Source organism: Pipra filicauda, unplaced genomic scaffold (genome assembly GCF_003945595.2).
Source record: "Pipra filicauda isolate LSUMZ 115617 unplaced genomic scaffold, ASM394559v2 scaffold8_size5757611_pilon, whole genome shotgun sequence".
NCBI classification, from domain to species: domain Eukaryota; kingdom Metazoa; phylum Chordata; class Aves; order Passeriformes; family Pipridae; genus Pipra; species Pipra filicauda.
The window spans coordinates 2,505,023-2,750,495 of NW_024105087.1; the positions used below are offsets into that span (position 1 = coordinate 2,505,023).

The following is a 245,473-nucleotide window of genomic DNA, read 5'->3' on the forward strand; positions in this document are numbered from 1 at the left end:
TGTAATAGCCATTCCTAGCACCACCTCCTCCTCCCCAGAAGCCTGACTGCTCTTGATCATCTCCTAATTGTGTCCAAGGAAAATTGTCTGGATTGAGTGAGGCTGAGAGAGAAATTTAATGCTGATTTAACTCCTTAACCAAAGGTCCAATAGCTGACCTGTCATTAGCTGACAAGGAATGTAAGTAAAACAGATAAGTGCAGCGGAGCAGAGTGAACCTGTGACAGTGCTTCTCCATACAACCTTCTCTGTTCCAGGTATCTCTGCCCATTCTAAGCAGTATACAATGTTCTTGCACATATAGGTCTTCCTATCCCATGTGTCTTTTTGATTACTGTTCTCCGTTTCTCTTCCAGTTCTGCTTTATTTTTTATGAGAAAAAGACCACAACTACACGTGGTAGCAAGACCAGGAATTTAAAGTGACAGAAATACATTCCTCTCCTCTCCGAACCTCTCCGAACCTCTCCTCTCTGAACCTCTTTTCTCTTCTCTTTTCTCTTCTCTTTTCTCTTCTCTTTTCTCGTCTCTTTTCTCGTCTCTTTTCTCGTCTCTTTTTTCTTCTCTTTCGCTTCACTTCTCTGCTCCTCTCCTATTAACTCTAAGCTGAATGTGTTCATTAAAGACCTTGTCCAAGGTCTTGAAAAGCCCAATCCATAAATCTAACAGACAGTCAAACCTGGATTTTATGATGTTAAAAAGAACCATGCCATTGATTTCATTATGGTCAGGCTCTCTCTCCAGGTCTTTATTTCCCTCTAAGAGTCAGGAGTAAAGTCATTGAGTGCTGCAATGCTGTACCTATGACAGCACCCTGGTTGCCTCAGTCCCCAGGTGACTGGACATGCTCTCCATCCCTGTAAAGAAAACCAGAATATTTTAAATGCATTGACAGATTAGCTGCAAACAGACTGGTTGTTTTCTTGTGGCACTTTTTCTAGGTAGGGTAAGACTATTTTTATTTTGAGGTGATCATGAGTGACTGTCTCTACTGTATAATCTTCTTTTTCATCTTTTAAAATGTTGTCTTATATCTTTGTTCCAGGCAGCCTTCTTTTGCCTAAAGTCATGCTTACTCTTGACACCTATGTCTAGAGGGACCTATGGGACTTTTACAGAATCACAGAATATGCCGAGTTGGAAGGGACTCACAAGGATCATTGAGTCCAATTCTTAGCCTTGCACCCAATAGCAAAGGGAGATGATTCAGCTGGGGACTGGGAAGATGTAGCAGTAGTTTGGCTGTTTCATGCTGAGAATTCTTCTCTTGGGCATTATTTCTGAATTTGTCCTTGCATGCTTTCTCTTAACAATTCCACTTTCCAACATTAACTCACACTTTCATTACCTGAGAGCCATAAATATGTCTCCCGCAGCCTCCATGGCAAAGTGCTGCTGCAAGGCATGATGCCTTTTTCACTATATCACCAGGTGTGTCTGGAAACTTTGCCTCCCCTTTCTACCCTTGCCTTCCCTCTTCTCAGGAAAGCAGATTTTTCAATCAGAGTATCTGGGCAGCCAGTTCAAAGGCAGGCTAATTCTTCAGAAGCCATATAAATAAGCCTGTCTCTCTCTGCTCCTCCAGTTCAGTAGCTCAGGCCTCCTGGTACCATAAAAGTCACTGTCATTGGAACCTTTGCTCCATGGCTGCACATTTTTGGGCAATAGGGCATGTAACATACTTTTGAGTCTTCATATGCCAAGATGCAGAAAATCAATTTTAATGTCCCTACCCTACAAAGAAGAACTACTGAAGCGAAATGCTATCAATATTGCCAGACACTCTCCTGAGCTGGAGGTATGAAGAGAAACACTACAAAAATAAAAATCAGTGCTTTCTTTAGCCCTGATTACTGTTGTGAGAGTGATCAGCTGTATAACACTCAGGAGTGCAGGAGAATGGAAGTGGAAAATGAGTGTCTTCTTCAGTGTTTCTTTAAGAAATATTTGTGTCAATAACATGGTAAATTGAAGGATTATGATTTCTTTGCCTATTATCATAGAATCATAGAATCATGTAATGGTTTGGGTTGGAAGGGACCTTAAAGATCAACTAATTCCAGCCTCCCTGCCATGGGGGGTGGGAAGAGTCCATTAGTAGATTTTATTCTGTTCATGTCAGCATCAGATCAGTGATCAAATGAGAAAATTGAAAAGCTTCATCTAGAAACCTACAGTGCCTAAAGACAAAACATTGAGAAGAATTTCCAAAGACAGAAGTAATTAGATAGTAAAGTAATGCTACTATAAGGATCTCCTTGTAGTTTTAATTAAAATCTCTAGTTCATATTACTCAGTAATAATTAGCTTTATTGTATCTTGCTGCATCTGAGGCATAAAACTACCCATATCTTGATTTTTTAAACCCTCATACTAGATTCAAAATTCATAATGGTTGAAATCCACAGATGAGAAAATAGAAAGTGAAAAGCAGAGAGAGAAAAAAATCAAAGCAATCAATTAAAATATAACTGGTTTTTATACCAGCTGAACAGTAAATGTCTTCAGAATGTTTCACTTCAGGTTTTTGACAGAGGCAAATTCTAAAATCTTGGAATACATGGCAGAAAATAAGTCAACAGTTTTGCCAGCAAGTAACACATAAATGGGAATTATTTCAATCATACGAGAATCTTAACCTTTGCAACCGTGCCTTTCTAGGGATATTTCGAGTTGAGCCTGAACTGACACTCTTTTGTATGTTCACACAAGGCATGTTCTTGTTCTTCCAGTTTTCTTCGACGCGTCTGCTGCCACTAACCTCTTCCTTCCCGACTGCATCCTGAAACAATTTCTCAGTGCAGCCTGAGCATTGCACATGGTTATCTGTTGGCTTTATTTAGCAATGGGGAAGAGTTGTGCTGTGCAAGTCTTCTTCTGTTAATGTGCAAATACCGATACCCACAAAATATTAGCACAGCATTTGGCAGAGTGAAAGTCTTTTCAGGCTGGCTATGTATCTAATATAAATGTATGTTCAACAGGTGGATTTAGCTGGTGTTTTCCACTAAATATCCTCTTAGTAGCAGCATCATTTAAGCAACTTCAGAAAGAAATAATGTTGAGTGAGAAGAGACAAATATATTAAAGCTGTGAGAAACATGTTCACACAGTGCATTTAAATTTGTACTGGATTGTAAACAAGGTGATTCCACAGAAACACCTACAACGAAAAAAAGTTTGGTGTGAATAGCTCTTTCTATTATGAACCAGCTGTTTGCAGAATTTTGCAGGTATCATTGTGCAACACATTAAAAAGAAAACAAAAACAACATAGCTTGAGAAAGATTAAAAAAGAACAAGTTTGAGGGATTATATCAGAAAATAATGCTCAAGTAAAAAAAAAATAATTGTAAGCACACCAAACAGGGACCTAAAAGCACTTAAAACACAGCATCCTATAGGATTAAAAACGTTCAAACATGGTATCAGAAAAATAAGTCAGGCATTTTGAGTGCTGTGCATCCTCAAAATATATAAAGTTGAAAATAGATATTAAATATGTAACGCAAAGAAATTCTGAATTATTAAATGCCTGCTGTTTTTCTCTGAGCAATGCTTGCTTATAACAGCTACTTCAATGAAGCTTACTAAAAATACTGAAATAGTCACAGCTTTTACTACATTATTTCATAAAAGAATCATAGCTTAGTGTTTTGATGTGGCGTGTGAAATAATTTTAATATTCGTACCACTGAAAGACATGGTCAGTGTTCCATTACCACAAATAGCTATATTTTATTAGAAATTCGCTGGTGATAGGATGATTGGTGGCTGTGAATGCATGTGTAAATAATGTACTCAGAGTGCACAGAGCTGTCAGTTTCTGGAAATAAATAAATCACACCCTGAGTTATTTTACTAAATGATAGTGTGTACATCACTTCGATATGCAAAGTAATATTATATTTCTATCTGAGATAGAGAAAAGATTCACAATATTTATTTTTAATATATATTGCAAAATATACATATAGACATGAAAAACATTCTGAGAAACATGGAGTAGTTTGGCAGAGATATTTTTCCCAACAGTAGGAAGAATTCATATCCCTAAAATATTGCTTTTAAATACAAAATCCTAGGGAAGCAGGGGGAGAAAACTATTCTGGGAAAATCAGATAGTTTTGGAAGTGAGAGAGAGCAGCCATCAGCTCTTCCTCCAGAGTGAGAAACATGCAGAGCCTTGCTGGCACACAGGTACCATTGATGCCCAGGGTGGGAGGGCTGCCCCAAAGCAGACCCTCCTGGACAAGCATCAGGAGTATGCCAGGACCCCCAGCCCTGTGGGAGGACAGGGATGCCCAGGGGGGTCTCCCAGAACCTGTCACTCACAGTACAGCCACCCCTTGGTGGGACCTGGGGTCATCACAGCATTCGTGCATCTGCTGCAGTTCAGCCTAGGTTCTAGCAAGGGTTTAATCTCTCTGCTTCCCAACACATCTCTGTTTTGAAAAATATGCATTATTTCCATTGGAAAGCTATTTTCTTGTAAAATTCCCAGCCAGTTGTAATCGGGAGTAATGGCTATTTCCTTCCAGAGTTTGTTTTCTACAACAAAGCAGTACAAGTTGCAAGGTTTGTGAGAAATATGTCTTTAATATCAATGGCATGCCAGGCAACTGCTTTTCATCTGTGCGTGCCAAGCTGTGCAGGATCAGGTGCTCGTTCTTCTTATGCCCCATTTTAAAAGCAAGTGTGTGAGCTATTACTGCAAAATTCACCTCTGTCACAAAATAATATAATATAGTAACACGAGGAGCGTCACTGCTTTTCACACAGTATATACATACTATTATGAGGTTTTGCTCACTGGTGAAGCCAAACTAGTTTCTGATATAAATCTACAGACCTACACGCCTTTTTTGGTTTTGTTTTTCTCACATTAGGAAAAAATTAATTTCATGGTGTTTATGAACTGTTAAAAATAACTATACCTACTTTTCTCCTTCCTACAGTTTCAGTTCTCTGCAGAGGATACCACAAGGAAATACAGTGACATAAATCTAGATGAACCTGCAGACACATTTATTCATGATGCATTTTAAGAACTTAAAGAACAAATGCAATGCAGCTCATTAGCTTTCCTTTCGGTGGTCCTGAGGCATATAGCAATAGCTTATTATACTGATGTACTACACAGTTTGCTTTTTGCCAGTCCTCAAAAAACAAGCAAGCCTATACAAACAAAACTTAAATTATAACTTTTTGATGCACTTCTCTTTATCTTTCTACTTGCAACATGTATGTACTGCAACATATTTGCTCTAATCACTTGGTATTTATCAGCACTGCGAATAATTCTTACCCAATTTGTGTACTAATTTGGGTGATTGGCAGAAGCTCTAGCTAGCATGTTTTCAGGTGTTCAGTTCAGTTAGAAATGCATCCTGTAGAAATGCCTACCAGCACTAATCTCTCAGGGCATGTACGTATGACTATGGGTGCAGGTAGGATTAAGGTTAGCTATTTTTTGACTCAGTGGCATCTGGCAGAGCATTTCTTGCAATTCCATATACACCTGCAAGACTAGTTAACATGGCACAAGAACCAGTATAAGTGTGAGATTTTTGTTAGCCTCTAACTTAACATCAGTTACATGTTTCCAGAAGCCTAACTGAAGTTAGGAGTGAGCTGACTACTTACATTAAGAAAAGAAAAAAAACCACCAAGGTGGTATGTCCTTTCTTTCATGTTTCTCCTCTCTGGTCGATCAAGTAGTATTCTCACCATCAGTGAGAAATAGTGGCCATAATGTTGCTCTAAAGGAGCAAGAGAAGGATTGGAAGAAGAAAAAAGGCAAAAATTTAGAGAGTGCAGAAGACACACACCTTAGTGCAGCCTCTGCAGCTGTATGAGGAAGAGAATGGATGGAAAATAATTTCAATCCCAGCTCCCTTTTCTTCCCACTGGCTTTCTTTTCAGTTTAAGAAACAAGAGGTCACAGTGCTTTATTCAAAGCTTTTCAAGTCATCAGACAGCTGTTTATCCATCAGGAGCCTCAATGCTCTGACAGAGATCAGTGAAAACAGTCACCATCCTCCTATTTCCTTCTCAACCTGAATTTGAGAGCGTTCCTGATCAGAGGGGTAAAAACCCTTTCTAAGTATTCTGAGTCACAACCCTCCATTCAAACAGCTCCTTTCAAAGGTGTAGCATATTTTTATATAGCAAGAGACTTCTTTGATTTGGAAGAAGCTACTTTGGCTCTAGAAAGCACCACTGAATACTTGTCCTACATTGCTCCCTGAAAGGAAGCATTTCAGCTGCCACTGAATCTGAAGGACCAGGGATGCTGCAGGATGACTGCCAAAGGACAGTAAACATTGGTCCAGTGCAGGACAATTACAGCACCCTTACCATCCAGCATGGGTACCTGTGCATCCTGTCCTGTGGCTTAGAATATTAGAAAAATTGAAAAATCCCTCTAGACAAGCATTATTTAGAGAAAGCCTCCTTCCCTGGGTCTCTCTCCAGGTCTCATTGCCTCATGCCCTTTTCAGCCACTCCTCCTCCCTGCCTAGATACATTCCTTCCCATCCCCTCCCACACCCCAAGCCAAGGGCTTGAGAGCCTCCACAGGAGCCCAGGGTTCCTTGCATGACTGAATGGCTATAAACATCCTCAAATATGATGACTTCCATACACTGAAAACAGTTTTCTTTATCCTGAGGGAAATATTGTTATTTAGGTACGACTTTCTTAATGCTTTTATTCCTCTGTTTCCCACCTTACAAACAGCAAATGAAATAAAACTCTCAGACAGCTGTTGATTTGGGAGAGGAAGAGCAAACACTGATGTGTATATACACACTTCTGGAGGATCTGCCTCTTATTTTAACAAAAACAACCTTCTGTTATTCAGCCTTAGTATGCCTGGATGATTTGAGCAAAAGGTTTGCAGCACTGCTCCTTCTTCCCTAAGGGGAATGTGAGGAGAGCAGAAGCCTTCCATGCATCTCTAGATCCACAGTTAAGGTTTTGTCCATCCAAAGGAAGAACTCAAGCACACAGGGGAAAAAACCCTAAAACCTTACTTCCAGAACACGGGCTTTTCTAGGCATTTTCCACAGGGTCCATGAGGTGCAAGAGACATAGCTCAGCACCAGAGCATGGCTGCAAAGCAGCTCATGGGGGAACTGAAGACCCTGAGGAATCACTATCCTGCAGGCACAGTACAGCAAAGAGCCACTCTTTGGACACAGCCCAGCCACTGAAAGAAAAGGCAAAAGTTGCCCCTAGACATTCTCATGCCACTGCCACATATAGGATGGTGTAGGATGACTGCAAGCATTTCCCTGGAAGCCTCTTCCCCAACCAGGGTAGCTTCCCAAGCACTACCAATGCTGGGCGTCTCCTCCTCCCACAGGCCCTTGCTCCAGAGGGCTGTCCATGGGTGTTGGTTTTTATTTCCGAAGTTGAAACATTTCCTGAAATGTCAAAACTTGTCATCAGTAACTAGGTCAGACTGGCTGGAGCACTGTTTAGGCTCCTCCTGAAACCTCACCAATGCGTCTCAACCAATGTCATTTCATTCCTGGTCTTTTTTGCCGTGTTCAAACCCAAGCCATACTGACAAATAAAAGTTAACTCTGAAACTCACTCTAACTTTTGTCCTAATGTGGCTTCAAGCCAAAGGCAAAGAGTTAGTGCTTTAATCCACCTCACCATCTATCCCTCTGGGGGTTCATAACTCAGCCATGAATGTTTGTTTTGAGCTGAAACTTGCAGTGCAGGTTCTCCACCGAAGAGCCGCAGCAGGGTGGAGGGCAGCTGCTCTCCGGCAAGCACTGTGGCACCCCGCAGGGAAAGCAGCGAGGGAGGTGAAGGAGAGGAAGGGCATATTTGACTTGCGTATTCTTGCTTTGTTATGGTTTGTTCGCCTTGACTTCTCGGTCTTTGCACAGAGGCTGGGACTTACTTTCTCCTGATCCTGATTAGGTGTTGTTGGTGTCAGTATAATGCTCTGAATCATCATAATACCAAAGATAATATCAGTGTGACTGTTTTGTATTTCTGAAACAGACCCCATTTGTATTTGTGAGCATACATCTCTACATTTCTGCAAGTTTTATGCAGATTTTTACAAGATTGAAACAAAAACTGCACTTTATCTGAGATCCTACCACTGGACTGTCTGCATTTCTCAGGCTTTAGGGTAATGGGGTGTTTTTTTATAATGCCCTGAAGAAGAGTGGAAATGCTACCTCCGTTTTACAGAAGAGGAACTGAGGCACAGAGAAACTAAATGACTTCCCTGAGGCCAGGTAGGATGTCCCAAGCAAAGCACAGAAGGGAAATGTTTCACGGAATCCAGATTGCTGAAGTCCTGTGGTGGATTTCCAAGCACGAGGGCGCTGAGATGTGAACTCTGACCTTTACTGACTAAAAAATAAAATTAGACATTCTCTTATCAGAACATAAAGTACTTATGTATGCCATGTTTACCGACAATTTTCTTCGATCTTGATTTCTAGAGTAACATCTTTCATCTCTTTAATGCAAAGCTTGGTGGAATTATAACATTAATGGACCTAATGAAAGATTTTCCATTTCTAAAATCCTTCTTCTGTTCTGACATGAACCTTCTAAACACATCTTATTGAGCACCTCTCTTGTTTTTCTTATGTAGCTACTCCTTACTTTGAAAATCTTTCCATAGGTAGCAATTAGTTAATCTGAATTTTGAAACTCCATACAGAAAACAATCTTTATAACCTAATGTCATCTATTTATGGGTATACCTACCACTATACCTGATGACAGGTATGCCACCAAAGATTGTTGTGGATGTAAGCACATTAAATAGTGTTTTATTAACACATTTAACATTTATTTAACAGGGGCACAGTCACTGAAGCTGTAAACTTCCTGAAAACTTTTTGATTGATCTAAGCTGTTTGATTTGCAGCAGGGACCAAGTTTCAGTACAAAAGTATGTGGGAAAACCACACTTTTAACAACTACTGACAAGTCAGTGTGAGGATAAGCATGACTAAGCAAGTGAATGAACGTGAAGAGATGAAAAGCTGCAGTGTTTTTGGAAATGCAACTCTTGGTGCACAATGCTGCAGAAAGATCTGTCCGCTTAAATCTGTCTGAGAGCATTAAATGGTCAATCAACAGCTCATCCACACCTCCATTTACCTTTGATGGAGAAAGGGACAGAGCTTGCATAGGAAGAAGAGCCACCTCCTCAGACAGGCAGTTGCAGAAGCTGAGAAGCTGGACGAGGAACAGTTCTGATGGGAAAAGCACATCCCAGTTTCCCATGGTACCTCAGTTTCATCTGCAACAAGATGTACCAAACTGAATGACTGGCGCAGCTTACATAACTCTGTGCTTTGTACAGGAAAATGGCCACAAAAAGGTGTCAAAGGAACACAGCAGCCATAATCGACCACCTGCACAGGCTCTTGCAACAGAATATAATCACCAGGTTCGCAGTCCTCTTTGTTGTGAGTCCTCATCACACTCGCATCAGTATGCAAATAACAACACTTCATCTGTGGTCATGCTGATGAGGCATTGGCTCTGGGCCATCCAGCTACTTCTCTGACCTTCTGACATCAGCAAGCCCACTTTTGCCAGATACATTGCACAAGCACGGCTTTTGCCAGATACCACTTAGCAGGTCAAAACCACAACAAGTGGTCACTCCCACATCTTGAGCAGCTGAGTCATTAGCAGGAAAAATAGGCAATGATTCACCATATATGCATAGGATGGGTGCATTGCAGTGGCTACGCTGTGCCTGGTTTACCAGCTGGCATGCCACAAAGAGAAATCTTTGCATACTTTCCAAACAGTATTTCACTATATGCTAATGACATAAAAAGCCAGAAAGCTTATTGAGACATCACCATTGATGACTACAGATGACCCAGAAGTCTGGGACTTGTAGATCCTTATCTATAGGTACTTTGCACTGTAGGCACATACAGCAGTATACCACCAATAAACACGGATTTGCACAGAAAAGACATTGGAGTAATTTTAGGAATATTAACTTAAACTTCTTGAAAGTCATGCTCGCATTTCAAGCACATCTAATACCTGTGAATACACGACTGATTCCTCTTCTACATTTTACTCTGTCCCACTTGTGGCGTTACAAAAAGTGGCTCAGCTTTGTTCCCTAATGTATGCAATGAATACTTCACCTGCACAAGTGAGAAACTGAGCCTGCAGGCAGGCAGAATAAGGCATTACTGAGGATTCCCTTTGAGATGGAAAAATGAACAATCATCAAACCCCAGTATTAATGCAGGATATCAAAAGATGCCTCAGCGGAGGTCATGCAACTTACCTGTCTTCTCATTTCCAAAGCCAAATTAGCACAAACATTCTTTGAAGTACCAGTGTTTACCCAGGAGCTGTTAAATCATCGCTGGGTACTAGCAAAGACCTAATGACTAAGCATAAACATTTTGCACCTCATTTCAGCTGTGCATGCTGCTTTGAACACGTGCTGTAGTCACAGAGTGTGCTCTGGTCCCCCAGCGTTCAACTTCAGAAAAGGGCTTGTGGTCCACCAAAGAAAAGCCTGTTCTGGGAAAGTCTTCAGACCACAGGATCACACACCGGCAGTCATTACTCACCTGCCAGCACAGGCAGCGTGTCACCTACCCCCTTTCTCACCTGTGTTTATCTGGCAGCTGGTCTGTTTTTCATTAAATAGCATGAAAACAATATAAGTTGACCTGCTTGCACCCAGTTCCTGGAGTCGTCTGTTTAGTCCTTCTCCGCTGCCATGTTCTCACAAAAGAAGTAGAAAAAAACAACCAAACAAAAATTCTTGAGAGAAAGAGAGACAAGGAGACAGCTACTTGTGGAACATCATATCTTCCCAGCTCCCAGGAACTAGCATTTGCTCTTGCCGGAGTCCCTCTCTGGATGCAGTAGCACTGGATGACATACAGTGGGATTTTGTGCTCTGGTTTTTTTGGTGCTTTTTCTCTTTCCTTTGGATGATTATTAAATGTGTTCACTTCTCCAATATTTGTCTCTTTGGTCTAGAAATAGAACAGAAATAATATTTCAGCTGAGTGAGAAAACGCTGACTTCTGATGTTTTCCACAATAGATGGGTTGATGTGAATATGAAAGATGATGTACTTGATTTGCTTTGCTTTCACCATCCTCTAGAGACTTTAATCTATCCAGAAAAGAAGTGTCTGCTTTTCTCTTCCTATGAGACTGGCAGTTCATCATCTTGTAAGACAGAGTTATTCTAAAAACAAAAAAGAAGAATTCATAAGGCAACTTGATGAGTTTGACTCATCCTCTTTGTAGACAACTTCCTCTATGAGGTTATGATGAGATATGTTTAATTGGTCAGCTACCATCAAAAAGGTGATACTGGATTCAGTGCTCAAACTTTGAAAGAAAGGGGTTTTCTGTCTGTTACCAATTTGTTGAACTGAAATGGTCAGATTCGGCTCTTAAAACTGGCCTAAAGCAACACGTTAATGTCATGTTTGATTACGAATGTAAGCTTATTTGCATACTTCCAAATATTTGTTTTCGCTCATTTTATTTCCCAAAGGGAAGGGGAAAATGCTTCAAACATCATACAACAAAATAAATATTTCTGAAGCCATGTTTTCTTATTTTCATAAAGCTTTTTTTTAAAATTCTCACAGTAGGAAAGTTATACATTAAATGTTATTAACAAGGATGTTCCTGATTCACTTATATATGAGGATAAGTTTGACCAGCACAGAGAAAGCTGTAAGATGGTGCAGAACAAGAGATCCCTTGCTCGATAAACACCAGCAGAGCCATGGCACCTCCTTACACATGACAACCTGTCCTTTACCTGATGGAGCACCACTTGCAGCCATTCAGCTTTAAGGTTTTCCATCAGCAAAAAAAAGCAGGAGACTTACTCTTCAGTTTAGTTCCCGGTACCTCTAGCTCAAATTCTGGTAAATACAGCCTTTCCCTGCTTTTATCGGACACACAAAGCCCCAGGTGGCACAAAAAATATGTAAGGGCATAAAACAAATGGATGTTGAGCAAGAGCTTCTGCTTTTCTTCCCTAGTCATATGAGGATAAGGTGACATTCAATTACATTAAAAATTGGCAGGTTTGACTAAAGGAGGTCCTCTTTCACATAATTAATGGATGGAAGTCCTGGCCCCAGGATGTCATTGAAAAGAAGTGCTACTACTTGACTCCAGTGAATCTGCATATGCTCCAAACCCAGACCTGGGAATGCAGTCATTTCCCTGGGACTCCCCAGGATCAATAGTCTGCAAGATCCAGAGATGACTCTTTGAAAGGATTTTACAGGAAAAGAACCAGAAAAAAAGGCCTCCTTTGACATGTCACTAAACGTTTGTTACGTACAACATCTGTACAGCAATTCTGAAGATCTAATTCATCAGCAACAAGTAGTAACGTGTAGCTTTTCACAACTAGCAGAGTACTGACAGTTCTGCCAAGGCTAGGGGATTCATTGCTAACGATTTAAGAATTTAAGATGATTAGTGCTTTTGGACAACCTTTATCAGCTACAAAATCTTTAGAAATTCTACATTTTCATTTTCATCATGGACTGCATTTCTTCTGTTGACATTGATGTTTATTTTGATGATCTAAAATCAGATCAGAAATCTGCTTCAAGTAGTACATCAGCAAAATCAATAATAAAGTAAACAAATGTCTCCTGTCAGGTGGATAGTTTTTGAAGGAATACTGAGTATACCCTGTGACTAGGGACAATAGGTAGGTAGTCCTGATTCCTTAGTAACCAGCAACTTTTTTGCCATGTTTTTAGCAAGCATTTTCAGACACATCTAATTGCATGATAAAAGTAACATCTTCAAGGGGTTGGAAGACACCCGTGAAGCTGTCTGATTTGTCTCCCCGAGACCTAGAGTGGTATGAATTGGGTATGTTCTGCAGTAACACAATAGTCTTTCATTTCAAGTTTTATTTATAACAGAAGGAGGTGCCTTTGAGAGTGCTGGCATCCAGATAACTAATGGGGAAAATGAAACAACAGGTGGAGCCAGTATCTGCCCAAATTGCAGCACAAGTGCACCAGAGTTGTTGACAGGGTGTCCTTTTCAGCGTATAAGAAATATCAGACTGGAATTTAATTTTGTAGTTCAAGTAACATGAAAGTATCGTACATCACAGCTTGACTAAGAAGAGGGACAGATTATGCTGGATATCTTTACTAGATACTGCACCTATAAAAACTGAGGCATACAAACAGTTTTAGTAGGTAAGACAAAGTTGTGTCTCACTCAATGTTCTACTCCCAGCTCTAGGAATGCCCACAGAAGAGTAGGACAAGCAACAGCTCCAGTACAAAGATGTGCTAGCTTGTCTTAGAAGACCAGTTCCTGAATTTCTGTACTTCAAAGTAAGTGTTGGAGCAGGAAGATTAAGGACCCGCTTTTCCTCAGAAACGCTCATGAGAAGTAGATACACAGAGAGAGATGTCATTTTCAATGCTGTAACCCAAGTAATTTGAAATTAGTACAGCTGTATTGTTCGAGGTTGAAAGGGACACATGATTATTAAAAAAAATCAGCTTCACCAAGCCATTTATCTTATTTTCTTCACTTACAGAGGATAAGATCATGACAGTGTGATGAGGCAATTGCTCCTCTCTCCTTGCAGAATGTCTCTCCAGGTTCTTTTGGACAGGAAAGAAAACTGCAGAGAGGTGCAAGGCACTGCTACCCCTGATGCCAGCAGCAGGCACCCACAAACCCACTGGACAGCCCAAAACTGAAGCAGTCTTAGGAGTGTTGGTGAGCTGGTTGCATTTGTCCCAATGATCAGAATACTCCAAATACCAGCTTCTGTGAGAGCCTTTAATCCTTACAAAAACTTTATGTATATAAGAAGGGATGGAGAATTTAGGCAGAGCACCTAAATATTATTTTAATTGATATTTGCCCTTTGTAGCAATTCAGCCCAGTGCCTGAAGTGCTAAAATACCAAACCGAAATGCATCTGACATGCCAAATACACCCAGTCAAGATAAGCACCTGAAAGTTAGGATTTCCACCAGAATTAAAAGCACTTTATCTATCGAGGTTTGCAGTTCACTATTTATAGCACAGCTAGGTGGGTCCAGGTTCTTGCAGCCTTAAGCATATGAATAGTTCCATTCACTACCACTGCTTAGGAGGGCAAGGACTGGAACAGCATCTTTCACTGTCTCTTTCACCATTAGCAACTGCCAGTGCCAAGGCTACTGAGCAGATGTGTGATAACCCACTACCCCTTCTCAATCCCAGCTTACGGTGGCAAATCATGGCTAAATCCACGGCAGTCGCTGCTGTTATGGCAGGAGTCAAACAGCTGTGAGCTAAGTGGCATCAGGATCAGATCATCTGCTTACAGCCTCATATGTTTCCAAAACATTCTCTGATGGGGCTGAAATTTTCCATGATTGATCTCTGGCCAAAGGCAACTTCTCTTTTTTTTTTTTTTTTTTTTTTTTTTTCTTTTAAGTATAAGCAAACCCTTCATTTTCAAGAGAGAAGATGTTGGAAAGAGGGCAGAGCAATCCTGTGAGGAACAATTCTGTAACCCACAGCCTTTGTATCCTCATAATGAAAAATATGATTTATTACCATAAGACAGCTAACTACTAAAAAAGGCCAGAAAAAGTGTTATTGGACTGTTTTTGTTGTGCTTCTTATACAAGAACAACTCCTGCATATATTTGTCCTGTAATTGTATGTATTGTGGAACAGTGGAAATCAGAAAGTAATCACTATACAGCTTTAAACAGAATGGGAGCTAATAAACCTGACTACAAAACAAATAAATCTTTTTCTCTGTAGTTCCAAGAGTGTAAAAGTATCCTTTATTTTGCAGAGCTTATGCAGGGGTCTAACCCACTAGTCCCACACCCAGGAGAAAGAACAAACTCAAAGCTAGCCATCAGAACAGACCTGAAGAGAAGGCCAGCTCATTTGCAAGTGAACAGTTTACACAAACACCAAAAAGTGCAGACCCATTTTAAAAAGTGGTATAACTGTTAAAAATAATTTAAAAAAGGAAATCTATGAATGTATCTTCTACCATTTGTTGCTGACTTTTGGATAAACTATCTCTTTACTAACTTGGAGCAGAAGATGGAGAGCCTGCTTTAGTTTCTCCAGGTTTTTGTTTCCAGCTCAGTGGTTTCTGTCTGAGCGCAGCCCAGATTCCCCGCGAGGTCAGCAGCCATTCAAAATCACTCCTGCTCCCGAGGACCAGCCAAGCCTCATTATATTTCTGTGCAAACATCCTCCTGAAATCGCAGCTCCACTGACAAACAGTTTTGCACAGCAGAAAACAACGGGGTAAATCACACTGAGCTACAAGTCGCCACTTTAGAGTTCCCAGTGAATCTATAAAAAGCATGTAAGAGCATAGAGGCACAAAATCTTTAAACATGACAAAAGCGGGCAGTGCCTGTGTGTTGGTCTAAGGAGGTGTTCAGGAAGCATGCAAGGGTCGATTTGATAAGATGGTCACACATCTAATGGGTTCCAAATGCACACAGTGAGAACCCAGCCCTGGCTCAATAGCAGCATGAGTTGATCAGCAAAAAGGTTGGTCTACAATGGGAGTCTAACACAGAAGGGGAAAAAAATCCCCTTAGTTCACAATGGGAAGATATAGAGCTGCTTGAAGGGGAGGTCTCATTTCATAGAGATGATAGTAAGCACTGACCCCCTCCCACGCTTCCTCTGCCTCCATCTCTCTCTGCTGGTGTTTGTGGTCCCCATTAAGTCACATCTCCTTCCCATACTTGGAAAATGAAGGATGGATTTTGTTGGATTTCAGTTATTTATTGTTTGTATATCCAAAGATAGAAATTACATTACATTCATGGCAAACACAAGTGGTGTATAGGTGATACCATGACACAAATATCATCTGGGAAGCACCAGTGAAGCAGTCTCAAACCTGGCGAGTTACCTAATCAATCACAGACGGCCTGTGAAGTCTCAGGCAAATCACACACCTGCAGTACAGGATCCGGCAGCAAGCCTGTATCAGATGCCTGTATCCCCAAATTCCTGTCTCACTGTCCTTTAAGGGCTATTTCTACACAATCCCAGACTTTTTCAATAGTGCTGATATCTCACTCTTAAGCATCGCACAAGCTTCTCCTCAGCTCCCCCGATAACTCAATTAAATACATTTCACATTTTAATAGTTCTTTAAAAAGAGAGATCAAGTGAAATGAGGATTTTCTTTCCACCCAGGGATGCCATAAACACCAGGCTTCAGAGCCAACCTCACTGACATTGGACATCTTTGTCTCTGCACTACATTGCTTCAGCAAAGGCCGTGGGAAATGCAACCTCCCCCAGAGCCTACAGAATCACAGAACCATAGAATGGTTTGGGTTGGAAGGAACATCAGAGATCATTTAGTTCCAAACCTCCTGCCATGGTCAGGGACACCTTCCACTAGACCAAATTGCTCAAAGCCCCATCCAACCTGGTCTTGAACACTGCCAGGCATAGGGCATCCACAATTTCTCTGTGCCAGCGTCTCACCATCCTTAAAGTAAAAAATTTTTTCCTAATATCTAATCTAAACCTACTTTCAGTTTAAAGCTGTTCCCCCTTTTTCTATCACTACATGCTCTTGTAAAAAGTCCCTCTTCATCTTTTCAAGGCTGGAGATTCCAGCCCCATAAAGCACAGGATGCTCTGAGACCAAACTTTCTTCATTAAGGGGGAGTGGCATCCAAAGACACTGTCTTTCTTCCCCAGTCGAAAGGAAAGAGCTGACCTCCAGGTGGAGAGCAGGAGTTAGGGCTTCTTTCCGCAGGGGGCTGGGTGGCAAAGGCTGCCAGGGGCCAGGGGGTGGCTGCTTGGTCAATGTGGCTGCTGACTGCAGTGCTCTGTGTGGACAGCCAGTGTGAGTGGGGAAAGCAGTGGCTGCTGAGTCTGGCTGTGCTGGGGACATGGGGTGCTGCTCCTGTGGCGTGGGTTGCTGCCAGAGTCCCGAAATCACACTCAGCCCTTGCTGCAGCAGCAATGCTGGGTGGCATTGCTGAGATACAAGTCTTTGCTGCCGACTTGTATGACTAATGTCAAGAGAGGGCTTTGGTTTATGATTCTGGATTTCATCAAGAATCCTTCCTAAAGTCTAAATTTAAGCTTCTGCCTTCTGTCGGCAAGCTGGGGAGAGCTGCCTCCTCTGCCGCAGGGACTGCGCGCTTAATGCGGGTTAAGGAAGAGAGGCACAAAAATAGTGTGGCAATGAGTGACCACAGAAGCACCATAGTTAGACATGGTTTCTTTAGTGCCAGAAGCATGCAACTCATTTTGCCAGACAAGAATCTTCCTCCCAGAGAGGCTCCCAAAGAGCCTATCATCAGTTTTTTAAACTGTTTGCAGTTTGCTGGCTGAAGCTTTCCAGTGGAGTTGGTCTTGCCTAGGGGCTGTAAACTTGCAGGGTTGGAAAACACAGTGTTGATGTATTCTTGCCAAATCCAGCTTGTTCCTTGGATTGTTTCCTTCCTCTAATCACTGTTTATCTTTACATGGGCCAGATTGGCCCATTTCTTCCACTCTTTCACTAGTCTCTGCAACAGATATATGATCTCCGAAATTCTTTCTTTGGCTGACCACGATTCATTCATCAGGGAATAAATTTATCCTCTTTTTTGGAAATTAATTACCACTGAGTGAATTTCCAAAGGCAATTCTAACACCTCAGTCACCTTGGATTTCCAGGTGTCACACAAGCACTACCCTGTGTGCATCCAGGATTTCCTCTTTTAGCAAAGCATCTGCCACCAACATCCCACAAAAGCCCTAGACTCCAGCTTTAGGAGAGGAGTCAGATGCTGTGCACTTCCCCCAACTCTGGTAGGCACTGAAAAGAGCTACCCAAAACCTGCCCTCGGCTGAGTTTCTAAGCAAGGATTTTCACTGAGCCAACTGCATTTCTGATTTCTACTTTCTTTCTCATGATATTTGTTTTGATTCTCTCTACTGACCTCTGTTGCTCCTATACTCCCATTTGCTTAATGTTCTGTTATTGTTACTTACATTTCAGTATATATTCTGCTCTTAATAGGTAAGATAGATGAACAAAAGATTATCATCCCTTTTGGCAGATAAACAAGTGAGAAAGTGGGAAAATTAGGTTGTTCCCTCACAGATTGCAGCACAGTCACTAGGAGAGCCTCAGCCCCTTGCATTTGGTACACTGATCCTGATTATGATCCCATAATTTTCCACGTGAACCCATTCCAGTTTGTACTGATTCGGAAGAGATGAGTGTTCTTTAATGGTACCTCTAGCTGCCTGGGACAGCAATACTTTTATACTGAAGAGAGGGGAAGTAACTGGCCACTAAAACAACAGGAGGCAGATTCAGCCCTCACATAAGTGAAAGCAACTCTGTTTTGCCAAGCCTGAATTTGCCTCTGTATCCATAGCATTGCATTTTTTAAGTTCCTCTGGCCAGAATGAAAAGGGGTTTGGTAACCCAAAGAAACCATAAAGCCCAGCTCTGAACTGGCTATAACACAGCCGGCTGCCATCTATGACAGCTGGAGATCATTGGGCTGCGGACGCGGTGCCAGCGTGCAGATCCATCACCCATTGCCCCCCGCAGGGAAGCGAGGACCATCGCCAGACTATTCCCATCTTGCAGCCAGAACCATGAGGCTGAAGCAGCTCTGCTGCCATCTCACGCTGTGCTTCTTCTGGCCTGCCTCCCCCGAGAGCCTGCTCTCCGCCGACGGGAGCGGAAGCCGGGGCTGAGCACAGCAGTGCTGCACAGGGCCCCGTGGGCCACACCGTGGGAATTTTCACACATTAGCCTCTGCAGAACTCCCACTTAGGAATAGAAATCGCAAGTTTGGGGCAAAAAGCCTTTGCCAAGGCCCCTTAATTGGATGAGTTTGTATTCAATTTCCCGGTGGCTGTGAGGTATATTTATATACCATTTCCAACTTCTTTCCTCTTGAGCACATATTAAACATTTGGGTGTGCAGATCCTTATGGAAGAATTGATACGAAGAATTTATGAAAGTCTTGTAAATACTGCCCATGTAAGAGGGCACAGAGAGGGGTGATGTCCAGGCAGCTGGAATAAATGGGTGGGTTCCTGTCATTGCCAGAGTCATCTCTGCCAGCAATGAGTTAGACTTTATTCAAAACAGTGACATCAACTTGCAGGTAGTAAAAGCATAAAAATTTCTCGGGACTTCCCTGGCAGTGTTCAAGGCCAGGCTGGATGAGGCTTTGAGCAACCTGGTGTCTTCAAGGTTTGTTTAGGTGTCTTTAAGGTCCCTTGCAACTCAAACTCTTTTATGATTCTACGGCATCTGAAGCTGTCGTGAAATGCTTATGATATAATTGTGTTACCCTACCTGTGCTTTTTTCCATGTAAATAAAATTACTAAACTGACTTTTTTTACGTAATCTTCTTTCCCATTAAAAAAAAATAGAGAGAGGCACAAATGCAGCACATACAAATGCGACAGTATTTACAAAATTCAAAGCTCCAGCAAACATAAGACAGTGATCCAGAATAACTGATTCTCCAGAGAAAACAGGAGAAATGAAAAAAAAGATAATGATCCCTGTGATGCTGAGGCTGGCCATGAGCGAGAAGCAACAAAACCTCTCCGCTGACCTTGGTGAGAAGTCCTTCCTGTCCTCTTCCCTACAGCAGCCTCAGCCAAATTCAAAGATACCACAGATGGCAACATACCCCTTGTCCACAGCTCATAGCCAAAAGGCTACACCCTTTTGTGGTCTTGATTCCATTGGCCAGTGTGGTATCTCAATTTAGGCTCTTAGAGCCTTGTGAAAATTGTGGAAGGTGACTGCTGCACGTAGGAGGAATTTTCCTGTGCCTCATTTCCTCTCCAAGACACCTGCACTATGGAGAACTCTATAAAAGGCCACCATTTCATTTAAGAAAAAGAAAAAAAGAAAAAAAAAAAAAGAAAAAAAAGTAAATGCTTTCAAGAAAGGGTCTAATCAGATTCAGTTCCTTCAGTGCTTGCTGGAATAATCATGATGAACTCTGTCAGTGTTAATGGGGGTGTTATAAGTATCTGTGTAGGACTGCCTCTGTAATTCAGCATTAATTAGCTGAATCATTATTTTAGAGTGTTACTGAATTATCTTATAATTACTACCTAACTTGGTGCTTGTAAATGAGGCAACAGAAGGAAATGGCAATTCTTTTAAATGTACTTAAAATTAAGAAGGCATAATAAACACTCCATTCTGTCCTTTTGAGAAGATTTTTTATCTTCTGCAAGATGTAAGGCTAGTACAACTGCTTTCATCTATGCCTTGTAGATTTATTACAATCATTATAACAAATGGAAATGAATATTATTCAGGTTTATTACCCCATAGTATATCTTTATGAACATGCAGGAAACCATGTTGCTTCTTTATCCACTGCCCATAAAGAGAAAGAAAAAAAATCCTGCCTGGGAAAACAGACTATTGTGATTAAAAAAAGATCATTTGATTCTCCTAATATAACTGTTTTGCTAATAACTTATCTGCTCTGATTCCCAACACAATCAGACCTAATTGTTACTCACTAAGAAGCCTCATTACAGCTTGACTGGGAAGGTAGTTAGGAAATACCATGTACATTTTTGTTGTCACTGATTCTTCTCTGGAAGTGCTAATTCTGTGGTACAAAGTCTATCTCACCGTATTCCCCGGCCTCAAGTGTGCAGAAGCAAGGGGGAAGAAAGGGAATATACTTGTCACCAGGCAAATCAGAAAAGCTTCTCACGCCTCGCTGGTTTGGGTTCAGGAGCTTGGGATTGTCTTTGAACGCTGGGGGCAAGCACTTTTGCTCAGATTGTCACATGTTCCCAAAAGACTATTCTCCATAATTTTTCGCAGGATTTTTCAATGCCACAGACACATGTTTATAAAGTCATGAAGAAGCACGCCAAGCAAACTTCTCCTTATACTCAGGCTTTTACTGGAAAGTACTTTTCGTAACTTCTCTGCTCAGACTCAAAGAGATTGTCCAGGTCAACAGATCTGAGCTCTGCAAGACCAAAGGGGAGTCAATGTTGTGCAACCAGTTGTACCAGCAACCAGACATTTTTGGCGTGCTTTAGTTTTTCAGGGTGTATTCAGAGGTCTGCAGCAGGCACTCACAGTCTGCATTCTCTTACCACATACTTCTTATGCAGGACTCATAGCACACCTATAACCTCCATTTTCTTGATATTTTGCCGTCAGAGCTCAGGGCACGTTAGTACTTGAATTCTTTAGCATCTAAGTGGTTCTAATCGCAAACAAAAATCAATACATATACACATATATATACATACATATATATATATATATATATGTGAGGAATAGAGACACTTGAAAAATAGAGACACTGTTCACTTGTGGTGAACAGATTTCCAGCCTGACTATTCTCAAATACATTGCTTCTGCAACACTAAATATTATATGCAGTTTGAAATAGTGTAATAGTTTATTGTGGATGATTGCTGGGAGGATGTTACTGATAGAATGAAGGTATGAAACATTAAATCACACTTAACTTTTATATCTATGAAAAAAAGATGATGTTCATACCCTGGCATGTTTACTGCTTTGAGACGCAGCCTGTTATTTATTAGGGTTCACTCTGTAGTTCTTAGAAATGGCAGAATATTACTATTGTGATTGTTCTTCTTGCTAGAATCATGATGATATTCATGCTCTACACAGAGCAGTTTAAATCATGGGAAAAATGCATAGCATGGTTAAACAATATGGTGGCAAACATAGTCCACAAATAACCACAACTTACGTGTAGTACTCTTCAACACGTGCAAGGAGAACATTTTTCTTTCCTTAAGTTTCTCAACCCTCTTATCAAAGATCAGTCGATTAAAAATGTGTATCATAGTTGGTCTTCAAAAGCAACCTTCCAAATAGGCAGCAGCGGTCGATTATTAGGAAACACAACCTGAAAAGTAGAATATAAAACATTTGAAAGTTTAAATGATGGAAATATGATGGAAAAATTTTGGTTGGAAAAGACTTCAGGAACTGATCTCATTCTCAGTGCAGGACTAACTTTAACGTTTTGTTAAACGTTAACTAACTTTAACGTTTCATTAAGCGTTATATGAGACCTCAAGATCTCACATAAGCAATTTGCCTACTTCTCAAACTTTCCAAAGCTCCAAGTGGCAAAATGCATCTCTCTATTCAGCTTACATCCAGAACAACCCAGTTTGGGTGCATTTAGATTTGTAACTCCTACCTGCACTGCTAATATCAGCACAGCAGCAGTTTTACATATTAGCAAAGCTGCCAACCACCTTGAAGATCCCACTTCCAATCGTACATGACATTTCTGAACACTACAAAACATCTCCACAGTGAGTGAATTCTTCTCTTTGCTTTCATTTTAAAATACAAATTTCAGCTGAATTAGCTCAGCTGTTTCTAAGGAACAGACAAAAGAATAAGCTTTCTGCTGAAAAACCTAGTGCCCTCCCATAACTCTGGAGCAAGGACAAGAAACTCTGTCAAAGAACAGTTTCTCTGTGCAGTTTCTGTGCAGGTCCACCCACGTTTTGTTAAAGGATGAGCTCTATAAAAATTGTGATTGAATCCACTCAGTGTGGACTTGTTAAACTTTAACAGATACTGCCTGTGAGGATGCCAGACTCATGGGGTATGTCTGAACCTCTCTCCACTTTTATGGAGAGAGTCAGGGTGGGACTCCTGCACAAGAAAGACAGGAGTTGATCTGCACACCAATCCCTGCTGCCAGGGGATGAAAACCTGGTCACAGGGAGTGGCCAGGAGTTTGCTGTCACATGCACCATGTTGGCTGCAGGACATGGACACTAAGTGGAGGATGATAGAAAGTGGGTGGGGAGCAACTGTGGCACAGGGAGAAGGAAGCCTAGGACAAAAGTCCAGAGACTGCTACTAGTGGAACCAGAAGGAGCAAAGCATGGATGGGGAGGCTGGAGAGGGAAGAGAGCAGGTACCGAGCAAGGAGCCTATGGTGGGGAGTGGTACCTTGCTATCAAGCCTTGGACCAACCAAGTGGGCAGAGTCCAAGGGGTCAACACTGAGAGAGGGATCATGAAGTCAGGAATGAGCTAGAAAATACAAGGAAGGCAGAATAGTTTGCTCATGGTGCTCATCACTACCAGTCCTGAGTGCTCTACAAACATCAATGATTTCATTTTCACAGCATGTTGTGAACTGTGGTGATACTATTAACAACATTTTAAAAGAAAATCTAAAACCTGGGGAGAAGGAGTTCCAAAGTTTCTACTGTTCTTGTTGTCTGTTCTGAGTCATTATTTGTTTTTCTCAAAGCATTTACCACTACATATTTCAGGCATTCATAGTTCATTACAGATGTAGCTGTTCATATGTCTGAAAACCAGAAGCCACAGCCAAATGTCTGTAAAAGACTAAATTAAGGATAACCCGTGAAAAAATAGGTACAAGCAACTACGTAACATCCTAATGGGACTCTTTGGCAGAGCTGGAATAGGAACCAGTTCCCACAGTGCAATGCTCAGCTGAGGCTCCCTGTGCTCCAGACTTTCTAGCACGCCTCCACTTTCAGTTGGGCACCCTAGAAAAATCTGTCGTGGGCTGGTTTAGAAGAAGGAATTTTTCAAGATGGAAGGATAATTTAAAAAGTCATGAGAAGAAAAAAATGGCAGGAAATAGTATTAAAATGTTGACGAATATGCTTAGTTTTCCCTACTGCTCCATCATCTCACTGCTCAGTGTGACTTGTGACTCTAACTTTCTCCAGGAAAGGCACAACCCAGAGAGCTCTCAATGACATCTTCCCTGCTCCCATAAGCTATTTAGCCATCCAGAATAAATCTCCTGGGAGGTGTTTTTCTTCTCTAGCCCACAATTAAATGACTTCTTCTTGACTGCCTCTTCCTGTTTATGCATTCCTCCTTCCCAGTGATTGGGCTCGGTGGCTGAAGCGTCACGTCTTTCTGCAAGGGGTGACATCCTTCCTTCCCTCCCTCCTGAAAGTTACTCCCTTAAATTTTCTGCTGTGTATCTTAATTAGCACATTGCCATCTTTAGGCATCAGGACACTTTCTCCTACTTAAAACCTCCCTGAAATACAATCACGTTACCTTGCACATCATAGAGTATGAAAACGTTTAATGATGAAAGCTCTTTTTAAGGTTCAGTCTGTTGAACCTGATGAGATTTTTCAATACCCCGCTGTGTTAAATCTCCCCGTACACAGACAAATGGAACAAAAGGTTTAAGAACGAAATAGTTTAGGCTGCACAGTCGACATCTCAATTTGTTAGATTAGGGAAACGGTCTTGCACCTGCCCTGATTTTAGCACTGGGAGGTTAACTCTAGTTTCAAGGCATTAGCTTGAAAGCAAATAAAATATGTTTACTCAGTTAGGTTTGAACATGTGTTGCCTCAGTTGCCTGATAGCCTACCATGACATTTATAATCATGTTGATTCTTACTATTAGGTTAAATCTTTGTACTGTAACTTTTGTGGTATTTTTTTGTGTGCAAATGCCAAAGGAAAAAAAAAAAGGAAAAAATATGCAGAAGTACAGTATGTTTGATTTCTCTTAGATTCATCCAGTGTTCAGATAACATGGTCTTATTTCCTCTTGGGTTTCTTATTAAGAATCTCATTTTAGGAAACATTTTACATCCATTTCACACTCTTTCAGGCACGAAACTATTTGCCTGTGAGCTGGTGCCATCACTGAAAAAATCTTAATTCCTGATTTCTGATGATCTTTTTGTTGGGATTTACTGACAGCATCCATTGCCCATCTCAGCATTCCATTTCTGCAGAGTAGGGCAGCTCTTTGTAGCCCACCAGAAGGAGGTTCACAGCAAAAGTCAAACAATGGTTATCCTAAAAAAGTTTGTCTGACAGATCCTCATACGTCATTTCTTGGCATCTATCTGTCAAATTATTTGGCAGTTCTCTCCATATGAATTGTAGCAGTTTAGCTGTAACAATTTCCAGATCAAAGCTGTCAATCACTAAGCAATTCCCACAAGGACATGGAAAAGGACCTGACAGGAAAATTAGCTAAAGCTGCAATAATCTAGAAGATGTGAAAAAGGTTGGAAAAAAGAATTCCCAAGTTATACGGATTGAAGTTCAATTATTGTTTTCCTTGGTACAATTTAAGACAGTGAGCTATCATAGCCAATAGATCCGCAGGCAAAAATCTAGAAAGTGAATTGCAATTCATCTTTTTCCTTGGCATTCCCTCCTTTTCCAATTAAATATACTTTTCTTTTCTTCTCCATTATTCTGAGGAGGCAGTAAACCTCAGTCTAAATGAGCATTTACATGAAAATCAGAGCTCTCCAAGGCATCCACTGAAACTCCTTTAATACAATATTTGCTTTAATTTGATTTTCTTTCTTGCTTGTGGGAGAGTTTTAATCACATTTGGTATGATTTATAATTGTATGCCCCCTTGTCCTGCAGAGGTCATTCCTTTCCTAAAACTGCATCATTTGACTAGAAAGAATTCCTTTTACAGCTCAGCAATCAATACTGTCCACAGGTGATAGTGAGCACAGTGCATTTTTTTTAAGAGTCTCTCAAATGTCAAAAACCTCACTTTAATCTCCAAGAAATACAATCTGTTTACATCACCTGCAGCCTCTTGGTTGTCTCCTTCAGGAAGACTTTCTTGGGCTCACTGAATAATCTCTTCTACTTTATTTTATGAAAAATCCAGCTTCATCATATATATTTCAAGCAAGTTTTACCTTCCTGAATACAAGTGAATCAGGGAATCATATTTTGTGATACTCCTTTATTTATCTCTCCAAGATATAAAACCACATACAAAGGGTTAGGATGCAAGCATCTTCTTAGATATGCTTCCATGATATTGATCTCACTTTGTTTTATTAAAATAATCTGCCACATGCTATTGAAACTGTCTTTCAAAGAAACAAATACTTCTTCTAAAGAGGGTACATTGAGGAAACATATTGCTCAAGTTATTAAAAATTAGCATTTAGCATTGTATTTATACAGGTACACTAAACCTTTACCAAGCATAGCATGATGTGCAACAAAATAAAAGCTAAAATCATCAGCAGAAGAGCCAAATTCTAGTATACAAAATAACTAATTTTTCTATTGCTAATCTGTGCTATGACATGCCAAAGCACTACCATGCCTGATGGAATACTGAACTCAAAGTTAAAAAAAAAAAAAAATTATGTAAAATACATATTCTGGGTCAGATTTTCTGTCCCCACATTTATCTCCACATATTTTGTTGCATGTCTACATGGTATTACATAAATATTTCATTAATTCAGTAAAGTAAGCACCTAGACACCTCTGTATGTGTATCTTCTGCTGAGCTGTGTGTGGTTTTGTTCTTACTGATCAGCCATATAACTGATAGAAAAATTAGGGTTCATCTCTTTCAGTCAGTGTGTATCCACATGATCTTGGAGTCTGAATTTTGTTAAGTTCCTCTTCCTTACAATCTGAAGCTCTTAACAAGTCGTTATTTATCTCCTAAACCAAATGATTTCCATTATTCACCTATCTCAGCTTCAGGACTTAGAGCTGTGGGAAAACCCAGATGATTTCTACATAGTTCTTTGGCTTCTTCTGGGGAAATTTGGGCTTTCTTTCAGAAACAGTGTGCATTACCCAGTCTCAGGTCAGCTATTCCATCTGAGTTATTCACTGGCTTAAAAGCGTTTCCCTCCCTATGTTGTAAATTATATCAGCCTTTCCAATTTTTTTTTCCTCTTCTTACTCTTAATAGAATATCCTTACAAGAAAGACAACAAACTTTGCATGTGAGCATTGCATGAAAAAAGTAGTACATAGACAGTTAACCTTTCTCCAGAAACCAGGTGAGGGACCAAAGTATGGCTCCTCATGAGTTAACATAGTCTGTAAAATAAATGAATATGCATTTCTGTAATGTATGTACTCTAACTTGTTCTACTTGCTTTTAGAGTGGCTATAGCCCAGTTGTGCATAAAGAATATACATATATATTTGCACACTGCTGTTTCACTTATTAAAGATAAGGTAGAAAACCACAGAGAAAACCTGCCAAGCACTGAGACAGGGTAAGAGCTGCAGCCTCTTGGGCTTGCCGTGCTCGCGGGAGGGGACATTCCCAAAGAAATCGCAAACATTTTCCTAACCAGAAATCCCCTGCACCACTCAGGAAATCCTGCCAGCCGGCAACAAAACACCCAGAGCCACTGGCAACTGAAGAGGTGAGTGAAACCACTTCATGCCATGCCAGAGACACTATCTTACCCCGTGGTACTTGGGGAAAGGTAAAACTCCTGCAGTCCCCTTCCTAGGGATATGGCTTTTTTTGACTACTCTAGCTGACAGAACTTATCAGTCACATTATTGAGTGGGAGACCCTGAAAAATATCATCCCCCAAATCAAAGTTGAGTATCAACAATATAACTGTCCATATGCTGCTCAGAAATGAACGCTCACACAGATGGTGCAAAGATATTAAGGGGTAAATCCAGAGAAGTAGTGTCTCCCAATCCTCTGAGCCACCAATTTAGTCACTGCCTGTCCTCATAATGCACCCCAAAACCTATTCCACCAGAGCATGGGATTTACTTTAAGGTTTCCAGTCTAACTGAAACCCTATCAGTCTGCTCAGCATCACAATGTCAAAATGTCCCTTTGTTTTTTCATCATCCTAGTAACGTGAAGCTTCCTGTTTCCAGATGTGCCACTGCCCTGAAAGCAGAAGGCACCTTATGGATAGATGCACAATCTCTGTTCCTCTGTGAGGATACAACAAAGTTGTAATGCTCTGTGAGGATTACTTTGTTGCCTGACAGTAACTTCTGCTGTGCCTTCGACTACCTTTATCAATGCTTTTATGAATGCTTCTCCTATGATAAGCAACATTTTGAAGAGTGCTCATTTCCATCTATAGGCATTAGCTGTGGGAAAAATCTGGTTTTGCTTATAGAAAACCCACTGTCCTTGAAAAAAAAGAAACCCATTCACCTGAACCAGGGTTATGTCAGAATATTATTAACTTTAATCCAACGAGTAAAAATAGAAAGGATGCACACCAATAACTGGAATCATATTTAATATTATGTTCTAGCAAGCCCCAAAGCAACATAATTATGTGGCCACTGCTGCATCAAACAAGGAATAACCACCGAAAACACTTGAAGGCATAAACTGTCATTTACAGATGGGCTTTGGATAAGATTTGCAACATGCAAGTCTGAGTCTCCCTTTCAGTTATTGAGGTGCAGGGAGCTGGGGAAGCAGAGGCAAGGGAGGATGATGGAGAGCCAGTTCTCTGATTTTGATCAACTCTCTTATCTTTCACCTCCGACTAAGGTTTCTTTGAACTTCTCTCTCTACTGGTCCACAACAACAGTGGAGTGTCGTGTTTTATTCTTCACCAAGGTCACTGGACAGTGTTGGAGAGCCTCACCTCAAATGTTGGCTATGAAGGCACCCTGTAAGAAGCACCTTTCTCACTTCACGTGAACCATACCACATTACCTTCCCGAGAACTGATATGCCTTTGCCAATCCTGTCCCACCTTCATGGAAATAAACTTTCAGGATAGGAGTTGTGAATGATTGCCCCTCTGTTACAATCCCTAAGGTGGTTCTCAAAAACCACTGCCAGCCTCTTCCCACCAATCCGCACCCCTGAGGCCCGGACCCAGACTGAACTAACGGGAAATTATCAAATCGATGTTTCAAATGAAGAACATTTCTGCTGCCCCCTTTTTCCAGTTCCACCTTCATCCTATTTTGACCACTACTGTTCTCAACTCTCTGTCTCCCCAGGGCAGCGGTCCTGGGTCACACACTACAGAACTCTCACCCACACTGTACTTAGAGCTTTGCCTCACCATTGACTCTCCACCTGCTGCAGGTGAAAGGGGCTCACAGGGAGAGGGGCCAGCTTGAGACTGTAGACATCCCCCTGCTCTCCCAGCCAGAATGCTGAGCCCCCCACATCAACACTGGCACTGGCTCTCTTTCAGTTCAGGGCCTTGTAAAAACAGAGTCTCTCCTCTCCTGAAGGAATGCTCCAAGCCTCCCACATTTCATTGGTCAGATTTTCCAAAGACTTCTGGTATTTTCCCCAGTATTGCTACCCTTAGTATACATGATTAAAAAACCTCCACAAAGACACAAATGGAAATAGAAAACAACAGGTTTTTGTTAGTGTGCTTCAAATGTTCATTATCTTCTTAATTTTGCTTTTGCAGCCTAAATTGTAGTCAACTTATAATGTCATTACTGGTATGAAAACCATCCTGTCAGGTTTCATGTACTCTATAAAGGTCATAGATACCCATTAATTTATACCACGTTTCCTTTTTGTTCTTAATTACCCAAATACTTTCCGCATTTTATATACATGCTTTCTGGGTTATGTGGCACCAAATTACTCTTCACTGTCCATCAAAAAGAAATGCATTCTTCATATTGCCCTAAGTATTAGAATTTTTCATATTAATCTGGATTACCTGCAATCCCTCCCTCTCTTCAATTTACCGATTATCAAGCTAGATGGGGAAGTTTTTAACTCAGTATCTATTTTGGTTTGTAAGGCGGGAGGTTGCATCATCTCTTTTATGAAGTATTACAGTAATCTCTGGATTCAGAAATTTCTTGCCTGTGTCAATTTGTCTTCTTTTTTATTTTAATCAGAAGTGGCATAGGGAAGTACCTTAGGCTGTTTTGACCAATTACACCTTCAATCCTAGAAATCATATTTTTGGCATGTTTGATTAAAATGGATCAATTAAAGGGGACATTTTGCCATTCCTTGACATGAACTCCTCACTTTTGGTCCCATCCCCTATTTTATTTCCCAAGAGTCACGGCACAATTAGAAGATTTTTTTTTTTTCCGTAATCAAACTGTAATAATTCTTTTTATAATGGTGCAATTATCTACTCTCATCTGGTTTCACCTCAGCTAGTTCAGTGAGTCATAGACCTTTACATCTACTGCATCTACGCCCACTGATGATCAACAAGGAACGACAGTCCCTGGGACTCATTTGCTCTCCACAATGGGTTTACAAGGAAGCACTTGCTCAGAACTAGACACCTTTCAGTATAAACTCTGAAATAAAAATGTGCACGCACAGTGTACTGCCTACTTTATTTATCCATTTGTTTATGATCCCCAGTAAAAGAAGGTCTAATTCTTTCTCTCCTGACAGTGTAAATCTTGTTACAATCACTGTTGTTGCAAGTATATAAAACTAATATAAACACTGTGAATTCAGCTGAGCATCCCTACTTCCTTAACAATCCTGTGTCTCCTTTCACTGTTCTTATGCATTCCTTTTACAGAAAAGCATAAAGGTTAGGACTTGAAAAGTGAAGCGCCTCTGCAGGACCAGCATCACACTGACAGTGTCTTCTCCCTGGAACAGAACCAAAGGAACCAGATTGAAAAGATCAGTACCTGCCCTTACATTTAGAAGTAGTCATGTCTTCCATGCAGCTGTTGAACATGAAAGATTTCTGATAGGCTCATGTTGTCAATTTTAAGTCATGCATAGAGGACATAACTGAACCACGCCAGAAGGAATTCTTGTTTGCTAAACCCTCTATCAGTCTTGCCCTGAACCAACTTTGACTCTTAAACAAGCAAGATTTCCTTTGAGTCGTGGTTGATCTTCCTTTAGAAATCCTGAGAGGGGTACATACTTTCTACTCTGTGACTGTCTAACCATAGCTAAGAATGGAATGCAAAATGAATAAATAAAGAAAAAACATATGAAATTACTTTCATTTGGCCTCTTATGCATTTGCTTTCCCTGTATATACAAAGGAGCGAATTTTGTTGTCAGAATTACTCACGAAAAGCACAGTTCAAAGTGGTCAGTGCATGAACAGCATGCATAGAAGCCAAAATGTAAATGTGCATGTACAAGAATTCGTGCCAGAAATTCTTGCACATTCATGGAAGTGACTCTTCTGATCAGGTTCGAGCAGGCAAGGTAACGTCAATCTTTAGCAGCTGTTGCTAATCCATACAATAAAAGCCCTGGTAGTATGGGTTTTCTAAACTCATTTCAATAATGAATACATTCAAACAGATCATGGTGCATTTTCCTTCCCCAGACAACAACCAAATGTGTTTTAACTTTACGTCACTCATGCTCATGCAGCAATTTTGGGAAGGCAACGGCTGAAAAGGAAATCTGGCCCCGCAATGAAAGGCAGTGAGTGAGCTGTGATTTGGGAAGTACTGAGCTTTGCACTTTGTAGCCTTCTTAGGGGACCTGACATAAATCCTGCAATCTCTTTATTTCTCCACTCCCTGTCTATAAAATGGTGATAATGCTTCTCTTCTTTCCAGAGCTCAGAAGAAATACATCTGTGTGGTACTTGGATGCTGTAGGTGCCAGGATTGTACAAGCACTGATAGAGACAGCACCGTTTTTGGAAACCAAGCTGAGCGATTGTCACTTAAACCAAAAGAGAATAAACCATAGCCAGGCAACTGGGTTGGTGAGGTTATCAACTTTCACCTATGAATCAGCCTGCGTATTTACATATGTTTGGGTTCACTAGGGACAAACCCATTCAGTGTGCCAAAATTTCTGTCACTCCTGGCTTGTGGGCCAAGTATTGGTGAGTTCAGTGGGAAAACAATGGAATACATGACCTTTCATTACCAGATATTTAGTCCAGGCCAGACAAACTCTAGTGTGACCTTTATCTTCAAAGCCAGGACACTTCCTCAGAATGCTGACTTATGGTTCCTTGTGACAAATCTGTATAAATCAACATGCACCTGACAAGGACCAGCTCTCCATGTTGTATAGGATTAACTGTCCAGCTTAGGCCCAGGTGACACATGAATGAGCTCCTTGAGTGGGACCATAGCCTACACAGGAAGTGAGCATTAAATATACAAAAAAAATCAACAAAATAAATCTATTTAAGTACTGCAACTTCCACCAAAATCAATAGATTTTTTTTTTCCTTTTCTGTTCTTGGCACATGTTAAATTAACACTTTTCTTGCGCATTCTCTTAATTCAGCTTCATAGCAATGCTCTCTTTGGTAGGTTCTTCACTGTACACTTCAGGGAGAGCCCAGCCAAAATCTCTCTTCTCACGGAAATACACATTGTTTAAAAAGCCAGAAAACAAAGGTCTTTCAAGTCTCAATATGAACATGATCTTGCAGGTTAATACCAAACCATCTCTCATTGCATAATATCTGAGAGCCGGCAATTTTAGGATTATAGAATAATCTGGAAAAGTACAAAAAAATTCTCCTTTTGCTGTAGGAGCTTTAAAGCTGCACCTTCATTCAGTCAGGAAGATAATTTTCTCTATGCAGCAAGTTTTGAATTCTGCTTATGACCTTCGTGTCATGACAATTTTGGTATTAACTTATTCCACACTAAAGTATTGCTACTAGAACTGTGAATAATCATCAAAATTAACTAGCCTATAGAGTGATTAAATAATTTTCTCCAATTTGCATTTGATATGTTTATTAAGTGCTGGAGGGTGCTATTTGCACTCTTATTTTTACTGCTGTTAAACACTACGTCTGGATTTTTGGCATAGGTGCAGTACTATTACGGTTACTACAAAATTTTTATCAGATTACAGCATGAGTTACCATTTGATACTGTAAAAATGCCAGTAGGTAGCAGATAAATATTAAGATGCAATTAGCTACCACTACCTTTCACTGCTTTGAATTCATTAATATCAAGATAAGGCTGCATTCTGTGGCAATGATAATTTTTTTACAAATCGCATTTTCTTACAAGTAACAGTGCAAGTAGTAAACAAGAGAGGAGTTGACAACAAACAATGTAAACATATACAGCCATATTAAAGCCACAAAAATACAAAGTACTGCCTATGTGTTATTCCTTACGCTTTGTTTGCCCTACCATTGTCTACAAGACCTATTACCCACAACAAGTAATTCTTTGTGAGATGATTTCATTTTGAAGCGGATGAAACTATTGGTGCTAATAGTCAATAAAAACTGTGATTTTTTAAATGTATTGGAAATATGTATTTTTAAATGCATGTTTTGGCCCTTTACACAAGCAAGTGGTTGCTAATGCAAATGTGTACTAGAAATGCAATTGTACTATACTTAGATGTGGTTCAACCACAGTTATAACAGGGCCATTAAAGAGCATTAAAAAAAAAAAAAAGAAAGACAAAAGGTAGAAAAGAAAGAATACAGAATACAGGTTAAAAGGGAACATGTTCTCTTGCTCAGCTAAAAGATTTATCTATAATTAGAAAAACAAAATTGTTCAACATTTGACTAGATAAATAAAATATTTATATCTCAGAGAACATAAGCATACCATACAGAAAACATGCTTACTTACAGTTTGTCTTGTAAAGAACTCTAAAGACTTTCATCATGGCTTGAGAAATTAGCTTTATCACAATTAGCTGGTGAGTTGGAGAAAACTGTGGACTCCTCTCTCAGAAGACTCACATCTGTTAGTCAGGGAAAGTAAACTCTCATCTGTCATCCCCAACGTTTTTCCAGTGTCTTCCCAAAATGCAACTACTCCTGATCAGCCATAAATCTCAAATAATCAAAACTACATGAGCTAAATGGCATAAAAATTAAACCTCCGGTGAATAATGTCAGGTAAGGGAATAATATGTGTGACCATGTGATTGCCTGCATTCCTGGGCTGGAGCTGGAGAGAAGTGGGAAATGCCCAGCTGCCTTAGTTGGAACCAACTCAAAACTTCATCCGCTTTGGTTCAGTTCTCAAAATAGGGCACATGACCTCTAAGTAAGATAGTACAGTATGCTGCTTTTACACTCCATTGCTGCTCCTGCAGCCCCTAATACCAATTCACTCACTTTACCAAGCATGGGAGGAGGTAAAATTTGACACTTGCTGAGTTTCAGTGTTATCTTGTTTTGTAATGCATTATCCATAGCAAATTTACCACTACCTTCAGGAACAGAGATGACATCTGCTACAGAGTGGCTTACACTTCTCTGTCTGCTGCTTTCAGTGTCATGTGTCTGACATGAGTTAACCTCTTATAAAATCTAACGAGAGGGAAGAGAATCGCTTGTTGGAGGTGTCCATGCTGCTCCTCTTGACCTACTTGGAAAACTATGACTCGACTCTTTGCGGCTTCCCCCATCGCAACACAGCTGCAGAAGGCAGTAAAACAGGACCACTTTTAACCGAATCAGAAATGTGCTATAAATACATTGTATGCCTTTGAATAACATTATTTCCAAACCTTGCAAAGCCCTTTAGTTACTTTATCAAGCCCACTACAGATCCTTTTTTCCCCCATGGAATTGGTATAATGAGAAAAGATAGCCTTTTCTCTTCACAGATAAAGATCCAAATTGCATTTTATAATCTGACAATTATGTAGTTTGATTTTTTTTTTAAATAAAACAGATAAACTCTCCTCCCTGTTCAAGATGAGATCTTAGTTGTTAGTGACAGCTGTTAAAATTCTGCTAAAAATAGATATGGTGTCAACCACTAAAAAGCTAAGTGCTCCTGTGAACCACAAGCAGAAAACAAATGAGGTTTCTCCTGAATTTGTGGAAAATCTGTGAGCATCTTGCATGTACCACAAAAGGTGCCTTATTCTTCCAGCAGCCATCGCTGTCTGTAACACAAGGGGAATGGAGGGGATCAGACGACTGGTATTAAGACAGAAGAACGGTATATTCCCTCAATTTTATTTTCTCTCTTCTTTTTGTCCCCAAAAATATAATAAAAAAGATGATGCAACACAAAGACTGAGGCTACCTCCAAGCATTTCAGATGTCTTTTTCATTTACACCTTTGCCCTGAAGAAAAAAAAAATCAGGAAGAGTAAAACAAAAAAAGTGCAACCAAAACCAAGTACACTGATACTATAAACTAACAAAAAAATAGTTGTTCTGTCTACATCAGTTATTAATAGAGCAGCTAATGTGCATAGGTGCTTTTTTCATAGCTGTGATTTGCCAGGTTCCTCACAGAGTTGTGTGGAACTTTTCTCTGCCTTGGAATTGCAGCCTCCAATCCGTCCACAGTAGCTCTGTTCAATTAATAAATGAGCTGTATTCTAAACCAGATGCATGACATGAAATGAGTAAAGAGAGAGAGAACAGAATTGTTCACATTCAATGTTATAATATATCTCAGTAGGTCCCTCCTTTTTAGCTACATTATGGCTAAAAATAGAGCACTAGTGTAGGCACAGTGAAATATGATTTGCTTCCAATAATACAGTAAACTAATTGTGAAATTAAGCTATTGAATGTGCCGTTATCTCCGAGTCTGGCCTCACCAGCACTTTCTGCTTCCCTGTTTAACATTTATCAAGTTACCCACAAACTTTGACGGATGCAAACAACAGCTGATAAAATATCACCTTTTCCAAGGCCCCCGATCCCCGATGCCTACCGAGACTTCGGCACAGGTAAAATTCCCGGCGAGCAGCCCTTTTCCACGTTTAAAGACTTCACTGAGGCTATTAAAATAGGGCCAAGTTTTTCCTCCCTCCAACGCCTCGTTTTTTCCTTAAAGATGTTTAAATGAAGAGACATTCAGTGCCTTGATCTTAAAACACAATCAGTTTCAAAAGACTTTAGCCACAAGTGAAATATTAATTTAAAACCAGCATCGCTGTTAGCACCGATTTTTTTTTTTTTTTTTTTTTTTTTTTTCGTTGATGCCTGAAATCGGGGCAGATTTGCCCCACCGCAGCCCGGCGAGTGCAGCGCGGTCGCTCCCCCTTCCCACCCGTACCCCCGGGACCCAAGGGCACAGCGCGGGGCAGGAGGGACCCGGTTCCCCCCGCCTGGCAGCAGCGGGGATGAGCGGGACGGAAGGCGCAGGCCCGGCGCGGGCGAGGGGTTGCAGCCTCCTCCCGCAATCCTGTCCAGGGGCGCTCCGCTCCCCGCAGCCCGCCCGGGGGCCGAGCGGGGCGGTCGGAGCGGGGAGAGGAGGGGTGTTCCGCCGCCGCCGCCGCCAGGGCCGGGAGAGACGCTCCGCCTGGGGAAGGGCACGGGGAGACACTCCTCCTCCCCCGCCGCCCGCCCTGCCGCCCGCCCTCCTTCCCTTCCTCCGGCGGCTCCGCGAACCAGGAACCGCGGCGGCGGCGGGCTCCGTGCGTGAGAAACCCCGCGGCGCCGGGAGCCGCCGGGAGCCGCCGGGGCGGGCGGCGCGGGAGGGGGCGGCGGGGGCACTGCGAGGGGCCGGGCAGCACCGGAGGGGGCGGGAGGGGGGGGGAGAGGAAAAAGTTTACACCCTCGCCACTCTCCTCCCTCCTCTTCCTTGGTGGCGCAGATGGGAGTTTTACCTGGAATGACATAAGTTTGCTTTTTTTTTTTTGAGGGTTTGTTTTTTAATTTTTTTTTTTTTGGAGGGTATATCCCTCCCTCTCCGCCCCCTTTTCTCTACTCTTCCCCCCTCCCCAAAATCCCCTTTCCTCCCTCGCCGGTGGTGGATCCACCCCCCGCTCCCCTCCGCCGGCGGGCGAGGGTGTGACCCGCGGGAACACCCACCCACCTAGGCGTCCATGGTGGGAGCTGTCCGCCGAGCTGAGCCGAGCCGCGGGCACCCCGCCTGCCGCCGCCGCCGCAGCCCCCTCCTGCCGCCCGGCCGCGCTCCCGGCGCTTGCTCCGCGTACTTTTTTTTCCTCTTTTCTTTTTTTTTTTTTTTTCTTTTCCCTGGGTGGTGGTGCGGGCTCCCGGATGGTTCGCTGCCAGTAGCCGGGGGCCGCGCCTCCTCCCCCCGCCGCGCCACCATGTCGTAGGGGAGGTGAGTGCAGCGCGGAGCCTTGCGCGGGGCGAGGAGCGGCGCGGGGGGCAGCGGGGTGGGTGCCCGACGCACCGTCCGGCGTATCCAGGTCACGGCCAGTCCCGTCCCCATCCGTGAAAACTTCGCGGGAAGGACACGTCCATTGCTCGGCAGCGCCCGCGGGGAAGCGCGGCGGCGGCGGCTGCTGCTCCGCGGGTCACGCCGCGGGCGCTGGGAGCCGCCGCCTCGGCCCGTGAGTGCGGGTCGATATTTGGCAGAATAGGAGAAACGAGAGGGGCACGTGACACCCCCAAATCCTGGGGATGTTGGCGCTTTCGCCGTGACTCTGGGGTACAAACCCCGCAGCGCACGCAGGTCCCTGCGGGCGCGCACGGGCGATTGCGGGAGAAGGTGCGCGGTGCCCGGCGCTGCCGCTGCCCGGCGGGCTCAGCCCCCCGCCCCGCTCCCGGCGGCGCCGCTGTCACCCTGCGGGGCTGCGGAGCTGTCCCCGCCGGGCCGTGGGCGCACCTGGGGGCCGGGAGCGGGGCTCTGAGGGGCCGCTGACCGGGGGCTGGGGGCGGTATTTAGGGAGCGAGTTGGGAGCGCAGCGCCCGAAAGTTTGCTCGGCGGCTTTTTTCTTTTTTACGCTTGTCTGGGAAAAGGGTATTCCTGCAGCCGGGACGCGGGCGCCGAGGGGGACACCGGGGAGTGGGAGGTGGCAGCACCCCGGAGGCAGGGGTCGTCCCGGCGGCTCCTCTGATCGCCCCTGGGCGGGGGGAGGCAGCAGGCGGGGGCGCCCGGCGGGATGCGCGGCTGCCGCGGAGCGGAGCCAGCCCGGCGGGGAGCGGAGGACGAGTCCTTGAACCCTCCCGCGCTCCGCCGCCGTCGCTCCGCTCTTTTTTTTTTTTTTTATTTCCCCCAATTTATTTTTATTATTTTTTTTTTTTTTTGTTTTTTTTTGTTAAATCACCGCTGCACCCTCACGGTGCGCATTCATGCGCCCGCTGACAGGCGGAAACCCCGGGCGGGCGGAGAAGGCGATGCCCGGCCCTGCCGCCGGCTCGGCGCGGGCACCGGGCGGGGGCGGCCGCGCCCCGCGCACCTCACCTGTCCGCGGGGAACCCCCCGGGCCGCCGCCCCGCCACCCCACCCACGAGGGTCTGCCGGTGTCGGGCGGGGGGACCGCGGCGTGCGGCGGAGCGCGGGGGTCGCGCGGCCCCTGCGGCTTTAAGGAGATGCGTTTCCCAGCCTGTGTCGCAGCAACTTTGTATCAGTCATGTCGCCCGGCGGGTGAGTGACGGCACGGCCCGGCCAATGGCGCGGCGGGACGGGCCCGGCCGCGCGCCGCTCCGCGCCCCGCCCGCCAATCGGGGCGGGCGGCGGGCGGGACGTAAACTTGAACTTTATGTGGGCATGTGACATGTTTTTAAAGGACTTGGCACCTTTTCCCGTCCCCTCCCGGGTGCCGCTCCGTGTCACCGGGCGGCGCGGCGCGCCTCGGCCGGGCGGGCAGGCGGGGGAGGCGGGCGGGAAGCTGCGCCGCCCGCCCTGCCGCTCCGCTCTGCGCCGCCCTCCGCTCCGCTCGGCTCCGCGCCGCGCCGCGGGGGCGCGGGGGACGCGCTCCGCCGCAACAGGTACCCGGGGGCGGGGGGCGCCGAGACCCGCAGCGGGAAGGTGGGGCTGGCGGGGTGTGGCGGGAGGCTCTTGGCACTGGGAAACCCCCGCTTTGGAGGTTGGGGGAGCGGCGTTTGCACGGGGCGAAAAAAGCGCTTTTCTGCATCGCTCGGGGGTCGGGCGGCGAGGAGAGAGCACAGGAGGGGCGAGCTCGGCCGAGAGCGGGTTTGGGCTCTGGGATCCCGCCCCCGCCGCGGACTCCTGGGATGGAGGGAGGGAGGGAGTGGGCTCCCCCACGCGTGACAGCCCGGATTGCACCTGCGGGGAAAGCAGACAGGGGCGGGGGTGGTGGTGGTGGGAAGGGTTGCAAAGCGGTGCCCGCTGCCCGGGAGCTGCGGTGATGCTCCACGTAGCGTAGGGTAAAAATAGGAAAATAAGCGTGCGCGCTGCTTGCGTGGGTGTTTACACGCGTGTGTGCGTGTGTGTGCGAGCACGGGGGGAGCAGCCCCCGCCGCGGGGACCCGCGCCCGGCGCCGCTCGGGGTCCGTGGGCGGCGGTGCCGGGGCTGCCCGTGCCGCCAGCCGCGCTCCGCTGCCCTGGAGAAAGCGGGGGAAACCCCAGCCCGGCGGTGAAACTCTGATCCCCTGGGCAGTTTTCTGTCAGCGAGGTGGCTGGCAGACGGTGAAACTTAGAGAAAATTTCGTTTACAAGCACCGAGAAATAAGAAGTGTGTGGCCGCTTGAGCCATCAGTTTATTTTTTTTATGAAACTGGGTTTACTTCAGATTTTCCCGTATCTAGGTGACCTTTTGGTTGCAGGGATACCAGGTACCATTTGATTTTTTATTTGGCTGTTGCTGTGAGACTGGTTTCATGCCTGATTGATTGGAGACCTGTGCTGCAGAGGGCTGTGTTTGTTGATATGTTTGGGGTGAAATACATTAACTCGAAGTGTCTAAGTAGTTCTTGGGGGAGGGAGTCTGGAGAACCTGCTATGCTTGTAATATATCTTCCTTTGCAAAATACCAGATATAGATAGTCTTGGTTCCAATAAGCTTTTGTTGTGGTCTGTGGATGTTTTATCCCACCGTCAAATTTGTTTAGTGAAAGTTAGTTAAAAAAGGCATGTCTGTGTAGTAGGTGAAGTGTGGATACCGTGGATAAATGTGCGAGTCAAGTTGGAATAAGTTCTGCTTAAAAGAACAAAACCAAACCCTAATGCCAGCAGCAATCTGTGAGATGATTAATTCGGTTCTGGTATCCACTGAGGCGCTTGGAGGTGACAGATACCAGCACTCCTAAAAAAATCTTTTTGCTGCTGCATTTACGTCTGTCATTTTAAACAGAACTTGTATCAGGCCACAAATAATCTCTGCTGGTTTTTGGTCCTCTCGTCTATATTTACCAGCCTCTGGAAGTGCAGGATCAGGGCATTTTCCAATTTTTTTTTCCTTTGTGTGACCCAGATTTTTATTCACTGAAGTCTTAAAGTATGCTCACCTATTGATTATATATGAAGTTCGAATTTTACTGCCATGGGAGAAGTGGCTACAAAGCTCAAGTACTAGTGTAATGTTAGGCCTATAACTGAGATTTCTTGGTACACAGTGGTTCTGCTGGTGTTTCTGAGGGTTAAAATTCACTTACATCCTAATTTTAAGCCTTAACTAAGTTTCCTGGTTTTCAGAAATGCGGGTCACTCACAGCTGCGATTGATTTCTCTAGGAAATTAGACTTGGTCAGCACTTCAGTCAGGGGTAGGTGATTGTTTGGGAGTGACTTTATATGAAATTAGGCACTTTTGTCTGAAAATTTTAGACTATAGGAATGTGATTTGATACACACTATGATGTGAGACACATGATTCTATGTTCTAATATAATTTGTGCTTGAGGGGAGTGTAGGCATAGGGCCATAGTTCTAACTAAAGGCAAAGAAGTATTCAAGTAATTCATTTTAAGGTTCTTTGTTTTTATAATTTTGCTTAAAATAGTGTTGTTAAGTAGTGTTCAGTAAAGAGGTTAAACACTGAATTAAATATTGAATACATTCAGAAAAGAAAAAAATATTTGCTTGATATTGTAGCTGCTGGCACTTGAGTTTCTACAGTTCTAACGATACTGTGAGCCAAATCCTTAAAAAATTAAAAATTGTTGTTACTTTTATGTGATTTTTAGACTATTGAAGACTAGGTCATGCATTTTGCACCCTGCCTTGAGAAAGTGGTAGGTGGGATGGGAGGGATTTTTTTTAGGGTCCATTTTAGAACAAGGTTTACATTTCTTTATTTATTCCTCTTGCCATGGAGGTTTGCAGAATTTGCAGAATTATGGATCCACTTAGTAGCCAGGCATCCCTGCCTAATCTAGTCCCCTTCCTCTGTGGCAGAAACGTTTCCTATTCAACTTTTGCTCTACTTCTCTCCCCTCTCCATGTCTCCTTGTATAAGGAGCTAGTATAAGAAGTTTGTATAGCTGCGAAGGGGCAAGTCAACTCCCAGCCCCTCAGAACCGCTGCTTCCTTCTAAAGCATCTTATGTTATGCTGGATGATGAGGACTATGAAGAATAACCCCTGTAGCACACCAGCCTCCCTTGCTTTGCTGTCCCTGTAGCATGGCAGTGGAAGGTACTTGGAGGAGCAGAGCTGTGATGAGCCATTTCCACAGAGTTTACATCCCACCACCATGTCCTCCTTCCAGGACCTCTCTGGATCCCCTCCTTCCTTGTTACTCCCTTCCTTTTTTTCCTTCCGGGTCTCTGGGTGAGGGACAGCCCATGGTGCTGCTGGCACTGGCCATGGGGCTGCGGCCAGCGAGAGTGGGCGGTTGTTGTGCTGACCTTGCTGAGCTGTTCCTTTTGGGGCAGGGCTGGGAGCAATAATTTGGGTGTTTCCTAACTGCTGAGCGGTTTTCTCTCTGAACCCGTGGGGCTGTCCTACCCATGAGACCTTTCCCCTCAGTTTGATTGAAATTGGACAAATGCTTGAGAGATGATGGATGGGGCAGGAAAATGGGACTGGCAGGCAGACAGAGAGGAGGATAGACAGAGAGAGCGGATACGCCTTGTTTCCTTAGGAAATTAGGAAATTTCCTTAGGAAGTCACACTGTCCTGTCATTTATTAATTTTACTTTTTTGTATATGTCTTTGCTAGTTATGGAGACAAAAGGATACCACAGCTACCCAGAAGGCTTAGATATGGAGAGACGGTGGGGTCAAGTTTCTCAGTCTGTGGAGTATTCTTCCATAGGTGCTGGAGAGCAGACTGATGACAGTAACTACATGGAGATTGTCAACGTAAGCTGCTCCGCCGGCTCTTTTGCAAACAGCAGCACTCAAGGAAACAACAAAGAAAAACCTGAGCTACTCTCCTGCCTGCAGCAAGACAACAGTCAGCCTGGTCTTCTCCCCTCTGACATCAAGACTGAAACGGAGTCGAAGGAGCTGTCAGCGACGGTGGCCGAATCCATGGGTTTATATATGGATTCGATAAGAGATGCCGAGTACCACTATGATCAGCAGAACCAGGGGAGCCCAGGAAAGATCTACCAGAATGTGGAGCAGCTGGTGAAGCTCTACAAGGAGAACGGCCATTGCTCCTCTCCCCTCCACAGCGCCAGCAGGCCCTTGAGGTCTTTGATGTCGGACTCTGGGAGCACTGTGAATGGTGGTGCCATGCACACGATTGTCAAAAGCCCTATCATGTGTCAAGAGAAGAGCCCTTCGGGCTGCAGCCCTCAGAACATGGCCTCCTCAGTGTGTAGTCCTGCGGGGGTGAACTCTGTGTCCTCAACTACTGCAAACTTTGGGAACTTTGCCATGCACAGCCCCATCGGCCAGGGAACCCCTCTGTCGCGCTCGCCGAATGTTGAAAACCGGGGGTCTATGTTGCACAGTCCTGCACACGTCAGCAACGTGGGGTCTCCGCTTTCCAGCCCTATAAGTAGCATGAAGTCACCGATTTCTAGTCCTCCCAGTCACTGCAGCGTGAAATCTCCCGTCTCGAGTCCCAGTAATATCACTATGCGATCTTCTGTGTCCAGTCCTGCGAACCTGAACTCCAGGAGCTCCATTGCCAGCCCTTCCAATGCCAATAATAGGTCCACTCGTTCTAGTCCAGCGGTTAGCACTGTGGGATCGTCCATCTGTAGCCCTGTAAACAACTCCATAGGATTCCCAGCTTCCAGCACGCCAGTGGGACCTAGCAGAAGCCAAGATACCGTTCCTAGTCCAGAAACAAAAGACAAGGGTCCTCAAGAACTCACGTTTCCTAAGATGGAGGAAATGGAGAACGCCATCTCCAACAACAGTCAGATGAACCTTGTTCAGTTCATAAAACCTGAGCCAGACGGGTCGTTCGGCAGCGCCTGCATTGGTGACAGCAGCAGCAAAATAAACTCAGATTCCCCCTTTTCAGTACCAGTGAAGCAAGAGGCAGCCAAACATGCTTGTTCTGGTGCCTCTTTTAAAGGGAATCAAACAGTAAATCCTTTCCCCTTTACAGATGGCTCATATTTTTCTTTTATGGACGACAAAGACTATTACTCTCTTTCTGGGATTTTAGGACCACCCGTTTCTTCATTTGACGGAAATTGTGAAGGTAGCGGTTTTCCAAATCCAGGCCTACGTGTGGGGATTAAGCAGGAGCCTGACGATGGCAGCTATTACCAAGAAAACAGTATACCATCCTCTGCCATTGTGGGTGTAAATTCAGGTGGACAGTCATTTCACTACAGGATCGGTGCCCAAGGCACCATATCCTTGTCACGGCCGGTTGCTCGAGAGCAGACATTTCAGCACTTGAGCTCATTCCCTGCCGTCAGCACCCTCGTGGAGACCTGGAAGTCGCATTCAGAGTTGGCATCCAGAAGAAGTGATGGGTATCCAGTTCTAGAATACATTCCAGAAAATGTGTCCAGGTGAGCTGGCAAATTTCTTCTTTTTTTTTTTTTTTTTCCCCTTTCTTCTCCTCCATTAAACAAACAAGGCGTGAATTAAGATGGGGACCAGGGTGGTATTTCTCAAGCTGATGTGTAATTCTTGGTTTGAATTTCAGTTATTATCGTTAAATTTGTTGCTATCTTGCTGGTTTTTATTCTGCCTTTAATAAAACAAAGTGCTGGCTTTAGTATTTAAGAAGAACATATTATATTCTATTGTTATTAGGTTTGAAGGTATAGCTTTAATATGTTTATGAGCTCTTACTACTACAAATGTTGTTTTTCCCGTAATGAGAGCTTAGTAAAATTGCTCTCTTGTGTCCTATAATAGTTATTCTTCCTTAGCTAGTGCTTGAATGTGTTGTACCTCAGATGAAATGTTGAGATGAGGATAAGAAAATGATAGTGCCAGGAATCTGTTTTTGTAAAGAAGTATGGTTCTGTGTTTCCACCAGACTTTAACTGGTTAAGTTTAAAAAAAACCAAACATTACAAGCCTGTGGCAACGTATTATTTCTGTATTTTAACTGTAGGAACATTTGGTTTGTATATATAGAAAAATGACTCCAGAAGGAGGAGGGCTGTTAAAACTTGATGCATTTGAAAGGGAGAAATGGATAAACTAATCTCCTCACTTTACGTGGAAGAGAAATATGCAAGTGTCATTTGATTTTGGGTTTCTTGGCTGATTCCTGGAAGCACGTGCCTCTTCCGCAAGCAAGTGTCCGTGTATCTCACCAGGGAGGTTTACTTTCATAAACCCCGTAGTTTCATAGTCAATATTACAAGGCCTTCTGACAGCGTGACAGAGTTGAGATAGTTACACAGTCTCTTCATGTATCCAACAGGGTCCTGAAGGCTTTTGCTAAAGCTCCAACAGCTGGTAACAGAGTTGCATTTACCTTTCTCAAGTATTTTTTTCTCCTCATGAGATGTGCAGGTGCTGTCAGTGAATGAGGCATCTGCCTTATTCTTGGAGTGGAGTGAAGAGGGATGCGTGGGGTTTTCCATATTTGTATGGTACTAAATATTTCTGAAAATACAATGTCACAGTGAAAAACATAATATCTAAAACAATGGTGCTTTTGAGGAGTAAAAACAGCCACTGAGGTAAAAAAAGAGTTTAAATGCTTTATCCTCGTGTCTGTCCAGCACTTCTAGAATCTCCTTATCATTTTGCAAGCCATACCTCACTTTTTCTTTGGCCATTTCCAGTATGGTCTCTAAAAATGCACTTTTTAATATATCTTTCTCAGGTTTAAAGGGCTGTATCCCACCATCATGCTGAGCTTTGCATGTAGCTGGATATTTGTTATCATCCAGTCTTGGCTTAAATGTACTTTCTTGGATCAAGGAAGATGGAGTTACTGTTTTCTAGTTGCTTTACCTGATGAAATTATCGTAAATTGCATTATTTATATAGTGAGAAAAGTTCACCAGAAGACCGATGGAATGCCTGAAAAGAAAGACCCAATATTTTACTGCCTTTGTGGTTGAGCATTGTTGCTTGGGCAAGTAGCTCCTGCCAGCTGTGAGAGCTCTTGTGTGACTAAAAGCTTGCTCTCAGTCAAGGTTGTCATCCATTGCAGGGGCAGGCACAAGAAACAGGGAGATGCAGGTAGAAGCAGAGTTGTCACCAATAGCTGTGTTTTGAGTGACAGTTTCTCATAAGGCTTTTAAAGGAGTCTTCTGGTCTGACATTAGTCCGTGGTAGCTCTAGACCATGGATAATCTATGTCATCAGACTTGGTGATGACACAGGCTCGATATGATAGACTTTCCGGTCTTTGTTCTCTAAGCTGGTATATGTAGGGTATGCAGGTGAATGTAGCTGTTACCTTTGCAGGATTGAAGTCTTGAAAGTTTTAGTGCTCAGAGTTGTTACATGTGGAATTCTGTTTAGGTGATGGAGATCTTCAGGATTGCGACACTTCAGGCATCCTGATCTGTACTTGAGATTAGGACATGTGTCATCCTTTCAAATCTCTTAACTCAACCCCATTATTTAACTAAATGTTGTTCTTAATCTGCTTGGCAATGGCTTTATGCCAACAGTTGCAGCTGGTCACCTGTGCAAAGCCCTTAAAATTTTCAAGGTAAATTGATGTAGAGGTTGTTTTAGCAGTGCAGATTTGAATGCGGGGGTGCCTGCTTGAGTTTGTCTGCTGATGAGACAAGTCATAAAGAATCAACGTAAGATGTCACGCATGTAAAAGCTCGCTCTTGCTGTTGAACCTCAAACTGATCTTTACTTATTATTTTTGCGCTGTGTTCCAGCTAAAACGGAGGAAATCATGCTCAAGTTAGTTAATGCTCTAAAGTGTTGTATTAAAACATGCGTAGTTTAATACCATGTCAGATCCAACATCCCAAGGTGGGTTTCAGCTGTCCCATGTCCACATGGTAGTGGGATTCCTAAGTGTCTCTTCCCTTCATATGTCAAAACAGCAGCATCACGCCTCGAGATCCAAATCAGATCCTTGTTACTTCTAGTCAGGTTTTTTCTGATGTGTCAAGCATATCAGGCATCATACATTTTGCAGACTTCTATAGCATATGATTAACCCTTTGAAATCTGCAATTTTTAAGGTTTCTGGTATTCTAAGTCTTCATCTTTTTTCAGGTGTATGTATCTTTCAATATAAATTGCTGTAAGCAAAGATTAGGTGAAGGGAAAAAGAAGGCTACATGGTTCTCTAAAGCCAATATGTAACCAACATGGAATATATCTTGTTAAAGCAGCATTATTTTCTAAACCTTGATGTCATACCCTTTCTGAACTGCTTCAGACTTGCAGTTTACATGGTGAAAAGAAGTGAGTGACCAAATGAAGACATGTTTTCATGTTGAGAATGACTCTTTAGAATAGTACTGTAAAAAAAAAAATATTTTCCTATGAGGATATCACTTTTCTTTAATCAGTTACATTTGCTAGTAGTGTCTAATAACCATAGCTGAGCATTTAAAATGCCTTGCTACCTTGTTGACTGTGCCAAGCACCCACTGTCAACTAGAACATTTATCTTTTTCTCCTTAAGTTACTTTTATTAGATGTACACAGTTATGGTTTTGTTCTTTTTGAGTTAGTAGTAACTTTGTTTTATAACATTGCAACTTGTGGTGTTTGGGGAGTGAGAGCCTCTTAAGCAAAACCAAGTTCCCTTTTATTCTCTTTTAAATTTTTTTTTCTGCTAATACACATGCAGAACATGTCTTTGTTTTTGAAAGATTTTTGCATGTTTAATTTTTAATAAAGGGTGAATCATACTTGTCTGTCTGTGTGTATAGATTTCCACTCTCCATGAAAGGTGTTTCTAAGAAATAATGGTTTCCAAACTAAATGATAGCAAAGTGGTCTTGAAAAAGAAGTTGTGTCCAATTGTGTGATGTCATTGATGAAACACCTACACTAAGAATTCAGATAAGATTTCACTTCAAGGTGATTAGTGCTCATCTGAATCAGGGTACTAGCCTAAACCTCATGGTCGTGCCAATGTGATTTTCAAAATGGCCTAGGAAAATGTCATGGTTGCTTGAAACAACAGTAAATATTGAGGAGGATGACCTTTCTGCTGCATTAGCTCTCACCTAAAGCTTCTTCTGCAAATGTGCCTTTTCCCTCTAATTTCCATATTAACTCATGTATGTACACATACATACTCGCTTTTCTCAGTGGTTGTGGTGGAAACAGAGGGCAGATACTCCTACTTTCATTTTTTTCCTGGCAATTCCACTGGTGTGGGAAGAATTCACAAAGTTTGATCTGTTGTTATTCAGAAAGTTTAGTATTTTAACATAAATTGGGTATGTTTATTTATAATTGTGTTTCAATTGTTGTCATTCAAACAAGAAGATTTAGAATCTAATTTATGTCTGTTAAAAGGAGTTGAAAGATTGTCACTTCTTGGGGTTTATGGTGAATTTTTTGATCAAACATTGACAATATTTTATGGACTTCTTATATCTATCTGTTCCTGAGCCATTCACATGAATCAGTATTTTTTTCATAGACCCTACTTGAAACAGTTCCCAAAAAAACCCACCCCCACTCAACCAAAAATCAAAAAGCAACCTGACAACATGATCTTCACTTACCTGTAACCTTTATTGACTTGAATAATTGATTCTGGTTAAAATCAGATTTCAGGCTATTGCGAGTATTTTTGTAAATAAACTTTTATGTTAAATATTATCTAGAATAGTCACTTATCAGAATTATACCTGCCAGGAAGATAAAGGTCTGGTAAATATTATTTTTTGAATTTGTGAATGGCCTTGACCTCTGTTTGTTTGCTGACGGACTTTATGAGAAAAGGACCATGCTGTTAAAATATTCTCCATGCTTGGCAGGGCTCTTTTCCCCTTTAGCGTCCCTCAAATTTACTGTGCAAACTTCTTTCACAAATGATTCTTTAATATCATAGACCATAGCCTTAAATCTGTATTTTTCCTTAATTTCAGTTTGGGAATTAATTTCCTTAATTTCAACTTGTTTTTGTAGGTTCTTGTATAATTTTGTGTGATTTTTTTTTTTTTTAAACAGCTTTGGGTATAATCTTGACGTAACAGAGACCTCTGCATATTCTTTATTTCTCACTGAAGAAGTTAGGAGTCTGTATTAATATGTCAGGCGAGGAGGTTGAAAGGTTCTTCTTGGCATACCAGCATGCACTGAACAGCCTCAGACTTTCTACAGCTTTCTTTGTTGTTATTTTGGTGAGGGTGCTGGGGTTTTGTATTGTTTTTTATTGAGGAGTTCAAAGTCTGTGTAAAGTATTTTCCCATAAAATGTGACTGCTAATGATGCCTTATTTTCTCTTAAAATTATACACATCAATTGACTTCTGTGCTGTGACAGCGAGAAGTCCACATGACTGGAAAATTGTATTCCATAAATGAGTGGGTCTTCCAAATCTGAGGAAATAAGAGCTCTGTTGTCAGTCCATGTGCTTGGGCTTGATTGTTTCTTTTTGTGTGGGGGTGAGTAATGTTATGTATTACCAAAACATTTCGATTGATGGTCGATATCACTAAACTTTGCAATACTTGGCTGTTGGAAATCAGTTTGCCATATTTCATTCTGATGGTAGCTAATAGTTGTTGCTTGGTTTTTATATCGCTTTTGGTAGCAGGGAATCTCACTATGATATCTTCTTTTGATGGTGTTCTGAAAAAGGGGAAGGTGCGGTCACCTTCATGCACAGAATTTAGCAAGCAGAAGAAATTTTGATTATCCATTTTTTGACAGTGTACAGGGATCAGCCCATTTTCATGAGGACTGGAAGACACATCAATATGTACTGTATGAAACCATGCCCATCCTATTTTATGGGGTGTGTGCTGCAGTTAGGCAGGTGAGCATGCACAGGGGTTGCTGCAGCAGATTCAGTACTCGTGCAGTACTCCTGTTGTCTGCAGAGGGAGTAAATTGTTAAGTTGTGGTTCAATAACCTGTCCTTACTCAACCAGCACTTAACATTAATGGAGCTACAACCTGCTGTGAAGTGCTCTGCCCAGATGAATCAGATTTCTAGATACTTATTGGTGCTTTGCTGATCCCAGGCTTGAGTAGTGGTCGCTGTTGGGTATCATTTGTAGCTGAACAGGACATTGTTTGCAGTGGTGAAGTACTGTGTTGGGCCCTGCCTTGTCTGCTCTCGCTCTGGTTTTGCCCTTTGATTGGGTGTGTTGTATGTGAGAGCCAGGTCTGGTTCCTGGTCCAGTTAATTCTGAACCTCTAAAAACCAACAGGACAGTGAAACTTGGTGAGCAGTGTGATGTGATCTGGATATGGGAACAAACTGAAGGGATGGAAGGAGAAAGGAGCCTATGAAATATCCTAAGTGCACCTTTCTGCTAAAAGATGTGTTGTCAAGCCATAATCCTAACGCTTATATTTTCAGGGTATAGTTTTAAAAGGCGGTTTCTCTTTTTTAACTGTGTGTCTTGAGTCTTTGAACAGAGGTTGTAGGGGCTGGGATTAATAATGGACTTACTTGACCAAAACTTCTTGGAAAACAGTGGAATGCTGTGATTTCAGATTTAAGATCTTAGAGGTCAGAAAATACCCCAGTTTAGGATTAATATAGAACCATGACTTTTTCTCTGGAAAATGTGTCTTAAAATATGGCCGTATAAGAGTGATAAAAATGGTCCAACGAGGAAACTAAAAAGAGCGTGCGAAAAACAGGTATTAAATCCATCTAAGTTTAGTACTTTTATCAGCTTTCACATGCAGCTGGTTTCTACGCAGTGCTTGGTGCTCAGCATATGAATTACTTTACTTCAGTTTCCTCTGAGTGAGGGATCTGTGGAGGAAAAAAAACCGAGCAGTATTTCCATCGTGTGCAATTGACCAAGTTCTTGCAGCGTTATTGGGCACGTTCGAATGCACCCTAAATAGACCATGGCATGATTTGACTGCTTGCTGCCCTACCAGTGTAAACTGCAGGGGAAGGTCGCTGTCTGATGGGTCCTCCGAAAGCCCTTTCCTGCTGGAGCCACCTTGGCTTGGTTGCTGGAGGAGACAGGCTGACCTTGGAGGAAGGCATGTTTTTTGCTTTACGCTGCAGAGGAAGGGATTGCAGGTCAGGAAGTCCCTGTTTATCCATGCCAGCAGTTCCCAGTGTAGCCTGCTCCAGTACCACTGCTGGCAAAAGGAGCAGCAGCATCTCTCTCTCCCTCTCTCCTTCTGCGTGGGAGGAGGCACTCCCTTCTCAGACTTGGAAGCAGGATGCGTGCGCATCCTTAGTAATACATGTCTTCTCTTCAGGAACCCTGGAATTCTACAAAACCCTGAGAGTTTATGTACTTTCCAGACAAAGTTTTCAGATTAATTGTCTCTTTAGATGGGAAGCTTTGTGACCTTGTTTGGGGTTGTTTTATTTGTTTTTGTTGTTTTGTTTGGTTTTCCAGCTGAGGCTTATTAATGTGGTTTAGCAGAGCTTTGTGATGTGTTTTCTGAAAGGAAGTGATCTGGGGGTTTCCCTTTTTCTCTGATTTCTTTGCTGAAATCAATGCTGAAGGACTTAGAAGACAAAAAACACCCCCACTCCCCCACATCCCCCAGAACCCTCTCCCAAAGCAAACAAACAAACAAACAAACAAACAGAAGTGCAGAAAACCAAACCCATGCTGTTCATTTTGGATTCTTAAAAATATAGGTAACACTGGTTGTACCTATTCAATATGTGAACAAGGATTTTTGCAAGACACTCTTTATTTACTGAGTTGTATTATAGCAAAAGTTCCCACATTGCTGGGTGGTCACAAGAAAATGAAGTAGAATTTTATTTCTTTATCTTAAACAGTGAATTAAGCTCCTGCAATTAAATTAGAATGTGTTGTTAGCTGGTTGCTAAATTCAATTTTGCAAAATCTGCAGTCTCTAAACTGCGTATTGGCTTCCTGAACAAATTGATAACTTAAATTTCATATTGGGAGGTGGGGTAACTTAGGCTTTATATGGTATTTTTTGAAGAAGAAAAAAAGTAAACTTTGGTTAGAACACTGGAGCAGAAACAGAATCCAGTATTTGTGGATAATAATGTAAAATGGCTTATAGGAATTTGTACGCTCCCCTAAGATGCATGAGTACGCTGCTGATTGTGGTTAGTGATAATAATAGATCAAAGAGTTAGAGCCCTGAGGTTAGAAAGCAAATTTCAGACTAATTGCTGAATGTTTCTGACAATTTTTATATCACTTCACTCGTTTCCATTCTCTCTTCTGAACAATACTTTCTGCTTGCATCTGGAGGTAAAATAACTTTTTGAATGAGCTTTCAGGCTAAAATTTGGACTCAATATATGAGTCTTTTCTATTGCGCTTTTCATTCCATGTCTGCTTTCAGGAGGTGTTATCCCAAGTTTCTAAAAGTGGCAGCTTTATAAACCAATTCCATAGCAATTAGGTTTCTGGAAAATAAGCAAATAAAAAACCTTTCCATGTTTAACAATGTTTTCTGAATCTTTTGGATTTGTGAGAATATCTTAATTCCATTTTTGTGTACGTGTTTGACCATGTCAGGTGCATGTTCAGTTTTAAGTCTACAAAACAAACACGTATTTTAGAGGTTTTCTTTTGTGCAGTGTAATCCATCTGTGGTCTTTTAATCACAGGTCAGAATTGGGAAGTAAGTAGCTGTGTTTGTCCTGACCAGCATTTTGCCTGTCCCAGCTGCTGAACTGTAGGGTCTCACTGACTTTTTTGGCAATGGTTTTCTGACTACTGTGTTATGCTGACATCATGCAGTCCTGCAAATCCTGTTGCTACAGTACTTAATTTCTTTTGTTCTCTTCTTCTGTACCTGCCTCAAAGGGTCAGGATGGTGCAGGGAAACTGTCCCGGTCTCGGCTTGGGAGTTCCCCAAGGAGATTGGAGCGGTTACAAAGCAAAGCAGTGCTCTGCTTAATAATTTTTTACGTCATGCTTTGCTTCTTGATGGTGGATTCAGGCCATAGAGGGAAAGGGGGCTGAGAAGTTTGGCTGGCATGGGAAGGGCCCGCGGCCCTGCCATGCCCCTCCATCCCCGCCCGCTTGCGCAAGGCGGCCGGGTCCGTGTACCCGTGTGAATGCGTCACCTGGCGTGTCCTTACCCAGACCTGTGTTCTCCGAGCCCTTTGGAAACCTGGTTTCACAACTGTCGAGACCCAGTTTACTCTGGCAGTGTCTCACCTTGAAAAATCAATTGTGTTTGTGTCTTTAGCTCTCTGTTAGTGCTGCTGCGGGTAAGAGAGTGGGGAGGGGACTCTTTTCGTAGTATCATGGAATGGTTTGGGTTGGAAGGGACAAGAAAGATCACCTAGTTCCAACCCCCCTGCCAGAGACCTTCCACTAGACCAGGTTGCTGTAAGCCCTGTCCAACCTGGCCTTGAACACTTCCACAGGTGTGGCATCCACAGCTGCTCTGGACAACCTGTTTCAGTGCCTCACCACCCTCACAGTAAAGAATTTTTTCATAATGTCTAATCTAAATCTACCCTCCTTCAGTTAAAGCCATCCCTCTCCCCCCTGCCCTCCCTTGTTCTATCACTGCATGCCTGTGTAAAAAGTCCCTCTCCAGCCTTTGGTAGGTGGTTCACCACATTCTCCATTCACTTACAGCCTCTTGTCTGACAGGAGTAGTGCTGGAGGTAGGACCTGGTCTTCTAGTCAAGCTTCATCTAGGTCACTGCCCTCAGACTAGGAGCAGGAAAGGGATTGCTTCTGGAAGTACCTTAAGGTTGGGGCATCATGACAGCAACCTTTCTTTTCTCTCAGGAGGCACGAGTTCAAATATGAGCTGCTCCGAAAGGTCGGAGATCTCACTTTTAGTGCTGCTGAAGACTAGTCTCTAGAAACCTGTCATGCACTTCAGCATTTTTGAAGACTGGAGTGCCAGGGACCTTGCAAATGAAGGTGGGCGGGAAATTTGCACAGTTTCCAGGCAGACTATCTGAGCTGTCAGCTTCATTATTTTAAACTAAATTAAATTTGTGCTAGAGAGTGCAGTATGTTGGAGCAGTTAGAGAGCTCTTCCTCTAATGGTAGCTTTGGAGATACTTTGCTAGACATAACTGTGTTAACTTCCAAACTCATTTGGATAAAATAAATTAAACAACTAAAACCTTGCACAGGTGTGGGTCCTGGGATAGGGGAGAACTTCCTGGAAAAGTTCAAGAGTCTGTCTTGAAGACAATATACTTTTATGTTTGCCATTTCTAAGGCTCAAGGTCCATTCTTTTTTATTGTTCGGTAGAAATTGAGCACGTGTCATCGCTTCTGGACCACTGCACGTGTCGCTTGCCGTAACTGGCAAGAAGTCTTGTCCCAGACTTAGGCACAGTCCTTTGTTTATGTGTCTGTCCACGTCCTTACATTTGGGTAGTAAACCTGCTCTCTGAAGCTGTGTATGGCAGTGGACTCTCTGGGCACCCTGAGCTCAGCAGGGAGAGACCAGGATGCCCTGGGCTGCAGTGAAGGTTCTTTTCCCCCATTTCTTCAGAATTGCCCCCCAGCTGGTAGCCTGTTTGCTTGGATTTAGGGTACCTCATGTTTGGTTTTGAGCACTAAGGCTTTCTCAAGTTAATAATTAAAAACAAATATTGGCCAATAAATATTCCTTAAGGATAAGAAAAAGTTACTGAACAGGACTGGCTTGTCAAAATTCTGCATAGAACCTTTGTTGCAGACTGCCCTGCTGGAAAATGCATGAAGTAAACCCACATTGCTGCAGAATTAGCTCTACAAACCCTGCACAGCTTTACCATACTCTTCCTTCAGATACACAGTGGCAAAGCAGAATAATTCCAATTGATACCATTAGGATTTTTAAATCCTTATTTTAATCTGAATCTGTGTAAATTAGCTGGAAGATGAACAAAGTGTGTGTGGGGGGTTAAACGTGTCAGCTTCTGCTCAGTGCATGGAAGTAAATGTTGGAAGTGGTCCAGAGCTTTATGACTGCTGCCAACTAATGACATAAGATAATGTTGCAATGAAACAATGCACTTGATTTGCACTTGTTTCCCAACTAACCTTTCTGATTCTTGAGACTGCTTGAAATTTGTGTTTCTGGAGCTTTGACAGTAAAAAGGAGATTAGGCATTGAAAATTTTGACTGATTAAATATGCAGTAATGACAACTTCAAACTGCACATGCAGATAATAAGATAAAGAACGGTTACTCGCTTCATATTAAACCCATTTGGTGAAAGAAGCAAGGAGGATGAGTGTTTTGGATGGACATGTTATCTTAAAAAGGGAAAAAAGTCAGAGGAGCTAATGTATATAGAAATAGAAGTGAAAACAGTGAGTTGCTGATTTCCTTTTTTTTTTTTTTTTTTTTTTTCTGGAACTAAAACTACATCCATTGTGGGTCTTTCCTAACATAAACACAAATTAACTGCAGAAGGTTACTAATAGACTTAGCAGGGTTTTGTTAGCATTTTTTAATTGGATGAGAAATGTGCTTTTGAAGTGAATCTTCCAGTTGCCACCTTCTTCTGTGCTGTGGTTCACATCATGGGGCAGCTGAGAAGTGAAAAACCAGATACTTCTGAGCCAGCAGGGGATGAAAAAAAGTGCTCCAGGAGCCACCCGTGGCACTCCAGCCTCTAATGGCTTCTGTCCATGGGACCCCACTGGAGCTGGCCTGAAGCATAACCCTTGTGACACCTATAAATGGGTGGTGGATACTCAGGACCGACCACTCCTCTCGATAGATCTCCTGTCACGCCCTTCTGCCCATAATGTAGGTGCTGCCTCTGTGCTAATTGCATTTTCACCTGTTAGCTCAAGCATCTGTAATTGCAAAAAGATCCAGGGTTACCGGCAGAGGAAATTATTCCACAATAAAATCGGAGGTACCGTTTTCAGCAGATGTGTTTGTTCATAAGCTGTGTCCAGAATGAGCAGAGTGCATACTTAGTCATCCTTCACAGCACTCTAGAAATCCTAAAAACAGCTGAATTAAATCCTGGAAGTAGGAAGTGAAACTGAAGTGACAAATAGGCTGTATGCTTTTTTTTTCATTAAGTGAATTTTACTTCTCTTCAGCTAAATATGGTTTAAGGATATTCTGATATTTATTACAATACTAATCTGTAAAGGCAAACAAAATTGTTTTGATTACGGGCAGCTGCCTTAAGTATTTACAAGCAGCTGTAACTTAGGCAAACTAATTTAACAACTTACAGTTGTAATTTTGGAGAAAAAAACTGCTTCGTGGATCAATAATTTTTTGTAAAGTAAACCTATTGATTTGCAGCTAATTGTATATTGTGGATGTCTGATAAATTAATTTTAATATGAGGCTAACTGAGTTGACTAGGTGATGTATTTGTGGTTGTAAATGACTTACAGTCATTAAGTCTATTTATAAGATAGCTACAGGAAAAAAAAGAGTTATAAACCTATCTTAATTTCAAATGAATCAGCTCTGTAATACCAGGATGCAGATGAGGTTTGAGCTCGTAAGAGGGACTTCATGTTTTTCTTATTTTCATACCCTCCATACTGTGATGAACAAGATACTCCATGTCCTCCACTATTGTTCCATGTCCTTCCACCTGTATTAGCCCTTTCCATGATCTCAAGATGCTTCAGGTTCTGCTTGCTTCAGCACTAACACCTGATATTGTGCTTATTAAAAGAAAGTCTCACTAAGGTTATAGCAAGGTCCATGAAGCCGACTGTTGGTGCACAGAAGCCAGGTCCTCCATCTGCCAAGCTCCTGTTCAAAGCTGGAATGCTTCAAAGCATAAGGAGATGGCAGCTCCAGCCGTGGTTTTGGGGGGATAGCAGTGATAGGGATCAGTAGATGTTCCTGGGGACTTCAAAGTCTACACCAGTGCCCGCAGTGTGGATGTTTATAGTTCTTTCTAAATTTTGCTTGAGGTACCTGAGACTTCGAGCTTGTGCTGTGTCTAGCTCTGTAAGAAACAGAGTTGCTGCTGATTGGAATGTATATTGGCTTCTTTCCATCACGTGGCGTATCCCAAACACAGAGGTGATATTGATTTTGGCACGACTTAAATCAGTAATTTAGTACAAGTGAACGCAATTTTCATGCTGAGCGAAAAAAAATTATTTAAGACCAAATAGGAATGAGCTTGGGATCAGGAATGCAGAGGAATATGAAATATGAGCTAATGGAAAAGAAGAGAAGGATTATAGGAGCAAGGAAAATAGCAGGCACAAGAGGATATAAGATTCAGCATAGTGCAGTAGGTCCTAGGAAAACTCTTGGTTTTGTCTGACATGACTAAAAATTAAGAATATTCAGCATCTCATCAGTTAGGTTTACAAGAAGTAGGTTTGACTGATTTTTAAAGATATATTTCATGGAATCAATTTGAAAGACAGCAGTAAATACAGAAATGTTTCCCATTTATTGATTTTGGTACAATCTAGCCTTTTTCTGATGTTTCACATAGGCAGATGAAGGTACTGTGTGTCTCTGTACTAGACATGAGAGTCGATGGTGAAATTTGTTAAATTACCCACGGTTCACAGAAATGTAAAAATAATCTGTCATTTGTAGAAAACTTTACATTAATGTTGTAGCTTTTTTTTTTAATTAAATACACATAAACACAAGCAGTAGAGCAGGACTTTGTTACTTTGTTTGCACTGCCTGCAGTGTCCAAAATACCCATGCTGTTACAAGTCCTGCAAATGTAAGGTAACTACATATCCAACTCTTAATTATATTTCTATATTACATCAGCTCTGTGGATTAGGAAAGTGAGATGTCAAGAGTAAATTTAGGTTGGGGCTTCTCCGCCAAGTCTCCAATGCTCCCACCAGTAGCTTAGTATGAATGAGTCTGTTTCTTTAAAGGCTTGAAATAAATATTGAGTAAGGTTTCCTAGCAACATTTGTAAGGTTAAGTAAAAATCAGATTTGCCAGGTATTGCTTCCAAAGTGCACTAGTCTTTCTATTTCAAAATTTATACTTTTGATACATTATCTGCTGTGTGAAATACTGAGCAGAATCTGGTAGGATTGCACATAGATAATTTTTCAGAATCATATGTTCAAGGGCAAGTCAGCTGAAATACTGTTCTTACTTTGGGACACAGATTTTCTTTTGCTGTATATTCGTACTGTACTTAAAGTAATGGGGACCAACCTTACTTGACTTATGCAGGTATTGGCTATACATATGTGTGTGTATATATGTACTAAAAATACAAGAATAAATGCCAGTAGGTATTTTACTGTTTAAGCCTGCTAAAAAAAAAAAAAAAAAAGTTCTTGTTTATGGTTGGTTTTCTCACAGTAAACAAAGAAATTATAGGCAAGTCCAAACTGGTCTGATGAGTCTGCAGAGGTTTTAGGTACAGATTGTAAAATCTCTTACAGAAATCTCGATTTTTCTTCAGCTTTGATTTATAGTGACAGGAGAGAAGATCATCCTGAATACTTTCTACAGTGACATAAAAGTAGAGGTTTCATGCTATTTTAGTCTGTTCAGTAAATTGCATGCAAGGGTCTCCACAGGTGCTTTGGGATGTGTAAGGGGGTTGTGTTTGGCTGTTGTATACCTGTTCTGGGTAGGATAGTTAGGATAGAGAAACACATAAGGCTGAAATTTAGGGTAGCCGAGGACAGACAGATAGATAGGTAGATAGGTAGGTAGATAGATAGATAGATAGATGGATAGATAGATAGATAGATAGATAGATGGATAGATAGTAGAGGGGAGAAAGGAATGGAAAAATTTGGTTGGCTGCTTCCAGTCCTAAGTTTTTGAGTCTATAAATAGAGTCTATCAGAATATTTCTAGTTAGTTCTGGGGAAAGTCAGCTGCTGTGCTGGGGGTTGGCTGTGATCCCAGAATGAGGAGGGGAAGGAAAAAAAAAAAGTATGATAGGAGGCCTATTGAAAATCTACCAACTGACACCAGTGAAATTGAGAAATGGGAAGATCCTGTATTTGGGCTTCAGTTTATTTTTCTGCAGCCTGTGTCAGTGCTGGATATTCTGCAGATATCTCCTTGCTCTGTAGGCTAATGAGAGCCTCTGAGTTTTCCAAGCCCAGGAGGCAGGTCCATGTGCAACACCCGTGAGGGTTCAGAGTTCAGAAACCAGGACTAAAGCCTGATATGAAGAATGAGCATGGAAATATAAGGAAGCAGCATATTAGCCTCATTTCATGCTGCGCTAGCAAGCCTGAACAGCCTGCCCTCTCTCTGGGTTAGGTGCATTATATAAAGGGAAACAGAGAAGTGGAAACAAAAGCTGAATTCTGACCTAATAAACTTAAGTTATCATGTAAACTGTGACTCTCTCAAATAAATACAGTTTTATTGATAATGTAGCATGTAAGCTACTTGAGGTATATTATGATACCAGAAATAGACATTTAAAGGAGTGATAGTGAGCCTTGCAAACAGTTCTGATGCTTTCTAGGAAATGTAAATGATATACTTGAAAAATATTCTGAGTTGAGATTCAAGCACAATGTACAGCTAGTGTATAAACAGCTATTAAGTAAAAAAAAATACAGTATTTTTAGAAGGTTCTTGCAATAACAGTAACAGATAACCTTTCAGCAAAACTCCTTCTACCCTCGTACCCCCCACTCCCGCCCCCCAGCCCCCTAATCACAGAAGGGTGATCCTTCATATTGTAAGTGGAAAAAGTAGCTTTGGTCAAATGAACAGCTTTATGCAGGTAAGCTGAACCTGAGTACTCAGAGGAGCATTTATTCACATGTCAGAGTTCATAGGAGCTGAAATTGTCTGAGCAGTAAATGAGCTTTTCCAGCGCTGAACTAATCCCACGAAAGTCTGTGCTCATGTTGAGAATAAAAGTGTTCATGACAACGGTTTTGCTGCTTAGGCTTTACTAGCAACTCATTTTTTCCTTCGTCATTTTTAGAGATATTGTGAAAAGTGGTTATATTGTATGTTTATGGCAGGAGGAGAAGGGATAGAGCAGTCAGTCTTTCCCAGAGGTGCATGCTGCCTTTGAGGTCCATTCATGTCATGTGCCAATAAGATGCTTATTTGCTGCTTCTAGATTTCCATAAACATTAGATAAAAAGGTCCCATCCATGTTTAACTTTGTTTCATTTTTATTGTTATTGTTTTGGGTTTTTTTAATTTAATACCTTTTGTTCATCTTTGTGTTTGTAATAAATCGTGGAACTTATAAAGCAATTTTAGCTCTGTTGCATAAGTAGGTGCTGCAACTTCTCTATATTAACTGGAATAAAATCTCACACTAACTGACTTCCTCAGCTTTCTTATTAAGCTTTTTTGATTATTTAAATATTAATAACAGTAGAACCATTTTAGACATTCTCGAGTGATTTTAAATGGATAAATGTAGGTAAGATTTTCGTCAGACACCCAGAAAAAGGCAAGTATTTTGTTTTTGAGGAAATGATTTCAATAAATACTATTATTGGCAGCTCTTGAAGAAAATGAGGTAAAATGGTAAAGAACGATATATTTTTATCTCATTAGGATGTGGGAAAACAGCTCCTTAAAAAAAACTCGTTGCCATTAACAAGGAAGAAAATCTTTCAGGAGGTTGAAATCTGCCCTCATGGGAATCGACGACTGTTCCCACTCACTTTCCATAGGGTTAGTATTTTACTCAGCATTTCACCAGAGGATGGCTGTGGGAATTAAAACTCTAATTCATTGTGACCATGTACATTGCCTTGAAGAAATGCTGAGGAGCAGTTCACCAATGGAGGGAGGAAAGGAAAATCAACCTCTGTATAGCCAAGGTAGATTTAACTTAGAATAATGCACTAAATTTGAAAAAAACTAACAATATCAGCTATCTGTGTTGGAAGGGCTCAAGGAATATTTCTGCTTACAATTCCGTTTGTCAAAATCTGAGAAATTTGAAACAGAAGATAAACAACTTACTGTATTTCCTTTTCAGATAAAGTTCTGTCATGTATTTGGAAACTTTATTGAAATATTGGTCTCATTAAAGTAAGCAGCTCAAAATTGATGTTAACTATTCATTGTTCCACTTAATAATTTAGATTGTGCAAACCAATGTGATAAACTGATCTGAAATGAAACTGGAATAGAGTTCTAAAATGATGCTTGTAAATAGGTCTGATGACAGTGAATGTTTTGCCTCTTTCCAGAGCAGTACATTTAAGATATATGTCACATAGCAAAAAAAAAAAAAAACAAACAAAAACACAACCAAATGAGGCCCCAAGCTCCCCAAACAAACCAAATCAGCTCTGGATTTAATGGTGAATTATAATTCACATTTTCTGAAATAGCATCTGCTCAAAGTTTTAGAAGCAGACAGAATTGTGTCTTTAGAGGGAGGATTTGATCTCGCATCATTTAAAGTCCTGACAGCTTCTCCTGACACGTTGCTTGATGCATGGTCTGGCAGACAGGCTCCTGCATGGAGCTTTTCTACTTGCAGCAGTGGCCCCATTAAAATCAGTGGGACTGGCCATATACAAAGGCTCTGCTTAAGCTGCTGCAGGTTGAAAGTTTCCAGTGTTTCTAACTTATATCAACTGTTTTATATTATGCTTTTTTCCCCGAGTTGTTCTGGCACTTTGATTCTTGTCATGCACAGCATGCATCTTTTCACACTCCCAATCCCTGACTGTGATTGCTTGAATTCTTCATTATTTTGTGATTAATTGTAGAGATACAAACATTATCAAATCAAAATCCCCGAAAGGCCTTTTTTAAAGGATCAGCCTAGCTATTTGATTGAGCTGCCCCACAAATTACTTATCTGGTGGCTGTGTGGTTTTTAACATCCTGCTAAATTTGGAACAAGTCCATGAAATACTTTCTGCAATATCTGGGGAACAGAAAAGCTTGATAAGTTATTTTGTCCATTGCTTGGGTCAAGCCTTTAAAGAGATGGCAATGCTGTGTTGAATCCATTAAGTATGAAGTGGTGGGTGCGCAGGATCACGATTTGTATTGTCAGGGATTATGTTAGGGTGTTCAGTGCAGATTTTCAGGTGTTAGAAGTCCAATTTTTGTCTTTCAGATACGTGTAAACTCATAAACTGCAATTGCAACTGTACAGGAGAAAATTGTGATGCAGGTGAGAAATAGCAGGGCAAGGAAAGCACTTTGCATTAGCTCTTTTATGCGTTGCTACGCGTGGTGGTTTTTTAAAACAGATTTTATCCCTTGGGATCTAATAAAAGCCTAGAGAGTTATTTGGTTTATAAACCTATGTGGTATATTATTTAGATATTCAGAAGGAAAAGGTCAAAGAATGTCTCCTGTGTTATCAATTCCTCAGTGGGAAACTATATTAAAAACTTGAAAATATAATACTATATAATTTAGAAACACAATATATAATGTGGGTTGAGAGACAATTACTGTGTTGTATTTCTCTGTATTTTCCATTTTACTGAATGCATTTCAGCAACAATTGGGTTTTGGCTGTAATGCTATTTGTAGCAGTTTCATGAAGCTGCACAGCAAATTACTGTGGTGTACCAGATAAAATCAACTCCTCACTTCATTCGTGAAAGTCTCATTATGAAAAGCTCTTACTACTTGCTCATGTAGGTAACAGCGGGTTTTGTCCGTATTTATACAGTTTTGTTAAATCCCCATTATAAGTTTTAGAGCAGTTTTAAGATAGACATACTTACATATCTAATCAGTCATATTTTTCAAAGTTTTTTCATTTAGAACTGCCTAATTTAATTAATGCACAGACATGTAGAACGTGTCTGTTTCTCACAAAATACTGTTGCCTGGGATGCAAATGTATCTCAAGTCTTCAGCAGCTAAACCTGGCAAGAAATAAAAAGTGTATTGGGTATAACTGTTTAAAACTGTTTTCTGTCTGTAGCCTTCTTGGTATTCGTCTTCCTGTACCTGCGTTGGTAGGTATTTTCCTGGTTTTGATGACCAGTCTTGGAATGCTAAATGGCTCACACTGCCATGTTAGGAAGTTAGGCAGATTGAATTAAAAAAGGAAGTTTGAGTTGCTGTCAGGTGCTGCTTTATCCCAGGATCTTGGTATTGCATCCACAGCATGTGTCCCAAAGAGCTGACATTCCACTTGTGTGTGGTTTGGGGCAAAATGGGATTGCAGGAGAGGGGTTAAAGGAGTTAAAGTTTACTTCAAACAAAGAATTCAAATGGATCCATTTAGAGAAAGAAGGCAGATATGTTAAAGACATATTGTAATGAATGGCAGTTTTCTGCTTGCTTGCTGCTTAACACTGTTGCAGGAAAGTCTAGGAGTAAATTGTTTTTCTTTACTGGAAGTTCATGGTGGGCATTCCCAGTGACATGCTGAAGATGTTTGGGCAGCAATCGTGACCAGCCATCCCCATCCTTGGTGTCCATGAGGATATGAGCCCTGCTGATGAGTTTGGGTTAGTGGAGCAGATTTGGCTGCTGGGCATTACTGACTTCTGCAGACATGTGAGAAGTTGTCCACTCCACCCTTCGGAGACACTCAGAAAGATCTAGAAAGGCTGGAAAGTGTTCTTGGTGCTCCCTTCTGAGGGGAACAGAAGTTTTGGAGTCAAAGAGGTGGGACACAGTTTTGACATACAAGATGTTATTTACATCTGGGCAAAGATCCAATGTTTATTTTTGGTGATGGACTCGATCATGGTTTGATTGAAGCGGACAAACCAGATGTAGGAGATTGCTGATGACTGCAAGTAGCTCAGGAGAAGGGATGCTGAAATGGGAGTCCATATTTATTCCGTGATATGTATCCCAGAAATTTACCTTTTTTTTCCTGTCTGCATATGCGGATTTCCCTCTTTTTCCCTCTACCCATTCAGTGGTGGCTGAGGGTTGCCCTCAGGAGTGTCCACATCTTCTACCACATGAAGAAGAAATATGAGGACTCCTGACCAAATATGGCCTTGGTGAATGGAGTTCCTTATTGTCATCTTCACTTAAGACTGTGTACGTTCCCACGTGTGTTCCTTCAGGTTTCACTACTGGATCAACGTCCTGATGGCCTTTTAATTAGACCAACAAGGAACTGGTCTGTCCAGATTTTCTGGTCTCATCAGGAAAGCTTTAGGACACTTTCTCTACAAAATTTCCACATGACCTGGATCTGAAATACACTGTGGAAGTGTATTCTCCTCCAGTAAAGCAAAATATATGCACAGAAGTCTCCTGCTGGCCATGAGTCTGAAGTTTCTCTGTCTCTGTAGTCAACAGGAAATTTTGGATACAAAATGTGATTTTTTACAGAAAGATTCTATGTTGAGAGGTGTGTGTGTATGTTTAAAAGATATTCCTATCTGTCTTCCTGGCAGGAGTGGGATGGAGGTGCAGCCACTCTGTGCCCCAGACCAGTCAAGGGTTCATGGGCAATGTACCCCCTTTCTGTACTTTCCCAAACTCAGCAAATGAAGTTTTAAGGTAACTAGTATACAACTTTTGTTTTCTGCCTAACCCAAATTTTATAACGTCATAAAATCAAAATTTATCTGATCTAGGGAATTAATTTTAATTTAGAATGGGTTAAAATGGATTTTGCTGCCACTTTTGTTTATATAATATAAAACCAGTGTAGTAATGCTTGTAAATAATTTCCCCTATGATGTAAACAACTCACTTTCCTGGTGATACTGACAGTGTCATGGAACCAAGCCTGAGTGATAGGGGAAAGTTTGTCTTGCACTATAAATTTCAATTTTTCTTGCTGCTCAAAGTATATTTTCATGCTTACCAAGGAGAAGTAGAGAGCAGTGTTGTCTTTTTATTTTAGGACCTTCTGGGTTTAATTAAAATTAATATTTTTTTTTAAGCATTAGATAGAGTTTGACTATTCATTGTATGGAAATACATGCTCATTGTTATTTTTCTTCATGCGGAATTCAAAGTAGCTTAAAATTATTTTTAATATTTGTATTTTTAATACTTAGCCTTTTATTTTCTATCTGTTCTTTCTCCCCTGTAAAGGCAGTCCTTTTTCAATTTTTATAAACCATGGCATCACAGATGACATGTCTTCATGTATAAGTTTAGTTCAGGAAGTGGGTATATTTTGTAAGAAGAAGGGGAAAGGCAAAAAAAGAGTTAACATCAATTTTCATGACATTTTCCATTTTTTTATTCTACCAAAATGATTTTGTATAAAGCACATATTAAACCATTGCAGATTTGTTGTTCCATTCTACTTTATTCCCTTTTTTCCTCTTCCACCGTTTCAGTACAATACACATACATATTTCCACTAATGAAATTTTAAATGTGGAACCTATCTCAAGTTGTTGATCACAAAACAGTAAACGGGCTTTTCCTCTCTTACTCAAAAAACTCTTCTAGCTAATTTCCCTTGCGTGTCTTGTGAATCCCCAGCAGGGCATGAATGTGTATGGCCACATTGAAGGGTAAATTAAGAACTGCAGATAATACCAGTCTAAGCCTGCCCTGTTTGTACAGCTCCTTATTCCTCCAGTAAACCTTAGGGAAGATTTTATTTACTTGCTAGGAAATCCAGGAAGTGTAATTAAATGGCAATTAAAGCATAGAAGTTATTTCATGGCGCTATCGCCTTGTTTGAACTCAGTGAGTTTCTTTAAGAAAATACTGAAATACTGTGCTCGAGTGAGCTGCTACTGCAAATGAGACAGGAATAAAAATTACTCCGGCTGGCCAAGGGAGGGATGCAGTTGGTCGAAAACTTGTGTGGTTTTGTAGGAATACTGGAGCAGATGAATGCAGACACTCAAAATACCGTCGTTGGAGGGATGGTGTGTAGGGTCCCAGGTTGAAGCTACTGTGAACAGAATTATAAATAGCAAGTATGAGAGACCCATTAATTTGTGAACATAATTTATGTTTTGGAAAATAAAAACAAAAGCTAAAGTTTAAATGAGATTTGTCCTTGAATTGGTAATAGCATTCAAATGGAAATCCTAGCAATGTGAGGTTGCTCTATGGAGCATAAGAGGAGCTCCAATGAATAATTAAACAAGTGATAGCTAATAAAATATACAGCACATTGCTTCAAACTTAGAAATTGTAACTCTGCCTAAGGGATGAATGTTTTTCATTACTTTTTAATTGTTGCCAGTGTTGACCTTCAAGGCCTTTTTCTGGCAGATAATTTGTTATGGTAAGGATGAGATCATTAAGTATTTTAGCACAAGCCGCATGATGCAAATAGTTTCCTAATATTATAGAATGCTGATGTGGTAAGGGTTTGTTTTCTCAGGAATTTGTTCTCCATATTTAGGGATATTTCGGATCATATCTTAAAAGAGCAATTCTACTGTAACCCTGCAGGACTGGTTGTAGGTAGTACAGTAGCAAACGTCAGCAGTTTCTGTGGCAAAATTGTTGTGACGGGTTTTGAACTGTAATAAAATGGTATTACTGTAAAGAGTCGGCATGTTTTTTTGGCTCCTAATGATATTTGTTTATTACAAGAACAAATAGTGACTCTAGTCTTTTGCTGGGTTCGTGAAAGCATCCGCATAGCAGCCTGCAGGTTTTCCCCACACTGAAGTGAACCTCTGTTGTTCCAGGGTCCATGTGCAAGGAATTAAGCATTACTAATTTTTACTAGTTTTGTAGCGTAACTCTGTTTATATTATTTTAGTGTTTGCATAGGTAGGCACTAAAAATATGTATTGGGTAAACATCAAATGCTATCAGATTTATGTTGACAAATTTTAGTTTAAATTCTCTGCAAGTAAATGCTTAGCCTTAAACTTTTTTTTTTTTTTTTTGTCATAAATGACTGCTTAGAGCAAAATGGCGGTGGGGAGGAGCAAGGCAGAGTATAATCTCTTATCTATAAGTTTGCTTGCTGATATTATTTTTCTAGCCTTAGGTGCTTGGAACAAACTGAAGCAGTTGTTTGCTCAAATGTTTGTTGATAGAAATGTTTATTGGTTGCACAGTCACAGATGGAAGATGAACAGAGCTATTGTCTTGTGTTCATCAAAGCTATGGGAAGTCACTTGCAGGAAGTCTATAAATAATTCTTAGCATATAATTTACCTTGGTACTCCTCAGAATCTGAAGAGAAAAGCCTGGTGACGTGTGGGACTGGGGCAGAGGGCTCCGGCTTGCAGGTCATCCATCTGCTGGCAGCTCCCTGCAGAAAGGACTCTCAGGTCCAGCCAGACAGTTCCTAAAGAAGAGCTGGAAGGAGGGGCCACCAGCAGAGCCTGTGCTTTGATGGATAGGTAAGGGTGACCAATGTGAGCTGCTTGTACTGTAGGGAGAGCACAGGAGTGGGCTGTGGGACAGGGCAGTGAGCTGGGAGGGGCTGGCCAAACAGGGAGTCCCTATGGAGGGGAGCGGGATTGACCTGAGCTTTCAGGGCAGGAAGAGGGCTAAATGTCAGGAACGGAGCCCTCTCCCACTCAACCCTGTCCCTGTGCCCACCCTGTGCCAAGGGCTCACTGGGAAGTGGTGAGCTTTCCTCTGTGCCAGAAACAGGGCAAAGAGAGGTCCCAGCTCTGTGCTCAGATGTGAGCTGAGCAGCATCTTTCAGTTGCAGCCACACGTTGTTCCAACCTCGGGTTTTCCTGCAGGAAATGCACTGCCATGGTTTGAGGTGGTTGCTCTTGGCCAGCCTTCTACTGTGCTGGCTTTCATGTTTGTGTCCGTCTAAATCAAGGGGGAGCCCCAGCAGGAGCACCTAGCCCAGTTCATCCCTATTTTTGTTTAGCCTGGTATTGCCCCTTACTCAGCTGCATGAGTAGCTGTTTTATGGAAATTATTTGAATGTTTTAAATCTGCCACATCATGTAGATTAGAGGGAAAAAAAGTCATTGCTGCAAATGGTAATAGTTTGTCCTTCGCTAATCTGCAGACTCAGTAATTTTTCACATGAAAATATTTTTCCTCTACTCTTTGGTGATTGAAAATCCTGCATGTAATTTTCTGTCTTCTTGTGCAGAGATCCTAGAATCAGATCTGTCACTAAGACTTGTGAGTAAGCCCCGTGCCCTGTAGGGAGCTCCCTGTTTCCAAATCAATAAGGTTGGGATGTTTTTCCCCAAATACTAATTCTGGAGAATAGTCCAATAAACATAAGTGGATACAGAGGTCTTTTGATGGTGACCATCAAACACATTCTAGCCTTATCATTGCAGAGATAATGAGCTAGCTAAGGGGTCTGAGGGGCGAAGGGAGTGGCGGAGCTGTGATGGTGCGGTCATCTCTGGAGCGACCTGGGCAGTCATCAGTACTGCTGTGACATGCACAAATGCACATAACTTGCACTGAGCACTGTGCACATGGATAAAGTGAGGCACCCAAACTGGCCAGTGATTTCCCTGGCAGTGAGAGACCTTTTCGCTTACCTGAGGTTTGAAGTACCAACTCCCAGTCCTGACCTTTTTTCGTTCGCCTTCACTTTTCAGAGCAAAGGCTTTGTTGGTGGATGTAGATGATAAGAAGCACATTAAAAGAAGGTAGAGTTTTCCAGTGCTCAGAGACGTACAGCAGTGATATAAGGTGATCTGAACATGTAAATTGTGTTGTTTAGTTACTTTCGGCTTGCTTTCAGTGATTTCCCACTTACATGTGTCTCAGAAAGGTTAAATAGATATTTGTCTAACTTTTTTATGATCAGAGTGAAAACTAGAAGCCATAGGATTGTCAAAGTTATTGACAGCATTAGAAGAGGAGGTATTGCTGATTGAAATGAGCCTACTTTATTATAGAGCTCTGGCAAAGGACAGATTAACACTTGCAACGATATCAGTGTGTTGTGTCTGCTGAAAAAGGCAGGCAGTTTAGCCATGGAAATACATTGTGTGTATTGGAGGCCTTACAGCCTCCCTGCTGCTCTAAAGATGTCCTATCTCCCCAGGGACTGGAGATAGGAAAAACTGGGTGAGGGAGGTGCCTCTGGACTCCAGACCCTCTTCCTCTAGGTTGGTTGGAAAGGAAACCAATGCAAAGGGTTGTGTTGCAGCATAGTAACTGGTTCCATTGGACCTTTTCTACTGCTGTCAGTACCGTAGCATCATTGAAAAAGCAGAGATGCAAAACAGTGATGAAATAGCATTAATAGCTGACTGTGACTTGGGATTGTGGGGTGTTCAACACACCATCCATCTTCCTTCATGCATTTTTGACTTAGCAAGTGGCTACAGTAGAGGACAAGAGTAAGAACTGGAAAGTAACAAGCCTTGAAGACTTACATTGCAGTTTGTTGGTGTATGTTACTTGTCATACCTTCCAAGGGTTTTCTTGTTGTTGTCATTCTTGTTGTTTGCATTCATGATCTAAATGTGATGTGTGTTGTTAAATTCAAACAAGGATGTCTGAGCCCATCAGAAAATGTTCTTTTTGGAACATTCACCTCAAAAAAAGTCAAATGCTGACTTTCAAGAAACTTATGGTTTTGAACCCAAATGAATCAGATATTTGAATAACATATTCTGGAAACATACTTTCTCAAGTCAAGTAGGGAAGGTGCTGCCTGATGCAGCATGCATAATGGCGAAGAACCGAAGGAGCTATCAGGAATGCAGTCTCAGAGCTTGAGTAAAATTAAACATCATCTAACCGAATTATACACCCTGCAAACCAGTAGATTAGAAATTATAATTATTATCAAAACTCTCTTTGGATTAAAAATAGTATTAACTCGTTAAGAGGAAGCACTGTTAATCAACTTGTACTCCAACAAGGAATTCAAAAACACTGGCAGATATTTTATTGCATGCAGAAAATTCGCTACTGCAAAAATCCAGGAGCATAAGACAATGATTTGATATAGATTCTTATGTGGTGGAGAATTTAGATGCCTCTATTTGTTGCTTAACTTGAAGTGCACTTCATAACAATGAACTTCATGTTGTTCCTGAATTTATTCAGAGGTGAAACTAAAAAGCACTTAAAAAAATCAACCCTAAAATGCCATAAATGACACACGAGAGCTGAGACTCCTTCAGAAAATAGTCAGCAGTTTTAAAAGTGTCCCATTGACATGTAAAATATTCCCTTTACTTCTGAAGTTGTTCTGTTAGCCCACTGACAGTCCCTACTGTTTATGCATTTATTTCTCAAGCACTGCAAAGAACACTGCTAAATCAGAACTGTGATTTAGCACACTGCAATTAATTTGTATTATGGTTTTCATACGAAGGGAAAAAATTTGCCAGTTGTGTGTTTCCTGGGCCTGTTAAACAGTGTCTGGTTTACTAAATACAATTTTCTTTGCCTGTGGTGTTGTAGGAGAGTTATCGCTTGTATTTGTCTTGCAACCTTGGTGCTCTCTTCTCTCCCCCACGTTCTTTTAGTGGTAGACCGACTTAATTTGTAGCTGCAGTCTAATAAATCTGTGTTAGAGGATGTAGCAATGATGCCCTTTTATGAGTTTTTGCAAATAGTTTATTATTTGTGCTTATGAATTGAAATGAACTCTGCTAGTGTTTACTTACATGCGTGTATGTCTATACGTATCTATCTGGTGTCTGTGTGTGTATATATATGTATATGTACTGCAGCGTTTAGAATTTTTTTTCAACAGCTAGAGTTACGTATATTTTTTTCCCAGTTTGTGTAATCCAATAGCTCTTTATTCTAATAAATCACAGACAAAATGCTGTGTGACAAGGGAGGGAACTGCTGCCTCTTTGGAGTGCATGGTGCATGTGCCTGAATTCCTTCAGCATCAGAGTAGCCCGCACAGCAAAGGCTTCACATTGTCTCTGGTTCCCAGCTGAAGAAATTTCTTACATTCCCCTTATTTTGAGCTTTGGGTATTTGTACAAGATGAATGCTTTTTTTCCCCTCATGTGTTTATATCTGTAAAGTGGGTGTAGGGAGAGCAAATGCCTGAAGTATCAGGAACTGAAACGGGATGTCTCAAGGCTGGCTTAAGGCCAAGATGAAATGCATCTCTCTTGGCAGCGAGGGTGCTTGAGACAGCCCTGTGATACTGGATAACTTATTTTTTTTAATCGGTTAGTCCCATCCCTACCTCAGCTGACCTCCTTTGTTGGGCAGCGGGCAGGTCCATGCTCGGCCGTCAGGGCCTCACGTGTCCCTCCTGGTGTGAGAGCAGGAGGAGAGGAGGTGCATGGAGTGAGCAGTGCTCTTGACATGTTTGATGTTATGTCTGTGGTTTTCTTAGAAGATGTCCCGGGTACCTGAGGAGGGGCCAGCCAACGCTTGGCCCAGGGAAGCCGCGTGCCAGCGAAGGACAGAGCAAAGCCTGCTGTTGCCCCCTACCTTCCATGGTGTGCTGACTGGAAATGGTACCCTCTGGGTTTGTGGTGCCTGCCCTGTTGGGCATCCTGGAGATGACCATGTTCCCCCATGCCACTCTGCTGTCTGTCGCCTGCGTCCCTGTCGGGCACCGCCAAGTCCTGCCGAGCTCTGTGCCCGGCTGGCTCGGGTGTTTCGGTGTCAGTGACAGGCAGCAGCTGTCAGAGTGTCTCACCCCTCCTTGGGATGAGTGTCCGCTCTGCTCAGTCGGGAATGCATTTATAGCATGTTTTGCTTTCTGTGCCAGAGACAATCAGTGAGGAATATGGTTCAGGTCAGTGTTTTCATAGGGACCTTTCCAGAGAAATGCGACATATGTCTGCTGGCCCAGGGGAGCTGTGCAGCCCCTGTGAGCCCTTCAGCTGCAAGGAGCTGTGACAGGCCCAGGAAGATGCTTTTCTGAAAATTTTGATGAGGCAGAAAGTAGAAGGAAGGATTAGTGTCAATAAGTGGCTGTAAACAGTTTTCAAGGTTCCCCCTGCCAGCAGTAGAGCTGAGTGTCCGGCCTATATGCTTGGCACCCTTCCTCTCCAGGCTTTGAAAATGTTGCTGGAAGTTCATGCTTCTACTACTGATTTTCTTTTTTTTTTTTTTTTCTTTTTTTTTTTTTTTCTTTTTTTTCTCCCCCCCCATTTTCTACTTCTGCATAGGGATGCTGGCAGGAAGGGAGATTCAGGTGAAAGCAGAAAAATGTCAACACAAGACAAGTCTCCTAGAGAGAGCAGGGCTGAGGTGCCTGGGAAGGCAGTAGGGTCCTCATCTTCAGCAAATCCAGAGGTTCTTGACAGCTGTTTGTTTCTGCACTCACTGCTTGCTGGCAGGAGCATGATCATCCAGCCCTTAATTACTATGCGAGTTTCACCTTTCAGTTGTAAAGGAACAGACAGTGGTTTTAATGCCAAAAAAAAAAAAGGTGGGGCAATCAGGATATTAATGAGCTGTTGCATTAAAATGTTGATAACTTACTGATTTTAATAAGTTTTTTGAATACTTCAGAATAACTGCTGCAATCTCTGTGCAACACAGTCATGCACGTGATAGAACAAATGGGGGAGAGAACATAGTGAGTATATTTAAGCAAAAATGTGAATGTTTTTGCTTATAGCACTTTGTTGCCTAGGGTGAAATCAATGGCATTTCATAAAATATCTAACTGAAATAATTAGTAGGGTAGTTAGAAGTTTCAATGTCTTTAAAAACATTTCTCATTGTTTTATAATGTCTGTAGAATAATACTACAACTGTTGTGTAACAGCAAAATACATATAATTGTTTAATTGTCTAATTGTATAATATAATAATGTGCAAGATGCATTGTTATTTAAGTTTTTCCAGCTCCTATTTTTTAAAAAATGAACTGTAGCATTTCTACCTTTATGGAATTCTACAAACAAAGATTACTGGTTTAAAGAAACTTTTTTTCCATAAAGTTTTCAACCACAAGAAGTACAAGTAAAAGATTTCATGTTTCAGACATGGTATAAGTGGAATTTTTTTAAGAAGTAAAAACCTGCTTTCATTTGAGAGAACAGAAACATTCTGGTTTGTTTAAAGAAACGTTTCACTTTTATTTAATTGACAAAAGACTCAGTAGAAAGAGAGGTGCTTAACCTGGGGCAGGATAATCAAAATTGAGTGCTGGTAAGATTAAGTGTGTGCTTTGTAAGTCATTTGTTTGTATAAACAAGAACCTGTTGCTATAGCTGATGTGATTCCAAAGAATCTTAAACCTTGAAAAGTCCAACAAGAGTAAAAAAATGGTTGATTTCATGCATTTCCATGGTTTGATGTACAGTTCCTTTCTCAAAGCTACCCAGGTCAGTTCTCTGGCAGCCTGATGGGAGGCATGCTGAAATCAACTGGAAGTAGGCTGTTAACTTTTAGTATGTTTTGGATCAGAGCTCTGGTGAATTCCTTTGTTCCTTGTAGGAGACACTTCAGCGCTGTGTCAGAATAATTAAAAAAAAAAAAAAGGAAGAAGAGTCTTTATGAGGTTTATTTTTTTTTTTTTTTTAATTTAAAGCAGTGAGGGAAATTTGTAATTGGACATGCTTATCAAAATATGTAAAAATGGTGCCTAGAAATGTGTTCTTATCTCATGTAATTGCTCTGTAATTGTTGGGGAGGGGAATCAGATTAGGGAGGCTAAGTATTTCCAATGCTGAAGTTAATGTATTTTTGCAAATAGTGACTCTAAGTCTGCATTCCTTGAAGTCAGTGGGAGTTTGGGTGTTTTGCAGAACTGGCGCTAGTATTTGCAAGTTCTCAGCTTTATGTAAGGAGGTTTGTGGGTTTTTTTTCAAGGAATAATAAAAACTTTTAATCAAAGGATTCATTTATGTTTAAAATATTTTTTGAAGTAGGAAGTGTTAATCTTGAAGACATAATTTATTTTTTTCGTGACTTCTCTTTCTCTCCTACTCTGCATTAACTCATGTAAAACTAAAATACAGAAACACTTCCATCAAGCTTAAAAATCAGTAAATTAGTGAATTTTTTCGTGCATACTGTTTCTTTTATTTTGTTTTGGTTTTTTTGTTCCTCGAGTATGTTGTTATGAAACTCACCAGCATTTGCTGCATTTTGTACCTGAAATTAAAATATTTATGTGGCATATTAATTGTTGAGTAGCTTTAGTGTGTTTGTTTTGTTTTTTTTTTTGCCAATTGCTACCTTAAAACTAAAATTTTGTGTATGTAAGGTTACTTTTTTCATGTCAATAACTTCATTTGGGAGAATAAATTATTCTTTAATGCCAGTAACTTTTCTATACTCCTCCAAAGATAAAAATAGCAGGCAAACACATCAAAACTTGTGCTGTAGGTTATAGTCTAGATGAAGATTAGAAAGGTAAAACTGACCTTCTGTGGAAGCTGGGCTTCACAACCATTATGGAACTTCTGAAAAACATGCAACTTCCAGCAAAAAATTGTTCCCTTGAATTTGGTAGAAGAGCAAGTATTTTTGCTCCTGTGGAAGCTGGTTTAGTTTTGTTGCCATGCTAACCAAGTTTGCACTTCACTTGGCACTGCATGTGGTGCTTCTCTGTCCCCTTGCTGCTGGGTAACTGCAGCAGTTCTAATATACGTGTAGTAGATACTGTGTCTATGAGATACTGGTGTCCTGAGTCCTGTAGTCTGCTTTGAAAGTCCATGAGAGTTCTTGAGCAAGAGGAAGTCTTACCAGTTCTGTGAATGCAGAAATGGAGATGTGGTTTTCCTAAAACCATCCAGGGGTGACCTGCAGTTTGGGGACAGAAACCGACCCATCATCCTAAACTGACACCTGGCCCCCTGCTGTTCCCATCAGCATCACCTATGACTGGTGGGCACCTGCCAGCTGAGCCTCCCACCCGCCCCAGGAATGGGAATGGTGCCCCTGTATACTGCTCTGGTCTGTGCCTGTCCCAGAAGGGTACATAGCAGGCAGGCCTCCAGGAAGCAAATGTGTTTGGTCATCTGTTCAGAAATCCTGTTTGGGGGAAAGTGGTGCTTGGGCTTCTTTATCCTTGTTAGGGATTGTTTGTTCTGAAGTATTTCTGTATTTTTGTTGTCCACTTGTGCGGTCTGGGAAGGAATTGGCCACATAATGTTAAGAATTTATGCTCTGTATCGAAGCAGTTTTGCTGTTGGCATCCTTGATTTTTTGTGTGAAAAGGAAGTGTGCTTATTCTGTACTTGCCAAAAATTAAATACTTGTTACAGCAAGATGCATGTCAAACAGTGATTTTCGTATCTTTGCAACCTTTACTAGTATCTTGCAGAATTGGGATCTAATGTGAGACGTTTAGTAAGATGCAAAGGTCATTTAAACAAGGCTGTTGCTGACTTGCAGTACTTTGGGCAATTTTACGTTCTTAGCTGGGGGGGTGGGGTGGGGGCGGTGATGGGGAAGACTGTCAGGAGCTTGAAAATCAGTATTTCCAGCCCTTCCAGGACTGGAAGCAAAAGCTGTCTGTTTTATGAAAGCTAAAAATCCCTCCATTCTCTTCTATTTAAGCTGAAAATTAATTTTTAGACTAGAGAGACTTCAAGATAGCAAAGTTTAAAGATTGAATACTATTAAATTCAGAGGTAAAAAAAGCGTTTAATTTTTGGAAATCAGGCACGGAAGTCAGAGAATCCGATAAAAATGCTGCAGTTTGGAGAAAAGAAAATAACCCTGTTCTGAAAGGAGGTGTTTTTTGTTTTTTTTTTTAATGTCATGAAGCTTATAGGAATATTTAGAATGTCTCCAGACATAATATGGGCAGGGTCGGAGTGGAATAGTCAGAAATTCACAGAAAATTTCAAGGCTACATAATAAAACAAAGGCAGGTCACATGGATGTTCACTTCATGTAGGTGGAAGCAGTGTTCCTTTTATTTTTGTTTTAATAGTGGAAGGAGCATTCAGGCTGTACTAATTTATAATCGTTGATCCTTAACTCTCATCCATACTCTCTGTATTTACACATATGTTCTCCCTCATAATGCAGCATGGCTGTTTTCTTTGTCCTTTAATGACTTGTTTCCTCTTCAGTCATGCTTTCATTCACTTCCTTTTGGCTCTTTCTATTAACTCTAACCTATTCTAATTGCTGCTTTTAACCCTGTCTTTCCTTGTCTCCCCAGCCCTTAATTCCTCCCATCTTTCTGTTCTTCCTTCCTTCCTGCCTCCTGCCACTGGCTTGGATGGTTTTGAGTGACCGAGATGTGGGAATATTGCATGACGCGTGTGGAATAGAGCAGTGCGCTGAGAAAGTTGTCCTCAGAAGTCAGTGCTCCTTTCAGATTTCCCCATTGCTGGCAAACAGCTGCTGTTATAGACTAGGAAGCCTTAGGAATGAGCCCTTGGAAGACAAGGTTCCCTGTAGCACAGTCCTGTTGAAGCCCTTCTGTAGAAGTGGGTGCTGGCATCTATCTCTACAGCTGTAGAAGTCATGAAGCAGTAATGTGCACTCGTGCCTTGAGGAAATAGAAATATGGACCAAACTGCTTAACCCAGCACCTTATACTTCTGCTGGAGTAACTTGATTTAGTAAGTTAAAATGTCAGTGCTGTGGCTGTAGCACTGCTATTTCCTTTCTCTGCTTTCTTGACGATGGTACTACAGGGCTTTTTTAAAAACATCCACCAAAAGAGAAAAGGATCATGAAAAACATGCTCTTAATTGCATGCAGTTTTTAATATTCCTGGGATCTGTTTTGAAGGGTACATTTGACAGAGAGAAACCCAGCAGCCCCACACTGAATCCTTTGTCCTTCCTGCGGGGTGAAACAGTAGATAGCTTACTGTAAGTGTGGCTGCCTGCCAACCCGTGGCGCAGATTCTTTTTTTAATACTGTAAACTGGCAAGAAATCAAGAATTGCCGTTCTTCCTTTTATTTACTTTCCCTTCTGTATTAAAGAGCTCAGTAAATAAGAGAAAGTTAAATGTTGAGTGAAGGTTTCATACTGATTAATCATTAAATAGCAAAGAGTTATCAGCTGGGGGGGGGCTTGCCCCCTTTTTTTTCCATTTCTTTTTGGTTGAAACTGGAAATATCAGTTGCTTCATCTGGAATAGATTATCGCAAGGAAAAGTCTGTGCAGAGTTTGAAATGAGGACAGAGCAGAATGCATCCATCATGGATAGTTTAAAATAATCTGCAAGACTGCTTCTGATTTGATTCTTAGATGTACTTCCTCCCGATTTTCTTCAAAACTTGTGTTAATAATGAGTACTCTGTCTCTAGAAAAGGCTTTTTTGTAAAGTGTACCCCCAGCCTCTGCTTGTAAGTATTTTCTTATTTGAACAACTAAGCTTCCTGAAATAGCTGCTGAGTTTTTTGTTTTGCTGTTATATTTAAAAGTGGTAGAGGGGTGTGGAGTTCCTTCTGCTGCTTCTCAAATCCAAGGCATGCCTTGCAAGCTACTTTGCTTTAACGCTGGAAAGGGAATCGGCATTACTGTTTTTCTGATGATTGTATCGCAAAATTATTGGCAAAATTATCCCCAAGGAAAAAAACGGTGTTGATATTGATATTGTGCACATTTGAATGATTTATCTTGAGAGAAGTATATTTCTATGTGAATGACACAGAAGGTCAAATTAAATTTAAAAATTACTGTTGCTGTTAAATTCAGTCCTAATGTGAAAAATTAGCCCACAACAGATTGTTTTAAATCCCAAAGCGTACTGTGGTTCATTCAGAGGTCAATCTTGCTTAAAACATGTTAAACATTTAGTAATATCAATGTGTATCTGACTGACGAACCTACCATATAGGTCATGAATGTACTATTAAAGGCATTGCTGAAAGAAAGCATGGATTCACGTTTTGTTTCTTTTATGCTTCATAGCTAATTGGAAGTTAAGGTTTCTGGAAATGATAAGGAATATTTTTGCTTTAAAAGCAGGGGACTGTGACTGAAAAAATCTGGACTTGATCTGCCAGATTTCTTGAAATAACTTGGTGAAGTCCTGGTTTTTTGGGGGCTTTTTGTTTGTTTGTTTGGTTGTTTTTTTTCCCCTGAGTTCTTCATCTGTAAAATGGAGATAATCCCATTCCCTTACCAGACGGCAGTATGTTACAGATAAATTAATGAATGTTTGTGGGACAAAGCAGTAGTACTTAATGTATTCAGCATAAGTATTCACATTAATGATTCATGTTAAAGAATAATTGAAAAACTGCATTAACTTGAAATTTGGGAGTATGCTCTCTCAGAAGCAGAGGCTTAGTTTCCAATCTGCAATGCCCAGATGAGGGACACAAGACATATTTATGCAGGAAATTTAGTAGTTTACAAGTTTCCTTCCTTTGGTTCCTTCCTTCCTTTAGTTAGAAAGAATTTTTTTTTTCAGACTCTGCTGGGCAAGTCAGGATTTCTGAAGTAAAATATGTTCAAATATAAAACAAATATTTTTGTGGATGTTTGTGTAGGTGACTTGGCACAAAATTTAATGAGTAAATAAACTATTTCAAGATGATTAAATTTGAGACATGTTCTGATAAATTTGAGAGACGATCCAAAGAAATGAGAACAACTTTTCTAAGCAATTATTAAAAAAACCCAGTCCTCTCCTGCAAAAGCACAGATCAGAAAATATCCCATTTCAATCATAGCCATCAGAAATCTTCCCCCCATTCTCCCTTTTCTTTTGAAACTGTATTTTGAGCTGATTCAAGATACGTAGGGAAGTTTTCTTGCAAAGTGACAGGTAGAACTATCACAAACTTGTTACTATTTTAGGGGTGTTGGATAAGATGCATAATTATCTTGAATACAGTTTCGATTTTGCTGCCTTTTCAATGTAGCATGCCGCAGGGAAAGCACAAATTCAAGGATCTTCAAGGAAGAAATAAATAGGTAACAACTCTATTTTCACTTGTGTTTTACAGTCTTTATTTTTTATAAATGTGGTTGCTTATTTTAAGTGTTAGTGGCATTAGTTTCATCCCTGTCTTATCCACATTGAGGGAAAATAAAAAAATATCTGCACAGAGTTTGAATTATAATGTGGCCGTGTGACTTAAAAGGAGTCTACTAATACGTGTTTCTCCTTTGATACTTTGAGTACATTATCTTCAATAACTAGCAGATTTCTGTATATATTTTTAAAATGCAGGAATAAGTGCTTGATATAAATATTGCAGTGACTTCGTTTAATGAAGAACAGTGCACTGCAGTAGCATTTCAGAATTACTCTTACCATGTTCAGTTAGTTCTCTTGTGGATCTCAAAAGCTCGGGTTTTGTGATTCTTTAACTATATATTTGGGAGAAACAGAAAACGGTTTTATCACTTGCTTCCTACTGACATACTCAGTTCTTACAGTAACAATTTTCCTTGGCTGTTGCAGCTGTGCCAGGAGATTGCAGATCCTGTATCTGTACGTAGACCTGATACCTCAGAAACCGTGTTTTATCCGATATGCCTGTAAGGCAATTACCATGAGTCAGATGAACCCTCCACCCCAGGTTCCTTGTTATGGGTCAGGCCAGAGCAAGACCTTTTCTGGTCAGGGAGCCAGTCTGTGAATTAATGTCAGTGAGAATTACGGGTAAAATCCCCAACCATGGCTAGCGTCCAAAATCGGTAGCAAGACTGGTAATTTAAATGTCTGCCCCTCCTGGACAAAAATAAGCTGCTTGTGTCTCGTTCTTTCTCTCATCCTAACAAGACCGTTTCAGATTTCTCCAAATAAAACCAAGCAAACTGAAGTTGAAGGAGGAGGAAAAAGTGTGTCTTCCTCCTTCCCTTCAGTAATTTCATGTCTGTCCATGTTTTTTCCCCAGCTCCTTAAACTGGAGGAAGGATGTCCCACTCATCGTCTCTCTCAGCAGGTCACAGCGTAAGCTGCTCTCTGTTTTATCCCTCCGGCGAGGCCATGTACCACTCGCCGCATTCACTCTTTCCTTTCCTTTGCCACGTCACGTTTGATTTTCTCCTCTTGAATAGGGTCAGACCAACCACAGACCTGGCCAGCTCCCCACTCCCTTTGCAGAGCCAGGGGGTGCTGGGCAGAGCGACGCTTGCGGCCCCAGGACCTGCTTCGCCTCCCTGGCTGCCTCCTCTTTGCAATGGCACCTGTGACAGTATCGGCCACAAAGGGATTTTCTTTATTGCATTAAGCTTGCGAGAGAAGATTTAGTAGGTGTGTCACAGTGCCATTAGCCCTTGTGACCCGGTGTCTCAGCAAATCCTTTCGTGGCTGTGAAGAATTTGTTTTAGTTTGAGCAAATTCAGCTTTAAGTATTAGAGCCATTTTGAGGGAAACTTTTCTCTACCCACAGTGCCATCTTCTTCATTCTGGGTGGCTGGACCTCCTGCTGGTATTGGAATCATTATGCCAGTCTTGAGTAACATCCCATCTGGCAATGGGAAATTCAAAAATACAATTAATTGAGTTTCCTTATATCATAGGGTTGTGAAATCTTTTCTAACAAACTTTGACACAGAAACAGAAGCCTTATGCTTGTGATAATAATGTTCATAAAAAATGTTTCGGCGTAGTCAGTGCAAAGTAACATTGCAACTTTTGGAGGACAACCACAAAATGTATTAAAAAAAAATACAAACATGTTGGCAGACACATAGGCAAAGGAAATCTTTGTTGATGTTTGTATACAGTGCAGACTAGTTAACGAGTTCCTTCCCTACATGAATGAGCAACATCTTGTTACAACACCTCAATATTTTTAAATAACTTAAAGGCTCTTTTCTTTGATGTGAAGTTCACTTTGCAACACCTTGGTGCCAGGGATATTATTTAATTATTATCTTTATTACAGGTATGGCCTGATTTAAATATCTGCATAAAATATCTTGTCTTTGGCACACTGGTGCTGCTTGAGCACGTGTACCTGTTTACATGAGCCACCTTCAGATGGGACATGCTCAAAATGAAGAACAGAAAATGTTTTACTATCCTTCAGATCCTAAACGGAGCTCTGCTGAAATGTCATTGGAAGAGATGGAAGAGTCTGGGCCTAGCTTGGGAAAAAAGTGAACAAAATAGGATATTTAGGTAGGATGGAGGGAGAAAATGCCTGCACAAATACAAAAATGAGACCTGCTGGTTGCCGAATTCCAGGTGACAGGGAATAGAAATGACTTGGTCTGGGTCTTTTGGTGTGAAAATCCCTGTTTCGTCTGTGACTGCAGGGTTTTGTTTTGTTTTGTTTTGTTTTTTCTAGGAATTGCTCATTCGTAGAATCATGGGTTGGGTTGGAAGGGACATCAAAGATCATCCATTTTTAACCCCTCTGCCATGGACAGGGATACCCTCCACTGAACCAGGTTGCTCAAAGCCCCATCCAGGCTGGCCTTGAACACTTCCAGTGATGGGGCTTCCACAGCTTTTCTGGGCAACCTGTTCCTGAGCCTCACCACCCTCACAGTAAAGAGTTTTTCCTAATGTATCATTATGCCTGGGGTATTGGATTCTACGCAGATATACAGGAGAGCTTTCTAGTGATCTTTGGAAAAATCATCAGAGGAAGGGATATCAGTGTCTCTCACCTCAGTAAGACCTGCTGCCCAGTACTGGGGTCTGAGGTCCAGTCACTGCCTTTAAGGCATTCTTGCATTTTTTCACAGGTGAGCATCCAGGGTCTAGCGTCAATCCCAGAGCAAGTGCACTTGACTGCAAGTAATTCCTTTTGATCCCATAAATCTTTATTTAGGCAGAGGCAGAGTCTTGCTCTGGCCATGTGATCAGGAAAGTGGCTCACAAGTTCCAGCTCCTATTCCAAAGACTTTTCATAAACTTGACATGCATCGTGGCTGGGCTTCGCGAACGAACATTTGGGAAGGGCTCTCCCCACGTTTGTTGCAAGCGTGTTGGTGGCTAAAAAGGCCAATATGAGGTAGGCATGCCCAGTTGCAAGATGCTTTTGAGAAAGCACTCAGGATCACCCTTGAGGAGAAAAGACAACGCAGAAAGAATCGTACCTTGCAGAATATACCATCTAAGGGGTCTTTCTGCTGTGCCTTTTGACATGCATTAGCTATTGGATAAAATGTGGACCCAAAGAGAAAGGATGTACTGCTAAGATAATTTTAATTGCCAGACGTGGGAAGGATTTAAGACCTGTTCCTAGCATTTTTTTCTCATAACAAATGCACAAAGCTTTCTACTTAGCTTGATAATTTTGGGGGCTGTTACTCTGAAGTTTTCATTCTCCTTGTACATTGCTTAGGAAGAATAAGCACATAACTTTTGGCTATGGATGCTTGTTGGAATTAATGGAATTTAATGCTGTTTAATTGAGATAATGAAAAGGTCAAATAATCTTGTGAATTGTTTCATCTTTAGTTTCATCTTTAGTACAGTGACTGTGGTCCCTGGGGTTGTTATGGTTCTTTTACCATCTGGCACTGTGACAAGAATACCCTGTCTTGTATTGCTCTACATGATGAAAAAAATAGACAAATAAATAGGATTTATCAGTTTTCTTTATGAGGCTTTTCCACAGGGCAAGTGATTTTATTTTAGCCTGTACAAGACAGACCAAGATAAGAAAAAAAAACTGTATTTTTCTCTCTTGCTTTCCCAGATCCGGTGTAAATGAAACAAGACTGATATGCACTCACAGATCTTTAAAATGCTTTAACAGTTTTTCTTTGGCTTTCTGAAGAGAAGATTCTGGTCCTGTTGTTAGTTCTGCAGAAGGAATTTTTTTTCTTTTTTAATAATTTTGAATGCCCTTGGGCCCTCTTACATAGAACTCTATAATTCTTCATGACAAGAACCTTGCACAAGGCTTTTTGAGGTGGGAACCTTTCTTTTTAATTAGGTTGCAGATAAAGCAAAGGTTCAGTTTAGTCATGTTAATCTGTTGGAAGTTTCTTCAGTGACTTTTCCCATCAATAATATATTGTATGTCAAGGTCAAAAGTATCACTGTTCTTCGAAAATGAACATATAACCTTTTGTTTAAGGAAGTAGTAGTCTGCTTTAAAAGAGGCTTATACAAAAGATTAAATTGGTAGAACCAGGAATTCAGGGTAAATCAAAAGGCTTTTTATCCGTGTGAAGACATTCCATTTAACACTCAGATGAGGTTTTCCACTTTGCATGATTAGGCAAATGCAAATTGAGTAACAGAAGTCAGGATCAGACACATTTTGAAGGTTTATTTTTAAGGTGTATTGTTCTTTCTAGGAGAATATGCTTCATATAAATACCAGATCTGTCAGTAAACTGCAAAATCAACTTCTCGTCTTACTTAAAAGAGGACTTTGTATTAAAGGCAATATAACAGCATTAAAACAGTGTTTGCCATAAAGAGAAATGCAATGTCATGCTATATTTAACTACTTTGTAAGAGTCAAGCTGTTGTGATGAGAAAATTTCAATAAAGTTTCTAATATTAAAATATATTTTGCAAGTCTGTAACCTTCTTTGGCATCTATCAGTTGGAATTATATACTGGTGGTCTTCTTGGAAAGAGGCATGGAAGTTTTTAATAATTTTCAGAATATGGATAGAATTATAGATTTCTTATTATAAGAAGGGTACCAGTTGCATTTTTTTAGTGTAGAGACAGTTAAAAGCAGGTCATCACAGATCAGCATATATGTGTATTTGTGAGGTGAAAAGCAGCTGTTTGCTACATGAAAGATATTAAGGTTAGAAATGTGCAGATGACAGTTTCCTTATGTCTATAGCTTTATGCTTAGAGGCCTAATTCTGTAGTTGTACCCAGAGAGCAATAAGCAGAGTGGGATGTAACTGAGAAGATGCTTCGGGACCGATCCCGTAGGAAGAGCCGGTTCAGCCCCAGTCACCCTTTGGGGCATGGCACGTTCTGAAAGGCATATGCTGGATGCAGGAGGATCGCTGCTTCAGGAGAGCGGTCAGACTCTCAGGCAAGGGTGTGTTTCGCTGGGCACAGGTGTATCTGCGTGAACGTTTCGGTGTGGGTTAGGAGTGTACTTCTGAAGCAAGTCCGCTCATTGTCCCCGCTTCCTGCCGACGTGCACATGTGTCCGAGCGGGCTCCGAGTGCGCAGGCAAGCTTCGTTTTGGGTGCTGCTAAACCAGAAGACGTTTTCAACTTCAGCCCATTCAGTCAGCAGGACCGGTCTGGTTCAAGCTGAAAGTGAAACCATCTGACTGAACCGTGGACTCTGGGTGTCCTATTTGTCCTCAAGGTCAACTCTTATGGAGCTGCATGACTGGATGTTGTCATAGCCTATCCTGTCTCAGCCAGGGACTGGCAGCAGATGCCTAGTGAAGACAGTAAAAGGCAAGCACGTAATAGTGCTTTCCCAGTATATTTTCCCAGCTTTCAGCAATCTGCATCTCACAAACTTCCTGAAGCAGAGATGGTATCTTCAGTTTAATAGCTCTTGATAGATTTTTCTTCCATTAGTTTGTCTTATTGTTTTTAAAACCATGTGCATTTTTATCATCCACAATATCCTGTGCAGTGAGTCCTAAGGTAGAACAATATATGTGTAAAGAAGTACCTTCTTTTGTTTTGAATTTACTACCTGATAATTTCATTTGATGCTCCTTTGTTCTTATCTTGTAAGAGACAAATGATTCCTTACCCACTGCCTTTATGGTGCTCCATTTATCACAGATCTCTTTGATACCACCTTGATTGTTTGTCTTCCAGGCTGGAAAATCCATGTCTGTTTAGTTCCTTGATCAGAACCCATTTCATACCTTTGATCATCCTTGTTCTTCTGTCTGCCTTTCCTTGTTCTGTTAGGTCTTGCTGGGATTGGAGGACTGTGTGCAAGCTAGATAGCATATTCAGTGTGTGGCATCTGTCGTTTAAGTGCTGGCTTAAGGGTATATTCTGTGGTGGTCTACATTCCTCATAATTTTTAACAATATTTGATTTTTTTTTTTTATTAATACTGCTGAAACTAAACCATCATTTTCTTATGTATGTCCCTAATGAAGGCAGGATCTTTCCCTGTGGTGATAACAGCTCACCCAGAGCTGGTATTGGATACATAGGGTTGGAGTTGTTTTCCTCCCCACCCATCCTCCCCACCACTCCCTACAATTCTTTATACCTGCCAACACTGAGATTTGTCTTCCATTTTACAATTTATTCCTTTGCTATATGAGATCATTTGCAGTTTTCTCAGTAAGCCTCCATCTGTATTGCTATGAGTGACTTGGTATCAGTAGGGTACTCTTTCTGCACACCGTTCTTCCATCTTTTCCAACCCATTTATTCAGCTGTGTACTACAAAACTCCTGTGGACCACTGGTAGTGACCTACTTTTGTAGAGAAACTGAATGTTTAATACCATTTTTTTAATTTCCCATCTTTTAACTAGTTAGTTATTTGTTTGGAAATCAAGTGGATTGATTGGATCATGTTTGTCCTCACACACATTGATTCTCTACCAATGTTAATGGATTTATGAAGCAATTTTTCAAATGCTGTGTGGACTCTTCCCCAGCATGTGGTATCTAGCTCTCTGTTCTTTGTAACAGTTCCTATCAATTTGCTCAATGTGTACGTCAAATTAATTGTTTTGTAGTTTTCTGGATCCTCCTGAGAGCCCTATTAGGAGATTGGCAATGTGTGTGCTATCTCACACTTCTCTGGTACAGAGATGGGTTTAAATAAGATTATCATGAGCAGTAATAGCTCAGCTGTGTGTACGTGAGTTCCTGCAAAAGTTGAGGGAACACCATCTCACGCTTGTGGTCTGTTACCTATCGTTTTGTCGGTATTTCTCTGCTGACTTTTATCACTGGCGCTTAAATTTCAGGCTGATTCTCAACCCACAGACAAAAGAAATCCTCCACTCAGGGTTCATCTACCTAACCTCTTTCATAGCAAGTGCAGGGCAAAACAATTGTTTAGTTTTGTTATTGTTGAGGGAGGTTGGGTTGGTTTGGTTTAATTCTCTTTCTGCTTCAATCTGTTTAACTCTGTGTAGATTCATAGGCAGACCCATGCCAAAGTTTGTTTTCATATAGAGATATGTTAGATTATCCAGAGACAGAATGGATAGACTTTGCTCCTCTGGTACTGTCCATCAGCTTCCTGTTCCCTTTAACCCCAACAAGAAGGGACCAGAGCAGAACTCAAGCTGAAATCTGTGAGTGAACCTCCTTCGATAATGCACTGGTGAGGTGGAGAAACTTGAAAAACTTCTGAGTTGTGTGGGCTTTTTCTGTTGTTCATTGCTGTTTGTGTTGAGTGGGGTTTTTTTTCTTTTGGTGGTTGTGTTTGGTTGGAGTTTCGGAGTAGGTTTTTTTGCCGTTGTTGTTGTGTTTTAATTCTCTTTAATATTTCCTTTAAAGACAGCTAGGAAACTAAACATGGCAGTTATCTTAGTGCAACATTATGATTTCATAATTAAAGTTCACAATGGCAGGAAATGCAGAAGTTTAGGTTTCGGTAGCAATATTAGCTACATATGGACTGTTTTCACTTCCTGCCTTTCATAATCAATTCTTATTTACATACTTTGTGACCTACATTAAGAGCTGAGAGTCTGGAAAAATGTGATGATTTTTATCCTAGTGGTGTTCCTGAGAAGTGCTTGTGTGGAAAATCAGTTTTCTAGTAAAGAATTCAGATGCGAGAAGTGTGAGTTACTGTATTTTGTGTATGAAGTTTACGGAACTTGGAAGTGAATGCAGACTTCTGAGTCCTCCCCCAAGGTTAAAATGCTTGCTTTTATTTCCAATAATATCAGTAACTTTGCTGAGATTCTCAGTAAGAAACATCCCTGTAAGCAGTGTAGAGCAAGGAGGAGAATAAAGGTGTTTGGATTATGAATGACTCTCCAAGAAGGAGATCTAAAGGCTGACGAAAGGGTGAATACTTTGAATTCCCTGGTAGACAAGGGCATGTCTTGAGAGAGGCTGGAATTATCTGTAGGGAGACAGCAGGTGACTCACAGATAACTATGTGGAGCTTTGTTTGTCAAGGGGACTGAGTAAAAATGAGCTACCATCTTAGGCACAAGGTCATTTCAAACTATGCTAATAAATTTGAGATCATACACTGCGGGAAAACAGTATATGAAACCATTTAATGTGCCCTGTGTGTTAAAGCAATAGGCATGAACAAACAGGGTGGGAAAATAAATGGGTTTGAAACACGTTTTTTTTTCTTTTCAGTTAGCTCATATAGAGGAAGCCTGTTGGGAATCTGCATGATGGGAATTTTAGTTGTATTGCTCTCCCCTAACACAGGCGACAGAGCGCAAGAACCTGGAAATGGAGAGATTTGTGACAAACCTAGGGCTGACGAGTGAGGCAGAGGAGCAGCTGAAGACTGGCTTTGAGGCTGAAATCTTCAAAGTTCAGGGACTGTGTAAGAACTAGGGTTGACTTCACCAAAACCACTAGAATTTTTCAGGACTGGAAACAGAAGGCAGTGATTTGAGAAACTGAAGTTACAGGTTGCAGACCAAGGATCTTGGCGGATACTTGTGAGGAGGGTCTTTGTGCCTTCAAATATTGTTTATACTGCGTATGGTTGTATCATGGCTGGGATAATCAGATCACTGTGGGATTTTTTTTTATAGTTGTCCCACAGTTGTAACTCAGTAGTGAGTATATGGTGTGTAGAACCATTCTTTTTCTGTCTTCTGTCATTTTTCAAGTAACCTCAAGTGTGACTCCTTTATAATATGAATGGTATATTTTTCCAGTTGTGATGTAATGGTTTGGCTGGCGGCTAAGATAATGAGCTGAAGGACCTAAGTTGATGATCTCATCTTTCAGCCTGCCAGCCTTTCTGAAATTTTTTGCTAATCACTGCTCATACATGAATACTCACTCAACTAGAATATTGCTTGGTACTTCAAAATTTTTTGTATCAAGCAGGGGGTGAATTTTATAATGAATCAAATGAGACTTTCTATTATTTGAAAGAATTTTCTTGTACCTCCCTTCTTCACTTGATAGCTTTAGAGAATTTTTGAGCAGTGAAGGTCAGGCACAGTGTTCGATGGGAAAAAAAAAAAGATTTATTTCTGAGGAGAGTTTACATCTGATTGTGCAGAGCCTCTCAGTGTGCTAAAACTGCTGTATGGCGTATTTCATAAAAGTAATATTTTAGTAAAGGAGGATCTTGTATGACAGTGGTTTTCATCATTGTTGAGAAACAGTGACGTTCCTCTTTTGGGCGAGAGCCACAGCAAAGATTTGTGGAATGACTGTTTATATACTCAGAGTATTCGTGCACTTGTGGGGTTTTTTTGTTCGTGTTTGTTTTTCCAGAGTTGACTGAATCAAATTGATTTAACTCTGCATGTAATATGTAGATGTTTTGGTAGGTATATTAAAGGTCTGCATTCATGCCACAGACGGATTTTTGGACTAAACTGAGGCATCCAAGCTAGCGATGCAGCTGCTGTGGTCTCTATCTGTAATCCATAGAAGCAGGGAGGTACTGCCAGAGGGTAATTTGCAGGTGCCTTTGTTTCTGTTCTCAGTGCACAGATAATGAAGAAGAGAGCAAATAATTTCCCTTCTTTTTTAATTCTGAAGTACTGTCATCTTTTCAGCAGTGGGATTTGGCTTCCTACCTCCAGAGAGGTTTGCTCAGTCACAGCCTAGTCTGTGTAGGATGCTGTTCTCATACTGTTGTTTTTTCTTGTTAGAGCTTTGATAATGTGACTGTCAGGTTGGCATCTTGCTCTGTTTTGTATCTACAACGAGCAGAGCTTCATTTTTGCATCTCTGTCATGTACTAATGAACTGAGTCTTGAATTCTGCTGTTGCTCCTTGAAAACTAAGTGCCAAATTTGTTTCCACACAAAGCTCCTTCACTCAAGATGTGAAGTAGATTCAGATGTGCTAGCATATACACTTTGTAAAGTTTGTCTTTCCCTGTTTTCTGGCTACTGATGAAAAAATTTGATTGCAAATCACTTTCTGACTATGCAGACTTCCTCCATACAGAGGTTTGTAAGAGCAATGGGATGGATTTTTATCACTGGTAAATATTCTCAGTAGCATATGGCACTTGCAAACTTTAAACACCAATAAAATACAAACTTTAGAAATATGCCAGTGTAAGGAGGGATGTTAACTTCCAAATAATTTTGCCCTTAAATTAGTTCAGAAATTGTAATATTCAGGAACAACGTCTTTACTAATGGCGTGTTATGGATTGCTTTGTTTGTGTTGTGCTCTACAAACCTGGCCGTATGATATTTGTAATGTGACTGGACCTCTGTAATTTTGCTGCTCTTTCTAAAATTGAACATTGAAAATACATTAAAGGAGTCTGCAAATAGCCTTGCTGTTATCAAGTGAGAAGTCTGGTGACAGTCTCTGATGCTTTTTGAACGAGCTGTGGAAGGGATGACGTGGCTTAAGGTCAGTGTTTCGGATGAGTGTTGTTAGAAGAGTTGAGCTACAGAACATACTAAGATTTTTTTGAGAACTGGGTAGTTGATCCATTTCAGGGGCTACATCCTCAATACTTAATTGGAAACCAAGTGCTGATCTTTTTGGATACAACAGATTGCCCCTTTTTAGTGCCTTACACGTACACTACTTATGTTTAGCTAAATTAGCAGGTGAGTTTTGCCTGCCCTTTTTGGTCACCCACCACTTAGACATACTTCCACTTAAGTGAGAGATGCAAGGGTGGAGTATTGCTCTCCTTATGTTGCCTGTGCTATTTATGAAAGTGAATAGCCTCAATTCCCCAATTTCTGACTGATTAAATTTCTGTAATTATTTACAGTTTTATGGAAATCAAACAGTATGAGAGGCCTAATCTCTTGTAATACAGTCAGTGCACTGGGCACAGGAGCCAGCCATAAGGCAATTATTCAGCTGTTGGATGAAGAGCTTTGGTTTCTCTTCCTGGATCTTGATACCAGGGTAGGGGAATGCTTATGGTTATGGTATAATGCAAGTGCAAAAGTTTGCCTCTTGGCTTGTGACTGAAGAGGTTTTAATGTAGCCCTTCGATGGGTAGAGGAACAGAAAGCTTTATAATTTTGACAATGAACTTTTATCAGTTTTTATAAAAATGATGGCAGGACAGGATTACCTCTAGTAGGAGAGAGCTGAGCTTGGTTACTTGAAAGGTCCCTCCAAGTCTTATGTTTTACGTTTTTGGCTAGAGGAGAAAGATGACCTGCCTGCATGAAGGAAGTTCATGCTGTCAACAGAGTCATATACCTGGGGGGAGCCTGTGAGAGGGGGGCTTTTCTTTGCAGAGGAAAATGGAAGTTTGTCCACAATTCCCTACAGTTCCCTACAAATTTTTCCTACAAGTCAGCTTAACTGCACCTTACTTTACATAAATAAGAGTTTGAGACTTTTAAAATATATTATTTTATTTTATCTGTTTTCCAAGGATTTTTATTTGGTCCTGGATTTTATTCTTTTATAGGTCAGTGAAAGATGTGGTGAACTTCGGAAGTTCATTAGAAGTGTTGTTGTTAGGTTTCCTATGCTTTAATTCAGATGTAAATCTCAATGGGAAAAATGGTGCTTCTGCTACAATAGTGATATTTCCCAAAAATGAAAGTGCCTCTTAAAGGTCATTGATTTTATTAATCACTTATTGTTCTTCACACATGCACTTTTCATTTCATTGACAGGGATCAATTAGAAGTTGAATTTTGCCTTGAAATAAGAAAATGAAAAATATTTTGAGTGCTCTAAGTGGCACTTTTTGTTATGTGTATCCTTATATATTCCCATATATTTTATAGTAATTTTGATATTTTCTCCAATAAAACATAAAGAGACATGTCAAATGATGGAAACAGTAATGCATTCAAGAGTACTGAGTAAACAGTCTGTGTTCATCAAGTAAAGGGAGGAATATATGTGTGTAAAAGAGATCTTAAAACCTTCAGGCAGCATTTGCACTGTTTTGATTTCAGTGAAAGATCAAGTGAGTTTTAAAAGAAAAAGTTCATAGTATTTACCGAAGTGTTGATCTTAATAATGGAATGCATTTGTGTAGTTTGTAAAATCCATTCTTTATTCCATTGAATATTATATATTTAGAAGTATAAAATACAAATGCATTAAGAAGGCACACAATCAAAATGGTAGGAAATACTGCTGTTCTGGGTAAACTAAGAAAATATTTGCATTCTCCACTAGCCAAACATCACCCTTTTACCAATAAAGATGAAAACATGTTATCTGAGTCATTATACTTCAGTGGCTAATTCAACATTTTTCATTAAAATGAAAATGCTTAACAGTGAAAATAAGAACTAAGAAAAGGAACGTCATGTAAGGGTTAATGAGATTATTGATAAAATGTTAGTTCATAATGCTTTTTCTATAATATGTTCTCAGACATCCTTTGATATGAGAAAAAATAACTAAAAGTTAATCTAGAATTTCATCTGAATAAAAATGCAGCTTTGCTCCTTATCACTTCAGTAAAAGCATTTTAACAGAATCTTTTTTTTTTTTTCCTCACAGAGCAGGGGGGAGCTTAGGATATACTTGGAGATGATTAATTTTCCATGGCAAAAGCTAAAGTTGAAATAAATATTTTGCAAAAACCAAGGACTAACCAACATTCTTGGGTTGTGTACGAGATATTTCAGGGTATATCGGTTTGGTTTTAGTTCAGGTTTTGGTGTGTTAGTTGTCTCTCCTGAGTCGTGTTCGCTCTTACTTACCAGCTGTGATGAAAGACTTAGAAGTTCAATATGCTTCCACATGAGAACTTGCTGGCAAAATAATAGCGGTCTTTGGCCGCAGTCTGAGTCCCAGCTGTTCAGTCATATCTAAACTCATGGGAGGAAAAAAATGGAGGTCAGTTTTCAAAATACTGAGAACCCATATAATATGTAAGATTATTAGTTACTTAACCCTTTTGAAGTAGACACACATTTTTGGAAGGATTTACTTCTTAGGAGCTCCTCTTAAAAATTACTGAGCAGTAGAAGGGTGTAGAAAGACACTTAAAGCATTGTGCTTTACGGCTGTATGAAATACTTCGCGCGCAAAGAAAATCACAGAGAGAAAGTACCGACCAGCGTGGTGTTTTCACGTCATTCGGTCCCCACATGCATACAGATACTGCTCTTTCTCGGGTTAATATTTCTGATGTGCTTTTCAAAATGGAATTTAAATACTCCTGGAGTATTTTCATTTTTCATGCTGTTTCCTGTGTCTAATCCCACGGGATGGGATGTAGAACCGCTAGTAAAGTTTGTTTGTTTTTGTAGGCTTAGGGGGGTAGGTGGGGGTTAGTTGCATTTCCTTAGGCATTGTTAACTATGTGTTTAAACATTGGAGCTGGGCCAAGAAGTTCCACCTCATAATTACATTTGTGGTTTAGTGGCAGGACATATTACCACTGCCTTTAATAGCAGATATGGGAGAACACACAGAAAAACCCTTTTATAAGTCTGTGAAGCACAGACCTCAGCAATAAAGACCTGGTTTTGAATACGAAAATCACATTCCTAAATTTACTTTCAGTGCTTAAGGGAGATAATAGAACAAATGGTTGATTAATGAAGTGATTTTATGAAAGATTGTTTGAAATATCTTAATTCCGAGTTACAAAGTAATATATTAGAGTAGTAATAACAAGAATGAGGATGTGTTACAGTAGGCCAAGTTGTTGACTTTCAGATTATTTCTGTTCTATTTCGACAAAAAAGTAGCATCATTACAAATACTGGAAGACGTGTGTTCAGAGCAGTCCTCCTGAAGCCCTGATACTACTACTAAATATTGAAACAAGGGTTATTTTTCCTTTATTTCTTCATATTTAATTTCTGGACATCGTAATCCTCTACATTCTGTGTCTCTAGCATAGCAGCCGTAGGGAACACAAAATGTCAAGCCCACCAAAAGGAGTTTTCCTGCATTTAATGTGCTAGCGGCTGTCATGCTGCATTCAGTAGGACCTCCCCAACCAGAGGAGCTCCCTCTGCTCTACCAGAGCTCCCTCTGCTCTACCAGAAGAGGAGCTCCCAGAGATGTGATCTGACTCACCTGAGAGTCAGAGTTCTTCCCTTTTCTGGGGCCAGCAAAGCTAACACATATGTAATAAAATACAGAGAGCTGTGCAAAAGCAAGAGGGTAAATAATCCCCTAGTATATATTAGTTGCACAAGTCAACTAGTCGTGGATGGAGCCACTCCTTAGCACCAGGAGGAGGGAATTAGTAGGTACTTCATTCCTGTTTCTACAAACTAAAACCAAGAGGTGCTGTACCTACAAATGAGAAGGGGTCTTTTTGTCCCAGCATGTTCCTGTTCTAAGAGCCCAAGATGCAGCAGGAATTCAATGTTCACGGAAAAAGCGAATGATAAGTTATGTTATTAGTTAGTATTTTACTGGGCTTGTTTGATGAGTTCATCACAGGTGGAACAGTTCCCTCTTCTGTCTGGGCATTAGAAAGTGTCAATTAGATACTTCTTAAGTATCTCTTAGAAATTTTCATGGGCCTGTGCTAGCATTATTTCTATTAACATGCAATTAAACAAGTCATTCTTCACATAAGTTAAGTCTCTATCAGAATTAATGAAAAAAGAAGGGACTTAATGTTATCCCAAGTTGGTTAATGTTTTTAGGATTATGTTGTTCTGTATTTGCACACCTCAAGCAGATCAATGTCTTCACCTTTGTGTTGGTTCAGCAACAGTCTTCATCAGAGTTGTGTCCAAGGATGAAATCTTAGGGTCTAGATTCTCAAGGTATGCAGACACCTGCTGATGACAACAGTCCTAGTCAAATTTTTTTAAGTTATTTATGCAGAGTGGATGGGGTTATTAATGGTATAGGCATCCAGCCCATTTAGACTTTTTTATTCCCTGTATATGAATTTTGAGGTATTGGAAAAAACTAGTAAATCAAGCCCTAGAGACCCCATAGAAGCACATAAGCTTTCTAATCCATATTTGTTACATACTTCACTTTTAAGAGGGAGCAGCATCAGTTTTTGTGCCTCCCAAACTATTTGGCCTTGATCTGGGAGATGGACTAGATTAATCTCTCTGCTTGTGAAATGGATGTTTTAATAACAACATGAATTTAGTTGAGAAAGCACAAGTCACTATTGGATTTGAGGCATAGTTTACCCCAGTCTGGGCTTAATTCAGCATGTAATTAAACACATTTATAACTTTAAGCATATGAATAGTTCTAATTAAATTACCAGGTCTCAATGCAGTTGCGTGATTCTGCCTGCCTGAAACAGACTACAGGATTAGGACCTTAATTTAAAGATTGTGCTTTACAGAGTGCCAGAGTTCATCCCTGTTCTTATTAGAAACATTAGACTATTGTAACATCTCAGAATCAATATTCCTGTTGCAGAAATAGATAAATGCCAGTTTGTTGTAGCTTTTCTGAAGATTTTACCTATTTGTTTTTACATAGGGTTAGGAAAACAGCACTGATAAGTAATAACAAATGTGGTTTTGTGGTTTCCAGTCTGCCACATCAATGTGTTCTCCAAATGAATTTGGTTTGCAGCAGACACTGCAGATTGTAAACTGTTTCTGAGGCAATATTTAAATGCATTTCCCTGGCAGCACAGAAATATAAATAAACATGCGGTGTTAACTTGTAATATTATTAATCTGAGTGAACTTCAAAAGGAGCTTACCAAAACTGCAGCATTATTTTTGTTGGATTTCAAAAGAGATGTGCTGTACAGATAGCAATGTTTTATCAATCACACAATGAAATAAAAGCGGAAACAAGGTTTGCAAAAAGCCTTGTAGAGTTTTGTACTGATGTGCTAATCCATTCAAATTTTATTGTTAACATCTGTACTGAGTGATTGGAAGAATTAGTACATTAGGGGCCCTTGAGACAAGTATTATTTACATTTGTGTCAATGAATCTGATAAATACATTTTAAAATGTAGCGAATTGGGCAGTTAAGCTATTAATAAAAGTAAAATAATATTAAATGTGAGAAGATGATACTACTGCTAATCATTGTTGTTGTTGTTGTTGTTATTATTATTATTATTAAGATAATATTCCAGATAAACATCCCTATGTTGTTTAGCTAGAGCTTCTGCATTTATTAAATGATAATGGTATTTGTGAAGAGCAAGGAAGAGTACGTTGTAAATTAATTAGCAGATGATGACCTTCCTCCATTTCAACCAGCTGCATAGATTTGCTGTCCACATCTCTCAAAACTGTATCTTTGCTGCTGATACAGTTTTCCTGGTGCATCAGGGAATTTGTGGCAAACTGTTCTAATGGTATTTCCCTACACATGGTGGCAGTGTGGAAGATCTCACCACACAGAAACAATACTTGCTCTATTTGCTTTTTGTTCGATAAGCCTCAGTATAAAGAAGTGGCCTTCTTTTGTTGTTGTTTTGGGGTTGGCATTTTTGTGTTCACGCTCACTGATGAATAAGGTGACTGTTGTCTGCGTGTATTCGTAGCATGCAAATATAACTCTGCTGTCACACTTAATAGAGGTTGTTTATGTGTCGTTGTGATGTTTCTAGTTAGCAGTGTTACCTGACCAAGTAAGTTAGGCTTAGAGTGATTTACTTCATAAACATTTTAAGTGTGTGTGTACTTCAAAGACAAGTCTATGCAGTCCTCCAGTCTCTTTAGAAATAACATGGTACTGAAAATCACACACACTGGGTAGAAGGAAGGATTTCCACACTGCTGTTTTGCAGATGTGGCAGTGCGTTTGCAACATTTGCAGTGCATTAAGAAAAGTGCTTAACTGAATAAAACTAATAGTAAAAGCTGTCAGAACTTACCAAATATTTTCCTCTTTTTCTCCACCACTTTTGAGTGTCTCAAAGACCAACCTTGCTGACATTTTTAAATAAAACGAAGGTATTCAGTGGAGAAAATGCTAATTTATACTACTTATGCTTTATGTAGGAAAGGGTATCTCTTTCAAAAGGTTACATTTACCAAAGTCCTTACAGCAGCAACCTTTTTTTGTATTGCTGTACAGGGTGAAGGCAGGGGGAACCCCAGGAGGGAGCTGTGCAGCTGTTGCCAGCTGGGTCTGGGAAGGTGCCACATCAGGCAGCACTAAGACAAGGGATGTGCACTACCCCCCCCCCCCCATTAGTCTTTCCACCAATAAAGTCATAGCTGGCCAGAAATAATTGCCTGTAACACAACAGCAAGTGATCCAAAAACTAGATGGAGTTAATAAACAGCTGTAACAGTTACAGCGGTGTTTCTATGTTTGGTGTTGTTTATTTGTTTGTTTCTGTTACTAAAAGTCCAGCAATTGATGCATATTTAAAAAAAAATAAGCTCTTAAAAGAGAAAATGTCCATGGCAAGATTAAAACACTAAACACTTGTACTGTGATATAAGCATAGCCTTCTGATTTCAGCAGACTCCTCCCTTTGACAGATGTATTCTAACAAGAGCTATCCAATTAAGAAATCTTGTGGGTTTTCCAGTAGAATTGGTTTATTTTATTTTATTTTCAATAGGGAAATGAATGTATTTCTGTGGGGGTTTTTATATAAGGGTGAGAAGACACATGTGCCTTTTCTCAGAAATCTTCTATATGGCTTTGTGAGAGTGCTGTTTGCATCACATTGGAATACAGAAATAAAATGTCTTAACAGTGGAATTTGGTCTCGGTGCAAATATCTACAGAGTAATCATGTTTGCAGCCTACACTGTATTTCCTGTGGTCTTTTGTTGTTAAATTATGATCTCTGTCATGTAGTTAAGAAGTACCAATTGCTTTCATATGGTAATATGGAAAAGAATCATAGTTAAATAAAATGCTTCTTTGGCACTTACTTTTGTAAATACTTGATTGTGTAATTCCTGGGTAAGTTTGAGTTATGTCCTCAGGTATTCTAGTTTTTCTCCTTTTCTGCACTGTTGAACATCTCGGTAATTTACTGCTCTCACAGCCTCCTTTTCAGCCCAGTAAAGCTGTAGATTCTGCCTCCTTCCACGCACCCCTGTGTTTCAGGCTACTGAATAATTGACTGTTGTGCAAATGTTTTTGCCTCTCATGCTCTTAAGAGTCTTGCAGGCAGAAGCTGGGACAGAGGAGCCCCAATTTCACACGAGGAGCCTGCCCTTTTCTCCCTTACCCTCAGCAGATCTGAGAACTGGGCTCACAATAAGGTTGAGAAGGAACTCGGTGATCTGAACTTTTCTTGCCTTGCTTTCTTAAAAATACATTTCTACCTCTCAACTTCTTAGATCTGTGAAGCTTACTTTCTGTAGTAAAGATGGTCTTAAAGACTGAGCATCTTGAAAGTAGGGCATACCTTGCTCCTGGACAGAACCCTTTGTGTACGGGAAGGAGCAGTGTAATTAAATCCTGCTCTGAGTCTAGTATTGAGAATTACTGAAATAGCCAGCACCAACTTTGAAAATTACTTTGTGTCCTAGAATTTTTAGCTGTAGGAGTTTATCAGCCTATGGGTCTTGCCTACTGGCATCTCTTAAATCATTAGCCCCCAGATCCAGCATCTTTGTTGCACTGTAGAAAATTATTCTGTAAGCGTTTGATTACTCTCTGCAGAGAGATTGAAAGCTTTTTCCATGAATGAACAGATACAAATGATGTAACAGATATTTAATTGTCTAAAAGCTCACAGAAGGTTTAACAAACTACCAAAAATTCAACAGTGAAATAAATAACTGGAAACATTACACTTTGGTGCACCTGTTTTATTTGAACATAAAGTTACTATTTTGGAGAGTTTATGTCTGTAGTTTGAGTTGCAATATGTAAAAGTGTTTTGTATTAAAAACAAAAAGTACAATCTCACAAACTGAGGACATTACACCACAACTTTGACTAAGCAGTGATTCACAGCTATCCTCAAAAAACTATGTTATAAGAAGTTATAAAAAAGTATCCTACAAAAGTTTCATTTGGCAAGCAGAAGTAGCTCAGCCACATTAAAATTTGTTTCTAAGTTGTTACTAAAATGTATGTGCAGTGTGTTTGTAGCATATGCTGTAGTTCAACTGTATTTTTAATAGCCATATAACTGTTTTTCTCTCTACTTCACCATATGAATTCTTATCAGTTTGAAAACTGTTATGCTTGCATTCATCCCAAGAAAGGAATTATTTTGGGAAAGTTGAGAAAAATGTGTTTAAGCATTCTGTGGAAAAAAAAGGTTATTTTGAGTCCTTAATGGTTGTAATTGAAAGTTTCAGGAAATAAAACCAAATCCTCTGTCTGTCCTGGGCTGGGAGGACATGGCAAGAAGCACAGCTATGAATATGGCAGAGCTTTGTTCCAGGTAAGGGAAGTTCTTCATATGCTGTTGTAGGATGGACCCTCACCACAGCGATCTTGATTTCCAGTTCTGAGAACAGGCCAGGATTGTGAAAAGCATTTTGCTTAGCGTGGACTTCAAATGAATTAACTTATCCCACCTTTTTATGGGCTGAGATTTGTGAGGAGAGATTCCCTCACCACAAGGATTTCTTGTTTTATGTGCTGTCATGCAAAGATATAGGAAAAACCTTCAAGAATCCAAGGAAAATCTAGTTTAGTCCAGTGGTCGTGAATAATTAAATCGGTAGCTTCTGAACCACCATTGGGTCTTTTTTTTTTTTCTTGTTTTCAGAATTTTTTGGACGTTTTTTAAGGCCCCTCTTATAAGACTCTCTGCAGTCAGGAAAAGTGACTTAAATTTCCATGGGAATGTCACTCCTCAAGGTTCCTCTGAAAGCTGATGTCTTTCACAGCACCTCAGGGTACCACTGCCCCCCATCATGTGGTTTGACCATGTTGCTAATTAAGCTTATGCAGAAAAGCCCATGATAAATACACAGGTGCAAGGACTTCTTGTGACATCTGATGGCTTTAGCTCGGGTCTGCTGTCAGCCTGTTTCTCTTTCATGCTTTCAATGTACTTGGGGGGGAAGAAGTGTGGCTAACTGAAAGTAGACTGCATAGGGGAAACACTATAATGCAGGACTTATTGCTTTCTAAATAAGGCATTTCTGTATCTCTTGAGAGAAATTAGGAAAAGGACCATAAAGTTTCTGTTGGCCAGCAGAAGAGAACCATCTGCTGGAGTTAGGAACAGTTGACTGCATTTAATGTCCAGTGGTTGATGGTCCCTGCTCTAACTAGGAGGAATTATTTTATTCAATGCACGTGATTGAAAGTGTAGAATAACACACCAGAATTAAGAAAAGGAAAAAAGAAAAGTGGATAAAAGCTGTTTAAAAACAAAGATATGGTTCCACAAGGACGGTATTTTTCTATTTCGGGGTTTTTTATTGTAAATTTCTCAAATCGTTAAAAGACACTTGCGCATGGTATGTGATGATGTTGGTGAATCATTAACTTCATCTTCAGGGAAAATACGGCATTTTGGCACTTCCTTTTCCTTTTCCTTTCTTTCTTTGTGGTTTTCCATTTCTATTCTGCAAACAGTTAGGATGAACTAAAGCTTTCTCTGTTTTCCACTAGGTCTCATTTGCTACAGCTTTCTGCCTTTAAATTACTTCTGAACCACAGAATCTGGCAGGGCTCATTGGAAGGCATTTGAGGACAACTACTTGATCTGGAGTACAGCCATGTACGGTACTTGAAGGCATAGAACAAAGCAGTATAAATTGAGATTATTTTACTCAATGTTTATGGCTCTTCCAGGACAGCCAGCAGAATTATAGAAAAAAAATCTTAATTAGGGCATAGCATGTAAATACTCCCTTTTTATTGCATCAAGGAATGCTTTTACCTTCTCTGTCTTAAAACAAAGGCCTGTTTAATAGCTTTTCCTTAGTCGTGTCCCTAATCTAACATTTCTCGTTTAATTGTCGGAGATCAACAACATGTAAAGAATTGCTAACATCAGGGGCATTGAATAAATGATTTAAGGAGGACTGGCTGGGATAGTAGATGGATCACACTTCCACAGCTTTGCAGCCCAGTTTAAGCTCCATACTGAGGGGGAAAAAAAAGTAAATGCAAATTTTAGTAATACCTAATAGCAGCCTGTTTAAATGTTTTGGACCAGTTCTCTCCTGAAACACATCCACACAACCTCAGGAGATCCTGTGAACTCTTGCTGTGCATTGCAGGTACACTTATGCAGAAAGTGGATACCTCCAGTCATCTTGAATGAATGAGAAAAGTAACTTAGTAGAAGTAATGATGATTGACAAAGTCTAGCAATACCATATTTAGCATCAGAATAGAGAAGGTTTTACACTGTATTAAAAAGGAATGCTGTCCTTGGAGAAAGCGAGGCAGTGGGAAGGGAGAAGTGATGCACTCAAAATTGCAGGGAGAGTTGGACTTGAGGAGGTGTGACTTGTGTGCCCAGCTCCTACCTGTTCCTTTAGACCATGTCATCCTCCCCTGGCAGTGGACCAGTCAGTCAGTCCTGGAGGCACCACGTTCGATGTAATTCTGACTGGGTGGCTGAGAGAGGAAGAAAGAGCTCAGTAGGTGGTAAAGCAAAATTAAAGGTAAGATTCCCCTAGCTTGTTTAGCTATTGTGCAACAGAGAAATTTAAGCCATGCAAGGTGTTAGGTCATATTTTTCACCTCTTGCCCGTTATGGTTTATGTTCTTACTGCAACAAACTCTGTGTGTATTCAAGAACTTTAAATATATAGAAGCATGTTTCCAAAACTTGGCTAGTTACTTGAGTGCAAATAAGAGGGATCAAGGTTTTTTATACAGTTTTCCAGAGGCAAAAGAAAGTACCCATGCAAATAATGTAGATCAGGTTATTCCTAGGTGGATTTTAATCTGCTCGTGTGTTACAGGTTAAAAATCATGAGTACAATTGGAGATTAGCTTGAACTCTTGGGGGATTTTGATAAATAGACAGTACTGCATTTTCTATGTGTAAGTGTTATTTCTTGTTATAAAAGGAACAAGTACATACTTAGGAGAAATTCTTTCATTTTAGCATTGAACATCTTTGGGTTTAGTATTAAGATGTATCTGTTGCTGGAAACAATACCTTCGTATTTAAAGCACGCTTTTTAGGTCTTAACTAACAATGTGCTTATTTAGTGTTTTAAATTCATTATACTCATTCAGTAATTTTGTGGCTTCCCTGCCATTGATAATAATGCAGTAATAAAAATGATATACGATGCTTGAAAGGTTAATGCTATCAGCTTGATTAAAATACAGCAATTGTGCCTTAGAGATGGATGCTGGTTCTTTATTTTCTGTGAAGTTTACAGTCCTCCAGCTGAGGAGATGCTGGCTTGTGAAGTGTGCCATCGGTACCTGAGTGTTCCACCCTTCTAGTCTCTATAGTTTTGTATGTTTGCCCCAAATTGTATCAAATGGCTTTTGAAGGCTCTGAATGCTTTCCCTTGTTGTGGCTTTAGTACACACAAAGCAGTACCCAGTGTGAAGCACCGAAGGTACTCCTGGGGTCATGTCCCAGGTTGTGAGAGTGAGTATTTGGAGGAATGTTGCCTGTGAAATCATGAAGACACTTTGCATATGTACCTGTAGCACTGTTTTCACTTGAGAAAGGCCAGTAATGAATGTTTTTGTTCTGTTTTCTTTACACTGTGAGTTCTGGCCAAAGGCAAATGCTGCTAATGAAAAAAGTAGGAAGACATATTGCTGATTTTAATTCACAGCCATGCTTTTCTACTTTAATAATGGCATGTCCTACTGTTCTGTTTCTTTTATGCATCTTGTTAATGAATAGAATATTTCATGGTGAAGCAGAGTTTAGTTATCTTGTAACTAATTGGGAAAAAATTACTGTTGTGTCAGTGTTATTTGTGATATAGCGAGGGTTCACGGAGAAGGGAATCTGTTTTTGCTTTAGTGAAATCTAGAATGCTATTTTTCTTACTCTCCAAGCACAGGTTGAAATCTTGTGTGTCTTACTTCATTGGGCCAAATGTGGAATTTATTTAGATCTGAATTAGATACATAGTAACACATTCACATTCGGCAGTATGAAATTTCCCAGACTACTTTAAGTGATGCCAATTAAGTTCACAGCTACATGAGTCACCTAGAATAAAAAAGAGAGGAAAGTGACCAAAAAAGCACATAACCATCTTTGCATGCCAGAGATTTAGGAGGTATGTCTGAATGTAAGAAATATGTGTGAGTTTTATTAATTTTATACTCTAAAGTGCCAGTTAAATAAATGCTGGTGAAAAGCATATTGATTTTGAAAGGTAAATAGCAAATCCAGATATATTCTACCAGTATTAGAGAGAGGACACTTAACATGCATCAGACTTCATTTTATGAAACAGAAGGCAAGACAGCTAAATGCAAAATTTTCTGGAGTTGTTCCTTCTTTTGAATGTGCTGTCCAATGAGCTGTATGTAAAGAGAATTCATAATAAGCATAGAATTCGCCAGGTAAGGTTTGCCTCTTAGCATAGGCACTTTGGAAAAAGGCTGTAAATGTTACATGATAAGCAAGTTTAGCATAAAGAAGAAAGGTTTTACAAAAATACCTCTTTCTTTCTGCCCTGGTTGAAAATTCATCCTCTGTGCCACTGGGATTGACTATGAGCTTTTCTTTGTTCGACTTTGTGTCCAACTGCCCCCTTCTGCTCAGCATGGCATCTCAGTACTTTACAGAAAGTAATTCTGCTTGGGAAAAATAAAAAAAAAAAGGTGCGAAGGTGATTTCTACAAATCCTTTGTATTTTCTGTAAAAGCAGAGAGCTGTTTAAGTACCAAGGAGAAACTTGGCAATGTTCAGTGCATTCCTGATTTCAGTTGAGCTGCAAAAGAATGAGAGGGAGAAGGGAGCAATATAGTGGCATTATTAAAGATATTGCTGTCTTGTCTTGATAGTGTGATACAGTGTCAGTGTATGACTCAGTGTTAAGGGAATGTGATTGGAATTACTGTATTTGATGTAGTATACTTCTCTGCAAGATGCAGGCATACATTTATGTATACTGGCAAAATATAGACATGGGTAGAATGTAACTATAAAGCTACAAAGAAATGTGCACATTGGCTACTTGGAAAGCAAAAAGGGAATGAAACACTTTATGAATGGAATAAAATAAAACAGAAATGAAATGCAAAAGCAGGAAAGGCCCAAGTATTTTTGTTGTCTGCTGTGACCTTGTTGGGGGCAGGATAAAAGCCACGTGGGATGTAGTGGATGACTCTAAGTGAATGTGTATGTGTGCACGTAAAGGTGAGAACCAAGAAGAGGAATCAGGCTGGAGAAAGGGAATTCCAGACGGATGAGGCAGCATATGCTGAAGGGCAACCCCAGCTGCATGGTCATAAGGATGGGACAGGGAGGAATGCATGAGTGGGCAGTAATGGGATGATGGACACAAGATTGGAGAGGACGGATGGAGGGGGGCCAAAAAGAGGTTTTGAAAAAAACCAGGATGCTAAATATAAATAGGATTCGTACATTAACTGTGTCACAGTGATATAATTATGGCTGTTATATTGTTTTGGTCTGGAAGGACGCAACTTCAGTCCTTAAGGTTTCAGGTTACAGGGACTGAGCGACAAAGTTGAGAGAAAGAAAAAGTATGAATGGAGACAGGAAATTACAAGACCACGAGTGGTGATGTAGATGGAGCAGGTTGCTAATGAATTAAGTAAATAAATCCAGTTCTATTTAGTTACTTAGTTTTAAATTTAGAGTAATTTGGAAAAATTCCAAAATAAATTTTCGAGCTTTTTCTAAAGATAAAACTGAAGAGATTGTTTTTTGTTGGTAGTTTTTTTTTAGATTTTCATATTCACTGATGTGTTTTCAACATATCTGCTAACTTAAATGTGTTATCTCAAAGTCCGTTAATTCATTTAAAAAACTGTCATTCAGATTCTGTGATGTGAATGTGTTTTAAATCCCTAGATGGGTTTATTAGGATAAATTGCATTTCAAATCTTGGACAATCATTGTCTCGTATTTATTGACTGGAGGAAAAAAAAAAGTGTTGAAATACCTGATTACTTCTGGTTGAAAAATGTACCAATCTAATTTTCAGGTGGTAAAAATGTACTCATAATTGAATTTAAAACTAGTCAAGGCACTTACCAGATACTGACTTTTCATGTACACAGAAAATTGTGCAAATAATGAAATCAGTTATCTCTAATATTTTGTAATTGTAGCCTGTGTTCTCCTTCAAATGACAGTTGGTTTGTTTTTTTTCTGAACCAAGTTCACAGGTGTCTTACACTCCTCTGCTTGCTCTATACAGCTGGGAGGATTTTTTTTTTTTTAAACTTTTCCTTTTAAGGTTGGTACTGCAGGCAATTTTCTAAATCCTCAGCAGCTGCAAGGCTGCTTTGTGTGGAGTGAAGTGCCCTCTCTCGGGGTGGGCTGGCTCTGCTGGATGACCCGCTCCAGTTGGGAGGCAGGAGGTTGCGAGGGGGTCAGGGAGATCAGTTACGGCAGCTGTGGGATGCAGGCAGACTGTCGATGGTGGGGGGGAAGTCTGCAGCCTCCTCCCCGCAGAGGCTGCTGGATCGGGAGCAGTGCTGGTGGTTATCCTGAGCTGCGATGGACAGGTTAGTAATCTCTCCATGGGAAGACTTGGAAAGGGTTTTTGGCAGTGTACTGGATCTCTCTGGGCTGCGGCAGGGGTCCGCAGAGCACTAACTTGACAAAGCAGCACAGGAGACATGGTTAAGGATAGTCTTGTTCAGGCAACCACCTGCTAAAACTAATACTTTAGATTTTGAGGGCTGGGGAGTTACCACTTTTTTTTTAAAGGACACTGCAGACATGTTTGCACCTCTTGTGGGTGGTCAATGTGTGCAGCCTTTGAGCTTCCAACCTCGGTCTGTTTCCACTGCTCCTCCCCTCAGTTACTCTGTCCAGTAGAAAGTCAGGAGGATGGTGGGATTTTCATTAGCTGGCGATACATTTGGTAGCTGCAGTGCCATGTCTCTGTATGGGAGAGCAGCTCTCGAGCTGGGGGAGCAGCCTGGGAGCAATGCCTTCCCTGAGGTGGCTGGGCTGCCATGGGAGTTCCCATCCCTGTAGAGTAGCAGGTCCTGTTGGGGCAGAATGAAACTCCAGCACTACATTGCCAGATTCTTTCATCAGTTAAAGAGTGGATGTGTTGATATATTGATTGACTCAGCAAATGCTGCTGGGAAAATAAAGGTGATAAGAAATTACCCCTGGGACTGCAGTGCTGGATCATGGTATGAGGATTGCTCTTGGCCCTGCTCTGCAGCCATGCTGAGCTGTGTTGTAATTCTTTACTCTCTCTTATATGAACATCATATTTAGGTTGGAAGCTTAAGACAGAAAATGTGTGGGATTTTTTTTTTCTGTACACTCCTAGACAGAAATCCAAAATCAGATGTGATGTAATACAGCACTGGGTTCACTATGGGCCATGGGCTCTACTGTATTCCAAATAGTAGTTGAAAGTCAGTGTGTTCTAGTAGCCTGACAGAAGACTTTATTACTCTGTACTAGCCTTTCCACTGACAAAATTCTAGTTTTGGTTTTCTGTTAACCTTCTGAAAACTTGAGAGATAAGCACACTCAATTTGCCTGCTCTTCCTGTGATAAAGATATTTTGTCCATTAAAAACTTTGCCAAACTACTTCAAGTGGTTACATCACAGAAGTTACATCTTGCGTTTGAGGGGGGAGGTTGTTAAATTTTACCTTGTTATTTATCCCATTCTGTTTTAATGCCACTGCAACTTTACGTCTCGGTCGGAATGGAGAGCAATAGTGTGAGGGACCATGGCCTGACTATGAGGAGGTTGTTGTTAATGACCTTACAGAAAAAGCAGGTTGGGTTTTTTGCGGCTTTGTTCTTGGTTAATTCCAGGTTACCTGCGGCCTTTGTGAGCTGCTGTGCTGTTGTTGCTGTCTGATCTCTCCTTTTATTTCTGCTGCCTTAAGGTATATGTTTATTTAAGCAGCAAAAGGGTGGGAGTTTTTTATGGCACATGGGTGTGTCCCTGTGCCAGCTCAGTTTAGCTGCTGTAAATAACATAAATAGCAAATATGCAGGGACATGGGAGTATTAGGCTGGTACTAAGGACATGGGTGCCCCGGGATGTTGGTACGTGTCCTGGCTGCCAGCCCTGGCCACTGCTGGCAATCCTGCAGAGTCATGCCTGCTCTCACTTCACTGTGTAGTGTTGGTGCAAGTGTTGGTCTGGCACTCCTTTAAAACCATAATAAAGTTATACCACTCCTTCCCTTAGTGTAGATGTGAACCTCTCTGGTTCTGCCTCTCCTGTTTTCTTCTCATCCCTTTGCACTTGTGTGCAGTCACCAACAAGCTGCTGCCCTTTTTTCTCACACCTGTGATGATGCTCCTTCGGCATTTGATTAAATTTAGTCAATATGCCGATGGGTGCATTGATTAAATACTCCCATTGGTGCCAAAATAGTTATCTCTGCTCATCAACTGGGCCTTGCTTGCTCTTTCTGAAAGAAAAGTGTACTCATGGTTTTCAGCTTGTTATGGTGCATGCCTTGCTGCTAAGAGCTGGTGCCACGGCTGAATCTACTGTAGCGATCTGGTGCTACAGCAGGAGGAGTCTGCAGTGGTTTTGCTTAGAGTAGGTTACTACAAAGTGAGCTGCTTGAGGAGGGCAGGCAGCCTCAGGACAGTATCTCCAGTGACTGATTCTTTTTCAAGTCAGTTTTTACTGAGGCCACTGTTGTGTTGCTGGCTTGCAAAACAACCTTTACTTCTCTTTCCTTCTTTCGGTGATGCCAGTCTGGAGATGCTGTTTGATTGCATCCTGTGTTTCTTGAATCATGTGCTTTTTGTGTGTGTCCTCCTGCAAAGAAGATGTGGATCAAAAAACACATGGATATGCATCTCAGTACATTGCTCAATCTGCTTGTATCATCTATGTTTAACTTCTCTTTTACACTATCACTTCTATCCCCGAGGCAGCCTTAATTTTTATCTGTTAATTATTTTTCTGCACCCTAACATGTTGAAAGAAGAGAGACTGAAAACCCAGAAAAAGGTGCTAAAGTGGAGATGAATGAGAATATCTACTCTGCATGTCCAGAACTTAAAATGGAAGCAAATAGAAACAAGTTCTTCGGGATGTTATCTACCTCTCTTTGTATTTCTAACTCAGTGCTGAGGCATCTGATGGCATACTTTGAAAAGTGAGAATATGTAAGTGTCTGTAAATCACTGTGGCTTGACATATGAGACTACTCATGTCTTTTGATTTGTAAATATGATTTATATTATGTTGCAGAGGATTTGAAAAGTCCTCCCTAAGCCAAAAAATGAACAAACCGTTGGCATCTGCAGTTTTTTGGCTCACCACTGCACTTAATAACACTCACAGTTTGGAATACTACGTGTTAATGGTTTCACGTGTGTGAAATGCCAGTAAACTTGCTCTTCTGCTCGTGGAAAAGACCTCAGTGTTGGGAGGCTAATTGATGGGCCTTTTTAGTTAAAGAGTGGTGCTGTTTCTCACAGGTGTAAATTCACGATGTGTTTGTTTCCCTACAACTTGTGATCCGTCCAGTAAATTGCAGCTGACTTGTAACAGACAGCAGAGCGGGTGAGTCAGCCCATGAAGGCGCTCTCTGCAAGCCCTTCTTGGGAAGGCTGATGTGCCAGCACGGCTGCTGCCGATTCTTGCTACAGACAGTCTTGAGCTGGAATCAAGAAGTAACATTGTCCTCTTGACACCATTTATTATCATAGGCTTAAATGCGTGTGACACCTATTCAGAGTTTAAAATCACTGCAAATACTTCTAAAGGCGTATTGGCCAGAGCCACTGTTGCTGTACATGACATGCCTTATGTCTGGGTGAGTGTTTAGTCCTGTCCTCGTGGCTGGAGCTCATTTCTTAAAAAGGTCTAAAGTTTTTTCTCTCGCTGCAGGGTTTTTTAGAATTGGTAGTGGAAAAACCATGTGTAAATGTATAGGAGTACTTTGGGGACTGTTGGCGTCTGTATAACTTGTATTATCTTATTGTTTCAGCCTTTGTTTTCAAAAGTACGTCCCTCATTCAGGCAGCTTTTTTGAGATGAGTGTGATTTTGGGCTACTTGGCTTGCGTGGCATGATGAGGGCTAGCCACATCTGCTGAGGCTCCTTGGTAGTGCTTTTCTCTGAGTGGGGCTTTTCTCTGAGTGATGGAGTACATGGATATACTATAGGTCACAGGACTTTCCTGTCGCTGCCCAGGAGTGGGGGGGAAAAAAAACAAGTAGGTATTATAAGACAGAAAAAGTAATTAAGGTGCCTGAGTATGTAATTCTGCATATGGTAGGATTTCCAGAAACACCCACCATTCCAGATGCACAAACAAGTTACAGTTCATCAGCTATTTATGGTAATTGCATGTGCATTATTAGCCCCTGGCAAAAGCAGGGTCAGTTGAGTTAAAGAGCGTGCATGTGCAATTACTGTGTTTGGCAGTTGATTCACAGCAACTCGTTATCGCACAGCGTTTGAGTTTTTTTGGTCTTTCCCAACTTTCAGCAGAGGTGGTGGTGTATTTAAATAAAGGCTTTGTGAACCTGGCCCAAAGTGAGTTTCCCACCGGGTGCTTCCCCTCCACGGGGACAGGCGGCCTCCTGCGCCAGGAGCTGCAGCTGCATCCGCCATGCCAGGCACCGCCTCTGTCCCACCAAAATTATTTCTAGCAGAAAAGTCCATATCGCTGCAAACAAAGTGAAAACTTGGCTAAGCCAGGTTTGATTACTGCATTTGTTTTTGGACATCAAAATGCTTTTGTTTGTGGCATTGAGCAGCTATGTTTCCACGGATGGGATCTGAGCCTGTTGGAGGGGTGGGAGAGCACGACGTTGCCCACTTCATCCTGGGAAACCACCTGGGTTGAAGCCAGCTTTATTGTGTGTGTTTTTTTATTAAAAGCCTCCTTTATCATTACTTTCGGAAAATAGAGGAGCCTTTCAGTTCATATATGAAGAAATATCTCTGAATGGTTCAGTATGTCAAACTTGGAGCTTCTGGGATGCTTTCTGTTTTATACATGGTATTTTAAAAACAAATTCAAGAACAGTGGGAAAAGCAGCTACAGTAAAAGAAAAATAAATTTATTTGCTGTACTCTGTCTTTCGCTGCTGAGGGCAGTTAATTCTGTTCCTGATTCTTTAATCACAAGAAAGTTACATAAAGGCTTGAGTAGCATGCAGAGTCCTTGTCTGACTCTACCATTCTTGAGAGGACTTCAGTGAAAGTATAGGCAGAAATTATGGCATGAGGCATGAAGGTGTATTACTACAGTTGTGTGGTAAAAGTGCATTCAAGGTGTTGCATGGAGATGTTTATATAGTGCTCAGATCAAGAGCCACACGTGGCATTATGGTTTTGGGCCATGTGGGAGGCGGATCACTAGGGATGATATCCAGTGCCAGCTGAAGTTGCATTTGTTCAGTATCACCAAGGGAGTTAAAAACCCACAAATTGAAATTTTTAGTTAAAAATTCAGCATTTTTTTTTAATTTGACAGGCCATCAGCAGTCTTCATCAAAGCCAAAGCAGAGAGGAGGATTAAAAAAAAAAAAAAATCATGTAATTGCATTGCTTATTCTGATGAAAGTTGTTTTGTTTTGACATCTCTGAAAGCATTGGTGTTTTGTACCAGCTTTGTTGAGTTGGATAGAAAGCTATAAAATAGGATGTGCTAGAGGAATAGATTGGTATATTAAAAATATTGTAATGATACCATGCAAAAAGCAGTTTGTACCTGGATCCATATTTTTTACCTATATAACAAACATGACTAACTTCATAAGTGATCTAAGCAAGCTTCTTGAAGTACAACAATAACATAATACACGAAAACAGAATATATAAAAATACTTGATATCCATGTGGCTACCTCTTGGTTGATAACTCTGCAGCCTCTCAGCTGGGAAGGAGTCTGGGAAGCAGCCCTCCAACCCTCTGCATGCTCGAGTATGCTCGAGGAGCTGGGGCAATGATTTTCTTGCCTTCTGTAGAGGGGAGGTCTGTCAGCAAAAGGTGGTTGAGAGGGGTGACTGAGAGCTTGCTTTTCCTTTCTTGTACTAAAGGTTCCCCCTGGAACCTTTGTGCTCCTGCGGGGTTAGCTGGGTAGGGTTTTTTGGTTTGGTTTTTGGTCTTTTTTGGATGCTGTGGTATTTTGTCTGAGAGACAAGAATTCCTTACTAATCTAAAATTAAAAAGGGGAAGAAAAGGTCATCTTTACAAGCAAATGTTTACTCTGCAGCTTACCTCGAATCTGTGCTGGGTCATTAATTAATTAATCACTGTTAATTTTTGCATCTTTAGAGAATTTTTACTCTTTGGACTTGTTACTCCTGCATTTATTCTTTCAGTTATTGATGCCTATGTTCTTGCTACATATGTAAATTAGTTTGATTCTGTTTCTAGGTCTTGCCTTTGCATAGTACATTTGGCAGTTTCGCTTTGCAAATTAATAGAAGGCACAGATAGAGGGATCTTAAAAGGCCCAGAGCCTGCAGAAGAGTGGAGATTGTAGTAAGAAGTGATCTTCATCAGGTTGCCATTAATTTCTTGACGTATTCTCCTTCAGAAATAATTGCCTAGGCAAACTGTGAGGCAAGGAAAAAAGGCCAAAACCCAGCACTTTCACCTTTTCCATGTCAATCATTTGGCAACTAAACTCCAACCCAAGTGAATCTGGAAAATTGTGTAGCAATACATAGTATAGACACTACAAATATGAAAATACCTCTGAAGAATTGATTGTTTTTTGTTTGTATAAACATATATATACTGCCTTCAAGTACATTATAGAAATAGCTCATCAGAAGGGCCTAAGTCAAGAAATGTGCCTTGCTTTGGGCACTGTTGGCTTGTTGGGTTTTTTTAAGGGATATTTCACATCAGAAGATTTTACCTAGTCAGAAGGAGGGATTCTGTTGCTGCAATGGCTTGAATTTAATTGTGCTTTCTTATCTCCTGCCTCAGTCTAAATAAGACATCTGTTTATTTTGTGTCAGTAAAATAATATTTTGGTAGCAGAATGTGTCTGTCTGGCTATGTCCTGATTTGTAGGGGCTAGTTGGCAGCCAACCTCTAGCTAAAGAATGTTTACAGAGTATGTTGTAAAACCTGAATACAGTAAATTTAGGTCATACTTGAGTTGTAATTTTTTTTTTTAAACTTACAGTTTTTAATAGGGGTTTATACTTTCAGAGAAGCCCAAGCTGCATATTTAAAGAGTTTTGTTCTTATTCATTCTGTTTTCGTGACATTTTTGTGAAATACTTTTGCGTGGATCTCCTTGAAGATCCATCCACTGTTGCTATGCATTTAACTTCACAAGTAGAATAGCATCTTTTTGATAACTGTTTTCAACAGTATCCTATAATTATTTGTTTTTTAGCCCTTTCTAGAAGTGCAGTGAAGTGGGTTTTTTTTCTGTTGTTGAAGCCTATAACTAAACAATTCTTGAACTTTTTTCTACTCTAGTAATTTGGGTCAAGATTACAGGCATCCAACAGGATGACTGCAAAAATCTTTCTATCTGATTGCTTTGAGAATTTGAGATGCAGAAAGAGTTTATTTGGTTTTTTCATATAAAGTCTACAGGAATTGTTAATTTCTTATTTGATAGAACAACTAATATAGTTTGAAATAATGTAGAGCCAAAAATTCCTTCTTTTTGACCAGTGTGTGGAATTTCCCACATGCATCCTTAGTGGTTTTGTTATATTTTAAGAATATATTAGAAAAGTCTTTTATTGAAATAGTAATATCAATAGGTTTCTGTAGCACCTGTGCATTTGGCAAAAGTCTGTGAAATGGTCATTATTTTTGGCATTCTAATTTAGTTTCACTTCCACCTTGAAATAAAACTGTGGAAAGGTTGAATAGGCTTCACTGTATACTGTTCACTGTAAGAAAAAAAAATAAAATTGATACCAAACTGTGTGGTGCAGCCTGACATGCTGGAGGGAAGGGGTGCCATCCAGAGGGACCCTGGGAGGTGGGCTTGTGCCAACCTCATGAAGTTTCACAAGGCCAGATCTTGCATGGGGATTGGGGCAATCCCAAACACATGGATACAGGCGGGGTGAAAAATGGGTTGGCGGCAGCACTGGGGAGAAGGACTTGGGGATGCTGGTGGATGAGAAGCTCAAAATGAGCCAACAGTGTGTCCAGCAGGTCAAGGGAGGTGATTCTGCGCCTCTGCTCTGATGAGATTTCACCTGGAATACTGCATCCAGATCTGGGACCCCCAACATAGGAAGAATATAGACCTCTTGGAACAATTCCAGAGGAGGTCATAAAGATGTTCAGAGGGCTGGAGCACTTCTCCTGTGAAGACAGGCTGAGAGAGTTGGGGCTGTTCAATCTGGAGAAGAGAAGGCTCCAAGGAGACTTTATAGCAGCCTGTCAGTACCTAGAGGGGCTCCAAGAGAGATGAAGAGGGACTTTTTACAAGGGCATGTAGTGATGGGACAAGGGGGAATGGCTTTAAACTGAAAGAAAGGTTTAGTGTTAGGTACTGGGAAGAAATTCTTCATTGTGAGGGTGGTGAGGCGCTGGCACAAATTGCCCAGAGAAGTTGTGGATGCCCCATCCCTGGAAGTGTTCAAGGCAAGATTGGATAGAGCTTTGAGCAACCTGGTTTAGTGAAAACTGTCCTGGCCCATGGCTGGGGGGTTTGAACAAGATGATTTCAGAGGTCTCTTCCAACCCAAACCATTCTGTGGTTCTACGATACCTTTTACCACTGGCAATAGCTTTCGATGACTTAAGAGTATTTAAAACTCTTTCCAACATATCTTTTAGCATTGGAAAAATATTATAGGCAGTGTTGCTTTAACTGTTGCTGATATACCTACAATGCATGTTTTACATGTATTAAGAGCAATTCGGTTATTTCCAGAGATCTTTAACTTCAAAAATATGCTTATTGAGGAAGCATAATAAAATAAAAGTCTGAGGAGGTTGTATTTTAGCGGGGGTTCTATTATACTGCTTAGACACTCCGACAATGTATAATTTGGTACTATTTATGTTGGTATTTAGTCACACTTTTGGAACTCAAAAAATGCAGGGAAAAGACAGACATATACTTATCCACCAGGTACCAAGCTTAGAGCTGGAAAATGAGAATATTCAAGCAGTTGCAGAGGGTCTCATTTACTTTGTTTTAGCCTCCGTGCAGTAATTTCATATACAGGTTCCTCAAGCTTCTTTTGAATTTTGCAATGCAGTTTCTGCCTTATTTCTGACTGTTTGCTTTTTCAGTTTGTCTTGGCTTCTCTTCTGTCAGTTTTGGTTTTGAGTGTTTAATTTTCTTGCTTAAAAGTCACCATTTTGCCACTTGAAAATCAAAGATCAGTTGGAATCTAGACTCATAGAATCACAGAATCATTAAGGTTGGAAAAGGCACTTGAGTCCAACAGTTAATACAGCTCTGCTGTGTTCACCACTAAACCATGTTCCCAGGTGCCACATCCAGACATGTTTTGAACTCTTCCAGGGATGATGATTCTTCCGTTTCCTTTGACAGCCCGTTACAATGTCTGGTAACCCTTTTTGTGAAGAATTTTTCCTAATATCCAATCTAAACCTTCCCTGTTGAACTTGAGGCCATTTCCTCTTGTCCTGTCGCTTGTTACCTGGGAGAAGAGACTGACCCCCACCTTGCTACAACTTCTTTTCAGGTAGTTATAGGAAGTGATAAGGTTCTACCTGAGCCCTAGGTTCCCTCAGCCACTCTGAGACTTGGGCTCTAGTTCTTTGTTGCCCTTCTTTGGGCACACTTGAGCACCAGAAGCCCATTTTGGGCTTGGTTAAGTCTCCAAAACCAAGCTGTTAGGTTTGGGATTTTTTTTAATTGAGGAGAAGAGCAGGAAAGGTTTAGACATAAAGGGAGAAATTGTGTCTCTGCTTCCAAATGAAGTGGAGAAATCGTTGCAAAAGCAAGAACTCATGATGGTGCCTGTCCTTGCATCAAACACTAAACTGTTAACAACCTTTATCTTTCAGAAAACTTATTTAGCTCTCAGTTAAGGATATGTGGAAATAGTGCAAGACAAGATGAACAAAGATGGAAGCCACTGGGTGTTTTATTCTGATGAGTTGCTTGGGTATTTAATATTTAATTCAGTCAATATTTTCTTTTGAGGTGCGTTTAGAGGGTGTTGGGAAAATGAGAATGGCAGTTTTGTGCGGTTGCACAAGCAAAAGAGAATCATTCTCATCTTTTGTTTTATTTTCAGTTTTTTTTTTTTTGTAAATTGAGTTTTCTAGACAATTGCTTGGTAAACGCACAGTGCCTCAAAATACAGAAAACCCTTAAAAGCAAAAATAAAGCTTCTGAAGCCATGCTCCAGTGGGTTACAATCTATGCCAGTGCATGAGAAACAACTTTTTGTAAGCTTGTTGAAGGAAAGCAAAATGTACTTCAGTTTTGCTCAGAAGGTTTTTTCCAGCTTCTAGACAGTGGATTTTTACTATGCTTGTAAAAGACATTTCTGTAATAAAATTTTGCTCCACACACATGTGCTGAGAAGTTGCTGAAGGTCCCCAGGGCTGAGTTGGACAGACCAAGCTCCACGAGACTCTCTCTCCCATGGTGTCAATAGCCGGCTCTATAGGGCCCCTCTTGAAGGAGACCATCCCAGAGGTGGTCTCTTACCACTGCATTTTCTGCCTTGCACATCACCTCTCAGCCTACCTACCAGTCTGTTTTAGTATTTGCTGGTGCTTTTTTTTTTTTTTTTTTTTTTTTAATCTTCCTATTTTCTTAATCAAGATGTTGTGCGGAACTGAGTCAAGTTCCGTGCAGAAGCAGCGTATCTCATCAATGCTTGTCTTTGCAGCTAAAAACAAGTAAAAACCTAAAGTTCTGTCAAAAAAAATTAATTAGTTTGACAGGACTTACTTTTCATGAGCTTGTTTGATATTAATTGCTTTAATTACTTGATGCTTATTAATTAAAGTCTTTATTAATAAAGTCCTAAATCAAACTTCTCACTATTTTGGATGGGCTCAGTATTCAGATGACAAGCTATCATAAAATTATTCTCCCCAATTATCATTTTAAGTACTGCAACAACCCTAGTTTTCTTCCAGGCTTTTGGAACTTCTCTGCTGCTCTAGGACTTTCTGAAAAGGGGTGTTAATAACCTAGAAAAATCTCTTGAGTTTTTGTTGTTACAAGTTATTTGAACCTAATGATCTCAAAGAGTTAAATGTTAATAGCCACTGTCTAACATTGTTTAACTCATCAGATGGTGAACAAAAATATCTCTTGTATGTCTCTGCCTTTTTTTTCCTTTTTTCTGCCTTTCTGCCTTTTTTTTTCGTTATTAGCAGCAGTTCTACAATTCTAATATGGCTATTGGTTCCTCTTTTTGCTTGTTCCAGTAAAATTAAATGAGCCTTTTTCTTTTATTCATGTTAATGATGATTAGTACTTTGCCTTTCTTCTGTTTTAACACTTCTAATTAATAAAACTTTCTGTTGGCTTCCATTTTTTCACATGTATACCAGGGTGAGAAGCATTGTTGGGAGCTGCTTTTTCTGCTACATTTAACTAAGTTGTTTTTCTTACTAATTTTGCAATGCAATGTTTAGTATTAAAAGTTCCAAGTTACCATTTGCATCCCTAATTATTCCTTCAGTAGTGTTGTCTCAGAACTGTTCTCATTTTTACAGAACTGCATCTGGTAAGGCACTGTGTATGGATTACAGGATTGGATTTATTTTGCTTACTTGTACTTGATCCCTAATTGTTATAGTATGGGAATTGGTATCTTAACCAAGGTGGCAACTGCAATAAATTTTCTGTATATTGATCTTTAAGGTCACTTCCAACCCAAACCATTCTCAGATTTTATTATATTTGCCGAGTTAGAAAACAGGTGCCCAAATATACAGGGATGTCAAGTAGTGCTATTGCTTGTAGCACTTAAATTCCAGTTAACACATTATTTTGTAAAAGGTTAAACCAGGATTTTGGCCTTTCCTCTGTAACAGACGACAACCTGGATCTGAAGGAGATGGTCATACCGGACTGTTATTGTGTATTTTGGGAAGGATGGGTGTGGAGGGTGTTTGATCTTTATCAAATGCAGCTCATGTTTGTCTCAGCTGCTTAGATCGAGCTAAGCAGTGGAATCCTGTAGAGGCCCCATACCGTCTGCTGCTTTTCTGTGCATCACCTCCTAAGCAGTCTCCAGCTGTTCGTCCTTGCCATTCCAGTTGTGCCATCCTTTACAATATATAAGGACTTCCCAGCAGCTTTCCTTGTGCCCTTTCCATGTTAAGAATCAGGCATTTGGGTTGAGAGCAAGGAGATGATGCTGAAGAAAAGATGAGGATTCAGACCCTGGGTGATGAGAACTGACTTAATCTCCTGGCCAGGAAGAACTTTAGGTTGTTTTTTCTTTTTTTTTTTTTTTTTTTTTCCCTACAAACTTTATTTGGATACATTTTTATTGAAAAAAAGTATTTCTGGTGGGTTTGTCATTTTAATGAGCTTACAGGGAATTTTCTTTATTTTTTTAATGAACAGTAAATCCATGGAGAATATTTTTACAGAGATTATTGTTTATTTGCGTGTGGAAAGAAAGACTTATAACAATCCTTATAGCATTCAACACCTGAAAAGCTTTATACCACAAGCAAAGCAAAACTTTGGAAAAAGGCTAAAAACGTAGTCTTATTTTTATTTTTTTAATGATGTTTACATAATGGAGGATTTAATTCCAGAGAGGCATTGAGATGTTTTTCCCCATGTGCCGAGTACCATTCTTAGCAGAGTGAGACCACGGTCCAGATTTTGACAAACCCTTAAAGATGTTGCAATCCTGCCTATATAACTATAACAGAAACCTAAGAGGATGCTGCAAAGCAAAAGCTGACATTTGTACAATGTTCTACTTCGTCATCCATTGTTTGCAAGGTCTCCCTTCTAAAATATGAAACAGGTTTTTCCATATAAAAGACTCGCTTGACTGTAGTTTGTGCTTTACTACTGCAGTTGAAGGGCATTTCAAGGACCAGGTGTTTTGCAGGTAGGGTTGGAGCACTGAGGAAAGCTAAGGGAATGTTGCTGTAAGACTTGAAATGTCTTTTGCAACTTTGACTTGTTCTAATATTAAGTTATATTAAAGGGGTAGAGAATATGTTAATTAACACCATTGATAGTGTGGACTTGTTTTCTTTGACTGATACTGAAGCTATGTAACCTCCCTGCCAAGCCCAAGCATGTGCAGAAAATACATGTTGGGAAGCTATTAGCCCTGCAGTTTCAGGGTAGTGTTTTGGGATATGCCTGGATCTGCTAAACATGCATCTCTGAAGCATATTTGCTGGCACAGTGACACTTTAACTTGTGATACTTAAGTATTTTTATAGCTCTGAAGAGAGCGTTGCTGCTGTCTTGTGCCTTCTCAACTTCCCAAGGCTTTTGTAGAAATATATCTCATGTGGCCACTGCTCACCTCTCACTTTCATTTTCTTTGTGTGACTGACTCATGTCAGTCAATAGGCAAACCAGCAGGAAATGATATTTCTCATAAATATGTATATGAACATCCACAGTAAGTGTTCAAGGCTGCTCATATTGTGCAGGGAATATTTATGCTGAGGCAATATGAGTTTTTGTCTAGGTCACAACAGGAGGATTTGACTAAGTTATTTATAGTATATTCATAAATAATAATTCTCTCCCATTTAAAGATTTATCTCCTTAAATGCTCTTTGTTATAGACGCTCTTTCTCATCATTGTGATATTTTTTACAGGAAGTTCTCCTTAAGCTATTGAAGTATATGGAACTGACCTATGTTTCTCTCCATTCCCAAATTTAGTGGCTGAAGAAAACAAATGAAAAGATGCAATCTCTCATTTTTCTTCAATGTTAGGCTGTTGTTTTCAGGTGTTTTTTTAAATAAAAAGCTGGATAATATTCATTAGGCATGAATATAGTATTCAATAAGCAATGCTTGCTGTACGGAATACCATCATCCAGTGAATTCTCCAAACTGAAACTATCTTGCAAAGTCTTATATATTTTATTTTAAAAAGAAAAGATTTACAAAAAAAAAAAAATTCAGACTTTTTTTTCCTGTTGCTGCCATCACCTAAGGTGACCTGTCAGCATCGTGACTCGGAGCTCAATGGGGATGCGACTTGCAGATTTTTGAGGAAAGATGTAATTTAATGTGAAGAGCAAGGATTCTTGTGCTTTCAAACCAGAGTTTCTGCATTTTAAATTCACGAGGCCATTCTTTCCTGCACTGCAAGGAGACGAGGGTGAAGCTGTTTCCCCTCTCAGCCCATGGTGCTGTGACAAGGTGCTTTTCAGTGGCGTGGGCCACCTGCATGAGTGGCAGATCCTCAGGGCTGGATTGTGCTCTCCTCTGCTGAATGGGAGGGAATGTGTGGCAGGAGGCAGGTGTGCATGAGTGCCTCTTCTTTCCTAATTTTGTTAAACACTTCCCAGATTTCCACCTGTGCCAGGTGGAACTGAGGTTTTGAAAAACTGATGGGCAGTGTGGCAGATTTTGGTATTAAGGAGTCTGAGGTGGGTAGGCATCTGGTGAAGGAGGCGACACTGTAGATTGCACTCTGTGTGCCCAAAATGCTTTGGTTTTGGTTCTTTTTGCAGACCCACTCTTATTTTATAAATACATGTCAATACTGTGAAAATTGAATACAGTTCCACTTAAAAAATGTTCGTAACCCTAATGCGGCGTTAGCAGTTTCTTTCATTTGACTTCCTCTCTCTTCAGCTAGTTGGGTGATGTTTTATCTTGCTGCAGTCCGATTCTGAGGTCAGAAAGTCAGGTTTCCTTCCTGCGGTTGGTGCTTCTTCATCAGCAGTACGAATTATTTAGAGGAGCCTTGTCCCAAGCCAAGTCTGGGCAGCCCTTCTGTTTTCAGGTTGTGCAACCCTTCAACATAGATGCATTCAAGCAGGTATCTGGGACCAGATTAACAGGTCTTGATGTGAAAAACAGTATTTCATTTTTTTCTGGAGAGGCTTTGTCCTGCGAGAATAAACAATAAGATGTTTCCGAGGTTAATTTTAATTTTTTTTTTTTTTAATCTACTGGTGAGTGATGTTATTTGTGGTGCCCACAGGAAGCTGAGTTGCTGGGGTCAAGGTTTGTTTTTTTTCTGAATGAGGTTTTTGAGACTCAACTACAGTTGATGCATATGTACTTATTTAATGCATGTAGATGTGTTTTATTTTAAGGAAGTGTTAGCTTTAAATTAAATATTAGCAGTTAAATATTCTTTCTACAGCAGCAAATACACACTGGCTGCAAGTTTTGGTTGGTGTTAGAGCATCAGCAAGTAATTTCAGCCATGCAGCTGAAGATTTTAACCCTTTGTAGCTTGCATGAGCTGCTGGCAGGCTAAGGAAGAAAAGACGAGACATCAGTTTTTATGGAAAGCTTGTGGACTCTTAATTGGAGATCGCTCCTAATGGGTTAACATTTGTGTATTGATCCCATTTACTGAAAAGATGTTTCCCAGCTGAGGATCTGCATATGGGCGAGTACAAGCTGGTGATTGCTTTGGGCAGGCCTGTATGAAATGTTGGTTAAGCATCAAGAACTGTAACACGTACGTGAAGCGTTTTCCATTGAAGCAGCTCCCTCTGTGTGACAGTGCCTTACTTCTCTGAAACATCATTGTGACATCCTGGGGAACCAAGAAAAAAGTTAGGAGGAGATAGTACAGTGTAAATTTTTTTTGTTATTTACATAAAAATATTTAGATCGTGTTTTTAATATTAGAGTGGGGAGACATGGAGAGACTTTGCTCATGTATTTGCAAGTCCAACAAGAATGCCTTTGTTGAGGAAATCTAACTTGAAGCTTTTATAGTACCTTTCTGTTGTAAATTATGCTTGAGATAGCCAGGCATGATTTCCCACTTAACTGGATAGAAAAAGAATAGTGTCCATGATACCATGTGTGAAATGATTGCAAGAATTGTTTCTGCTGTCTTGAATGGAGAATTCACCACAACACAGCCAAGAATGGGGATTTAACCCTACTCAGAAGAGGGGTGTACTCTTGGTATACGCTTCAGTTTCTCTTTAGCATTGTGAAATAAGCTCATTTATAGCCAGTTTCTTAATGCTGTCTTTGAAAAACTGAGAAATAATGAAAGTTTAGCAAAAAGTTTTTTCTCTGCAGAGAGAGGATCAGCTTTATGAATATTAAATTAACATTGAATATGGCCCTGTAATATGCTTTCTTCATGTGTGAGGACTGTGAAAATAGTGTTCATGTGTCTTTATTTGTCTTCTGGGTAGAAACAAAGCGAATAATAAATTGGGAGTCATCTATTTTTTCCTTTTCCTTTTTTATTTTCTTTTTTCTTTTTTTAAGAAAAAAGAAAATTAGGTGACCCAAGCAGCTTAAGCCAGGAAAAAACCCTGTTGCTTCCATGATGTTAACTGATTAAGGTGAAATAGCTGAAATGGCATTCTAACATTTAAAGAAGGCTATGAGCCCAGAAGAAATCAGCCTTCTAAAAGGAGGTGGGGAACTCAAAGCCTGGGTTCCCAGCAAAAGGAGTTTGGGAGCCTGATGGTAGGTTTTTCAGATCCTGGCTGCTGAATTCCGCCTTCTGACCCCACCACTGTGCAGCACTAAACTCAACACTGCATGCTTAAACAAAAGCACTTCTTTAGTTGAGGTATCTTCCAGATGAGATCATATGTCTTTTTTAGAGTATAATAAAAAATGGAGGATCTACAGCTTCCCTTCCTGGCTTGTTTCTGTGGTTTATTACCCTGCCTGTTAAAAGCTTTTCTCCTGATTTGGTCACAAATGCTTGTTTAAAAGCTCTTTAAAAGTCTTTTGAGTATGTAGGGTTTCTCTTAAGAAAAGTGAAGTGACCTATTTTTAAATTTTCTGTTATCTTCAATCCTCAAATAATTCTTTTCTGCACCTTTCCCACAAATGTGTTTGCTGTGGAAGTTTGTATTGTGTATTGACTGTTAGTTTGCTTTCACTCATTTCATAATTGAGTACACTAAATAAATATGTCTAAAGATTACCAATGTGTGGTTTACTCCAGCAGGTCATGGTGACCTCCTTTGGAGTTGCTCTTGCCCATTTTAGCCACCCTAAAAAAAGACAGCAGCAAAAAGGAGGGAGAAGAGAGAGAGAGGCAGTTCCATGGGTGGCACTCCTTTATAAATGGGTATCAAATGGCAACATTTATGTGTTTGTTACTAGTCCAGAGAGCACTGCCATGCTCATGCTGTATCCTCTCCCAGTCTTTAAATTCATTGTTAATCAAATATCCAGGGAAATATTTGTGATTTGAGAGTAAGTACAGTGCAGTGCCAGGCCCAGACGCCGAGTCCTGCAGAGCCAGATGTGGCAGCGTGCAGTGTGGCTCCCTCACCTGCAGCTGCCTGTGGAGATGGCAGCCTATTATTAATCTGTTGTGTAATGAGTGCTTTTTTTGGTTTGTACACTAAGTTGAAGTATCTTGAAGAATAAGAGAATTCATTTTTCAGAAACCTTGAGTCCATATTTACTTGTGAACTTTTTTATTTATACTGAGCCCCTGACAGTAATGGACTGTATGTGTGTGTTCTGAGGCTTGTCTTGCAACAGCCTGGAAGCTTTTCATTGCATTTCTTTCTTTTTATTGGCTCTTCCCTAAACTTCTTTTAAAGCTATATTCTTTGGGACAGATCTTAGTCAAACTCCTGAATACGGGCTTGTTACAGCCTAGTCAGGCTTGCTAATTTCAATGTGCATGTCCCTAACAGACGTAAATTAGGAGGATGCTTAAACAACCAATGGGCTGGAAATTATTTGTCGCCCTCCTGTGATGCAGGCCTCTCATTCTGGATCTAAGTAATCTGCTGCTTTCTGTTCAGCAGGTCCTCTGTGCCCAGTTGTTAACAACTTAGCTAGCAGCGGGGCTGTTCTTTTGGGATTTTCCTGGGCTTTCTGTTCTTATTGTCAGTTTTGTTCATAAACCATGTCATCTGGGGAAAATTGGCCAACGTCTTTATTTTTCCTAATGAATTTCCTGTTCTTTTTTGTTCTGTCGCTTGTTCCTTGGTATCCTTCATTTTTCGGTGCAGCCTCTCATTTGTTACCAAACTAACATGGGCTTCTACCCAATGTCTGTGCCATTATTTTACAAAGTAGAGCCGTGGATTGGAGTCCCTATCTGGCTGATTCAGAGCTGGTTCCCTATCTCTCATGGCCTGACCATTGGCAATACCAGCACTATGCTTGCTAGAGCAAGTCTTGCCAATTCTGAAGAGACTTACCAGGTTGAGCATGACCCTGCAGTAAGCATTTGGGATTCCCAGTTGTGTTTGGATGACAGAGAGGACTGAGCAGCTATTGTCTAGGTATGGATGTGCAGAAATGTGAGTGCCTGAGGGATGTAATCACCAGTGGGCTTACTGGCACCTGTAAAGCCTGTAAACTGTCCCCTTAGTATTTTATTTTAGACAGGGGGCAACAAAGATGGCAGTTTAGCTGAGTGTTGTCTCATGTGTGTGACCTGACACACATGAGTAGTGATTCTCTATAGACAATTACTGGTTCCTAATGTGGTATCTCAGTTGCTTATTTTTAGCATTGGAAAGCAACCCATGCATTTAGAAACTCAGATGGATTGTTACAGGCTGTAGGAAGTCTAGAGTATGCATCTTCAAAGCCGAGGACTTCTGTTTCTGCAGCATAATTCTTTTCATTTATTTGCTAGCTGCTTAGTTGATGACATCCATTCTCTAACACAGTTGGATCACAGACTTCTCTCGGCGCCCCTGTGCTTCAGAGAGTTAGCCTGCTGATCTATCCGAGTGCAAGATCCAAGTAGGCAACTGAGTCATCCGCATATGTAAAACAGAAAACGAGGTTTCATGTAAAATGTCGTATGTATCTCATAACCTGTTTAGGAATCGTAGAACCTATGTCTTTAATGTGTGGAGGATGTGAATTATCGCACCCCTTTTCTCACCCTATTTGTGTTAATACTTCTCTAAAGGAAGAATTTTCATTTCTTTTTTTTCTTCCTTTTAGCCAAGCACCTGGCGCTGGTGTATAAGCAATTAGGGAAGAGGTGAGGAGAATGTTTTAGTATTTTCAGCAGCATTGCTTTGTGTGTCACATAGTTTGTACCATAGCTTTTGCCTTCGGTCTGATGTCCTTCTGGCTAGTCAACTTAATCCTCAGCTGGAGAATTTAGGAATACTGGAGATGCAACCACAGAATGTATCTCATGCCATACTCGTTTTGGTGCAAAACAGTTGACTATGGATTTCAATCAAGAAAAAACAACAGACCTCAGTCTGTGAAATACGAGTGGTTGCATTTGTACTGCTCCTTTCCATGCCTAAACTTCAAGAAGTGGTTTAATATTCTCTGTTGCAGTTTTCTTATTTAATTTTAAAAAGGAAACATTTTAATCACTTCCATACATGTGGTAACTTGAAAGGGTAAAATTATTGCATCATCATTTTATAGCACTTGGCAGAGATACTATTCTTGCTAATTTTATCCCAAATCATACCAACTTAAAGCACTTTTCATGCAATCTTGATTTTTTCAGTACATTTTTTATACTTAACGCACAATTTAAATGCCCTCCATAAAGATTCAGAAGTCTGAATGACCTTGTCCCTGTTTGGATGCCCTTCATTTTATCTAGTGCAGACTGTCAAATGTAATGTGGTGGCTCTTATGATGGAGTAGTCCCAAAAGCGATGGTTCTGTGAGAAAAATCCATCAGGATGAGAGTGGCATACGACAGAGAGAAGGAACTGATTATAATATTTCATACTGAAAAATGCCAAATGGCCCCATTACAAATCCACTTGTAGAAAAAAAAATAAATTAGTTGGGGGAAGGGGAACATGCCTCTCCAGGAATTGTTTTGAATTCATGAATTCAGTTTTGATTTGCTTCTTTTTTCTGTTCCTATGATTGCAGAAACTTTCCCAAGAAGAAATAAGCCTTTGCTTTGAATAGTTCAAAAAGTAGCTTCTGGTTTGTAGAAAGTGGGGTGCAACATTTTCCTACTCTTCTGACTGTAATAGAACCCCCAACGCTTTCAAGGTACAGAGGGCATATATATAAAACCGCTCCTGTATGGGTTTTTTGTTTGCCTTGAAATTTATCGTGTCCTTTCCCTTCCTCGGAAAGGAACTTCCTTAATGTCACGTATTTAAAACCAGCCATAAAGATGGAGCAGTTGGTGCCCTGTGCTGTTTGGAGCGTGCGTCTCACGGCCAGACCTGACTGGTTTCTGTCCTTGCAACCAATGATGAAAATCCGAGGCTGAAGTTCACCAAGTTGGCTGTGCTGGAAAGGGTTGCGCTCAAATTTATTCCTGCTTTCATTGCTTCTGAGTGAGGTAATGCAGCTTTTTATACACACTGAATCTATGAGTTTTCTTGGTTTTGATAGAGACATTAATGATTTCGGGGAAGTTTGGCAGCATATTAGTGCTTCAGCCGCATATTTCTTCCTGGTCAGTTGTTTTATTCCTGTTTAATTTTTGCAATGGTTTTATTTAATTTCAAATATCTTTTTAACATAAACCTTTTATCATATGAAGAATAAAATCCTGTGCCAAAGAACGAGTGAGAACACTTTCATTCGAAGCAAAAAGGTGTTCCCAGTGATCAGGTTTCCATCCTTCACAGGAAAGTAAAAAATGGTCATTTTGTTGTTCGTACACTGCACCTCATGACCTTCCATTGTTGAACTTCAATAATTAATAGTGTTTAAGAGAACTTGTAAACGGATCTTGGGCATAAGTTTATTTAGTCTGTCAAGTGGTAGAATCTTTTATTGCATATTGCCCTGAGCATAACATGCAGATCTCATAACAGACATGTGAGCTATTTGTGTGAACTAGAAGACTATTAGCTCAAAATTCTGTGCCTGAAGACTTGTTTCATGCAATGAGTTTTTCTTCTGATTTAAAACCCTGGTATATTATATATTTGTATCTGTGGGGGGAGACAGAGCAAAAGGAAATAATTCCTGTGTGAATCACATATCTTCCTTCACTGGAGAATAGAATTAATAAAACGTTGTTTCTTGCTCTTGTAGCAGATGCAGGTGAAACTCATGTATGTGTATTCATTTAGGTAACCTCCAGAGAAGGTCTTTATTACAGACTTCTTGTTTGGAAGCACAAGTTCCTTGGAATGAAATTTATCTTTGAAGAAGTAATAAAATGTAGTCATGGTTATTCTTAGGACTGCTCTTCCATTTGTGTCCTTACAAAGTTTTAGGGAGCTTTGTTGGCAGAGACCTTCATGTTGCATCAAAATCAATGGGCTCATTCCTTTTTTGATTTCAGTCCCAGATTGGAGGAAGAGGTTTCACATTAATTTCATTAGCAAATATGCAAAACCTTTGCCATAAATATTGAATTTTGAGAAACAGAGTGCATTATAATCCCCATAACTACAAGCCTACAAACCTGAAGTGCATCATACACAAAGCACCAGAACAGCATTTGTTGGAAAAATAGGCAGATGCAAAGTAATTGGAATAAAATGTTTGCCAAAACTAATCCTACCAGACTAAGACAAAAATTCTGTGGAGCCTTTGGTAGAGTGGCAAATTGAAAATGTATGACTTCAAACTAGAGAGGAATAAGAAAAAAGGAGAGATATGTTGGATTAAGCCTGTCTCATGGGGAGACACAAATGGGTTGTGCTAGAGAATGCTTATTAGTAGATACAAGCTGGTCTTTGTCATTTTCTTCTACCCAAGCTTATGACAACAACTAAGAGTCAAGAACAACTAAATGCATGATCTTGCATTTCCTACATTTGAGCCTCATCCCACTTCTATAATTAGGTATTCAGTGCTTGTACGTGACTCTGATCCTTTTGTGTGGTGATGATAATCCTCAACAGTGTGCTAAGGGAGCATTTTAGTAGAAGAGTACTATTTTTATGAAAATGTGAAGAAGAAAGACTTGGGACACCATTAGACCACATACAAGTGGTGTTCTGAAAATAAATGAGAAGCTCCGTGCTGTAGGGATGGATTGTATGATGTTTACTTGCAAGCTGAGAAGATCAGTCCTCTTATGCCTTGAGGCTAGAAAAGCAGGTAATATCTGTCTGAAGAAAGGAAGGCTGAGAGAATGTATGGGGAGTGTGTGTCCGGGGTTCTTTTGTTTTTAAATAAAGCTTTTAGAGGGAGTAAGAACTATTCTAAAATGTTTTGTGGTGGTGGTGGTTTGTTTTTTTTTGAAGGTGAAGAGTAACAATGGTGGGACTGGGATGAGCACATACAACTTAGGTTGTGTGCATTTGGAGATTAAAAGTCTTGTCATTGGAAAGGCAGCGTTCAGAAACAGCTCTTTGGAGGGGAGTCATAAGATCAAAATACTTGATTAGTTTTAAAATAAGGCTTGGCAATTTATGAAAGGGGTTACCTTATGAGATGGAGGATGGCACAAACTGTGGAGTCTCTAACCAGAGCTCAGTGGAGCATAGAAGAACTTCGGTGCTATAACAGAAAGATAACCTGTCTGCTTATTTCTTTTGTGCTGATACAAATAGGGAAAAAGATGAAATTCAGTCTTGTCATTCATTACAATTCAAGGATGGAAATATCTGTTTTACTTACCAAGAAAATGCACCAGAAAAAAATCTACTCTAGTACAATTTGGACAATTCAGTTATGGTCAAAAATGTTAGGGTATGTTTATAATCTATTTTGTCTAAATACAGCTTGCAAGCCACATAATGAAACAGTTCAGGCAGTCATACTGAACAACTCTACTACAGCAATCTTAAAGGAACTTAAATAGAATTTCAGAATAGCTTAATGATTGCTGTATTACTATTTTTTCCTAACATCCTACCTAAGATTAGTATTTTTAATCCCAGACTGAACAAGGTAATTTCTTTATCATTTCATAATTGCTTTTAATTTTACAAAGGCTGTAAACTGTGAGTAGGCACTTCTTATGCACTGAAGCAATGTAGCTGAATCTAGTGCTTCAGTTTTGATTTCAGGAGATTTCTTTTTCTGGATTACTGCAATGACCCAGCAGAGATTGGAGGGAAAAAACTCCAACAGATTAATTTCATTCATTTTACTTCTGTGTTTTCTGTGGTAGTAAATTCTGTGGTTTTGGCTTGGTGCAGGAACATGCAGAATTGTATTTCTGGGTAGATTATCAACTTATTTTTTTCCAGTAGGAACTTGAATTAAAAAGATGAAACTTTTAAAGACGTTTGAGGAGCAAGGTTGAATGTGTATATATGAGTCTTATTTTTCTGCAATGCAGTTAGAGGGCTGTGCAGAGAATGTGGAAAACCCTTGGCAGAATTTTCAGAGCAGAGCACTCGTGCTGAATAGAAACTAAGCAGTCAAGAAAAAAAAGAGAACAAGAGAGTAAAAAAAAAAATTGCCTTCCAAATAGAGTCTGGAAAGCTAATGAGCATATGACATCATTTAACTAGTTATAAAAAGATTACAGTTCCTCTGATCCAAGAAACAGACCCTCAAGGTTTCTGATGTTCCCTAGATGAAGGAGGTCTAGCGTTGCACTGCTGAAGTTTGTCCTTGCCAGGAACAAAGCCCCTTGGTGCTGGCACTGAGGGCTGCTGGTTCTCCTTAGGAGCAGCACCTGTTCCCAGGGTTGGCAGCAAAGGGCTGTGGCTCATCTCAGCTGGGACAGGCAACAGCAGCCCAACATGGTCAGCCAGAAATAGTCCTCTGCTCTTGGAGTGCCTCCATCTGTGCTCGGAGAGTGGGAGTTGCTGGAGATGACCTTGTGTGCAGCTTGCACACGTGTGTAGTTGCCCATGAGCCCCTTCAGGGTGCTACAAGTTGTGCAGGGCCGAGAAGGGCATGTCTGCTATGGGTGCAGCACCCACCCTAGGGACCCTTGAGCCACATCCTCTGCCCCCAATGACCAGAGTGAGCACCTGATCCAGAGTGGATCACCTCCTCTGGAACCCAGGGAGCCCTCCAGCAGACTTTGTTCATGGCGGCTGTGCCACTCCAGTGAAGGGGGCAGGTCCCCAAGGCTGTAGGTGAGCAGTCAGACAGCAGCATTTCAGATAAAAGCCAGCACTCTTTGCACAGTTGTCAGCTCTTTCTTGGTGCTGTGCATCTTCCTCCATCCTGATGCAATGCTGCTGCTGCTGTTCCCTTCGCATTTCCCCACAGAGTCTTTCTTCCGAAGGCCTCCATGTTTCAACCTAAGAGCTACTAAAAACCATGGAAACACCATTTCATTTTTTCATACTTAATAATTATATTTCAAGCAAAGAATGTATTTTTAGGAGGGGGGAAAAAAAAGGAGTTATGTAACTCTTGATTTATTGCATTGGCTTAAAGAGCCAGTGAACCTGGGATTTTCCTCTCGTCTCTGTGCTGTGAGCATTTCCCTTTATGGCAGCAGGGAGGCCGGTGGATGACTGTTCTCCAGAGCAATTCAAACTTTTTATAAATCTGCTGAACGTGTTCTTCTCCGTCACGTCTAGATTGCATAGCGGGAAACAGCCACTGCATCAGAGTGAACCTCGGAGTGGTGACGTACCTGGATGTGAAGGGAGCACTTTGGAAGGCAGGGAAAGCATCTCAGTCCCTCGTTCTGTGGGTGGAGGTAGTTTCAAGGCAGTAGGTAGTTTTGTTCCAAATTAGAGAATTTTGAAATCAGTTACATAGGAAAAGTGCCCTTACCTATAATGTGGGTATGGAGATATTTAGGAGTAACTCTGCAGAGAAATCCTGAAGTTGGAGCCAAGACAGAGAGAAGTGAATTACGATTCTGTAAAAACAAAATTGTAGGTTAGGAAGTGCGTGTCTGTGCGTGTGACTTGTTGGGAATAATTTGCATAGTAGAAACAACTTGAGAAAAGTTAACATGCATTTTGTCTGCTTCATCTGAGATTTGCTTTTATTCCTGTCCAGCAACTACAAACCAAAGAAAACTTTCAGTGTTCAGAGAAGAGACACAGTGGGGGGGGGAACTACAAAAGAAAAATAAGTACTGGATATAATTCAGAAAAGACACGCAATCAAACTGAACAGATTGCTCAGGAAAAGATCTATTCTGTTGCTGAAATCCAAGAAAATGGGGGAAAAACAGGAAATAGTGAAATCTGTTATCGACCATCTGCTAAGCCTAGGAACTTGAGAACCATTCCCATGACAAAAATACTAGATTGTGAACTTAATTTGTATTTCATAATACTTAAAGTATAGACACAGAAGTCCTATGGAGAGTCTAGTATTACTAAATGTTTAAAAGATATTTAGAATTCTACTTATAAATTAGAATATTAGCAGGCTTGAATCTTTTTTCTGAGATCTTTATTGATGGATCTTAAAGATCGTGCCTTGTAAGGACAGGGCAGCCTTTTCAAACTTTCAAGAGGAGAGGTGAAACGGGCAAGCTGAATTTTCCTTGGAAAAGGAGACAGTGGTCTTTCTCTTTGAGCTCCCATCGTCCTCCTGCTTTGTTTCTTCCTCCTGAGTGTTGCCACATCTGTGGACATCCAGGGAGGACCTCGTAATCATTACCATCCAACAGTGGGTCATGTGGCCGCTCAGCGGGAACTGTTCGCGTGCTCTGATGTTCAGGAGCCGCGCGCTTCCCCTTCCCAATGCCGCCTTCGTGGTGGAAACCGTGTTTGTTCTGGCCTGCCCTCCTCTTGCCTCTCCTTTTACCTGGCAGAGCTGGAGAAAATGCAGTCCAAAATAATTCAAACAGTTTGGAGTGCTGTAAGCAAGCCATACATTCTTCTGGACTCTGTGCGTTTGCAATTACTCCACATGGTAAAGGTGTAAGCACTGTTTTCTGTAAGCATTTTTCCAAGTATGCAAATGGATTTTAATTGCAGAAAATTGTAATCAATGTGGCTATTCAAAGGCTGCTTTTTTAATTAAATTTTCAGTATTAATGAACTTGGTGCAAAGTTTGCAAATTGCCTTAAATGTAGGCTATTGGCTAGCTTAACTTTTTGGAGTCTTTTCACAGTTCAAAGATAAAAGTGAGAGAAATCTTTGGCAAAAGCATGCGTTTTCATGAAAAGTATTATTATATAGCATGTGGAAAAGTTATGATAAATTCAGGTCTTTGTAGTGATACTGTGCTTTCTTAACTCAGATCAGTCATTTTCTGCCGAAACTTTCCAGCCTCATTCAGGTTTCTGAAATGAAGGAGGCACAGTCTTCTTCCTAATGCTAGATTTTCCAGTTATAGAATATACTTGAGTTTGCTCCTCTAAATTTGCTGTTCAGGTAATGGTTTGTTCAGCCAGTGCACAAAGCAGAGTTGTAGTAGCTCAGGTTGCATACAGTCACAAAGCTGTACGATCACAAGCACTTCTGAGACCTCTTAAGAAAGTAGGTGGAAATGAATTCCATTTCATGGAAGAGCATTGCCATCTGTGTGGCTCATTGAACCTTAAAAATGGACCTTGCTGCTTTTGCTAACAGACTTGCTGTAGAAAGAGGCCCTAAGTGGTAAGAAGGTGCAGGGAGATGTTCATGATGTCGTGGAGTCTTCACCTCTCCACCTAATCTTGTACTCTGTTCTAAATAACCCTATATTTCAACCCACGTTGCTGCAGAACTTTTTGTCACTCTTCCCAATAGTCTGTCTCTTCTTTTCTTCTGCTTACAAGGTTTCACCTTGTGATACTGCGTTTATATCCACTTGTTGCAGCTCAGCAGACTCAGGTAAATATAATTGCATTGCCTGTCCTGGTCCCTTTGTGTTTGGATTGGGACCTTCCCTACCTTTTCAGTCTGCATAGCAGCAAGGCATTTGCAGAGATAAGATGGGATTCACGTGCCCTTCATCTCAGTTCAGGTGCGGCAGTTCACAACAGCAAGAATGAGCATCTGTGCAGGGGGAGGAAGGGAGAAGAATGAACTTTGTCCAACCCTCATCTGCAGCTTGCTCAGTGTAGCTAAGATGGAGGGAATGCTGCTGCCAAATACTGCAAACCACTATGGAGTGCATGCGAACGCTGCTTTTAGGAGGTGGGTTTGAACGGATTTTCCCTCTGCTGGAAAAAGCACCACCTTTGACTCCAAGGTCACTTCAAAGTCTGCACACTAAAACATGGAAATACTGGCTTTCAAAGGGTCAATTGTAGGAAATATGAAAACTGTCAAAGCAGTGTTTCCCCCTCACTTTGTTTTTTTCAGGAACACCTATAGCATTTTTGCTGCAACACGGATTCTTTTGGACTGAAACACACCCATGCTTAGTTTTAAACAAAGAACCAACTTTACTTTTTCTATTAATAAGTGGAGAGTTGTTTGGCAACTTTAGTTATCTCTGTGTTCCACTGGTGTTACTTTGCCACAAAATTAAAAAATGCAAAATGGGTTTCAGGAGTAGTTAACGTATTATCTTTAAAATTTTGCAGTATTTTGCAGTTGTAACTGTAGAACATGTCATCAACCTGAGCACATGCCAGATGTTGGTTTTCATGAAGATTTGAGGGGGGTGGTGGTGTTCTTTCTTTCTTCTAAATCCTTTCAACAGACCCTAGTCTATCATATGCTGCCCACAGGAGGGCAGGTGACCACGCAGGGGTGTCTACAGGGATTGCTGATTCAGTAAGGGAAACTCTGTAATGTGATAAACTTCTGGAGAGCTGTGTACCAGCATTATACAGTTTGGGTGCAGCAGGGCCTCCATGCAGCTCCTACCTCTTGGCAAGTTGTGTCAGAGCCTGTGCCCTAATGACATTTAGCTTCTGGCTCCCAGCAGTGACAGCTTGTGCCTTTGATGGAGAAGTAAACTTTGCAGACAGTTTATTTGGTGACATATCTATATATGGTGTGTGTATATACATACATACGTATAATTTTAAAAAGACTTAGATGGGGTTCACGTGCAAGCTTTGTCACACTGCGAGTGCTTACCTTGCTGCTTGACTCTCATGCCAGCTGCCATGTCCTTTAGGAGTGTGGAAGAGATGGAATAAAACATCATCTCTTCCACTTCAGCCCACTGCCCAGATGTACAGTTATTACAGTTCCTCTCTGCATACTCTAAATTATAATCACTGCTTAACTATTCCCTAGCTTCAAGTAACACTGAAATGTGTGTGTTAAATAAACCTCTACCCTGAAGCCGCTTCAGGCTTTGATTTTGGTTTTTGTGGTGTTTGTTTGTTTGTTTTCATTCTCCAGCTCTGAACCAGAAGAAATTACAGTATGAAGGACGGGAATATAATTAAAATTAAGGTTAAAAAAAAAATAAAGTCTTTACTCCCTTGATCTTGAAAGTTTAGGGGGAGGAGGAGGGAAAGTATGTGTAGTTCACTAGTATTTAATATATTTAAGCTTATTTTTACCTAATTGCAAAAAAAAGGCTCTTTTGTGAGGATAAAATTTCTGCCAGGGGTACGTGTGCCTCCTGGCTGCTTACTTGAACATTGCTGATGTTCTTGCTCTGGCTTTGTGGCTAAAACTTTCTCAGAGTTGGTTTGAGGGAAGGATTTCATTGTAATGCAGCCCAGTAGCTGGTCTGGCATCCTATGTCAGTCATAAAGTGAATTTCTGGCCCACACTAAATGGTAGGAATGTTCTCGTGGCTCATGGTCAGATCTGAGACTCAGATCTTACTGTAAGATTGTGAAACCAGGACTTAAATAAGTGCTCAGAACTTGCTGAAATTGATTCTTTGTATTTAAGTTGTACTTTTTTCTCTTGTATTAGGTTTTTTGTATGATTTTTTGCTTTTTTGTAATACTCTTAACTTTTATAGTTTGTTATTCCTGGTGGATTGACAAGTGTGTTCTCTGGATTTGGGTAGCTGGATATAAGGCTTTATAAATACTGTTGTGTGAGCCTCTGAATTTATGTGTGTTTTGTTTTGTTTTTCAACCTGCTGTGCATCTGTATTGATGGTAGTTAAATTGGTCTTGCATTATGGCTGGATGCAATATAACTCTGCTGAAGAGGTTTTCCTCTTGTGATCTTCAGAGTTTGGGTATTCCACAAATAATAGCAACCTGGGCTTCATCTGGACTCAGAGATTTTCCTGCCCATCCAGCTACTGGATCGTATCATCTGAGATTATACACTTATATTGCTCCCCTCTGTGACGCCTCTGTTGGAAGCAGTGGTTGGCCCCATAGTGGAGAGTGGCTGCAGAGGCAGGGCTCTGGGTTTGCTTGTGCTAACAGTCCTTGTAAAACTAAAATCTTATGTGTTTAAATTAAATATTCAATTTAGTTATAATTGATAGCTTTTTAATTCTGAGGCTCAGAGACCAGAGTACCCTGAGTAGAAGCAGGGCAAATTCGCATCACCATAAGCCAGAAATGGAAATGTCTCAAGACTTACTTAAGCTCGAGACTTACCTGTCAGTTTCTTTGGCTGATGAATAGAAATACGAATCCTTGCGGAAAAATTTCTAGTATTGTCGTAGAATGGATGATTTGGGATTCTGTTTCTATCCTTAACTATACCAGTGGCTTATCCCATCTCAAAGGATGTCCACTTGGCATGGAGGAGTAGTGTTCCTTCAGAGTTCACAAGTGCTTCACGGGGGAAAACAGTTCCCTGACATACAGTTTGTTTGACTTTCTGGTCTTTCTGTTTCTCCAGGAACACGTTGGTAGGGAGTGCTGAATGAGACGGATTTCTACAGCATCTAGGCTGTATTTGTGTTTGAATAAGATCTTTGGTTTATACAATATAGAGAGACAGAAAAATACATGATGAAGGACTAGGTGTATGTTTTCAGAATTTTGGTCTGTGTTTCTCCATTTGGGTCAATCCTGATTGTTGAGGACTGATGCTGCAGTATCTTCTGCTGAACACAAAATCTCTGCAGTGTTCTCCCTTGTCGATTTTTCCTGTTATGCCATCTTCCATGAAATAGCCAGCGTGGGACCCTTTCCAATATACTTAAATGTTGGGTTTTTTCTTTCTTTCTTTCTTTCTTTTTTTTTTAATTTTTTTATTATTATTTGTTTCATATCTGGTGAGGTGGCAGCACATCACTGTCAGGTTATCTAGTAGCTATCACAGACCTTGGTAAGGAGTCGTTGTTTTTGTGCCCAAAGTTCCTCGTGATATTTCATTGTTGTCTCTCTATTTGATGTCTTAGTGGTCTGTTTCAAGATGGAGATTAGGAAAAAAAAAAGGAGGAAACAGACTCCATATTTCATAGACACTTAATTTGATCATTATTCATGCAGTAAAATGGCAGGATTGAATTTATAAGTAGTGTAGAATTGAGTTGATTTAAGGTCTTCTGTCCACTGTTAATCTTCAAGGAAACCAATAACAGAAAGGAAATATTGCTGTGTCCCACCTGTCTCCATAATTACTTTTTTTAATATATTATATTTTCCTCATTCTGACACCTCGAAGTAAATGATATTGTACAGTAAAAAACCCAAACAACTGTATGGTACTGTATCTCCTCTATATGTACATATTTATATTTGCTGTTCTAATAATAATTTTAATTACATAGATATATGTATATATTGAGTCTGGACATGATCATCAAACCCATGACGCTAAGGCAAAGCAGCCTTCATTGTACACGCGATGACTTTGTCACGTAGAACCAATTTTCAAGGCCCTGTGGACATTGGTACCAAGGCATCCTAATGATCCTCCATCCAACGTGGCCTCCTTACCTTCTGGACTGGCCTTTTAAGTTGCTGCAGCAGGCTTGAGATGACTTAATTTTGCGATAAGAGATGATGTTAAAAATTACCTTGTCTCCCTCGTTGAATATACAAGTCACTTGGAAGATTTGCCTCACCAGTCATCTGCATGCTCTGATTTTGCAGTGTTATGAGATCCTCTTAGGAGCACTGTACCCAGGAAACTGTGTTAGCATGGCTAACTACAAAGTTGTTGTGATGGCATCAGATCTGATTTTTCTAGCTTCCTCAGTCTTCAACTGCTACTTCTTAGTAAGCGAGTTTGCAGAATTTTGACCTTGATTTCTGTCAGAAAAATGAGTTGCTGGTCTTTGTTCCCAAAAATAAGTCTGACTATCCAAGCTAGATTTTTGAGATACACATGTAGGTCTAAGTAGTATATTTGCATTTATCATTTAAAACTGTGAATTGCGAAGAACTGACACTATGTTGAATGTTGCATGTTTATAGAAATATTGCATAACTACTTTCTTCATGGATGCCTGAAAAGCAGTGCCCACCATGGTGACTAGGTTAGTTTTAGATGTACTCTGTTGGGAATTGAGGAAACGTTTAAAAAGAGGTAAAAATGGTGGTGGAGTGGAAGTTGTCTTTTTTTTTTTTTTTTCGCCAAACTGATATTCTCACTTTTCTAACCGTATCTCTTGATATTTGATTTCTTATACATTTCGAACATCTTGCCTGGAGGTTGTCCTACTCATTATACTTTTTTTTTTTTTGAAACTGAAAATATTGGCATTACTTACTGAAACCAATCTCAGCTCTTTCAGTATAAGATTTGCAAGTACAGGATATTTTTGCCGGCCCCAGCTCCAAACAGTTTACTTAAGTATCAGGTTGTTAATACAAACCCAACAGGTGCTGCCTCTGAATTATGGATGATGACACAGTCACTTTAGTTTGAATAAAGGTCTGGGATAAAATGCTTTGGGTTATACACAAAAGTAATCTTCAGCAGGCAACCACAAATGCCAAAGACAGTTTTTTTACTTTAGTGCAGGCATTGCGTATATGATTTCTGACTTAGTTGGGAAGAGGAAAGAGTAGCTCCGAGTTTTGTATTTATATGAAAATATCCAGAAGAAACCTGTGAAACTGTATATGAACATGTAGTGCAGTATATTCAAATTTAATGATGACACACCTTAGCAAAAAGGTCAATGAATACAACATTTCTTATTTCACCGTAGCCAGGATTTTCAAGATGTTGTTGCTGATAAAAGAGAATAAAACTTGAAGGCAAGTTTCTGCCTCAAATACACTTATCTTTGAAATAGCGTAATGTGCCAATTCTGCTCTTAAAGGAAAAATAGTTTACATTCCTGACATCTGAGCCCTTTAAATCCTACCCAAAGATGTGTTTAGCATGCTGAAGTGTAGAGGAAAATGTCTGAATCTTGAGAGAAAAGCTTGAGGAAATAAGGAAGGGAATACAAACTAAGGCAGCCACAAGGGAAAAACTCTTAAACTAAAAGCTTAGAAGTGAGAAATATATGTAACTCTTCTAGTCTACTTAACAGATTGAAGTTGAATGCTTAAATTATGCTATAACACTGCAGAAGAGGTAGTTCAATCTAAAATAATTAACAGATACTGACCAAATACTGGGGAAAAGTTTTAAAAGATTTTGTGACTTCATCCCTAGCCATAATAGGGAGATGAAAAGAGAGCAAAGAATTATTTGCAATCTGTGAAATCCCCTCAAATAATTGGAATATTAGCTATAAAAGGAGTAAACATCCAGTGGAGAGAAGGGCTTTCTTGCCTGTTTCGGTCCATATATAAGTTTTCAGAAAAACTTGTACAGAATTACAGTTAGTGCTTGTAACTCTTGAATGGGACATTCAACCCCTTTCTCAGTTGAACAGACACATTCAACTTTTAGCACTTGCAGAAATATTCTGCATATCAAGATAGCATCCTTGTCAATTTATACACAAATGTCTTCATAGAGCACACACAGAGCAAACAAGTGATATCTCTCTCCTGGGGAACCAGTAGTCCTGTTTTGTGCACGTATTGACGGGCTTGTTTGGAATGTCACCAAATGTATTTAATCCAAAGTAAAATGGAGTTTTGCCATGGACTGTCATGAACTTTTACAGATTTGGTATTTAGCATCCTTTCAGATCTGTGAATCTCACTGTTAGGGAAGGAAAAAAAAAAATAAAGAAGACCCTACAAATTTCATGAAGTATGCATTGTATAAAGGATAAATGATTATAAGCATATGGTACCTTTCCATGAACAGACTTGCATAAGCACAAAACTTTCTTTAGAAGTAGCCTTGGAAGCATGTAGAGCTTCCAGTATATCATTTTGACCACTAAATTAGACTATCTCCCCCCCCCCCCTTTCCCTTCATGTTGTGGTAAAATGGTAAGAGATAGGACCAGATATACTCCTTAATTTCTTTCTTCCTTAAATTTTCCCTCTCTTCATCCAAGAAATTTAAGGGAATCATTGTTAAACACTGATACCTGTTTTGGCTCCATTATGCATAAAATGTGAAGAGATTGCCTTCAGCTGAAAGGCAAAAAGCTAGAAGATTATTAAAAAATATAGGAAGAGAATAGCTATATAAATAAACTATATGGTTGTACACTAAGGAGCTGATCACACAGCTCAACATTAATTTTGTCTTACTGGGAAAACCAGGAGAGAGCAAATTTTTTTATTATTATTTTATTCTTCTAGGGTGGTATCTGTATGACCTATGCTGTATTTCATATACATTCCTTGTAGAGAATTAAGGAGGTTTGTGGTGAGGGAGGATCATGCATGTCATTTGTCCTCTGCTCTGTTAGCTCCCCTCTGGAGGCTGGCAGGGAACTGTAACAAAACTCTAGAGCAGCTCAGAATTTTGTTTCTGTATCTAATCTGAGGCAGTTTTGAAGCTGGCCCTAACAGGACTGGAGTTAGCAGCATGCAGCAGCTGTAAATGTCATACTTTGACTCTGTTGCTGGGCTAAGTCTCGCTGTTGCCCATTGTTATTCTTGCATATAATTTTGGTTTTAGGTGGTATTGTTTATGAGGACATAGAGAAGAGAGGTGGGAGACAGAGAGGGAAAGAAAGGCTGTTGGACTGTCAGCCTTAATGTACATAAGTAAGCTCGTGAGGTGTTGGATCCCTAGAGTCATCCTTGGAGATCTGGACATGTGGGGGGGTAAATGTTAAGATCAAGTGTGAGCAGCAAGTTAACAATGAAGTGTTAGCAATTTACAACAAGGTTTTTCCTTTATGACATTTTTGGGTAGTGTGTCCTCACACTACCCAATGGTTATTTGCATGCTTTGTTTCAGGAAAATGTTATTCTGATAAATTCACAGCAGGGGAGGATGCTGCAAAATAACGGGAGAGCTTGAGACAGGTAAACATGCCAGACAGTATTTCTGATGGGCTCCATCATCTTTTATTTTCCAGGAACAAATGTGTGGGATGCAGGAGTATTTTAAGCAACAAGCTCATTTGGACTAAGAAAACTACATGTGTTTGAAACAACTGGGTAGACAGTAATTTAAAAGGTGATGTTCAGTAACAATTTGACAGGTCGTGCTCTAGTGTCACTCATCAATCTGGTAATTAAGTTATGAAATATTTTTTGTATTTTGTCCAAACCTGGTTAGAATATCAGATAAGATGGCTTCTTGGGTACTTTTAATAAGGAAATTGCAGAAAACTGGGAATGAAGGGCACGGCTTCAAGTATTACTGATTGTTTTACATGTGTAAATTTCTCAAAAGACTTAAGGAGTGCAGTAATACAGAAGTGATGTATGTAATCTATCTGTACTATCAGTAATAACCAGAGCACCTCAGAGCACTCTCAAGAGTTTAGCAACTCGCTGGTTGATAGAGTTGATTGACCAGGACAGGTTTGCCATATTCCCTCATTCTCCCCCTCTTTTTTCCCTCTCCTCTGCTTAGCATAATCAGGAGAGAATAATTTTGCCACTTCTTCACTTAAATAATTTAAAATTTTCTCCGTTTGATAGAGGAGGAGTTTCAGCTTAGGAGTGCAGAGTTATTTCCAGTAGTGTTGAGGATGTGAAGGGAAGCTGTGGCAGAGATTCCCTTACAGGAGAAGCCACCTGGAAGTAGCACTCAGTCCCTGCTTCCCTGCCAGTCTTCAGACTCAGTGGAAGCGTATGCGTGCCTAGGGTAAAAGGGCACAGAAGTAAGAGATGGAAAGATCTGCAGGACTGTCTCAACTACATTTCTGTCAATGAGACATGGTTTCCTATAATACAATCTTAAATCCTTTCTTCATTAAAATTTTAAACCACTCAGCTCCAGAGTAAAATGCTTCGGTTCCTCTTCTCCTTAAAAAATAATGTGCATGTGTCTACTGAAATTGCATTGTTATATTTAAAAATACCTTAACAGGCTGCTTTCTAATGAGCAGTTTTTTTCTGGTAGCAGTGCACTTTTTCTAGAGCAGTGGAACAGCTCATAAAAAGTTAATTGGGGTGATGGCTGTACTTGTGCACTTGAGTAACAGTCTTGGTGGATAACTTCTCAATCATGTATACAGGCCACTGTAACCTTATCAGGAACAGCAAAAATATATATCAAATTTTGAAGAGGAATAGGAGACACTGACAAAATTTGCCATCTAATTCTAATTAAGTATAGAGCTGAAGTGTATTTGCTTAAGACAACAATATCCAAAGTAATACATATTTTTTCTGTAAACTTTTTTTTCCATGACATAATGCCCATTAAAATAAATTTGGACTAAGTTAAAATGTTGAAGCCCTTTCTTTATAGATAAGATTTTGAGTTTCTTTTATATCATCTGGATTTCAGCTATTTAGTTTATCCCTGTCATCTCTTTCACAGCATTGGAATTTAAATATGTATATCATGTTTTGTTAATAGTATGTCAGTGAATTGAATTACTCTATTTTTAATGAAAGCTCTTCAGGTTTAATGAGTAAAGAAACAATGTAGAGTATAATAACCCAAGACTTAATATTTTCTTGATCACAAGTCAAGCCTTCTATATAATTTATTAAAGTAGCATAATGTCCTTAAATTTGAGGTCAAGATTTTGCAGGCTTAGCAGAGATTTTTATGCATAAGGGAAAGATGAAACTTCAAAAAAATATTATTTCAGCAGTTTCATAATTTAGGATTGTGACCTCATGCTCTAAGAATAATTATGGCACATTATGATCAGCAGTTTATCAATATTCATTCATAGACTTAGACTCTCTTCATACCATAGTTTGTAGGGTGTTTTTTTTCTCTTCATGCAACCGTAGTAACTTTAAAATAGTTAGTAAATGCCTTTAGGAGCACAGCCAGTTGCATTATTTGGGGGTTCTGCTTTTAGCAGTATCTACAACATTTATGAAAGCCACTTTTATTCTGTTCTTTTCCTGAATTTTAATGTAGTTGTTATATCTTCTGCTGCCAGGTGGGACCAGTGTTTTTAAGGAGCTTTCACAGTGATCACAGGCAGCCTATGGCTGCCTGGTAAAACCTTACCAACTCTGCTTTCACAGTGGCCACCATGAATTTGCTGTGGTTGCATGTGCGATTCCTGCGAAAAACAAGGGCAGGGGAGGTTTGCTGGTGGTTTATAATGGCAGAAAAGGCATAAGAACAGACATGAAGTTCTGTGGCTGCTTAAAACTAATCTGTGGCTGTAAATTCAGTGGTGTTGCATCGGTCCGTAATCAAAATGATCAAACACTGAGAGCCAGCTACAAGGAAATGCCGAATTGATGGAGTGCACCAATTTATTAAAATTTCTATCTAGCATCTCTAATGAAGCATTAAACAAAGTTTTCCGACCTACCCAGCCAAGAACAGCAGGCAGCAAAATAGCATGGACTCTTCTGTCTGTCCTGTAAATACCGTAAAGAAGGGCAGCAGGTGCTTGTGGTAATTCTGCTGGAGTAGCTGGCCAGAGAGCACCACCTGGCCTGACAAAAGCACAACTGTCTGCAGGCATCAGGGACTAGAAGATGATTCCTCAGGAGCTCAGGGTGGAGAGATTCAACTCTACAAAAACAGTAGAGCTCGTGCTTTAGAAAATGGTGTCATCGTTCACTTCTTGCAGGAAAAAGAAACTTCTACCTTTACTGGAATAATTGTCAGCAGACTGGAGGTTTGTTTTGATTGAGGAAGAGCTAATGCAATTTTTCAGCCAAGGAAATCTTAGAAAATTTTAGAATAAAGGCCTGTACATTTTCTTTGTCAAGTAAATCAAGGCCTGTAACACCATCAATCTCAAGGGGGTTTCTTTAGGATTCGGTAAAATTCAGCCGTTTGGGCAAGCTCTTGAATTGGCAACTTTGGTGAGTACATTCAGTCAGACCAGAACATCACAGCTTTCCTCTGTCAGAAAGACACGGGGCTTTTTCCCTGCCCTGATCTGCCTTGGTGTCTTGTAGGCAGGGCTGCTTCTTGACAAGTTTGATGACTGCGATAGGTGAAACTGCCTTCCGTGTCACAGGGTTCTTGGAATTTTCAACTTCAGGCGGTTTTGCATCAAACCAATGTTGCGCAACTGATAACCTGCAGCCCACTCCATGCCAGCGACTGCAGTTGGTTCCCAAATGGTGGAAAGCAGGAGGGACTGACTCTCCAGATTATCCTGCCAAACTCAGCTTGGCCTGAGTATTATTGTGTTGAAAACTTGAGGTCCTGTGTCAGCCTCGCTCTGCTAGAAGACACCACTCATGTTGGTGGTGTAGGCTTGACATTTGTAGGCGATTTCTGCTCCTCCTGCAGCAAGTTTGCCTGAGTGCTGTGCTTGACAACACAGTCACGAAAGGGGATAACAAAAGGCAGAGCAGCATTTGCGAGATTAAAGCAGTGTTTCTGGAATGAAAGAAGCGTTGAACTTCAAACAAGTGCTTGGTATGCATTTACTTTTATTAACATTCCTCTGTGTGACTGTGAAATTTGGATAACAGCCTTGTTTCTTCCAAGCATTAGCGGGTTCTTCTTGGAGTGTCTTTGAGTCCTTCCTGGTGTAAAAAGCCTGGAAAAGATTTTAGGTGTCAAGTTCTTACAAGTGTTTTCAAATAGCTTAGAAACACTGTTTCTGTAGATACAGGAGCACAGATTTTTGAAGAAGAGGATGGACAGTGTGTTGCCTGAAGCTGCTTTCTATGGGCTCGTTAAAATCAGAATGGCTCTGAGGCAAGCCCAGGAAATATTGCTAGGATGTGTTCAAGGGAAGTCCACGTTTGGAGTGCAAAACCACACAAAAGACAGTGATACTATCCACTGCAGGCAAGCTTTTGGAAATTCAGTAACCAGACATCTATAGGTATGTGCAAAACTAGAACACTTTACTTGAGGAAAACAAACAAAAGCAGGTGAATCCGGTGAGTATCTGTGACTGATAACATGCTGCAAACAGTTAGTGCTTTCTGGTAGCAAGTCCAGCAGAACCCCAGACAGAGCCTAAGGAGATTTTTATGTAACTGAGCTGTCTGTGTGTTCCCGCCTAATAAGTTTTGAATGTCAGCCAACTTCAACTAAATTTGACAGTGGGTAGCTATTACAGCTATTCAATTTTAGCTGTTATCTCTTACCAGTTCCATTAAAAGAAGTGACTGGAAGGAGGAAAGGCACCCAATTAGTGGCCCCACTAAAGGAAAGGGGCTAGTTAGCATTTTTCTCCTATTAAACGTTGCAAGCAGGGAGGAGAAAGACTAAGGAAACAAGGTTTCATTATTCCTGCTCCTGAATTAGAACTTAATAATTTTTAAAAATTGCAAAACCATTTTCTTCATATACTTTGTAGCTCAGCACTTGCTTTATTTTGTGTATATTATTGGGGAATACAGAAAGCAAATAGGGAAGTAAGAAGTTGTAAGTCTCTTACTGCTTCATGACAGTGGTGGGCTCCCATGGCAGGAGTTGCATGGAATGAAGTGGTCTGAAGCCTGAAGGTTTGCAAGTGGGGATAGTGGGGACTTCTTGGACCCTCCAGCCATGTAATAAAATTAAGTTACACTGTAATTGCTGCAGCATTTGAAACTGTGGGTGCTCAAAGCTTACTCTTCATTGAGTCATCTTTTTTCTTCCCCAAGTGCTTATTCTGCATATTCCACACCTGTTTTTAGCAGAAATAATTTTGATGGCTACAGGAGGGAAAAAGAAGCAGATTGTTTTAGAATAGGCAGAAATTCAAAGCCAGGTTGAATAGGGCTTTGAGCAACCTGGTCGAGTGGAAGGTGTCCTTGCCCATGCCAGGGGGTTTGGCACCAGATGATCTTTAAGGTCCTTTCCAACCCAGTCCATTCAGAGGTTCTATGAAATTAGTTAATGAAGCAAAGAATGTATGTCATCAGCTTCTTTCTCTTTGGTTTTAATTGCGCTCCGTGTGGGACCAGTTGTGTCAGTGAGTAATATTTGTGGTACAACAATAAATGTAAATATTGTGGTCCTTGCTAAATGAGATTGAAAGTCTGTGCCTCAGGCTGCATAAATGAGTTCTGGGGGGTGATGGTTTAGCAAGTAATAATGTTTGCTCACTCTGCTATACACCTTGATTTCTATATAAATTGTGTAAATTTATGCATAAGCACATAATTATGCACACTTAACTGCCAGTTTGCCTCTACAGTAATGTGCTTTTGCTCATAAACAGTTAAACATCCTTTTCCTGAAATGGGAGGAATGGTGGTGTTTTTAATTATTGTACCAGCTCTTATTCCCACCGCAGTTAAATTCAAGCTGCCTTCCAAAATCAAGGCCTGCTATATGTTGCAAGAGAATTTTGACAGTATGTAGCAGAGGATTTGGGAGATGAACTGGGGCTGTGTTAGTTGTAGAACATAACTTTCCTGGTCGGTATTTTGCTTAGTGTTCCCATTTTCCTTTAGTTTTTGCTATATGGATTTTGGCTATTCAGCCAGAGAGAGTGGTAGGTACAGTACTGTATATCATTAGTATGTGAGCAGTAGAGTGAATTTCAGCTGAATAAAAATGAATTCTTTGACTTGCAATTGTGAACGTTTCTAGTTTGCCTTGACAATCCTGTCAAGACAAATTTGAACTTTGTCAGCAATTGTGATTGCTTGTGGGAGAATTACCAAAAGCCTTTGCTCTAGGTATCAGTCAGTGATTGCAGCCCTCGTCTGCTATTTGACCAAAATTTTCCATGGCACTCAGCAGGCTATTACTTGTCACTCTGACATATAATGGAAGAGTATTTTAATTGATTTAAAAGTTAAAATTTATAGTTATTTATTACAGTATAGCTGTATTACATGTCAGCAGTTACGCTTGCTGTGAAAATAGGGAAAGAGGAGTTGAAAGGACTCGGGGTTTAGAATATTTTAAAAACATGTGCAGTTGAGTTTACCTTCCACTTCTACAGGCTATCAATAGAATTTTTATTTAGTTAACGGGAACAGAGTTTTCCTATTATGTAATACTGTGGATTTTAAAAGGGATTCTTGAATGTTAACTGTGCATCTAGTTTCTAAAACTGTTTCTCCCATGTGCAATTCTCCACTTTCATAGTGAACTCTGAACAACTGCCTTTTGGATCTAATGCTGTTTTGGTTTATGACCTAAACCATTCCTCTGTCATGGTCTCCAGGTGTCTAAAATAGGTATAATTATACCCAAATTGAAGGGTTATGTGAAATTAAAAATTGTGAATCGCTCTTAAGGCTGTACAGCATAAGTGCTGTTGGTGCATTTGGAGGTTATGTGTGTGCTGGAGTGTGAGATCAGATGCTCTGGCAATACTGTCTTCCTGATTGCTCTTGTGGATGCAAGTGTCTTTCTAACTGGTGATGATTAGTCTAAAGAGTCTTTTTCTGTGTGTCCATTTCAAAACAAGCTCTTTGGCAAGAAAGTGAAGAGAGGAAGGCACCACAATGATGAGTGCCTTGCATCTCTCTTCTCTCCACCCTGCTTATCATTCAGCTTACCTGGCTTTCTAAGTTAAGAAGAAGGATGGAAAGAATATCTGCATTGCATCTACAAGAATAGGATGGGAAATGGGGCTGTTGGATACTCATTAATGTACCCCTCTTTTGGCCTATACTTCCTGACCCTCCACATAAACTAGAGGCAGGGGAAAACGGGGGAACTTGAAGTGTCCAAATAAATGTGGTAATCAACAATATCACCAGGAACAGGATTGACTGTACCTTGGTGTAAATAGAAGAGTAAGGATCTCTGCAAATTGACACTTTATGTAGTGGAGGTGGCACAAGTGAGAAGTGATGTCCCTGTCTGAACTGGAGCTGCTGCTTGCCATGTCCTCTGCTAATCACAATTTTTAAAAGCAGATATGAAGCCCAAGAAGGCTGTTTCACCTGTGACAAAATTCACAGGTTGGATTGGGATCATTATTATTGGAGGAAATCCAATTGCATCCTGTTGGTAAGCATCCTGAGAGCCAGAGAGACTGGGAAGGGAATCAGAATATGCTGAGTTGGAAGGGACCTTTAGCCCTGCACAGGACCATTCCCAAGAGTCACGTGTGTGCCTGAAGGCTAGATTGTGTTTACAGTAGGCACTGGCAGAGGCCACTGGAGATGTAATTGGCCGAGCAAAGAAGCCACAGTCAGAAAAATGAAGGATTGCTGCACTAGGGCCAGCTTCACCACTCGCAGAGATAGGTCTGCCAGAATACCCATTCCTATCCCATTTTTCTTTCTTTGCTTTTTCTCCTTATTCCAGAAGCTGATGGATATGAATCCCACATCTATTTGCCTACTTAATGCAGGTGTATCCTGCTCACAATAATCTTGCAGATTCCCCAAACATCATGACTGTTTTTTATTACACTGTCTAAAGGTAGCAAAAGCCCATTAAGGGAACAAGAGGGGAACAGTAATGGAGACAGAAGTGGAAATTGCTCTGGCTTTTCTACCTTATAGTTTTAGGAGGATATTTGGGTTGGGCTGTGGGACCAGGAAGGTGGAAAAGACAAATTTCCAAACTACCTCAGTATCTGTGTACCTAGAGCTGCAGGAGTTGTCTTATTTCTTGTATCAAGTGATAGTTGTATGCATTAAAATGCCATGAAAAGGTTGAATTTCTTAAAAAATGGAAAAATGTTAGTGAAAATGAAGCCTTCATTATTTCAAATAGAGGTTTTAGAAGTGACAGAAGATGTTTCAAAATAATGTGACTATTTGTCTTTTAAAATATCTGTTAATCAGAGATGGTGGTAAAATTGGGGTTTGTCTCTTACTGTATCATCTGAAACAAGTGCCAAGCTGGAAACTTCCAGTAAAAAATGTAAACTCTGTGCTTAACCTTATTAAGGATTATTACTTTTTGATTAGTGAGATCATCTTCGGCAGATTATTTTTTTTTCCAACCTTCCTTTTACAAATATAGACAAAACTCCCTGCATGTTGCAAGATACTCAAGTCTGTTCATGTTAGGAATTTCCCTGAAAAGCTTATATGCTCCAGTCCTATTACTCAATTCTGTGTTGGTAACTCGTACTAAATAATACTGTGAGCTGTCTGTTGCCTTTCTTTTTTTCCCTGCCTCCTGTTTATAAAGTTTAGGTTTTGCAGACTTTCCTACTTCTATTTTCGGTTCCTATGTGGTATTGTAATGTAGCAGACGCTGGTACAGTAATGCTAATACGCTTTCAACATCCATACTAATTTTGTCTTGTTGGATGGGGGGCATAAGGGAGTTGAAAGGCCAAACCCCCCATTCCATCCTCCCATTAGATTCTTTCAGCTCAAGTAATAATTTTACATGTTGCCTTTCTAAGCCTGTGGGATTGCTCTTATGAGTAAAGGTCTTCCATACTGGGGCTATTATGTGACAAGTTGGAAAATAGCCTTTGTTCCCATGGTAACCTTTTTTTTGTGCCTTGGTGCGTTTTTTCCCTATGGTTTCATGGTTGCTCTGGAGGTTTTTCTGTTGTGGTATTTTAATCCCCAGTAGACCATGGATGGCAGTTCAGTTTACTTTTTTTGCTATTATGAAATAATTTGATTTTTTTTAAAAATTATTTGATTATGGAACTCTTGTAAACTTTTTATATTGTGTGGTTAGGGCATTAATGGTGTGGTGACTTTCTCTGGAAGCAGATCATGCACTCAAAAGTTAAAACAAACATTTTGTAATAGGAAAGTATGTCCAACTGGACCAAACTGCTTCTGTTATAAACTAATATCTTTAATATAGGTATTCTTTTAGGACTTTAGCCCTTGCCCGAGGTACTGGGTAGATTTTTGTCTCTGCAACAGAATGACATTTCTTAAGGTCATTAATGGTCAATACTCTGGTCATCGATGTCATTTCAGGTTGCTGTATTAAGGGTTTCATAAAATAAACCTTCAAGCAAAGGCAGGTATTTTTAGGAGTTGCTTGTTTAGACTTTGAGGGAAGAACTTGAAATAAAGTAGTGAGCTTTCGTTTGAAATTAGGAGGCTTTTTAAAGATATGCTCTTATTAGCATCTCCCTGCTACTATGTCTTCTATGTATATTTTTCTTCTTCCTTGCTTGTTCGATATTTCTTTGTCTTAGAAGTCTTCAGTAGCAGAGCAATATAGTCACATGGTCTTGTCTTGCCTCTATCTCCTCATGGTAATGATTTCCCACTGGTGCCCCCATCCAGCAGGTGAACCTCACTTGCACTTTATGCAGCTCAAAATATTGCTGACTGATAAAGCAGCAGACTCACCAGGTAAACGCTACTGCGCTCTCCTAAGAGAGTTACCAGGATGCATACTGGTTCACGTATTTGCCAATGGTGAAAAATGGGATGGTGCTATGAAAAATTGAATTTTTCAAAGCTGTTTGTCTCCTTTTATTTGTGGCAGGTGGGCAGGTGCAGGAAAAGAAAGAGTTAAACGTACTCCCTGCCCCCCCTCAAGTAGACTTTCAATAATTAACTAGATAATTTTCCAGATAAACTGTTCCTGCCTTATCTTGCTATACATAGCAGTTTATAATCAGCACCACAAACACCAACATTGCATGCATTTAAACTGCACTAATTCTATAAGTGGACAAAATATGAAAAGTTAGAGCAAATGCACTGTGAGGCTTACTAGTATTCTCTGGCTTCCAAAGCTGAAGGCTTATTCCTGATTGGAAACTCCCTATCTAGGTTAACCATTGAATTTCAATAGATAACTATATTTATGGACTAAAAAACCTGCAGAGCAAGTAAATTTTATTTCCCTGGGGCAGTTGTGGCTTTGTACCTTGTGAGAGTAGTTAGAAGAGAAAAGAGCATTGCAGAGGAATAGTAGGAGGATGTTATACTTCTCTGATCACTAAATCAGTGGGTAAAAATTAGATTTATTTCCCTGGGAGATAAGTGCTCTTCAGTTTCAGTCCACCACAACACACTTTTGTTTATGTTTAAATTTATATTTTTCTGTAGTCAACAGATTATTTGGAGGTAAAATTTGGATAGCCAGCTATAGTTGCTACCAAAAGATTTCAGGAGAGAAGGTCAAGGAAAAGTCAAGGTTTACAGCTGGATGGAGGAAAATGCTGGGTCCTGTCAGCATCCACTAAGGTAAATGGGAACTGAAGGAGCATAGCACACTTGCTTCATTTTGTAAAATCAACATATGCCTTAAGGTTAAACTAAATACAGGAACCTGTTCATTGGTGACTACAGCACAGAACCCATCAGCTTCTATTTGCCGAATAAACATTGGAATTTAAATGCTTTTTTAAAATCCTAAGTGCATCTTTTTATATTTGCTGGGGCTTGAGAGGAAGGTTGGAACCTTTTCTATTAGTGCACGTCAGAGTTTGCTTGTTATCATAATTAAGATCCAGGTATGAAAGGTGGTGCATGACCCTTAGGCATCGCTAAATAAAGTAACTTAATGTGAAAGCTGGAGTTGCTGAGGAAAGAAACCATCCAAGTTCTCAGTTTGCTTTTTCTTAACTAAATGCACTTTCCTCTCTGATTCCTACATGTTCCATCATACTAAGCATTTCCTAAGATTAAATGTAATATCACAGCTGCTGAATTTTCTCTTTGTTGTTGTTGGGTTGGGTTTTTTTGTTTGTTTATTTGTTTGTTTGCATTTTAATTTCTTTGAAATATATCCTCGAAGTTGTAAGTGGCAAAATAAGTTTATCTTGGTGACACAGTGGTCCATTTTTTAAATTACAGTGGGTAATAGTGGAATGCAGGGGTAGTTCATCGTTAGCTGAAACAAAACAAAGGTGAGCAAATGGTAATCTAAGTATGAGCTTCAGGATCCTGAAGTTTGGGACGTTTCAAAAATAATTGATTTATAACACAAGGAGATGCTATTTTCTAGGTAAATTTTTGTGTCCTTAATTGAATTTCCTGAATATTCTACATTGGAAATGTATTTTCAATTTGTATTTTTGTTATTTATGTTATTCTAGTGGAGAGAAGACATTAAAGGAGTAATTAATTCTTTCCCTAACCACTTACATTACTTATGGACTTATACAATACTCCAGATGTCAGAGCAAGCGTGCACTGATTCAGATGTTATCCTTGGCAACTATCATCCATAATATGCACTAAAGTACATAGTTAGCTTTCCTAAAATATTTAAACCTTGTTCAAAGTTTGAGTTTAAAACTTATTGTTTGTTTGTTTTAATGTTTACTCTTAAAACCAATAATTTTAACCTTTTTTTTAAGGTTGAGGGTATAAGGGTTGGTAGTGGCCGTAAGAGTCCTATTGTTTTATGCAAGGAAACATAATTTCTTTATTGCTTTTATAATTTCTGTCTTCATCTCTGTAGGCCCTGAGAAACTCAGACAGCATTATTTACAGCTAGGTTATTTAGCAGTTTGCCAAACTTCAGAAGGTAAATGTTGCTCCTCCTGCACACAGGAGTGTTGCTGCTGAGGCTCAGGGGTGGTTTGGTTCCAGCGGTTCTTCCTTAGCTCAGCGTTCAGGAGGTCCCACGTGACTGCCTTCCCCTCCAAAAATCTGGTCGTTTCATCTCTGCACATTTTCACTTCTCTCTGCTTTCTTGGTCTGCTGACAAGAAGATTGGTTTATATACTCTGACATTTAAGAAATACCATTTTCCAGTCTGCTAATCTGCTTTATTCAAGTACTTATAGGAGAGAGCCAGGATGCCTTCCTGCAGTGAAGCTTTTTAAAAATTTGTGTTACACAAGCAGAAACTAATACTGACCAAACATTAGTATTGACAGTTAAAATGAGCAGCATGTAGCAAAACATGGGAGATGATGAAAGGCACTGGTGGAGGCTGTGACTAACATCGTTATGTAGTGGTCAAGTAATCTGTTGGACATCTTTTGACCAGTATAACATTTTCCAAATGACTAGTAGAGTTATCTTGGGCAATGAAATTATTGTTTCTATGTGAATGTGCACAAAAATAACAGAGGTAATGTGAAGAGGAGATGGTTGTGCTGTCTACTCTGATAGCTGAGTTGTTGGTGAGTTAAAGAAAGAAAGGTACTTAAGAGCTGCTAAAAGAACTGACCAGTCAAAAGGAAGCACTTAAGGACGTAAAGATTATCTGTGGAACCAAGAAAGAATTCAGGGAACTATTTGGAGGCGGTAAAGAGTATATTTCCGGGGTAGCATTACCTTCGTAATCAGTGTCTTGATTTTAGTGCCAGGTGGCAAGGAGCTGTATTGTTGTTCATAGTGGGAGTTTCTTGTCTCCTTGGGCGTGACTGACTGGCCTTCTGCATGGAGGTTGGTGAAGGCCAGGCCATGTGAGTGTGCTCCTGCAGCATCACAACCAGCTCTGCAGCTCTTGGTGGGTGGCTCTTGGTCAACTCCTGGCTGCCTCCTGACCGTCTGAACCTCCTCGCGTGGGAGAGGTGGGCCCAAGCTCTGGTCTCTGTGCTCAGCCAGACCAACCACATCCTGGTTGTGAAATACCATTTGAAATACACAGCTCTTGTTTTGGGCCACAGGGAGGTTAGTTTCAGGATTTCTGTGTGCAAAGTTAACCATCATGTTTTTGTGTGCCAGTCCCCAGTAGAAGATGACTCTTGCTGGAGGTTACGCCCCTTCAGAAATGAGGTGAGCAGGTAGAAGTAAGCTGCAGGCAGCCTTTGCATCTTGAATATCCTAACTATTCTTCCTCTTAAAAGTTGGGGCTTTTTTTCCCTGTGGTAAAAATATGATTTGATGATCTCACCTTCTTTTTTCCTTTGTTTTTGCATCACTTTATTTATCGAGGTGTACCCAGGTTCCTTCAGTTTGTTTTACTGCCAGAGAATTTCAATATGAAAAAGAAAAGTCAATGACGTGGAATTAAAAAGGACTCATCTAGATCTCATAATAATAAAACTACTTGGAAAAAATGAGTTTGGAATTCATATTGTGGCTTCTGCTTCTTTGGAGTGCTTTGTTTTATCATCAGAGAGGCATCATTTGTTTAAACTGTGCTCCTGTCTGACATCTGGTTTGAAAAGCATAATAACCTATATAATCAGCTTTTAAAATGCTGGATTATCTGTGGGTTTATTGACTCTTCTTTACAAAATCTGTTATTTCTAATTAATTCTCCATATAACTATTACTAAAGCCAACTCTCAGACACACAAATGGGCTTGATGGCAATGGCTAGTCAAGGTCAGCATTTAACTGCCAGCATTTGCACTGTTGAGGATAATAAATCAGGCTTATTCTTAATCACATACCCCACAACGTGACGAATGTTAGTGGAGCCATCTAAGCAACCATTTTACAAATCATTTAGAAGATACATTTGGCACTGTTAAACTGGTCCATGCTACCCTTGGCTGTAAAAGCATTGTGATAAAATATGTATGCTGTGTTAGATCTCCTTTGTTTGAATCCTGCAGAGTTTGTGTGTGTATGGGGATGTGTGTATGTGTTTGCTTATTTTTTTCTTTGTATTGGAAATAACGAGAGAGGCATGAAAGTAATATTACCTAATCAACCTATGGAAGCCACTGGCTTCTGAAAGTGGGGATGAGTAGCCAGCTCTATGGCACTATTTTCTATTTCTTGTGTTTTTCATTAGGAGTTTATATTGAGAGTAGCTTGCCACCCACAAGGAATGTTCTGGGTCAGCAAAAGTCCATTGTGTGAAAATTTTACAAACCCCTGTTAAATATCAGAGCAATATGTTTTAGGCACTAATTTGATTTCGGGCAAATGTGTAAATACAGTGTTTTCACTTGATCTAAATTTTAAGACTCAAACGTGCTGTGGCCCACAGATGCCATTAGATTTAGCATGTCATAGCTATTTGGCAATAGGCTAATTACTCTCCAGGGAGTCAATTGTAAAGTTTTTAATCTTTTTTTTTATGGTATTTGTTCTTATATGGACCAACTCTTGTATATTTCAAAACAGAGAATGACTCAATTACTTAAGTAACTTTGATTATTGTAACTAAACTTTTCATCTGGAGCCAAAAAATCAAACTGAACTCCAGAAAAACAGCTAAAATTAAATTAATGGAGATATCTCTGCTACAGTCAACTGAATTTAACACTGAGTTTTTTGCTTTTTAAGTGTTACCTGCCTGTAACTTCTCCCAAAAACCAGTTTACATTAGGATTACTTGATAAAAATTCATGGCGTGTTGCTGTAGAAAATTAATGCGAAGGGAAATATTTAACTTGGAGCATGCATGAAAAGCACTTTCAATGTGGGGGGTTTAGTGTAGGTTTTCTGCCTGTACATACTATAGAATGCAGAGCTAAAATGATTAATGAAAGAATTGGTTTGATAAAAGTAATGAATAAGTAAAGTGTCGTTCTGTGTCATAAACACTGGGTGTCTGGCCTTGAAATAAAGGCTTGATCACGCCTCAGATCTTGATGCAGGTCTTGTTCACAGTGGTCAAAGTCACTAAGAAAGGGATGACAGCCTGAACCAAGATAGATTTAAGAGGAAAAAGCATAACTATCCGTGTGTGCCTTGTTGAGAAATAAAAGCTTCCATGGAGAGAACGACTTAACCTGAGGTTTAGCTGTGTGATTTGAGCATGTTTTTGTGCTCAGGCTGTTATTATTTGCAGGTGTGTACAAACACCACTCTACCTTTGTATGAGGTACTGTAACAACATTTTGAGTTGGCAAATGCTCAGGTATAGCATGGATGAAAGAGGACATGAGAGAGTTTAAAAACAAGCCAAACGTTGTTCATTAGAACACAATCATAGCTAGAGCTGGCACAAGGTGGAGGAGATTTAAGTACCAACAGCTAATATAAATGTTTCTTTGCAATGAAGTATTTGAGAATTGCTCCATGTTGGATAGTCCTGTTAAATGACAATACCTCGTTTGTGTTTTAAGCTATTCCGCTTTTAAACTGATTACAAGAATGAGTTAATTGAATTTCATTCCAGAATGTTAAGTTTCCACCTGTGATGATGTGGCTGAGTAGCCGAATACATTCTTTGTATTCAAACTTTACCTCTGCCTTTCAGTTGCATTCAAGTCTTTAGTTTAGAGAAACACTGTATAAAATATGCTGTAGATTACGTCTTAAGTAGGCATTTAATAATAGTCATGGATCAACTGGTGTCTCAATGTGTCTTTTTGCTGGCTTTTTCTACCTAATAATTCTGTGTAAGTGCAATTTTGTAGGGTAGCTTGTATCTAAAAAAAGGCTCTCCCACCTTGTGCAAATCCTACATGACAATTTATTTTCAACTAAAAATAATACATAATTATATATATATGCAATATGTATATATAGAGAAGCATGTGTGTGCGTATATGTATAAAAATAAAAAATCATGCACACTGCTGTGATACCCTGGAAACTTCCATTTCTCTACAGGAAGAGCTCTCTTAACAAAATTACCTATTTTTTTTTTTAGATATGAAAAAAATACACTGACCTTTTTCAGGGTGGAAAGACTAGGAAAGTTTTTGCTAGCCTTATGAAGAAATGAGAACATGCAGCATCAAAATTACAAATCCCTGGAGACGTTTTTGTGTTATGTCAGAATGGAAATGTTACCTTCTTCAGCAAAATACTGACATATGCAATGAAAAAAAGAAAAAAAAAAAGAAAAAAAGAATTTTCAACGGTAGTTTTCCAGGTTATTGACATTTTCTCTAGAAAGCAGATACCTTTTGAAGAATTTTTTTTAATGAGAACTTAATTTTTTTTCATGCAGTAGGGAACATGCTGGAGGGAGAAAGTCCTGTTCTTTGCCTAAACACATCCGAAAGCAGAGCTGAATACCAGCACAGCCTTGGCAAATCCTGAAGAAGTTATCTTTCCCTAGGGTAGATTAATGCAGCATGCACAGGTATGACTGTGACTCGAGCTCACAGAACTTATTTTAACATAAATTTGGTGAGGCTTTCTCTTGAACAGATGAGCTAATGCCATCACCTAGCAATTATCAAGTAGTGTGATGTTATGTAATGAAAGTATAAATAGCACAAGGACTAAAACTAGTAAATCTAACAGACTAGCGAGCAGACAAGAGCAGGAATACTATTTGGAACATTTTGATTAACATCTGAACACTGTCATTTAAAAAGACACTTAGATTTGATGTTACAGTAAAGCTGTAGGCCAGGAGAGTTGCGCTCCTTCATTTGGAGTGACATTCGAGCTGTGCCCCCTGGATAAATCGCTTGGCCTCTGTATAACTCTTTAAAGGAAGTTAGAAATTTGGAAAAAGGCGAGAGTGCATACTTGAAATTTCTTAAACAGGTTCGTTGTCTTATGTTTGAATTAAGACTGCCTGTGCACTGTGTTTTCCCGATGTCTGATGGACAAATAGCCTGTGACTTGCAGTTTGAACTACTCGATTATTTCCCTATCAGTGTCTTCCAGGGTTGTTTTTGTAGTTGTTTGGCAGCGTTCAGAGGGATAATGTGTAAGAAATGTAAGAGGTCATGTTTACCTGGAGGAGAGAGGTTGTGTGGAAGGAGAGACTCTCTCCAGCCCTACGGAGACATGGGAGGGATCCAAAGCTTTCATCTCCTTCAGGATCTGGCATGTTTCTCCAAGCATGCTGATTACACTAGGGTGGCATTTCCAGTTCCTGGGGGAAGAAGGGAGGGAGGAAACTCACGGCATCTTGAAATGTGACTTGTTTTTGAAGATCACTGTCTTTTAGAGGTGCCAATGGAAAATACTTCCTAAAGCCACTGTTGGAGAGTTATGGCTTAAAAAGAGCCAACCACAGAAGAGCCCTGTCATTTAAGAAGGCAGTAGATGATTGAAGCGGGGCTTGCAAGGTGTGTCAGTCTGCAAAACTTTGGGATGGTCTGAACCTCCAGTGCTGCTTTTCTGGCACTCACAGTCATACGGAAGGGTTTTCTGCGCTTGCAGAAAGTAAAAAGGCTCCAAAACTCTATAGGAAGTAATCTGTTAAATTACAGAAATATTGGAAATATTTCAAGGACCACTGCAGTGATAAGCAGAAATATGGACAGGAGAGTGCACTTTGCTGTGTTACTTTATAAAATGGCCTTTGAGGTTTTTGTACGGGTATTCCTCACTGTGAAGGCTTCAAACAAAGAAAAGGAAAGAAAATTTATAGCTACCAGGTTGCTGCCAGAGTGGTTGGTTTATTTGTTGTTTATTTTCAATTTTAATCATCTGCTACCAATAAGTTACCACTGCCCTTGTGGTAACTTCTCACATTAACATTGATATATTATGGGTGTTGTTTTAAAACAGACAATAAAAATGTTGCACTTACTAATTAAAGCAATTCATGTATCCAACCAGGCACTGCCAGAAAGAGTTGTGGTTTCCTAATTGTTAGGTGCCTTGAGCGGTGTATACCTGTTATAAATTCTTAATTGAACTTTGTATTATGGCCAGTGTGATTTGAAATATTCATAGCTGCTTTGTTTGATTGTTTTTATTCCAGCTCTTCATTGAGAAGTGTATCAACTGGATCATCAAGACCTTCCAAAGTGTGTTTGGTGTGTGGAGATGAGGCATCTGGATGTCATTATGGCGTGGTTACATGTGGCAGCTGTAAAGTTTTCTTCAAGAGAGCAGTAGAAGGTAAGAAAACACAAAACAAAAAAATGTCAACACAAAAGAAAAGACAAAATATGCTCTGGGTTTTTTTTCAAAAAGAAAAAAAGAAATATATATATACACACATATAAATTTTTCTATGTGTTTTCTGCTATTGATAAAATTCTATGTTATTAATGTAAAAAAAAAAAGTTGAATGAACTCCAATTAAATTTGGTATAATTTATGTAGAATGTGCCAGGGTGTAATCATCTAAAAGATGCATTGTTTTACTTTAAGCCACTGCTGAATCAGGCTGCTTCTCCACCACTTCAAGGGGATTTTTGTAATTTTTAGTTCACAAAGATACAATTGATGTAAACATACTCCTACTTCTCCTGTACTGGAGGATGAATACACTTGTCTCATCATACTTTGGCAGCCTTACATGACAATGGAGTTCTAGTCTTTCCTGGGCATCTCAGTAGAAAGAAGTTAGGATTACTCAATAGTGCTATAGTACCTCTAGTAGATGTTGTCTCTTGGTGACTTGGTTTATTAGGGTAAAAGAAAATGTTTGATCTTTACAGACTTTGTAAGCCACTTCTTCAAGTGATAAAAAAAATTAAGTTTTTAATGTCTGATAAGAAGAGTTCCTGACATGCAAAGGAAGTAAAAACGGTATAGGTTTTTTGAAGTCTTTGCTGATGAGTAGGTGTTGTTACAACCACGGATGGAGCAAGACATACCTACTTACTGATTTATCTTCATGAAGAAAAACCTAGAAGGAAGAAAATAGGCTCTTAGTATGGTGTCCACTGAGAAGAGTGAGGCAGTGTGTGATGTGATTAATTTCTTCTGTAATCATTAAATCTACTGCTGATGGCAATAAGGATTTAGCTCTTTGTTAAATAGACCTGGAGGGCTTGTGCATCACTGAAGTCAAGACCTTCATGTAATATCTCTCTGTCAATCTATTTATCTATCATTGAAAGTGTCGATCTAATTGAAATGAACCTTCAAAAGTTATAAGGACATGGAAGAGGTTTCCCCCTGCTTGAAAGCACTTTCTCGTGCAGTTCTGCAATAGCTGACCTTGATGCCTTCATTCCCCAACTTCTTCCTTGAGAATTTAATTGCTTGATGTAGCACATGAACTGGAAAACCTTACTTATAGTCACTGAGTGATTTCCTCTGTATGCTTCCACACCACATCATGGGTGGGTCTTCAGACATCCATATCTAAGCTGGTCTCTGAATCATGAGGATCTGTCTTTTGGATTTATGGTGGATATACTGTGTGAAGTGACAACACCTTTTGTTATCTTCCTTCCTCCTTTCCTGCCTCCCAGGAAAGCTTTCTTCCCATTCTTGAATCACTATAATTTTAAGGTGCTACGTATCTACATTTACTGCCTTCCTGTCTTTTGATGTCTATTCTGACATGATGTCCCTATCCAATTTTATAGGAATTTATGAGAAAGACTATGTTTCCAAGCCTCAGAAGCCAAAATTGTTAGGAAAGGATTACTCTCTGTGATCAGGCATAAAAACACATTTTTAAAGCGTAATTAAAAGTGCTCAGTAATTACTAAAAGTTTACAAGTTAAGCAAAAAAAACCTCAAAAAATGAAAGACAAAGCTACCCTGTCATCCCTAAAAATGTATGATGTGTTAAAATTAATGTACATTTTTTGGAGTCATTATATTAGCATACATGTTCCTACCAGTGGTATGTGAGCACTGTGTAGACGTCTGCTTGGTATGCACGAGACTGAGCTCTTGATGCTACCACTACCGTTGTTGTTATGCAAACACTGAAGTTTTGTCTTGGCTTGCACTTTTATGTTTTTATATATAATATATATACATAAAAGTACATTGTAGGGTATTAGCCACAAAAGAACATAGCAAAAATATAATATACATTTTGGCTCCAGGTATACTGGGACTGTAAATATGAATAAAATTTTATGGAGGTAGTTTTGTAACAACAAGTTTATTGTGGAGTCATCATAAATTTTTCGGTCAGGAACATGACTAGTAAAGCACCCTATTCTGAGGTTTCCTGATTGAAAGAAAATATTTGTAATAATTATTCTGTGTCATATGTTCAGGAGGATGTTTTTAAAACTATGGTAGTGCAGAGCATGGTATAAATAAATCAAAGTGGAAGAACTGCTTTAAATGTAGATCCTGGGCATACATGTCTCAGCACTGAGCTAAAGTTGTGTTCTTTAGCAAAGGTGGCAAAAGAAGTTGTAGTCTTTCAAAAATGGCCTCCTCTTCCAATTGTTATTTAATACAGTAACTACAGCTGGTGTCATTTTCACAGAACCACAGAATGGCTGAGGTTGAAAGGAGCTTCCGAGGGTCATCTGTGCAGCCCCCCTGCTCAAGCAGGGCCACTTAGAGCCAATTGCCCAGGACTGTGTCCAGATGACCTTTGAATATCCCCAAGCATAGAAACTCCACCATGGGTCTAGGCAACTTCTGCCAGGGATTGGTCATCCTCACCATAAAAGTGTTTCCTGGTGTACAGATGGACCATCCTGTGTTGCAGTTTGTGCCCTCTTTGAATGGAGCAACTCCTCCTTTAGTCGTTGGTTTCTACTGATTAAGTGAAAGTATTATTTAGTTTAATTTAGAGAGTTATGTACTGATAGTTCTTCAAAAGAGGTGGTGGGGTGGAAGTCATGGGAGAGAGCACATGGTGTTCAGGTGGAAGGAGGAGGAGAAGTGATGTAGTTGAAGATGTCCCTACTCTTTACAAGGACCTTTAAAGGTGCATTCCAACTCACCCATTCTGTGAGTCTATAAAGTGGGGAGACAAATTGTGTCAAAAAGCATGGAAGCAGAGAGAAGGGGGATTTGAAGAGGGGGACCCCTGCACACCACTCCGTTCTTTGGGTTTGGCTAACGTCATCAGCCCACCTTGAACAGCTTTTGAGTGCCAATTCCTTTGTGCTCCTTTGAAATATTATAAAACCAAAGCGATTATAACAGAAAATAACAACTGTATTGGAATTTAAACACAAGAAACTAACAAGAAACACAAGAACAAAGAGACTACAGCTTGCATTTCCAATTATAAATCTAGTAATTGTATTCCCAGTTAATCGTATCTTGGAACTTGCAGGAAATGTCTAATGAATTTATGGGAAGGAAAGCTGTAGACCAAAAAAGTATTAAAGTGGGTTTATTGGTGAAATTTCAAAAGTAATTTCAGATGGAATTAATTACAGGGCTGTAAATTATCAAAATACAAGTTTTGGTATTAAGTAGGCGTGGACGTTTTGCTGACTGACTTGATGAACAGGAATCTGATCTGAAAAAAAGTGATTTTGTCATTAATGTAAATTTGATCTGCCTTGCAAAGGCTAAAGGCTTTAACTGTAAAAGTTTTGATAACTGGTGTCAATGCAAAAGTTAAGATGTATATATTTAGAATACATTTTTACATAGGATAATTGTATGGGGCTTTTTTTTTCTGAATTACAAATATGGCAAATCATAAAGTTATCCGAACTTTAATTTGTCATCATAATAGAGTCATATGATGAAAATACACTGTACTTTGAGGGAACTTAAAGCACCTGGCCAGTCTTGTCTTCTCTTTTTCCACTGAAGCAGCTTTCTCTAAGGAGAGTAACAGGCTTGAAGTCAGAAATCACATCTGTTCTTGCCTATGCTTTGCATTTTCAGTCTTCATTTGTTCAAGTTCCAGACAAGCATGAGGTAATCTCTCCTAAATCAAAATTTATATTGTCTCTTAAATTGCTAATCCTTTATTCTTCCTTTGGCTTGAAGGTAGGAAAAAAGGAAGGCACTTTTTTGTCTCCATATGGGGCTAAAGACTACAGTACAAATGACCATTTTCTTCCAGTTATTTTACAAATTTGCTTGGAAATTTTTGGCTACTTAAAATGGGAGAATTGAAAAATTATGTTGTATTAGTTATGGGTAAGCTTGTCCTCTTTTAAAATACAAAGATGTGATATTCAATAAACATCAGATTCTGCTGTTGATTTCTGCTCCAGGAGGTTCATCTTGAAGCTAGTTCTTCTATTTTAAGTAAAAAAAAATAGATTTCTCTTCACTTCTGAAGTAGAAACATAGTCACAGCAACGAGTTTTTTTTTTCCCCCACTTGACCTTTTGCTATTTGCTGACTTAAAGTGGGGGGTAATTTGGCTGAAGGAAACCTCAAAATCTGATCTGATGCCTCCTGGATATAGTAAATATGCTGTGCACCTCGGTGAGCAGCTGGTAACAAAGAAACCCTACCTCCGCTGGTGTTTGAACAGCAGGTTATCCAAGGGTTGGCTTTAATAGTGGGAGGGATGAAGTTTCTTGTGTAGCAATGTGCGGGGTCTCAGCACAGCTGTGGGAGCTGAGATTGCCTCAGAGATAGGGTTACAGAAAAGTGGTGCCATCTTCCCTCTCCCTTTGTGCTTGGCTGCTCTGAAAACGCAGACATGAAACAGCCTTGGCTGCAAGACGAGGGGTCCATCCCACCAGTCACCTTGCCAGGCTACGAGGCCAATCCTTGTGCCATAACCAAGAGGATCCAGCAGCTTTAAGAGGCTCGGCTTCGCGTGAAGGGTTACAAGCTATTGCCAGGCTGAAAATTCAGTGGTAGATAAATCCAGTTCTTTGGCAAGCAAAGGCACTGTGCGACTGTTTAACAAGGGGCTAGATGCATAATATCCCAGGGATACTCTTGGTTTTGGGTGCTTTGTTTTTGTTTTTTTTTCTTTTGGAAGTATTCTGTAGTCTCTGCGTCCAGTAGGCCACACAAGATGGAAAGCAATATATGTAACATGTTATTTTCAGAAACAGTTAATCTTCCTATGGTTTTCCTATGCACTGTAAGTGAAAGAGCTTCCCAAGACTTTACAATCTCCAGTAGAAAATAAAGAGAAACTAAAGCCTCTGTGTGTGCCTCATTTTTTTATTTTTTTTCACTTCAATTGAAGTGGAAAAATTATCAAGGTATGAGAAATACTGACATACCTAACTCTTGAATAATTTTCTTAATTAGCCTAACTTAAATTTTTATAGAATACTGGTAAACAGGGAAATTTACCTTACTGATAATTTAAGGAAACAATATTTTTTTATGCTGTATGAAGCTGAAATTGATACATAAGACAAAGGCATTTTGCACACCATTTTGCAGTGTGTGCACCCATGAATTTTATAGGTCTGTATTACTATAATTAATTATACATACAGTTCTTCACTCTCCACTCTTCTGTTCATTCACTGTAATGGAGTCAGTGTTTTTCTGTAACAGGCTGCAATTTTCCTTTTATCCACTTTCATAAGGTCAGTGGCCTCTCTAAATTCGACATCACTCAGTATAGATGTCCATATGTTTTCATAGAAATTTCTGTGTGGGATTTGAAGTTGACTCTGTTCCTGACCTGTTGCAAGAATCTGTTTTACAACCTATCAAACAGAAATATTAGGTGAAGAGCAAGCAGATGGGTGATCTGCTGAGGGCAAGTGAGCTGGTCAAATTCATGTAGCAGCTGCTACTCTTACTTGATATGCTATGGTTAATAGGTGTAAAATCAAATTTAAATAATTAAGTCATCATAGGTTTGAAGCTGCCACCAGCCTTCCATGCTTTCATAGATATGTAAAAAGGAGTTTTCCTGATTTTTTTGCTCTACCAGGCAGTATTGCCTTGTGAAATGAAGTCTTCATTCCTCCTCCTGGGCTGGTTTTAGTAGGGACTCAGAGTTCAGGAGACTGGTAGGGGGAAGGAATTAAAAAAGTTTGCAGCGTGACCCCAAAAAGGGGAGCAAAAAATCAAGCAGCAAGAAGTGTGACATAAAAAAAAGGAAAGAATAAAGGGTAGAGCATATATTACAATTGAATATTTTAATGCTGGGGAGAGGCGAAGCATGAGGAAAATCTTTCCTTGTGGCTCTTGAAATATGTGGCCTGCACAAAAAACACTGCTTGATGCTCAATAAAATAAAAATGCTGGGTGCATGGTAAATGTGAAGTGGAACACTAGTAGACCAAGCATAATGTGGTAGCTTTTCAGAAAGGGGGGCGTAGATTTGGGAACCACCCGGGTCATACGGTGTTGTGGTTTGAAAACAAGCACAGAACGGGTGGTTTTAGCAGCTGCAGTGCCACAAAGAACCCTGAGTTGCTTAATAGATGTGAAAACTATATGAAAAAATATTTTATATCAAGGAAACTAAAAATCCACATTCATTCCTTTCTGAAAGCATTAAAAATTTCTTCCCTCCCCCAAGACTTTCCAATGTCTGCAGTTTTTTTGATTGTAACTTGTTTACCATGTAAGCGGGTGTTGGTGTAGAGAGGGACAGATAAGTTATGAGGATGAGAATTTACATATGGACTGCTGTCTAGCTTTGAAAAATGCATGCACAAGGCCAGGAGGACTGCATGCAACTATTCTTCTCCTGCACTCTGTTGTTTGTCTTTCGTTCTTTGTTTTATGAATGCTAATTTCTAGGCTGCTTCATCTATAAAATAATATATTCAGTAGGTGATACCAGTCTGAACAAGCACAATATGCAGTAAATGGAACATTGATGCAGAGGTAAGATTGGTTTATCTTGGGCAAAAGCCTTTCATTGCCACAAATTCAAGCATCACACAGGCTTTGAAGGGCTTACCTTCTACATTCTTATGAAGGGGAGGGAAGATGTGATAGGGAACTCAGTTGCAGTAATATTTTATTGTTGTGGTTTTCTTTTTTAGCACATCACAGGGTAATATGCTAGCAGGTCAGTCTTCATAGAGGTGGGATGGTCCTGTGAATGCAGGCTGAGTTAAGGTAGCCACAAATACATGGCTAACAAATGTTCAAATGTCACAGCCATTAGTTTAGTGTTTTCTTGAGTATGTCAACTGCCTTTTCTTTAAAAAGGAAGTTCCAAGGTGGCTGAGCCACTTGCCCATATATTGTGTATATATTTGTGTAACATGGTCACACAAAATCAGTATGTTCAATTGCACCAAGTATTTCAAGCAATCAGGGAAGTATTCACGGCGTCATGGCACAAATGGTGCTGGGAATGCTTATCTGGAGTATTGTATTTACTTCTGGTCACCAGTATGTTAAAGGCAGTTTGATTCAGAGTCGCATAAACACACTAGGAGGGCTCCTAAAATGATCTGGGGAATAAAAATTTATCTTAGGTCAGGTGACTGAATGCTTTTAGCTTTTTTTAGCCTACTCAAAAAGAGTCTGAGTTGGGACATGATTGCTGTCTATAAATATTTCACAGTTGAGGAATAGACAACCGAGAGGGAGGAGAACTTATTTTGAACTAAGAACTGTACTGAAATAAGAGCAAATGGGTAAAAATTACATTAGTTAGTTTGCTATTTTGAGAATGCTGCAAACCACCAGAAGGAGGGACTTTTAGGGGCCCTTTCCTGAAAAACATCAGAATGATTTAAGTACCTACTTTGAAATTGAGCATAAGAGAAGTAGTTGATGTATAATATAATTTGGTTATCTGTGATAGTAAAGGAAAAACCAAAGAGGTCTCTTTTGGTTAATATTGCAAGGCTGGAGAGTTCAGCTGACTCCAAAAATGAGGGAAGTAGGAGTAATAGAGAGGGTGAACTAACTAAGACATTTTTAGAATATTCCATTTGTAATGATGGTGAATGACTAAATCTTCACAGGGATACAGAACTTCAGTTTTTAAAAATTGATGTGAAGTGCTAAGATCTTGCATAGGGCAGAATTGCTTTGTATTTGTACTAGCGGATGAATGTCTGTCTCCTGCAATGACTTCTCTTGTTTTGAGTTCAGAAAAAAGCTCAGGAGAGTGAAGTCCTTTTGAAATAACTCCATCCTTTCCAACTAAGGCTCCGCAGGTACCCCCAGACCCCATCAGGTGACCTCACGCTGGTTACATTCGCCTGTAATCCCCTCAAGCAAGAGCCTGGCTACTGAGAAATCACCTGTCATTGAAGTATAATTGATCTGGCTTCTTGGACACTGTGCTGCTGGGTTGTTGGGTTTGGGGTTTTTTTTCTTATGCCTGGTAGAATACAACTGAATGGATAACTATAGCATGAACAAACATTCAAACTGGAATTTGCAACTGGACATAAATATATGGACAAGATCTTCTATATCAAACAGCATCAAGCATATCATATACCATAAAACATCCTTAATCAGATTTTAGCTCCTTGTATGGTACTACTTTCTAAAATGCTGTTATCTGCCTGCCCTGGCAGCCTCTAGAAGCAGTGTTATAATTTTCACTTTTAGTAGAAAATGGCACTTCTCTTCTACAACCCTCAAGGTTCAGAAAATTTTTAGAGCCTGAAATGGCTCTTCCAGTCTCAGGTTAAGTAGTTAAGAGCCAAAAGGGGATAATGCTGCAAGGTGCCTTTAGCACCACAGTGTTAGAGATAAGGGATTTTGCAGCATTGTGGCTGAAAGAAATTCTTAATAGATAAAACTTCAAAATAAATATATAAATACATAAAGCTAGAAACAAAGCATCTTTTTGTACCTCCTAAGCCTGTTTTAAATAAGGATATGGGAAAACAGTCTCCAGACAAAAAAAAAAGATATAAAACGTACATACAGATCTGTCTGTTATAGACAGAGGGAACAAGGCATCTGCTAGTATCTTGGATATAAATAGAGTGGGAAAGGTAATGGCAAATCTCCCATTGCCTTGAATGAAGCCAGGATTTCAGCCTTTTTTTGGAGCACAGTTTTAGGTTGTTGAAGTTTGGGAGTGCCTTTGTTAGGTTTAAAGTCTAGACTTAGACTGAGGCATTTTTGTCAGGCTTTTTAGGAACAATAGTGGCCCGTGGTCAGCATTGAAGCCCACAGCTCTTCATTGTTTAAGCAGAGAAAATTCTGTTAAATAGAAATATTACCGGTTTTTAACCTTCAAAATTATTTGGTGCCCTTTCTCACAGTTGAGTTGCCAAACCCAGGGCCCTAAGAAAGAGAACATGGCATATCCATTCCTTCCCATTTCAAGAGTGATGAGGATGTGGGGCTTTTGTATGTACCTTATCCATGCTAAGAGCAAGCAGAAGCAAGCAGTTTAGAGTTACTGTGTCCCCTCTCACCCCTTTCTTCTCCTCTTTGTGGGTTCTTACGGTGCAGTGGTGGGTTTCAGGGGGTTTGAGCACTTGGGTTTTTTTCAGGTTGGTATTTTTAAAATAGGTTTGGGAGAAAAAAATTAAGTTTGCAAAATCATAACTAAATATGAAAGTAATGAATGTTGCTGGCCCGTGTGCTCTTTGTTCATCTGCACCACAGGTAATGATTTCTAATTCAGCCTTAATTACACAGTCCCATACAACTTTTTCCATTACACCTCTGCCTTGCTCATTGAACAGATTGGATAAGGTTCAATTAATGAGCAGCTATTCAATATCTTGTATTCTTCTCATTGCTCCATGTATGGTCCTGTGCCTTCACTGCTGATTACTATTCATCTCTACTATTCATTACTGTATTGAGTAATACATAATTACTCAATTCTTACAGAGCTTTTTTATGGTGCTCGCTACTAATATCTAAGTGCTTTACAAACATTGTTTAATTTGTGAGATGAGTAGTTATAACCCTTATTTTACAGCTGAGGAGTTAAGGCACAGATTAAGCTCAGACCTATCCACTGATTTGAGGTTCATGATTTATGAAATTTAGGACCTCAGGAAGCAGAAGTACTTGGCATTTTACAGTATTTAGTATATTCAAAGTGCAATATCCATTGATTTTACTTATGGCCATGGTCACTTAAACCACTGCAAATCAAACTCTGGATGGTAAGTTGGATACTCAGAAAACAAGGAGGATAATTAGTGTTTTTTCTTGCTTATTATTAAGTATGTCCATAGCAGAGGAGGTGCAGTCCAGTTCTCTGGGGCACTGTTCAACTGCCTCAGGTATTGAATTTCTCTCTCTCTCTTTCTCTTTCTTCTTTAAATCCCCATAATCCTTTGTGCATTTTGTTTTCAGTAGCATGCCAGTGTGAACTCCAAGGACAAGAATCCTTTTGACTTTGGTCCTGAGTCATCCTAAATCACCATTCACATTGTCCCCAGAGGAGGGTGTAGAAGTAAGGCAAAATGTAGTGAGAGACATGGAGAGTCAGATCAAAATTCAGGTTTTGAGGTGTTGGGAAGTCTAAGACTTCTTACCTGTTCAGCAACAGCAACTGGAGTAAGGTTCCTAGGTGGTCGTGTGCAGGAAACATTGATGGTGCTTCCTAGGAAAGCTACTTGCAGATAAATAGTGACAAGGTGCCTCAAGGTCTTAGGAGCTGTGCCTAAACCATTTAAACTGAGGTGAATTTGGGAAGACTGTAATTCAGCTTCTCTAGTACATGCTGATACTTGCATTAGTGGGAGTTTTTGTTACAGCTCCTCAAATTCATCCTTTCTTACCTTTGTTCACAAAGTACATCCCAACATGTTTAATGTTTTAGTTTGAACCTTTCCACTGTATAAATTTTCTGCGTAGGTTATCGAAATGCATTATTATGATGTGGTTAATTTACCACCTTTTCTGAATATTGTGCAGTATAATTTTTTTCTTTTTTGGAAGCTTTACTTTTCCTGTTGTTTTGTTTTAATCTTCCTTGTGTAACGCTTTGTTTGAGTATGGCATTTCTTTGGTATGGCAGATATGCCTTAATCACTTTGTGCCTTCAGCACTATTAAAAACTGTGCTAAGGTTCATAGGTTTATGAAAAGAGCAAATTTCATGTGGATTAACTTTGTCCAGGTGAGAGAACGTTGTCACAGAGTCACAGAATTGCTGAAGTTGGAGGAGACCTCTGGAGCTTATCTGGTCTAACCCTCCTACTTGGAACAGGTTGCTCAGCACTTTGTCCAGATGGGTTTTGGGTATCTTAAGAGGGGTGGTCATAGGGCAGAGACTCCATATTTCCTCAGGGCAACCTGTTTGACCCTCCTCTCCATTAAAAAAGCGAAAGTATCCTTGCTCTTCTTGAAGACAAAAGTGACACCTGCATCCTTCTAGTCCTTGGGCATCTTGATTACCATGATCTTTCAAAGATAATCAGGAGGGATCTTGGTGAGGTGAATCATCTCCCTCAGTACTCAGGGGTGTAGTCTGTGATCCATTTGTTATATGCTCCCTAGGCTGATCCTTCTTCTCTCAGGGTGAGTTTTCCTTGCTCCAGGCTGTCCCTCCACTGTTGCTTTTCAAGGCAAAAGGAACTGCTTTGCATCTGGTTGATTCTCATCTAGAAAAAAGGACATTTTTAATTCTATCAAAACGTTGCTTTGCATTCATGGGCATTGCAATCTTTTAGTTGAAAAGTAAATAGCTCTGACCAAAGGAAGTGTGTTGGGAGAAAACCAGCCTAAAGTTACCCTTCTGGAGGTTGGCTAATTGTTAGAGGAGCTCGGGCTCATGCCCTGACCTGTCAAAGACCTCCTGCTGACTCACACTGCTAGTTAATATGAGTTTGTAAATGGGAAACTCAGACTTAAGAGCTCTGTCAAGTTTGAATGATATTTTGCAGTTCAAGATTGAGTCTCATGATTCCTAACAGGTTTTTTTTTCTGATTTATTAAATCATAATTTTAAAGAAGGTCCATTTACACATTTTTTTCAATGATATGCCAGATGACCAGTAATAAGAGCAAAAGGCTGTAATGGAATTACTGTTTTAGACTGTAGGTTTTTATGTTTAATGAAATTACTCAGTGCCTCTCGCCTGGAAAAGAATGTCTGAAAAAATTCGAAAGGACTAAATAAATGCCTCAGAAAATAAATGCAGAAGGGTTATGTTTTTGAAATGTATTCTAGAGATGTAGAACGTAGGCTGACTTACAAGTCACAGGGTGAGAAAAATACCAAAATGGGAATAGTTCTGCAATAGAAAGACAGATGCATTATTTTAAAACACAATGTGATGTCCATAAAACAGAAAAAGAGTATAACAGTGATTTAAAAGAAAATTGTGTTTCTCTGAAACTTTTGGTACTGTTCTTGCAAGATGCCAGCAAAAGGCATTGCTGTTTGTGTGTCACTGAACATTATGATAAACAGAATATTTTGAGCTCTTATAATTTATTGTTTCACACCTTTTCCAGAAAAGGGGTCATTACTTTCAGCATTAAAGCAGTTGTATCAGGTTTCTACATCTCATCTTATTTGCCTTTAATTCTTCTTGATTCTTGCTGAAAACCATATCCAGAGTAGTGAAATTTTCTCCACACCTTTCCTATTCGTGGTGTATTTGCATTCATTTGAGCTGTCAGGCCTAAGAAACTAGAGCATGATTGTCTCATTTGTATCCACCCATTTATTTTACTTCCTCTGGAAATCAGGTTACGTTGCACTTTAATACAGGAAAGGCCTGGACCTGATGTTTTGAACTCACTGTTGGAAAACCTGCTCCCTCATGTAGCAAGTAACTAACAGGGACTCGTGGTGGAAGGAGACATATGGCAAACAATTCTTGCAACGTCAGAGCAGGGTGATAGATGGCATTAAAAAAGGTAACTTTACTTTCTTAGGGAGAGACCGAACGATACGATGTGTGGGAACAGAGCTGAAAAACGGAGCTGTATGGCTTTTCTACCAGGAACAAGTTAAACCGTGGTTTGAAGGTTTACAAACCTTTTCCATGCTCTGCACAAGTTCTGATAAGACTCTTCTTGATTAGGCTGGGAGAACGTTTTTAATTTAAAGCTAATGCCTGTGGGGAAGAAGTGCCATAGTTCTGTACTTTCAAAACTTGGGCTTTTATGCAAGTTTTCTATAAACATTTCAGGAATCCAACTATATCATTCCGTTTCTGAAAGGGCATTTTTTGTCTTGGGTATTTAGCTGTAGATGATTATTATTACATGTATTTTCACAGACTCATGCTCTAATTTTTTTCCTAAGAATAATTATATATTTGGAGCTAAGCATTCAATTATTTATTCATCCATTTTACCACGTGGACGTAGCAAATGGACTTGTGTTAGCCTATACACCATATCATGCATGCAAATTCCACTCTTAACAATACTGCTTGAAATTATGTAAGTGATAGGTGCTAATTTTCTCTGATACAACAGAATGATAATGATGGACTATTGGGAAAAAATAATAATAAGTACTTCTTAGGTTGTGTGCACTAGCATACTAAACTATTCATAAAAATTAAAAAAAGGGAATGAAAAGACACTAACCTACTTAAAAATTATGTCTTTTACTTTCAGTCTTTTTAGTAATAACAGGAAGACAGTATTCCTACGGTGATAGCACCATATTCCTGAATGAAGCTATCAGGTTGTACATTCATTTCTATTTGGGGAGGGTGGTTGTTATGAAGGTGCACACAGACAGCCAGTTGAATATTAGATTTTCAAGTGGTTTAAAGAGTCCTGAGAACTACAAGTGATATTTCATATTCTGTACTTCTGCAATGTCATCATGCAGGTACTCTGTGCTGAATGTAGGGCAGCAGGCAGTCTGTCAAGTACAGTATATTTTAATACAGCAACATTGCATACAGCTTTATTAAATAAATTAGGGTACTGGATAATAGTGCAAGCACTTGGATACAGTGGATGCGCCAAGCTGTATCTTTTTCTTGTTTTACTTCTATTTTCTGAAGGAATCCACTTCCATGTAAGAAGTTGAGACAGAATACCTAGCAATTATTCCTTATTAATTATTCATTTCAAAGTAGGAAGAGGAAATATGACAAGGATGAGTTCTTTCACTGACTGTTTAATAATAAAAGATCCTTCGTGGAAAGCTTATGAAAAAGTGAAGGACTTAAAAGCATAAGCAAAACATATGTATTAGTTCATGCTAAAAGAGTTCTGTGATGAGATAGAACAGAGTTGAGCAGCAGAAGGTTTTTGGACAGCATTTAGGTAAATTTGCTTACTTGAGCATCCCTTTTTTCATTGAGTTAGAAAATGTTCCAGAAATAGAGAACTGAAGGACAGTATCATCTTTCTGACATTCATTTCATCCCTTCCTATTGCCATTCTCACACTCGCTGTATGTTCTGTTACCATTCCACTATGAACAGGAGAAAGGCCTTGTTACTGTCACTATTCTTTGTGTCCTTGAAGCCTTCAATAACAAGCTCACTATGCAAGAACACCCTTTTTTTTTCCACAGTGGAATAAGGTGGGAATAAGGTGGGAAATGCTGTGTTTGCTTCTGCAATCAAAGGTGTGCACTTAGATTCCACAGTCAAAGACAGATCTAAAGTATTACCAGATAATGCAGGTGGGGCTAATCCAAAATCCATATGCATGCATGTTATGTGGATTATGCAATCCATAATCCAGAATCAGTATGCATGTGGATTTCTTGGAGGCTTCACTTAAAATGAAGGTTGTCAACTGAAGAAGTGAGGGAAATCCTTAAAATTAAACTATTTCCATCCAGTTATAGGACAAATTTAAGATTTCAGCTGAAATCAGATCAGAAACAAAGGTTTAGAAAAAGAGGAGAAGGGCCTCTGGCACCCAGGAAGGGGCACAGAGCAGGCCACAGCAAAAAACATTTCTCCCGTTCCAGACATGGAGGTCACGCCTTACAGTGGGTCTTGCCAAGACTAATAAAGGAAGATTAAATTTAAAGTGAGAGGAAGATTCTTGTTCAGAAAAAAACCCTGGTGCTCAAGCCCATCACGTCTTTGTCAGAGACTGAGCTGGCATGTGCTTGTGTGCATGTTTAGCTTGTGTGCCTCTGCTGTGCTTTTTCCATTTGCTCTGTGTGCTTCCTCAGCTTTCTGGGTCTGATAGGAGAAGGGTTTGCAAACAGCAAATGCATTTGGGAACGTGAGGAATATGTGTGATAAACAAGGCCTGAGGGATTTAGGAGCCATGTAGCTGAGTCTGTAAAGGGGTAAAATAGCAAACCTGTCTGCGTAGGAGGGCAGTCAGAAAGGATTTCCGAAACAGAGGTCTGAACAGAGTCATCTGCAGCTGTGCAGTAGCTGTCCTGGAGCATGTTTTAGGAGATTGCTGAAGTCATCCTATTGCTTTTCTTTCCTCCTGGACTTTTTCTCAGTAAATATGTGCAGTGCAGGTATTATGTTTATTCATTGTTTGGTCAAATTTATTGTATGTATTCATTTTCATTAATCAGCCTGTCAGGGTTTGGAGTGTTTTGGTTTTTTTCCATGGCATGTAAACATACTGTACCTTTTGTTTCCTGGGAACCCTTGACCCTCAGCAGAACCGTGGCTTCTCAGTGCTCGATTAGCTGGGTTAATTTCATTTTGCACAACTGTAACTAATGGCCATTTAAAACTGCCAGAAGCCCACCGTGGGTTTCTCCTCGTGCCTGACCCTATTGGTGAACAGCACATTAATCAGCGCTCTCTGTCATGGTTTATTGCTTAATGATGAGGGTTAACTGACCACTTCCTAGGAATAATGAAAAACAGAGGTCAGCAATCACTGACTGAACAAAGAGAGGAGCTCTTTCGACTTGTGCTTCTACTCTTTTCTCCTCGGGCAGCGACAAATGTGTCTGCTCCACCACTTAAACGTGAACACTTATCTTTAAAGCTCATCTTAATTATACATCAATCCCTGTCACGTGTTTACCCAATTGAAACAATCAAAACCACTGAGCCAGTTACCTAATTAAAGTCAAAGCAATCATATGTGCAGGAAAACATTGCTTGGTTTGGCAAAGTCTGTTCTAGGAGTTTAGAACAGCCATGGTGTAACGTGTGGATGAAGCACTGGAACTCCCCAGACCAAACATTTTTATGATGGTTCAGTAATCCATGTCTCTCCTAAGTGCTGTAGTTTAATTTTTGCTTGCAGATACAGAAGCTGCCATAATAAACCTTACTTGCAGGTTCTGATGATGCTGGTTCACAAATTCACGTTAAAGGATACTTCTAATTTTCTTTTTCTCAGGTTTGTAGTTTTACTACTAGTTTTGGTTTGTGCAGGCTTGCCATAAATGGGTATCACTCTTGCTGCTGTGGTGGATGGCCTTGCTGGCTAGTGGGCACCCATGGTGAGGTGGGCAGAAGTTACCCCCTAGTTAAAAGGGCTGGGCAGGGAGTGTACCCTGGGAGAGAGCCCACATTCCTCTGCCCCCCCTCAGCTATAGGGTGTGCTTGGCTCTACCTCCCAGCCAGAGGTGTGGGGGCAGGCTGGGACTGCACAGCAGGAGTGGGAGCACAGAGCCTGCTCCTACAGAGCTGCTCTGCTCAGTGGTTAGGATCTTAAAATCCCATTTCCTCTTCCTGCGAAGTTTTAGAAAAGTAGAGAACGTAAATTAAAAGTCAGTGGTTGTCACGTTTTCTAAGGTTATTTTTTTTAACTTCTGAAGCTGAACTTCAGATTATGAGGGAAATTTTGCAGTCCCCTGTACAAACACAGCATATCAAGTACTGTGGAACTGCTGTAATGTCTTCTGCTCTTCTCAGGAGCACGTGGGTCAAAGTGGGAAAGGTGAAATAGGATATATGGGGAACATCCATCTCTTGGTGTAGCACTCGCCTACTACAGCAGCATGTGATAGACCACTGTGAGGCCATGTAGAAGTACCCTGGGGGTTACTTCTGTTAGAAGTCACCTGGGGGCCAAACAGTGATTCTTGAGGTCTATCTTGCATCCTTAAGTTTCTATGGCTGCCATTAGCTGTTTTCCCTGTGCTTACAGAGAGCAGCAGAGCATGGCATCAGGCTGTTTTGGGCTTTCCCCCTCAGACAGGCTCAGCAAATGAAGTCCCAAGGACCATGAAAGCTTGTGGGCAGAGCAGCAGTTGTGTGCACAGGCACCTGGCTCCAGTTGCCTCGCATGGAGATCAGTACCCCAAGCTGGGGGTAGTCAGCCTCCTTGGAAATCAATCTCTTTTAAAAATCCTAAACACTCAGAAGAATCAAGTTGTGGGTGTGACAGATCAGGCTCAATGCATTTAGTAGACACTTATTTTTTGCCTTACTCTTTGCTTCCCTTTGCTTTTGCAACCTGTGCCTTATTCCTCTTTCCTCCAAGATTTTCCCTTGCTGCATCTTGAGAGTGTGATGGGGATTTTCTGTGTGGAGTCCCTGTGCCAAAGCATTGCTTGGCACATGGAAGAGGTGGCTGGAGCACCAGCTCAGCTCAGACCCCCTGCCCTGGTCCATGCTCTTTGCAGAAGGGAACTTTGGAGGTTGGCAGCCAACCTCCACCAAAACCTTTGCAAATCATATCACGTACAAACTGCAACTTTTCAGTATTTTATACTGTGATCCGTTATAATTTTAAGTGATAATGTATGAGATGGCAAAAGGCACATCTGTGGTATCAGAGCAGTGATGCTTCAAAGGGTCTGTCTCAAAGTGTGAAGGCTCTTGAGCTTCTCAAATATGTCTGTGAAATATGTAACACGGGAGAAAACCAACATGTTCCTCCCTACCCTTATTCACAAACTCACTTTGCACCAAGCTTGGGGCTTCTAGCTGATACATTCTTATACTCGCAAAATAAAATTCAGCCTGAGGCAGACATACAGCATGGAAAATTTCAGCCCCAACTGCTAATGTGTGGTAAAGTTATAAGCAATAGAAAATGAGGTCTTAAAATGAGAAGTGTCAGGCAACCTTAACTATATGTAGACCTACCATATCCACAGATGATAATTTGGTTTTTGACAGATTTCAACCAATTTGCAGACTCATTTTGACATATACTATAAAAGAATGGGGAAAAAAAGTTCCTGGAGTAGGACTCTCAGGCTTATAGGTACCACTTTGTCAGTAGTGAAAGCAATGATCAACCACGTAGTCATTTTACCTTCTGCCAAACCTTTAAAACTGTATTGCATTAAGTCCATACAAAAAAAAAAATCATAATATAAAATCAAGGCACTGATGCACTGAAGCTGAGACCTGTTGACTTTGTGCCAGTTCTTATCTCATTCTCATAAGTCTAAATGTAGGTTGCAGAAAAATGTTGAATTATAAAAATGTTGCAAAGCTTGCATTGCTGCATAAACAAAAGCCCAGGCTAGCATGCTATTCAGGTATGCATATCCAACATAATTTTACTAACAAATGCTGACTTTTCAGAAAACACTGCAGACCTCTCTTTTGCCTTCCATAGCTGATTTTTTCTTTTCCTCCCCATTTATGATCTAAGAATCTGTCCAGGGTATTTTTCCGGAGTGGAACTACGAACTTCGCTTATTTGGAGCATCAAGAAGTGATTTTAAGACCAAACTAGGGGGCTTGGGATGAGGAGTTGGGGGCACAGGGTTACCTTTAAGGTAATGTTTCTGGGAGGCCTTGTCTATCGGTTGAGAGGCTTGGGAATCCTATGGGCCCAAACGTGGCATTGGTCTGGAATGTTGTTTGGGGATTATATAGCAGGCTACTTCCCAGCAGGGTTGTTTGCAGACTGCCTGCAGCTGGGCTTTGCTTTTTTTTTTTTGGTTTGGTTTTTTGGGGTTTTTTTTTGTGGTTGGTTGTTTTGAGGAGTTTTTCCCAGGTGTCATACAAAACGTGTGTGAACGGTAATCGCCCGTTCCCTGGATCAGGCTCTGGCAATCACTACATGACTTTTAAAGTGTCTTTCAGTAGAGCCCTGCTGACAGCTCAACAGTTATATAAAATGCTGCCTTCCTAAAAATCACTTCCCAGCAATGTCAGTGTGTGAAGAGCTAGGTGAATCCAGTTACTTTCCTGCTGGGATATAATTTGTTATTTTTCAGACCCATTCCATCTGGCTTACACAGTCTGGGGTAAAAATGTTTGCCTAATCATGTCTCTTTACCTGGGCAGATTAACTTGGTGCTATATGTTTGTGGCAAAATCTTGTGTACATGGGTAACACTGTTTATGTTGAACAGTCCTGTTGTTTCACGGAAAATAAATTTTAGATGTGAATAACTCTTTTCACTCTCAACAGTAAAATGTGAAATTTGAAACAATGCAATCTCCATCTTTTATGGTAGCTCATTTAGTCATAATTAATTCCTGTGAGGATTTCACTCGTATGTAGCCTAAATTTTTTTTCCTTCTTTAATCTTATTCTCATCATCAGGTCAAAATCTTTGTGTACTCTGCATTCTTAAAACTAGGCACATGCTTAGGTGCCCAAGGCAAAAGGGCTTAAAGCACATGACTGGGGACTTGAACTAGGCTGTTATCATTTCCCGTCTCTAATTATCAGAGAAGTTACAGGCGGGCAAAGGGCTACTTTAAATTTTCTTGGTAAATCAGTCCCTCTGGCTTCTAATCATTTCCGTTCCACTTCTCTGGACTTCCTCCAGTTTGTTTATATCTTCCAGTAATGAAGTGCCTGAACTGCATACAATATTCCAGGTGTGGCTGCAAAAGAAATGCATAAAGAGAGCACTGCCATACCAGGCTGCTCCACTGTGTAATGCTTCTACAGAAAGAGCCAGGGGTATTATTGGCACTTAATTCTCCTCTGCCGCATTGCTTCTTACATGCAGGTTATCCTCTCATTCCTAGGTGTCTTTTGATGGTGATGCTTTCCAAATTTTGCATTGTTACTGTGCCTTGTTGTTAACTCTTTATTTTGGATTTCTCTCTTGATACATGCCGCAGCATTTTTTCCAACTGCAATTTTATTACTTGTTTCCTGTCTTTGCTTCCAGTTTCACTACACCCTTTTGTATTATTTTTCTCTCCATACTTATGCTGGCAACTCCTCCTCCTTTCTTCCTACTTCCAATGAAAAGATCAAAATAAGCAGTAGTCCCTCTGATACTTCACAGGATATCTTCACGGTGTGATAAACTGTTTGAATCTGGCTGTCACTTATTCTCAGTAGGAATTTGCTGTAGAAATTCCTAATGACAGAATTGGTGTAGGGTCTTTTCATCCCGTAAATCTTGCCAGATGATAACAATGAAGTGGATTCTAGATTTCTTACTCACTGTATAAACAGCTTTTTCAGGTGAGGAATAGGAGTAAAGAGAGGTTAGTGGATGAGAAATGCAGTGGTTAAAATGAACTGGGCATTGTGCATCACTGAATAAATAAAATACATTTTCTGCATGGGTGCATCTCCCAACGGTGTTTCCATATTCGTGTACTTCACCCTTTAAAGTAAGTATTCCTGACCTGCTGGGTGGATCAACATCTTCAGGGACCATTACCTTGGAACTACAAGGGGTAAGGATGCTCCTAGAGGCAGCAAGAGTATGCTGTGCCCAGGAGGGAACTGCCAACCAGCACTATATTTTTCTGAAAAGAAATGGTGGGTTTTGTACACTGACGGCCTGATTTCCCCTTTTACTTGGTGTAGACATCTAACCTTGGGAAAAACAGAGGTAAAGCACTGTCACTCCTATCCTGCAGTGTCTTCTGCTTGACTGTACCAGGTATAAAAGGCTTTGTACTCTTGGACTAGTTTCAACTTTGCCTTGACAAAAACACTAGTGCAGGAGAAAGTGTGGACCTTCAGGCAGCCCTAGAAAGCCCATGGGGATGATGCTTTGCTTCTTTCAGAGGAGAAGCTTTGCTATGATCAGCTTCTGCACTTTGTCTCGTGTTACAGCTACTTTAACTTTGGTCTTCTGGTTAACTGAAAGTCAGTGTGTCTCTTTGGAAACCCCCTGAAAACGAGCAAAGACCAATCTTTCCACATAACTTCTTAATTATTTCTGCATGTGAGTTTTGGCTGTGCTCCAACATTGAAATCATTATGCTGTTTCAGAGTGTAAATAAGTGGGATTGGATTAATAAATTGTATGAAACATGGTGCCACACTTCATTATAATTCACTTATCAAAGTGGAAAAACCTTTTAGTACATAAAGTGCATCTGCTTTTAATTTTCATTTTGATCTTTTCTTCGTGTGTTTTCAGTGTACCTTTTCAGGGAGGTTTTTAATGCTGTTGCCTGGCAGATTCAAAGTTCTGAAGATGGCAAAACAGAGCCTAGCAAATTTGGAATGTATAAGGAAAAGCATAGAACTGGATTATCCTCTCATAATTATAAATTTGGATGCAATACATCACAAGGAAATCTGGCATAAGTAGAAAGTAGATTGGTTTTTTTATGTTAGCGACCTTTTTAAAATTTCCTTTTTCTTAGTGCAAATTTTATAATTTTTTTTCTCACAAAACGTATTTCAGACAAGTGGATTTTGCCTTTAGTCACTGTCATTTTCCCAAGATAAAACAATGGCTTTTGATGCCAGTAGTGAAACCCACAATTTATAGAATACAAAAATACATTGGCAACCACGAGAACTGTGGTTAAGCTCATACTATGGCTTTACACCAAGTGACCACCACCCTCATTATCCCTCTCCTTCACTGACCTCTCTTGCAAGCCTTAGATCCAGCAGCTGTTGCTGAAGAAACTGAGCTCTGGCAATGGCTGGCTCCTGTCCCTTTAATGAGAAAACTGCTGTATTTTCTGAAGATTAATCCAAAGTATTTTTGTGCTGTTGATACACTTCTTGTAAGCAATGACATTTCAGTTCACGTGAGTTTGTATTAAATAGCTACTTGCAGGAAACTAAAATGAATCCAATCTGCTCGGCACTACAAGGATTTTAATTATGAAAATTGAACTAGAACTCTAAGAAATCTGTGTTCAGACCTGCCCATTATAAAATTAATTGTGAATAGACTGAGGAGTTTTCTGTTTTGTTTTTCTTAAATGTATTGAATGCAAGGGGTAAGGATACATAATGTAGAGGGGCAGCTACCCTAATCCAGGGGTGAATTCTGGATATAAATTAAATATTAATTGTTTAGTTTTCACCGAGCACAACAAATTTTGAAACAGCAATTGCATCAATTCAGCAGAATGATCTTTGAAAGCAAAATAAAAAAATTGGATTTATGTCTTGGTGGTATTGTATTTATGCCCCAAGATGCCTTTTTTCCCATGGTCCTATGCCCCTTTTTTTCAGTTTTGTTTTCAGTGACTGATGTCATTTCAGTGGCTGAAATTTCACATATTCAATTTTACCTGAATATCCGTTCCCTTCTAATGAAAAGAAAGTCTGATCCCTTCAAGGCGTCACTCTGGCATATGAATTATGTGTCTGAAAAGTTTTGTGTGCTTTAAAAGAAATGACTAATCTATTTGGTTTTAACTTCCTGTGGCCACTTTATATGTGTCAAAAATGTCAGATGCAGATCAAATAATCTATGGCTTCAGTTGCTCAGGACCTAGAATGATTCCACTATGAAAGGTCACTGCTTGATATATTTTTGTGGCAAAGCAAATTGCAATTCCTGTTGAAAAGGTGCAGTAAGGCAGGCATGGGTCCAGCACCCAGTGTGGCAGCTGCCACTGAAAGGCAAGCTTTGCTCTTGCTTTGAGGTCACTCTGGTGCTGGTACCACGGCTGAGGTGTCAGATCCAGCATCCCTGGCTGAAGGGGGTCCTGGGGGCATCACTTGTGAGATCATCTCCAATAAAATTTGGGGTAATTAGACAAACCTTTGATTCATCAGTGTTTTTGCTGTGATACTTTGCTCAGCCTCTGGAGGTCGGATGAGTAAGAAAAGGGTGAAGGAGATGTTTCCAGGTCCCGTTCAGGGGTTTTGTGGACAAGGGCCTGTGGCTCCCCAGCCCTGAAATTCTGCACCTGCTTTGGGGAGTGGTACTTGGAAAATCCTGCTCATCCAATTAAAGATGGAAATAGCAATCGTAATTGGTGTAATACCCTTTCTGCTACTTAATTTGCACCTTTTGTTTTAGGTTGTTGTAGTATTTTAACAGTAAACATACTGTGAAATTTCATTATAATTGTCAGATCTTCTTTCTGCTATCCCCTAATCCTCTTCCTTTTGAGTATTTCTTCAGATTCATCTAGATAACAGAGAGCTGAGGTTCCTGATAAAAACAAACAAATGGAGAGAGAAAAAGAAGAAAATAAGTAGGCAGACAAATAACTATTGCAAAGGGTAAAACAGACCCCTTCTCAAAAAGTCAGCAAACAAGTGCAGAGAACTTTTAAGTTCACTTTGGTGAGCATCTGATATTACTTTGGTCAACATTTCTGTGTTTGGAATCTCAAGAGATTCTTCTAAAAGGCTCTGTTGTGATAGTATTGCTTGCAGCCTTTAAAAGAAAATTATTACTGACCAGGGTTCTAGAAGAAAATATTTGTCAACGTATGTGCTGGCAATATTTTAAATTGCCGCTATTATACATAATAATATTCATTATTATAAATTTAGCATATTTCCAGACTGAGCTGTAGTAAACTGTACATGAAAAATGCAAGAGAAAAATATGCTTTGAAGATAATGTGTCATTCACACAGAATAAAATTTATGATCTGCTGAGCATGCTAAATGCAAGAACATAGCAGAGTTGAGCTTCAGAATGTTTGCAAAAACCAAAGGGTAGCTAGTGTAAAAAAAAAATTAACAGAACATTTTTTCATGGAGATCAAGAGTTGTGGAAAGTTTTACTTTGTGAAACAAACTGCCTATTTTTCTAGTAATATCTTATATAAATAGCATGCATCTTAGTGGAGTCAGCCTTGAATTGCAAATTATAAAATGGAGTTGAAAAAACACAGAATAATGTCGTGCATCTTATTTTTGTGTCTGTCCTACGAGAAGTTCTCTCTTAGTTTGCCTGTTCTGTATTATTGCTGCAAAGACATTTTGATACGTGAAAGTATCAGCAGGATGGTGGGGCAAACTAAGCAGTTTGAAGGAATGAATAGAGGGTAGCAGGCTTCAGCCTCATGTATGCTTACAGATACAGATAATTTTGTAGAGGTGAATATTTTCAGTATAGTATTCACTGAAGGATCATGGCTCAGGGAGCCATAGAGTCATTCAGAAATCCTTACATTACGAATTAGCACTCCATATTCCAGAATACGCCCCCCACACCCTCTCAAGCATTTCCTTGAATGAACTTGGTATTTCACACAAATCTGATTTTACACTGTGTACTTCCTGAAATCCAGTTGTAACAGTGAGCTATTTGTAGAGCAGGTTACTACATCGCGTACGTGAATGTAGCAGATTGGTTGGCCACTTTTTATCAGCAAAAACGGAAGGGCATTTCAGTTGCAATTTAAGATTTTTGCATGATGCTTATTTAAAAAGTCTTTCCAGACTTTTTAGACCATCTCATGTACGTTGAAATTTTCCACTGAAGTGCATTGAAATTTGTAGCATGTCAGGAATGCCTTATCAGATTTTTAGCATGGGAAAGAAAAAGTATACATCATGCATGCAACATGATCTCTGTCACATGCACTACTCTGCAGATAACAACATCTAAAAACTTCAAAAATATTCAGTTAAAATTTAAACTAAAGTGGAAATTTGGAAACTTGCTGTGAGAGAAAATGCTGTAAAGCATTTGATGTGTGATTTTTGTCAAAACAACATCCTCTAAAGCTCTAATTCTCACTCTCGGTATCACTGTATCCATTATAATCTAAAATCAAAAGCAATTGAACTGAAAACTAGTTTCAAAACAGAAACAAAATGATTTCTTTCAATAACAGGATTATTCTGGTATTTGTAGATATTTTTCCTTGGTTTTCCTTCTGAACAGATTTCCAGTGCTGTGTGATCTCACTGAATCGGAAATGCTTTGCAAAGATCAGATACTTTTCCTATTCATTTTCTCTGCTGTCTAGCATCATTCAGCATTTCTCTGACCACATGAAAAGGGAATTATCTCGTAGTCCATCATGTGGTTGTGTTCAGACTTCCAACAACTGAACTGGAAGCTTACTTAGGTCTTCCGGATTTCAGGAGGCCCTGGTTGTCCTCTGTGACCGATTGTTGATATGGCTGGTTGGCATCAGTTCTACCTTCCGTGGAGATGACAGTGGGAGCCCTGGGGATGGCTTCAGGACCAGTTTGGGGCATATCATGTGGTGGTGGCTCAGTCTGTCTGGATAAGAGGATGGCTGGAGCACCAGGCACAGGCTTGGAGGGTTTTCAAAATTCTGCATTGTATTTTAGGCATGGCATAAGAAAATGTGCACATGGACCTCAAATGTGATGTGTATACAAATACTTTCACGATCACTTGTCTCGCTGTCGTTAGCAGGTTTCGTCCCTGCTGGATGGTTTCTCCTGCAGAAAATAGTAGCCTCTTTTGGGCTACATCCCATGCTACCTTGCCAAATTTCCTCTCCCTCCTTGATCCCTCTCATCGGTGCCCTTTCAGTCTGCTTAAAATAGTGAGAACCATTTTGATGACTTCTCGTCTCCTTTGCCAGGATCACCAGACCGTTCCAATTGTTTTTGTTAACCTGGTCTCAGCCCAGTGTGAAAGCAAGTTTCAGGAGAACGTGAAGGAGCAGGAGACAGTCTCCATTTCAAAACTGGCAGAAAACTGGAGTTTGTGCTCTTTGGTGTACATAGGAAGGGCATAACAGTATGGTAATTTGGAAAGTGTTATGCATATTAAGCATCAGGGAACACAGCCCTCCTTGCTTCACTTCCAGAAAAAAGGGGAATCAGCCTTATATCTGTGGTCACTGTCGGAGGAAGCTCTGGTAGTTCATCTGTGAGCACCAACGGATGTGCCTGTGCTTTTAAATAGGCCCAAACTGGGGTTTCTAGACCCTGCAGGAAATGGTGCTGTTAACACTCTGTTTTTATCCCTGTCATCAGTAATTTTAGTATACTTTGCTTGGGTATATTAAATCAGATGTAGCCATACCTTTTACTAAACTGTAAATGTACAATATGAAATTACCAGTTACTGGCTGAATGGAGGAAATAATACATTTAGAAGGTAAATGTGAAGACTGAAGAAAGAGTTTATAGAACAGGGGAGGGGTAAAAGTCTTGAGGATGAAAGTAGGTAAAGAAAATGGTTGGAAAATAAATTTTATTGAAGGAAAGAAAAAGGAAGGGGGAGTAGAAAGTAAGGAGACTTACGAAAAAATCATTAAAATGGTAGCTAAAAAATAATCCAGTAAGATAAAAGGGTAAAGAAACTGAAAGATATCTTGGGATCTAGAAGTAGCAGAAGGTAATTTAGAATGAGAAGCAAGCAGGAAATATCCCAGATGTGATGAATATTTTGCCAAAGTAAAAGCAAATTTTAATTAAGCCTCTAATTTATTACAAAGAAGGTAAAGCTCTAAATTCTTGTTTCAGGGAAGGATTTAGTTTATACCTATGCTATAAGCATAGTGTGATAATGTTAATAATAGACCAGTATTGTCAGCTTGAGTGATTGTCAGATCAGCCTTTGTCTGCAGCCAAAAAGCATGTTGTCTGGGAATGATAGAGGCTGTGGAGTAATAAGGGAGATAGACCCTGAAGTCAGACTGAATTTTGGGAAACCCTGATATTCAGTATCTTAAATACAAACCCTGAGCATTTGCTGTATAAAATGAAGGGTCAATGTTCATATCTAAGTTCTGTACCATGGCTGTGGCATTTATAAGCCTATTCCGAATTTACACGTCAATCTCAGCATGAGGAATCAAGTTTATTAGTTTGCCGTGGTCAGACTGGACTGGTTTAAACAGAGCTGAGGAAGTTAATTATCCAGTGTCTCAGGTGGGTCTAGCAATAAGTAACTAGTTATGGAGAGAGGGACTCGCCGTGGGTGCAGCCTTTGGAGCGGTGGTGGGGGACAGGTCCCGCCGTTGCACGTGGATGGATGACCGGCTGGGAGGGACAGCCCTAATCTGTTTCCCAGGTTGTTCGAACCAGTTCAAGAGCAGTAAAACAAGGTTATGTAATTGACATGTGATGTAGCCTAAAATAGTGACTGCAAACATAGGCTGCTGTTGCTGGGCAGTTGTCAACTGCTTAAAAAAAAAAAAAAAAGAAAACAAAAAAAAAAACCCAAAAAACACTCCCTTAACTGTGTAACGAATGGGCCTTTGAAATGAAAATGCAGCTCTGATTTCCATTGACTAGCAGGCATTTTCTTTTTTTTTTAATTGCAAGAAATAGAGGCTTTGTGAAAACTGAAATTTGAAAAGAGATTCATCATCATGCTTATCGTGCTGATCTATCTGAGAGTACCTGCCTGCTGCAGATGGGGAAATAAAAACCTCAGGTATATGCAGTTTGTTTCTTGATAGTGTGATACAACTCCTGTCAAATAGGAAATCCGTTTCTCTATATGGAAAATAATTGTGACAAGTCTTAGCAGTAATTTTGTTTGTATAATGACCATTAAAGGGTAGAAATAGTTTATTTTTATTAATTGAAAGAACTTATATGAATACAGAGGCAACATCCATTCCACAAAATCTGCGAGGGTTTCGGAGCTGGTTGAAAGGAACATATCACATCACAGTGAGCACAAACGAGAGTTTAGGATGTGCAGATTATGTGATTTCTTGCTGTAGGAGGAAAAGCCCTTGATCTGGGCTATATAAGAAAGCAGAAAAACCTGATGTTAAGTTCTGTTTGCTGACCAGATATTCTTGAGGTGAGAGGCTTCCCTCAGAAAATCCTGGTGATTTTCTGCAGCATGTTTGCTTTGTCTTTCCTTTAGCAGGGAAGGTCAGTAGCTCAGGTTGGAAGGGATGCACAGGCTCATGCAGTCTGACAGGCTGGTGGGTAAAGGGAAGGGACAGTGTTCAGAAATAAAAAATAGTATACATATCATAATTATTGTGGAGATAATCTTCCCAGTTGGGAAATGTGGAGAAACTAAGCACTTATTCCAACCCGAAAGCTGCTTTTGAAAGGGATTCTAGCTCTTAACTGCAGGTCTGCAAAGCAGGGCCTGGAGGTGGCTTCCAGCTCCTCCCTCCTCAAACCCTGGAAGAAGGCTTGGCTTTCTGGCAGCCTGCAAGGAGAAGACTATTTTGCCTGCAGTTTTCTGAGTCAAAGGATTAATTTTCATTGTGGAGGAAGAAGGAAAATTTTACATGCGTTTTGATGCGCTTCAGTGAGACACTATTTTAAAAGCTGAGTTTTTTTTTTCAAACTACTTCTGCTTCATTTGGTCCTCAGCTGCCACTCCTGTTTTCTCACTTTCCTGCCCTTTTGGGAGCCTTCCTCAATCACGTCTTTGTCTTGGGACCCAAAAGCACACTCCCGTTTCAGACCTTGTACGCGGAGTGGATTTTGGACTTTTTCCCTCCCTTTCTCAATGGCTTTTGCAGTGAGTGTGGAGCTCTAGCAGAGGGGCAAAAAGAGAGTTGCCTGCCCAGGTAAAATCAGGAAAGAATGCGTGGAAGGCAGCGGTGCCGCAGGAGAGGCGCTGGTTGTTAGTGGCACACAAGTGAGCATGAGTCAACGGCCTAATGCCATTGCCAAAGGCCAGCTCTGGTCCAGGATTGCATTAGCAGGGCTGTTGTGTGCAAGATGCAGGAAATAACCATTTTATTGGCCTTAGTGATGGTGAAACTCGGCAAGAAAAATGCTCTCTGTTTTATGAAAGAAGCTGGAGCAGAATAAGAGGGATGACGACAGATTTAGAAAACATGACCTATGAGGAAAGATTGAGAGAACTGGATTTGTTTAGTCCAGCAAAGAAATGGGGAACATAAATCTTTTGATAGGCAGGAGATTGTTCTGAGAAGGTGGTGATCTATTACTGTGTATGTCTTAGGGGAAGTGTGAACGTCTCTTTCAGTTGCAAAAAGTATTCCCATTTGGGTAAAATTTAAAGTTAAAACCACCCAGTTTTAAGTACGACTAATCACTAGCCTAAGCATGTAGGACTTGTAGGAAAGTTGCAGAATCCCTTTCCTCAGATTTTAATACAAATATAAAGAAAAGAAAAACCCTGCCTGAACTGTGAAGCTAGTCTTATCATGCTTCCATGAGTGGGCTTGAGTTAAACATTCTTTGGATCCTCTTCCAGCACTATACCTTTTTTCCTTACGAAATTTAACATTTGATCATAGTAGTTGCTATTTTAACAGGAGAGCAGAAATGTAGAATACTAGTTAATGACTTGCAGTTCCTGACTTTGACTTCAAAAACATGGGGGGGAAAAAAAGGATTTTTAGGAGGAAGATAAAACATGTGGAATGTTTCAGAAATTTCTGTAATTTTCTAATTTTGCCATAGACAGTAACAGAAATTATACTGACAAGAAATATCTATATCCTGCTCTTTTTGCAGCCTTACCTGTATGGAAGTGTGGCCGCCCCTAAAGAGTGCAGCAGTGCTCTGCACATGTACATAAGTTTATCTTAGCAAGTCAAGTTTTGGGACTGGTGGCTCAGTCACTCTTGGTGGAGTTTTAAAATGGGGAAAGGCACAACTTCTGCTGTAGCCTAATTCATCGGCCGAATAAGAACAGCTGCTTTTCTCCCCTCCTTTGCTGCTGAATTTTGCTTATTCAAGAAAATGCAGTAAGAGGGAAGGCTGGATTTCATGACTACTTCCTTTTTGTTTTTTTCTGTAAACCTATCAAAAGCAAGGAATTAGAGTCTTCAGAGGTGAGAGAGAAACATTAAAGTGTTTTTGTGCGTACATTTGGATGTGTCATTCCATAGTATGTAGTGGCACAGTAACCTGGAAGATGTAAACTTTAATTTTCCTGTAGCTCTACTGCTAACAGGACAGATCTCCCTTTCTTCTTGGTGTGTAACTGTGTAGTACCTATTCATTATTTATTTTGAACAGAAAATTTTCCTCCCATCTTTTGTAACTCAGTATTTTAGATGGAACAGGAATTAGCTCATGTAAGTGCACTTAATGATGGCGTATATAAAAATTACTTTTATCTTAAGGCATTTAGCACATGGGAGATGAAAATCGATACCTACTCTGTCACTTTCCAGCCCACTTGTGGGTGATTGAACAGGATAAAAAGAACAGCTGGATTAAGCTAAACACAAACCGCACAAGCAGATCGATACAACTCTTGAAAAAGTTGGAGATCTAGCACCACAAGAACATCCCCCTCTTTTCAGGATGGCTCCATCACCTCACTGAGATCCTGAAGAGCCCTAGAGGTCTTAAGAGTGCTGCATCAGTTTCAGATATGTGGGTTTTGATTTGATTCTGAAGTTGAGGGGCCTTGGAGAGGTGCAAGCTACACAAATGGGACGTACTGATTCATTATGAGTGTCTTTGCTTTAACTTACTGAACAAAATTGATTTTATTTTAAACATACCATACTTGATTGCGTGGAAATCTGAAGCCATTTTTTTTTGATTATAGATGACAAACTTTTTAACTGAAAAATTGTCTGTTATTTTTTTTTAGCTGTACTCTGCATAGAGGGTTTGCTGGAGTGTTGATCCGTTCTGTTTTTTTTAAGGGTTTTCAAGTTACTTCCATTAATGTAAGCTTTAAGATGACTGAGATTATATAATTTTATTTTTTTTTTTGGAAATTAAAAAAAAATTGAGTAGTTGATGTTTGCTTTTTGGAAAGCAAAAGATAAGAATCTGGTATTTACTCTGTCAAGACTTTGAACCATACATTAGTACTCAGAGGTGCATGATTCAAAAATTGATGAACCTTTGCTAAGTTATGTTTTCTGAAATTGTCTGATCTAGAGTTGATAGACCAGAAAGCAATAATTGCAGGCTACCTAAATCATTTGAAGGGAGACTTATGGAATATTTTGCTATTGTGGGAATATTTCTTATAAAGTTACATAGTGACAGTATATGAATCAAATAAGCATTTCCACAAAATTTAAAAATGCAACCTGAGTCATTATTCTGCAGTACATAAATGTTAACTTCTTTTTATTAAGCCCATTAGCTTTTTAAAGCAATAGTGAAAAATGTTGACTTAACAGGTGTACAGTTTTGTAGAGCAAACTGCTTTCGGGGTTATTCTGCAATAGGGTTCATTTTGCAGTGTTAGATCTGACTTGTCATATTAATAGCCTGCACCCGCCTGTGGAAACCTAAAAATGGTATTGCAGTTACTCTATGATGTACAAAGGACATTGTACCAGCACTGAGCAATTGTACCTGCATTCCTGGCAGAAAATAACCGTTTTTTCCCTCATTCCCCCCCCCCCAAAGAAAAGATAGTATGCTAGTATTTCTAGGGGCATATAAACCACCTTTATGCTGTATATCATCATTTAAAATGCTTTTGTTTTCTCCTTTAATGTTATTTTCATGCTGTCTGCATGATAGTTCTTTGGGAGATGTGCTCAAGTCAGTACAGAGCAAAAATGCTCTGCAAAAATGCAGGAATGAAGTTGACTCTTTTCATGTGTATCTGATTTTGTATAGATCACATCATAAAATAAACATTGTGTGATGAGCAGGTTTTCATTTTGTGATTAGCTGAGAACTTTGTTTTTCTTGTTTAGCAGACCTGCTTAAAAACCAGCTGATAGATACTGGTGCTGTCTCTACACTGTATTATTGATTTTAAGCCTGATGTAACTTACTCATTAATTATTTTGCCTAAGTTTTATTCTTTTTTATCTGTGTCACAGTGCTAGAAAAAGTCCCTTAATAAAACCTTATTTCCCCATCTGCTTGTTCTTTAAACATCTAAAGCATCATCTAAATGATGATACCTTTGTGATACTACAGTAACACTTAGTTTACTTAAATAAGATTGCTTTTCTTTGTGGGAAGTGCTCAATGAAGAGGTTCAAGAAACAACCCAAGCTTCAGTTCATTGTCTAGATAGATAACATTGGGGAAGGGGAAGGGAAGTCAGATGCAGAGATATAAAATAACTTATCTGAAATTTTAAGGGAAATTCCTGAAAGAACCCAAAACAGAAACCATGTCTCCTGTGTCCCATGAATATTCTCTTTGTGTTTCCCTGGGGAAGTATATGTGTACTATGGAAAATATCTTGGCAGACATATTTTATACCTCTTGTCCTACAGCAGCTCTGTCCCTATATCAAGCTACATCTTTGCTCCCCCTCCCCGCACACATTGGGCCCTGCCCATTAGAGTGCAGCTCTGATCCTGAGCTCTGCCTGGACTTCTCCTCCCCTCCTACAGCTCCTGCTCCTTTCGGTCATTGGCATCAACTTTAGCATTATTTTCACAGCTCTGGGGTTTCTGCACATTTGTTCTGGCCACCCCAGATCCCTGTGTGCCACCTCTGGATCAAGGCGCCTAAAATAATCTTCTGCTCTCGCTTCTGCTGTCACACTACACCAACCCCTCCTGGCTTCCTTTATTCTTCTGCATCAAATTCAAGCAACAAGCTTTGAAAAGTCCACGTGGGAGTGCCCTTGCCTGAGACACTGCATCCGTTTGCTCCACCTGTGTTCCTTCCATGGAGTGATATGCCTTTTGAGTCTCCAAGTTCTCAAATGCCAACTTATTTCCCTGGTTGCCATGTATTTCCCTTCTGCTGAATGTTGTGCATTAAATACCTGCTGTTTCTTCAGGAGTGCTTCTGTGGGGCTTTACATAAATGAAATAATACAGTTGTGATTTAAACCTGTTGTGGTAAACCATTTAGAAACCTTCTACTATATAGAAAGTAACTGATTAAATCAGCAATCAAGTACTTGGTGAGCTGATTGAAGAGAGTGGAGTATACTGGGAAAGTTAACCCCTGCTATGTGTTTCTGCTTTATATCCTGAACTTCTTGAGCATGAGAATGTACCAAAATTTAGAGTTGTCAGAGTGCCTTGTGATACAACACATGTAAAAAGATTTGAAAAAGCTCAAACTAATAGTTTGTTTTTCACTAAAAGAAAAACTCCAGTGTTGTGTAGAAAAAAAAGGTAATGAGATCTCTCTTGAGAGTGACACACCAAAACTTTTTCCTGAATTAAAAAGGAGAGATGCTCCTAGTAAAGACCTGTGACAACTCACCAAGATCATTTGGAAAGGCTAAAGAATGAAATTTGAAATGTCTTCATTAATAAGAATCTTTAAATGACTGCAAAACAGCAGAGAAGAACAAATTTGAATTATGTAAATATATCCTCTAATAATGCATTTTATTTTTGGTTTATTCAGGACAGCACAATTACCTGTGTGCGGGAAGGAATGACTGCATAATTGATAAGATTCGAAGGAAGAACTGCCCAGCCTGTCGATTACAGAAATGTCTGCAAGCTGGAATGAATTTAGGAGGTAAGCAGAATATTAACAGTTTGGTCTCTTAATTTGATTAGGTGAAACCAGTGGAAATGTGCAGCCTTTTTACGGTTCTGGCAGCTGCATAATCTCAAAAGTTTAAGGTGGAGTATCCTGAAAAAGTGCTTAACAGCTGATAAACTCAATTGCCATTCTAAATAAGGTTTTGGCGATATATATTTTATGACCCAGAAAAAAAAAAAGAAAAGTGGGTGTTCTATGATGACAGTAATTTTAGTGGAATGTCATAAGCTAAAAGTGTTAAGGTTTCAAATATTGCATGCCTTTTTTTTTTTGTGATGAGCATTCTCTTGAATTCTGAAAAACATTTTGCACTGTCATGAAAGCAAATAAGCACATGGTGAAACTTCTCAACTTTTTTTGTTGCTTATTTTGTGGATTTATTTCTGTGACTGTTAGGATATGCAATAATTTTGATGATGTTACTCCATCATTCATGTACCAAGAAAAAAAGGCAAAAGTTTTTCTTATTAATTTTCAAAAGTATTTTGAAAACAGTATGATAACAAAATCTTTAGTAGTTTTCTCTGTTATTTTAATTCTTCAATTGCAATGTCTGCACCTTTCTGACTGTGCTTCAGTGGGCATCATGTTTCAAGCCATCATCTGAGCAAATGGTAGTATACATCCTTTTTTCCTACCACTCTTATGTTTATTATGTTGACTGTGAACAGGGGTTTGGATGCTGCTGCACGTCCTTTCTCTGATGCACAGAGTGACCCTTCCCTTAGAGTGTTTTCACTATACAGAAAATTACAACATGGATATATTAATTTCTTCCTGTATAATTTCCTATCTGACAATTTGCTTTTTGTCCTCCTGGATCTGTTCTCCTAGTAGCTCAGTTTAGTTCTACAGACAGATTTAGCTGCTTGTCTTTCATAGGTTATATGCAAAATCCTGGTTTCTGCCTGCTGCCTGGTACCTCTTCCTTCCTTGTAGACTTCTTTTTCTGTCTTGTCTCCTGGCAGAAATACTCAAACAAGCCACACCTTACTTTTTGGGGGAAAGTAGCCCTGTTAAGATCTCTTTCAACCGCTTTCCCAGTTTTGAGATACTGCCTTGCCCTCTAGGCCCCTTGTTTCTTTTTCCCAAGGGAAAACAGGGCCCCATTGTGCCTGCTGGGGAGGTGGCAGCTTTCCCTTGGTTTTGACCTGGACTATTGAATCTAGGAAGGGAAACAGAATGCACCTTTGTTTGAGGAAGCAGAAGCTCCATGGTAGTAGCTCCTTCATCCCAAAAAATGGCGCTGAAAATATGTGTGGAGCAGGAAAGTCAGCTCTCTGGAGTGCTGGAAATGTTACTGCCTCCCACCAGCAGCTGGTGCAGGGCCTCCTCCCTGGATGTGCCCTGTGCAGCACCAGTGGAGCTCCTGCAAGATCTATATGTGCTTAGATCTTCAGCAGACCACAGGGCTGCCATTGGACTTGATAACCTTCCGAAACAGCAACACGTGACACTTTGTCTGCAGCGTCATGAGTTCATCGCTGTGATGTCCTGGTGTGTTTTGAAAGACGTGTTCACGCAGCATCCTCTGCAAAAAAACAAGGCAGGAGGGAAACTTTGCTACAGGTTTTTTTTTTTTTTTTCTTATATTGACTGGAATGCTGTAAATGAGGAATGCATTGGAAAATCTTCCCTTGTGTTGGAGCTTGGTAGACTACTGGAAATTGTAAACAGTGATGTGCCTTTAATGCAGTTCTGGGTCCCTCACTACCAGAAGGACATTGAGTGTGTCCAGAGGAGGGCAAGGGGGCTGATGAAAGGTCTGAAGCACGAGTCTGATGAGGAGTGGCTGAGGGAGTTGGGGGTGTTTAACCTCAAGAAAAGGAGGTTTAGAGGAGACCTTATCACTCTCTACAGCTACCTGAAAGGAGATTGTAGCAAAGTGGGTGTCAGTCTCTTGTCTCAAGTAACAAATGAGAGGATGAGAAGAAATAGCCTCAGGTTGTGCCAGGTGACATCTATATAGGATATATCTATATAGGATATAGGACATCTATATAGGATATCAGGAACAATGTCTTCACTGAAAGGGTGGTCAGACACTTTCCTGGGCTACCCAGGAAAGCAGTGGAAACACCATCCCTGGAAGTGTTCAAAAAATGCATAGATGTGGCACTTTGGGACATGGTTGAGTGATGGGCTTGACAGTGCTGGGTTAATGGTTGGACTTGATGGTCTTAGAGGTCTTTTCCCAACCTCAGTGATTCTGTGATTCTATGATCTGGAAGGCCAGATCTGCCTCTGCAGTGTACAGCTGGCATGTGGTTGAGCTTTACAGTTTAGCTGTTTCGGTGATTTTCATCACATAGAAAAACTGAAGGTGAAATTATCAGTCCTGATTTGACCCCTTTATGCCACATAAAGGAGCTAAAATGGCATGAGAAGGTCTTTCCAATCACTGCCTTGAATGAGATAGTGGGGAAATGGTTCTGGGTGTCAGTGCAGTGCCTTCTGTGTGGTTGAGGACGGAAAGGGCAGGTTGGAGGCAGAGGGAGAGGCTGCCAGGGAGAAGTAAAGCCCCTGCAGCCCAGAGACACCATTACTGTTTAGAGAATGAGAACCCCAGGGGCTGCCAAATCATGCTGATGGACCTCCCAGCCTTTGAGCCAGCCCAGCTCTGGCAGGAAATGCTGATAGTTTAAGGACTTCTACTGCTTAGGCCATCTGTCTCTGGTGGTGAGCTCTGCACTGGACATGCATGGCATCTCAAGCTTAGTTTTGGGACCTTCTGTGTGCTGTTGCAAGGGATTTCTGATGTGGTGGTGATCAGTGGAGTTGAAAAGGAGGTGGAAATGACAAGAAGAGGTATTAATGGGTACTTGAAAACAGTAATGTTCATATAAAATTCCAAGGTTTGATATTAAATTTTTTCATAATTAGCTTGAATAGAATGAGTATGGTCGTATTATTATGAAGTTACATTGTGGATTGTAGTTTCATGTGGTCAGCCTAGTTTTGCCAAGAATATACATTACTCCAGTGAAAACGGGCTTTTACCTGTTTCTAGCTTGGACTTACAGGCAAAATGGGCAAGTATTTTATTAGGCTGTGTGATCAGTAAGGAGCTGGAGAAAACTGACTTTATAAATGCAGTTTAAGTCCTCTTTGTAGTACAGTACTGTAACAGTAGCTGTGTTACGCTGCACGGTGCTGTGCTCTCTGTGCAGTAGATCTGAGTTAAGCTCTCACCCTCCAAAGGGAAGCACATGTAAACATAAACCCCAAACTGTATCAGAGGTGCCAATGTACTTTGATTTGTGAGAAATAGAGTAAGATGATATGCAAAAGGGTCATCAGCATAGCTCAGGGCTGAAATGTGTGCAAGCTACTGAAGCTATGGACATATATTTTCCATTTGTATATAACTATGATGTTTTATCCACTTCTTTAAAAAAGGAAAAAAAAAAAACCAGCCTCCAGTTGATCAAGAAGAAATGCTGCCTTAGGGGACAAGGCCTTGTCTCCCTTAGGCTGGAAAGGAACTTGACTCTCCTTTGCCACCCTCCCCATGTACAGGTGGGAGTCTTAAGACCCCAGGCTGCCCCCCACCCAGCTCCTCCCCGTTACTGAAATAGGGGGGGTTATGAAGCAAATTTTGTAATTTGACGGTTTGAGATTGTCTTCCTACTGTTACTGAAGATACTAATCTCCGTAATGGAAAACTGCAAATCGGAAATAGTGTTTCCATGTTTCCTGCAGCAGATTTTTGCACTATTTCTGATTAATCTGCTGATCTTTTTCTTAGGGTTTTTTTTCTTTTCTCTTTTGATAATGCTCTTTCTCAATATTTTTAAAATAGTAAAATAGAGTGCTTTCGTACTCTGTCAAAGTCTTACAGGTTTGTTTTGATGGCATATCTTCTACTTCCCAGCATGCTAAAATTTTTTCTAAATTAAAAAAAAGACTATTTTGATAGGTGGCAGCATGCCATGATTAAGCACCTTGTAAAAAAATATGTGCAATACAGTAATACAAAATACACCTTTTCATGAATGCTCAGCCAAAATAATTTGGCAGTTTTATTGTTTACCTCCTCCTTTTGTTTGTTGAAAAATTGGAGTGTTTTCCAATCTCTTATATCCTCTAATAATCTTTAGAAAATTATTCATCAAGTCAGCAAATAATTTACCTAATTATCTTATTTTCTCAATTTTTGTTTTGATTTTATAAGAAGCATCTGCAACCTGTAATTTCTGCAAAGCTGAAGTTGCTGAGTATCATGTTAAATCATCCTCCTCGTTCTAGAAAGTATGTGTGTGCACTGCAGACAGACATACCCCTTCAGCAAGTAGGGCTCAAACTTTTTTGGGAATCATATTTTGTTTGTTGTTTTGTTACCTTTTTTTTTTTAACTCCAGTGACATATGCTAGGCTTAATTATTGGAAGAGATTCAGAGTGAGCAACTGCACTATGAAGGTATGCTGGCCCATTTTTGGTTTCTGCTCTTTTCAAGATTCTGTAATTAATTTTCAGTTAATTATGGACCAGAACGACTTCACGAATTGGGAAGTTTCTTCCAGCATACGCTGCGATCGGATTTGGCGAGTCTCTCGCTTCCGCACGAGACATTTTCATCTGACTCCCACCTCATGCTGCTGTTCCTTAGCTGTGTCTGTCCCCATGGTAACGCTTGGGGGGTGTGTCATGGTGAGACCCCCAGTCCCACACTGATGCTCAGCGTGGTGTCTTATGCCACCACCAGCAGCATCCCCTAAGGCAGCAGTCCCTGGGATGTATCGCGTTGCAACCAGGGTGGCACAGAACCTCCTGGTGTCGTTCCTGCTGTGTGCCACGCTCTGTGCTGAAGCCTGGAGAATGGAAATGATCGATAGGGTGTCACTTGAGGGGACCACCCCTCCCTTTTGGTTGGAAGGTTGGTCCTTGCCCTTCTAATGTGACATAGTAACCAGGCATCCCTCCCTCTTCTGCTGCGTGATCAGAGAAGATCCCTCTTCTGCCCTGTGATGTCCCATGTGTGCAGAGGGGATGGAAAGTGGGGAAAGGTCAGTAGCATGCAGGACTGCAGTCCTTTCCTGCTTCAGCTCCCATATGAAACACTACTGAGACTCACCAGAACTGGTCTCCCACAACAGTAAGAAGCAGCTTGCTGAAGGACCCTTTGGATCTCGAAGGGACATAAAATAGATTTCACCTTGCAAATTACATAGTTCATCATTCTGTCTGCAGAGATTGCCTGTGAAATCTGAGTCTTGGGTCTGCATACATTTACATATGTAAGACACTTCATGCACAACATGCTGTGTGTGATTTGTAGTCTTCACTTGCAGATACCCTTATTTTTTATACATTAAAATATTTCAATAAGCTGAAAAACAGGTTAAATGAGAGAATCAGTAATAAGATACAGTACTTCACCTTTTTGCCAGCTTTCTGTTTTCTGTTAATAACTCATACTAGTAGGGATTTAAGACTACAGTATTATTTTCAGTTAGTGGAGCTTATGTGGCTTTTATTATCATTGTTCCTGTCTTTTTGAGAAAAAAAGAAAGCAAGAGGGAAAAAACGAAGAGGGAAAATCTGAGTATTCGAAAACTGAAAACTAAGAAAAAAATAAATACAGCAAAAATGCATCCTCTTGGTTTTCTTTAAACATTTCTGCTAACCAAGATTTCATAAATTTTAAAGGAAAATAAACCCCTCTGTGTAAGACACAAACAACTTGGTGTATGTATGTTTAACTTTTATGTTTTCATTTAGGCTTTAACTGCAAAGTATTTTGAAATGCCATTAACTTTAATGCATTTTTATTTGCATTTATTATGTAGCATTTTCTTCTGAGGGAATCTAGTCAATATTCTTTTTAACTTGAGCCTTCAGCTGAGTTTGTGTCAGTTCTTCCAAGAAATTTCTATCAGCGGTATATTAAAGTAATTTGTGGGTTTTGTGAAGCAAATGTTGTAAATTTTTCTTGCGTTTTAGCTGGACAACTTAGTTGTGGTACTTGTAGCTGCCAGTGTCCAGATTATCATTGGTATGCATCACCACCCCACACCCCGTGAATATATTTAAAAAAAAAAAAGAAAAAGAAAAAAAGTGAGTCCTACTCCTTAAGATCTTGTAGGAACCAATGTGTTCAGCAATGAACTTTTCCTATTCTTTTGTCCATCTTCCATGTTATACTGCTCTTACCCTGCTCTCAGTGTGACCCTCTAACTTTTCAGCTTGAACCATCCTCACGAATAGGATGTTTAGATTGGATATTAGGAAAAATACCTTCACCAAAAGGGCTGTCAAGCATTGTAACAGGGAAGGGGTGGTATCACTGTCCTTGGAAGGGTTCAGAAAACGTGTAGATCTGGTGCTTAGAGACATGGTTTAGTGGTGGACTTGACAGTGTTGGGTTAATGGTTGGATTTGATGGTCTTAAAGGTCTTTTCTAATCGAAATGATTCTGTGATTCTGTGATTACAGATAATTGAGAACAGTCACTCACTACAACTATTAAGAAACTATTTGTGAATGATGATTAAAAATGTAGAATTTTGAAGAGGACTGGTAATGTCAGAGTAATCTCTCAGGCATCAGTTAAAAGCAATATTGAAAGTGTGTCCTTATACTTGGCATTTGGCTGATGATTTTATTTCATGTGAGAGCAGCTTGAGAAGGTACACTGCACTCCTCTGAAAGCACACAGCTCACATCCAGCAATCCTTGATCAAACTCCTAATCAGGTTCATGCTTTGTTTTTGCAAGTTTTCCTGGTTCCAGCTCTGCCTTCTGCAAGCTCCCAGCTGCCAGCAACATTTGTCTTTACTCCAGGAACAGCCTTTCAGGCTTTTGGCGTGGGTCTGCTGAACTCCAGACTTCCCTGTTTTATCTGCTGGACTCTCCATCGTTCCATTCACGGTGTAACACCCTTGGTTGCTGGCCTTGCAAAGGAGCTGCAACTTTCCTGGGCTCCTGCTGGGAGTGCGTGTCCCAGCCTGCCTCGTGTCACATGGCAGTACAGTGCATGGAGGCTCTGTGGGGTGTTGTCTGGTTTTGGTACTGCACAGCACTCCCTGTACAGGCTCAGAGGTCACTGTTTCCCCAGCGCTTCAGATTCTGTACCATGGTGTCTTGCTGTGGTTCAAAACACAAGATGGAAATGGGTGATTGCAGTTTTCTGAGAGGAAGGTTCAGGTCCTCCCAGAAGAGGTGCAAAACTGTCTCCCACCATTGTGCTGTTGTTGGGTGATAGGACTGAAACACAGCAATGGCTCTTGTTTGGATGCCTTCTGCCAGACATTCCCTGGCAGGCTTGCCTGCAACCCCTGTGCAGTGCCTATCAGCTTTTGAGCTTTTCTGTCAGGGCTCCAGCTTTCACCTCCAGGAGGCACCCTGGGGTAGATGAGATTTGTGACCTCTTGACTCCCCAGAACCAAGGCTGACCCCCCTTTTTCCTCTCTGCAGGATATTTAAATTTAACAGCCTGTTTTCCCGAGGATCTGAAATGAATTTTTATTTAGCTTTGTTCCTCATACAGATCCATAAAAGCAAGCAAGCCCATAACACCGCTGTTTATTGCTTTGCCTCATCGTGCTGGAGTAGACCAGAGTGCTTCAACATTTCCAAAATTTGTTACACACAGCTCTTGGTGATATTCTGTTTTTCCCGGAATCACCAAATTATCATGCCTTGCTTCCACAGTGCTAGAAGTCCATATCCTTTTCAGTCTTCCCCACAGTTAAAGTGGAGTCCTTGCTGTGAAAGCCTGCCTGTGTCTCCCCTTCCTCTTTCCAGAGCTTCTGGTTATCACCAGAATCCTTCTGAAACCTCTCCCTGTGGTCTCTGGTGGTTCATTTCCATTACTCGCTTCCCTATCACTGTGAGAAGCTGTAGGAGCAGGAGGAACTTGTCCTTTTAGCTTCTGCTGAGCCATTGCTTAACAGAGTTTCCACCTAAGTAAGAGGGCATGGAAGACTTAACTTGCCATGCTTGACACAACCTTGGAGAAAGTATGGTCTGTGTGCTGAATTGTGGTTCTTGTTAAAACCCTCATTTGTTGCCTCCAACAAGTGGACCAATTCAGGGGAGCCTGGAGAAGGGCAATGAGGGTGATCAGTAGCCTTTAGAACTTAACTGGTGGGGACAGATTGATTTGGTATTGTTTAGTCAAAAAATGGCTGGAAGGAGGGTTGAAGAGGAGGACAGCAAGTTTTGCTTTATCAACAAGCGTTGGTAAAGAGAAGAGGGAGATGATCTGCTTTCCATGTCTGTGAAAAGCAGGACGGGAAGTCATGAGCAGCAAGGAAGATGCAGGTGAGGAGATGGGAAAGTACCTGTTTCTGTAAGGCCAGGGAAGCACTCAAATAAATGGTCTGGGCAAGATTTGAAGTCTGTCATTGGGCGTCTTAAAGAGCAAATAAACATTTCAGTGAAGTGGTGAGGATACACTTGGCTCTGGTCTGAACAAGAGGATGGATCATGCAACTCTCCCATGTCTCTTCCAGACTACGATTAATGTCAGGTAAGTGGAGTTAAGCTAGATAATGTGTGTGTGAACCTAAAAATAAAATAAATTTTTAAAAAAGTGAAAATGTTGTTTCAATGTACAAAAAGCCTTCTTAGATTTTGACATCACTGATCCTCATTGTATGAGCTACTCTGTATGTCTATGCTCTGTGTGAGAGTACGTTTTTGAGGAAACAGTGATGCTAAGGCTGTGCAAGCTGTGCTCTTATTCTTCTGACATTGTGTTGCTCTTTTGATTGTCTGCTACTTTGGCAGTTCACAGGTTTTAAATTGACGAATTGACTCTAGAGATGTGGTTTACTCCAGCGATGTCACAAGGAAAATTTATTCAATCACAGATTATGCCTTAGCACATGAACCTGTTGTTCTTTCCCCTTGTCTTCTCATATGTCTTCACAATTACCTTAGAAACTTGTATTTTGTTTTGAATCTTGTTTCCTGCTTTTTCCTCCCCACCAATTCCCAAGTGGACAGCTTTCCATTTTTAGTATCTGTGTTTTACTAAAATAAGTGTGAGATGCAACAAGCATACCTGACAAAAAGCAGCCTTTGCAGTTCTCTGCCGTCAGTTTTTCCGGATCATATATAAGGGTAACGTTAGAGAATTGCATTTTCCCTGGAAAAGTGGCTGATATCACATACGGGGTGTTTTCAGTAACGTTCAGGGAGATTTATTAAAGCAGGAGATTATCATGGTTATACTCCTTTTTTTCTTTTTTAATGACTAATCATGAACTAGATGGTGAAAAATATGGCCAAGATGACTGCAGAAGATAAACAGCCAGCTTGTATTTCAGAGGTAGCGTTGCTGTTCTGGGAAGCGGGGCAGATAATTTCTAGAAGATGAGGGACAGGCCAGCAGCACTGAATGTATTGGGAGTAAGGCCATTGGAGAGAAATCTGAGTTAATAAAAACTGGGGATATAGAAGTCATACAGGTGAGGAGATTAAAGGATCTCAAAATTTTTGTTACTTGGGGAAAATTCTGGTGGGAATATGGTGCGTTATGGCGTGACCAGAAAGACCACAGAGGAAAGTATAACACTTAGAAAGCTTAGTTCTAGCAATAGTAGAACAAAAATGAAGTGTTAAAAACATGGCATAGTCTTTAGCATAGAGTGGAAGCGTGATATGGAATGAGAGGTGCTGTGGCAGAGTTTGCTTGCTGGTGCCTTCGAAGAACTCTGAATAGCTTGTTGAGAACCCGTGTAAATACAAAGAGGAAATTTTATGCATGGTAAGTGTCTACAGGACTGTAACAGGGCAATCAAGATGTCTTTGTGTTGTGGGATAGGGATGAAAGGCACATAAATAGTGGAACAGAGTTAGCGTTGGATATCAACCCAAATAAAAGCAGAAGAGACTTGGATGAAGAACTCCTGCAGAAGGTTGGACGGGAATGGGTGTCTTGGGAGGGAAGGTTGTCACTTGGCGCAAGGCAGAAACCAGTAATCATAGCCAAGAGTATTCAGTCTGGTACAGTGGAAGATTTCAAAATCTGTTCTCCAAAGTTTCCTTAACTTTGTTTTTAATCAAATTATTACCAGTGCTTGCAGTTCAAGCTACCGGTATTTTATTGATACAGGTGTCATAGAGTTGTAAGTGACAAATACTGGAGCTGTAAGTAATCTCGTCTTCATGTTTGTTTTGGCATTTTACTGCCTGTCTTTAGATCTGTTTGATAAATAGTCAAAACCACTGATGCATTTGGTAGACAACGCTTAGCTCCAAAATGATTGAATTTGCCACACATTTGAGAAATGAATAAGTAAAAAATTAGTTTTGGGAACATCTGAAAAGGACTGATTAACATTGGCTTTCATTAACATCATTAACAATTTTCTTTTGTAAGCTTTTTTTAAGGCTTTGTTTATTGGATGATTTAAATATTTAGTAAATACATTTCTTTTGAAATTAATGAAGAAATACAAGAGGGAGTTTTATATACCAATAATGTTAGCTGTGAGATTCTGTTATGCCAGTTTGGGATTTTATATGAAGTATATGTGAGGGAAATTTTCATACTTCATCCATTTCTCATTAAAAAGCTTTATCAAAACCAGCTTGATTTGATTTTAACAGGAAACCACTAATTGGCATTTGGTGAAAGTTGTTCCCACACAGGGAGGAGTACCCCTATGAAACTGTTATTTTTCATTTAATTATCACTTTGAGGATTGCTGAGAAACAAGCAAATGTGTTAGACATTTTCCCTGACAACCTAAATATTCCTGTAAAATGCACTTTGGATCTCAGCTTTCTTTTGTCACTTTTGCCTGCTATCTCTTCACAAATGACTAGCCTGAAGCTCAGCAGAACTGAAAAAAAGATTAATTCCCTCTGTCTCTTACCCAAACCCTCCTCAGTGCCTTGCCTTCTTAATTTCCATGGACATCACTGTCCCATGCGTTAGACTGGTAGGTAACCTGAATCGAATCAGACCTCAAAATTCACAATATTTAATCTAGGCTTTCACCTTAGTTTTTTTGAGACAACCGAGATGGCATCTTCTGTGCCATTTTCATGCTACAAAGGCCATCCCTGCACGCAGATCTTTGTGGCTGTGGATCCACAGTCCTGAATCCTGTGTGTACAAGGCAGCGCACTTTAGAGGAATAGCATCTGTTCCGTGCAAGCACTGGTGTGAGGTGCCACCTCCCTGTAGGTGTTTGTATTTCACCACTCAATATCTCGAGCCATAAGTATAATCAGAAGGAAATGCAGAGTTCTCATTAAAATATTATAATATTTCTCGTTAAGTGGCACATAGTTACTGAAAACAGCATTCTTCTGAAGTAGGTGTGAGTGGTTTGTTGTTGGACTGAAAGGATGTCTGAGGTAGGGTCCTATTGGGGTTCATTCTTGCTCTACTAGTAATTTTAGTAATTACATGTATAACAAAGTAGAGAGCAAATACGTAAATCTACAGATCCGGAAATTCTCCTTTGTGGACAGAATCAGAACTCAAAAGCATCTTCAGTTCTAGTGTCTGAAACCAACCAACATGATGGCATTTTTGGTGCAGTGCAGAGGGTGATGTTGAGAAGTGCAAGTGGAGGTATGAAGAAATGAGATACCTGAGAGCAGCTGTTGAGGGACTGCAGTGAAGAAAGGAGCGCGGTTGTGTGATGATTTTAAGTTAAATTTAGAGTCAGCGATGTAAAATTGTTGCAAAAATAGGCAAGTCTTGTTTGATACCAAGGAATTATTTTGTTCCTTGTCAGAGCTGGCAAGTGTGGGCCTGATGATTGTGTCTGATTTCAGCACTTCTGGACAGGGTGGAGGGGGTGGGGCAGCCTGGCAAAATTGTCACCTACATTCCTGTCCTGGTTGGTGGGATTAGTAGTGCCTGTGTCCTTCCTAAAATGAAGGACACATCTCTTAACTCTTCTCAGAGTTGTTCAGTGTGGAAGTATCTGCTGTGTCCCTTGATAACCTATTCCATTTTTTCACATCAGAGCTTTACATTTAGAAAGGTTCTCTTAACATCTAAACTGAATCCTCCTTCCTGAAATTTCATATCATGTGCCTGAAGAAAGGTGTATACAGACTAGAGACCTCCCAAGGAAGAACAATGATAATAAGAAGCTTAGGGGAAAAAAAACCCAAAAACATATATCTGTAAGGAAGAGCTGAAGAAACTAATTTTATTGTGGTGTAGAAGGGAGAAACATATTAAGAAGACCATGATACCAGTCAATTCAAAAAGTGGTGTAAAATGGGACAGGAATGATAAGTTCTTTATGGCCGCTGGGGGAATGATGAAGAGAAATCAACTTTACTGCAGAAAAAATGATGCAGAATTGGGAGATGTTGGGAGAAAACTGAGTGGTTAGATGTTGGAGGAACATTGGGGATATTGTGGAATTCCTATTATTGGAGATTAATGACATACTGACTTGGGCAAAGTATGGCTCATCCTGCTCAGGGCAATAGGATAAACTTTTTCAGATATATTGTTTCTGTGCTTTACAGTCCTGTGCTGGAGCAGCATTGCACTGCTTCATGTATTAGAATCTGTTCCAAACAAAACAAGATGCAAACACTTCCAAAATTGTCCTATAAGCAAGCAAAGTAATAAGCAGGAAATATTGATCTAGTTACAGTCTGTTTTATTAGCAGTTTAAATTCAACTAGAATAGAGAACCAAAATACATTTAAGTGAACACAATGAAAATAGTGTACAATTACGTGGATTAAAATGTACATTAGAAGCTCTTTCTTCCATCCGTGCTGTGTCTCCCTTTTTGGTATATCAAATGTGAACCAAGAACAAGAATCACATTTCTGGATGGACCTGGATCTTTGCAGAGTCTGACCAAAGGCAAATAAAATGTAACATTTCCATAGATCAGACTTAACGTTTCTTGTCTTTAGGTTGTCCAATCCTGTCAGATTAACGTGTTACTTATTAATTAGTAAACAGTTGTGAATGATGTTGGCAGTGCCAAACTATGTCATTGTTTCAGTTATGCCTACTATTTCATTCTGCTGAATTCAGTCATTGGTTTTCAGCTTATTCTCCAGTAAAAGCTTGCTTCTGCTGGCGGAGGATAAGGAATTGGGAAATTTTCATTGCTTTGTTAATTAGACTACTGATTTCTCAGACTCAACAGCAAGTGGTAGCATTTTCTATCACTTTCTATCTCCTCTGGGTCACAGTTGTCAGAAACAGATTTTAAAATTTATTTTGCTGTGTGAAACCAGGACCTTTGTTTTCTTCCTTACCAGCTGCAGTCTTCCTTTCTTTGCATATCTAGGCAGACTACTTGGTCGTTTCAGCGTATCCCAAATGCCACTGTAAAAATCACCCTTGAAAGGCCTCTGCTTTGCAAGAGTGAAGTCCTCTTGGTAGTCTGTCTTACATGATAAGGTGATCTTGTGCTCTCCTTTTCAGTCCCTGTACAACTCGTCCCCTGCTTCAGTAGCTGCTTTTCATTTACTTCCTCCCGTTGGTTTATCCAGTTAAAGCAGTGACTCATCCACTTGTCTGTGTGTCTCCCAGATTTGTACCTGATCCTTGCTCTTACATATGGCACAACAGGAGTTGGACTTGAGGATCCTTGTGGGTCCCTTCCAACTCACGATATTCTATGATTCTAACACTCAGGGTCACGTTTAGAGGTTCTTCATCCACCGCAGCTCTACCTGAAAATCAGTGATTTGCTTCCCAGAGTGGGTAATCAGTTTTATGGAAGCTTTAGGATCCTGTCTTGCTCGTTTCTTCTGTTTCCTGAAGAAAGGTGTATGCCTGAGTGCACTTTGTAGGGTGAATGGGATGATGCTGTAAGATCTCGTTTGCATTCCTGCTTTGCACTTTATTCCATGTGTTTCCATGCATATGTGTGTCTGTGTATATATCTATATAAAGTCTGTGTTATTGTCTAGAAATTTCTCAGCAAAATCTCATTTCCCATTGTGCTAGACACTTAAGTGAAAAAATGTCTGTACCAAGATAGCTCAAAATTTTCATATATGTCAAGATACAACAGATTGGGGGGGAAGGGAAACACTATTTGTGGTAGCAGTAAAATAGCTAATGAGAACAGATGTCAGTTCATTGAAGTAAGTGAGACAAAGTCTCCAGGCAAACACGATGAAAAGATTCAGAGGAGGAAAAACTGGCATTTTAATGGAGCATTTATCTATACAAAGGTGGAAATGCTTGGTGAGGGCTCAGAGGAGAGTCTGCCCAAAGGCTGTTACAGCTGACTCAAGGGGAGAATTGGCAGCTTGTACCTTTGGTAGCTGTGGTGCAGCAAGGTGCTGTAGGTTGCTTTTGGAGAGCAGAGGCAGGTGGCAGTGGAAGGGTGTGCAGGAAAGCTCTCCAGCTTTTGGCATGGGGTGGAAGGGAGAAAGCTGACAGCTGTTGAGGTTGGAAAGGTGGTGGTGGTTGTAGCTCAACTGCAGTGCTCGGGCACTGAAGTTCGGACCTGAATGGAGAAGCTCAAGTATTTGAAATGCAGATGTACACTGGCATGGCATACAGAGCCAGCACAGTTAAAGGTGGTCAGAGTTGGGTTTGTTTTGCAGCATATTGTCTACCCTCAGGCTGCCTAGACCACTAGTAGTGTAGTGCATACTTTGAAATAATCCCAAGTTATACCTTGTTTCAAGTGCATGTAGTGTTTTTTTACCTTATGTCTTTTACATTTTTTGTATTTACTCCAGTTGCCACGTTCTCTTCTCCTTTTCTTCTTTTTTTAAACCTCCATCGCTTTCTGTGTCCTGTGCTGTGTCCATTTTGGTTTCCCCTTTCCTTCTGCTTTGCACTAGAGGTAGCATATGTTCTTTTAATGTGCTTTTGATATCACTTGCGGATCCAGGTATGTCCTGCAAAATGAATAAAGATCTGTTGGGTCAGGATCAGTTTGGTCCTGGCTCCGGCAGAGCTTTACACATGTGATAAAACAAGATCTTTGTAATCAATATTATGTCTTTAGCTATACAAATAATAAATATCTTTTTGATAGACATCAAGGCAAGCTCTGAATATCATCTTTAAAAAAAATCTGATTCAAGGGCATTATCATTGCAAGTCTTATAATTCCCTCTACATAGAAATATGACTAATTTTCTAAACTTCACATTTTGCTTTAAAGAACTGGAAACCAGCATGAATCTGCAGAGCATTTTACGTTATTTGCTAAATTTGAACACTGATACAATTCTACAAACAAGATATTACTCTTTTAAAACTGCTGAATTAAATCAGGGGTTTATCTACTATTTGATAGCATTTTGCTCTCTAGCATTTCTGGATCCTGTATTTTTAAAAATAATACTGATGAAAACTATTAATTTTGAGCTTATGAAGAATAGTTATGAAGTGTCTAGATTCCATAACTTCATTTGTGTATATTGTCTGGGCACAAAGGGAGTATAGATTAGCTCCCTCTAGACCCAACTTGTATAGCATGTGTAAGTTTACTATGATATTTTTAAAAAGAGAGTATAGTAATTTACCTATCTTGTAACTACACTTTCAGATAAATGTCTTGTTATTTGACTTAGAGTAGCATTCCCTGAAGAACAGAAGCCTATTTAGTGTTTTACAGATGGCACAAAAACTCTCAATCCTGAGATCACAGGCCTCCTTGTGCCAGCTTTGAGACAGGAGTCTTTACATGTGAAGGATCAATACTAAGGAACCAGTTGTCTGTCACTTGTGGCTTATTTCTTCCTCTGTTATACTGTAATTTATTGTTAGAGCTACAGAGGAGGTCTTTTGGAAGTGCCTTTTTAAAAATCCAACATCATGACTTTTCAAATGCTTCACCTTATTTTAGTTATTTTTATTGGAATATATGAGACCTTCTAAAATACTTATTCAACCAAAGTCGTGTCAGGTTTTTGAAGTATTAACCTCAGGTATATAGGCAGTGTCTTTCATTATTGTTTTTTCCTTCAATTACTACTCTATCTCAGGTGATTTAAAAATATAAGGTTTATAATGTGATATCCTGGCTGCAGTAACACTGAACAGGAGGGGCAAGGCGTCCTGCAGTTATAGATAATACACAGTCACTGCTGTGCAGCCATTTGGATGAAATTCTTGTCCTAACCCCAAACAGGCTTCAGACTTCAGCTTTGTCACATGAAATGCCCCATGCCTGCCCCATCCTGTGGTCTGTGTGGAGAGTCAGAGCATGTCCAGGGAGCAGTCCTGATGAACATGGCTTTTGCACTCAGTTTTACCCCTGATTCAGAGGTGGCTTAGTCGGTTTTGTAGTTGGTATCGCAGTTAGAGAGGAAATGTGAAAAACAGCTTCTAAAGACCGACTTGGAGTACGTACTGCTCAGAGTTTGTATTTAATCTTTAGTTGTTGGTTTCTGTGGGAGTTACCAAACCAGTTGAGCTACAGCACTGGCATAAAGCCAAATGAAAAATACAGTTTTCTTCACTGTAAACATGACTGTCAAGCAGTAATGTTTTTCTCAGCTTCATTTTAAAGGCATTATAATGGAAGAAAATGAAACTAAAACACATTTTAATGCCAGTTTTATATGTCGAAGAATGTTATTTCTTTTTTTCTTTTAATGAAAAACTCTTGAAGAATAGAACATAAAAAATTATGCCTAAGTATGTAATCAGTTGTCTGTGTTGCTAGATACTTGATGGGGCTGGTAAACCAATACATTTTTTTGTTATGGTGTAGTTATGGCATGAATGCATTTTTTTGCCTCTGCAAACATGAAAGATATGTAAAGTTCTTTATTTTTAGTCCTGTTTTGATAACAGAAAAAAATAGTGCCTGATAAACTTAATGAATAATAATAGCAAACATCAATCTCTATCCACTCCTTCAGGCTTATTTTTAAACTGTTTTCAATGGCCAATGGCTCTGTTAACTCATCATCAGACATTCTACTGAACTTGGCCATCCTTGCTTTGCTTTTCGGGTTTATTTTGTTGAAAAATCTGTAAATTCTACTTTGCCTTTCTAAGATAAATATAAACTGTCTTTAATGATCACAATGATTTCACCAGGATGTCGTCATATAGGTACAACTGCACCAAATGGGGAACAACAGTATTTTCACATACTTTTCAGGATTAAATTTATTAGGGTTGCTTGCTTTGCCTGTAACTCTCTCTGTTTTATTTTGCAGAGTGAGGAAAAGGCTCGTTTAACAAAATGTTTGATCAGCTGCTGCTTTGTAAGATGGCTTTTTGGGTGCTAGTATCAGAAATTAGATCTTGAAGAATAGATACCATATCCGTGTAACTTGATGCATCAGAGAATAAAAAATCCTTCAGTTCTGCTTCATTGTTTAAATGAGCTTTTTTAAGAGTTTCATAATAGAAAAGTAAGAAATAGGATTTGAAGGGACTTTTTAGAAGGATCTTCTCATCTGTCCTGAGACAGAATAAGGTGCAGTGAAACCTTTCCTGACAGATACTTGTTTCACTTCTTCCTTATAATCTCAAATGACAGCTATTCCTCTGTAACCTGTGCTGACACTTCCAATAATTAGGAAGTTTTTAAGTATGTGTGGTTAGTTGAACAAAAGAATTTTAAACTAAATTTTATTAGGACCAGCACATCTTTATTTGCATATTCAAACCTTTTATTAAAAAATTCAACCTGCCTCACTTGATCTGGATGTCTGCAGGCAGGGAGAAAATAAGGAATGCTGAAAGCAGACATACATCAATTAATGAAATTAATTTCCTTCAACTCTCTGAAGGAAAGGTGATGAAAGTTACACAAAGATCTCTGAAGTTTTCTGTAGGTCACCTGAGGTTGTTGGTGCTGAGATCAGCCGTGAAGATCCCTTACAGTGTAATGGAAACAACACCAAACTGATGTTCAGATTTTGGACTCGCTGCTCCGTGCAGTATGTGCTGCAGTACTAATGAATTGTATTCAGGTTTTGAAGACAGTAGTCAAGGAGCATCTCTTTTTGACTGGGCACCTTCAAGATCTTCTGTATGATTAGTAACATCGCTGTTTTCTGTAGCAATGTCCGATGTTTACCCTAATAAATAAATTTTTCTGTTGAATCTTGAGATGAACCAGCTCCTCGGAGTTCAAGGTACTGTCCCAGCAAGGAAGTGTTGAAAACAACAGGCTATTGTTGCACTTGGGTGTGCATTGTCCTGGACCCTGGGCGTCTGTATCCTGCCTCGCTCATTCCCAGCCTCTGGCTCTGGGCAGGCAGCCCCAGTGTCAAGGAAGCAGTAAAACATTAATGCCTGCTGTCACCAGCAGTGGTCTGAGAGCAGTAGCAACTCCGCTGTTGAGGAGAATTTTCTTAAAACACTGGTTTGTAGAAGAGCAGTGAGGTGGTTCTGTGGGTCTTACTGGGCAGTTTTCTGCACCGTAGCAGGAGGAGCAGGAACAAGCACATAGAGCAAGCTTTGAAAACTTCCCAGGAGACAGTGGCGTGGCATGTTGAGTTGGAGTGGAAGTGAACGTTTTGATAATGGAGAAGAGAGGAGGGATGAGATGGAGGTTGACCAGAAAGGATCCTAAAACTACAAAAAGGTGCTATATTTAAGGAAAGATGAGGGAGGGGAATTGATGACACGGAAAAAAACTTGAGGAGGTAGACTTAGGAAAGGACATAGACTAAGAAGGGTATTTGCAATAGTATTCCAAGTAGGAGTGAGATAGGCTTGTATTTACTGATGCCAGTAAAAGGAATGTTGTAAAAATCAAGAGACAGGAAGATAAAAGTCCAGACAAGGGTTTTAGGTGTGAACAGATAGATAAGAAAAACTGTATTTGAGAGAAGTTAACTCTGAAAGAGCTGCAAACATTTAAATTTAGTTCATTATTTACTGATTTTAAAGATTATATTTTTTTTTTTTTATGTTTCCCTATAGTGAAAAGGGTGGTGGTGGGCTTTTTGTTTGGTTCTTTATGTGTGTTTTTTTAATTGAATTGTCTTGATTTTTAATTCCCATTCCTTCCTCATGCTACAAGATCATTTTGCTGGGGCAGGAGCAGAGCTTTCTGCTGGCTTTCTGATTCACATGGCAAAGTTGGGAATGCAACCCACAGAGAATGTCTGGCGTCTCTTCAACAAGTGGAAGCACCGTAGCATTGCTGTCTTCTAAAAATATTTAGTAAAGAAAAGTAGGAAGGGTAGCATTAAAGAAAAAAAAAGGAAATTAAAAGAAAAGGGGAGGCAAATCATCCGAGAAATGTTGATAGCAGTGAGAAAGGTGTTACATGAGGCCCAGTCTTTTTTCTTTAAGTGGGTAAATATTTTTAGCATTATTTCGGAATTACTCAAGAGAAGGGGCAGAACTCTTACGGAAGTATCAAAGAGGCGGAAACAAATGGACTTGACTAGTTTGGGCTGTTCAGAATAGGTTGACTACATTTCCAGTTGAGGCAAAAGCTTAGGAATGCTCTGGATCTGCTTATTTTTGGCAGATTTCTTTTGATGACCAAATGCAACGGAGAACATGAATCGCAGTCTTGTAGGTGATAAGTGATTAATTTAAGCTACAAAACAGATACAGTTCTGAAATTTTTAGTTGGCACCAACCACAATAACTAGGATGTTTTATGCGTGTCTGCATGGAGACAGATACTGGACATTTTGTCATCTATAAAAACATCCAGTAAAGCAATGAAAATGAGCTTATAGGTTTGTTTTGGTCGTCTTTCCAGTGTGCCAATGCTGCAGGCAGTGAAGTATTTCTTAAGGTTCCGCACCTGTTTCTCTTAAAAACTTTGATATTATACTTCTACTTCCATTTTCTATAAAGCCAAGGGTTTTGCTGGCTTTCTGTACTGACTTTGCTCTTGCGCTGCTCATTTTCACAGCCCGCAAGTCCAAAAAGTTGGGGAAATTGAAAGGGATGCACGAGGAGCAACCACAGCAGCGGCAGCAGCCACCACCCCAGAGCCCCGAGGAAGGGACGACGTACATTGCACCTGTGACCGAGCCCTCTGTAAACACTGCACTTGTCCCCCACATGTCTGCTATCTCACCAGCACTTACTCCCTCTCCTGTTAAGATCCTCGAAAGCATTGAACCGGAGATTGTGTACGCAGGATATGACAGCTCGAAGCCAGACACAGCGGAGTACCTGCTTTCCACCTTAAACCGCCTGGCCGGCAAGCAGATGATTCAGGTGGTGAAGTGGGCAAAGATACTTCCAGGTAGGACGATGAGTCGTTTGGTGAAATGTCACTTGACTGTTTCTTTTAGGTCAAAGAACTATTTGCTTGACAAATTGGGTCTTTAATCTATGGAGTCTGTTTGAAAAAACACGCAATGGGAGGTGCCGGATGGACATCTGAGAGAAGATTGTTGCGGGTTTTTTGATTTATGTAATGTTTGTTTGATATGTCTGTGACTGATATTTAAAAAACTTTCATTCTGAATAATAGTCTCTTTGAGTTCTGTCACTAGAATGAAAAATTACGGATTTGTTTTTTCAGAAGTATCCTTTATGGGAGTGTTACTCTTGTTCGTGGACTCTAGAAGAGTAATGAGCAATGTATTCAGTGATGGTTTGACCAACCTTTGTTGTTTATGGGTATTTTCTGTTTTCGTCTCTAGGATTTAGAAACTTGCCTCTTGAGGACCAAATTACTTTAATTCAGTATTCATGGATGTGTCTGTCATCGTTTGCCTTGAGTTGGAGATCATACAAACACACAAACAGCCAGTTCCTCTATTTTGCTCCAGACCTGATCTTCGATGAGTAAGTATTCCTTAATGGCCCTTTTTGGTACAGGCTGGAAGGTTTCCTCTGTCTTTATTTGGTTTTCAGGCTTAAAAAGTAGCTAAATTTTGTTTGGTTTTTTTTTCAGTGACTCACTTTTCAATTGCCAAAGCTTTGATACTGCCATCCACTTCTCCTTATGTATGTGGATGTGTTTTCAAATTAGGACCATCCTACTGGCTTGAAATATGACTGATACATGACCAAGATTTATAGGAAAGAACATTTCTTGGTATCTACTGGAGCTTGGAAAAATGTCTAACTTCTAGGAAATGCGAATGTTTAAATTACTGGGTTTTTCAGTGCAGTCATATAATGGTGCTTTTGTTAACAATATACAGCTGTTCAATGTGTTTTCTTGACAGTCTTAATTACCCTTCTTTGCAACCATGAAAGAAGCCGAAATGTTTTTTTCAGTAATGAAACATAACTTCTTTTATGATGCATTCAGACAAAAAGAAGGATCAGACATTCTGTCTGAGTATGTGTTCTTTCATATTTTAAGTTTGTGTGTGTTTAGTGCTTTGCTTTTGATGACTATAATTTAATTTCTGTTCCATTCTCCTAGTGTTTATTACAAGACAGTAAAGTCAAAATCTAAGTGAATACACAGGCAGTCAAATGAGGGTCGCATCATTTGCTTATCCCAGAAGGTTGAGGTTTTTTTCTAGAGGTAAAAATGAGACATAATCAATAAGATGTGAGTGTACTTGAAGGAAGAAAAAAAAAAAAAAACCAGGAAAAAAATTATAAAAAAATAACTTACCACTCAATCCCCTAAAGCATTCTGAAATCTTTTTCTTGGAGAAGATGCTTTGTCGCTGTCCGTCTTAATAGTCTGTCTTTGATTTAGGAATTCCTAAATAATTAATGAGTATGAGATTGGTCCCCAAGCAGTGAGCAATATCAAAGGAGGATTCTTTGGTTTGGTTTGTTTTTAAGAGGGTGGACTGGTGATTCATTACATGTGGTTGAAAATGTAATGTCAGCCATTTTCCTTGTTGAAAGCACCTCCATTACGACTCGGACATTAGAGAATTATCACAGAAGAAAAATAGTATCTGCAGCTAAAGCTAAGTGAAAATGTGAACTTTGAAGAGTTTAGTTCTCTTGGGGAAATGCAGACTAAAAGTTCAAACACAAAAGCAGCTTTCCCTCATCTGAAGAAAATCAGTCAGGGGGTCAAAATTTATTGGACAGGGAAATCAATCCTGCTTGCAAACAAAAGAGTGTGTGCATTGCTAGCATTTGTGATACTACAGATAGAAGCAACTTCCAGAAGTCGAGATCAGTTGTGAGTTTTATGCTGCAAACCTGGAAGGGAGGTACCTGCAGAGTTATATTGAGGTTGAGGTTAGAAAAAGGGAATGCAGTGTCATCATGGAGTGCAAAATTAAAACATCCCACATCAGATATATATATATATGTAATGTAGTGGTCTGGTCTTCTGCATATTTAGTAATGTACTCGTTGCAAAGCTCCCAAAGGTAGCAGAAGGCAGTTGCTTCTAAATAGACAAAAAATAAACTACCAGGAGCTGTGAGAAGGGGACGGGGGCTTTTGAAGTAGCTAATCAGGGCAAGAAATTTCCTTGGAGATAAAAGAGTAGGAGATCAGTGTTTACTCCAAAACAGTAATGGCCACATTGCTGCAATAGGAGAGGTTTTTGTCATTTTGCTCATGTGTCATACTTGATGGGAATCATAGCTGATATTTGTTCTCAGTTTCTCTTGTTACCACTCAGGATGGTCTTTGGGACTGCATTTAGAGTCCAAGTTTTGGGCTCTCCAGCCAAGTTGTTTTTGGAAGTTGTCGAGAAACTGCACAGAGCCCGTGGAGGTTGGCCAAGGTGGTCGGGGGCTGACTGGGACAGTGAGGGATCTGGGCTCATGCAGCCAGGAGAATACTGTGCTGGGTGCAGTGGGGATTTAATTGCAATCTTCAGCTTCTGGAGGAGTTGTTGTAGAAAAGATGAAATCAGGCTCTTTATAGAGGTGCTCAGTGGAAAAATGAGTTTTTGATTGCAAGTCTAGCACAACAAACTGCCTCCTGGGCAACAGGAGAAGACATTTCATAAAGAGATGGTGAAATAGCAGAGCAAGTGCCCAGAAGGACCTTGGAGTCTTTGGCTTAGAAGATGTCCAAACCTTCACTGGGCAAAGCCTGTGCCAACTTTGATATTAGCCCTGCTGTGAGCAGGGATTTGGATTTGAAACCTCTAGAGGTCCCTCCCAAACTACTGTGTCGTGATTCTAAGTTCAAGAGATGCAGTCCTTTTCCCAGTTTTGAAGTAAAGTAAGAGAATTGCTGGGATTATGCAAGTTGGCCAAGACAGCTCAGTGTAGAAAACATTCAGATAAGCAAAAAGCATAATACTGTTTGTGAAGTGCTTTGAGGGTTTGCTCTGGAGTTGCTGAAGGCTAATCTTACCTTACTTTTTGAGTACCATGAACTTGGAAATGTAATGTGTAGTTCTAAGTATTGGCTTCTGTTTCTGTGCCACAAGGTTTTATCAGACCTCCCTAAAGTTCATTGCGTGCCACTTTCTGAGTGTTTTACTGTCCTCAGCATTTTAGGACTGTATTAATTGATGCAGAATGAAAGGGAGATGCTTTACAGTGACTTTTTCTTCTGCTGGCTTGAGTGAGTAATCTTTCTGTTATCACCTGGCCAAGATTTTCTTGGTATTTCTTCATATTGTGTCTGCAGAGGTCATTTCCCGTCTCCATGCAAGAAAAAATCAGGAATGTCCCTGGCCAGTAGCATACACTCAGTGCCCCAGAGGGTTCAGCATTTTCTTCAATGAACAGTTAAAAAAGAGTGAAAGTAGAGGTTGGCATTAGCAGAATTATGTGGCTTTGTTTTATGTTAAATGAATTTTCCGTTTACTCTTAACTACTGTGAATAAAAGGAAGTCGTAATGTTTCTGGAAGGCCATGATATATGATCTTATTTTCTTTCTTATTCTGAAGGCCTGTAAACAAGGCAAATAACAAATGAGGATCCCTGTTGTTAATAGCTGTTAAATGTAACTTTGATTGTATAAATACAGTGCAAAATGCCTCCCTTCTCATATGTGGTTTGATTTCCTGTTAGGCTTATGGAAGGCTGGAAATATTTGTCCGCCTTCATTTAGTCATGCTACATGTCTAATTAAGTGTACTGTTTGTCTCTATGGATCAGGCATATATTCCATTGATTTAATTGGGTTTAAGTAAACGTGCAGATTTCAACTGAGGGATAAGAAAATGGCTGCTCGGCCTGTTGCAGAAATGCCTAAAAACAGCTTGAAAAGAGGCATAAAACAGAACAGTGTGTATTTTATGTTGTGTTTGTGTAAGTTATGGCATGTGTGGTTTTTTAGTCCATTTCTTTTGTAGCGTAGTAGTTGCAATCAAAACTAATATTCTGTAGGCACAAGCTTTGGGTTTAATCCACAGTAAATCGTTAAAAAGACTGTCGTATACATGACACCGCATAATTCCTATGGCGGGTAAACACTCTTAAAGAATGATTGTTGCATATGTAATAACACTCAAAAGGTGTTGCAGTTCCTAAAGCTGTGCAAACTCAAATTCAGGAAGTTGCAAAATTCCAAAATTAAGGTGGTCCATGAAGTCATAGTTTAAACCTTTTGGGCATATGCATTGAAGAATGTATCCATAACCAATCCCTTAAGGGATTATGCTCTGCCATAATATTTTTCTCATGTGACTCCTTTGATCAGGTTGGATGAAATGTAGGGATGATACAGGATTATGTAGTAAGAGACTATTGGTGTTTTTCTTCATTTGTTGCCGTTGAGAAAGCCTTACCTTGAATGGATCTAGGGATTTGGGAGAACAGAGGGATATTAATGGGGAAGATTTTCTTAAGACATGGCAAAAGACTGTCCCTAATTCAAGCCCTGAGCTCTGAGACTTTTCAGATTCTTACTGCAAAAGTAACAGAAATCCTACAGAAAAAAAAGTCTGTTGTTTATTTAACTCGTGGGAGGGAGAAAATTTCTCTTTAAGGCTTAACCAAAGACTTAAGCTGAAATTTTCTAATCTAATTCAACCTGAGGCAGGCATATGCATGGACAATTCAAGTCCAGAGCATTAAATCGGTAGAATTACCCACAACTGAAAGCAGGAAACTGAGTGGTGCTGCCTGGAATGGGTGCAAGAACAAAGCAAGGGATGTAACAAAACAAAGTGGTTTGTAACACTAGCTTGTTTTCAGGCATTCTGACTGAAACTATGCACAATACACTGTTTACTACAGGGAACAGCCTAAAATATAATTTTTAAGATATGGTCCTTGAAGGCAGGGAAGTTAGTTGCGAATTCCATTCGTCTTTTCCTTACTGGATGAATTAATCAGTGAACTAATAGCTAAGTTAGTGGCCTTTTGAAGGAAAAGTCCTCAACATTTTTGAAAAGAGGTAGTGTGACAGTTCTTGTCTAGAAGAAATCCAATCTTTCAATAGTAGGAGCTTGTCTTTGCAGTTGAAAAGTCAGATGCCTAAATTCCAGAGAAAGGCAAAGGATGCTTCTTCTTGCTTACTTTGTAATGGGCTCAGACACTGCTGTCCCGCCGGCTAGCGGTGGCAACATCCCAGGTATCTGCTTCCACCCATACATTAAGTCAGGGCATTGGCTGGCAACCTTTCAGAGGCTCAGGAAGGAATAAAAACCATTTATGAGTGCAGCACTGCCAACAGAAACCTGACAGGAGCCAAGACATGGAATGGCAGGGATCCTCGCTCCCACAACGTGGGAAACCAGTGGGAGCAGTGGGACATGGGCTGCCTTTGGAGCCATGGCTTTTGCTCCCAGCACGTCTCCTCCTCCCAGCTGGAAGCCAGAAACTGCATCCCTCATGGCAAACTGCACTGGAAGAGGTATGGTGACTTCTTATTTCTCCATTGGGCAAAAACCCAGCTGTGGAATTGCTGACGACTGTTAAAACTCAAGCCCTGCTCCTCTTTGGCATGTGTTGGTTTCTACTGGCTTAAAAACCCCAAAAGGACAGCCTGACCCCAGAGTTCCCCCACAGGTCTTGATATATCTTTTGATTTTAAGTTTTACATGATCTCTTTGTGGATTTCTGAATCCTTGGGGACTTCTGAAGAGGCTCAAGATTCCACGATCATTTACTATTTTTAGAGAATTTACCCTAAAATTACCTTATTTACCATTCCAGCCTTATCTAGCTGTAAAACAGCAATGATGTGGGATACTGGCAGAATTCAGTAATGCTGAGACACACCATGTTGAGACTCTTTAGTACATTAAAGTACAGCATCAATATTTCAACAGTATTTTGCAAATGCACTGAATGACTAATGTGCTGTGTGTTTTCTTTCTCTTTTGATTTTTCTCGATTTGTCATCTGCAGCATAAAGAATAAATCATAGGTGCATAAGTATGCAGGTTCTGAATTTCCTGACCATTGTACTTTATTCTGTCATTGTTTTTTTTTACCCTAGTCAAGGACTTGAGGATTTGCCTGATAAGAACTGCACTAGGTATTGCATTCAGTACCTGAAAGTATTGAAGTGAACTTGAAAAGCTGAGTCTAAAAACTGGGACCAGTTTTCACAAGCATTTGGATCAGTGATGTCTCTTTTCAATCTCTGAAATTGTTGTATTAAGTCATATGCAGCTCAGTCTTTACAGTAAAAGGGTTTCAGCAGAGGCTGCAGTTTACTGAATATTATGTACAAAACATTAAGAGCAGAATATACCAATTGATATATTGGTTGGTGTTTTTGACTGATAAGGTGAGGCTTCAGGCCATGGATTTTGAATGCAGAAGTGGCTGTCCTTTCATTATTTCCATTTCAGGCAATTGTGACATTACTGGCTATTATAGTTTGTAGTGCAGTACGGATGGATTTTTTCATTACAAAATTCAATCATCTACTCCAAATATTTTTAAATAATACATACTATGTATGTAGTGTAGTTTAACAAACTAATTTTATTACAAATTAATATAAATACACCCTTTAAAGTGCAAGGTTTAACTTCCAGTAAAATCAAACTGTAGTATTTCAAGCATGTCTCATGCTATGCTTTTGATAATTGTCCCAAGTGTGAGGTTTTAACATTTAAAAGGAGACAGAGGTTGATATTAGCAATAGAGTAGAAAAACAGAGCATACATTTTTCAAATAAGAAAGTTGTTGTAGAGCAAATGAGGTAGAGAGAGGCAGGGAAAATAGCTTCAGTACACTGGGATTTCTGTGAAGTTTCTATGGTAGTGTTGTCATGGGATGTGGATGGGCAGAGGATTTTGTAACATTGAGGAAAGTCATAAAATTAAATGAGAATTAAGACGTAGCTCAGCTGAATAGCTAAGATTTTCTTTTAAATCTATGTTTAATAACTGTGTATATTTTATTAGTAAATAAAATGTTCATCGTCTTTTCATTACGTTTCTAATATCCTCTCACAATATATGCTTGTGGAAGCTGGGACCATTAGGATTTGGTATTGCATAAGGCAGTGCAAGGATGCAGCAGCCTCTCTGTGCCCTTTCTGTGCTGAAGCCTGTAAGTCTTCCTGGTATTCTGATTTCTATGGTAACAGCAGGAAGATAGATGTAATAAAATAAGCTGAATATTTAAGAAAAACTTTTTTTTTAACCTTATATACCTTGAGGGTTTGAGGGGGGATGATTACTTAGATCATCTGTGAATAGTGATAAAGCCAATAAGTAACTTTTTTTATTGCTTAAATGATTACTTTTTTGCTTTTATGTTCTGCAGGATGGTGACTGTTAACCCTTTTGGCTTCTTTTGCAATCTGTTAATCCTGTAGTTTCTAAATTTAGGTACATATTTGTAATCTCTTTCATCTGGCAGTCTCTAAATCCCTCATTTTTAATTAGTGCTGCTGGAACAATGGTTGATGGGAGTTGTCAATGTTCGCTCTTTGCTAATAAATTGTGTGTGTGATCCCTGATCTTGTTAAAAGGTCATCAAGCACTCCTTGATGATCCTCCCTGCATGATTTTTGTATGCATATATTATTTTGATGAGGAGTACTGCATTCATACAAACTGTCAGTGCAGTAAGAAGTATCTTTATCAGTATTTTTTTTATATATGTTGTTACTATTATTTACTTTTTCATTAAGTGCAGCTTAGTTCCCATCCAGAGATGTACGTGAAAGGATTTTGTTCCATGGCCACCCCACGATAGAGCAGACACAGAAGGAAATTTTGAAAAGCTGCTGTCATACCTGTACATAATGGATGTAATATGCTTCAGCTAGATTTTCCAAGTCTTTATTTTGCTTTTTCTTTGTAAGCAGGTCATTTGTTGGGCAAAGCAATAGATTTGATTTCTTTGCATAAATTTCTAAAGTCTCTGCCTTTTAATGCCTCTATCTCTAAACATTTCCTATATTTCTAGAGTGTTTTGGTTCAAACTGTGAAACTGTAAGGGAAAACAGGAGATAAAGTATTTTTAAGGAGATCTGTAAAAGTGTGGAAACTACTAGAAGAAAGGTCCATCTAGCACAGTTTCTCATCCTTTAAACTGGCCAGTTGCAAAGAAAGCTTAAGATCAGGACAAGGGTAAAATGATACTTTTTCATTTGCCTGTTACAGCAGTCAGTGTTTTGGGTACTTTCTGAATGTGAGATTGCATTTGGACAGTTGTGCCTTTTGTACCTTTCCTCTGTGAATTTGCCTAATAACTTTTCGAATGCATTTATAATCTTGACGTCTAAAATGTTCCGTGGCAGTCGCTTCTACAGTTTAATCATGCATATTTGGTTGTTGGAGATGTTTCTAAAGCAGGTGACTGATAACTTCATGGAGTGCCACTTCATTCCTGTGTTTGTAGTAATAGTGGATATAATCCTTCTCATCCCATGTGTGGCATTCGTCACTTAGATCACCGTCAAGTCCTGTTGTTTCTTCTATGAGCTGAAGAATCAGGTAGTCAGTGTAATCCTCCCTTGTATATCAGTTGTCTGCAATCGCTGGCCATCCTCAGCTCTTCCCTCCATGCTTTTGCCAGCCCATTGTATTAATTCTGGGAGGAGACCAGACTGACATGCTGATTTCAGGGCGCAGTGGACGCAGTAGCAAAATTACAAATTCTGTCTTGCTTTTGACTCTTCTCTCACGTCTTCACTTTTTTTTTTTTTTGACAAACACTGAGCAAACATTTTCAAAAGGCAGAAACCCCCCAAAACCTCTCCTAGGTTATGCCTAGGTCTCTTTATTGTGTGATGTTTGTTAATCTTGTTGTTTTGTATGTATGATGGGAGGTGATTATACTGTCTGCATTGTCCATGTAGTGGTTTTCACCTTCCATTTTGTCAACCAGCCACACAGACTTGCAGGATTTTTCAGTCTTTCACAGGCAGCTCTGGATTTCATCCCCTGGAGTCATCAGCGAGCCCTATCACTTCCGTAGGTCTGATTTTTTTTTTTCAGGTGATATATGAGCACAGTTCTCAGTCCTTGCCCCAGCGTGGAGCTCTGTGAGACTTCCCTGGTAACCTCCATTACTTGTGGGAGATGTCCATTTGTTATTACCCTCAGTCTCCTATTTTTAAGCTGCTAATAATCCCTGAAGAGACCTCCTCCTTATCCCTAAGCTCTCTTTAAGAGCTTTCAGGAGATCTTTTTAATAGCTTTAAAATCCAACCTTGCCAGGATTGCATCCCCACATACCTCTTCATGCAAAGCAGTGTGCAGGTCCTAGACCAGTAATTACCCGTGCTGGCACACTGACAGATGGTATTAGAGCCCATACCCACGATGCATGCCCCAGTTTCCTTTGTGTGGAAACGAGGGCAGAGGAGAGGAGGAGGAGAGGATTGGTGTTTGCTTAGGTCTCACCCCATATGGCTGTGGGATGCAGCTAGACCTGGCATGTGCAAAGCATTTCCCTCGTACAGACGTTGCCTGTATCCACGAGAACATCCTTGTGCTATCGTTAGAGTGCTCTTACAGATCCGTGAGACGTGACCTCTCTCTGCCGAAGTTCTGCTGACTTTCTTCCCGTACAGCATATTTATTTATCTATTCATACTTCTCTTTCAATCGTTTTGCTAGATATAGAAACGAGACTTACTAGCCTCTGGTCTCTGGAGTGCTCCCTTCCCACTCTCAGACCCATTTTGAAAAATCAGTCACGTTTGTCGCCTTCCATGACTTTTATAAGGGCAATTTAAGCAATAAGCTGCACAGCACGGTTAGTAGTTCAGCAATTCCGTATTTAAGTTGCTTTACAGCTCGTGGATGGATGCCATCTGGTCTTGGTGATTTATTACTATTCATTTTACTGCTTTTTTTTTTTCTGGTCTTTCTAAACCCTCTTTTACTTACACTTTAGTCTGAAACTAGTTCTCATACTTTGCTTACTGAAAAGGCTCTGGTGCAGAGCCTTCCTGGACTCCTCTATGGAAAGCACTCATGCGAAGATTTCATTTAACTCTTCTGATCTTTCTCAAACACTTCTTTTTCATCTTGATCATCAGTTGGCCCAGTGAATGTTCTGGCAGGTTTCCAGCTTGTGATGTGTTCAAAAGGATTTGACTGTTACTTTTTATGACTTTAACATGAAGACTTGCCCAATGATTTTACATTTAACATGGCATAATTATGCTCTCTTAGTATTGTCTCAGCATGATTTTGGGACATCCACAAGCCTTTTGGGAGGGTTTCTTTTCACTTCTCTCGAGGTCCTTGGCCAGGAGGATTAGGATAGGGGTTTGTTCCTTGCAAGTGTCTCTCTGAACATGGTGCTGCGTTAATCTTTCTACACATCGATGAGTTATTTGCTGGCATCTCCAAATGCCTTTCACATGCTTTGATTTGCTACTTCCTCTGTAGAGTTAAATGTGATTTAAAATAAAATTAGGAAGTCATTTTTCTAGACTGGTATGAGGTGAAGACATGCCTCAGTTGACTTCCAGAAAATGCCAGGCTCTATGTGACAGCGTGAGTAAAGTCTTGATTTTTGAGGCACTGTTGGTGTAAGAGGAGAATTGCCTCTGCATGTGGAATTAGCAGTAATTTTGTTGATAAACCACTGCAAGTGGCAATGAGCTCTGGCAGAATGGATGTATAAAACAATACCTGATGAGCACCTTTTCTGGTATTTCAATACCTTTCTCTGATGAACTTTAAAACAGAGTATTTATTGTCATGTGTACATTTTCATCACTTATTATTGAATGTGGTATTGAAAAAGCTTTTTGGTAAAGGCATAATTATGTATTTTCTAATTAAAACTGTGGTTTGTCTCTTTTGAAATGCAAATGCAAATCAAAAGAGAGTATTTGGTATCAGTATTCAGCTAACTGCATAATTAACTGTTAATACCAGCAGATACTTGGGGTTTTTTTTGCTGTTGATGTGCTTAGGATTTTAGGGTTACATAACTTGGTGATTATTAAGTTGGATTTTAGCACAGGTTCTCTGTTAGTGATTGCGAGCTGAAACTCTCCTTTGGCAATCATTATCCATGGGCTGTTGCCAATTCCTTTGTTGATAGGCATATAACAGGAGGACACTTGGCTGAAACTCTTAAAGCAGCTCTAAATTTCTTAGTTGTCTGGGATGGTATTCTCTAGGATCACCATGAGGATTTTCTTGGGAGAAAGCTAATTTTCAGACTTGACTCCTTTAAGTTCAGTTTAAAATTGCCAAATTGAGTTTAAAAATTGCCAGTTGCTTTGGTGGCTAAAGCCCACAAAATACTACTTCATGTCTGCAGATCTGTTTTAATATGAAATGATCCTCCTTGTCTGACTGTCAGTGTTCAGCATTGGTAGTCTAAAGTCCAGTCCCTGTTTTTTGTCCTGGGTTTGGCAGGTTCTCCTGCCAAGGTCATTGTAGTGACCTTGTGACGTGTAGTGCCGGTGCTCCCGGGTACACACCCCTCAGTCTGCAGCAGCCCTGTCACCTGGGGAGAAGCTTGTGGGATTAAATGATCCTTATCAGAAGGAAGAAAGGTTGCTGGTGGTGCCAAAGATGGGGTATTTATTTCTAATGGCTTACTGACAAGTTGCAGGGAAAATGGACGTGACCCAAATTTCTCTCCGGTAGAAACTGATGACAGAACTGCCATGAATTTCAACGGGCTTGAGTGCCTGCACTTGCCATTGCTGCAAGGTAACAGGTATTTTTGCCTTCCTGGAAGGAAATTACTCTAAAGCTTTGCTTTAAGAGTTGAAGGCAATGTGTTGAAGGGAGTATGTTTTGTCTCTTTCTGCCGTGGCTCGCAGAGTAAGCAGAGATTAGAAAGTGCTGAATAAGACATAAGTACTGAATGAAAAGTCATAATTGAATTTTGCCTGAATTCTGCATGTTTTTTTTGCTTGGATTTTGATCAGTGCAATAACTTAATGATGCTGCTCCAGTACTGCTGACTTTGGTTGCGTTTATAATGGCTTCAAGATGGGAAACAGGTGTCTGTGTACAGTCCATTGTGCAGAGTTAATGCACAGTGTGTCCTGATGCTGCTGAACATGCAGCAGTCAGGGACTGCCCCTTTGCATGAAAGAGTTGGTTCAGTTTTATTCTAGGTGGTGTCTGTTGCCCCTGTTGGAGCTGTTGAAGTGTAATGCTCCCTCAAGAAACAGTAAATTGTTGTGAAAATAATATGTCTATTTTTTTTTTCTTTCTCCAAGAACCTCAAAACTTTTTCCAGTTAAAGAAGCCCTCTCAAGGCAGGTAAGATAATTCAGGCCAAGGGCTTTTCTGATTAGACGGTTTGAGCAACTGAACAAGGGATGCTGTGATCCCACATCCCTGCTATTTTTCCCTCTTTATCCACAGCATCTCTGCCTTGCCCTCAAGGTGTCTGGTGATATTTTGCTCCTCTCTCTGCCAAGTTCAAACTGACTTCTTCTGGCATGGGGGAAAGCGTAACTTGTTTTCTGAGGGTTCCAAACAAGTTTTGACCTTCAGGCCTTTGGCAGGTTTTGTTGTTGGGTTTGATTGGTTATTTGTTTTGGTTTTGTTACAGTATAATGTGCTTTATGAATTTCCCTGAAATAATTAAAGTGGTGGGCAACCTTCAAATGGATACAGGTTTTAGTTTAGCAAAGGAAAGGCTCTTGGTTATAAAATTGGTTCTTACAGTGGTAAAAAGTGTAAAATCAGAAAACACAAAAAATATCTTTGACATCAGATTTTTGCTACAAATCTTGCTTGGTCTTCTCCTCAGTCTTTTGAGCTGCAGAGGCCAAGGGACTAAGTCAGCTGCATGTTTGTTCCTTTGAGGTGCTGTGAAAGGGGATGACTTGGCTCATTTTTTTCTTGGGATTATCAGCAAGCCACTTGAGTCCTGATGAAACTTCAACACACCCACCAGAGCTTTCCCTTTCTTTGCTTTCCTGTCTAATTTAGGAAGATGCCTTGTGCTGCAGCTTTGAATAGTATTCATGAGAAAGTAAATAAAACATAATATCACGTTTGGTTTGGGGCTGAGTTTCGCCTGTCAGTGAATATTTTGTGATGCGTGGGTTCCTCTTCTTGGTTATGGTCAGTGGAGTTGCAGTTTCCACTCTCAACAAGGAAATTTACGATACTAGACTTTGTGATGACTTCATAAATGATAATTTACTTAGTCATAGCAAGTTGTTTCTATTCAGCATGCCTTTAGTTTCACAGTTTTTGATGTGGCTATTTGGTTTCCATGGAGGTCACATAAGGGTATTAATGAGATATAAGGCTGTTTTGGTATTTAGGATGCCTTGTCTTAAATAGTTTCCTCAAACCTTCCCTCCTCTTACGGTGTGACTGCTCAACTCCTTACATATCTGTTGTAGTTGAGTGGCTCATCCCTTGTTGATGTGGATCATCAGTTCCATACCAGCCAGGTGCTCAAGCCATTTGTCTCGTCACTCATCCACAGAGCAGGGGAGCAGGAGGAGCTGGGTTGGTCTGCCACTTTTTCATCCATGTATTCAGTTCTCAGTGATTACATCTTGAGAAGGAAACAGGGTGAGGCATTGGGCTGGTACTGCAGAGCTGGTCTCCGTGCAGCCTGCCCATGAAAGCAGGATTGGAGATCTGGAGTCAATTTGATAGCAGAAATGAGAGAGGTGAGGATGTAAAGTTCACATGGGGTGAGGGGAAGATCCCAGATCAAGTGGGGAGAAAGAAAAGACCAGGGAAAGTACGAGGGAGTCTCTCAACTAGGAACGTGTCTGGTGCAGTTCATGGAGAGAAACCCAACAGCAGGAACAAAACCTCTCTTCCCACCAAGGTGGAGGTGCCTTGGAGGGCTTTGCCAGCAGAAGTGCCCACCTTGTCTCCTCCTGAGGGAAAGGGGGAAAATGCAGCAGCAGTGGGGATGTGATGAGCAAATCAGTGACCAGTTAACACAAGGTTCCTGTGGTCAGAGAGGCTGTGCAGGAGCAGGTGGGAATTGGGCAGAGCAGTAACTGGGGGGATTGGGCTGCTGGCAGCTGCTCTGCCCATCCACAGGGCTGCAGGAAAGGTCAGACAGAATGTGAGCCAGGCATTAAATTAAGCCTGTAAGGAGACACTTGGGGAACTTAAGATGGATTAACTTAAGGTGTAAAGTTTAAAGCGTATTATTATGAAGGAGGATTAAGCTAAACTGAGCTAATGACACCACTTTTGAGTGCGTATCCACGTAGCGGATTCAGAGCTTTGGCTCCATGCCTTTTATTACTTAAATGTACTTACCTTCTTAAATGTCCCCATAAAGATACATACCCTTATATTCCAGGTCTTCATATTCTCCGTTTTCGATGTTGAGAAGTATAGATGTGTCAGAGACAGGACTGGGTTTTGCCTTTTTTTTTTTTTCCCCTCCTCTTTTTTTTTAAAAAAAAGAAAGGTAATGGGGAAGACAACATAGAAGATTGTTTTAATTTTTCCCTGTGATGGTAATGGCATTTGTGATGACTTGCTGATATTTATTCTTAGATGATGCATTTGGGAAGGAAGATATAACTTTGTTCATGTTACATTGACATCCCTTAATTTCTCTGTGCTGCTTCTTTTTTAACATATTCTATTGCTTTATTTTTGTTGTTACTCTCATGGTATTGGGGTATCTGTGATGTCAGCATCTGAATTTTTCAAAAGTTCTGTACCCTCTTATTTTACACAGTGTGGGTTAAAAATCAAATGCAAAGTTGAGTACTGTGAACTCCCACAAAATGCTTATTTTGCCCTAAACAGAGTCATGAATTAACTAACATAATTTATAGTAAGTAATAATTTGTAAATAAGTAATAAATCAACTGAATTGATTTTTCAAGAGGGAAACTGATTTGAAATTACAAGTTTGCCGTACATTAAACAAACCACAAAGTAACTTGTTCTGTGTATAATTTTATCTCACTATTAACAATGCCATCAGGTTTTCCTTGAGGGTAACCTAGAGATCAATATTTGTAAGTAGATGAAAGACTGAATATTTTAAAGGTAGACAGAAAAATAACTAGCCAAAAAAACCCTATTACTGAAATTCTTCTGTCTAGGCAATCATATAAAAGCAAAACAAGTGCAAAGAAAAACATAAGGTAGAAAAAGTAAATTTCAAAAAAAATGCAATGCAATATAAAAAAAGGTTTTGAGTCAGAATACTTTTATGTTGGCTCTCACAGAGACTGTTTAGCCACACTGTTTAGTGAAAGCATGAGAAATCTGAGATAAAGCATCAAAATGTTTCATTTTATTTGCTGTGTGGTTTGTGGTATCTGATGAAAGGTCTGGTGCTTCTCCTCTCTGTGGAGGTCAAACACAGACAGGGATGGTGGCAGCAGCTTTGTGTTCTGAGACTGGAGAAACTAACCCTGGTGTCCTGCAAAAGTAAGGATGGATGTAATAGACTGTTCTTATTTTGAATCCTTCTGTCTTTGGCAGCCTGAGATATACCTTAAAATTTATTTTTTAAAATACAAGCATTCATTATTAATCGTTTGCCTTTCGACTTCAGTATGTATCCCTCTTAACCTCCTGGGAGAGGTCAGTTAAAAGCCACTTTTACCTATGTCCTAGATCTGGATTTAGTAAGTCTGAGAAGAGGGAGGGAAGGAGGAGGAGCAGGAGGGAGATCACCCTCTAGGGTTTTTCAGGACCCTTTTCCCCAGCTGTCTTTGGGGTCAGCTCAGAGGTGGCTGCAGCCGTTTGGTCTCTGGGCAATAACAACCTGTCAGGCAGGAGGACCTGGGGCTGGTTTAGGGGAATGTCCCCAGTGGGGGTGGGCTGTCATGCAGTGGCCAAATGAGAAGGAGCCCCCATCCCTGGCACACTGGCCCTCCATCCTAAGGGCACATCCACACACCATGAGAGATCCAGGTGCTGCTGTGCCCACAATCCTTGGCAGACCTGGGGCTGGAGCAGGACCCTGGGCACAGCAGCTTCAGAAACGCCCATGTTATGTGTATCTGGTGTCTTTTAATTTTGCAGATCCTTTTCTGTTCCATCCAGTGCCAGTTACTCTGGGTCACTCTGTTTATATGACACCACAGGCACTGAGACTCTCTGGGCTTGTGTGCATCCAGTCTCTCAAACAGAGCACCAAGTTGCATTTCAGCCAGCATCCAAAGCATTCAAAGACTATTTTCTATTAATTTTCTTCCGTGCAGTCCATGATGCATGATAAAAACAAGTACATATGGCATTACAGCTACTATATTAAATTAAAAAAAAAAAAACTGGAAGTTCGTAGTCTCAAGAAAAGGGTGGAACAGGGTAAAAGTGCAGAACCCATATAACAATGGGGAGTCCACTTTATTAGTATTAAGGAGGAAAATAAAATCTGCTCTGGCAGTAGTGAAATGAAACACCAGGAAGATTATGTCAGTCTTTGTTTGCACACAGTATGATTCTTCTCTTTCACCAGCCAATTTGTATATTTGAAAAGGCAGTTGCTTGGTTAAAATAACGAGCTGAACTTCATCCAATTCCATCCAATTCCCCAGTTATGTGAAAAAAATGTTAGAATATAGACAATTGGTTTTGAGAAATTAAAAAAAAATGTGGTGGTCAATGAACAATTATAGCACCTCATCTAAGTACCCAGACAGATAGATAGATAGATAGATAGATAGATAGATAGATTGATTGATTGATTGATATGTATGTATCACAGTTTCAGTTAAAATGGGCAATTCTCATTGACTGATTGCTGTAGTTGTGGATTGGGATGGCAGCTTTAGAATTTTAGCAAAAATTCTAACTAATTCTGCCCGAAACTTTGGCAGGATAGGTTAGCCTAGGATTATGTCAGAGAAGAGAGATGAGGTCTAAAGCTAAATTTATGAAAATGAATTTAAAGAAAAAAATAAGTTACCTAGGATACAAGTCATGTATCCGAACTAGTTTGTGATTTAACAGGCAAAAGTCTGTGTTAATAAATGATTTTCTTGTCTTACATACTCCTTTATTCCAGATTATTTTAGATTATTATTTTGGAAAAAAAATACCCATTAGTTTTGAATATTTCAGTTTGTTCAGTTTGAACAAGATATGTCAACTGATGGGAGAGTGTATCATTTAGAACATGTATGCACTGGGTGTAAGTTCCTCTGTTGCACCACTTCTGACCTCTTCAGCAGGCATGTTTCCATCAACCAGAGCAGAGCTGCACAAGCACTGACAATTCAAATACATTTTAAAACATTTTTTCCAGTTCATTGACACCAACAGTGTATAAAACTCTCATTACGTTTGTTGCTATTCCTTTTAGGGGAGTGGATGTTAATGTTGCCTTTGGTCTGCTGGGTAGTGAAGTGAACTCCTACAGCATTGCACATGGTGTAGGAGCAAGGTGATGCCCAGGTCTCCCAAAGTTCACAGGGACCAGGCAGCCCTCCGGGGATGGCAGGGCTCCAGCTTCTACTCTGTGTTCCTCAACTCCTTTACGGTGTCTCCTCCTGACCTCTGTGTGATCAGCTCTTGGTTTCTAGGTCACACCTCACTTTCCTCGTGTGTGGCCTCCCCCACGCATGTTGTGCTCTCCCATATTTATCCTCTGGATTTTGTTTCTCTTTCTTTGCAGGGAGCGGATGCGCCAGTCTGCGATGTTTGAACTGTGCCAGGGGATGCACCAGATCAGTCTGCAGTTTGTCCGCTTGCAGCTCAGCTTTGAGGAGTACACTATAATGAAAGTTTTGCTGCTGTTAAGCACAGGTAAGTTGGATTCGTGGTTACATGGGAATACTTGAAAATATTCCAGTTCACAGAGAGATGCAGTGATTTTAACTATGTGATAAAAGTACCGAACTGTTTCCAGCTGGGCTGCAGGAATAAGCCTAGGTTTATGTCTTGGGGTTTATCTGCAGTTAGCACGGGAAGTGTCTTTGCAATTTGAAAGTGTCCCACACATTGGAGGGACAGGAGTGGACAGGCACGGGACTTTGGCCCTCTGCTCCTTAGGGGAACCACATGAGTAGACCAGACATGCCAAGAAAGTGCTGCAGCTGTAGGGACTGAGGCAAAATCCCTGCTCAACATTCAAAGCCACCAAAGTTTAGCTGACTTTGCATTACCTTCAAGATCGAAAGATGTGCATTGCCAGTACGGCAGAACAGGTGATTTTGTAATGCCAAGTGATTTTAGAATGGTAAGCTCTTCTACAGGCTTCTGAAAGTTTAACAAATGACAGTACCTGCTTTATTTTTTTCTTGAGCGTCCTGCTTGGAGTTTTAAGGTACAAAATTACATCTTGTTGTTTGTTACAGCACCGTGTAGTAATTAGCATGTCTCTTGGTCTTATCTTACCGAAAATATTGAAAAACTCCTGTCCCAGTACAATTGTACAAATATACAGGCAGTTAGTACGTTACTTTTCCATCAGTCTTGATGAAAAAGCCAGTTACTTATAAACAAACTTTTCTCTGTAGAACCATGTTCCTTTTTGTGGGATCCACTTGGTGACATCATGATGAGCTAACACATCAGTTTGATGGGCAGACGTTCGTGATGTCACTTCAGTGAACTCACCAGGGAAGAATTCCCCTGACAGTAGGAGGCTGGAGGAGAGGAGGAGCAGCAGGAGATCAATTCCCCTGACAGTAGGAGGCTGGAGGAGAGGAGGAGCAGCAGGAGATCAATTCCCCTGACAGTAGGAGGCTGGAGGAGAGGAGGAGCAGCAGGAGATCAAAGGGGCCACTGTGCTTATTCTGGCCTTCATTCACAAGCTGTCAGCAGCGGGACACGGGGGCCAGGGGCTGCCAGGGCTCATGTTGCACAGAGCACCTCCCTGTTTGGTGGTGAGTGGAGCCCTCTGAGATCCTGCTGCCTTCTCCCATCACCTGCTGCCAGAGATGAGGGAAGAAGCAAATGGCAAGCGGGAGGAATGAGTTGTGCAGCACTGGCCAGTGCCCATCGCTGAAACCACTAGAGACCAGAGCAGATGGGTGCAGTGGCAGATTCAGGCACCCAGGAGCCTCCCAAGTCCCCATCCATGGCATAGGCATGTTGGCTGCAGGAACAATTTGGTGCCTACAAAGGGATTTGCAGCATCCAACAAAGCTGAGTGGCCACCCCTTTGGGTGAGGTGCTGGGATGGGCACTTTCTCCGTCCCCACAGTGCCTTTTGCCCATCCCATCAAGCTGGTAGCTCCGTGGTTAAAGTACCTGCCCTTGAGGGAGGTCGTGAAGCCGCAGTTCCTGTCCATGCTGGAGGGGATTTGCATCAGCTAACAGAAACCTCTTGGAGCTGTAAGTTTTTTGGGCCCAGCTGTCTCCCTCCCTCCTTCTGATTGAAGCTGTTCCAGCTCGCTGGGATGGGGAGAGACACTGCTGGTTGGGGAGCACTTTCTGTCCTGGCCCACAGAACCTGACCTCCAGGTCCCACTCCACCAAGGGGTGGAGGAGATGGTCTGCCAGTGAAACAGGAACAGTGGGGAGTTGATACACTCCAGGGTTGCCCTGAGGGGTAAGTGGGCTTTTTTAAAGATTGCCACTCGGGGTCTTTTCAGAAGCAACTAGCAGTGCTTAACGTGGATGTGCTCAGGGGGGTTGGCTCCCAAAACGTTCCTGAGAGAGTGTCTGGATTGGAGATCTGCCTCTGCAACTTTTTAATCAACCCTAAAGGGGGAGAATCTTTAGAAAAAGAACCTGAAGGCATTCTAAAAATGTAGCAAAGTGTCTTTAAGCTAGGTATTTATTATTCTACCCTCTTGAGAGTATAAACTAATGAGTTATTGCAAGAATCTGTTAGGTGAGATCAGCCTGGCCAATTAACATCAGTGAGCTGGGTCCCTTTGAAACATACACCACGGTCACTAGAAAACCTGCTAAAAATAGTTTGTTTTGAGAGAATCAGGATATTTATGAGAGAGAGAGAAGAATGAAATGGAAATGAAGACAGTAACAAAACCCAGAAAGTGTCATGTGAAGGGCAGCAAACCTGTTTTTGAATGATTGCACCTTTGTACAGTCTTATGACAGAAAACACCAGGTTTGTTTTCATTTAATTTTTTTTATTGAATCATGTGATGAGCAGAGTACAGGTTATTCTGAAACTTTCATGGCGACCACATCAAGGAAGTTTCACTCCATTTACATGTGGAAGAAACCACACATTACAACTCAATTGTTTTCTTGCTTTCCACAGACCATAGATTTTGGGAGCTTGCCAACAGCATTGCTGCATTTAATAAGTAAAATCAGAAACACTGGGCAAATCTCCAGAATTTCATGTTTTACTTGAGTTCTCTTTATTTGTGGTCTTTCTTTCTTTCTTAATAATCTGGCTGGGGTGATGGTATAATAATTTTCAGACAGAACAGTAAAATACATAGTAGTAGACAAAGAAAGAGTGACTCTGACAGTCTTTAAGCAGCATGTAGGAATACAGGCCTGTAAATATTAAAGGAACTGTAAAGCCCATGTAGATTTGTGTAAGGGCCACAGAATGCCCTGTTGGCTTTAGTCATCTTGATGGGTGCCTCTGTATTCATCCAACTTGAACTGAATGTATAGATTTGTTCCAGACAGTTTCTTTTATCTGTCAGCTGTTTGCATCTATAATTTAAAAATTAAATATTATGTTCATTTAATATGAATATACAGTGTTTATATTGTGATTATATAATATAAATATATAATATTTACCAAGAAGTAGTCAGAATGGTGTATTATCTCCTAGGCTTTTTCTAAAGATTCTTCCTTGTGCCCCCTTCCAGCACTTGATGGTCTCAAGTCCTTGCTGTTCTTATGGTGGTACAGCTCCTCCTTGTTTTGCATTGCTAAATTGCTCTGGGAGATATTGATGCTTTTTCTTAAAGCTTCAACTCTGGAGCTGTTTGGGTGGTTGTTACATGCTTATAATGTGGTTTCAGTGGGATAGAGGGCAGTTAACGGGATCGCAAAGAGAAGGGAATGGATGAACAAGACAATTTCTGTCAAGATGTTAAGTCAGGATAAGCTAAATTGGAAGATCACCTTTTTTTTTTTCTTTGCTTTTTTCATAGATAACTTCCCATTTAGCTTATTTTGACATGAGTTTTCTGGCTTGCTTAGGAAGTAAACTCATTCCTGTTACAGTGTAGTATTATATCTTCTTTCAGTGGACTACCATTGGGAAATACAGAGAAAAAAACATTCCATGGTCAAGCAGTGTTCAACCAATTCAGATACTAAACACCAGAACATATTGAGTAATGTTATAAATAACCTCTTTGGGATTTTCATAAGGATCTGATCCTAATAAGCCATTTCTCTTTGGGGCAGAACCTGCTGGAGTGCAACAGTATTTGCAACCTGCTTTTGTAATTAGCCTTGCTGACATCAGTCACAGTAAAAAGTATCAGAAAACTCTAGTTTTAGCCCTTCTGTGAAATGATGATTCCCTGATCCTGATTCCATCTCCCTCTGGCAGATGGAAACTTCATTAGGACACTACAAGTGCTTGCAACTGTATGTTGTGGTCAAACACTGGGTCGGGATGCCTGTTTGGAAAACAGTCTTCTGTTCTGTGCAGAATAATGGCTCTGTTTGTTCTAGGTGGTACACAGATGCTTGCTAACATTCAAAGAAGTTTTAGATCTTACTTGATGGCTTAAAAATGTGTCACTTGGTCTAGCATTTCTGCAGATAACAGCTGTAGTTCTGTACTTTCTCCTCCTCTGCCAAGTGTGGGGAATCATTCAAGAATGATAAATCACGTCTTCAACTTTTAAAAAAAATATCCTTGATCCATCTGCCTTTTTTTATGTGGTTGGATTGTATTAAAAACAGTTCAGACATGAGGTTAGCATGTGTCATATTTCTGAGATATTATCTTGTCCTCTGCCACAGCTTCTGCAATCACACATCTGGAGAGGATGCCTGAATCGCTTGAAAATCTGTATGATGTTGTTGCTCCCTTACCAGTGTCTATAAAATTATGGACTTTGCTTAAAGATTTAATTCCTTCATCCATTAACTTGTGTAACTGTTTAAGTATGCACATCAAAAGAATAAGCAATGCAGTTAATATTAATTTAAGACTGTCTTTTCAATGACAGTTCCCAAGGATGGTCTCAAAAGCCAAGCTGCATTTGAAGAAATGAGGGCAAATTACATTAAAGAACTAAAGAAGATGGTAACTAAATGTCCAAGTAACTCTGGGCAAAGCTGGCAGAGATTCTACCAACTGACTAAACTTCTTGACTCCATGCATGATGTAAGTATAACTCCTCAGGGAGTGCAGAAAAGTTAAGCAAAAAATCTCTCCGTTAAGGTAAACCAGTAGTCTTTAACTGTGTTAACTGATAAGGAAGAAAAAAGTGAAATTCTTTTTAAAGGAACATCTGAGAGAAGCTGTTAGATGAATTTAAGGACAAGTGCCAAGTAAAATAAGAAGATATAAGTCATTAAGGGCTGGGTCCTGACGCCTTCTCCTAAGTTAAATGGTGGCGTGTTCCTCCAGTGATTCACATAAGGTCAGAGCTGTTGGTGGGGCCACAGGCTGTGCAGCAGGAGAGGGGACGTGAGCTGTGATCCTCTTGGACACAGTGCGAGTGCGCCACGTGGAGTATCCGTGAGTCGCTTCCCAGAGAAAGGTGCCGGATTAGTGTCACGCATCTCACATGCCTGATGTGCTAACAAATGTTAATTTAATTTAGTCATCTTTTACAGCTGGGATTGTAATAAGGATGACTTTAAAAGGTGTATTAAGATCTTGAAGCCATCTTGGGTATTTGAAGCTTTATTTAAGTTTTTCAAGTACAAGATTCCTTGTTAGGTTATTTCTACTCTGCTCTGCCTCATTCCACTGCGAGGTGCTTGTTTTACATGTGCCAGGTGTGAGATGTGGTGAATGACATGGGAAACGAAAGCTTTAGTCTCAAAGCACCCCAGCTGTTGATGCCTCCTCCCAGAGTGACTCTGAGGGGCTGTGGCAGATGCACGGAACCAGCTCGTGATTTCAGAAGGGGTATCCATAATGTTGAGCTGTTTAGTAGGGAGCAACCTGGTTCTAGCCAGGTAAGGGCAAAGATTTACCTCTCCAGGTGCTTTGAGCAGCAGCAGGACTCTGTGCAGTCCCCATAGAGGACCCAGGTGCTATGGTCTCCCCAAACTGAGGGGTTTTCCCAGTGCCCCCTGAGAGTGCCCTGGGGACCAGCCCATTGCCTGGGCCAGCAGGGCTGGCACCCATCCTCCCTGAAGCTGTGCCACCGTGCAGCAAGTGACAGGAGACTCCTGGGGCCAGTGAATGTGACTTTTAGTTGTGTTTGGGTACATGAGAGGAGGGCTCCTGTGAGCAGAGGCTGAAGCCCTGCAGCACGGTGATCACCTCCTAGTAAAAAATGGTAAACTGCAGCAAAAGGGAAGACTGTCCCACTCCACCTTGGGTGGGCAGGGAAGGAACTTTTCTGCATGAAAAACCTACTGCACAAATAACCTACTGCTTATAAATGTATTTCTTTGTACTTGACTTAAATTTCATTTTGTAGAGACAGTACAGTACAGTGCACTTCAGGTCAAAGCAGTATAAGAGCCTAAGGTCTGTTTACAGAATGTACATATGGAATTATTTTTCAAATATTGTTCTGTTGTTCATTAAAACATTGCAAATCTTAGTGGGAGGCAGGGAGAGTATTATTAGTACTGCAGTAATAGCTCATTCTTCAGAGATCAGGTTTCACTTGCTCGGTGCCAGCAAAGGAAGTTGTAGTGTTTTAGTGGAAAGAAAAGGGGTCAGTGATAAAATCGTTTGCAAGAATTCACATCTGAACCTGGAGGCAGCATAACAAACCCCTGCATTTATGGAGTTTTCTAATCCTCTTCAGGATAGGCAGTGTCTGTGATTTGTTATTGTAATGGGTGTGTTTGTGAGGTTAAGGTGACTGGATGACAGGCTTGCGCTTACTGAGAATGCTACCGTGTCCTACAGACATTTTCCAAAACACAGCATTAACCATTGGGAGCTGAACTAACCAGAGGAAGCAGACTGCTCCTGCATTTTATTTAATTTTTAATTAAGCTATTTTTACATTACTTTTGTTTTAATAGAGCACTTTGTTTCAAAGGACTTTTTAAAGAAAGTCCCATTGTCAGCATTCTCCGTTAAAAAGGCTGGTTGTCTGCACAACAGTGCTTCCTTTCAGAGACGATGCTGGAGACTTGTTCAACAAAGGCACTTGTTTATTTTTTCTCTTTAAAACTGATTTTTGGCTTTTTTGGTTTTGAAATCCATCAGAATAAATTTAGAGTAGCAATAATATTAATGAGAAGTGAGAATTATTATTCTCTCCCTACTGCCTGTTAGTGCAGAATTTCTCCGTTCAATTGATGTAAATGCAAATGCTTCTCAGTTCCTTAGTACAGGAGGAGTGTGTTTTCAGCTGTCACCCATGTATTTTTAACTTACTCCATTATAATTTTAGAGGATCAGTATATATTTGGTGCTGAGCAATCTAGCTGGAGCTGAGGGCCCCATGTTTACATGCTGCTGTGGCCACAGCATTGGCATTTGCAGGGCCAAGCCTGAAGGGACTGACTGGTGCAGAATTCATGCATGCTCAACCCTCCTGCTGCATCCAGCTTTTCCATCAGAGCAGAGCAGCTTCTCATCACTTGTGGAATTCTCTTTACCTGAGTGTAGCGACAAACAATAAAAAAACCTTCTCCTTTGCACCTTCACACTTGCTTTCATCGACCTCATTTTTGAGTAGTCTTTCTGAGGACTATGTGAAACAAAGTGCATGGAAATAACAGTGTGCTTGGCTTATATAATATGAGGAAGAAAAAGAAACCCAAACAAGATGGTTTTATTTTACATTGCTCAGTATACTAAATCACTCATCCACGCAGTGAACATATGTGCAGGTAGAAGAGTGCCGAGCTGAGGAAAAACAGACATTTTCAAGAAGGCCAGGTCTAGGCACTTAAGTGTTTTAAAACATCAGCAACTTTATTTAATGATCCATAAAGCCTCAAAGCACCAAAAGTGCAACCGAAATATAAGAGATCGAAACCCATCCCGAGCAGACAAGATGAACAGGGTTTAGCGCACGTGTGTGTGCACACCTGTGCTCGCCCCTAGGAGCCCTGGCATCTGTGTCACTGCTGCCCTGCACCAAAATGCTCTTTATTTGCATGATGCAGTGTGGAAGCAGTGGTTGCTGATGCAGCAGGCACAGGCTGACAGCGTCTGTCCAGTTGCACAGTGTGCCCTTCCTCTCCCTCGGCGCGAGGTGACAGAGAGGAGGAGGGTGTTGCTGTTTACTTGCTGTTGTGCTGTGGCTCAGCGTTGATTGTGTGGTTGGACCCCAGCATGAGTAGCTTCTGGGAGCACTGAGGGCAGCAAGGCAATCAACATAGCATCCCTGGAAGTGTTCAGAAAACACGCAGATGTGGCACTGACGGACATGGTTTAGTGGTGGACCTGGCAGTGCTGGGTTAGCGGTTGGACTTGATGATCTTTGAGGTCTCTTCCAACCTTGATGATTTAGTGATGCCGTGTTTCCTGTGTTTCCTTCTTGTAGTGATTGTATTTCTTACCACTGTGGCTGGCTCACGTGCATCATTTCCCAAAGCAGCCTTATGTGTTAAAGAACTGCAGCGTAGCGAGGACAACCCACCTCTCTACCCAGAACATAAAGGTTTCGGTCTTGTGCCCATGAATGGCCATGGGCATTTTGGGGAGAGATGCATATGCAGCACTTGGATGTAGGTGAACTGCCTTATGGGATCAGACAAACGGCATGCAGGAACATTAGAAACAGATGTACTGCACATGGTATCAGAAACTTCATTTGGATCCTCCTCAGCATCTCCTGTTAGCTTTGGCAGGGAGGGTTGTATCTTGCATGGCAAGCCTCATTTCATATAGAGACCATAGTGTATGGTTAGGCAGTTTGCAGAACAAAAGCTGAATTTGGTTTCAATCTGGCTGATACTAAACAGACTTTGAGTGAAGAGGGCTTTTGTTTCGATGCCATGACATTAAACCCTAATGTGAACCTTCCCCTTGTCTTGGCAAGGCAGCACCCTGCGCTGTCATTCGCTTGTTGACATTTTCTGCCAAACAAAAATAAATTCTTTAGGGCTCATGCTGCTGAATAATTAATTTTTTATGGTTCCTGAAGGGAATACTTTATAGCTGAGGTAGATCTTTCCATAGGCTGAGAGCGCCAGGATTTCACTCCCTGAAAAAGCTGACAGTGGGAAGAAGGGCACGGATCCTCGAGGGGCAGGTTTGCAAGGCATGCTGTGCTGGATGCAAATGTGCCTCTGCAGGTGCCTAATCCTGCAGATAGGAAGCTGCAGATGAGCCCCTCGGCTGTCACCAACACCTTTGGGTGCACTTACTTCTGCTACTGATTTGCTGAAGTTGTGTCCCACAGATGATGAGCTGTTTGGAGCCTTGTTTTAGTCCCAGTGCCTGAATTCTCAGGGTGAGCATTTTCTCTGTTTATTCAGAGGATAGATCCAGTCCCTACTCCCAGTGTGGCTCCTAGCAGAGCAGCAGCAATGTAGGAGTGTGCGAGGTGTGTGTTGCAGCAGCTAATGTGCATCTGTTAAGTAAGAAATTGATTCCCAGCTCCCTAATGTAGACAGAAGCTACTCTGAGAGGCTTCTTGCTCTGTTTGTGATGGTTGGATCTTTTTTCCTTCATGTTAATAGGTGTTTGTTGGAGAAGGGCAGAACCCTGCTACTGTTGATAGAAGAGCAAGGGAGAGTTGGTTCAAAATGTGCCTCGGCCAAGGGCTGAGGATGCTTCACTGGTGTTTGATGCTCTGGGTTTGCAAGCATCCTCTAGGCATACAAAATGAGTTTAACTCAGGTTCCCTCATGTCATGTCCTGGTGTCAAGTGCTGTGGTTTCAGCGTGCACGTGTTTATGAAGAGAACTCGAAGACATGAGTGCAGTTCCTCAATCAGAAATGCATTTGTCCAGGCAGAACTAGGGTTCACACTTCCTCTGGTCAGATACTGTTAGTCCCTAATCCATATGCATTTTATCCACCTTTTACTCCTTGCTAGCATGAGGTAAATACACCGCATAGGTGTGATCAGAGACTTCACCCCTCGGTCTTACCTTGTGTTCCCTGTATTTGTGGAAAGTTTTACTCTTGGGTTAAAGATCCATAGGCACCTAGGAATTGGCCACTGTGGGCAACAAAGGACATAGTTACTTCTGAGAATCAGCCTGGGAGCCATCCCAGGGGGGAATAACTTTATTCATGAGTCCTCAGAGTAATAATTAATTTACTTCATGGGATTTTCATAGGACTAGGAGCAAAAAGGAATATAGTGATAAGGGAATAATCAAGACCTGGTTGGCAGTGGTTTTCTTTAACCTGGTTGTTAAATCAGGAGCTTTGTATCCACTGCACAGAGGGGAAATACCAGGAAGTGACAGTAGTCCCAAACTCACCAAGGTCTCTTTGCTGGATGAGCAAAGAGCTGGGTGGGCAGAGACCCATTCGTGAAAGGGACAGAAAAAGATTTTGGAGTGCTTTTTTTAATATATATATATAAAGGAGAACACTGAGGTTTCTTACAGTAATAGCTGTAGCTAATAATAGGAAGAAATTACTCAGCATTGTGTTGTTACCCTAGTGCTGTCTTAATTGCAGTCTCAGTAGGCTTAATCACAAAGATGCTCCTGATAGAGAAGTGACTGTGGGCTTTCATACCTCGCTCAGAGATTCTGAGAGAATTTGAAGTCAGAAAACTTAAGCACAGAAATGTGCACCCTTGCAAATCCAACAGTTCTAACCATTTCTGGAAATGCAGAGGCATGGTGAGATTTCTAAACTAAAATAACTTCTTTTTGCTCTAAAAATTCTGCAAGTTCTCAAAGGTCACTGTAACTGTATTAAACTTCAGGGACTTCATTAAAGGATTAATTTTTTTTAATTATGGAGAACAGTATGGGTGAGAAAGTCCATTTTATGGAAACCCCGCCCTAATAACAGAAAATTACGTTTGATTAATACTCCTGTTTCTCAGAGGTGCTTAATACAGCATACAAATGCAAAGATTGATTAAGTAAAAATCTCAGAATTACTAAGACTGCTGTAGCCTTGAAAATGTTTAAGTGCAGCACACTCTCTGCAGGGTAGTGATGAGAGAAAGCTTCATAATTAATCACTGAAGTGGTGAAGGGTTACAGTGAGCAGCTGATCTGCTTGCTGGCAGAAGAGCTGTCATGTCTTGCAGCAGTCTGGGTGACATGGATGCGATTATTCTGACCTGTGTTTCTCCATCCCCCCAACCCAGCTCATGCTAACTTATTTAGTGGTATTTTCCCACCCAGAGAGGCTGCAGTCTCCATTCTGGGAGCCCAGCACTGCCCACCAGGGGCAGGCAGTACCTGAGCTCCCCTCCCCTGCACTCCCCTGATTCTACCATGTGTAGAGGGAGGCTTGGAGTGCTGTCAGAAGGTACTGAGCCATGTTTCATTGCCCTCTCCAGAGAGAGTTGAACACCTCCCTACTAAAGAGGATAGGAATAGTGTCCTGGTTGCATCCCAGGGAAACAGGAATTGTTTTTAGTCGTGGCCTTAAGTGCACTGTCTGTGCTCTGCTAGGCTGTAGCTCTTCAGAAGTGTGCTTCAGCAGCTGAAATAATTGAGATTGTAAAAGCAAATATGTTTCTAGTCACTACTTTCACTGCTTGTGAAAACAGTGGTGCTTTCGCTCTTCACTGCTTAATTGGAGTTGTCTTTTATGCTGTTGGACTGGAGGAGGTGTCAGCATTTTCGGTATAAACTACCAGAAGCAGAGAGTAAAAGAGATCAGGTAAAGTGTAGTCAGGAGTTCTCTGAGCACAGGGCTTTTACAAGCCTTTAAAAAACAACCAGAAGTATATTTGATCTAGGAAATCCATAAGCCACATTTAAAGGTGCTGGATAGCTTGCATTACCTTGCTTGTAACTTGTGGTGCATCAGTCGCTGTCACTGCAATGACAGAGCTTGTGTATTCCAAGAGAAAACAAAGGTTTTCATTTCCTTACTGAAGAGAAACCTTCTCTTTTAAAGCAAAAGACTAGCTAAATTATTTACCTGTTCAGACAGATGTTGCTTGGGATGCAGAGGCAGGGACTTAAATTTCAAAATTAGTATTGCCTGTGGAACCTGAATTTTTCCTCCCTTTAGTGCATCTTCATGCCAAGGCTGCTGGGCTGGCAGGGAGGGAGGACACCTTTGAAAATGTATGAGAAGCACGCCTGCAGTAGAGAGCACTGCTCATGGCACAGTTTTCAGCCTCTCAGCTTTCTCTGTCTGACCTTATCTTAGTGTTTACGTTTTAGTATTTCTGAGTTGGCCTTCAATTCTCCCACATTCATTCCTCTTTATTTTAAAATAATGCTTCCCCAGCCCCAAAAGCCATGCAGCTTTTAAGGGTGAAGTTAAAAAGATCCTGACCGCAGCCCTGTGTTCCTGGTGACACGCATGGTCACATGTGTGACACACATGCTTCCTATTACTCCCATTTTCTTTAAGTGGATGATTATTGTCAAGTATGTTAAAGCTGCTAATTTACCTAAGAAAGAAAAGATCAAATGTTTTAGCAGACTAAGTAGGTATAGAAAATATATTATCTTTGAGGCTTCAAAGCCAAGTGTTACATGATAGGAGGGGTTTTCTTTTAAATTGTTTTGTAAACTTAACCTTTTTCCTCTGTGGTGAGACTCATAATGTGCTATGCTGTGAGCATATCCATGATGGCATCCTGATTTTCACCCACTGGACTGCTCACTCATTTATTGAATAGAATAGATTGCGCTTCCTTCATTAATGTTATTATTCTTCATTTCCCCTTGTCTGTCTATTCACCAGACATACATACCTACTGGATACTACTAAAAGCTTGCAAAGAAGTCAGAATTAGTAATTTCTACTTAGGCTTTCCTGTAATACCTGTCTCATTGCATTCAGAGGATTCACAGGAGTGCGATGAGGCAGGAATTAGCTTGTACTGCACAGAAGGCGAGCCATCAGCACAGTGAGGATGGTTGGCAGTGGAACAGAGGTGACCTCAACGAGTTTAGGAAAAGCAGCACATTCACCAGGTCATTGTCAAGACTGTGTTGGGGCGCAAAGCTTACTTTGCTTAGGTTCTGGTATTTGATGCCTGAGTGGTGATTACACCAAAAGAGTTTCCTTTACTTTGGTTTTGTGTTGTTTGGAATATTTTTGGCACGCAGTTACTGAATACAGTAACAACTTCCTCCTAATGGGTAAAGTAAACCTTTGAACATCAGCATTTTTTTCCCTTGAAAACCAGATTATGTCTGTGCTACTTATTTAGGCATGCATCTGTTTAATTAATTAGCATTGCTTCATGACATGCCAGATCATCGGGAATGAACTAAGCCACAGCAGACAGACTCACATAGTGCTCAATAGCAGAAAGTCATGTGTTTGAATGATCTCAGCACTTCTCTGTGATGTTCATAAATTGCTTACATGTTTGTGAGAACAGCTGTGAAAGTCCTGAAAATAAGCAATAAGGTATGGAGCTACAGGATGGTAGTGTTGCTGTCCATATTTTTTTATTTATTTCTGCCTTCCAGAAGTCCACTTTTATTTGCTCTGTCTTTAACAGGGGCTTTACAGCAGAGTGCAAATCCACATGTTAAGAACTGAAACGACAAACTTGTGTTTGATAAATTACACCAGCAGAAGTGGTTTAAGTCTTTGCAAGGGCATAGGCCACCAAAATTAAGCTGTGCTTAACTTTTGAATTTTGAAATAGCAGACACTCTAGCTTTTCTTTAATCACACAACACAGTGATTTGCTGAACTGCAGTGGAAGTTCATACACTGAAATCTGGACGCACTTCATTCACGGGTACCTCAGAAGCTGACGTGCCTCTGCCTCTTGACAGAAAGATTGCAAAGAGTCCAAAGTACTGGAAGGCTTTAGGAGGTGCATTTAGATCACAGCCACAAAAAAAAACGTGTACACTGTGATGGTGTAAAACCTGAAATGCCACCATGTGACACAGCATTAGTGTTGAGCTGAAAACATCAGCTGCTCTGGCAGTTGTAGGTTGCAGGCCCTGGAGAATGCACTGAAGTTAAGCAAATAATCTGATTTAATGAATGTGTGTCCCCCTGAAATCTAGAGATACAATAGTTTATTGCTGATCTTTTCCCTCTGGGCAGAAGGCTTTATTTTCATAGATAGTGAGTACCTAAAGTTTTCATGGTGGCCAGTTGCTATTAGTGAAATGAAAAGTGCAGTTAGGCTGAAAAATCAAATCTGTGGTATCTTGGTTTTCCCTAGTTCACTGATTTTTAATGAGTTAAATAGCCCTTTGGCACTGGAGTTCTTTTGTTTGCTTTATAACCCTATAAATGGACTGCCAAGTCAGATGCCATGTCTTGAATCAATTATCAATAAGCTGTTGTTTGCATGCAAAAATCTGTGTGTTTTTCCTAAAAAGTGTTTCTTTCTGTATTTCAGCTTGTTAGTGACTTATTGGAATTCTGCTTCTACACCTTCCGAGAGTCTCAGGCACTGAAAGTAGAGTTTCCAGCCATGCTGGTGGAAATCATCAGTGACCAGCTACCAAAGGTGGAATCTGGGAATGCCAAGCCCCTGTACTTTCACAGGAAGTGATAGAAAATGTCTTAAATGGAAGAACTTTGCCTTAAGTTTCCCTGTGTTATTCCACACCCATGAAGGACCCAAGAAACCATATTTTAAACATGCTATTTACACTCGTTCAGCAGTCTCTGAATAGTCTAAAATCATAAGAAGGGTTTGGGGAATGGAAAGCAGTTGACTTGGATTTGGCAAGACCTAGATGTTTGGAAACTACCCCATAACCCTAAAACACTTAGAAAATGTTCCTGTTCCTCTGGATGAAAAGCCATATCTAGTCAATAACTCTTTGATTTTGATATTTTAACAGATGGAGTTTTAAATATGCCATGTAGTTTCTGGTATTGTTTGCTTGTTTTAAAAGGGTTCGAGAACTAATGAGAACTTTTTAAAGTTACCCTTGGTTTGCACATAAAACGTAAAGTCAATATGGGGCATTAATATTCTTTTCTTGTAAAAAAAAACAAACAAAAACTATATATATACACATATATACACACACACAAACCCTAACGTGTAAAGTAATAACAGAACATTTGGTGTGGAATACTCTGTTATCCCCACCTGTGGCATTTGTTATCCCATGTTATCCCATCATAGATGATATACACTGTGTTAAGTGTCCATTTACTATTTAATTAAAAAGGATAAGATGTGAAAAACAAATGCCCTGGTATCGATTTATAGTATCTATTGTGCTGGCTTTACAAATAATTTTTTGCAGTCTTTTGCTGTACTGTACATTGCTGTATGTATAAATTGTGAAGGACCTGAAATAAGGTGTAAGGAACTTTTGTAAATGAGACAAAAAAATCTTTAATGGTTAATAGGATGAACGGGAAAGTATTTTTGAAAGAACTCTATTTTGCTGGAGACTATTTAAGTACTATCTTTGTCTAAACAAACAAGGTAATTTTTTTGTAAAGTGAAATGTTCTGCATGCATAATGAACCGTTTACAGTGTATTTAAGAAAGGGAAAGCTGTGCCTTTTTTAGCATCATATCTAATTTACCATCCTACAGTATCTGTTGTAAATAACCACGCTTAACCTTTTCAGTTGTGTTTTAAGCCTTTCTATTTTCCTCTATATTTTTCTCCCTTTTTGTCTCTCTTGCAAGCGTATGTGACTCGAGCACATCTTAGAAATCCGTAGGAAACTACACGATGTTGTGTTTGCCACTTTACGGAGGTTTCATTTAACAAGACAAATTACGGTCTCTCTCCAAAGCTTTTACCAGCCTAATGATCTAGTGAGTTCTTACCCTCTATTCCCTTTCTCTCTCAGGGGAACGGGGGTGAGCAACATGTTGAATGATTTTTCTTTTTTTACTAAGGTTTCCCAGATTGATTGTGGTTGGTTTTTTTTTTCCTTTGAATACTGGATATATGAAACATCTTAAAAGGTCAGATTATTATTTCAGAGAGGGGAGGGCGATTTCTGATTGTGATGAAGGGAACATGCAGATCATTACAGTAAGTATACCGAAGACGTTTGTTCTGGTGAGAGGGATGGGTAAGGTATTGATATGGGCAGATTAGCTGAGTAGAATTTTTAGTGACAAACTAAAAAGCATGTACTTTTCTAAGCACTTTTGTAATAATCAGAATACATCTGAGAAGACAAATGTTCACACTACAAGTTCAACTCAGTTGGTCTGATTTTGTCTCAAAAATGTTTTCTCTAGAATAAGACTGCAAAGAAAAGAATTTTTGAGGTGATTTTCACTATGTCACAATTTATAAGCGAATACAAAATTTTGGAGTAGAATAGAGGACAGGTGAACTTTTCTGAGGCACAACTGTTGCTACCACATGCTCATGTTTAAATAGAATAGTTTTTCAGAGTCCTAATCTGTAGTGTTCTCTCTGGGTGCCACTGATATTTCTGAGCCCTAGTGTGTCCCTTGGCCGGTCGGAATGTAGCATTTCTTGTAAATGGTGGTCAAATTAAGAATTCTACACCCTTTCTGAACCCAAATTTTGAGGTGCACTTTGGTGCACTGAAGACAGTCAGCGCTACTTGTCTTTTTAAATGACACCTGCCTTATGCAATGGGTAATCTGTAAAGACTGTATTCAGAGAGGTTTTTTATATATAAATATATACATACATATATTATTTGCATTTTGGAAGTCTAATTCATAGGCAGATCTTTAAATACTGACCTGCACAGCAATATGAAAGCCAAACTTCCAACGTGAGATATACAGCATGCAGACTGGTTGTTTACAGTAAAGACACAGTCATACATCCATCTTTTAATTTACTTTTTTTTAAAAAGTCTAAAAGAGAAAATTTCAAAGCCAGGTTCTGGGTGAATACAGTCTGCAGCAGCTTTTTATATTAACAAAGTTACTGCCTCCTTTTCTGTCTCAGAGTAACTTTGCTTGACTAAAATAGCAAAGCCATATTCTACACTTCACTGTTAAATGCCTGTCCCAGTCCAAATTGTTGTCTGTTTTCTCCTATTTTTGTACCTTATTACTTTTAATCTTGGTTTGGTACAATTCATAATTCACAGAAACTTCATATAATTAAACACACTAAATTAGTTTTAAAAAGCAATTTATATCTTTATGCAAAAACGTATGTCTGTCTTTGCAAACAACTGTAAGCAGATTATAATAAATCCTTTACTTTAATCACCTGTTGTTTATGAAACCATTCATTGATTATTATTTTTTGCTAGAGATCATTGAAGTAATAGATACAATTGGATATAGATGTTGTAAGAGGCAGTATTCTCTCATCAAGGACACTTAAGCAGAATAGCCATCACTTTTTTTATCTAAACCTGTGTACAGGAAAAAAAAACAAAAACAAAAACCAACCCTAGTTTTTAGCTACCGGGAAGTTAGTTACGTTCTTTTGAATTTGTTTAGAATGAAATAGGCATTTGTCTCCTGCAAAATACAAGACAAACTATAACAGCTTTTAGAGGTGGGCTTTTGTTCATTGAGCTAAATTATTTTGTTGTAAGAAGGAACAGGGATATGCAGCAAGAGCATTGTATACACAGTTAAAATGTAAAATAGTGTTAATGTACTGCAGTGGGTATTTCAGGAATACTACACATCGTGCAACTTGAGCAGTTGCGCAGAGTAAAATAGAAAAGACTAAAGTTTGCAATATCAAAATCTTATTAAAAAGATACTTTACAATCAATAATGCAAAAAGCTAATTCACAGGGTGGTGTTTTTCACTGACTTGTTTAAACATTTATGAAATTAAACAATTCTACAGTTAATGCACTTTTAATTGTTTATTAAAGATTTGACTTTTTTTAGAGCAATGTTTTCAGCTGGAGGTCAATGACTTGATAAGACAGACAGCAGTTCTGAGGCCAGGAAGCTCAGAGGAATGTTTAAGAATTCTTGGAGTTTAAATAGATTCCTGGATGAAAAATAAAAGCAGCCAGCAGTATGGTGTAAACAGTAAAATCTATGCATAATGATGCATTTATAATTAGGGGTTTGCTTCTGTATGTTTAAAGCTTTTTAAATAAATAGAAAATATTGTTTGGTCTTTATGTTAATGTCTGCAAGTACCTATTTTTCTTTTTTTTATACAAATTGTACAAATATACATGAATTAAACTGGTTTGATTGCAAGTATTTCTTGCATTTTAATCTCAGATAGGTGCTGGTGCATTGCTATCCTTAGAGACAAGCTTCTGCTCATCTAGAAACAATACAGAACCATGGAATGGTTTGAGTTGGAAGGGACCTTAAGAAACCATCTAGTTCCAACTCTGCCAGCCATGGGCAGGGACACCTTCCACTGGACCAGGTTGCTCAGAGCCCCATCCAACCCAGCCTTGAACTCTTCAACATAAAGCAACGTAAAATGCAATGTAACATCTTTCTTCATACATATAGTGTCTTAGTTTCCTCAAGCTCTATTACTTTGGATGATGCAGCACATCCAAGGGCTTCAGCCAGGGAGCGGCTACTCACACTGTGGAAAAAGGAATGCCCAAGGGTGAGGAATGTGGTTCACTTAACCTGGGTAACTGTGCTTGACAAATGACGTGCTGGCACTGTTATGGGCACAAGCTACATCCCACTAAAACAAACCCAGCAACCTTCAGCAGCCAGACCAGTCTGGCTTCCAGTTCCCCTTAACTTATGGGCTGCTGTACCCCTTGTCCAGAGTTAGAATTTCTCTCCTGGAAAGAGGTATTCCCTATTTTATATATGCAAGGTCTCCCTAGTGACTAATCAAACTGCCTTCTGAGGGTCAGGCCTTTTCTAGTTGTAATTACAGTAAGACAGAAGGGGAAATAAAACTCCTGCTATCCTGGTTTGTTCTCTGCACTGCCTATCTCAAAAATTCAACACCAAGTTCTGCGCAAAGCCAGGTCTGCGCTGTAAGACCACCATTTAATTGCATTTTGTTCTTTTAATAACGAATTACATAAACTTTTTATTGCCAAAAAATCCTTGCACCTGCTTTCTGTTTGCTGAATTGTCAGAAGGAAAGAATAGTAGAGGATCAGCAGAGTTAAGAAAAATTTCCCATATGTTTACAAGCAGATGTATCTGTCATATGCTGTTCTAGAAATAAGACAACGCTATCGCTACTTAAAAACATAACCAAACTTGTAATCTGACCTCAAGCTGGGACACTGCTTTCTTTCAGGTGTCTTCAGAGACTGGGAGTGTATGATGAGTACAATATTACTAAGGTAGAAAGGAGTGGAAAAAATGCCCTTTCATGTCATAGATTTTGCTGGGTAAAATGTGCCATGTCATAAGGTTTTTAAAGTGCTCTTACTTTAATTGTAGATGTTGATAGGATGAAGTTTATGGAGCTTACCTGTGACTACTGCAAGGACAGATGAGGGCACAGTTGGACTCTGATGTAGAAAACAATGTCCAAGGCACATTCAGTTTAAAAGGTGACACTCCAGTGAAGACTTTCAGTGAAACCCAGTTTAGCACTGGTGCATTTCCAGTGCTAAAGCCCTCTGTCATAAGCCCTCTGTCAGCAACTTCTCTCTTAAAATTGCAAACCAGGTAAGAATTGTGAAATGGGTTAAGAGAACAAGGAACCAAGCATTGAGGAAGGCAAGTTTCTGCCCAAGTCTCTTCTGTGACACAATTACAGAGCCTCAGCTAGCAAAAGCTGCAAGCAGTATAGCTGGAACACTTATTTTCATTACAGAGCAGATAAATCAGCTAATGAGATTTTTTTCTTTCATTTCTGATGAAAGACAGCATCAGAAGGAAACCTGCCACGAAGATCAGCTGGGACAGTCCTTAACAACATTCAGCAGCCTGAAAACCCCGGGGCTTTTCACCCAGCAGAGTCAAAATGCTGCCTGGCCAAGGCACAGGGCTGAGCACTGTCCAGTGACTAACACAGACTATAAATTTCTGCTGATCCCAGCTAGTCAGGAGTCTCAGCTTTTCCATTAATTATTCAGCAAACACATTCGACCTTAATCCCCAGGCTGGGGGATTCAGTCTCGGGCCCCATAGTGATGGCAAGGCCAGCGTCATTTTGCATAAAAAGCACATTTGTTTTCTTGGGTTTGGGTGGTGGTGGTTTTATTTTTTCCCTAATTCACACTCTATAATTTCCAGCCTGTGTCATGTGTTCACTACCAGCAGTCTTGGCTTTTGCAAACTGACAAGTCTGTGCCCCTGCGCACAGTAACCAGCACAGAGGAAGGGAGGGGGAACCCAACCTGAGGATTAAGCTGAACCTGTACCCACAGCTGTGACAGGAGAGCTGTGAGAGGATGGAGTTAGGCCAGACCCACGGAAACGACCACTCCTCCTGCTGGGCCAAAAGAGAAGAAATCTTCAACCAGCTTCCTCCACAATGGACTCCCTGTGCTTCCTGCCCCAAGTTAACAGCATGTTACTCTGCTCCTCCCAAGTCTGCCAAGCCACGGAAAAGACAGACAAGAGGCATGTCCTAAGGCCAGCTTCAGGAAAGCAAGCAATCTCAAAGGATGGGAAAGGGGCCTGACTTTCTTAATATGGTTTTTTCATTTTTAGCATCTTTGAATCTCTACTTCCAAGCAGTCAGTACGAAGCATTGCTGGCAGTGCAGTTCAGCAGCGAGGATGAAGAATGGGCTGCTCAGCTGGACAAGTCTGTACTCAGCCTTAGTATAGCTGGGCTGATGTGGAAACCCATATGGTGGGTAGCAGTTCCCACAACTATATTCCTAACAGGCAGTGTGGTTAGCCTGAAAGCCAGATCTGATCTGGCTCAGCTCACACCACTGCCTTCAGACAATGTTTAGGACGTGAGAAAGTTTGGGTTAGTATTACCTCTGCTCCGCTGTATCATTTCTCAGTAGAAAAGTTTTCTCCTTGTTTGGGCTCTGCATGGCCCCAGGAGCAACAGGAGTCTCAAAACATCTCACCTAAAGGCAAAACCCAAACACAGAGCTAGAGCTGAGAAATATTGAGAACTTTGGAAGACAGAAGCCAGAACAAGATCAAACATGCACTGCAGGTTTAAAACAACAACAAAACTAATGGAAGCACCTTCCAAAGCTTGTCAGCTTCAAGTTATCAGAGCTTCACTATCTGACAAGCCAGCATACCTCGTTGCCACACCTGCAAGGCCAATACCAAAGGTTTACATTCCCCCTCTTCTTTCAGCATTTTCCACCAACTGGTAGCCACGAAAACTGAGTTTGGCACACAAACACCATCCTGCTTCCTGAATGACTCTAAGACCACAAATGAGTTGATAAATCTGCAGGCCCAGACAACATGATACCCAGCCAGAACAGTAGAACAGTGCTTTGCCACATGAACAAATACGAGCAAGGAAACCTTCAATCTGTTGCCCTAGGTATTGGTGCAACTATTTCCTTAACACTGAGTGAAGGAGCAAATTAAGGAACTTTGTCTCCTTCACAAAAGTACAAAAGTCATCTCCAGTGCTTGGGTCCCTTAGCCACTATGCCAAGACAAGAACTGCCTAAAAGCTGTATGGCAGAGAGTCACTGCTCAATACCAGGAGAATACACCAAATGAAATTC

General features: G+C 40.2%; 1 protein-coding gene and 1 long non-coding RNA gene across 5 annotated transcripts; one reads left to right on the plus strand and one right to left on the minus strand.

Moving 5' to 3' along the window:
- Window positions 1-9,828: 9,828 nt before the first annotated feature.
- LOC120325251 lies at window positions 9,829-36,610 on the minus strand. Its single transcript, XR_005567155.1, has 3 exons — window positions 36,544-36,610; window positions 21,789-21,947; window positions 9,829-11,014 (listed from the first exon to the last, which is right to left on the minus strand). It is a non-coding gene; the product is annotated as an uncharacterized LOC120325251 (long non-coding RNA).
- Window positions 36,611-36,690: 80 nt separating this feature from the next.
- NR3C2 (nuclear receptor subfamily 3 group C member 2) lies at window positions 36,691-242,076 on the plus strand. 4 transcript variants are annotated; one of them, XM_027732834.2, is made up of 9 exons: window positions 36,691-36,795; window positions 41,541-43,305; window positions 153,750-153,889; window positions 186,649-186,765; window positions 206,557-206,895; window positions 207,299-207,443; window positions 224,466-224,596; window positions 228,922-229,079; window positions 238,324-242,076. In XM_027732834.2, the coding sequence occupies exons 2-9, from the start codon at window positions 41,543-41,545 to the stop codon at window positions 238,477-238,479; spliced, it is 2,949 nt and encodes a 982-aa protein (XP_027588635.1). In that variant the 5' UTR covers window positions 36,691-36,795; window positions 41,541-41,542; the 3' UTR covers window positions 238,480-242,076. The 4 variants fall into 4 exon arrangements, with proteins under 4 accessions (XP_027588635.1, XP_039246942.1, XP_039246944.1 ...); XM_039391008.1 differs by lacking the exon at window positions 36,691-36,795 and adding an exon at window positions 37,945-38,064; XM_039391010.1 differs by lacking the exon at window positions 36,691-36,795 and adding an exon at window positions 38,373-38,408.
- The last annotated feature ends 3,397 nt before the right edge of the window (window positions 242,077-245,473 follow it).

What these genes read in the sequence shown, in the direction of transcription:
- NR3C2 (XM_039391008.1), top strand. Translation starts at nt 38,010, where the DNA reads ATGCGTTTCCCAGCCTGTGTCGCAGCAACTTTGTATCAGTCATGTCGC. An exon ending in ATTCCAGAAAATGTGTCCAG is followed by an intron (nt 43,306 to 153,749) that starts GTGAGCTGGCAA and finishes TTTTTATTCCAG; the next exon opens with CTCTTCATTGAGAAGTGTAT. An exon ending in TTTGCTGCTGTTAAGCACAG is followed by an intron (nt 224,597 to 228,921) that starts GTAAGTTGGATT and finishes TTTCAATGACAG; the next exon opens with TTCCCAAGGATGGTCTCAAA.